At 30.4% G+C, this 270,822-nt stretch overlaps 2 protein-coding genes across 4 annotated transcripts; both read right to left on the bottom strand.

The window, feature by feature from the left end:
* Positions 1–51,159: 51,159 nt before the first annotated feature.
* On the bottom strand, positions 51,160–124,942 carry elg1 (enhanced level of genomic instability 1). Of its 3 annotated transcripts, none has more exons than XM_075369561.1 (16): positions 124,688–124,942; positions 119,291–120,692; positions 110,787–110,936; positions 105,619–105,765; positions 101,867–102,008; positions 94,892–95,165; positions 90,060–90,116; positions 81,674–81,866; positions 80,428–80,570; positions 75,419–75,530; positions 75,049–75,137; positions 72,452–72,632; positions 68,950–69,086; positions 64,828–65,028; positions 56,618–56,781; positions 51,161–53,926 (listed from the first exon to the last, which is right to left on the bottom strand). In XM_075369561.1, exons 2-16 carry the CDS (start codon positions 120,684–120,686, stop codon positions 53,683–53,685), a joined length of 3,630 nt encoding a protein of 1,209 aa, XP_075225676.1. In that variant the 5' UTR covers positions 120,687–120,692; positions 124,688–124,942; the 3' UTR covers positions 51,161–53,682. The 3 variants fall into 3 exon arrangements, with proteins under 3 accessions (XP_075225677.1, XP_075225676.1, XP_075225675.1); XM_075369560.1 differs by lacking the exon at positions 124,688–124,942 and adding an exon at positions 122,502–122,713; XM_075369562.1 differs by lacking the exons at positions 90,060–90,116; positions 124,688–124,942 and adding an exon at positions 122,502–122,713 and having other exon boundaries at positions 51,160–53,926.
* An 8,224-nt stretch (positions 124,943–133,166) lies between these two features.
* LOC142326832 (uncharacterized) lies at positions 133,167–198,778 on the bottom strand. The gene is made up of 7 exons (XM_075369557.1): positions 198,504–198,778; positions 186,933–187,344; positions 169,109–169,195; positions 162,566–162,695; positions 155,041–155,204; positions 152,513–152,593; positions 133,167–147,769 (listed from the first exon to the last, which is right to left on the bottom strand). Exons 1-7 carry the CDS (start codon positions 198,690–198,692, stop codon positions 147,690–147,692), a joined length of 1,143 nt encoding a protein of 380 aa, XP_075225672.1. The 5' UTR covers positions 198,693–198,778; the 3' UTR covers positions 133,167–147,689.
* Positions 198,779–270,822: the final 72,044 nt, after the last annotated feature.

Raw genomic sequence — 270,822 nt, 5'->3', positions numbered from 1 at the left:
TGAGGTGTTCAGCAAATAAAGCTGACACCTAAACTGTCCTAAACATAAATGAAAGTTAATTTTTCATAAATGAGTTATTGAATTTTTTATAATTTCTGATAAGCTACCTGTCAAGCCAAGGATGAAGTGAAACCCAAATTTTTTTACCAACTATTAATTTTGTTTGCGATTATGTTCTAAATATATTATAATTTTTATGATAAAAATGTAATTTGATCATTGAGTCAAATCAGATCCAAATTTTTAAAATTAAACATGTTTATCTTTTTAGCAATTATACTCTAAAAATTGCATAATTAAGTTATTAATTATATTTTGTTAATATTAATTATTATTCTTAACTATATTAATTATTGTTATTACTCGTAATTATATTTTCTGGCATATTTTAAATAAAAATCTTTAAAAGACAAAGCTGGAAAAGTTATGTAACTGTAACCCTTGGCCAGTTATTAAACATGAAGCTAAAGAAAATATTAACAATGACCACAAAGTAATATCAACATTTATATTCCAGTAAAGTTAACTTCATGAAACTGTTGGCAAACATAAGCCCTGACAACATATCTGGAATAAAATTCTTACGAAGTACAAATATGTAAAACTTAAGTAATAAAGTATTGCTTCAAAAATGTATTATTCTCTTCACCTCAAAAACAATATTCATCTTTAAACAAATATTACAGATATTTTAATTCAAGAATTAAGATAACGTCAACAGAAAAATTTAACCAGTTAATAGTTCATACACTTACAAGCTAATTAAATTATTTACCACAGGTTATACAACAACTTCATCAATGATTACTAACAGAAATGCAGGAACTTTGTTACAATAAAATTTAACCATAAAATTAGATTTTATATTAAAGATCTTCACCAGATATGTCCACATGCTGTCATATTGTACGCAGCACAAATAATTTATATTCATAGAAAGAAAAAGGTTTAACTACAAATAAAAATAATTGTATCTAAAAAATAAAAAATCTGATTAGTTACAGCAAGTCTTATATAACTTAATTAATCCCCCTTTTAAACTTTTATACTATAAAAAAGTCATAGGTGCAATTCAATAGTAAGGGCCAATAAGTTATAATCAGTGATCGGCAAGACTGACTGGTTCGTACATAAGCAGTAACTTTAAGAGGTCTGTTGGGCATGTAACCACCACATTGCTATCAGTTCATTGTTGTTTGCCTTTTTAAGACTGTGTTAAAATGAGAACGGTAGTATTTTTGTATGTTCGTATTTTTAACTACTATATGTCAAATAACATGACATATGAGTAATTATATTTACTGAGCATATAATAAGTCACTTAGTCACTTTACTAAGTACATTTTTATCTTTCAATCAAACAGAATTGTACATTTCTCTACCACTTGTGTTAATAACACTTTTGGCAATGTATTTACTAAAGCTTTAAGATAATTTTCAGGCGTTTTAAGCAGTTTGACAATAGTAATCTTTCAGATGCATAATTTATATTTGAAAATAAGAAATAATAGAATATTAAAGATTCTTTTATTCTTAAAAAAAAAAAGTTACAATAAACATTTATTTAAAAACTGAGAAGCTTATTATCAGAAAGATTTAGAAAAGAATAATTAAAAGCTTACACTTTCTATTCACTAAGAACATAAAAGTAGAATAAAGATAAATTAGAGTATTTATTCAAGAATTATTTGTAACACACATCATAAGATCTGAAATATCCATCAAAACAGATAAGAAAACTACTTTAATTTTATGCAACATAATATTTCAACTTAAAGGAAAGAACCGTAATAAATTTCATTTTTGATTTTTAATAAATTAACAAATGATCTACAAAACTAACCAGTTTATTTAAAATTAAATAATTTATTAATAATTCACTTTCAAATTATGTGAAAATTATTCTTCCGGAAGATTATTTTGGGGCTAGTCCTGTAACTCCTTTATAAATGGATTACCAATTGGGCCACAGGTGAATCTAGATGAATAATCTCCTCATAATTTGAAAGTGATATAATTTTACTATTTTAAGGTGTTTTCAATTGTTATGATAAACATAAAAAACAATTTTCTTTACATAAATGATACTATACTGATTAGTTTAAAACAATATTATGTAAATAAACTTGATTTTTTTGCATGAATTTCCAATGTGTGAACTTAATTGCAGATTAAACAATCAAATATTTTAAAATACTTTCAAAATTTTTTCCTGAATTAATTTTATTTAATTTTTACTCATCATTCAAATCAGTGTTTCTCAACTTTTTTTTATGGTGGACCGGTAAAATTAATAGGAAAAAAAAGCAGGAACTGGCTGACACTCAGCTTAGATTTTTTGACAAGCAAAAAAATAAAAACTTAAGTATTTTTATTTTATTAATAATTAAATTTACATACATAATATTAATTAATATTAACAGGAACTACAAACTAGGCAATTGTAAATAATGAAAGTTAGTGAGAGATTTGTTGTTGCTCATTTTGCACAATTGTTTCAATGCCTGGTTGTTAATTATTTAAACCTAATCGAAGAGATTAATTTACTGATAAACAATTTCTTGTTTTGGTTTTAATAAGTGTCATAGCTGAGAATTCAGCTTCATATAAATATGTGGTTGCAAAGAGAAGTAGTATTTTCATGGCTTTGTAATGTAAATTTGGATATTCATTTTTTATTGTAATCCAAAATTTAATTAAATTCATAATTGAAAATTTGTTTTTTAATGTTATGTCTGACCTCAGTTCCAAGAGATGTTCTTGGTATTCATTACTTAAATTTATATTATTGCAATTATTCTCAACAAAAGGATGTCAGAGAAGCGTTCTCTGAAGTTGATGAAAGGGTGTTCAAGATTAGATAAAATTTTTAATGAAGATACTTGAAAGGAATTAGGTATTTTTAAATTAGAAACCAGGATACTATACAAGGAAAAATGGCTGGTGCATCTAGAAAGAATGCCAAATGGAAGAATACCATGCAAGATATGAAAATATGAACCTGCAGGACAGAGCTTTCAGAGACCAAGAACACACTGGTGATTCAGAACTGTGGATAGAATACATTCTTCGAAACCGTAACAGGTGATTCACCTATGCCTAGAAGAAGAAAAGAAGTCGTAACTAGATCATTATTTCATATATTTATTGTTTCTATATATATTATGGAATACCTAAACTCTTCTCTGCTACAATTATTAACTTTGTATTTTGTGATGGTTTACATCAAGTTTTCCCTTCCTTGGTTTTTCTTGATTCTCCTGGTAAATGTAGTAATTGTTTATTTCTAAACTACTGAATAGCACAATTGACAGTAACGTCAATAAAATACTTATAACTGCAAATGGACTCGCAAAGTTAATAAATATTTTGTTACAATTTCACTGAATGTAATATTAATAGTAAATAACATTCAAAAATGTTATTAGAACCAACGAAAATAAAAATGTTAAGCTACTTACTAATGTCAAAATCGTATTTTAATACTTATTCGTGATTGTAAAGAAGTATTAGAATTCTATTATAAATATATCATTGTATGTGGTAAATGAATTAGAATGTTGAATAATTATAAATATAACTATGTTAATTTGATATTTACATTTTTGTTATGGCTGGTATAGATGCTGGATTCAATTAATAGTCGGCTGACATGATAAGCTCTACCCTCTTTTTTCCTGTTTATCCTCCGGGGGCAGGTATTACTTCAGAGGATGAATGAGGACGATATGTACGAGTGTAAATGAAGTGTAGCCTTGTACAGGCCCAGGTCAATCATTTCTGAGATGTGTGGTTAATCGAAACCCAACCACCAAAGAAAATAGTAGATCGTTTCCACGATCTACTATTCAAATCCATATAAAAGTAACTGCCTTTACTAGGACGAACGCTGGAACGCTCGACTTCGAAAGTTAATTTGCTAACACGCGTTCACCACTAGACCAACCCGGTAGGTTGATAAGTTCTACCTTTTGATTAACAAATAACCGTGCTTCTATTTCAGCGAGTGCCTATATTTGCCCTAGTGGTAGATACAATTAAACATCGTCAAGTTTTAAAAACACATTTACAATTTTAAATCACAGACAATCAACACAGACAAACTACTACGGCTGTATTACAGTTAACCGCGTAATAAGTTGCCGGGAAATACAGTACTACCAAACTTTGAAAAGGAATTCTGATTAGCTGTTGTATGTAAATTTTGACTACCAAACTTTATTATACTATTAATGAATTTTTTTCTAATTAAATTACAAACTAAAATAAAATTCAAATATTAACAATTGTTAGTAGAGTATCAGCCTTTAAAAAGGTAATTTGACTGAAAAAAATGAATAATTATTATCTCATCGTACACGATTAATTGGTGATTGGTCTTAAAAAATCTGATTGGACACTACATGACTTCTTTATACGTCTGTTAAATTACATATACACATTTTTTTTAAATGAAAATTACATAAAATTTTATTTCATTAATAACTTCTGATATTTATTTATTTTTTTATTGTTATTGAATTATTATTTATAGTATTTTTTTTTACAATCAGAGGTTAATAATTATTAACAAATTTAAATTAAAAGAAAGGTCGGAAATAAAGTCAGATTCGAACCGATGTGCCTTCCCCTTGTAAGATTCATATATTTCATTAATTAATTTTTGTTTTTGTCTATAACTCTGGAACCAATTAAAATAAGTACCACTTATCATATATCGTTGAAAGGTCTCAGTGAGGGCTTATTACTGCAATTAAGAAAAAATCCAAAATTCAAATTTTTGGGTTTTTTTAACACCATTGGCTCAGTCGATTGCAATCAAAAGGGGAGGTGCACAACTAGATGTTACAAGAGTCCTAAATTCAAAATTTCAACATCCAACGGCTAATCGTTTTTAAGTTATACGAGATACATACATACGCCGAAATTGGTCAGAATGGATATTTATGTTGAAATCTAAAAACCGAAATTTGTCGCGATCTCAATATTTGCTTTACTTCGTACAAGTAAGTAAAAACTACTAATCTGGCAATTAATCTTGAGAAAGATTGTATTGTTTGATAGTAGATAGTGATCGAAAAGAGATCGTTTGTATCTGTTACCATAATTGATGTAGAACGATTTTCTAAAAGATTAACATCTGTTTATTAATATTAATTATTAAATGATTACTCTTTAAATTACTGGAACTTATTTTTTAATGGGATCTTTCAGAGTTAATTAATATAACTTTTACGTTATTTCCGATTAATGGTGCCTATTTAAAAAAAGGTATCTAAACTATTCAAGCATGCAGTTGATTCATTTACTCGATCTACGTTAAATTTGTTAATTTAACATTCTATTTTTGATCCATATACTTTGTAAACGTCACATGGTTTTAATGACTTGTGTTTTTGGTTTTTAGGTCATGTATGTAACATTTACGTGAAGTTGCATATGTATTTTTGTATGTGCCTGTTTTGAGATGATTTGCAAAATTTAATTTTGTTGCCATCATAGCCTGTATGTTTTTTGTATCTATAGGTGAATGTACATCCAGTTTTGTTCAGTGCAGTATTGCAATCACTCAAATTTAAATTGCATTTCCTGTTTTGCTGTCTTTTATTATTGTTCTGTATGATCTCTCTATTTTGTTCATTGCTTTGAAATGAGAAAATAACTCTCTTTCCTGAAAATATTTTGTGTAGCATGCTGTCTTAAGTTCGGGTAGCCATATATCTGTGCTTAATGTTTTATACTGAGATCTTAAGTGTAGTTATTAACAGACAAAAATGGATGTGTTAAGTGATGTAACAGGTCTGAGAAAGCTGTTTGTTTTTTCTATGTGAGGTGGTCAGATAAATTTTGGATTGGTAAACCAGTTGTAATGGATTTTTGTAAATTTTAAAATTGTGTTTGGTATCAATCTTTGATATGGTAAGGCCTACAAATTTGAGTGATTGGTAGGTTCATATTTTGCAGTAAAATGTAAATTGTGGCATAATTTGTTGCTGGATGTTAGGAGTCGGTGACAGATTCTCATTTTCTTTATACAGGACTATGATGTCATACTTATGCAATGTATGTAATATTTGTTATACTATCTGAAGTAATCCTCTTCTGTTATGTCTTGTTGAAGGTTATGATTTCCATTTATTTGTTCGCTGGTGTGTTGTGACTTGTACAATGTGTTAATGGTGTTTCTTATACAGCTATCTTATTGCAGAAATAATATTTTTTGTATTCTTTGTGTATGAAGTATCTTCAAATGTTGGGTACTAATCTGACTGCTGTATAAATGTGTCTAGTGTATTTAAAAACATGTGATTAATGGATCGGTTCTATATATGTTTGAATTCTGATTTTAATGTAGGTGATAGAGGTGTTCTTATTGGAGGAAACATTTATGTGTTAATTCTGTTGTTTATTTCTATATATTTCTGTTTTACTTTAGTTTGGAATTCAGGTGCAGTAACAGATTTTAGCGCTTTGTTGTTTTTGTTACTTTATATCATTTTTCATTGCGTTATTATTATTATATTATTATAATTATTTTTGTCGGTGCATTATTATCATTATTAATGTGGATTTTTTGACTGAGTTTATTGGCAGTTATCAACTCATGTTAGTGAAATGTGTAAATTGTGTAGTGACTGGTGAATTTGGTACTATGAGTTCAATGTACTTCTGTTTATTGTTATCAGTTTCTTGTATTGGTGTTCTCAGTCTCAAAGATGAGTTTAGTGTATAGAATAGTATAGATTGTTTAAGGCCTTTGTTATAAATCCTGTATATTTTTAATTGTGTGTACGTAAAATATGTGAAGAGTGTCTTTAAAAATGTATGAAAAGTAGGTATTTTGTTATTAATTTTTGGTTTGTGGTAATTTTTTTTTTAATTAGTCATGCAGTTAGTGATACCTGTATCCATACATATGCTCCTTTCCTGGCTATACAGTTAAATTGAATATCTATATAAAATTATGAAAGGAAAAGTATGTTAACCAAGTCAAATTTCATGTTAGGAGTTTTTTATGCCCTCTCTAACCAAAAAGTAAAATTTTAGCCTTGATAAATTCAAAAAGAATGTATAAATATACATATTGGTCTGATTTTTTTTTTTTTTTTGCTTGATCTTCAACTTACATAGACTTGATTTGGATGAAATTTGGCACAATGATTTTGTATTCCATATTTGGGGTTTTGATACCGTTTAATTTTGCTCATAATCTGTTAAAAGGCAGGGAGATGGACCTCATGGTTGGCCCATATCTTAAAATTTTACTAAAAGAATGGGTAAATTTTTTCATATAATTTAATGTCCCTTAGGTAGCTAAGATTACTTTCTTATAGTGTGTGGTCTTATGTGGACCCCCATAAAGGAATGGAGGTAAAGATCCCTTTTTTCTTTTGTTGTCGTATCTGGATTAAGTCATATTCTTTTTGTAATTAGAGATTCCATTATATTAGTATGTCATTTTGGTAATGTATGGGAAAATTTCATTCAGGGATGGGGGATTGTAAGCCATATGTTTATGCTTTCTTCATCGGTTATCATTTTGCTTGTTATCTTCAGACTGGATAAATAAATTTTTACGAAATTTTTTATGATGACTCATAAATATGGGTCATTGATACCATTTAATTTTGTTTATAACTTGTTAAGGGGTTGGGGAAATGCTATCCACTATGGCTCCTTATGTCAAAATTTTGCTCAATCAGTAGAATAATCTTTTTTACATAATTTTTATTCATATTCTTACATACTTTAATGCTTCATTTAATTATCCTCTCAATAATAGTTGAGGGCAAAGGTCTCAGTACTCAGAGTAAATACTTGGCTAGCATTGTTTTTATTTAGTTGTTTCACTGTAAATTTTGAGCAGAACTTTTGTACAAATTAAGTTTTTGTTTATGTCTGGGAGTAAGATTTTATTTATAATTTTGACTGAATAGTTCAGCAACATTAGTTAATTATCTTCAAAAGTCCCTTGGAAAAGGAAGTTCTACATTATTTTACTTAATTTAACTTATTTTGACAGTCATTTAATTTTTAATAATCTTAAAGTATTAATATATTAAGTGATGCTGTTCAACTAATTTAAAAGATTTTCTATCATTTCTGTGTGTTAGTTTCTACTAAAAACGTAGAAACTTTCTAGTTGTTAATTTCTACTAAAAAATAAAGAAAAGAACAACATTTTTTATTCCTAAAAACAAAATAATCTTCTGTTATAGCAAACCTTACACAATAACTATTTTTATGTTACTCAGCATAATGCTTTGGCCTATGACAAATAACCTTATTATGCATCAGATTTTATTTTTAATAAACAACTTAAAATTCTAAAATAATCTTGTAAACATTTGTTCCGAGTCAATATTTATATTAGCAGTAAAATATTAATGTTTGAAGATATTTTTAAGTGCACCATATTTATAAATGGTTCAGAATGGAATAAGTTTGAGGAGTGACCAATGTGACTTAAGATATTACATTATAGAATAACATTAGTACTAACTATTTACTATGATTTATTCCATTTAAGAAAAATAAATTTATCATAGTTATATGACGTAAATAATAGCCTTTATATCACAATTCATATAATCATTTCAATCACTATTTTTACGGTGAAATAACCCAGATCGGAGAATCAATTTCCTCTTGGCTTTCAAGAAAATACCATTGCTCATTTAGTCTTTTGTTTTATTCCTACTTTTCTGATAAAGATGTGTATTGTTTTTGTTGTGCTTTTAGACATTATTTTTTTATTATTAGTAATCTATTTAAGAGTATCTTATAATTGATTAAATCATCCTAACAATTTTTGCTGTGTGTGTGTGGTGAATTAACTCTTAAATCTTAAAGAAGAAATATTATTTGTTTGATTAAAAATTCATATGAACTCTACTTTGGGTGAAAAATAGCAGCTAAGGAAGTCTTGGGCCCTTCATATCTGCTGTAATTCTTATGTAACTTTACTAATCACTTGGCTAAGTGAGAAGGTTTTGAGAAGGAAGACATTCCTGTGATATGGAGAAACCCTACAGACCAATCGGCAGACTGTTATTTTTATTTCATAAACATCAAAGGTATCAGAAGTAAATTCAAGAAATCTTTTGCACATTCAAGTCTTACTTCGGCCATAACACTTATTCCTCACAGTGAAGCACATTACCTGTTTCAGTTATGCCAGAATTAAGGTTTTTAGAAGAAAATGTTGAAAAGTACTGTTGTTTTTTTTGCAAGTGGGATAACAGAGACAGTCAGTAAAAATCACTATTTTATTTTCATTAATTTAATTTGGTTTTAAAAAACAAAATTGTTAGCGTTTGCTAACAATAGATAAAGAAAACTTTAGATAAAGAAACGTCAATGTTTCAACTTGCAGCATCATAATGAATCACATTTCTAACTTGCCATGCTCTGATTTTTTGTACCTTAACTTTAGCATAACTCAAGAACAACTCAACCAATCTTCATCAAATTTTCACATGCATAACTTCACATACACTCCTACAGCATATATACTCACACACACACACACACACACACACACACACACACACACACACACACACACACACACACACACACACACACACACACACACACACACACACACACACACACACACACACACACACACACACACACACACACACACACACACACACACACACACACACACACACATGTGCATGTGCATGCACACATGCACACATGCACAGAGTGGAGCAGAGGAACGCATATTTTTTAAAATGCTAATACTCAGCAGTGAGTGGAGTATTGATCTTCGGCAACCTCTGGCAGACAGGTCAGACTATGCAGTTTCAGTTGCTATGGAGCGTTGGAGCATAGAACATCAAGTGTTTGCTGTCGAGCAGTTTTTTTAGAAACAATGATTCTGTGGTCACAGTTCAACATCTTTTATGTAAAATTTTAATGTTGAACATTAATTAAAATTTTTGTCAAAATTTTAATGTTTAAGGTGCAGTTCCAGACCAAAACACCATACTCCAATGGGTTGAGTCGTTTAGAAGTATTGGATCTGTGATAAAGAAAAAACCACCAGGCCTTCTCCATTCAGTCCAAACTCTGGAAAACATAGACAGAGTGAAAAAGGCAATTCTTTCTAGTTTGAAATGATTTGAAAGGCGACAGGCTATAGTACTAGAAATGTCGTCATTCGCTTCATCGCATCTTACACAGTGATCTCAAATTTCATCCATACAAAATAATGATCATCCAGCAGCTAACTGAAAGGGATTTTGTGCAATGCAAAGAATTTTTGTGGTGTAATGAACACCATTCTTACAGAAGTTGCAAATGCCCTAATAATGATGAGTGATGAAGCTCATTTCCATCTGGATGGCTATGTTAATGTACAGAACTGTCGGTACTTGGTGTCGGAGAACCCATGTGAATTACACCAAAAACCTCTCCACAGCTCAAAAGTAACAGAGTGGTGCAGTGTTTCCAAGACAGGGGTTGCTGGTCCTTACTTTTTTGAAGAGGGAGGAACCGCAGTTACAGTGATATCAGCGTGCTATGTTGTCATGTTAAATAACTTCCTGCATCCAGAACTGGAAAGGCATTGGGTGCATATGAGAGAAATGTGGTTACAAAGGATGGTGCCACAGATCACATGGAGAGAGCATCAATTGAAGTGGTATGATAAATGTTTCCTGGACATGTCATTTCATGGTTCACCGATGTTTCTTGGCCCCCATACTCTTCTGATCTATTGATTTGTGACTTCTTTTTGTGGAGCTACCTGAAATCAAGAGAGCACGTGAACAAGCCACACACAATTGAAAGACATGAAAATTATAATTAAGATATACTGATTTCAGAAATGCAATAAAAATATTATTATTTAATGTAAAACCTTTTTTTACTATAATTAAAACAACCAAAGTTATTCGGTAGTGAAAAACATGTATTTCCTCTGCTCCACCTTTATATATATGTATATATATGTTATATATATGTATATATATGTTATATATATATATATATATATATATATATATAATCAAACACAAAAGTATAATAAGTTTACCACCAAGAGTACAGAATTCAATACTGCCTCTTACTTTAGGCTTGTTTTTATTATATAAAACTGCTTTCAAGGGTTTCCCTCATCATCAGTTAATAAAACATATTCTTTTTAAAAATTACACATTAAAATTTAAAACTTAAAGTTGTAAACATATAAAAATATGTGGTCGTTAAAAAGTTGAAGTTAAAAAGATAAAAAATTTTTATTATATGAATTTATAAAATATTTTTATTATATATAATAAAAATGTTTAATTGTTTTAACTTTTACGACTACATATTTTTATATGTTTACAGTTTTAAATTTTAATGTGCGGTTTTTAAAAAGGATATGTTTTATTAACTGATGATTTTATTAACAGATATGTAATGTATTGAAGAATTTGGGCTTTTAGAGAGGAGTTTGAATGAATATGAGAAAGCGGCATGGGTAACATTTTTAAATCATCCCTGGGAAAAAATAAGGCTGAAAACTATCTAGAACTGGTAAGTGAGCTTCTTGAAAACTATAATACAATTTGGATACAACATATCTCTAAAACTACACATGTTACATTCATATTTAGATATCTTTCCACTTAACCTTGGAAACATATGTAATGAGTTAAGTGAATGCTTTCACTAAAGTATATCAATAATGAAAATACAGTACCAGGGAAAGTGGAGCCTGAGTGTGCTAGCTGATTACTGCTGGAGACTGAAAAGGACATCCCAAAGGCTGAATACAGAAGTAAATTAAAGAAAAGCAGGCGTTAGGTAAGATGTAATGTACTTACAATAATATACTACACTAATGCACTTACTATAATACAAATACTATTATAATACTGGTAATGTACTTACTATAAGCTAAATAATTCTTTAAAGAAATCAGGTTTTCTTTAAATCCATGTTACTAAAATATCCTGCTCTCCATTACATTTTGGTTTGCAAATATGAAATGAATGAGATCAGCATAAAAAATATTATAAGACACACCTTTCTGAAAGCATGTAACAGGAAAAACATTTTTGTTTGTAGGCCAGTTAGTTTTAAGTATTAGATAGATTATAACTCCTCCTTTTTGTTTATAATTTTGCTCTATGTAATGTTTCCCTTGATCCTTCCAGCCAGATACTGTATCAGTTCTTTTTTTTGTTATCTCTAAATATGACAAAAATAACATATTAAGCAGAATGCTAAGCTTAAGAAAAAGCCAAAAATTGGCTCCATGTCTAGTGAGGACAGAAGCCTGTCTAACGAGGGTTCCATGTCTAGTGAGTAAGGAACTTGCTGAAGTTATTTAATCCTGTCTTATCCAAGAATATCTAGATAAGTTATGAAGGATGGTCTAGTGTTGTAAAGATGAATTTGACAACCACCATTTTCCCACAGCTGTAGTCTCTGGCCTCAAACAGCATAATTTAGCCTACAATGAACAGTTATATAGTATTCTTTCTTGACAATTTGTCCTTGAGTAGCATTCTAATGATGAACTGTGCCCTGGTAATAATAAAACAATGTCAGAATGACCATCACAATGCTTTATGATTGTCTGGCTTTCATTTTTCACAGAGAACTTGGAGTTTTCCAATGGGATAACTGTGTATTTGTCTCAGAATCTTGGAAGAGGTGATAATATTTTTAATTTGTGTCAAACCCATAGCTTGATCACCAAAAGCTGTTTGAATTTTCCTTATTGTCTCTACTTGACTGTCACCGAATTTGTGACAAAATCTGATGTTGGTGCTCTGCTCAACCCATTCAGATATTTGAATGGTACAAAAACAGTTCACTCACTACTCACAAATTTTACTCTCATGGCTGCTAAGCAGTGATTGGCTGCAATGACAGCAAACAGTGAATCATAAGCAACCAATAACAGTTAACGTCACATTCTACACGGTCTCCCTTTCATGTAACAACTGGTTACTGCAATAAAAAATAAGCCTGGATACTTTTTAATTGGACATTGTATTGTTCCACAAAGTATAAAAAACTATAGATTTATTTTAATTCTTACAATACATTTTCAGTTTACACAGTTAAATTAACTGTGAGTAAAAATAATAGAAACTATTATACTAACTAACTAACTCCAAATTTGAAGTAAGAATAATATAAATATAAACTAATAAAAATAAACTTTTTTTTTTTACTCTTGTACATGTTGCAATCTGTTCAACAAACAACCCATTCATGGCCCAATGAGATGAGCATGATATGTGTGACATGTAAATGAGGTGTAGTCTTGAACAGACTCATGCTGAATATAAACTTTAAAAAAATTACTTAAAAACTACTCTAAAAGCTAAAAACCAATTCTTAATTTTTCTTTAAATGATTTTTTTTAAGATGCCAAATTAAATTGCTGATATTTTGTTTTTAACTAGTCACAGATTTCTTAAAGTCAAAAGTTACAGTAGAAAATGTATTACATTTTAATTTTTGAGCAGCTTATTAAACTTGTTTTTTTAGATTTTAATTAATTGTCTTGTATCACTACAGCTGATTTACATTTTCATCTGTTTTGTTACTTTCTAAATAACATTTAAAACTTAAAATATGGTAACAGAAGCAATGGATATATATATATATATATATATATTTTTTTTTTATTTTTGTAAATTATTTTTATAAGTAAAGTTTATTGAAATAACTTTATTTTCAATAAATAAAATAAAATGAATCAAAAATCTATTCTCATAAATGAATCAAAGGCAGAAATTTTTCATAATCCAAACATTACAAGCAAAACTGGATGTTTTTAATAATTAAAAACAGAAAAACAATAATATAACTTTCCAAAGTAAAATAAAGCCCAAGAAAATAAACTTTTCAGATTTTATTAATAACTTTTTTTTTTTACTCGGTACAAATCCAAATAATATAGAATAATTTCTAGATAAACTCTTTTTCCTCTTAGAAACAGATTTGAAATTTCAAACTAATAACAGTAACAGATAACCTATAAGAAAGAATTCATTTCATCTACTGTATGCAGATGGCAGTGGTCTCAACAATATTTTTATCAATTAATATGACACATGTTTGATTGTTTTAGGGAAAGGAAGGAGGTAATGGATTTTACCATGAAGATCAGCAAATCATCCAGAGTTCGATTGACACGCTCAATCCAATCGTCAAACAGTAGAATAAAAGTGAAGTTTATAAAAAAAAAAATTATTCAGAAACCAAGACAAATTAAAAACAGTTGCAGATGTCTCTGCAACGGCACGTATGATATTATTGAATTTCCAAAAGTCTGGAATGAACTACGTCAAAATAAACAACTCTGTGATGGAGTGATAAAATGTTCAGATGGAATTTCTTTTCAGGTACACAGAGCTATTTTAGCTGCTGTTAGCCCATATTTTAAAGCTCTATTTGTAAACAGTTTAAAAGGTGGATCACCTGAAATATCAGAACTGGCTTTGGAAGATGTAACGAGTGATATATTAGATCTAATTCTTGACTTTGCGTACACCGGTCAATGTAAAGTGGATGAAACAAATGTTGAAAGATTATTACCAGCTGCAGATCAGTTAGATTGTGTTGGTGTTGTACAAAAATGTTGTCAATTTTTATTGGATGAATTAAAACCGGATAACTGTTTAGGTATTTTTAAATTTGCTAGAGATTATTTTTGTAAAGATTTACAAGATAAAGGATGGAATTATATTCGAAGCAGCTTTATGGATGTTATATCAAATAATCCTGAATTTGAAGATCTTACATTTGATGAATTATATAGCCTACTTTCTGATGATCAGTTAAATGTAAGATGCGAAGAATCTGTATTTGATGCCATTTCTATTTGGATAAACAAAAATCCTGAAGAAAGAAAACATCATGTTTATAGTTTATTTCAATGTGTTCGATTTGGTCTTATGAATTTACAGTACTTCCAAACAGTTGTAAAGCCCTTTAATTACCTCAATGATGTAAGTTAACCTTCTTTGATAATTGAATTAGAATAATAATGTACTATCATGTTAGGTGAGTAATATAGGAATATTTAGAAGATTAAGTGTGAAATAAACATGTATGATAATCCTTTTGATTTTTCTCATCAATCATAACCGTTCTTTTTGCTTATTTAAGTTTGCCATTGACTGAAACTTTGAAGATTACTAATCATCTTATAAATAATATAAAAAAATCTCAGTACCATATAACATTAAATATCATCATAATTGATAGCATTTTATAATTAGTAAAAACTATCTTTCACAAAGTAGAAAATAATTTATTTATGCTTTCAATATATATTAATTGTAAATTATTTTTATATAATTAGTTTTAATTTATAAATATTTACATTTTTGTAAATTTTAGAAAATTTCTCTTCAATCTGTTGCCATTTCTATACAGAACATTCTAATAATTTTCCTTGTGCATTCTATTTTATTAACTTCCTTTTCATTAAAAATGTTAGAATTAAATTTACTGCTTATTAACATCAAACTTTGTATTAATTTTAAAAGCAATCTTATTTTCATGTCATTTCATTTTTTTTTTTATTGTATGCTACATTAAAAGAATACATGAATTAATTTTTGTTTTATAAAGTTATGAACATTTTTTTATTTTTGTATTAAATTATCATTTTTATTGATCATTTAAATTGAATTAAAGAAATGAAAAACTATTTAATAATGAAAATAATTAAAAATATAAAAGTTACAAATAAATTAATATCTGAATGTCTGATTACATTAAAATATATTTTTTTGCTTATGTGGAGAATATTAAATTATTTTTGATATTAGTAAACTTCTGATTTTCATCTATGAGATTCTTGGCAGACATTGAATTGTCCTCAGGAGGGCTTATTTGCATTTGTTTTATCTTTAAAGTTGCATCCAATGTGACCGATGCTGAACAATAGTAGCAGTAAAAGCAGTTCAGTTTATATATTTCCAGAACATTATACCTCTTTGGCGATTGTATTCTTTGTTTAATAATTTTTTTGTTCTGAAAATTTTTTTTAAATTTCTGAATCGCTTTCTTTGTCTTTGTTTATATGGCATATTTTTTATTTTCTTTTGACTTGTACTTATTTTACGTAAGAATGTGTTATTGAGTATTGTATAACATTGATTTGTGTATAACAGGTATTTTTATAAGCATAATTTTTTTTATTTTTAACTCTGAGTATTTTTTGTCGGTAGTCTGTTGAGTAGTCAATCATACTAGTGTTAATAAATTTATGAAGTGTGCAAAGAAAGATCTGTCATTGTTAGTTTTCTGTGTAGTTTGAAATGTATTTTTGCCGATTGCTTTGTGTGATGCCAGGTCAAGAAATTTTATTTGTATATTGTGTTTTATATTCACAAGTAAGTATAATTTTAATGCTTACTATATTTTATTCATACATGTTTGTAGATGTTAACGCTACTATTAATATATTACTATGATATAACTAGATTGTAACACATCTATGCCCAGATTTTTACTTTGTAAGCATATTTGTTGTTGGAGAGAATGAATGTTTAGCTTTTGTGTTGCAGAAAGACTTTAGCTAAGATGCTGGAAACAGGGGAGGCCATCAGGTTGTATGTAAATTTGTAACTGATTGCTAATAATGTTAGCATGTTTATTATTGTGTTCTTGTGAATTTTTGTTGAGTGTCGAGTTTCTTTTTAAGAGAAGAGAGTATGTCTGTATCTGAGCTGTGAGTATAGATTTGTAATATTAAATGATGCTAATTTTAAGTTAACAGGGTATGTTTTTAACCATTTTTGTAAGGTTGTGGTATTTTTTAAATGTTAAATTAAAAAAAAAACACAAATACAATTTTAAACTTTTTTTTTAAACTATCTAGCAAGTTTATGAGTAAAGACATTTTTATAATCCAAGATGAGACATATAGGAATCTAGTTTGTGAATTTTTGGAAGGGCAAGGGCTTGAGAATGAATTGTTTTAGGAAATATTTTGCATTTTAACTGAGGTTTGGAATCTGTTGGTTGGCTCCTGTGCAAGTTCTGTAATACTGTTTTTTGTGAATGTAATCTTGAATTTATTGTTTAATACTAGACTACAGTAACTGTTGTATTACTCAGATTTGACTAGAGTGATTTATTCCTAGTTTATGATTTAATTTTTTAGCTGTGTTGTAAGTTTGGGATTCTATTATTTTTACATAGTTGGACTAGATTGTGGTTTTCATTCTGTATTGTCATAGATCATCTCAATTTTTATATGGCCATTTCCGATGTGAGGATGATTTTGGTGTCAGTTTATTTGCTGTGTAATGCTACTACATGAATTAAAAAGTTTATAGTTTTAAATTAGTTCCAAAATGATCTGTAAATGTATTTTGATTTGTCTAAGGAAGAAATTTTTTGAATCTTAGATGTTTCCTTATATATTATAAGAAATGAATATATCATAAACAATGTAAATTTTATGTAACAGGATGCAAGAAACCTGCTAAATACTGCTGAAATTATACTTCAAAGCATAACAAGTAAACAAATGAATGACCTTGATTGCAGTCATCCACTAACAAGACCGCGGATACCTTATGAAGTACTTTTTGCAATGGGAGGTTGGAGTGCTGGAAGCCCCACAAACTTTGTTGAAACATATGACACCAGGTAATGTACTACTTATGATAATCATTTTTTTAACATCCTTTAATTTCAAAGTATTGAAGAATTTGCATATTTCACTCAATTTTTTGTCACATTTATAATATTGGACATTACTAAAGAATTTTAATTAATAAGCAAGGAAAGATACTGTGTAAATTCACACTGGATTTGGGGAAATGATGTACCTTTAAAAAATTTAAATAAATTTATAACTCAGGCTTTAACCAACTGTGGGCATTTTACAAATATTTAAAGATCTAGCCTGTTAGTAAATAAATCTGCACTTTTAGTACTTAGTAGAGTGATGAGTCAGTTAAGCCAACATGTTAACATTTGATTTCCCTTCTTTTATGAGAGGCTGCAAACTCTTGTCATTCAAGAGAAGCTTGGTTGAGCTTGGGTTCTCATTGATAATAGGGATTTGTAGCATTAGCCAAATGTTGGAACATATAGGGATTAAGGTTCTAGGTCAAATTATCATTATCAGAATTAGGAAACTCTCTGGCTCATTTATGAAGGTAGATTCAGTTATGTTCAAAACTAATTTTTCATAATAAGAGTATACAGATTTCAAGAAAACATAAGACTCAATAGACACTGAAACCCTTTTCAACACCCTTTCAGAATTTGGAGTAGACAAACTAATAAATCTCATAATGCAACACAGACAAAATTCAAAATAAAATTTAAAGGGCAACGTTGGGCTAGAAAGAGATCCTGATAAAACCAGGATCACAAAACTCAGAAAAGCCTATGGAATGACCAAGAATATATATAACTAGAAATAAATCTCAAGAATGGAGAAACAGGCACTACAAGATTGGTAAGACCTGACATATTATATGCAGGCTAATGTATAACTTTAGACCAGGCCAATAAACTTGAAAATGTAGAAAGGAAAATGTTAGGACCTAGAAAGCAGAAGATGGTTGGGAAATTAACTTTTATCAGAAGGAAGACAAACTATTAGACAGGATAAGGAAACACGGATTTGCCTTCTATGGACATTTGATGAGAGTAGATGAAAACAGACTAACCAAGAAACTTTTTGACCAAGGAAACAACAGAAAGAAAACTACCAAGTGGCTCAAACAGATCAAAGAAGATCTCAAAGAAGCAAACATAAAAACACACATAATCGCAAATAGAAACACGTATAGAGAAAAACTCAAAACATGTAAAGGATTCCTAAAAATCAACAAGAAAACAAACTGAGCAAAGATGAGAACATTTATGCAAAATGAAAAAGTACTGGGAACAAAAGGAATGATGCAAATAAGTGAAATTATTTATTATGGACCTACAGAGACTTTTTTCAAGTCGCTTAGCTCACTAATAAAATATAGAGAATCTTTTAAGTAAAACTTTGTATGGTAAGTATATTATAGGTGGTGTTTGAAAAGTCTTTGTGCATCTCTGTTTTTATATGTTCTTTAAAATTTTATTTGTTCATTTCAAGAAAACTTGGTTAATTAGTTATAAAACGTACAGAGATGTCAGACCAGGGCAACTAAATCAGATCTGAGTATGTATTTCATGTAAAATTCGAAAAACTGACCAAAGAACTGAATACTCATATGGGATTGTTATTGAACAATCAGGTGGTAAAGTATATTAATGTACTTAAACCATTTGTGTGTGTAATAATATGTAATAATGTAATAATAATATGTATATATAATGTGATTATGATTATATAAATATATTTCATGAATAGATGAAATACATTCTTAGTATTTAATAATTTCAATCCCTAATAATTTTTAATCTTTAAAAGCAGGGCAGACAGATGGTTCCTGAGCGTTCATACAGACACACTGCCTCGTGCTTACCATGGACTGGTATGCCTCAACAACTTAATTTACATGATAGGAGGATTTGATGGTGATGATCACTTTAATACAGTACGCTGTTTTGATCCAGTCAAAAAAGAATGGAGTGAAAGAGCTTGCATGTATCATGCAAGATGTTATGTTAGTGTTTGTGTCTTAGGTAACTGACAGTGTATTAATTTTCATTTAGTACTATAGAATATATAATTAGTTTAAAAAATAATGGATGATAGCCATTAATTTAGAAATCTCCTCAGTAACATCTGGTATAATTTTATTTAGCCAGGATTTTATTTAGTTGATGTGTCAAATATCCAGTATTATTAGATTTTTCAGGCCAGGATGTTCTGCTAAATGTTAAGGTGGCCCAATAATGAAAAACTGAAAATATTAAAGATTAACCAGCATATCACAATTAGGACTCAATCTACAAGTTTACTGAAAAGGAAGGTGTTTATAATAACTGAACTATACAGATACAAATAAATACAGAGTAGCGGATTACAAGGAAACATACATGTAAAAGGAGTTAATACATTTATTTCAAAAGTTCACAGCCAAATTTTTTGCTTAGCAAAGTATTGCTTACCAGCTAAATTATTAAACTGTAAATTATAACTGATTATAAATCTGTGAAATTATTAAAATTGTTTAAAACCATTCTCAGCACATCAACAATAGAATTCTTAAAAGATTTGAATAAATGGAAAAAATCAAGAAAATTAATTCCATAATCACAGCAGAATAAGTATTTTTTATGCTTTTCTGGTAAAAACTGACTGGAAGTTAAAATTTAATGGTTGTAATTCCATAACCATAACATCTATCTGGTTAATGAAATTAATAATAGCTGAATAACTAGTAAAAATGAATTACTAGCTGGTTTCAGCAGAGTACTGATGAACTATCCTAAACTACCCTTAGATGTAAATACAAATTTTATTAACTTAATTATGAGAAAGAAAAAATCATTTAAAAACCGATAGGAAAATTATCCTCCCATATAGGTGGTTTTTTAATTGTAAAAGATATATTTCAATTTGTTTTATAATGCAAATTAGTTTTAATGGAAGTTTTATTAAAATTGATATGACTTGGTTTTGTGATAAACAGACAATTATCTGACAATTGTACAAAATATGGGATAGAAATGTACTTGATCAGTTGATCAGTGTTTTAAATAGTATATGACTCATCCTACACCCACTTTACATACATACATATCCTGATCCCATTCAAGCTATCACCGGGTCTAGGTGTTCACTAAACCTCTCTCTATCTTTGTCCATCTTACACCATCTCTACTCTTCCTCCTGCTGCCAATAATATCTTCTTTTATCCACACTATTCTTAATTCCATTCCTCCCATCTTACTCTAGGTCGTCCTCTCTTGAACTTTTTCTACTTATTCCCAGCTCTTCCATTCTGACTGGTAGTCTCTCTCCATTCATCCTCTTTAAATGTGCAAGCTCATTTTTTCTACCCTTTCTTGCGCATAATTTCAAACCCCCAGTCATTCCTTGTGTCTGAATTCCTCACTATCTCTTCTTATTTTACCTTTTATTACCTGAAGGTACTTTACCTCACCAGCCTGTAACTTAATCCATTCTCTTTGCAATCTTCCTTGATTCTGCTCCATATAACATCAATGTCATATAATAGGATTGATTCTTGTTCCATAACAAATGTTTCACAATCTGGTACAAATTTTCCTCAGTTTTGATATTTCTGTCAAAATTTTCCCATCTCTTATTTCACTTCTTAATTATTTAAAACTATTCACTGATTTAAAAATGTTACCCATCTAGTACAACATCTTGTTCCATCCTCTTATCTCTTCCAATGATCAACCTCACTTTTCTCCTTAATGATTTTTATTCCATAATTCCTCATTACTTCCTTCCAAGCAACTAACTGGATCTGTATGTCTTCAACTACATCTGTATGTTCCCAAATCATCATGTCATTGGCAAAAATCATTTTATCTTTTTCTCCCATCCTTTCTTTCTGTTCATTCCTTCCACCCCCCACATTAAATAATGCTGGTGATAAAATACTTCCTTGTGTAATACCACTTCTTATCTTAAACCATTCGGTGTTATCATATGGTGTTTTTATTCTAAATTTATAATTTCTGTACATTTCTTTGATAATATTAACATATCCTTCAATACCCACTCTCACTGTTTCCTCTCATATGCCCCTCCTATCAACAGCAGCATGCCTTCTCAATATTAATGTGTAACATTTACTACCTTCTTATCATACTCCCAACTTTTCTTAAACATTTGCGGAACTGCAAAAATACATCTACTGAGCTTCTTCCAACACTAAATCCATGCTGTTCCTCACTTTGTCACTATTCTGTCTTTGTACTTCTCCTGTTCAGTAATACTTCCAAAAGGTTTTTCCACACGACTCATCAGAGAAATCCCACAACAGTTCTACACTGATTTCACTTCCCTTCTTAAAAAGAAGGGATTATATATCTCCCCTTTTCCAGTATTTTGGAATGATTTATTTTCTCCACGCATAATTCAACACTATATCCATTGCATGCCGCCAACTGGACCTCCAGCTTTTATCATATCACCAGTAACTTTGTCAGGTTCTGCTGATTTCCAGCTGTTCATTTTACAAATTGCATCCTCCATTTCTCTTCATGAGATTTCCTCCAACCAACAATTGCAACCCTCCTCACTTTGGATATTCTCCTCTTTATCTTCCCTATTTAATCATTTTTCAAAATAATCCTTCCATAGCTCATTCACCACTAGTTTTCCACCTTGTTTCCATTCTTTTTGTTCATCATTTTGTAAAATATTTTTTATTCTCTTCATATCTTCTGTCAATGTCTATAAATTCTTCCCATCACTTTTTTCTTTTCAATTGTACATTTTTCTTTTCACTGATAAAAGCCTGTATATCCTCTTCTTTCCTAGTTTTATACCATTTTCTCAAGGCCATATACTTTCTTTTTACTATCTACCTTCCAACATTTTGTTACTGTCTTACTAGCACTGCTACTGTCTTGCTAGGCCTGACGAAGCTGTTGGAGTATATATTTGAATATATTTCAATAACAATAATTAATTTTCTCAAATATTATTAATTTATGCTAACTGCAAGGCACAGCAAATTTTCAATGAAGAGTGCTTGTTCACTAACACCAGAGATTTTTCTACTCTAATTAAAACATTAAAATTAATGGTTAGCAGATTAACTTTTTATTAAGTAGTAGTAGTAGTAGTAGGAAGCAGTTTCAATGTTAATTAAGTTAATTAAAATTGAAACTGATATGTAGTTTGAAAACAAAGTTTGAATTTGTAAAATCACAAATTTCAATTACCCTTATCAAATTGGTCTAAGGAATCTTGAACACCTAAGTGGGCAACAGGATTCTTTTACTGCCCCCCCCCCCAAAAAAGGAAAAGAATGGATGAAAATTCACAAAATTTTAATTTTTAAATATCATGGACTAGGAGTTTGAGGACAGGACAAGAGATCCTCTGAAACATGTAATATTATCTTAAGACCTTTTTTAAATAAATATATTTTGAAACAGTAGGTTCATGTATAACAATACTGCAATGTAAGGAGGTAAGAAGTTTGAGACCCTGCAGGAACAAAAGGGCCTGAATTTCATGATGTTTCATTATTCTTCCTGAGGAAAAAATTATTCGAAAAAAAGGACAGTTTGACTATTGCAATATTTCAGAAATAAGAGGAGGACTAGGGATGCTTTGGTATAATGCAGCTGATCCTGGACACATTTGGTATTTGTAAGTCAAAAATTGAAAAAGAATGGTTCAAATATTGCAAGCATTCAAGTTTTGTTACTTTAAGTGAGACGGAGGTGGTAGAAGGCCTTTGTCACAATTATGTTAACTTTTTTGAAGGTCACTTTGAGAAAGATCATTTCAAGTAATGCGATATTTCAGTTTTCACAATGCAATTTAAAATGATTGTAGGGCTTCCAGGTGTTTGAAATCTTTTCATTCTTACTGATATTACACTTCTTGATTAGAAGAATCAGATTCCATAGTTTGGTAAATGTTTACTAATCAGAAATATATTTCCACGGGAGATAAAGTGGGTATACATTGGGGTTGATGTAATCTATTAGCATACATAGCTTATGAAACTGAGGAATGACCAAGCTTCAAAACAGTGTAAGCATTTTTTCATATCTTTTATATAGTTCTCAAAATGAGCCTGTGATAAATAAATTATAGGACAAAAAAAAATTAACTAACTGAAAATAAACACAATCAAAACAGCATTGTTACATTTCTCTTCATTATACCTGCAGTACATCAAGCACTGTTACACCATGTAATTCTACCTCCCACCGATAAAAATGAGGCTGAATTAAGAATCTCAACATGTAGGGTACTCTGTGAACTATTAAAATTTAAAGATAAATCACATCTTTTTGTCTGGATCCATTAAAATAATTTGAATGATTTTAGGGAATGGTGGTTGGAAATAGTAAAATGTCAAATAGTAAATATCATTTATGAGCAGTATTGCTGTTAAAAAAGCCATTTATTCAAAACAGTCATGAAAATATTTAACAATTATTATTTATAAGAAATATTGAAACGGTAAATTAAAAACAACTTACTTTTAAATTGTATTGAAATTGTTCTTCAAAGGGACCTGTTGAAGCTAATTATGGAGTTCATTATTCGGTGTTGTCCATTAAGCATCATGGTTAATGATATTCATCTTGAAAGATTAGGAACCCTCTAAACATACAATCAAATAACATATTCCGTGCAGAATTTATTTATTATTTTGCTTTTGCAAAATTTATTATTTGTAAATTTCATACTGAAGTGCACAGATATCCTGGTTTTTAAGAACTATTTGCAAAATTTGAATCTTGCAATATATGTTTTTGTAGAAATGTAACTGGTATAACTGTCTTCTTTCAATTGTTGCAAAAGTTGGTTCTGGGAGTAATGCCTAAATTTATTCGTCATATATATGAGTAAATGTGTATTCAGTCTATTTGATGATGCAGTATTAATGCAATTATTGCAGTCTAATTTGCACATTGTTGAATCGTTGTGTTGGGCAGTATGTATTATGCTAACTTATTAGGTGTCTATTGTTTGTAGTTTTAAAAGCACCACTGTAACTTTCTTTTCTGAAAATGTTTATGTGAATGTTGTTTGATTGTACAATATTTGCTAAAAAGAACAGTCACTTATTCAAAAAAAAAAAACATCATCCTCCTCCACCAAACTAGACAACAGAACTGTTTTTTTTTATAACTCAAAACAATACTCTACAGCTTACAAGAAAGGCCCTTATTATTATGCTTCCATTGATTTTATTAAAAGTGACAAACATAGATCTATTTAAAATATAATAAAATAGTTGCTTTCTGTAGAAGAAATCTGTAAAAGAATAATACTATTTTTACAAAAAAAAAATGCTGCTGCTGCTGATGATGCTGATGCTGATGCTGATGCTGATACTGATTCTACTAATACCGATACTAATACTACTAATACTGATACTGATACTGATACTACTAATACTGATACTAATACTGATACTAATACTACTAATACTGATACTGATACTGATACTACTAATACTGATACTGATACTGATACTGATACTACTAATACTGATACTAATACTACTACTAATACTACTAATACTACTATCCCTGACTATTACTATCAGTAGAAGTGAGAAATATTTATCAATTGACAAATATGTAACCATTTGAGATTTAAAACTAACATTTTTAATTTAGCAGACTATAATTGATTTGTAAATTTAAATTATGTTCATATTTATTGTGTATATTTTGAAATTCAATAAAATTTTTCTTTTATTAATTCTTTAAGTTAGTAAATGCTTTATAACTTATTTATTTAGAAACTCTTACTAAATCCCTTAGTTAGTTTAATTTCCCATTTCTAAGATATTCTCTTAGAAATGAGAAATTCTAAGAGAATTTCTCTTGCTTCTTATTATCCACAGGCTGTGGATAATAAGAAACAAGTGTAAGCTTCTCTCTAAACAATGACTGATAAATCATCTGCAAAAATGATAAATAATATCTTAATGATAAATAAATATCTGAAATATTTTAAAGGAGAAATGAAATAATTTATAAGATTGAACTTTTTGGAACACCCAGATTTCCTAAATGTAACTAAAATATGATTTATCAATTTTCTCCTTTAATACATATATACATAGTCTCAACACATTTTCTTATTATTGATTTAAAAAAAATCATATATTTATTATTGGTTGTTAATAGTACTCTGAAAATGTTTTTAGTTTGACAGAAAGAAATACTTTTTCATAGAAAAGAATAAGAAATTCTGCTAAAGACAAAGAAATAAGGTTTAACTTTTTTTACAGATGGAGAAATATATGCAATGGGAGGTTTTAATGGCCGTACAAGAATGTCTTCAGTGGAGAAATATAATCCAACAAAGAATCAGTGGGAATTGATGCCATCTATGAATAAACAGAGATCTGATGCCAGTGCAGCAACATTAGGAGGAAAGGAAAGTATTAATACTCTTTGATAGTAAGAAATAATATACAAAAATTATATTTTTTTTACATTCCTATTATTTTAACGATTAAGATAGGAGACACAGAAGCCTAGTGAACTGTAATACTGAATAAAACTACCTTAATAGCAGAATATTGTATGGTACTTAGTATTATTTAATATCATAAAAGAATAAACTGTAATTTGTTCAATAAAACTTATTCTATTAAACAAAAGTGAAGTAAAAATAATTATTGAAACAAAAAGTTTTTGCACTCAATAAGGATGATTAATAACAACACTTGTGAACATAATGAAAGATGCTAGACACAATTAGTAGATATAAAGGTTTGTTACCATAGAAAGGTTTATTACATAGAATATGTGTTCTTGTACAGTATAATAATAATATAATTTTTTCCTTTCCTTATCTTTAATCCTTTTTATTCTTGGATAGGAACCATGAGAAATGAGTCGGACAGACTCTTGACACCTTTTAATAGATTATTTATAACAGTTCAAATGCTAATTACTACAGACTAAATGGTTTAATGACTGTCACCATAACAGTTAATATGTATATGGGATTGTGTTGAGCAATCATGTGAACTAAAATGAAATTTAATTTCCACAAATGTTTTATATTTATTGTATTCAACTTATTTTCAATTTAAATTTATTTTCAATAATTTAAAAACAATTCTCATAATTAGATTTATGTTGCTGGTGGATTCAATGGAATGGAAGTTTTAAGTTCAGCTGAGGTATATAATTCACAAACAAGGCAGTGGACATACATAACTCCTATGGGTACTGCAAGATCTGGTGTAAGTCTTGTTGAACATAAAGGGTATCTTTATGCATTAGGAGGTTTTAATGGTACAACACGACTAAGTACAGGTATATGATTAAGATTAAATTCATGTTCATATTGTAATATTTAAGTATATTTTAAAACCAATTATGTAGACCACATTAGAAGACTATATTAATTCAAGTTAGGTAAATTAATAGTTTTTAAACTTAAAAAAATACATTCCAACGGCACAAAAATGTATTAGAGTGGAATGCTGTAGATTTTTCAGCTGAAATGAAAAATATCCAGCAAGACATTTGGAATGTAATGGCCTTCAGCGATGAAGCCACTTTTCACACAAGCGGACTTGTCAACCAAGGTAACACAATATTCTGGGGCACTGAAAATACTGTCATTTGGGAGCGTGAACTTGACTCTCCAAATGTGAATTTTTGGTGTGCTGTCACCACTACTGGAGTAATTGTGCCCTACTTTTTTGATATTCCAACAGTGACTTCAGAAGTATACTTAATGTTGCAGCAGTACGCCATTGAACTACCACTACAAATATAACATGCAGGGTATTTCCAACAATATGGCACACCACCACATTGTTGTTTGTGCTTATCTCGACCACACATTCCCTGGTAGATGGATTGCTAGTGTATAGTTTGTGCGTCCTAGAAAAACATAAAATTTAATTATCTTGTATAATTGACCGTAGTAGTTGTAACTTAAAAAAGAATCTCTAGTAATCACAGCGAGGGGAATGAGGTAATATGTATGATATTTATTATCAGATTATTATTAACGTCTAGATATCATTATTAAAGGTATTCTTTTACAATTGTTTTAGTTATTTTTATCATTATTTTTACTTAATATATATTAAATGCATACATTTAAAAATAATAACTGTGAAAACTGTGTTTTATCCAATTGAGCAAAACATCAGTTGTTGTGGTTTTCAAACCGCAATCATAATCCAAACTGTAACATTGTGAAAGAGTTTTAGGGGGTCTAGAATAAGTTCAATTACTAGTGACAAGCTGTTTGTGAAAACTTAATTCCAGTTCTTGGGCTCTGTGCTTTAGTGCTATTACTCACTGGTACTTTTCTGTTTGAAATCTCAGAATAAGTTCAGTTTTGGTTGATGGTAATCGAGTTAAAAAAAAATTGGAAAAGTTTATTAAAATTTTCTGTTAGCATCATCAAATAATAAGCAAGTCAAAGAGGTAGTTTGTCTAGTGAAGAAGGTAATATCAATAATGCTATTAAGACACCATGTTCCAGGTTTCTAACAGATTTATTGAAGGACAATGTTTAAATGTATCCTTATTAAACAAGATGTGAAAAATTAATTAAAAGTTGAATATGGAAATTATTCTGGCTGAAGCTGATAGACGAAAACAGTGCCATCTTTAACATTAATCTGTAACATCATTGTTATAAGTAGTCTAGTAAATTGAATTCCAAGAACAGAATATAATTGTTTATAAAAATTAAATTTTCCATATTATACTGAGGTGGTAAACATCTCTCTGTTTTAATATTTTAATTATGTTTCAATTCGATATAAAATATTTTGATGAAGTGAATGCCTCTGTGAAAGTACTGATGCAAGAGGAAAAAGATCAAACCAGTAATTGTAAAACAAGTAAATGTTTGAACACCAGACAAGTTGGCATTTTTATCGTAACTTCTGAAGCTCAAGCGATAAGATGTGTATAAAGCCCAAGCCACAATTTGTGAAAAATGTGAATGGTGTCTCCAGACTGAGAAAGGAAAATGCCCGACAGGAACACTTAACTAGACATTTGGTATACTGTTCCTTCCACATAGATCTGATACTATCAGTGCTTGGAACGATATTCTAATTATATTAAGGTTTTGGACAAACAAAATCAACATATGAGAAACAGCAAGGGTGCTCTTAGTGAGGAAAGTCAGGTAAGTTTGCTAGATACATAATGCGTAAATAGCCAAAGTGACCATACTGCTCGATTTTAACACTGCTCTTTCTTTAAAGAGATAAAAGCTATGTAAAAAATCCAGACTGAGCAGAAACTATCATTTCAAAGTGCTTCAAAGATAAGAATTCTTGAAATTTTGTCTAGCTCATGTCTTTTCATACCAGTGGTTAACAAATGTTCATTTGGGAAAAGCTAAAACTACAAGATTTGACTGAGCAAACTGTGGCAGTAATAAGAATTGTTTGAATCTTTTTAAAAATATAAAATTGTAAAAGAAATGCCGCTATTCATAATCTACCTCGGATACTATTAGGAGTAATGAGAAATGCATTGGTCTAGTAGTGAACTTATCGCAAATCAGCTGATTTCAAATCGAAAGTTCTAAGGTTCAAATCCTAGTAAAGTACGGAAATCAAATCCTAGTAGTTTATACGGATTTGAATACTGGCGTTCTTTGGTAGTTTGGTTTCAAGTAACCACACATCTCAGGAATGGTTGACCTGAAACTGTACAAGTTATCATCAATCATCTATGTAACAACACCATTGTACTATATTGAAAAATTATTGATTTAAATTTACTATGGTGCTCCATTGGAACACCACTTCACAAATAACAAATCAGTAGAACATTTTGATGCTAACATCATTTCAAGATAGTTTCTGTACTGTTAAAATAGTTTCGAGACATTTTACTACTATATTTATACTGTTTACATAAATTTAATGGGCAGATAAAACTTACTTTCATTCTTACTTTATCACTACAAAAACTAAATTATAGGTATAATTCATTTGTATATCTATTTAAAACAAGACTTTTGTTTAATAGGAGAGAGGTACAGTCCTGCCAGTCCATATCAATGGGAACAAATACCAAGCATGGCTTGTTCTCGCAGTAACTTTGCCACTGTTGTAACAGATGACTTAATCTTTGTAATTGGTGGTTTTGATGGTAACAGAAAAAAAATGATATAAATTTAGAGTAGTTTATTAATTAGTAGTTTATACACACACATGCGCGCGTGTAAACTACAGTGTGTACACTGTAGTACACACAAGTAAACTTCTGTGTGTACAGAATGTCCCACAAAGAAACTTTCAGTACATGTTCTATTGATGAAAATAATGATAAACGTTCTGATAAACATAGGTCTGGAAACACTTTGTTTTCAAGCTACAGCTAGTGAAATATTTCACCCAGATTTCAGCTCTTCTAGTAATATCAAGCCCTACTGCAATTTTTGGGACCTAAATTATGGAGTAAAGTTTTTGGTTTCTTATGTACTTAGAGCTGGGAAATAGGATAAAACAAATCCAACTAGTGTAACTCTAGTAGTTGTTAAGATATCCGATGTAAAACAAAATTTGGTGCAATAAGGTTTTTTTATTTAGGTTTATACTACAATAACTTTATTAAATGACTAATGAATGCGTAAGATTTAGTAGTACAACTTAGATGAATTTAATTCTGAGAAAATTAATGTAACTACAGCCAAAAAGTAAATAAAAAACAGAAAAGATAAATAAGAAGAATATATAAGAACATAAAAGAAAAATAAGCAGAAAATCATATTATTCTTTCTTATACCTAATAAACATTCTTTTTAGAAACACAAACACTAATTACTGAAAATAATTTTAAAGTATAGCTTGCCAATACTAACAGGTGGTCAACAATGAAAATTGTACTTCATTTGAATCTGTTGTCATAAATTATCATACAGGTAAAAGAAGTGGTGTTATATTGTATTGTAAAAATGTAGTTTCAATTTTCTACTGAGGAATATGCAGATATAATTTTTATTTTTATATTTTGTAAATAAAATTCTGGAACTGCTTGATGTGTATCAGGAGAGATCTTCTGGAAGGTGGATTCAAAATACGAAAAATCTTTCTTCATTGTATCAGCATTTACGAACAGAAGGGTAATTTTCCAACAAGTTTGTTTTCTGTTGTACTGCAAGTAAATCATCATGTTAATGATGAACATTGTGATATTCAGTGTAGCCCAGGTACTAGGTACTAGTACAAGGCGAATTTCATGTCGCACAGGTTTATCAAAAAAAAAAAAAAACAGTGTGGAAATGTTTATCCTTTCTACCTGCTGAAGGTTCAAAATTTTACAGGCAATAGATTACTCCAGGGTTAAACTTCTGTCATTGGCGTCTAAATGCTGATAGGGTAAATTCAATTTTATTTACTGATGAAGCCACTTTTATGAGAAATGGAGTCTTCAATTCTAAAAAATTCTAAAGTTATTTACGATGTGAAGACAATACACATTGTACTGTGGAAACTAGTTTCCAACATAGATTTCACATTAATGTTTGGTGTGGCATTATTTTTGACAAAATTCTGGGACCATTTGCTTTCAATGAAAACATGGAGGAGATGCATACATTTATTTCTTGAAAAATAATTTGAGGATGTACCCTTACAAACAAGATTGCAAATGAATTTCCAGCACAATGGTGCAATGCCACATTTCTCTTTAGAAGCCAGAAATCACTTGAATGCTAATTTCTTAAACTGGATTGGACGTAGTGGACCAATCAATTAAGTCGGATCATCATGGTACCACTACGAGCCATTGCTTCATTTCGAGCCATATGAAAACGATAGTACAGCAGCAAAAAGTTAATACAAGAATGATATGGAAAGCCACCAGAAATACTTTATATAGAGTAGAATACTGTGTACATTGTGAAGGAGGGAATTTCGAACAATTAATTTTGGTTTGTTATTCTGTTACCATTATTATTTCATGTATTTTAAGGATAATGTTTATTAGGTACAGAAAGAATAATACGATTGTCTATTTTTCATCTGTTTTGCTTCAATATAAAACCTGTTTTTAAAAGTTTTTATTTACTTTTTATTGGGTGTGTTTACATTAATTTTCTCAGAATTAAATTCACTAAAAGTTCTTTCTTCAGATGTATACTATACCACTGTATAGTATATACTATTTTATACTTTTATATTACAAACAGTATCTTTATTGCACAGTAGTCTTTTGTAACTATCTTCTTTTAGGTACAAAGAAAAATTGTTTTCAAACAAAAAAAAATTGTTTTTTGACACCGAATTTTGTGTTTTACATTGTATATCTTCAAAACTACTGGAGTTACACTTAAGAGATTTATTTTATCCTATTTCCCAGCTCGAATTACATAAGAAACCACCAACTTTATTCCTTAATTTAGGTCCCAAAAATTGCAGTGCAGCTTTATTTTATTAGTAGAGCTGAAATCCGGGCAAAATCTTTTGCTAGCTATAACAAAGTGTTTCCAGACGCTCTTTTTTCATTATTTTCACCAGTAGAACAAGTACTGAAAGTTGCTCAGTTTCTTTCTGGGACTATATATATATATATCAAAAATAGACTATATATATATATATATATATATATATATATATATATATATATATATATATATATATATATAGTCTATTTTTGATTAATAATCTTTTTTTTTATAATAGCTGTTACACCCATCAGAGCATTTTGAAAACAAATTTCCAGGAGAATGTGTAGATTAAAATCTGCTGTTAATAGTATCTAAATTAGTCATTTCCACAACACACATAAATTGTTTCTAGTCCAAAAAAGGCTTAAATGTAATGTTTGGAAGTTCAGTTCACATTCTGTTGGAGTTTTTGACTTTCTCTGTAATGAGGATTGCTGATATTTCAGTAATCAGAACCAAAAATTGATGCCTGGACTGTGGTCAGAGATTATGCAACAAATATTTTTAACTTAATTAAAAAGCCTTAAAAATTTCTGCAATCACGTGATTTTAATGTCCAGAAGTTAATTTTAATGGTAATGTATGAGCTGTTTAGTCACACAATCATATTTAGAATTAAGACAAGGCAAGATGAAACTGTGTTTCTTGTTCATAGTATGTAGAAACACCTCAGGAAGTAGCATTGTATAAAATTTGTTTGTGAAATGGAAAATGAAATACCAACAGTTGATGGCACATTTAATGAAATAATTGTTGAAGATATTAAGTTAAAGAATGCTGGGTCCATTTTCCCTACAAGCTGTTTAATAATCACAGTAGCTAATCTAGTTCAAAAAGATTTAATTCTTATGCATTAGCTACTGTTTAGCTTAACTCTTAGATACAATGTATTCTATTATAATATTGCAACTAGAAGAATCCTGAAAACTGAAGGGTGAGAAGTAAGGTAAATATAATAACTTCTTGGTTCCCAGTGGTCATATGGTCATAGACAGTACAGCTTATTGGTATGCTAACATTTATTAACTGCTAGTAACCATAACAGCTAACTTAAAATAAACGAAAAATAAATCATTTACACCACTGGCCCACGTCAAAAGTTCTTATATATGTTTGGAAAACTCCTGGACTGTCTTCCTTCAGTTGCCACTTATTCTCTAACTATAGTTCTTATAAAAGTTACAGCCCTCATGACTACAAAGTCTATAGAATATTAAGATAACATAATTTATGTGCTTGATCATAAATTAATTTAAGTATTCATGCATTGTACTATTAGAGAAAATAGGGATGCTATGCTCTTGACTAACATTAATCTAAATTAACAGTGACAAACACTAACATAAATCTAATATACTAGATTATTTGAAGCAGATTTTTTAATTTGACCATATTTATATAAAAATAATTATTTAATTAAATAAAAAAAATGTAAAAAAAATGAAATTAAAAAAATAGTAACTGAATAAAAGTGTGAATGTATATTGAGTTACAGGAACTGCAACAATAGCGTTTACAGAATGTTATGATGATGAAAGTAAAGAATGGTTTGAAGTGACTCCAATGAATTTAAACCGGAGTGCATTAGCAGCCTGCATATGTAAAGGATTGCCAAATGGCTATGAATATTCATACACTGCTAAGACTTCTCCTCTTCATTCACTAAATCCACCAAAGCCTAATAACAGTGGTGATGGCCACGCTATACAAAATACTACTACAAAACTAAATTGTCAACTTTGATCAATTGAAAAAATGGTAAGCAATAAAATTTATTTAATTTTCAAAACCAAATTTTGGTATCATATATTAATTTTCATAATTACTTCTCTGTATTGAATGAAAAAATTACTCTGCATACAAAATTTATATTACCTACCCCTGTATCATGGGCTTATCTGAAGGGTGGTGAGGGGGAGCAGCTTCCTCCCTTTTGCAAGAAGGAAAAAATAAAATAAATGTTTAATCTTAAAAACATTTTGAAAGAAACTCATTATATGACAAGATGGGAATGTTTCAGAAGCTATTTATCAAGAATATGAGTGTATGTATTTTTGATTAGTCAGTGCAGTTGTTAACTTTCACACAAGTGTGTAACAGTGAATGCAATTTTTTACAAAACTTTTTTTGTGTTATAACGAATGTATATTAGAACCTTTTTTGATAAGTAGTCTACTGTGACATTTATTTTACATGCTTTTATTTAACTTTCAATGTATGTACCATAAATTTACATAAGCGCGCAGCTCTTGTTATTCTTCATTTGAGTTATATCATTTCTGAACCAGATATCTCCAATTTCAGAAATTTTTCGGCAAATTTAAAAAACGTTTAATCAATTTTAAATAATCACTACAATTTTTTGGCATTTTGTCAAAGCTTTTCTTATTACTTTATTCTATTGAAAATATCATTATTTGAAATTTTCATATAAAGGTTGTATAACCAAAAACATTTTGAGAACCTGTCACTGAAATACTTAGCAATAAAAGAAACTTAAAAATCAGAAATCTTGTACAAAATAATACATTAACAATTTAAAATACTATAAAAAATTCTTTTATTATTTTTTAATTGAGTAGAAATGTTCATGAAAATTGTTGGTGTCACCATATGTCAGTGTAGAATTTTTGTAAAAAGTTCAACTTGTTGCCATTCTGACTCATAATGTTTACTTAAAAGTAAACATTTTAAATTTTAGGTTATTGATAATTACATTTTCTTCTGAAATAAAAATTGTGTTCATTGATTTGGTCCTCTTTCCTGAAAGCAAAATGATAATACTATAAAAGTAAAAAAATCTTGTGAGGTTTGATAAAGTAAAAATAATAATCTCTGTGAAACTGAAACTAACAGTATTTTTTTAACACTGATTGTCATTTTTTACAAAAGTAAGTTGTTTCTATATTGTATTTTGTCTCTAATTTCTGGAATCCCATTACTTCTTGTAATAAAGAACCTTTTTGTATTGAATGGAAAATGTCACTGTCCTGTAATTTTAAAAACTGCTGCTGAACCTGATTTCCAGTCAAATATTACAGCAGCCACAGGTATCATCATTCCAGATTTTGAAAACACTTTCATCATAGTCAGCTGGATTAACAATAACTTTTTTCTTAATGCATTTATCAATTTTTGCAAATACCTAGTCAGGTGGCAAAAATGAATGTCCAACTATAGGAAAAACAATTCAGCTACCTTAATGTATCCTGGAGCATTTTTGATAACGAGTAAAAGAGCATAGGAACTAGAATTGTTTTTATTCTGACCTCCACAGCCATCAAATCCTAACCTGATAGTTGAAAAATTTTGTTTGCAAAGACAATCATACACAACTGATGCTACTTCATTTGACCCTTTTAAGAAGTCAGTCTCCTTCCATTAATAAATGAACACATTTTCTTTTGTTTGTTGGTGTCGTGAGTCTCCAACAACTGTTAAATTGTACTGGGTTCAGCTTCCTTGAATAATATGCACTCTGGTCAGGTATTTTTGATAAACCGATTCTTTTGACTGCCAAAAGATAAAATGACTAAAACTCTGTTGATTTGTCTCTTAAAAGTTTGTAAAATGCCTTTGTTTTAAGTATTTTTTTCTGCTATGAAAAATCTCTTTGCTTACCTCGTCTAAAGAAATACATGTAAAACATGCATTTGTTCTAAGCAAACCAAACCCAATATTGTAATAACAATTGAATTTTTTTCTAAAATAACTATGTTTAACAAATAAGCTCTCATCAGTTACTTGAGACTGGTAAAACATCCACACTTTTTTAATGTTTAATTCTGAATCTAAATAAATCCTTTCAGAAGTTTAACTTGACAGTAGCAATTTTCTACTTCTGGAAAACTAGAAATAAACTTTTTAACTACATCTAATTTAGGTTTAAAATGTTTTGATCTTTTATTACTGCCATGATTTTCTTAGGCATACAGCCAGTAGCATTAAATCTCTGAATTACACTTTGAACTCTGTGTTTTGTTATTTTAAGTATGCCTAAGAACACAATTCTACAAACTGGAACTTTTACTTTGGAATCGTAGTTTCACAAAGTACTTGATAGAAACATTTTTATTTTCTCTTGTGCAAATAGACTGTCTTAACACTTGTTTAGATGGGCTATTTAAATAAGGAACTTTAAAGGACTTTTAATTTTTAAAATGTCCTTCGGACAGCTGCACACAGCTCCTGGCAACTCACTCAGCTCCAAACATGCTAAAGCAAAGCTTTACTTTACGCTGGCTCAGACTAGAATAGTCATTCTTGATTCCATTCTTCAGAGACTCAACTAGTGTTTATGAATGTACAATTAATTAATATAATAATGTTAAATATATGAATTACAAGTTCAAGATTATAATAAACACAATTTATAATACTTTATTTTCTTAGCATCAGCTTCAGATATTTCTACAACTTATCATCTTTGTCTTCTTCTAAGTACTTCTTGGTGTACTGCGACATTGTTGATATAATCTTTTTCAATTGGGAGATTTTTTTATCACATGTTTACCACATTACCATGAATTTTCCTTTTATCATCAATTTCTACTTTAGATTTTTGTTCAATATCATTAATTTTAGATGATATTTGCTGTTTTGTAACTTTTTAATATTGTTATAACTAAATTTGTTAGTCTTTATTTTCTAAATTATTCATTGTAAAATATTTCTTATCATTAGTAGCTTTTAGATTCCTTACTATTTTCATTTGACTTGTCTATTATGCCCTTATTAATATTTGAACATCTATCATCTACTTTTGTACTTAACAAATCATATTCTGTCTTTTTCTTATTGTTCAATAATAAATTGTGATTTATATCTTTAACATTTTGATCATTATGTACTTCATTGTTTATTTTGTAATGATCCTCTTTTTGTATCATCTTCCATCAATTCTTCAACAATAACTTCATAATTTAACTTTCTAAATGGTTTTTGTTGTAGAGGTAATTTAATCGATTTTTAACATTTATATTGATAATAAATTTTAATGGTATTGTACTAGTACTTCGTTTTCTTTTAACTGTTGGCCTATTAACAGATTTTTTAAACCAGCTTGTTTAATAACGCTATCTTCATTTTTCATCTTTGTATTTACACTATTATTAGAATCATTTGATGTATTGCTAGATGTTAATATCTGTTCCATTTGGAGCTTTTGCATTCATTTCGATGATAGCATCATTGATTGGTAATGTTTTTGATGATTTTCTACTAGTATATTTCTTTATTGTTTTCCTTTTAACCTGATTATGTTATGTATCATAATGACTAATATTTTTAACACCTGTATTCTACGTTAAATCAAAACTGTTTTTACGACTTCAAGGCATCGAATGTAACTATTTAATTTTTTCAAGTTTCCAGAAATCCTCAAGCTTTTTATGAGTGTTACGAGCAAGAAAAGATGCTTTTAACATTATTAGGAAGGCGACCACTAAGTATATATCCTAATTTAGTTTCCTGAATTTCCCTGGCAGGATAAGACTCAAATAAAAGTGAGCTCCTATCAAGATGTGACACTGAAATTGGGATTTGCCAGAAATATATTATGAGGTAGATTGAAATGTGAAATATTAAATGTGGATGAAGGAAGGCTGTCAGCAATTTGGTAAAACAGCACATTGCACCTTGAAGGTAAAACTTTTATATCTAGAGTGCAATGTAAGTTGTCACAATCTGAATACAGTGTCAAACTTAAAATGAATTGTTTATACCCAAAATAGGAAGATCATTTTTAATAAGTTTGAGTTCTAATTTTTGGACAAAACTATATGTGCAAAAATTCGCTTGACTACCAGAATCTAAAAAGATTCTACATGAATGTGTATTACCAGTGGATATCAATGTTGTTATATGTATATCAATATACATATTGCTATCTGGTTTAGAATCATTAATTTTGTACATATGAATGAGAGTATTATTACAAATCTGACTTCGATATTTTGAGTAACATTCATTAATAGAATGACTTAGATAAACAATTATTATCCCCCAAAAAGGCTTTACGATCTTTAATGGACAAATTTAGAAATTCTTGATAAATGATGGTTTGAATTACACAACAAACATTGATATAGAATTAAATTTTGAATAACAAGTAACATTTTCTCCTTTATTATTGTTATTTAGGATTTAAAGTAAAATGTTTGCTAAAAGATTTAGTTGGATTGTGTCCTTTGGTCTTGTTTTCTGTTTTCCCTTGCGTGTTTGAAGTGAATGCATTAATATTTTCTAGAAGTTGTCTTCTTGATTTAATAGTCAATAAAGTCTTTAAAGGTGGGAAACCTTTCATTTGATAACTTTTCCTTCCATAATCTTTAGGTATTACAGTCAATTTTGATGCTCGAAGTTTGGAGGACAATAAATTCATATAAATTTAAAAGTTGCATTGCTTCAAGCGAATTTACATTTGAGTAAATTTCATTAATAAAGTATCTATGGAATCTCTTTTTTAGAAACTGATCGTAAAATGTGTTCAGCATTATGAAATGCAATTATATATACGTTGTAAAATGGTAGCTTTAATAATTCTACAGCAATAAAATAATTTTTGTTAGTTATTGGTAAATTTTTAATGATAGCTAAAACTTCATCCTTCAAAGAAGAATGTAGAAAGCGTAATTTTTGAATATTAGTTAAATCATCTCTATTTTGTATTAAATCAGTAAATATATTAAAATAGTGCTGCTCTTCTTTATCTCTAAATACATGTATATAGGTTATAGTTGTGTTTCTTTAAATATTATATTTAGATTAATTTCTTTATTAGATGATTTTTTATCATTTATTAATTGTTTTGTAATTTGCGTTTTATAATACACAAGTCTTGCTCGACTTGTTCACAATCCAAAGATAAATCATCATCAAATTCCATTTCAAGTTTTGATTGAATGATATCATATTTGTCTGGCAAATTAAGAAGATTCCTTAACTTCATTTGTAAGTCGAATTCTGTCATCTTGTGAGGGATCAAATTTGTCAGTAAAAGTGCGAATTCTTGTTAAAAAGGCCTTTACTTTGTTAAAAAGGCTCTTTTGTTATATTAATTGTTCAGATTTCATAATAGTGTTAAATAATTTAAATTAACAATGTGAAATATTAACAAAGTAGATTAAATGTGAAATGAATCAATGATATTACGTAAATGAAATGCAATGGATTAAAAGATTACGCAAATGATGTTACAGATCTAATTGTTGCGAGCCCTTTTATTGTAGTAATTTGTTGAACATCAAAATTATTTATTAAATCTGCGATTTTGCAAGATTAAGATGATGATTCTTCAAAATTGTAGATTACAACCATGGCTGGAGTACTAAAAATGATGTTTCTTCAAAATTTCAAATGTTATCCAGCCTGGAGGACCAAAAATGTTGAATATATGCTGCCTTGGTTAGGGATAATTATTCTAAATATTTTACTGTTCACTGGTTCATACAAATAACTACGTATTTACATCATTTATAAAATAAATTGTTTTTATTATAATTCATATCTTTAACGTTATTATATTAATTGAAAATTCATAATAAATTCAAGTTGAGTCTCTGAAGGTTGGAATCAGACTGCCTGATGGAGCCAGTCTAAAGCTTTGCTTTTGCATGGATGGAGCCAAGTAAGCTGTGTGCTGCTCACTGAAGGACTTTTAGTTTTTAAAGCCCAACTGGTTTTACATTGTCAGTGTACTTGAATAAAAAAGCATCCTGTTTTATTTTATTTCTAGATTCATAAAAACAATAATATAAATGATCAATGTCCTTTTTTGTAAGCAGTTTACAGCCAAAGGCATTACCTTTGTGCATACAGATAACAGATTCTGATGGTGGTCCACCATCAGAAATATCTTTATTTTTTTCAATATTTTTCTTCTATTTACTAGGATCACATTTCCTTCTAGCTAAATTACTTGAAAGTAAAGGATAACACTTCATTCTTAGTATACTTTTCTTTTTCTGTTTAACCTCTGGAACCACTATAGGATATTACTTCAGAGGATTATATGTATGAATGTAAATGAAGTGCAGTCTCAGGTTGTCCAATCCTGAGATGTGTTGTAAATTTAAACCCAACCACTAAACACCAGTATCCACAATGTAGTATTCAAATCTTTTTTGCTTTTTCCTGTTTAGCCTCCGGTAACTAATGTTTAGATAATACTTCAGAGGATGTATGTATGAGTGTAAATGAAGTGTAGTCTTGTACATTCTCAGTTCGACCATTCCTGAGATGTGCGGTTAATTGAAACCCAACCACCAAAGAACACCAGTATCCACGATCTAGTATTCAAATCCGTGTAAAAATAACTGGCTTTACTAGGACTTGAACTCTCAACTTCCAAATCAGCTGATTTGGGAAGACGCTTTCACCACTAGACCAACCCAGTGGGTTTTAGTATTCAAATCTATATAAAAGTAACTGCCTTACTAGGATTTGTACTCTTGACTTTGAAATCAGCTTTCTGGACATGTTTACCACTAGACAAACCTGATGGATTAGAGCACTCTTCTTAGGGCACAAAACAATACTTCTGATGTACTTGTTAGAGCAAACATTAAGTATCATATCCTTAAAAAAATAGTTAAGTTGGCCAGGTTTAAACTAAGCTTAATTGTCAAACTTTATTTCTATATGAAAAAGACTGCTTTGGAACAGATAACTTTCTAGGGTGCATATCAGTAAAGACTGTTATTAAATAATAAACAAGATTATCAATTTTCTGTTGTCGTCCTATACTTGCAAATGTTACGCCACTAGAGAAAAATAACCAAAAATAATTTAAAACATGGCCTAATTACCAATATTGCTTTTGGCAATTGCTCAGTTTTTACGTAAGTAAAATCGGCTCCTTTCTAGTTTATCTTGAAAAATTTTTTCAAGGTAAATTTAAGTTTACCTTGTGGAAAATTTATGATTATGATATGGATGTATGAAAACATCTGTTTTTGGGGCTACTGATGATTTTTCCATAAGTTTTTATTGTTATAATAATGTCATATTTTGAATTAAGCTTGCTTCTTTCTTTTCCTGTTTAGCCTCTGGAACTACCGTATGGTATTACTTCAGAGAATGATATGTATGAATGTAAATGAAGTATAGGCTCAGGTAGACCATTCCTGAGATGTATAGTTAATTGAAACCAAACTATCAAAGAATATCAGTATTCACAATCTAGTATGCAAATCCATGTATTAGTAGTTACTTAAATGCCTTTACTAGCATTTGAACCTTAGAACTGTCAACTTCAAAATCAGCTGATTGTGGAATTAGCTCAACTACTGTAGTCATACTGCATAAAACTCAATTTTGACAAAAAGTCAGTTAGAACTTTCCTTGTCAAATCAATGCAGACAGATGCCAACTGGCCTAGTATATATACTATATATATATATATATTTTTTTTTTAAAGATGAAATATATCTAAAAACCTTCTCAGTTATGCCAAGAAACATGGGTAAAAATTTGGTTGCGACTGATCTAGTTTTTTGTTTATCCCCTACAAACAAAACCCCTCTGTGTAAAGCATGATAATTCTTCAAAGGAAAAATTCAACAATTCCTTAATTTTTTTACGAATGGTAAAAATAGATTTTTAATTCAATCAACACATGCATAGAATTAAAAATTATATGAACACACTATTTAAAGAAGAAATGCTATATAACCTCAATTTTGATTTTATCAAATTGTGGTAAACCCAGTCAGCTGTGCAATTGAATTAAATAATTTATCACCTATTTTATGGGAGTTCTGAACTTGTAATGATATAAAAAAATTCCACTATACTCTCTCCTGATAAAAATATACCTTGGACAGTATGTTATGCTTACAAAATATGTTGTTTTTTGATTCTTACGAATCTGATTTTTGGACTCTATTTATTTAAATGTGATTAGTAGAGACCAGATTATATGCAACGTAAAACGCTTGAAATATGCATGAAAAGTGTGTAAAAATATGCAACTTTCAATAATAAAAAAATAGTAATTTTTAGTTTTTTTTTATTTCAAAATCAGGTACTGGTAAAAAAAACTTGAATTATGTGCTTGTACCAATAAAAAAGTTGTTTTTGGACATTGATCAAAGGTGTAATTCTAAAATACATATTCCCAACTTACATTAAATTTTTCTAGAAAGGTGCAAAAAATGAAAAAAAAAAAAATGATAGAAATCTAAATAATGTTAATGTAGAGCCACCAGTTATTTTTTGTTAGTAAAATGTGACATGTAGAAAAAGTAATTAACAGTTGATTTAACTCAAAGTAATTACATATGGCATAAAAAAGGGTAAGATACTGATAAATAACAAATAAAGCTAACAATTTAATTTTATTTGAAAAATACTCATACACATCAAGTAGTTAATTGAACTGGGAGTAACAGTTCCAAATACATTGGTTGTAATAAATCAATAAATTCTTATAATCAGTGTAGTAAATCAAATAAATGGTTAGATAAATAATGAAAATTAAATGATTTGCCTGGTGAATAAATAATATAATATTCAAAGTAATGTATAAACTAACACAAAAATTTGAATGAATCTTTGTAGTTAATTACTTAATAAGTGGAGATGCTTAATGCAAGTCTGTGGATTAAGAAGTTTGAGCTTGTTAATTTTTAACAGTACTTTAATTTCTGGTATAAAAGCTATTTTTGTTATTAAGCAGTGTGCTTCCAGTATACGAGGTTTGCCCCAAAAGAAAGTGTACTGATTTTTTATTTAATTATCTATTGATCTGAAGTTATCTCCTTCGAAGTATAACCCTTGGAAAGTTACACAGCAGTTCCAACATTTCATCCATTGTTCATAGCAGTCATTTTCCATAAGTGTGTGTAGCTCATTGGTTAGTGTTTTTATGTTTTCCATAGTCCTGAAATGACATCCTTCAACTTCAATCTAAACTTAGGGAAGAGGACGAAATCACACAGAGCTAAAGCTGGGCTGTGGAAGTAGGAAAATGTTTTTCTTCACCAGAAATTCTTGAATTGTAAGCAAATGCGAGTTGGCGCAATGTCCTTAGTAAAAGGTGTTAGTAACTGTCTGTCCTGGAGGTACAAATTCTTTGTGTACAATGTACAGCTTGTATCAATTCCACTTTTTCATAATTTGTTAATGAGGTTGGTCTTCCAGAATGAGGGTCATCTTCAACATTTTCTCAGCCCTCTTTGAAAGCTTTGTGCCACTTAAAAACCATAGTTCTTGATAGTGTCATCTCTATAAGCTTTGGTTAAAGAATCAAATGTTTCTTTGGCAGACTTGATGAGTTTCATACAAAATTACATAGAGTAACATTGTTCAATATTTTCCTCCATTGCAAACATAAAGAGGTCATAAAACATGAACAGTAGTGTGCGACTGACTCAACTGATCCAGTTGAAACAAGTATGCACATGTAGCCAAGGTTACACTACCTATGCACTGTTATACATCAAGGATGTTTTAAATTACCTGTTGGTCTATAGGAAAATCAGTACATTTACCTTTGAGTCAAACCTACCTCATATTTAAACAACTTGCATAAAAATGCATTGATTATCTGATGGGATCATTGATGGGATGGGTATCCAATGTCTGAGAAAGCCACTCTCAGGCATCCAACGCTGTGGGTTTACCTTGGGCAGATCACAGAATCCCTTCTTTTCCATTTTCATGAGTCTGCTACAACCATGGTAGTAATAATTAACTGGTATCAGTGTATACTTATTTACAATCAGGTGAGGGTGGTTGCCTACCAATGGAACTGTCTGGTGGCTGAAGAATCCATTGCAAATACTGTGCTTTTATAAAGCCCAATTTTTAAAATTTTGCTAAATTTCATTGGCAGGCAACCACAAACCCAATACACATCAACAATAAACTGCTACACATTCCTGTTTTCAGAATAGAAAAGTGCTGTTTCAAGTGATTTTTGATTAATTGAAAAAAAAATCAAATATAGAAAATTTACTCAACTTCTCTACCCAATTGCCAACACAATCTTTTGAAATTGTAGACCTTTTTTTGCCACCGGGTTAACTGGAGTCACTTATTGTCAAGGTGAGGTTGCAAGATCATAAAGAATTTTTCACTAAACTATTCAAGTAAATCATTAATTCAACCTACCAAATGGAATTGTGCTTTGTCATGTACAATATCTGTATTTTCAAGTTTGTTTTGATTAATCTTTAAAGCTTTATCATAATTTAAAATGAAATCTATAATTAAAATTTATTTATTATATCAATGAAGGGAATCCTATATATATATATATATATATATATACAACCACCACATTGAATTTTGCTCGAAACTGGTGTATTCTGCTAGTTTCTGTACTTTTTATTACGTGTATTAATTAATTAGCACAATTTAAAGACTATCTCTTTCCGGTACAGATATGGCACTATCTTTCTGCAATAAAAATAGTTTTTAACAGTTTCCCTGATTCAACAATCACTTTTATTTGGATCCAAAGTTCCAAAAAAATACAATTTCAGATTTCTCTCACTCTAGACATTCCCAGTTAATTTTAACAGTAAAAAATCTGCTGTTTTTTCAAAACAATTTGTTTCTGTATAAATAAAATAGAAGAAAAAGGTTAAATAACTATTCAAATCAAATTGTTTTTATTGAACAAAAAATTCATATGCTCTCAATGTTATGATTTATTAATTATACCACCTGGTGGTAATAAATTATTTTTATCTAAAAATAAAACTTTTCTTTTTTTCAGATATTAATATTAAAAGTTTATCATGTAAAGATTATTACAGATAGCTGAAAATATGTAATTTCATTAACATACATATATACCTACCTTTCCTCTTCATATTGGATTTTGGGTGATCTTCATATTTATTTATATATACAGTTTTAAAAGATATTGAAGTGAATTATATTGTTTTAAACTGTTTCTTTTTTTAATTATTATCATTTGTAACGTCTCATTTATTTTAATTGTTTTTATTTGTTGTTATTGTTGTTTTAATTTTGTTTTTATATTCATTACCGTAATAAGTTTACTGTTTTTTAAACAAAGTGGTCCTATATACATGACTAAATTTTTATAATTTAAAATTTTTATATGAAGCTTTGTTTTTAAACACTGATTGTTATTTTCTGTTTTTATTGATTTATTTTTAATTACAGATTTTTAACAGATATCTTTTATGTATTTAATTATTTATAAAATGATTTTTTATTGTTATTATTATTTAAAGTCTCTGTTATTTTTTAATAATAAAAATGGAACGTAAGAGAAATACGTTTACACTTTTATTATTTTATAAAGATTTTAGTGATATTCTTTTGTTTTATGACATACGTAGAGCACTTAACATTCAATATGGTAGATAAAAAGCAATTATCACCTAGAAGAGACGTAAACATCTTTGTAAGAAAAATTCTAATGTGCTAGTGTCAAATTTAAATTTTTCTTCTACTTATTTAATCTACAGCTGCTCTTTTTGTTATCTCTAACATACATTGACTGCACACATATAAAAATAATTTATTTAAAAGTAAAAAAATAAAATAAAATTGCTAAATAAAATAAGAATATATACATTAACATATATGACATTAATGAATGAATAAAGAATGTAATTTTTAGCCTGCAGTAATACGAGTAATTAATTAAGTCTGTGCAAAGCCAAGAGATTGAGCTAGTAGTACATTGTTGAGATCATTTTTAATTCCCCCACATCTCTCCTAGGAACATACACAAAGTATTAAAATGCTGTAACAAGTGAATCAAGTATTGTGAATGTGAAAAATGGTAAAAGTGAACTATATGTGGTGATCGAACACTACTTTGTGAATAGCAAAACTGAATAGGAAACTAAAGCGGAACCAGGTAAATATTATGATGAATCAATTCCATTGATAAGAACAGTTGCCCAAGTAGTAGTTATTTTCAGAATGGTCACAAGAGCACAAACTATGTTGAACATTCCAGTGGTGTGGTTACAACTATAAAATAGACCCATATAATGATGGAGGATGAACATTGAAAAGTGCATGAGATGAATGGGTGCTGCGTTTACATAAAATCTATCAAAAGCATAAGTAAACATAATTTCTAAGTATAATTTGGGATTGTTTCAATCAATATAATTGAGAGAATTTTTATACCATTTTATAACAGGTGATTAAATTTTGGGGACATCACTACTGACATAAAACAGTTAAAGCAATGGGATGATGTATTTTAAAGGGATAGGTACTTTAAAAACAAATGGGTACAAATGAAAACTGTTAGATCAGCAGGAAAGGTGATGGATGGCCACTGCCTTTGGAATGCTACTATTGTAAGCTTAATCGATTTTCTGGCGAAAGGTAAAATAACTGGACAATAGTATCTATATATGTCTATCTTTGCGGGATTATTAAAATTATAAATAAAGAAAAAAAATTATTAGATTTGACTACATACAATTTCTTTTTCACCCAAACGACACACCACCTCACTTTAATGCGATTGTGACAGCAAAATTATTTGAATTATGCATCAGACCTAGCACCTTCAGACTATTTTCCTATAAGTGTATATATTTAAAAGGAGTATTTTGAAAAATAGTCTTTATTTTTACACAAACTTATCAGACACCCCTCATACACAAAAATAATGAAGTAGTTGTGATAAAACTACATGACTAATAAAAGGAACATACAAATGGAATTTTATAGTGAACAAAAAATTTCAAGCCTAACTGGGATTCAAATAGGAACATTTAAAAAAATTTTTAATTTTGTAAGTATACAAGCTCTAAGCAGTACTCTTAACATTTGTCAAAGTGACATAATACATCAAATACTATGATAATTCTTAACTTTCAAACCTTATTTATTGGGTACATAATAGTTTTATCACAATCTTTTGACAAAATTCCACACAAAGCCATTAATTTGACATTGTGGTCAGGTTATGGGACTACCAGTAAACCAATAATGCAGGTGAGGACTATGTTGCTAGAATATTAATGTAGGTTTTGGGTGCAGTACTCTTAACATTTGTCAAAGTGACATAATACATCAAATACTATGACAATTCTTAACTTTCAAACCTTATTTATTGGGTACATAATAGTTTTATCACAATCTTTTGACAAAATTCCACACAAAGCCATTAATTTGACATTGTGGTCAGGTTATGGGACTACCAGTAAACCAATAATGCAGGTGAGGACTATGTTGCTAGAATATTAATGTAGGTTTTGGGTGTTAATAGTTCATGAAAGAAAAACAGATCAATTACTTTTTCAGATGATATGCATCAACATGTAATGTTAACATTACATGTACATGTAATTTTAAGTGCAGATTTTCAGCTAAAAACTTTTAACATTTTATTTACTTGTGCTACATATTTTATATGCTCAAAACCTTTATAAACATTTTATAACAAATGATGAACAGGTACGGAGTGAGCAAATCAAAGTGCCACACAAAATCTTGTATGTATTGGTACATCAAGTATGTAAAGATCTCTTATGAACATTTATGCGTAGCAAAACAAATTAAAAACCACGTATGAAAAACATATATTCATTTAACTGGGAAGTATTTACTAAGTTTTTTCTGGCAAAATTAAAACATTGGTTTTTTCTTTTTTACTGATTAATAAATTTTTATCACTCGCCAATAATAATTGTAATTATGAAATTGTGTCCATCTGAATAAAAGAAATGTTCTTTCAAAGAAAAAATGCAGCAGCTTCAATTCACTTTCATAGAAACAGCCCTGACAAAAGCAACAACGTATGACTTAAAATAAAAAAAATTAATTAACCTAACAAAAAGCAAAACTCATTCAAATGAGAAAGTTTTGATCTTCCAGTACTTCCTCTCTCTATGCGATTAAAAAATACATGAAAAATGTTAAAATTTTAATACTTGAGTGTAGCCAACACTATTTTTTTATTACTTAATTTTTTTAATCTGCTTGTGGTGTAGTTACAATTAAATGGGTTTTAAACTTTTATATAATTTTTCTTTCCATAAAGTAAAATGATGTTAGTATGCAATTTTTTTTTTTAAATTAAATAATGGCAGCACTTATTTTTGTGCTTTATCATTAAATAATAATATATCAATATTTTCAGCTAAGTAATTAGGATATAATTTATTACAAGTGACAATTCATTTTGTTTAAGGGGGATTGCATTAAATTTTATTTTAAAGATTGAATAAAATGCAGTGGACTGAAGTTATTATGAGGATGTTAAAGAATGATTATGTTGATACAAAGAGTTTATAGTACAAACTGTCAATGAAGACATCAAATGGTTTCAAGTTTGTAAAGACAACAATAAGGAAGGATGCTGGACATTCTAACATTAATAACCTATGAAACAACAAAGTAAAGGGCATTGTGATCAATAATTAACAAATCAGTTTTACAGAAGTTGAAGATGCAAGAATCTCTTATGGCTCATGTGAAATAATTTTTACTGATTGATATGTACAAACACACCAGTATTGATATGTACACACACCAGTGTGTATATGTACACACACAGTGTTTCTAAAATGGTGGGCAGGCTATATACTTTTTCGGATTCTACTTGTAAAACTGAAAAAAAAAAATGTCATCAGAGTTATGACAGAAAATTGATGTAATTTTGTCTGTTTTCATGTCCTCCACTTTACATTCAATTTAATTAAATATTGTTTTTATTTATTGTAAATTAGTATCAAATTAAGTAATAATTTTCTCACGATAAGATTTAATATTAAATAATAATAAAACAATTTATATTAATTTTTCACTTTTGAATAATTTTACACAGCAACTATTACACAGTTGATCATGTTAACAATGTAAAAATGAGGCTTCTTTCAACAGGAATGGTGTTTAAAACAATCAAAACCAACGTATCTGGAGTGACAAGAATCCTCATGGTACCTTCCAAAGTAGCCATCAACAAAGATTTTCCCTGAACACATGGGCAGGTTTTTTTACCTTCCCAAATACATTTTACCAAATTGTTTAGATGGAGAAAATTAACTTTCTCATTTAACTGAAAATTTTATACATTTTCTGGAAGACCTATCTCTACAATTAAGAGGAAGTATGTGATTTCACCGTAATCGAGCTCCAGCATATTTCAGTCAATTGGTATCAGATTTGCTACATGAAACTTTCCATGAAAAATGGATAGACCACAGAGAGCCAGTGCCCTGGCCTGCCTGATCACCTGACTTAACCGTCTTGACTTCTACCTCTGGAGCCATTTGAAACATACTATTGTTTATTCAACTCAACATTGAGGATCTTCAACAAAAGATCCAAAATGAATTTCAAGAAATTAGGAACTGTTGAATTTTCAAAATCTCTGTTGTCTCATAATTACTCAGAAAAAAATTATATTTAAAAATGATACATTACTTGTCAGAAAAATACTTATTTAATGTAAACAAAAACCAAATTCAATTTTGGTGATAATAAATTTTACTACAATGGTAGATAATTTTTTTATTAATAAGTTGGCAATAGAATGACGACAGGGGATCAACAGATGCGCAATACTGTATTAGTGTTTAAATTTTTCTGTAAGGTACATTAAGTATATTGAGTACTGTGAACTGTGCTGTCATTAGCCAAGGTTTTCTATAAGTGAAGTTTGAAAGTGATCAGTTTGCCATTGAAGTAATGGAATATTTATTTACAACAGTGGCATACTTTTTGGGTGTGTGTGATGGTAATGTTACAGCTACTGCAGTAGAATATGAAATAATACATTTTCCAAATCCTAAAACAATTACCATATCTTTTTGGAATCTTAAGAGGAAACAGGTTCACTACCTAGTATTTGTACCAGCTACGAACGATCTATCCAACACAACACTCTGTTACTGATGAAATTATAATTGATACAGTTCGCGCAGTCCAGAAGTGAGTACCTGCAATGTCATTTAAGTGGTCAGAGTTTCATATTTTTAGCGTCAATGTACAGAGTAGCCTTCTTCAATCAGCTGTTTGGATTGTTCATTTTGCCTGGCCGTAAAGGTCTACATGCACTTTCTTCAAGAATTGCCATAGCTGCTTGAAAATGTTTCTCTAGTGCTGAGATGCAAAGTACAATGGCACAATTCCCACATTTCTTGTGCCATTTCCACTCGCTTAAATCATAATTTTCCCGAGAAATGGATTGGTCGTGGAGGTCCACATTCTTGGCCAAAGATCGTCTGATCTTACACCTTTAGATTTTTGGAACTGGGTATAAATGAAAAATATTGTACATAATATTTGAGGAATTAATTGCCCACATTATGGATGCAGCTGAGCAACTTAAGACAGCCCTGAAGAACTTTCAGTCTTCACTAGCTGTAACTCAAGAACGAAGCATCTTAGGACATACGTTTATATGAACGTTTTTCATTATTTTCACAAGCAGAATAGGTTATTAACATCCTGGGAGAATGTGATACACCCCTTGTATGTATGTATACAATCAATTCTTAATTAACTACATTACTACAATCTAAATTTTATTTATTCTTTTATGATGAACACTGATGGAGGTAAATGTATTTTTTAAAGACAAATATGCCTTAAAAAAATACTAAATACATTTATTTCTCAAAAACTAAGTGTTATATTTATAAAAAATTCTATAAGGTCAAAACCTTATTTAATTTCCTTTTGTTCTATTATGTAAATTGATGGAAATAGTTATAATTAATAGTCATAGTTAAAACTCATTTTCCTTTTTTACTTACTTGTATTAAGGCGAGGAAGTATTGTGACTGCGAAAAATCTCGGTTTTGAGATTTCAACGGAAATATCCATTTTGACTAGTTTCGGCGTGATGTCTGTACATACATATGTATCTTGCTTAACTCAAAATTGATTAGCCGTAGGAAGTTGAAATTTTTGATTTAGAGCTGTTGTATCATCTAGTTGTGCACCTCCCCTTTTGATTATAATCGACTTGACCAAAAATGTCCAAAATCCAAATTTTTGAATTTTGGACTTTTTCTTAACTACAATAATAAGCCCTCATTGAAAGCTTTTCAGCAATATATCATAAGAGGCGCTTATTTTCATTGGTTCCAGAGTTACAGCAAAACAAATTTAATTAATGAAATATATGGATCTTACAAGGGAAAGGTTCAAATCCAACTTCATCTCCTTTTTCTTTAATCTAAATATATTGATTTATTAATAATTGTTAACTTCTGCTTGTAAAAATGTTTTACAATAAATAATAATTCAATAACAATAGAAAAAAATATATGAAAAAATATCAGTTTTTTACTGAAATATTTTATAGTATATATTTTTAAAAACTTTTGAACATTTGATCTTTTACATAAAACTTATGTAATTAACCTTATAGTTTAACAATAACCTTGTTACAAAAATCCAACATGATTTTTATCACATCTCCACTACAGAAAGAACGTTACCTAATATAAAAGAATATATCTGAATATACCTTTGACTCTGGCTGATGTTGACTAAGTAGCTCTTTGAAGTAGTCTGATCTAAATAAGTGCTGAGATATGAGAAAAGAAATGTTAACAATATTCAAAAGTCTTCTTATCATCTAACATTTATTAATAACAAAAAAAAAACAACAAAAAAACAATAAAATACAACAAATAAAAATTACGGGAGATTTCAAAACGTCAACTTTCCCACTGAACACAGTATTTTTAACAAAAATATTTCAAAAATGTACTATTTTTAAATACTAATAAATCTTGCTGTAGGTGTAATAAAATATTCTTATTGCTAGGCTCCTTTACTTAATTACTGCACCAGAAAGCATTGTAAACAATATATTTTTTAAAAACTAAAAATATCTTGCTTTTGCAATTATAAAATATGACTTTATACTAGTAATTTAATTCTTAAAATGACTAACACACATTTAATTGTGACAAATAAATGCAATATACCTAATTTTAATGGGAATTAATCATCTTTCATCCATTTGAAACAGTTATGACATACTAGATATAACAAATTATACAAAAAAAAAAAACACTTAATTTGTCTACCAAAATGCTGAAAAAATGAACATATACATCATTACTGGTAACATGAATTTTTAACAAGTCAAGTAATAATATTTTTAATCAGTAGGTAATTTTTTTTTGTAATTTTGCACTGTTACCCCATCAATTTTGTTGTTAGAGAAAAACTTATAAGCCCAATGGCTTATAAGGGATAATGCCTAATCAATAATAGGCATTTAATTTTAAATGGAACTTAATAATTCTGGCTTTTAACTTTCTTAAAAAAGGGAGAAATTTAAAAAAAAAATGATTAAAAAAAATCATACCTTAGTTAATTTTTCATGTGCAGAGGTAATTTTACTAACTTAACAGAAACAAACTTTTTTAGTTTTCTATTTAATCCCTACTTTTAAAAAGATGAGGTTATACACATTGTTTTTAAAAAAGTGGATGATTCTACATATACTTTTGAGAAAAAAAAATTTTCTCATCAAAATTTAAAAAAAAATTTAATATTAGATTTTTCCTGCACTATAAACAATCTTTAATATTTTAGACAAAAAATTTGTAAAATCTATAAACAAACTTATAAGTTTGTTAACTTATAACAAACTTATAACTTATCAGTTGTAGATATATAACCTAACAGTGCAAACGTGAAACTTCAAGACTATTTTTTGATGATTGCAGGCTAACACCTGATATATAATTATATTTTTCTGATTATGAGAAGAGATAATTATGTTATGAAATTTATGAAAAAATGCAAAATCTGAACAGAATTCTAACCCAGAATACGTTGAAATAAAAAGCACAAGAAAGTACCAGCAAAATGCTAATATCTAAAGAGAACAAATGGCTAGTCGTTTGGTACACTGCCATTTGTCAATGATTGCTAATAGATTAGTTGGTTTCTTGTTCAATTACCAGCAAGGATCTGGCATATTTTTAGCAATCACTTCATCCATCTCATCTTCCTCATTAAACTATGTAAATATGTTTCAGATAAAAAGTAAAATAATGTGTAAAATTTAAAAATATTAAGTATTTTTTAAAAATTTATATTAAAATATATACAATTTTCATAAAATATGTATGTGTTCCGTTTTATTTTTATAATAAACATATGAATAACAAATATGCATGATGTAATTTACAGATCATAAAATGAATGATAATTATTAAGGGTAAAAAATAATTTCTGTAGTAACAAACTCAATAATAATACATTTTCATGCACATTATACAGGCACCATTTAAAACTTTTGATTTAAGAGATAGGTTGTCTTTCATTCCAACAAATAATTTATGCAAGTATATCTAAGTCACTATTATTATTATTATTACTGCATAACTTACATGGAGGAATATTGAATTTTTAGTATGTTACATTTACACAGTTCGTTAAAAACAGAATTGTTATTATGGGGTATTCAAAATAACAATGTTTCTTATCAATTTTTTACTTATTTTTTATTTATCCTTGTTAACTGACTAAATAATAATATTTTTCTACTAGTTTAAAAACAAATATTACACTGAATAGAAATAAAAACATTAAAATATATGTATGAATTTTTATAAATATATACAAAGTTATCTACCTACATATATAACTGAAAATAAATAATAAAATAATTACATATATTACTATAAAAATATAAAAAAGAATCAAATTATCTCTTAACTAATACTTATCTACTTTTACTATGTAAAGGTGTCACAAATATACTTAATACCAGAGTCACTAGCATTTACACCTAAAGCATTAAGATAATTAAAAAACCTACAGGTACGTTTAGAATGTAAAGCTAATCTATTTTTTTCAACACGTCCAAATAACCTAAGAGTTGGAAAATAATCAGAAAAGACTGCATCATGAGAACAATAAGAGTATAATGGCAACGCTGACATAAGATCATCATCTGTTTTCTGAAGCTGATTCTGACTTCTATAAAAAAAAATTATAAAAAATAAAATAAACAAAAATAAAAAATAAACACAAATAACATAATATGAGAAAAAAGTATGAAATGTTATACGTAACCAAATAAAGATGAAAATAAAATGACTGTCCACATTTTATATAAAATATAGAATTTTTATGACCATAGATAATTTTACAAATTCCCTCACATTAAATTCGATCAGACCAATTTTTAAAAACAAAACTTTTTGAGTACAATTGTTTTCATTTTGTTTTTATAAAGTATAAAAACTGTACTTCACACAAAAAACTTAAAAATACATTTCTACAGTTTTTAACATTTTATGAGTTCATAAGATAAGAAAAATTGGCTTTAATCCTTTCCAACCGATTGATGCATGGATATGTCAGTTGTGTGTCCACATAGAGCTACCGGTATGTTGCAGTGTTACCATTATTTTAAATACATTGTCTGATTTAACAAATACGGTTAACAGTACTACTTAAATTATTTTCTCAAAGGCATTAAAATTTTTAACAAAATTTCTTAAAAAATCTTAATTATAAATATTTGATAGACATCATGCTGCAAAGTCTTTGTATGTGTCTCAAGTGGAGCTAGATGGTGGAAGAAGTATAGAAAACCTAAAGGAGATAAAACAAGATTGGCAAGACTATTTTGAAAATTTGTTAAATAAGGATTTCATGAATCAGGTAAGAAAAAGAGAGGTCACCAGAACAGCTAGGAAGTAGAAGATTTTGTCTCCAAATAAAATTTCCTGTTCCTAAAATTATTTTTTTTTTTTGCAAAAAAGCTAACTTTTGATGACAGTCATCAAACAGAATGTAACAAGTTTTACTCTACGCCCAAACCAAAAGAAGATGTGCATAGAAAGAAGAAGTCCAGTCATTAAGTGATTACTAGTTAATGACTGGGTGAATGAAATGAAGCTAAAAGGTGAGCAAGTATAAAATATAAAAATCAGATATTATTCCAATGCTTTCTATAAATTACATTAAATCTGATTCATTACTTAATTATTCGAAGGTTCTGAGGTTCAAATCCTAGTACAAGTTAGTTGCTTTTATATGGATTTGAATACTAGACACTGGATACTGGTGTATTTTGGTGGTTGAGTTAATCACATGTCTCAGGAATGTTCGGCCTGAGTCTGTACAAGACTACACCTTGTCTTGTACAAGGAGGTGGGAGGTGGGTGTTTATTGTTCACTAGTTGAACAGACTGCAACATACACAGGGAAAAAAATTATTTAATTGTGAATGAAGTTATTTAAAAAAAAAATGTTTTCATAACACCTCACATCTCTGTTACAATACTGGATGTTTTCAATTACTATATATCAGATACTATTATTATATTTATACATTTTTTCTGAATCATACAGTAGTCCAAAAAAATTTTTATTTATTTTCATTGAATTTTTCTATTAAATATTAGAAATGAACTGGGGTGGATGTATCAGCAGAAAACCGATTGGGGAATAAAACAAGACCTCTATTTTTTTAACACAACAGTGACTGCGAGTAATTACGCTACAAACTTGCTGCTAAATCATGAATACACCTCTTGTAATCAGTTTTCCAATTTTGTGGGAAGGTGGACATCATTAAAGCCAAATTCAGACTATAACAATATTTGAAATATTCAGACTCATATTACTTATTCAGTGTTAGTGTTATGCAGTGCTGTTGTGAATGTCGCACCAGCGGGTAACAAGTCTCTCTCTTGCAATAGTACATTGCCTACCACAATTGCATAATTTATTGCCTCCTTTCACCATAATTTAATGAATGGACTTTTTCAGCACAGAAACCTATCACTACAACTTTTGAAATCAAGAGCATCCACTTAAACTTGTTGATTTGAATGAAGAATAAGGTTTACAATCAACTTATTTGCTTTCATCTACTATCCTTTTATATCAATCTAAAAACAATAGCGCAGTAATAATACACTTTGTTCATGAGCGATTAAAAAAAAAGACACAAACAACTGGAAGCCACCACACACAATTTTTTTGCACAGCCAAGACGAGTATGTCAACCTCACATATTAAGGTGCAAGGAATTTGGATATTTTTCAAGCTTATCATTAAGTGTGTGATACTACTGACCATGCCAAACAAACTTGTTTATAGTATGCAGAAAATTATCTGTAATGATGGCTGGATGTTCAATTTGTTCATAATCATGAACATTCTCTCTATATTATTTATTTTTTTTACATAATTGTTGTACAGTTCATTTATCTGAACTATTGCACGGTTAAATTTCCGTAACCTGTCAATGAAATCCATACGAGTGAGTATATTCTGTTACAAAATTGAAAAAAAAATCTTTCTTCTCATGTCAAAGAATTTTCAATTTTATTGTTCATTTTAAAAAGACAAAGAAACAACGTAAAAACTTCTAAAAGATGAAATTCACACTCAACATAAACAAGTTACTGAGACTAGTGGTGACTTGAAATGTTTGGGATCAATGGAACTTGCACGGTAGGAATATGTGAATGGGTATAACTTAATTACAACATTCTGAGCAAAAGCTTCTTGAAAAGTACAACGTAATAAAAAAATCATGTTTATAATAGCGACTTTTTTGTCATGTTTTATAAAAGTAAAACAATGAACTATAAAATGTTATAAAGATTGTAAAAACTACTCTAAAATTTCAGTATAAAAATAAACACTGACCTTAACTGTGATGAGGTGCAAGTAGCAATAGATTCATATAAATAATCAGCTATGTGACAGGACAAATTACTGCCTGTTAATAAACGTTCTGAACAATCTAGCAAAGAAGTACTATCACTCGGTAATGCTTTACAAGGTGCTGGACAAGGATCCTTCATTCTATCCTGTATAAATATAATTAAATAAATAGAATATTTGAAATATAATAAAAAACATATTTATCAAGAGAAGAAATAAATACTATTCTGATGGCTCCCATATTGTACTATTAGTAGTCATAAAATTGTTTTACAGCACAATAAAACCTCACTAATAAGATTAGATCATTTGGATGGAATTCTTTCCATCTCTACTACGACAGAACTCTTCAAATCTATTTATATGACTTTTGTTTTAGACCACCTCACTTATTTAATAATTAAGCAAGTTAAATTATTAAGAATTTCCTTAGTTTTTCATTTGTTCTGGAAGCATGTATAATATTAATAGGTATATTAAGCCAAATATAGATCGTTTTAACACAAGGAGTTATAACTGATAGTCTATTACTAACAAACATTACAATAAGATACATGTAGATGTAATACATTTTTTAGCATAAAATTAGTATGCCATGTTTGTATTACTTTGTACTAATATTTCTAATATAAATTTCAACGTAGGATTATTCTAAGTTGTTACAGAATCACAGAAACCTTCTTATTATGGTTTCTGTGATGGTCTGTTGCATTTCAGGTGTCATATCACAGTAACTCTACTTTCTGCATGCAAAGAGTATCTTTTGTTAAATGGAAGAAGTGTGTAAGTGTAACACTTATACATTTACCAATAATTTTTCTTAGATAAGGTACAAAAGATTAAAACGTAAAAATCTATAATTACTCGTCATATCATAAGGGTTACTCATGTGGGTTACAAGAAACATAAAAGAAAAGTTAGACACTTGATATTGTGAAATATGAATAAAATTAAAGTGTAGATTTCTCAGGAATTGAGAATACTGTAATATGTAGTGTATTTTCAAAATTTAAAGTACATAAAATTTCAGTTAATTTGAGATTAATTGGGTCCAATTTTGTAAAAAATTTAATATCCTTTTCACTCATTTTGCAAGTCACCATTTTATGTACTACTTGAGAAATACTCAAAAACTAAGTTGTAAACAAAAATACTACTTGTAAGATGGAAGTTAATTTAATTTCCTTTAATATGAGATGTCTGAAACCTTTTTAGATGTTAAATTGCCAAGTTTATCTTAAAAATATACTTATTTTATAAGTTATTAATTCTATTAACAATAATTTTTATAAATTTAAAATCTCTATCCCTTAACCACATTTTTCTCTACTACAAAAAGATGTGGCTATTCGAAAAAACCTGCTTGATTTTATTTTTTTGTTTTTTCTGGGTGAAAAATGCTTTGGCACTATTAACACCTGCTTGAAATGAAATCTACTTACGAGCAGTAAAATTATTAGCAAATTATTTTTTATCCATTTGAATTAATCTTATTATGCTATAAAACAATTCTTGGATGATTACTCTTAAAAATTAATTATTTTGTATACAGAAATGTAACAATACTGATATTAATGATAGATAAACAAAACTAACATGGCTATGATCCAGCCAACACTGATATTTTCTTTGCACATAATTTGGATTGTTTTGAAAAGTTATATTCTATTTGTATTATGGTTTATCGCAATTTTATTTTATAAGTTATACAGTTATGTATCACAAAGTTCTCCCGGGACTTTCATAACCTATTCTACTCATGAAAATAATGGAAAAGTTCACATAAACATATGTCCTAAAATTTTTCATTTGTGAGTTACAGCAAATGAAAGATTTCGCTCAGATTTCAGCTACCTCGGTAAAATGAGATCGTACTGCGATTTTTAGGACATTAATTAAGGGGTAGAATTAGTAGTAATTTCACATTCACACTCACATTTTAATGAAATCTAATGATTTTTGACTTGAAAAATCAAATAAAATAGGTACCAGAACCATATCTACAGTAATTTTTGAGAAATCTGGTGAGAAAACCAATAAATTGGGGTAAAAAAACTATGTTTTATATGTTTGATGTACAACTTTATTAAATGTGCAATAAACAAAAAACCTTTAAACAAACTTGTAGAGAATTTTATTCTAAACAAAATGGTGTAAGATAAGTTGAATAAACAAAGAGAAGTTATAAAAATTACAATTTTATTTAGAAACAGTACATTATATATTTGTCAGAAAAACACTTATTACATATGTAAAATAAAAATTAATTAGATAATCTCTTTATGAATGACAGAAATACAATAAATTATTTGAAAAGTTATTAATTCAAAGTTGGCAATAAAATAACAACAGTTGATCAACAATACGCAATACCGTATTAATGTTTAAATTGTTCTGTAAGGTACATTAAGTTTATCGGATACTGTGAACTGTGCTGTCATTAGCCAAGGTTTTCTGTGAATTTTAGTTTGAAAGTAATTGGTTTGCCATTGAAGTAATACCGTACTTCTTTACAGCAGAGGAATATACTGATATGGCATTCATTTTGGGTGTGTGTAATGGTAATTCTACAGCTGATGCAGTAGAATAAGAGATATGTTTTTTAAATCACAAGATTACAGATCCCAAAACAATTACCATGACTTTTCGCTACCTTTGGGGAAAAGATTCACTACTTAGTATTCATATCAGCTATGAACAATCTGTCCAATAAAATGATGTTATCATAAACAGCCTGTTCAACATTTACACCTAGGAGATGGTCCAATTTGCTTGGAGTTCTGCAGCTGGTGGAATACAAATCGACAACAAGTGTCTTTTATTTATCAACAAGACAAATTTCACTCTAGAAAGCATCAACTTATACAATGGGCATATACAGGAAGAAGTAAATCCTCATTAAATGGTGGAAGGTAATTTTCAACACCGATTTAGTGTCAATGTATGGTGCAGTTCTTCACAATTAGCAATGTTTATATTACCACTTAAATGCTGAGGTCTAATGCACTTTCTTCAAGAATTGCCATAGCTGCTTGAAGATGTTTCTCTAGTGCTGAGATGCAAAGTATACTTCCTACACAATGGCGCACTTCCCCATATCTCTTGTGCCATTTCCACTTACTTAAATCATAATTTCTCTGACAAATGGATCTGTCCACATTCCTGGCCACAAAGATCACTTGATCTAACACCTGTCGATTTTTATGTCTTAAGATGGATGAAAAATATTGTATACAAAACAAAAATACGAGGTCTGTAAATAAAGCAATGAAACTGGTTCAAAAAACTTTTTATTTACAATTATTCATGGACTCTATCAATAGGGAAGCCACGCAATGCTTCAAATGATTTTCCCACTCTTCATAGCAGTGTTGGAACTCAGAAACCAGAATACCCTTCAGATTCGGGTCGGTTACATTTTTTTTGATTTTCAACTGTTCCAAAATGGTGTCCTTTGAGGCGTTTCTTTAAAGTCAGGAACAGGAAAAAGTCGCAAGGACTCAAGTCAGGTGAATAAGGTGGTTGAGGAACTACAGGAATGTTTTCCTTTGCCAAAAACTCATTAACTGAGAGTGCAGTTTGACAAGGTGTACTGTCATGATGCAGCATCCAGTTGTCTTTGGTAGCTGGTCTCATGTGGGCAACTCTTTTCCACAGTCTTTAAAGAATTTGTTGGTTAACATATTGATTTACAGTCTGTCCTGTAGGCAAAAACTCCTTATTGACAATTCCACTACTATTGAAGAAAAAAATTGTCATGGTTTTGAATTGCTCATTTTAGCTTTTTTGGGGCACATTGAGTTTGAAGTGTGCCACTCCTTGCTCTGATGTTTAGTTTCTGGGTCTTATTTAAATATCCAAGGTTCATCACCACTAACAACATTTTTTAGAAAATCAGGATAAGTTTCATCAATTCGCCCAATTTTGAAAAAGTATCAGTAGCATTCTCACCGAGTTTAACATAAAACTTGATTGCAAAACATTGCTAATAATTAGTATCAATAATTTTTGTAACACAAAACAAAAACTTGTTTCACAAAAAATTTGTTTACGTCTCATGTGGTAACAATAGATTAAAAATATTAATACCTAATATAAATGAGCTGTTCATATAACCATATGTTAACTAGTAACTTTACAGTGTTGCCACTTAGACTGCCAAAAAAAACTAGTCTCAACTTTATTTAGAGACCTTGTACATTCTTGTAAGCTATTAATTGTCCGCATTATGGAACAGGTTGAACAACTTAAGGACAGCCCTGAAGAACTAAAAAGAGCAACAAAAGCAGTACAGAAGCATGTCAAAAAGTATGTTACAAGTAATGGGCTCTGTAGGGTTAGGTCCCAAGTCTTAATTGAATAAACACAAAGAAATTGTATCACATGGCTGAATTTATTGTTTCTACTAAACATGAATGAACTGACTACAAAAACTACTGAATGTAGACTGAATTTGTCATTTTGCCTACTGTTGTCAAAACAAACGGTCCCTAGCAACAGCAAACACATGTATATAGGCGGGAAACAGTAAATGCGTTAGGAACACAACATACCGCCCACCTTGAAAACATCAGTTTTCAACATAAATAAAAACATAAACAAGTACAAAAACATCAAAATATAAGAATACAAAAAAAAAACAATGAAATTAATACAAAAGAAAATATCAAAATGAATAGTACTTAATAGAACAAACTTAAATTAAAAATGATTTGAGATTCTAATCGGTTTTATCATTGTCACTATTATTTTCAGTGTCTATCAGTCTGTTACTGAAGCACGTAATACAATCATGTATTACCTTTCTGGCAAGACTTCGTCCATTGAAAGGTCAAAATTTTTGTCATATTGATGCCAACACAGCTTTAGGTCCAGCATGTATGTACAATCTTGTGTGTTCTTGTTTCATGATTAAGCTTGTAATAGGATTGTTTGGTGATAGTAGCAGAGGATGTTTTTGGTAGTAACAAAGCAGAGATTTTTGTAATCTTCCGCCTACCCTGAGAAGTTGATCTTATCTAAAAATGGGCAAAACTGTATTTACTTGCAATCTGAATCGAGTTCCTTTGTTTTTTGAAGACGTTTAATTTCTTCACCAAAATTTTCAGTCTGAATTATGTGTACAATTTATTTAAAATATTATTCAATTCCGTAACTGTCAAACATCCAGAAAGACAATACTGATTGTCCTTTAGTCTACAGCTGTTGATAAACCGTAGAATATAAGCAATGACACGCTGTAACTTATGAAATGATGAGTACTTATAAATAAAACTATTGTTATCAATTGCAACACAAACACGTAGTTGTGATTTATATTTTGAAAGCTCCTCCTCCTTATGTAACTGAACATCTTGTGAACTATTCCAAGTACATCACAATCCCGCAGGAGAAGACACCCGCCTAGTTACGTTCCGGTTGCCACTACCCCCTCCCGTTCATTGCCCTGTCGAGCTTTAACGAAAGTCATCTATCGCCCTCTGACTTTTTATATCTCATATTAATAAGCCTGGCCTCATTGGAATGCCACCATCAGTGATTTAATAACTCAGCTTACTGCTTTCGCTGTAGGCCTCATCCGGACATCTTGAATCTCCTACATTGTATCCCTCTGAACTACCTAATCGAGCCCACGGAAGCACGAACCCCGCACCTAGCTCTACTTATTATGAGCCAATTACGTAAATGTCTTGAAATTCGAGGCAAAATAAACACAACATACCACCAAACATGTTGATCGCAACAATGAAATTTAGTCCTGGTTGCCTTATGATACTCAACTTTATGCTTAAATAAACCCCTGACTTAGGTTAAATTATGGAATCCAGTTTGGTCCACTAGTGGAGAGGGGGACAAATCTCCTACTCCCACTTGGCTCCATCAGAGTCCTGCATGACATTCACCACAATAAACCATCGTCAAGATGCTGCTACACCTCAAGGCTGCATGGTGTCCCATGCCCTTCGGCAGTGCAGCCGCATCCCGCTGACAGTGTCTTTTGCTCATTCAAATCTGCCCTCAACAAAATGCTGCTACACCTCATGGCTGCATCGCATCCTATGCCCATCGGCAGTGCAGTCGCTGTTCCGATGACAGCTTTAACAATCATTGACACCTCTTACCTAACTAACCGTGGCTCGCTGTCGAAGTGCCTTCTTTCTTTTTTTTCCTGTTTAGCCTCCGGTAACTACCGTTTAGATAATACTTCAGAGGATGAATGAGGATGATATGTATGAGTGTAAATGAAGTGTAGTTTTGTACAGTCTCGGTTCGAACATTTCTGAGATGTGTGGTTAATTGAAACCCAACCAACAAAGAACACCGGTGTCCACGATCTAGTATTCAAATCCGTGTAAAAATAACTGGCTTTACTAGGACTTGAACGCTGGAACTCTCGACTTTCAAATCAGCTGATTTGGGAAGACGCGTTCACCACTAGACCAACCCGGTGGGTGCTGCCGAAGCGCCTACCTTCGGTAAATCAAACTGACCAGGTGGACCCTAGCCGCCCAGGTTCCTATTCCTACTCTATTAAATCCCTTCAGCCGCTCTACATTGGGTGAGGAATTGAAGGAAGCCAGCTACAATTGTCCAGTCTCTGCAAGTCCTCCAGTTGACCGGCAGATCAAAGGAGTTTACTCTCTCAAGTTCCCTAACTCTGGTACGCTCAGCTTGGGCAGACATACAGGACATGGTCCACCATGTCATCGACTCTACAGTCTGGACACAAGCTGGAGTCAACCAACTTAAACCTAGCCAAACTATCCCTAAAAGCATCATGTCCCGAAAGAAATTGAGTAATATGAAGATTGGGGGGAACACAGCTAAAAGCTCGCAACTCCCTAACATTTGGAAAAATACCATGCGTGTATCGACCAGTAGAAGAATCATTCCACCTAGCTTGCCAAGTCAAAACCTTGGTCTTCAATTTCTTGCATACGCCCTGACGTTAGAAGACTTCCCTTCTTTGAGATATACCGCTGGCTAAGATCTGTAGCCAAAATATCTAGGGGTTTTATGCAGGTAATCACAGTGACTGCCTCTCGCAAAACAGTCCTGTAGCTACCGACAACAGCTACAATAGAAGACATTGGGCTCGCAAAAGAATGTCCCTATAACTTTGGAATTGTAAACGATGAGCCCAGATGGGCGCAGCATACAACATTATGGCCTCATGGACACCTTTGTAAAGAACACACATAGTACGGTAATTCAACCCCAATCAGGATGGATGACTCTATGAACACCGTAAAAAGCATCGATGGCCTTCTTCGCTACAAACTGGAGCTGCTCCTTGAAGAGAAGCCTCTCATCAAGAATGACACCCAGATACTCCTCAACGGTAACATACCTAATTGGAAGGCCGTCCATCACAACCCGCAGGTGGCGGCCCTTCAATAACATCATAGTGGTTTTCTCTGCACTGAAATCCATGTTATGCTGAAGACTCCACAATCTTAGTACCTTACATGCTTGTGTCGCTCTGAGCACTATATCGGCACGCGAATTGCCCTCGAAGATGGGCAGCAACCCATCGTTGGCATAAGCCACGATGCGGCAACCACTAGGCATCCGCAATCGCATGAGAGAGTCAAACTCAATGACCCAAATGAGTGGACCTAGAAAACACTGCCTCTGGACAACCTTTAGACAGGGTCTTTCCTACCTCCGAACTGCCGTCACGAAGTATGACAGTTCTGTCGCTGAAGTAGTTTGAGAGAGTTCTAATCTCATTTAGCGTACAACCACGCTGCTGCAGTTGAAACAGGGCTGAGGGCCACCACAAGTTGTTGAATGGACCAGATATGTCCAAAAAGACACCGAGTACATACTTGGACTCGCTGGCTGAAGCCAAATCCATAACCCTAAGAAGTTCGTCCTCTGTGCCATTACCAGGGTGGATACCATACTGATCGTCATCAAGTATAAGTTTAACATACATAATTACTGTTACATTTTTTTACATAAATTAACATAGTATGTTAATTCAATAGCATGTGTTAATCTACATTTAATAAACTGTTTTTGTAAAATGTGATACTTCACAGTAACGAGTTCCAGTTTATTTTTATTTTTGAGACTTCTTAAAAGTAGCAATGTATGATAATTTGATAATTGAAGACCACTTTAAAGATCACTTTTAAAGATAAGTATAAAAAGGAAACATGCAATAAAACTTTAATTATACTTACTGAAATTAATGAATTTGAATTCATCAGTAAATCATAAGTGACGAGAGACTGTGATAAAAGAACAACTGATTTCAGTTGGTTTTTAATAATTTCTTTGTTAGTTCTCTTATCTTTTAATGCCTCTTGTTTATCATGAATATATGAAACTGGGGATACCCACACAGGGGAATCTGTTATCCCAGGCCAACTCTTTTCTGTTTTCTGAAACATTAAAAAAAAAGTCATTGTTAATTATATTTATCACAAACAGAAACACATTTATTTGAAAAAAATGAAATCTCATGTTTTTATAGAAACTAACGTTATTCAAAAATAACATTTATTTTACAATAACGATAAATAAAATGAAATGCAAAATTTTATCATAATTCTTCTTTAATTTTTACAATGATTTTTTACTGCTTGTCATGTAACTGATTATTATTAATTAAATTAATGATTAAATTGTACTATATTTACTTGACAGCCTACTTAACATTACATACACTTTCTTATTATGTAATATTATCTTTTTTTAAAAAACATACTAACTTTTTTTTTACTAGAATGCTATTCTTTAGTATATTAGAGACAGTTTTTCAAGTTTGAGTTCAGTTCAGTTCAGTGTGCGATAAAAGCAAACACAGAACTGGAGCATTCGCTGTTATTGTTTGGTAACAAATGAGTAAAGAGTGTATCACGAATATTCCATTTTGGACAGTAGTTGAAAACAAGCAGGCAAGTTATTTGTGTGTAGGAGAGAAAGTGACATTATTCTATTCATTTATAAAGTGTGGGGTAGTTCTTTTATAAATATTAAAAGTGAATAATACTTGCATAAAGTGAATCGTAAATTTTAACTGTATTTGGTACTTATAATTGAAAAGAAATTTTTACATGTACTATCTCTTAATATCCTTGTCGATCTGTGAACACATGACAATATATATATATATACATATATATATTATTTTATTTAGGTTAAACTTTTTGTAGTCCACTTTTTCTTTTTTTTACCTCTGTATGTAAATATTTCACATTTATATCTACATAATTGTATATAGATTTTTATAATTTTATTTATGTTATTATTTGGTAAATTAAATTTAAATGAATTTAATGTGTATTAATTCAATAAACTTCAATAAAAATCATGTTTTTATTGAAGACTAACGTAAATAAAATTTACAATAGTGAAAAAAAAAAAATTTACGAAAGTATAAAATTTACAAAAGAACTTAACATAAATGAAATTATAAAAAGCGCAATAATAGATTCGGAATATAATACCGACAAAATTAATTTTACAAATGAAGAAAAATATAAAATAAAAAATTAATTTATAATAAAAATAAAATTTATAAACTAAAAAACAAATTAAAAGAAAATAATTGTGTAGTGATAAAATCCGATAAAACAAAAACTCCCTATATTATTTCAATTGATAAGTACAATGAATTAATGAATAAATATAAAAATGATAATGGTTTTAAAAAAAATTAATGACCCACCCAATCAATTTTTAAGAATTACTAAAGATTTCATAGTTAAATACCGGGAAATATTTCATTATAATAATAAATTAAAATATCATAGCAAGTTACATCCATGTATACACCTTATAACCCAAAATTCACAGGTCTCCCAAAACTACATAAGGAAGGTATATCTATGAAACCATTAATTAATTTCAAAACAGCCCCAAGTTTTATAATTAATAAAATTATTGATAAAGTAAGTTAGATCAAAGATAAATTTAGAATATAAATATAATATAAAAAAGAGGTATGAATTTAAATAAGTTCAAAATTATGAATAACGAAACTAAAATGATTAGCTTTGATATAATTAATATGCACCCAAATACACCACCCATTGATTATACAATCTCAATAGAAAATAAATTAATAAAAGCAGGCGAAGACCAAAAATTTATAAATATTATAACAATAATAAGGAATATATATAAGCAGAATTATTTTGAATTTAATGGAACCTATTATACACAACAAAATGTTTTGCCCGTGGGATTTCTCCTATCTGCTATAATGTCATATTTATCTGTAGGAATTTGAATATAGAACAGCATATGGCATAAATCACATACATAAAATTTTATTGTGGGTCAGATACGTGAATATTTTAGTTACATATGAACCAGTTATAAATAATGAACATGAAGTAATTTTAAATAAATTAATTTTGTATCATAAAATTTTAAAATTTACATATGAAGTGGAACATAACACAAAAATAAATTATTTAGATGTAAATATTAAAATAAATAAAAACAATCAAGTAATGACTGGAGTATATAAAAAAAACCTGCCTCAAATGAAATTATTATAAATAGGAATTCTAATCATCCTTGGCTCCAAAAGGTTAATATTTTTAAGAACATGATAATAAACAGAGCAATAAAATACTTAAACGATAAATGAAAATAGTATAAAGAATATAGCTATAAAAATGGATATCAAAAAATTTAATTTCAAATTTTTCAATAATACAAATATTACTATATTATTACCCATACATGACAATAAAAATAGTGAAAATATTTATGTAAAATACTCTTTTACAAATAAAATTATAGAAAACTTAATTGATGCATGTAATGATAAAAATATATAAACCTGCTTATAAATCTGATAATCATGTAATAAAGATTTTAAATTTTATAATAATAAAAAAGTAAAAAATAAATATGATTTTTCCGGTATTTATAAAATTAAATGCAACAGTGAAAATATATATATTGGTAAAATGAATAGATCACTTAAAGACAGATTTAATGAACATTTTACATCATTTAAAAAATAGAAAGATGGGTTTCTCAAATGTTGCTGACCATTTGATAAATAATAATCACAATAAAAAACTAGCTTAGAAAATAATTTGGAATAGTTGAAAAAGTAAAATATTGAAGATGAAAATAGAAGATTATAATATTTTTATAAACTAAAATTTTTTCAGTTTATAAAAATTGTATATATATATATATATATATATATATATGAATTCAGTCTTATAAATCTACAGACAGAATTTGATGGGGACATTCTTATTAAAATTATTAAAGTTGGTATACAAAGATAAGATATGATAAATTGTTAGTTATTGTAATACCTTTTCAATCTTGACTGAACAAATATTTGTTCTAAATTGATTTTAATGTTTTTATAAATCTTTAAAATTTTTTATTTTATTTTAAACAAACAATTTTTACAAAATGTAAAAAGCTAATAATTTTACTGTGTAAATGTAAACAGTTTAAGAGTTTATAAAAAAATATCACTGAGGACGGGCTTAGGCCCAAAAGTGCTTTGATGGAGTAAAAGATCAAAGGTAAGAGTGTTTCTCTAATTCTGTGCTTTGCAGAGGCTGAAAGAATATTATATGTATATACATATATATATAATTTACAATTACTTCTCGTAAATAATTATTATTTAATCCAAAAGCAACAGGCTGGCACCCAATTAAAAGTTTGTTTATTTTAGGTGAATTTTGTAGCATATAAAAAATACCAAGCTTGACCAGAACCTTCTAAATAAAAGGCAGAAGTACTACCACTATACCATGGAGTTTGGCATAAAATATACATATGATCAATATGAATTTCTTCTTTGCATTGTGGTAACAGATATCAATCCTCTACAATATTAGGAATACAGAACACACCTCTCCATCACCCATGAGGATGCCTCCAATTATTTATTTTTATGATCTAGAACATATATTTGTTACTTGAAAGAAAAATAAATTTAAACAAATTTGAAAATTTTCATTTCAAATTCACAAAATTATTTAAAATTCTTAATGCTTTATACAAAACTAAAGAAAAAGCCCATTTCTTCAATTGATTAAAAACATTCTGTACTTTACCTCAGTGATCAAACTTCATTCACAGATAAATAAATATAAATGAAAATATGCTACTCTTCAAGAGCCTATTTGTCAGCAGAGAGAGCATTAAAAAATATATTACAAGAGGAATACATAGACGTGTTTAAGATATGTGTGTATCAAAAGGCAACTGTATCTGTGAAGGCCAGTTTGAGTATTTATAAAAACATTGCGATTAAAATATTAAAGTAGACAATAAAACAATAAAATAATGAGTATCCTTTGCTGACTAACCGAATGAGATTGTACAAGAAGCTGTAGCTGAAGTAAGCTTTTTCGAATATCACAATCACACCAGTGAGCCAACTTCTGCGCACCACCAGAACTCAACTGCATCCCACCAGCTAATGCAATAAGCTGAAGCCACAGCCCTATAACCAAAATAATAAAACTAAATCAATTTTCTTAAATAATGTACTGCTTCCATTCTAATGATCTGAACATGACTACAAATAAACAACGAACATATGCATCACAGTTTTGCAAACTTCTAATGATCTGGCTTAACAAACAAACAAACAAACTGTAGAAACAATTCAGAACAAAAATCAATCATAAAATTAAGAATTTCTTAACTTCAATGTCACAACAAAGTAACACAGTTGCATAAAATAAAATCTACAAAATTTGTAGGTAATTCATAGAAATTCATGACAAATTCAATAATTTTTTGAGTACAAAATATTCTTTGAATATCTTACACTTCACAGAAACTATAGCAATCTATACTATTATATAAAGAAGAAGAGGGTTTTTGTATATTCAGGATAAATGAACAAACTACTGGATCAATTGCAACCAAATTTTTACCCATGTTTCTTGGCATAATTGAGAAGGTTTTTAGATTACATTTCATCTCGAAAAATCTTGAAAAAACCATATGTGGTAGTGGAGATTTGTCAGTTGAAGCACAAACTTTAATGAATTGAACTAATGAACTGTGAGCCTATTACTGTGTGAACTGGGTTTGAACAGAATGATTGATTTGAATCAATCGTGTGAATAGTATTACAAAAATAATAGAATTAAATTTATGTTACATAAAACATTAAATAAATTCTGTTTAAAAATAATGAGCTTCCTGTAGGGGCTGCAAGTGAGGCTAGAGTGGTGAGATATGTAAGCACCTTGTGGGAGGCTAAACCAATCATCACCATCAACTGGTAACAAACGAGGTGCTGTTTTGGGAGGTGCAATGGAGTGTTCTTATTATATCTCTGCAAACAATCATCCAATTTTCAAAATTCAAACAGGATATTTGTTAGTAGGTTAAAGGCTAATACAGTTATTCGAAAATGTGCATATATATATAAAGTTTGTCTGTCTGTTACCATATCACATGAGAGCCAACTGACAGATTACTTTCAAATTTACAGGATATGTTTGTGTTATCAGAGGAAAGGTTTTAAAACACTGACTGTGGCCCTAGCTCCCTTGAAGGTTAAGATATTAAAAATATTCATGTTTCTTTGCTCCCAAGGAGGGTGAAATTGTGAATTAAAGATATACATTAAGGAAAAAACAGATTAATCCTTATTTTCATTAATATATTTCTACCATCATGGGAAAGAAATAAGTTATGAATGTTTCATTATCAAAGATGTGTTTACGCCATTGTGTAAAGTTTGCGTTATTTCCAATGAATTCAAAGTTAGGGTTGGGTCATGTTGTTTGCAAGCCAACACCTTGGCTTGGTAAATTTATTACTATGTTTTGTATTTGGGCTTGTCATATTTGTATCTGTTTGAGACCTGGCGCCGGCCAGACTGTCTGCTTCTGTCATCTATAGTGACCCTGTTTTCATTTCTCAAATTATTTATGGCTGGCCTTTTCACACACCCGTTTTTCATTCGTTCCCATACTAATACTTGCACACATCCCTTGTTTTTTACATACACTCTCTCCTGTCCACTGCCTAGGTTTGATTTCCCCCTCTTTTCTTTCACGCCATCTTTTCGGCAGAGTAGATCCAACATTCATCCTGTACAGTCGACTTGACTTTTCTCTCTCAAACTTTGTGATAATATTTTCATCGCATTCATACTCGCATAAACGTTGTGGTATTTCTCCGTCGAAATATCCTCTAGCTCTACTCGGCAGTGTCTCCGATCTCTATGTTTTGTTTTGCCTCGTTTCTTCGTTAAGTTATTCTTAAAATTCTATATTACGTCTCTGTGAAAGTGTTTCAATCACTACAAACTGCCAATTCTATCGACGCAGAATTTGGGACACCACGTCCTGCTCAACCTCTAAACCACGTCTCATCCCCGTATTCCTGATACACCACTGCAGGCTACGCCCAGGATTACTGTATGTATTCATTTACCTTCATTCACGAGTTCTTCTCTTGTTAATATTTGTGTGCTACAGGCAAGTTCAATTTTCATTATTTATTACGTTAAACAGTTATTTTATCATTAAAATTTGTGGAACATTCAGTTCATCATACCTTATGCCTTTCGATTTCAAGTTTAGTTTAAAAAACCATTTATTCACTTAAGTGCAATATGATAGGTGGCTTACCTATTTTACGTGCTCTATTATTACAATTTGTTGTTATGGTAATTAACTCTATAATTTAATTTTGTAACTTGTTAATCACCGAGATTAATCCTTTTCTACTCATGAACTGTATTCATAATACTTCTCGTAAATTAACCTAAAGCAAATTACTCCTGATGTGCAGTTATGTTTTAGGACTTCTTTGTAATTTTATATTTTCAAGAAAGCTTACTACTAAATGAACTCTATTTACCTGTTTATTTATTTCAATTTGATTATTGTAATTAACTCTTTTTGTACTAGAATATTATTGTGGCCTTTTTCTACACTAAACTAGAATTACATGTTTTTAATTATTTAATGATAAGTTTGTTGTTCATAAATCAGGAAAGGCCAGTGCCAATAATAAAATTTATTGTAATTTATTTTTGCTAAATTAATGACATTTGTTCACTGCTAATTTTTCAATATTACAGCATTTGTCAGTAATGCAATAGTTTTCCAGTCATGCTATGTTTATTGATGTTTTGTTTTTCTAAGTATATAATTGTAAATCTCATTTTAATATTATTATTACTGATATGCTAATTTCAGTTAATATTTCTTATGTGAAATTAAGTTATGTTTAGTTCCTAATTTAATTTAATTTAAGGTATGCTTTAATATAAGTTCGGTTGTTTTACATAATTAAAGTCCAATTTCTTTTGGCAAATACGAGCTGTGTGTTTTTTGTTAACTTTACCCAACAGGTGTGTATGGACTTAATTACTATAGTTACTGCTATTCTAATTTTTGTAATTTAGTTTCCTTTTCAGGTTTCAATAAAGCCTAAATACTATAATTATTATTTATCAGAATAATTCTCACAATCAAGAGAATAACGTACAGTGCAGGGGATCCACGGGGTGGAGTCCTCTGGGTAGATAGGAATGATGACTGAAGTAGGCTCTGGCCAATTGGGAATGGTGAGCGAAGCAAGCTCTGCAACCACGGGATAGGCCCCGGTATTCACCTGGGCTGACCTGAGTCCCAAGTGTCCAGATTCTGGCTAAACAGGCCAGACATAAGTTTTACAATCTTAGTTTTAGGTCTATAGTGCTTATGAAAAATGTTATTTGCTGTGCAGTAAAGAAATTTTTCTTTGATTTTCAATCAACTCTAAGAAACAATTTAATTTAAAAATAATCCTAATAAATTTAAGAAAATATAAAATAATAATGAAGATAAATTTTACCAAGTTTAACAGGAGACGGGCGACTAAAATTCAATTTCAACTGACTCGGATCAAAAAGTTTAGCAAGATGAGGTGGTTTCATATCATTCACAATCAAAACCAATGGTCTTTTTGAAGAACTAGCCAGTGTTGCAATAGCTGGTATAAATCCCTCATCTTTATCATTAAACAAAAGATCAGCCTGAAAAATAATATCACTGTTATAACAAACATTATCTAAGAATGTACAATAAATAAAATCTGATGCGATTTATCATACAAACCAAACAAAACATAAGACAATTTTAAAAAGGTTTAAAACATCTCTCAACTTTAAAAAGGTGTTTTATGTAATGATTTTACTGGCTAACGCCTTCTAATTGAGTATTAAATCGAAAAACAGTTCTAAAAAAAAGATATACTTATAACTTAATTGGATTTTCATGATCCAATGACTCAATGGGTAATGAGTTGATAATTTTAAGTTACATGTTTTGAAAGAAGATTATAAAAAAGTATTTAATTGATATTTGTTATAGTATGTAAACCCCAACAACCAGAATAAGTAAAAGGCTGGTTGAAAAAATTAGCTCAACAAACTGTTAAATTTCACACAAAAATACTTTTATCACTTTGAAATCTGTAACAAATTTTTTCCATTTGAGTCCCTTCTCTTTGTTTTTAGTTCTATTGTGTCTCCTCCATCATTTTTCTTCCATCTATTCCTTTATATTACTTGATTATTTTTATTTTAAAATGTGGACACAATTTTTACATCCTTGTATGTAGTAGTAAAGGAAGTTCTGTGATCTCAAAAAATTTTGGTTTTTAGATATCAATGGAAATATCCATTTTGATTAGTTTTGGCGTGACGTCTGTATTCAAAAACAATTAGCTGTATGATGTTGAAATTTTGGATTTAGGACTATTGTAACATCTAGTTGTGCACCTCCCCTTTTGACTACAATTGACTGGATCAAGTGTCCAAAAAATTTGAATTTTGGACTTTTTCTTAACTGCAGTAATAAGCACTCACTAAAATCAACAATATATCAAAAGTAGTACTTATTTTCATTGGTTCCAGAGTTATAACCAAATAAAATTTTAATTAATGGAATATTTGGATCTTATAAGGGGAAGGCACATCGGTTAAAATATTACTTCATCTCCTTTTTTTTAATTTAAATATATTGATTTATTAATAACTAATAAATTAATAATCTCCGATTGTAAAAAAATTACAATAGATATTTCCATAAAAATAATAATAAAAAATTCAAAAATGATAAAAAGTTATTAATGAAATAAAATTTTATGCACTTTTCATTAAAAAAAAAAAAAAAAAACATTTGTATATGTAGTTTAATAGATGCATAAGGAAATCGCGTGGTGTCCACATCAGATTTATAGACAGATTATATTTAAAGTTATTAATATTAAACTGCAAAGCTATTATCTAAAAACTTACTAAAACTTTTACTTAAAATGAGATTTATAATTTGCTGAACTGATAATATTATCCTAGTAAATTCCATCTCCTTCTTTGAAGTTTAATAATGCTAGCTTGTTTTACAGTTTACGAACAAGCTGGCTATCCAGAAAACTTTTTATCTCTGTTAACTATAAAGCATATTTAATTAAAATGCAACTAACGGCCTGTTTCTTCTGAGATCAGACAAATGACCTGTAAGTTGGAGGGGCAGCAGACTACCCTCTATAAAAGGATATTAAAAATGTTTATCAAATAATTAATTTTCTGAGACTGTACTTATTTTTTAATTTACATTAAATAATCAAGAAAATTGAGTAATATAATGTTTTAAACATAATTGTATATTATACAGTTTTCAATTTAAGAAGCCTCTATAGGCATTTCCAGGCTCCAGAGAGTACCACCAACAAAAACCATAATTTTTCTTCTTTCGTAGTAAAATAAATAAAATTAACTCCTTCTTTTGATAATTGAATGTAAGTTAAAAAAGGATTCTGATATAGATTATTTTTTAATCGGGTGTTTTTATAGATTTATAACATTCTTGTGTTTGTCACTATTTTCAGCTCAAAATGTAGTTATTTCAAATTATTTTTGAATTGGGGGTTTCAATAAATTTACATTTTTGCGTTTGTCATTATGTACAGTTCAAAATGTAACTATTTCTTTAATACTAAATATTAGTTCAAAACAGTTGCAACATCTCTACTAAAAATTACTAAGTCCTAAAAATCCTATAATATTGCAGTTTTTTTAAATACATATGAGGTATAAAAAAAGATTTTTTTAAATATTAATTTTTATTGAAAATTTACTTATTCTTCAATACTGATGTAACCTTTCAAACCCTAAATATGCAACACATATTACAGCATTTCTTCCAATCTTCAAAACATTTTTTGGTATAGCTTTAAGTTCACTTAGTAATTTTTTCTTTACTTCATCTGTCGTTGCAAATCATTGTACTTTTAATTTTCTCTTAATCAGTGGGATGAAGAAAAATCACAGGATGCCATGAATGGAAAATACAGAATATGTGGCATCAGTATGGTGTTATTCTTGGCTCATTGTTTTAAAAATTCTATTGTTAAGATATTATTTAAAAATAAAATAAACAATTACTCACATCTTCAACAAGTATGAGAGATCGCTTCTTTGAAGAAGATTCAGCAGTCATTTCCTTACTCTTCTTGTTTTTTTTCACTCTTTCTTTTCCTAAATAAAACAACTTTTATTGAAAAACCTATTGATATAAAAAAAACTCATTCAATACTGCAATAAATCTGATCACATTAATTTTTTACCAATTCTTCTTTTTTGCATAAATATTTCATGCTTCTTTGAACAACTTTTCCCTTAATTAGAAAAAAAGAAAAAAGCATAAGTAAAGATAAAAGGCTCCTACGAGAAACATTATACATATTACTAAGTGAGATACAAATTAATAAGTTCAGCTTGGAGAAAAATTAAATTATAAAGAACAAGAGAATGCTTACCTTTTTCAAAGAAGGTCTGTGAATGTTCTACTTGATGAGACTGAGTTGCTTCAGATAAGTTTGTTAAAACTCTTTTACCGTTACGATTACAAGATGCATTTATTTCAAACACCTAAAAAGTTTATATAAAAACATTTAAATAAAACTTTACAATCATAGGTACTAATGATAAAATATATAACAATTGATCATTGATCACATCTCATTTACTCAATAATAAAGTCTGATTTTATTTATTCACCTTTACTTTCTATAACTTGGAAATAAATTAAATAATAATAATTGGGAATAAATAAAACAATTTATAAAGAAATCCAGAAATATAATTCGCAGTAAAAACCACAATTCTGAAAAGATTTATATATAAATAAATTTTATATATATATATATATATATATATATATATTCTATAAATAAAAAAATATATGCTAAAGTAAACAGTATCACATTATTTACTATTTACTGTAATAAGAAAATTTAATTAATAAACAACAAACTTCTTGTAGCATACAAACTACGATGGATAATTTATATCCATCGAACATTTTTATAACATAATTATATTCTGATAATACTTTCATTATATGGATTTTTGATGTAATTAAATTTATTCAAATATAGCAGTGGTAGTGTCTTATATTTGTAGTTCTCTATTATGTAATTAATATGAAAGTATTTTTTTGAAAGACAGTTATGATTAAAAAAATATATATTCAGACATTTTTTTCAATAAATAAGCCTAAACCTTATACTGAGTAAGTCAGAAATAATGTAAGCTACATTTTCAAATACGTATACTTTTTCAGAAGAGCAGTTTAAAGCTTATTTTAATCATTATTGAATAATTAGAACTATTAAAAAAAAGAAAGAAACTGCTATTCCTGTAAAAAATAAAGAAGTGATAGATAAATATTTAATTTTAATATCTCATGCTAACCAATTACTAATACAAATGATTTACAAAACAGAATGAGGGGTAAATGTTAATAGATGAATACCAGTTTGGTTTCAGAAAAAGCTTCAAAACATGAAGCGAATTTAGCTCTCTTATTAATTTTAAAGGCTGGCTAAGAAAAAGATGTTGATATAAGTAACATTTGTAGACTGTGAAAAAGTGATAGATTTTGTAAAATTTTTTTACAAGCAGAGGTTAATAAGTATTAATATAATAAATCAATATATTTAAATTTAAAAAAAAAAGGGGAAAATGAAAGAAGGAAGAAAATATTGCAAACAAAGAAAGAATAAAAAGATTAAGAGAAGATGGTAAATATAAAGAGGAAGAAAACGTTAAGATCAAGGAAAGAATAAAAAGATTAAGAGAGGATGATGAATATAAAGAAAGAAAAAATTTGAAAAATAGAGAACATATACACAAATTAAGATCAGAAGAATTACATCAAACCAAAGAGCGATTAAATGATTGGCAACAAAAAGCAAATAAATGAAATGACGATCAACTCCGACTTAGGGAGAATATTGTTCGACAATATTAGAAGAGTAATGAACAAAAAGAAAAGAATTTTTTGAAATTTATCAAAGATCAGGCATGTGTGCCTCAGTGTATGTACTGTTCTTGTGAGGGTATATTTTTCAGTCACTCTGTAAACTTTAATGTAGATAAAATTAAACAAGAAAATCTAAAAATAATACGATTCTAAATTATAATTTTCAATTAATATTAAATAATCAGATATTTCACCAAATTTATTATATATACACAAATGTAATAATGCTTGTTAAATTGCATATACACAGTTTTAAAAGTACATACAATTTTATTTTACTAATAACTTCTGAATTTAACAATTTTTTTTTTTATTGTTATTAAATAATTATTTATTGTAACATTTTTTAAAAAAATCATGGGTTAATAATTATTAATAAATCAATATATTTAAATAAAAAAAAAAAGAAAAGGAGATGTCTGATTCGAATCGATGTGCCTTCCCTTGTAAGATCCAAATATTTCATTAATTAAAATTTTATTTGGCTATAACTCTGGAACCAATGAAAGTAAGTACCACTTATGATATATCGTTGAATGCAGTTAAGGAAAAGTCCAAAATCAAAATTATTTTTTGGGCTTTTTTGGACACTTTTGGTTCAGTCAATTGCAATCAAAAGGGGAGGTGCACAACTAGATGTTACAACAGTTCTAAATCCAAAATTTCAACATACTACGACTAATCATTTTTGAGTTATGTGAGATACATATGTACATGCATACATACATATGTACAGATGTCATGCCAAAACTAGTCAAAATGGATTTTTCCGTTGAAATTTGAAAATAAACATTTTTCACGATCACAATACTTCCTTTACTTCATACAAGGAGGTAAAAAAAAAGGATCAAATTGTAGAGAAAGGATTTATACAAGAATATAAAGTAAAACATGAGAAAAGCAGCAAGCTACAGTGAAAAAAGGAAGCAGGGAAGGATGAAGCTTGTCCCTTTTACTTTTTAATTTCTATGTTGAAAAAGGATGAACGATTTAAAATAAAATTCTTTGTAATAAGTACTTATCTAGTGCCAAAAATAAACTTTAAAAACTGTAAAATTCACTTAAGATATCACCATTTCTGAAACTAAGAAAGGGTTAGAAGTAATGAATGGTATAGGTTGTGAGTTTGAAAATAAACAAAATTAAAATGTAACATAAAGAAGGATGATGCAAAGTTAAATGTCAGGAGCAAAGGACACAATACACCAGAAGATATGTAGTTTCGTTAATTAGGTATTAACATAACAACTATTAAATACAGTAAAGAAATAAAGGGAGGATTTACATGAGCCGAGAGAGCATTATTCAAAAACTTTGTTGATATCAAACACAGATTAAGTAATTATACAGAAATCCTTAAAACTTTTTGTGTGGAAATAAGTGTTTACAACTATAAAACATGGACAATAGAGATGCCAAACAGTAGCGGCTTTTGACATATGATGTTACAGGAGAAAAGATATTTTGAATGTACAGTTTGAAGTGATTTCATGATGAACTGGGAAAGAGAGAAGCTTGTAATACAATCTTGAAAAATGGACAAGGCTGATGGATCATGAATTAAGGCACTGACGGTAAGTGAATTTGTTTGCGAAGGAAAAAGAGCATAAAATCAACAAAGAAAGACAGAGGTTAGAACATATGAAACAGATAATTGAGGTTCTATTACATAAGACATTTTTCAAAAATAAGTGCACCTGATCATAGATTATCAAACTGAACAATTATGTAAATATGAACAAAAACAAACAAAAGCAAACAAAACACAGTTGTAAACATTCCTACCACGCGGTTTTTTTCTAATGCACAGCTTATACAGACAACTTAATTAAAATATTTATCATTATATTTAAGTACAATATTTTTTGTTTATTTAATTCAATGATTCTAACTTAGATAAATGTGTATACCATATTTCATTCATGTAGGTGTGGTGGTACTGGCGGCAACCTCAGACACTTTTTTTACGCTTTAAATATTATTCACTTATTTAATTCTACTGCTCACCTGTGACATTACAGCATAGCTGGTGCTGGAGGCCAAACAGAAAAATAAAGAAAGACGACTACAGCAGCTGTACATCAGTGCTATACTAGCGCTCCTTATGGTGAGAGGGAGTACTAATGACACACTTTGCTCACTTAGCCACAAGTTTATTTAGAACATTTTTTTGGAGTGGGGGTGTGATTTGGAAAAAAAAATTTTTTTTGGAAATACTATTATTTTTTAATTGCTAACAAATGTGCCTAAGAAAAGTTAAGACCTTAATAAGGCGAAATCTTGAGGTGCTGAGGGTGACCTTGCTCTACAGCCTTACCCCCCTGATTTTTTAGGTTGAAAATTTAACGGCATCAGTGCCCCATACACAGAAGTAATCTGAACAAGTTTGGTCAAAATCAGTTGAGTAGTTCTGGAGATAAAAGGTGATTTAGAGGCCAACACACAGGTACATAGAAGATTCAGAAAATTTCCATCCGGTTTTTTGGGTCCCTTAGGTGTCAAAATGTAAAGATCCGGTGAAAACCACATACACTGAAACTGGACTGTTTACCATACTTTACCTACTGTAGTTATAGCTCTGCAATAGCAATAGGTGGAAAAGTAAAAATAAAAATGTAAGTAGTGTTATTAAATCACATTATTTTGATGAAGTACATAAAGGGCACGGGCCTTAAACTGTGTTGCTACTAGTCAAGTTATAATTACCAAATGAGGATGAGACAATCAAATTATAAACTTCATAGTTTTCAGATCAGAAAAATTACTATTTTGACTTAGTTTAAAATAATATGGATGAATGGATGGTAATAGTTTTTAAATGACTAAAGTGTCACACACTATTACCTGAAATGGAACTTTGTGCAAATGGAGTGAAGAACTCCTACCTTGCTGCAAATTTGTAATCAAAAGAGAAACTTGTCAGCATAAACTTAATGAAAAACTGTCAACAATTTTCTAAGGTAAAGTTACACTACAACCAAAATATTTCGGGGAGTGTTAGACTTCTTATTTTCTAGGGTATTTCCTAGATAAACAAAAGAATATAATCAGATGATTACATATATTATCCAGATGATCGATGGAAATGATCAACATATGGAGAACTAGCAAACTAGATGATAAATGCAAACAAAAAGCAGCAAACTGTAAACTCACAATGATTATTAAAGCTAAGCCCAGAGCAGAGAGTTCTAATATTTAAGGAAAATACAAAAATTACTTAACCTGTTCAAAAACTATAATGCCAGACACAGAAGTAAGGAAAAACCATACTTCTATGTAATAAGTTTTATTACATAAAATAAGCCTTGTAGGTAAGTAAATTCTGGTGGAGACAAATTTATAAAACTTAGTGCTCTGGGAATTATTAATAGTATACGAATTCTTAATCTCCCACAAAAAGTAGAAACAGAATTTCAATGATATAAAATAATAAAAAATTCCATTTCAAAGCAAGAAGTAAAATATTTCTACTTCAATAACTGGTAATAAAATCCTAACCTTATATCCTAATTCATTAGCAACTGCAAATACTGCACTAGTTTTTCCACATCCATTCGGTCCTGAAATAATGCAGGTACTACTAAGTGAACTAGCTTTATCTTCTAAATCTGAATCAACAAATTCTTCACCACTGCTGTCACCTACAAAAAAAAAAACAATAAATAAATAAACATAGAAATTATTTAAAAAAATTAAATTAATTATTTTAAAAGAAAATCTTGCTAACAATAAACTGAACTTTATTAATTCAAAGATTAATTTCAATTAATTAAAATAATATTACCTTTTAAACTAATACATCTGCATGAAAATTGTAGAGTGATTTTTTTTCAAATTAAAAAACAACGGTGGTACTTACATTTAAAGGTAACTTTAGCTCAAAAGACTACTTCACCACCGTAAGTTTGGCTTTCTGTATATCCATTATACAATCCCAGAGACCTGCTACCACAATGAGCCTGATTTAAAAACCAGCTGTGCCATTAGCTACTAGATGTCAGAGCATGATGTCACACGACATGATAATATCCAAGGATGATGGGATAAAGCATAAGGAAAGTGAAAAGGCAGAGAGAGGGGAGAATCTACTCACCAGGGACTGCATCTGTTTAGGATAGTTTGCTGTCTTGCCTAATCTAGTTAAACTGTATATAATGAAACCCTAAAATAAATCTAAATCTACCTACCTCAAAACGTAGTAAATCAATTCTAATAAATCACTTGTCATTATTCAATATACTTTTCAGAACTACCATAAATTACAATGGGTTTCAGTTAAGAGCACTGTCTCAAGAAAGCCTGGGGCTAGAAATCAATTCCTAATACATGCTGTGAACCAGAAAAAATTTCAAGAAATAGTAACTAATGTAGTTCAGAGATCATCACATTTTAAAAATTATGATTGTTCTAAAAAGTATACAACACTAAATTAAATTCAGTAATTTATTACTACTTAAAGTAGGTAGATATATTATAGTATTTCATTACATAGTTTAATACTAGCAAGAGAGTAGTAAGCTACCCTAATCAGAGGCAGTCCTTCATGGGTAGATTGTCCCCTCCCTCTATCTTTCCACATGCTTTCATCCTTGGATAGTTAACATAATAAAGTAATAATAATATATATTATATATATATATATATATATATATATATATATATATATTTTAAATCAAACTGAAAAAAAAGGTTCATAAACATGTTGAATAAATAACCCCCCCAAAAAAATAAATAAAAAAATTACCAGGCTTATCTGCACCATTATTTTTAAAAGATACCATCCATGATTTAAGTTTCTGTATGTTATCAACATTACTTATGAAATCACTGGCTTTTCTAGGTTTATAAACATCCGTCCAAATGTCTGAAGAAGCAGCAGCAGCAGCTTTCATTTCTAGAATTGTGTCCCAGCACTGACCAACTTCAAGAGTAGTAACCTACAAAAAAAAAAAAAAAATTAATATTATAAAGGAAACTAAAATAAGATTATTAAAAAAGAAGTACAATGGTCTTGTCACAGCAAAGATTTGATTTTTAAATATTTAAATGAATTAATGCATTTTGAAAGTCACAGATCCCAAAAAGTGTTAGTCTAATTGTTTACCCATGAGAATGTATGAAAGAGAGGTTATTTCTAAAGTAATAACCGTTTCATTGTAAAAAAAATTATTCTGAAAATTTTAAAATATTTTTTTATTTCTCTTAAACTACATACCTTATACTACTTCTCTATAATAATTGCCACAAGAATTAACACATTTATCATAGCGATACACCAGCTTCAATATACCCTTGTCAATTTTTCTGCTGCCAGTCCATTTAGCCACTGATTAACAGCATTTTTAAGTTCATCATCACCAATGAATTACTTACCACTCAAAAATTCTCTCAATTTCCCATCCAAAATGTTCTCAGTAAATCCCCCGCAACATGTGGACGGCATTATTGTGCAGCAGGACGATGCTGTCGGTCAGCCACCCACATCGCCGATTTTGAATGGCGTGCCATAACTTATGTAGTGTTTTGCAGTAGGTTTCTGCATTTATAGTCGTTCCACATGGCATGAAATCAATCAGCAGTAAGCCAAACCAATCCCAAAAGACTGTGGCCATCAGTTTGCATCCAAATGGCTGTGGCTTGACCTTTGTTGGTCTGGTTGGTGATTGAGGAGGACGCAGTTCACTTAACTACCATTTTCTCTCTGGCATGTGATATGAAATCCATGTCTCATCGCCGACAACAACTGAATTAAGGAACTCATCATCTTTTTCTGTGTAGCACATCAAAAATTCCAAAGCAGATCCCATTTGGATTTTTGTGATGTTCCATTAGATGTGCGGTATCCAATGTGCACAAACGTTTCTGAAGTCTAAATGGTCATGAACAATGCAACTGATAACATCTCTTGAAATATTAAGAAAAAGAAGGGCTAGGTCAAAAATTGTTGAGCAACGATCTTTTCTGACTTCAACATCGACGCATTTTAACAGGCCCTCGGTGATTGTCGAGGACCTCCCCGAACTTTCTTCATCATGCACATTAATTCTGTTATTTCTAAACCTTTCACACCATTTTCAGATGTTTCTTTCATTCATTACATTATCACCGTATACAGCAACCAACTGCCTATTAATTCAGCCGGCTTAATGTTTTGATGGTTTAAAAAACACATGACTTCACATATTTCAGTGGGCAGCAACATCGATTTCCCTATTCACTTTATAACTTAATAAAAGATACTACAAAGCAACAACTTACAGACAACAATGCAGTGTTTACATTACTAGTGTGGCCATGAACAACGCAGGTTCATGGCACCAACCTTAAATAAAGAAATCTCTCAGCCGTCTTTACTTTACAAAAATACCCCTTGTAGAATAAAATGTCTTAAATTCGGGATTAATTAATTTTAAAATCCTAGGGAAAATAAACACAATCATCCACTTCTTTTAAAATAGAATGAAGTTTAAAATTCAAAATTTTGGATTCTGACAAAGATTCAGATTTTCTAAGAAAAATATTTTCTTAAAGAATAACTTTGATAAAACTCTTAAAATTATTAAACATTACTACTACAGATACTTGTTGTATCTGTTGAATAAGGAACGAATGTCAGGTATGACAACCAATTTGTGCCAGGAGATTAGGTGACTGTTGGTTTTTATACCTTTTTTTACTTTTTGTAATATTTTATGAGTTTTTTTGCCCTTTGCTAATTCTACTATACTTATCGACAACTTCTTTAAAGCTAGTAAAACAGTGAAAATGGAAATTTAGTTTTTGATTATTTTTTTTTAAAACTAAACTGTTTAAAACATTTTTTTGAGCTTTTTTTATTTAAATCTATTTCAATAACTAATCAGCATAGCTTCTTCGCATTAAACAATAAGAATATATATAAAACAGCTATCCTAGAATCTTTTTCTCAAAACTGGATTTTCAGCTTGTATTGGTATTTAAACAATTTAATAATTACACTGAAAACATAATAATCATAATATAACATTACCATAATTTACTAACATGACTGCATGAAACAGAATGAAAAAAAGCTTGTTGTAGGTCTGTTTACAATTGGATAACTTATTTAATGTTGACCTAAGGAAATAATTTTACATGCTTGAAATCAATATACTCTTATAATACTTATAATACTCTTCAGAAAGTAGGCTCAGCAGACCCTGGAAGAATATTCTGAAAGTGACCAGAAGTAAAGATCACTTTTAATGATTGCATTTCCAGAATTTGATTGAATGAAATGGATTTTCAATATTTTTAATTTCCAGCTGTCATAAAAGAAAAATAAATAAACAAATACCTCATGTGAGTGTATGGAGAGTAAAAATTCACTAATATTAATCGCAGGAAGATCATTGTCTACCTGAACAGTTTAATCTATCCTTTCTCTACCGCCAAAATAAACTAAATTTGCAAGCCTTACTAAATGGTTAACAATGTAATTTGTATCTACAAGATCATGCCACAAATTTTACTTCCTCACTCTATTTCTTTAGAATAGCTTTATTTTAAACTTTATTATACATTTTTAACAAACATTATATATATGTACAAGGTCTGCTCAAAACACACCTGACTATAGACTGTGAAAACAATTAGCTTCCAATCCTAGTCTTCTAAGTAGTACCTTTGTGACTTAACACACTTAATCCAGTAGACCTTCCATAGCTGTAAACATTTTTTTGTTTCTTTTGGAATGGCTACTAATTGATCATTTGTTATTATCATCCCTCAGCTATCTACTCTGGACCTTTCAGCAGTGTTTTCAGCTTGGAGAGCAAACAGAAATTGCAGGGACCCATGTCCAGTGAATAAGAAGCCTGATGAACCTAAGGAATTCCATGCTTGACCAAGAAATTCTGGATTAGATAAGATAGACAAGATGAATAGACAGTTGTGTTATTGTGATACAACTGTCACTTGTATAATTCCCACAAATCTGGGTCTTTTGAACTGGGTTGCATTACATGATGCAGAATCTCCAGATAGTACTGTTCAGTCTTCTGATCATTTTCATGATACTTGTGGCAGTCAGAAAAAAAAACATTCAACATTAATTTTGATTGCTTCTCACTTGAATTGCATTCTTAGGCCTTGGGGATTACAGTGACTTCCACTATGACAATTGAGGTTTGGTTTCTGGGTCGTACCCATAAACCAATTACCATGGTCTTAAGGAAGTTTACTATTCCCACATACCAGCACGTTCTGTTTTACATCAAAGTGATCTCTTTTGTTCAAGTGAAAGCAACTATGGCATAAATCTTGTGACCTATCTGTGCAAGCCCAAATCTCCTGTTAAAATTATGAGTACAAAACCATCTATGTGAAATGTCATTGCAATTTTCTATCAGACTGCGTGCAGTATTAATGATATTTGGATTTCAGTTTAATGGGCTCCCAATATCCTGGACACTCTGCAGAAGTTAGGCCATTTTGAAAACTGTTATATAACATTTTAACAATTCGTGTAATCTCCATGGCTTTGCTCCCAAAAGCTTGTAAAAATTGTTTTGTTCTGGATATCAGCAATATTTTACCTGAATTTGATGAGACAACACTTTTCAACAAATTCCATCATTATGCACTAAACAACAGTGTAACAAGCACTTATTTATTACATTAGCACAAAAAATAAATACTGGACAACTGATGTGCTCTACAAAATTAAAACAGATTTACACTAGATATTAGTGTGATACTTTAAAAGGTTTTACCATTTCCATTTAAATATTTTTGTGAAAAATTATGATGAATGCTTTTTCAACAAACCTTGTATATATATAAAAAAGTGCTACATTTCAGGAATTAGCATCTAGGAAGATTAAGACAAATTATGATTAAATTCAAACTTTTAAAGCCATGCTTAAGCCAGTCTTTAGACGCCACTATGTATAGTTTTTTCTTTTGTGTGCTGCTGAAATTTATTTCTCAATAAAATAAATACCTTTATTTATTACCTAAGTAGTCAATATAAAAAAATTAAATATACCATCAGAAACTATCAACAGATGGTAGCAAGTATCTTAAACACGAATATTTTGCTGACTGGAACCATATAGTTTTATAAAAATAAAATTAACAAACAAAAAATAATTTTATGTTTTTAGTAAATATTTGCAAAAACATTTCTATTGATGCAAAAATCATTACGATATTTTAAATATGAATAGATACTGTAAATGTTCACAATCCAATTTCAGTAATTTGAAATCTCTGTTAAGTCAAAACATTGTCTGTCCCAAACAAATTCTAGACAGATTACGGCATTTTAAAGCAAACTATCTAATTCAAAATTCACAAATGACAACACTTCAATACTCATATGTTTACAGTGAAGGTTTATCAGATGGCTAGTACAGTGGAAATAAACCTAAATAAGGATATGATAAAACATAATAGGTCATTGACCTTCACTGTTTGACATGTTTAATTTTACTAGCCTATTAAGAATTTAGAGAACCCAAGTGAAAAAAAATTGTCTACAATAATGTACACTGAAAGGGATTTTTTTTACAAATAATTAAACAATGATTTATTTTAGTAAAAGGTGTTCTTTAAAGCTTACAAAATTTTGTGCACTTTGGTTTTTTGTTTTATTCTACACAAGAAATAAAATAAAAATACCAAGATTAATTTTGTTTTCTGGATTCTAACTTATTTAAATATTTTTATGTTTATCTTCTGAAATTATACTTTATAACTATGAATGTAAGAAAATTAACACTTGAAACAAAAGTTTTAGATAGATCATTTCCCTACAATTTGTATTTTCATCCTTTACAATACCTGCAATATCAACTGTTATTTAAAACAGATTATGCAAGAAATCAATTATTTCTTTAATTTTTTTTAGATATGGTGAGTATGGTATTTTTTTTAGATAGATATGGTGAGTTTAATAAAAAGTCTATGCAAAGAAATTTAGTTTCAACTATGAGTAAGTTGGTACGTTAAAAAAAAGTTGTATCTTGTAAAATCACAATTTTTTACAAGAAAAAATGATTTATTCAATTTTGAGTTAAAAATCAGTAAAGCATAATTTAATAATGAAAATTCTTTTACAAAACTATTCATTTAACTCTGGTAATTTAGGCAATTATATCACTAATGTGATTTTAAACATATAATAGAAGACGTTCTACAGCAAATAAAGCACATAAAAAAACTTTATTAACCTCCCTATTCACTAGAGCTCTTTAGATTCTTACACGACTAAATGTAAATATTCCTAACAAAAAATCAACAACCTTTAATTATTTTCTGATACAACATTTATTTTTTACAGTACTAAGCATCCAAACCGAGTTTTTCACCCAGGATACCTTTCTTATCTTTTACTGATGCATGATTTTTCCTTTTGTAATGAGTTGAAAAATCCTGCATTTACTGTCTTTCATTACGTGACCAAAACATAATCAAGTTTCTCTTTTTTGAAGGTATAAAGGAACAGTAAAAAGTATGGTTTTTTTTTTACTTATGAATTTAATATACATTATATACATTTATAATGGAACAATTCTGTAGCACTATTTTCATTATTTCTTTTTTTTTTTAATAAAAATATCTTTAGATATATTACAAATTTAATATTTTAATTTTCTATTATAAATGGGTTTATTCCAGCTGGCAATTATTCCTCATTTGTGTTATTTTTTAAGTACATAATAGCTGGCCCCTCTACCAAGCTCCATAGTACAATGGTTGCATCTTATGCTTTTCTAGCAAGATTCTGGATCTCAATCCTGTTCAGGCTTCATATTTTTCAGTTGCTACAAAATTTATTTCTTAAAAAATAAAATGTAATTTGGCCACAGGTCTAGTTACCATGGAAAGGGAATAATATTACTGATGTCCTGTTTAAGCTCTAATTTTTTGTATTACTATTATTTTCAATGTTAATTATTTATACCTTGTTTCATTTATAAAAATAATCAGCAAAACTATGTTTTTGTTGAAGTTAGTTAGAAGATTAAAAAAAAAAATTGGATAAAATATGAATAAAAAAGGTCAACAGAAATTTTCCAAAACCAGCCTTTTATTAATAAGGCTATATGAAGGTGGGTGTTACATGAATAAAGCTGCCTGCTGTTGTTCTTCAGTATACTTGGAACACATACACACACACACCCTTATATTTCCTTTATAAATATTTTTTTTTAATATTTGTTGTCCTTCTGATATATTTTACCATATTTAAATATATATTTTTTCTTGAAGTTCATAAAATGTGCTTTTTTTCAAACATGTCATTTATATATTTGCTAACTGGTTACTTATACAGAATATGAATTCACTTTTATTATCATGATCTGATGTAAAAAAAAAAAATAATTTTTGTTAATTAAAAATTTTTATAGCTATAAATAAATTTTTTGTTATATCATATTTAATATTAACCAACAAAATGTAAGTGTATAACTGCTATTTATAATTTATCATTCATTTTTGAAAATTATTTAATCAACAGCATAAAATCATGTTAATTCCTTCCTGTATCTTTTTTTTACCTTCTAATAATAAGTGACGAGTAGAAACAATAATTAACTTTTACAGGCTCACGAATGACATGAGAGTGTATGAGTATCACATCTAAATTTATTAAATTGTGCTTCCAGCAACATTCTGTAGGCATCGAGGCACTTTCTGCTTTACACTAGCCATTACAGAACATTTAATGCTGCAATTCAGTTAAAAATGTTTCACCAACAATTACACTGAATAAAAAAGTGTTTTTAAACAATGTAACACTACATATTTTTAGCGTTCTAAAATTAGAATAATGTAAACTAAAAAATAAATAAAAGCATTTTAATATAAATGAATTACACTTCTGTCTCATTTTTACTTTCTTGATTAATATAGAATATAATCAAGGAAAAATATCGTTACTGGGCTAAAAAGACTCATCAACATATAAATATTTTCTGACTCAAGGTAACATTAAATGTTGAGAACCAGCAACTGTTTATTAACAAAATTTGGTGATATTATAGTGTTGGTTTCTATTACATTTAAAATTTCTGGAATGGGTCGATATAGAAACTTGAAATTCAGTAGGATAACTTCTACTTATGGGAAATGTATATTAATTATGGAAAACACATACATTAATTTAATGCAAATTAATATGGGATTATATATTTAAAAAAAACATTGTTGAGAGGGTGGAGAGATAGTGGTAATAGGAGTCTCAACAAAATGTTAAAAGGGGAAATCTTTTATTAACTTTTTCATTGTAACATCTGCAAATCTTTTTTTATTTCAAAAAACCAACTCCTTCTTCAAATATATAAATTTCAGTAATTCTGGTCCATACTAATTCTATTGATTTAATAGTTAATCATCTGTATAACATATGTTTTAGGGATATTTAAGTCTCATTTTAGTGAATTTTTCAAAAGTTGAGTAGAAGGTAAACAACACTTAGTTACATTTCCTATCTCTGAACTACATTAATGTAAACACTTGAAATGTAGTGAAGGGCTTCCATATATGGGACATTAATGCTATTATTTGTTTCAAATTAATATGCAAAAGCGATAGAAGATAAAAAAGAAGGTATTGATATAAATGCCAGACAAGCAAATTTTTTCCTTATCCATCCATCTATTGTCACTTTGATGTAAGTAATACTTTGAAAAAAAAAAAGGTTTAGTAAAACTCCCTTTCCAGAATATTTCAAAAATTTTAATTTCAATTTCTAATTACTGATATAAAATATCAAAATATGCAGTTGAAATTAATAAATTTGTTATTTAAAAAAAAATGTTTTCATGGAGCAGGGAAATTCCCCAGAAAATTGGGAAAATTAACTTATTACCACTTTCTAACTTTTACGTAAGTGAAAATACAATACTCGCTTTAAAGTAATAGTAATTTTGCATTAGGTAATAATTATTTTGTTCAACAACAGCGAACAATTATAACAACTTAATACCAATAAAATGTACATTCACTGAACTGACTTTCTTTGCTTGAATAAGGAAGTCTGACTTTTAGCAAAACAAAATTTTTATAAGTGTGGTAGAACTTTTCAATTAACACATTTTTAAAATGCATTATAATATAATTAAATTATAAAAAAAAAACTTGCCAATAGTAGAACTTACTGTTAATTTACATGCAGATAGTGGATTCACAGTGGTATCTTTACACCTCCTCAGCACCTGGAATGAGTTTTACTGTAAGCTATGCGACAGAAATTTGAAGTAAGAAAAGATGTGCAAAGATAGAGTATGAAGAAAAAATTAAGTAACATTTTCATTTAGTAAAATTAAAGCCATGAAAATTATGTTGTACATAAGCACAAGCATGCACATATGCATGTAAAATCACTATCACATATGATTTTCATTTCAAACCAAAACACACAGAACGTCAATAATGTTATGTATTCTGTTTCAGTATGTATCATTCAAAAAGAATGTAAAAGTATGTTCTTTAATAAGTAATACTTACTTACTAAAGAAGTGATAATTCAATTTTTTCTCTATTTCAAAGAGAAATGAACATTATAATTACTTAAGTAAATTATAACTTTTTATATTATAATGATCACATAACCTTATATACAAAAATGGCAATTAATACAGAGGCAGTTATAAATTCTTTTATTTAATCCTAAAAAAATAGCAATAGTAAAATACTGTACTGACAGGATGATTACTGAATTTTGCATTTTCATTTTTTTTAATATTACATATATAATTTTAAGGCTAATTTTTTAATCTAATTATAACCATACAACATCCAGCCTTTATATTTATAATATAAAGGATACAAAGTATCCTTTTGCAGTTTGGATACAAAAGTGTAAACAAAAATTATAACAAAAAATATAAAAAGAATTACACATACTTTATATAGATGATCCTAAATAAAAATTTCAGACTATATGAGTAAGTAAGAAATAAATTATAAAATAGAAGGGGATAGTTATATGGTGTTTATTCTATTTTCTGGTGGGATTATTTTCACAGCACACTTACTCGAATTATCAGCATATAAATTCTTAATTGTCCAGTAAATCACCTGACATACTTAAGAAGGAATATGAAATTCATAATTTGAGTTGTTTATTGTGATCATTGCTAACACCTATAAAACCGGAATTTTTACTTTTATTTATAAAAATTCTGTCAATTTCTTTTAATTATTTATTAAAAATTTTTATGAAAGAAAACAACTGCACATATCTAGCAGTTATGTGCACATATATGTGGCGCATAAATGCTGCTTCCACTATTAAAACGTAATTAATGTACTACTAAATTGAATATCTTTATAAGTTCACTAGTAGGCCTATTAAAAACAGTAATAAGGATTAAAAGTCAGATAAACAAGGATAATTAAAATTATAATTAGTCCTGCTGCAGGAAAAAAGTATAGAAATTAGTCTAAATTCTAACTTGAAAAACTGAACATCACAAACCATTCAGCATGTGTGTTTTTGTGAATTCATAAGGTGATGTTTATTAAACTTCATATAAGTCATAAAAAATTTGTCACTTTTGAACCAAACAATAAAAATTACAAAGGAATTTGTTTTACAAATTTGTTTTAAACGTTATATTTTGAATTTTATTCTCAAATAATGTAAAATTAAATTCAAGTTAATATACTTTTTAATTACTTCAAATATTTGTGGGTTAAGTTTTTTTAATTGATAAAAATTTGTTTTATCGGGATATGAAAATTCACAATGAACTTCTTTATCTTAATAAAAAAATGTCAAATGATTCTCTTATTGCAAGCATTGAGAATTTTTTCTTATATTAGCACATTAAATTTACAATTATAATAAATACTTTCCATTTCAGATTACCAGTAATAAAGAATTATTAGATAAGCTGGGTGATAATGATTGTTTTAATAGGTTTTTTGTTCACTGAAATTCTATTTTAATCAAAAAAGTTTACTTAGTTGATTAATTTATAAAATAAAGAAAGAGGAAAAGTTTAAAGCATCACTAATAGCTAATCAAAATGTTGACTGTCCTATTACAGTTTAGTTTAAAACTAACACCATCAGTCACATATCAAACAATAACAGCAACAAGAATCAATATCAGTTGTTGCAATTGCTACAGATTTCTTGATTACAAATTATTTTATATTACATTGATTAAGATCAAATTATTTTATATTACAGAAAGAGAAATAAAATAAGGTTAAATAAAACTTTAAATTTTAAACATGAAAACCTCATTTTCACTCCATTTTTGAGATTACTTAAAAACAAGCTCCTATGAAAATAAAATTGCTGGTAACAAATTGAAACCTTTTTGGGCAGACTTAGGATGGTTCTCATCTCATTATAATACAAAAAAATTAGCAGTTTATAAACAGTTCTGAAAAAAACTCCAAACATCATAGAAAATAAACAGCAGATAAAGGTTCCACAACTTACCTGGCTTCACTCTTGATAGATTTTTATTTCAAACGTGCCATTGGTTTTTTAAATGACTTTATTATTGTTATTTAAAATTGATCAAATCAATCATAAAATACAAACATAAAACAATTTTAGATAATTAATTTAGAAAAAGATCTTAGAAATCGGTTATAAATATTCCTAGAGATTCTGGTAATATTTCACAAGTGGCAGGGGCACTGAACAAAGCAATGTTTACCTCATGTAAAATTTAATAACCCACTTATTCCTTTATAAGGAAACATTTTAATTAAACTTAGCAGTATAAACACAAAATTTGTTTAATATTAAATTAATAAGCTATGAAATCAGGTTTACTTACCAAAAAAGCAAGCTATCTGCAAGCTTACTTGCAAAGGTCTAAAATTTAATACAATTAAGATCTCATACACAAAATACTTTGACCTACTTTAGTGCTTACTTTACTTTAGTGCTTAATGGCATGTTAGATTAGAAACATTAAGAAAAATTTAAAGGCAAAAATTTTGGTTATGGCCAGAACCTCTTGTTGGATCAGGGCTGAAATTTAACAGAAGTTAGAATTATATATTGATAGTATTTTTCATAAGTTTTAGTTTTTCATAAGTAGGAGTTTCTTGGCCATAAGTTTCATAAGTTGGAGTTTTTTTAATTTTGTAGAAAATTCATACATTATTACCGCTACACTAAATTTTATGTTTGTACAAAGCCCTACAAAAAGTTGAAATTTTCATTTCTTATGCATGAAAACGGGCAAAAAATCATTAGATCGAATGATTTTCCCAAACCACTTTAACAATTTCAGCCACATATCAGTTTTTTATAAACTGATTTCAACAGATATCATTTTGTTCACAATAAAAGGGTTAACAACTTATCTAATTAAACTTTGATAAAATGAATACTAATAATTACAGAGCAATGATTAAAAATAATTAAATGGCCCTCATTTTAAATCTTATTTATTTTAGAAATATCTTATTTATTTTATCATTCAAATTTTTCTAACTTTTTTCTTTGTTTCATTCAATTTATCTTAACTCATTTTGTTCAAAATTAAACTTTCTACAAGTTTTATGTGTTTATTACAAACTTAATAAAATTATTGTAAGTCAAACATAAAAAAAAACAAGTTTTTTACCCCAATTTAGTTTTCACCCCATATTTCTCAAAACCTACTGCAGATACGGTTCTGAAACCTATTTTATTCAATTTTTCAGGTCAAAAACCATAAGAAATTACTTAGTAATTCTGCCCCTTAATAACATCCTGAAAATTTCAGTTCAACTTCACTTCACTGGAGTAGCTGAAATCCAAGCAAAATCTTTCATTAGCCATAACTTCCAAATGAAGCATTTTAGGACATATGTTTATGTGAACTTTTTCCATTACTTTCACGAGTAGAATAGGTTATGAAGTCCTGGGAGAGCTTCGTGATACATGTACACATAACTAACTGTAAAAATGTTGGTCAATGAGTTTTTTGAGATACAAAGCAAAAACTATTTATAAATAAGTGTGAATAGCCCCCCGCCAAAAATCTGTTTGAGTTAAAACTTAATATCAAATATTTGCTAAAACATTTTTACTTAAGATTTTTTGTAGCCTAGCCAGCTCTTTTGTGAAAACACTATTATTCTTCAAAAAAATCAATAGCACCTTTTATTGTTCTAAATCAGAATTTAGGACATAAACTGCAATTTAAAACAAAAGATCTTTCATTATTCTTTTCCCATCTCAATGTTAACTGGAATTATTTAACTATCTACAGTGTACTTTTTGCTGTTAAAACATAGGGTTTTTTTTAAACAAAAGAGACTTCCTGTTTACTGAAAGTTGAGATAATTATTTTTTAATAGTTGCAGTATTATTCTGTAAAAAAACCATAAATTACAGATAACACTGCTTTTGGACGTAGCTAAAGATTCATTTTTAATGGCAAATTTAATAAGATTATGGAATGTTGAAACTGCATTAGCAGGAAAATAGGAAACTTTTATATATAATTTGTCATAATTCTTACAGCTTTTCTTCAAACAGATGGTAATTTCTGAAAATAACAAGTTTTAATGAGTTAGAACACTTATTATTCTTCTTTTTTTATCAAATGTTTTGTAAAACATAATCCCTTTAAGCGTCCCTTAATCTCTTATTTAGTGAAGGTTACACTCAGTCTATGTATAGCAGATTATCAAGGAGTCCTTACAAGAAAAATTAATATAAGAAAAAACAATGCTAGTCATTGCACTTTAATAAATAAAATCTAAATTAATTTAACCAATAAAATTTACCCACATTATTTTCGTTTTAATAAAATTAAAAGAAATTTTACATTACAATAGTGGTAAATTTAATCCATATCTAATATCCAATTCAATCGTTCCTGTCAATAGCTGTATTTTTATATTAATGAAAACTAGAAACACCACCCAATTACCAAAATGACTAACTAATTTGTAGCATTCAATCTGCCTAAAGTAATTACAGTTTATTTATGATAAAAAATATATTAAAATACAATAAAACTTACAGACTTTTTAAGCCGTTTCATGCACTTTTTCTGCTCGGTAGTTAATACTAACGGTGGCTGACAATTGATATTTGAAATATGACAAGATCTCTCTGACGATTTTGATTTACAAACTGCTAAATTCCATTTAGGAATCTGTAAATCAAGATCACTATTCGATGATGAATATAATTTAATACAAGGAGCAGATAAGTTCCAAATAATATGAATTGGATTTCGCTGCTGAATATGACTCACTTTGGGAAATGGTGCTGGTAACCCCACAATTTTTTCACTGAAAAGATTAAAAAAAACTACAATTACTTTCTGCATGCATTGAAATTTTATAAATATGAATAATTTTTTTTTTTTATGATCAACAGAAAAATACACAAATTCCAGTTGGTTGATGTAGTAGTTAGCACTCTGGTTCTCTATCATGTGTTCGGTTTAATTCATAACAATCCTCTGGTGTTATTTCATTTATCATTTCCTCCTCCATCAGATTTTTTATATAAATATATAAAGCACAACCAAAGTAATAAAACTAAAAACAACAAACATAAATATATATATATATATATATATAAATATATACCAAAATTTTTTGTATTTAATAAATCAACCTCAAGTACAGAATTATTGAAGTAGAATGACTTACCCCTTATTTCATTACATAAGCAGAAGCGCTTTTGCGAACTTGATTCGCATCAACAGCTGCATTATATTTTTATACATACATACATACATATATATATATATATCTCAAAAAACATCATAAACTAACAATCCATGATATCATACCACTTATTCACTTATAATTTTATGTTAAAAAATTTAAAACTTTTATTTAAATGAAAAATTTTAAATTATAATCAAAACAGGACGTAAAGTATAAAAAAAATTGTTTAAAATTATAATAAAGATTAATTAATTATTAAAATTATGTTAAAATTAAATGTCAATTTTTTTTTTTTACATATGTGAGCAACATGATGTCAATATAAACAAATAAAATTATAACAAAGACGCTTTATGCAGGAAGCCAATTCAAATGAGTGAGACAAATGTAGAAGTTAGATAATATTGGGTTTAAGGGTTAAGTTAGGTAATAGGTAATATTAGTTCAGGCCTCGGGCCAATACTTTGGAATGCAGTATACGACAGCCTTCTGTGCATGGAGTTACTGGGGGGACTCTGAGATGGTCGTATACACTGACAATTTGACCCTGTTGGTGGCTGCAAATACCGAGGACCAAGTTGAAGAGTTGACCAACGAAGCTATAAGGAGTCAGTGGATGGCTCCCAATAAGATAGCAGTATTGCCGATGGAAATTGAGGAATATGGCTGTTGTAGCAGACAGACAAATAATAAAGGAGGATAGCGTAGTTAAGTACTTAAGGGTGTACTTTGAGAGATCTAGGAAATTTACTATGCATACCAGGGAGGCTGTTGCAAAAGCTGAGAGGACCACGACTACTCTAAGGAAACTGATGCTGACAAAGTCTGGACCCAGAGCTAGTGTAAGGAAGCTTATTCTACAATTAGCAACATCTATACTGATATATGCGGCCCCAGCCTGGAGGTCAGTTCGAGAAACTATGAGGAGCTGTGGGCTTTTACAGTCATTCCTGCGTAGACTGGTGATTGCGTCAGCTATGGCATACTGAACAGTATTTGGGGCAGTAGTTGGAGTAATAACCGATGTGCCACTAATCAGTCTCAGAATTAATTTGATTTGCAGAATTCATGATGGGGTTCCCAACAGGCAAACCAAATAATGCTGGAATGGCAGGCGTCCTGGGAAGCCTCAACTAAAAGAGCATGGACCAGGCGTCTGATTCCTCGACTTGAACCCTGGGTCTAGAGAGGGTATGAAGGTATCATATTACCTCATGCAGTTCCTCTCGGGCCATGGGGTATACCTAAACAGGTATAAAAGAAGATCCTCAACTAACTCTATATATCGTGGAGCGGAAGACACTTCAGAACGTGTTCTTTATTTGTGACAGATGGAATGCTTTTAGGGTCTCGCTGGAACTAACCAGCTTGACACCGGAAAATGTGAATTTATGTCGAAAGAAACTAGACAATGGGAACTGGTATCAAGTGTGGTAGCAAATATTCTCAGTACAAAGGAAATAGAAGAGAGAACTGGAATACTGGCTGACAGCTGGGTACTTGGTAAGATTTCTACAGTGCTGCCAGCAAAATGATAGTTTCTGGGAAAAGTCCTCTGAGAAAAGCAGAAGGGCACGACTGGAGGATGAAGGGGTGAATGACAGCTCCCTGCTGAGCTGTCAGCTGGTCCGCGCTTGCGTGGATCGGCGATGGTGATGATGCACGGGGACTCTGAATTCTCTGAGCCTGAAGACTCCCACCGGGACTGTGATAATGCTTAAATACCGCTCTGGTCGGTGAGGGGTTTAGGTTTAGTTGGTAAAGCGCAGGAACACATACGCACTTTAATTAACCCCTTGCAGAACCTGTGGTGAATCTGACACTGCCTCTTACAGGGTGTACATAATGGTATTACCCCTCCTCACAAAAAAAAAGAAAAAAGTAATATGACACAAGGCTGCATAACATATGCAATCCACAAGGATGTGGGAACAGTCAAGTGGCAGTTGCATTGTATGCATATTAGTGCATTTCACTGCTGACATCAGATACCTGTGAGTGACTCTGGTATGACTTAACCGCAATCAAGAAAGGAGCACTTCCTCTTGACTGTGGCAATCCAGTCAACTTGCCACTTTGCTCGAGGAGGGTGTTTACACAATTAATAAAACCGCATGCAGTATCAAGAGTGGTGAAGGACGGTTGACTCCATGTTTTGCCAATGATCATATCACGTTGAATACACCAGTTCTCGTCTGATCACTAAAGTTAAGCAACGTCGAGTGCGGTTAGTACTTGGATGGTTGACTCCATGTCTTTAGCAGTGGAATCTGCCTATTCACTGCCTGTAATTCCCATACAGCTAGGGATCCAGCAGAAACTCATTTGTGTGTTGCAATGGTCCAACTAAGTGATTACATTATAGATTTTGGTGACCATAGGATACCTAGAGTACAAATTTTCTAAAGCTTGGAGTGCACTACACAAGTAGGTACAAATAAGGTTATGATGGTATTTTGGGTGAATGATATTCAAAGCCTTATTGATAGTGCACAGTTCAGCAGTAATTACACTTGTAACATTAGGTAGATCAAACATATAGTTTTGCTACTAACAACAAATGTGCATCCAATGGCATCATTCTGTTTCAAATCATCTGTGTATACTATTGCATCTGGGTTTATCTTGGGAGAACACGATGAAACATTTGCTGAAAGACGATAGGTGGCGTTGATTCTTTATTGTACATGGTAAGGTCAAAAATAAAATTTATAAGGTTGATTCTCCACAGAGGATATGAATAGGGATACGTTGGAAAACTAGTGTCAACATTTAAAAAGTGGAGTAAATGCTGGGTACGAACATCCATAGGTGAAGTATAACATGTTCTTTATACCTTTGTAAATTAGGATTCACAAGGATTGTGTTAAAAGCTGGGTGATTTGGTTGCCCTTAAAGAAAAGGGAAATAAGATGCTAGATGCTAGAAGTTGATCCTATCACAAAGAGATGGTACTAACTTTTAGCATTCTAACATTAGACTAACTTTTGTTAGTGTATGATAAAGTGAGAGACACCGAGCAGAAAGAATCTGCTAAGGTAATTGTCACTGCAGAAGATGATGAAATAGTTCTCCTTCATGAATGAGTCTGAGAATGAACTGTTTCAGTGATCCGAAAATTGCACAAAGCTTCTTCCACACAATAGAAGTCGTGAAATGGTGTCTACATATTTCATCCATGACTTCCTCTTAGCGTCCTACTACTAATGATGGCGATGAAATCTGTGTGAGGAGATCTGATAAGTCTAGAGCATTGTCCTTAGAGTTAGGTGAAAGATACAAATTACAGTTATGGACTTTAAAGACAAGATAATTTTATAGTAATAGCAGGAATGATGGTAGCTAGTGGTAGTCAACACCTCTTTCTGCATGAAAATAGCAACTCCACCACTTTCTCTACTGTCTATGAGACAGTCGTATCTCTCACACCAATAGCCTGCATCTTGTTGTAGAAGGTACCTTTCTTCAAAGCACATTATTAATGGTTGTTGGTGTGCATGCATCAGTACTCTAATATCTTCAATGCAAGATTGAAGAGCTCGATATTCCACTGAATAATGTTCACAAATAAAGGTTACAGAATTACAGATAAATATATAAAAAATTAGTTGTAGGTGATTGTGTTTCTTTTTAAATTTTTAATAATTCTGATTTAATTTTTTTAGATTTTAATAACTCTGATGCCCTGGCGTCAGGCAGTTCTTCAACCATTTAATCCAGCAACTGAGGTGATGGAAGGAAAAATGGGAAGTCGCAGGCGACATCCCAGAGGGGGTGATTTTATGTTGCCTCCCTTAATAGAGAGCATATTAGATGGCTTACCACCAGCTGTATTTACTCCTTGTCCATATAGGTAAAACTTTGGGGATATGAACTTTAAGAGGGATCCCAGTAGCATTAATTTTACCAGCTGCAATTACCGACTTCGTATTCATCTTTGCTCCAAAATAGTTGTACGTAAGTGAAGCAACCTGATCAGGTAACATCTGAACAAGTTTTTCAGCTCGTTGCAGGAACTGTACTGTTGAATACTTGCATTCGCAGGGACTTTACTTGATGTAACGAGGGCGAAAGAAACGCCTGGTTTAACCAGGTTACAAGAGTTCTATTTCTTTTTATATTCTCTTTGTGTGGCTGGGAAGAATATTTTCTCCTGTGAACTGATTTTGAGGATTGCCTTCTCTTCTTTAAAAGTTGGGCAATCTTGGGAGCGATCTGTATGCGATCCACTGCAGTTAGCGCATTTTTCATCTTCTTGGCAGTTAGTATCATTGTGACCTTCCGTAACACATCATGGACATATCTCAGTTTTTGGGCAAGATGTTATATTGTGGGCATATGCTTGACATTTGAAACATCGCCGTGGGTTAGACATGAAAAATCGTACTCGAACTGACAGGTAATCAACTTTTATTTTTCTGGTGGTACTGGAAGGTTGAAAGAAAATACAAGAGATGTTGATTCTTCCATTCCATTTGCCATTTCATTATTCGCTTAACATCAACAACTTCTTGGAAGCTCATCAGCAATTTCCGTAACCAGCATATCCAGAAGGTCACAGCAACAAATTACCCCTTGACTTGTATTCAATGTTTTGTGGCACACTGTACTTAAATTTATACCACCCATATCATTAAGATGTAAAAGAAATTGACTCTGCTCATCATTATATGTTTCAATCAGAATTGATCTATTGCATAATTTCCTGATGTTCTTCGGGGAACTGCTTGAATCTGCTACAACTTTATTAATCAGGAAAGACGAGACCTTATGAAGGGAGCCTCCCTGTTACAAATCTGATGTTCTTGAGACTTGATTTGTCACCATTTTAACCGATACTTTGTTCAGAACTATCCTCGTCAGTCAATGCTGAGCAAGGCCCCTTCATAAGACCAAAGTTGGTGGTTTTTTTGGATGGACCACCAACCATCATATGAGGTTTTGTGTACTTGTAATTTTGGTCTCACGAGTACCAGCGATATAATGGATCACTCCAGCAGAGCGCATGTGAACTGGAGCTATAGCTAAGAGCAATTGGGTTTGCCCAGATGCCCAGAGGACATCATTTGAGACTCATTACGTAGAGCCGTTCACCCATTGGCATGATAGTTTCCACCTTGGGTTACGGTTGTATTTCATATGATGTCACAACACCACCGAGTGTAAATGTAGAAAGAAACAGCGTAGGATGTTGTTGTGTAAGTGTGTAAGGGTATAATAATGTAATTTGTAGTGTTCTTGGTGTAGAGTATGTGTATAGTTAAAATGTTCTGCAGCTCTGTGTGTATTGGGAAGAAAAGCTGCAGAAGCTAGGGCTGTGGGGATCCCAACCCCCAAAGTTGTGAAGATTAAGACTCCCCATCGGGGGTCAACCTTTACAGAAGAAATTTTGTTAAAAATATAGTAAAAAAAAAAAAAAACAGATGATTAGGTCATACATGTTACATAATGAAAATCTAATAATTATGCACTGTGACCTCACTCAAAGAAATGAAAGATTAGGCTTTCAGAATTATTTAAAAGTATAAAGAATATAGATGGTATTCTTGTCAGAATGTAACTCCTTGCCAGCTTATTTTAATAATATTTTTAATTTCATAATTACTGAATTATATCGATCTGAATGTTTTACAAACCACAATTTGATTATTTAATTTTTGCTTAATCATTAAGTATTCTCCAAGTATCTTTCTGTAAATTTTATCTAAACGAAAGAATGCTAATTGAGCGAAATTTTGCTTATAAAGGTTTTTTTGCAAATCTTGAGGTATCATGACCCTCTCTAACAAAACATGTTTTTAGCACTGAAAAATTCAAAAATTCACACATATGTTGGCCTCTGTTTTTTTTTTTGACATCTGTGAACTGCATGTTATCGTTTGATAAATACTTTCCTTTGGGTAATATAATGTATACATAATGTACCAGGAAAGTAAAAAAAAAATGAAAAGATATGAGTTACAGAATGTCTGAAATAAATTATGAAAATTTAAATAAACGTAAAATAGTAGTACTAACTGATTACAATAAATTTAGTACACAGCTATTAGAAGTTACTGCATAAGTAAATCCAGTAGAAAATTAACTGTTAAAATTAAAATATGAAATAAAGCACAGGAGTGTTTCATAAAAAATATGTTTCTAGAAAAACCCTGGGTGATATTAATATATAAAGGTTATAAAATGATCAATCAATAAAGGAAACACAAAAATATAGAAAAATTATATTAATGTAGAAGAAATGAAGACTAAAAGTGATTATTTTAAAATTAATTCATCAAAAAATTAAAAAAAGTCAAATATACAAAAATTACCTCTGACCATCTGACTTTATTCTTATAACATCAGGTACACCACTTTCTAGAAACTTCTGTTTAGCTATTAATACGGCAGAATCTACACTAGGTTTAACTTCCTTTGGACATCTTCCCAAAAATTTTGCCATTATATCAGCACCTAATATGAACATTCAAATTAATTAAAACAGAAAGAAGAAAATTATATAAAATTATAAGCAGTGTTGCATGGTTATTATTTCCTCTGCTACTACAACAGTGTATAATAAGCATATGTATTGGTGAATTTTAATTTTACTTTTCAGATGACTAATTCACTGCACAAGTTTAAACTTGTGCATGGAAATTGAAATTTTGAACTGTAATGTAAATTGCCAAGCCTGATGACAGATTCAAACATGAGATTTTTTAGATGAAAGTCTGAGAGGCTACCATTCCATCATTAGGTTGGAATTTAATCACCTTTTTTCCCTTTAGTTCTTTTCGTTTTTTTTTTCAATTTATTTAATCTTTTTTTTTTATTTCCTTATTAATACAGGTGAGCAACATAAAACCGAACCCATAATGAAACCACTACCCAACACTATTTATGAAAGACTCTCACACAACCAGCAGATGTATATGTTACTACTGATTGTTGCTGCCATTTATCAGGTGGTCTTACGTGTTAGTGCAATATATATTTTGTTGCAGTACAGTATTGTGAGTGCAGTTGTGTTTGTGTAAAATACCTTATCCAATCCAGTTAAGAACAGCTATAGTTGAGGCCTATGTTCGTTCTGGATCGTTTGAAGATCAAGTCAAGCATTGACAGAAAAATTTCCAAATGCCTGTATCCCAGAGATGAGTAGCATACATGATTTAGTTAAAAACTGGCATACAACAGAATCAGTTTCAAATGCAAAACAACCTGTTAGGCAACCTTCTCTTAGGACTCCACAGGTCATTGCCGATATTGAAAGGAGAATTACTGCCAGTCCAAAAAAATCGCTACACAACTTATCCCAACATTCTGGTGTTAAATACACAACTTGTCATAAAATTTTTCATGAATTAAAACTGAAACCATACTGCGTTAAAACTATGCAACAACTGAAGGAGACAGACAAACCAAAACGACTTGATCATTGCAACTAGCTTCTCTAAAACATTGTTGGTGGGCAGATAGACTTGATGTTGTATTTCATGTCAGATGAGACATGGTTTCATTTATCCGGCCATGTTAATTCGCAGAACACCAGGTATTGGTTAGCAAAGAATCCTCACAAGATATTCGATCATCCACTTCACAATGTGAAAATTGGTGTTTGGTGTGCCGCTTCCAGTAATTGCATAGTGGGACCAATATTTTTTGACCGGACTGTCAACACACAAGTTTACTTCACAATTTTCAAAGAATTCTATGCGCAATTAACTAAAAATGAAAAAGAATACAGCTTCTTCCAACTAGATGGAACAATGTGTCACACATCAAATATTTCATTAAATCGCGTTCATGCAGCTTTCACAAATGAACAAGCTGCCAGCAGAGGACAGTGCCCTCCATGTTTTCCAGAGTTGTCTACTTGCAATTTTTTCCTTTAGGGTACTTAAAGGAGAGAGTTTATGCATCTAATCCCCACAATATTGATGAACTGAAGGTCAACACTCAACAAGAAATCAATGCAATTGACAACAACATTTTGCGTCAGACGAGTCTCAATATGATCAGTCAAGCACAAAAGTGCATCGATGACCAGGATGGTCATTTTGAACATCTTTTGTAACAATAAGGTAAATAAATGGAATATTTAAATTAAGTTTTATGTTTCCCTTAACTGTATCATTCATAAAATTTCATTTTAACATAACCTATCAATTCTGCAGTGGTTATATTATGGGTTCGGTTTTATGTTGCTCACCTGTATAATTTAATAAAAGTATGTGCACGATTTCGATGATCATCTGGTAAAAAAAAAACTTTTTTTTTAATTGCTGTAACATTTGAATCACTTGAACTAAAATGCTGCCATATCAAAAAAATGTTGAAAAACATCACAAACTTTAAAACATTTGCCATATTAAATCATCCTATAAAGGGAAATTATTTTTGCTGGAAATTGCATACCTACATGGTTTCATAAAAAAGTTCCTTAGTCAGATATTTTTTTTTAAAGTAACTAAAAAGTACTCAACTAACTTCAAACTATAAATTACATGAATAAAAGTACAGAAAATCGCAGATCTGAACATGTCAATATCATTTTTCTATGTCTTCCCATTGTTGAAGGACTCGGTTGGAAAGACAGGCTGCTGCACCTTTTTCTGTTCACATCTCTGTGTATCAATATAATAATAAAATTGATCATATAAGATATGAAAATATATATTTTTTAATATTTCATAATAATATAATATAATATTAATATATTTTTAAATATATATAAAAAATCTGATGTGGGAATCATATGACTTCCTTGTATGTCTATTAAATTACATGTACAAATTTTTTTAAATGAAAAGTACATAAAATTTTATTTCATTAACAACTTCTGATATTATTTCATATTTTTTTTAATTTTTATTGTTATTATTGAATTACTATTTACCGTAAAAATTTTTTTTAACATCAGAGGCTAATAATTATTAATAAATCGATATTTTTAAATTAAAAAACAAAGGAGATGAATTCTGATTCGAACCAATGTGCCTTCCCCTTCCAAGATCCAAATATTCCAATAATTAAAATTTTATATGGCTGTAACTCTGGAACCAATTAAAATAAGTACTTCTATGATACATTGTTGTAAAGCTCTCCATGAGGGCTAATTACTGCAGTAAGAAAAAGTCTAAAATCCAAATTTTTTTAATTTTGACCTCTTTTTTTCAACACTTTTGGTGTAGTCGATTGCAATCAAAAGAGGTGCACAACTAGATGTTATGACAGTCCTAGATCCAAAACTTCAACATACTATGGCTAATCATTTTTGAGTTATGCAGGATATATACGTAGAGAAGTCATGGCAAAACTAGTCAAAATGGATTAAGGGATGGTCAAAATGGATATTTCTGTTGAAATCTGAAAACCAAAATTTTTTGCCCTTACAATACTTCCTTTACTTCATACAAAGACGTAAAGATTTATAAAAATACAAAAATTGTACCAATGTAAAATATGACTTTGATGATGCATGAACTGTTCAATTAACTGTATCAAGAAATATATGAATTTAAATGAATTTTTGGTGATTTATATGGCTCAGCTAATGAAAATATTCCCAATGTCTGCTCCTTTTCCCAGCATCTAATATAATAAGACAGAAAAATTCATAGTCAACAGGGCTACCCATAAACTAATACAAAATCATGAATAATTTGCCCATTATCACTCACTTTTAGTGATTATTGTGTACTTACAAATCATCAATAAAAGCAAAACAAGATATGCAATTAGCATTTCTATTTAACTGCTAGTTACACAAAACTGTTTTGTGATTTATAAAATTGTCCACTTCTCAATCTCAATTTCGATGCCCATTTTAAAAGTGAATAATCTGAAATTTAATTGATGGCACTCTTTTAATATTGAGATATCTAAAGATAAAATTTAATAAAGTTTAAATCTAATATAAAAGCACATAAAAAAAATGATAAAGAATTAGTTTACAGGCTAAATAAACCTAATATTATAACCAAACAAAATTTATTTTAAAACTAAAGAAAATAAAATTCTTTAAAAATCTAACAAAAGGTCAAGATTTCTCAATCCATCTTGAATGTTAAATAGTTACCTGAAGGTGATTTTTTGTTCGTAGAACCATTTGAACTACTGTTCTGAATTGTTTTTGACTGATTACTGGCAGGTACTCCTTTTGTTGAAGATTTAATTGCCGTTTTATTATCATCATCACTTTCCTCATCAATACATTTATTAATATCTGAAAATGAAATAAGAATAATTAATTTAATAAAATAATAAACGTAGATTTCAAAATATTTTAAGAATTAAAAATATCCTAATAGAATGGTAGTTCTCTTGTTCAAATACATTTACTTTCAACTGAACATTCAAAATGCAGCAAGTAATAAAATAAAAATTGTTTTTCTATTGCAAAGGCTTAATCAAATATTTAATATTCCATGAAAGTTAATAAGTTAAAATCTTTATAATATCAGTAAACATAATACAATATAGAATACTTCTCTTCTAAATTAGTTACACAAAAATAACCTTTAATACAAAAAAAAAAGTAAATAACTTACAGAAATATTTTATACAATACTGAATGCAGTATATCTTCAAGTTTCATTTATAAATGTTCAATATAGCTAAATTTTGTAACACGGCTGATATCCCAACTGTAATCAATTTCCTGCCAAATCTTATGAAACATGACTTGATCAATGATGGCAACCGTTTGTGTTATTCGGTGCCACAGCTTGTTGGCATTTCCTGGAAGCGGAGGAAGAAGCAACCTTGTCTTTAGCATAACCCTGAACAGAGAAGTCAATTACAATTAAATCAGGCAATCATGAGGCCAGGAAATTGTTCCACCACAGCCAATCGAAGTCAGCAATTTGCTATTGAGAAACACAACTGCACGATGATAATGTGGTGGCATGCCATCTTGCTGGAAAATGAATTCTGTGTCCATGTACTGTTGTAATTGTAATATTAGATAATGTTCCAGCATGTCCAGGTACAATAAGCCTGTTGCAGTTGACTCGGCAAAAAAGAAAGGTCAGTAAATTTTGTGACAGCTTAAAGCATAAGAATCATTTACCTTAGGCGAATCCTGTACATGTTCGATTGTGTGATGTGGATTCTGCTTTCTCCATATCCAAACATTATGTCGATTCACTTTACCGCCAGTATGGAAGATTGCTTCGTCACTGAACACAATTTTATTAAGATAATTATCTTCAGTCTCAATTTTGTTTAACATGTTTACACAAAACTTAGTTCATCATCTTTATTCTCTTCACTCAAAGCTTGTATCGGTTGCAATTTTTAGGGTTTAAATGACAACTGATTATGCAATACCCTCCACACTATAATCCTAGGAATATTTAAATCTAAGTTGGCACATCCCATTGATTAACCTGGACTATGAATGAATGTCTGACGCACTTGTTCAATTGCTGCTTCAGAAACTGAAGGTCTACCCTGACCTGGCATCCTATGTAATACACAACCAGTTTCAATGAAACAATTGCACCATGCAACAACAGACTGTCTTTAAGATGGTTGCTGGTGATATTCAGTCATGAATTGTCTCCCCAATTTGGATGCATGAAATCATAAACAACACGAGCACACTCTGGACCGGTTATTCCATGATGATGATGATGATGAAGTTACTCATTCACACGTGCCGCCTAGGGAGAATTTCAGGAACTAATGGTGCTAGGTGGGAATGAAACTTAAATATACTGTACACAAACATTTCTTTAAGTTTTTCCTATTTCATTAGTAAAGATTACTTTTGTATAATTTAGAAATATCCTGGTAAAAAACACCTAAATTTTTAACACTTATTCATAAATAACGATTTAATTTTTAAATAAGTCATGATGAAAAAAGCTGCTAATATTATAAAAAGAAAGGAAACCTTTATTCACAATCAGCAAGTTATTGCTATAATGTATTTAAGCAAATCAGTCAAATTTTTGGAAATAAACATTTCCAAAATGTTAGTAATTCTCAGTAAAGATCGATTTGATATACAACCCTTAAACTTATGAGTAGAATATTTCTTACCAGACAAAATTTAATTGTTCAATGAAATAGACAAATCTTTGTGACTGGCTTTATTATTGTCATCGGAACTACTATTGTTCACAGATTCCAGATCAGAATCTTCTAAGTTTATAATAAATAATTGGTTCAATTATAGTGTTTTTCTGAACCTTATTTTTTAAATCTTCCTCTATAATCTTGTCCACATATTTAATGCATTTCTTCTAGTCTTCAAAGGAGTCATTATTGTATTGACAATAATATGGTAGTCATAACTGTGTGTCCTTTTTCATGTAACATATATACTTTTCTTGCACTTTAAAATGGAAAGACTGAAAGCATCAATGTATTGATCTCATCTGAGTAATCTAACTGCAGCAGTATGAAGTCCGTTCAGAAAATAACCAAACTTTATTTTTTTAATATATATTATTAATTTTACAAATTATTGGTCCTTCTCCCCTTCAAAGTACTCCGCTCCCCTATTCATACATTTTTCCCAGAGGTGTTTTCACTTCGCAAAGCAGTCCTGGACAATGTCATTTGAAATGGCCTTTAGGGTCCTTGACAAATTTGCATTAATGTCATCAGTAATCTCAAAACTGCATCCTTTCATCACCATTTTAATTTTTGAAGTACGAAAAAACTCGCAAGATGCCAGGTCTGGCGAGTAGGGAGGCTGAGGGAGGACAGAGATCTCATTTTTGGCACAAAACTAATGAATTGACAAAGCTGAGTGTGTGGGTGCATTGTCGTGATGAAGGAACACAACTCTGGTCTTGTTTTGTGGATTTTTTCACATAACTGTTATAAAATGCCTTGATAGTATGCATGATTCACTGTTTCACCTTGAGGCAAGAATTCAAAATGCACAATTCCCATAAAAACCAACAAAACATTGACACACTTTGCAACAGACATTGCATCACTTTGACACTGGAATGAAACTGATGTGCTTTCTTAGGGCATGGAGATCCTTTGTTTGCCAATCCATTGTGATGATTGAACTTTTGTCCAAATGTCATAGCCGTTCTAATAAACCCAGCTTTCATCTCCCATTATGATCCTGAATGTTTCATTGTCACTGGCTTGTTCAAGAAGTTGCCGACAAACATCCACTCAATGTTCTTTCTGCTGTTTGGTCGTCAAACAAGGAACTAACTTTGCTGCAACTCGATGCATGTTCAATTTTACAGTCAAAATGTCATGGCATGATCTAAATGATGCTAACCTCTTCTAAGTTCTCTGTCAGTTGATTGGAGATTTACACACACCAGATCGTTGATTTTCTGAATGCGGGTATCATCAGTTGAAGTCGAAGGCCTTCCTGATCGAGGGTCATCTTCAATTGACTGATGACCATGTTTAATTCATGAAAACCACTTGTAATGTTGCATACGACCAGAGCATCATCTCTGTAAGCTAGTTAAAATGTTTCTGTGAAAGTTTTCTCCAGTTTCACACAAAATTTTACTTGCTCCCGAAAATTACACATTACAAAAATTGCTATTAACACTTAAACACATTGTACTCAAATAACAATAACATGAAAACAAAATGAGATATCAAAAATCCAGGAACATGAGGTTACAGAGGAGGTTATGTGGAACACAATATTGCCAACCACACATCACTAAATATCTCCATTAGTGCATAATTAAAAATATTTGGTTATTTTCTAATCAAACATCCTATGCATGAAAACAACAATAAATGTTTACTTGAGCAAGAGAACCGCTGTTCCATTCGAGAACCTTCATAATTTGTAAAATAGTTTCAAAACTACTACTGATCTTGCGTCTCATAATTTTATTTTTGAATTCAAATAGTTATAGTTGAAATCATACTGCGCTAATGATTCCAGTAATAGCAACTTTATTGCTAATCTCACAGATCTGATCCAGAATGGTTTTTTGCACAAATCACCATGGACATTAAAGACTGTTTAATTGATCTGGTATTTGGCAGAGTATAAATAAGATTTGGATAAAGAAAATGTTAGAATATCATATTTTTAAATAGCTATTTAAATTGTATTTTTTTTTTTAATCTCTGTATTTTTCTATTTTTGCATTAATAAACAGACAACAGAAAAGGCAACATTACTGTTTTATACATTTATGGGAAAAAATTATGATTCTAATGGTGCAATTAAATTTTTTATATAATTTTTTCAATAACACAACAATATGGGAAAGATACTTGCCAAGTTACATGGTGCTTTTATAATACATATGTATAACATAAAACTTATATTTCAAACCCTAACAAATATGGTAATATATCACCTTCAAGTACATGGAGCTCAGTCTCGTGAGATAAAGTAGTACATTAATACACCAATTATGATTTTTGTGAAACATTCAGTACAGTAGTTCTGAAAATAGTTTATACTTTAAAAAAAAAAAAGTTCAATTAATTTTTTACAATAAATTTTCAATATTAAGGTTTATAATTGTAATATTAAAGTTACGGATAACTGCAAACTTAAAAGAGTACAAATGTTACAAACACAAATATATTCTTATAAAAATAAATTAACTGATAGAACTTAATAATTTTTTAAACTGATTAACTTTAATCTCTTAAAAATATAGAAACTAAGTCACTGATCATTTTTATATGAAATACCAAGTAATAAAATTATATATTTACATATAGCTGAATAAATTAAAATTTCCCTAATGAATAAAGGTAATGTGTAGAATGAAAAAAGAGTTACATTAATTTATTGGTTTACACTATTAATCACAGTTTTTCTTATGAGTGTGACCTATGTTAAGCAGCTGAGGCACAAGTAATACTAGTTGGAATTGTTTTCTCTGAAAACTAATATGCTAATATTTTATGGCTAGTTCCTTTGGTGGACCTATGTCAACCAGACAGCACTTTTACATTTAAAGGTATTGCTTGTAGGAATAAATATTACCTCCATTCCAATGGGCAGGGCATACTGATGTAGAATAATATATTTGTATTGGTGAGGATAGCAGCGAAAAACAATTTATTCCTCATTTTAACTAGTAAGCGTAGTAATTGTTATTTCTGAGAATGGCACTTTCATTTTTGGGAATGACTTACTTACATTCCATGTCAGTTAAAGTAAAATCATAAGGTTTTTATCAAGTAACATTTATACTGTACTACTATGTAACTAATGTAATGAAATAAAAATATGAATTTTAAACAAAAAAAAACATATTTAAACAAATAACTTACCTAAACATTTTTTTTTACTTTTATGTTTTGCATCACTTGATTTTTCAGAGTTATTAGTTGTCTTTATTTTATTACTCTTTCCAGAACTTAAACTTTTTTCTTGTATTTTAGAATCTCTTTCAACAATTTTACACTCATCACTATCAATAACTACAACAGAAGAAAACAATAATGGATATATATATTACATTCTATAATATAAACCTAGCACAAATATTAAAATAAGACATATCTTACCTTACTTTTATCATGAAAGTACTTTTGCAGGATCCCGCATCTTCAGTCATGATTGAATTATTTAATTAAATTATATATTACATAAATGAATATATACCAGGTGATTAAAAAAAAATTTCACAACTTTAAATGCATATAAAAATTTATTTAGTTAACTTACAAATTTGGTTGAGGTCTCATTTCATAGCAAAACACATAAGTTTTGACTCCTGTAGCCATTAGTACTGAATTAATTCATCTAACAGTGCTGACCAGTGTTGTTAAAAATGGATAAATTTACTGGTGCAGGACATACTTGCAGTGTGTTTTGGTTTCACAATTTGCAGTCAGCGACTGCAGTTCAAAGTAATTTTTGTAATTAAACATATAAAATCACCAGGATGTAATCCTGAATCTGCTATAGAACAACTCAAAAGAAAGCTTTGCACATAGTCCAAAAAAACCAAGTTGACATGCATCACATGAGACCAGCATTCGAAACAACTGTTTGATGCGTATTACATAAATGATTGTCATGAAGCCATACAACTAATCGTGGTTCAACACGTTACAGATGACACAGTTGCTCAGCTGCAGTTTTGAGTGGAATGATAGAATTGCAGACGATACATTTTTAGACAGTGTAATTTTTAGTGGAGTCAACGTTTCAGATCAGCGGCAAGGTGAACAACCATAACTGCCAAACGTGGGGTAGTGAAAACCCTCATGAAACTTTGCAGCACATTTGTGATAGCTCTAAGATCAGTGTTTTTTATGCTATAAGCAAGCAAATACTGTATAGCCTGTTCTTCTTCCAGGTGGCAACCTGGATGGACAACATTATCATCAGCAAAATGGGGCACCACTTCACTACCATCTAGAAGTTCGAGATTTTCTTGCTATAAGACTCCCAGATTGATGAACTGGTTGTGAAGGTCCAAGCACAGCTACCTCAATCCTCAGATTTGACCCCACTAGATTTTTTCTTGTGGGGTTTCATTAAAGATCGGGTTTATAAAAGGGTTCATTAAAGACCGCCTTTGCTTGCTGATCTTGTTCAGTTAAGACTTTGAACTCATGCTGCAGCTGTAGCAGTAATGCCCAACTTGCTGGCTACAGTATGGAATAAAATCAACTTCAGGTGGGATGGATATTAAATTACAAATGGAAGCCATATCAAACCAAAGTGAATAACAACCGACAAATGTGATGCGTTTTTCTACGAAGTAAGACACAACTGAATCTGTAAACTATCTCAATAAATTTTTATACACTTTTAACATTGTGAAGTCCTTTTTGAATCACCTGGTGTATATGTAATTTTTATTTTTTTTAACAAAATTCTAAAGTTCACAATAGATTTTTTCCAACTTTCATGTTAAGCCAATTTTTTTTTGTGGCGACAGCAAGCCACCATAAAGAGAAGTTACACTGTTTTAGGTTACTAAATTTTTAAAAATAATTAATCTGTTGCTCCTAAAGTTACAGTAACGAAACAAAAATTAAGATGGAAAATTATGAATTTAGTAATTACTGTACGAATATACTACTCCTTATCTAATCTACCATATCTACACTATCTCAAAAATTACAGAAATATTAATTTTATAAAATCAAAACCACAAATTGGATTTGTATTGGTTTTTTGAGGGGGGATTGATAATAATATAACCGATGATAAATGAAAAATAATCATGACAAATGTGAGATTAAATGCAATTAAAAATTTAGATTTACCTTTCCATTATAAAATATACAAGCATATTATCATTTACATATCTCACAATATGATATTAATATATATTAAATAGTTTAAAAAATGATTTAAACAAAATAGTATCTACTCTATTTTAATAATTAATAATAACAATAAATGAATCACCCTTTGGAATAACATGTTAACACACTTACCAAATGAAAGATATATTTTAATCTTTAAGATCATTGAGTATTATTAGGTGGCTAATACCAAGTGTTGTTATGATGGCTGCCCTAAATCAGTATGTAGTGTAATATTTGTAAAGGTTATTGTAAATTTATACAAAACTAATTCATTTTCACTTTGGATTAGCTTTATTTAGGAGTTTAATGTTGTTCATGAATTTATTTTAATCAGAATTGTTACATTTATATAATAAAATGTCATACGTTATTATCTCTTAAGTAGTGTCTGCTCTTATAGTTAAAAATACAACTTCGCTTGTCATCTGAATTTAAGATTAATTGTTTGTTGTTCCTAATAGTTGGACACTAATTGATAGCTGTGGAAAACATTTTGGTTTAATTTTACATTTTCTACACGGATCTGTTCCATTACCTAAAACATCAAGAGAGGTGGGCCAAAGCAAAGCATTATTGCATTGCACAATTTGAAGCAAAACCAATTTGTCACATTCCTCTTACCAATTCACAAAAAGAAGAACAGTTGTTTATTAGTTCCACAACAAAACCATTGTGAAGTTGTTAATAAATCGTCATAATAACAAAACTTTAGCGTTCTTAAGTTTGATAATCAGTTACTTGTTATACATCAGTATGAAAAATACGACATCCATTTACAATCATCCATACTAGAAGATATGTAGAAAGGAAAAAGTAAAAAAGTAGTATGAGAGTTTAGTAAGTCATAAAATTCTAATGGATGAATGGAAATAAGGAAAAGTGGAACGACAGGATTCAAAATTGTGGTGACAGCAGCAGAAACAGTACGTAAAAGGCCAAGAAATATGGAAAAACCAAAAGGAAATACCACAGTGGAATTGCAGGGTAAAACATGCAGATAAGAATAATGCATATAGGGCACGCAGTGTGGTTCTAGCTGAGAATAGAGGATACAAGGGAGGCATACAGAATAAAAAAGTCAAAAATGTGGTATCAGAAGAATGAAATTTTGGATGATGAGGTAAAACAGAATGCTGAAAGAGTAATGAAGAGATGATAATAATGGAAATATGGTTTTATAGAAAATAATTAGGAAAAAATGAAAGCAAGATTAATGTCCAATTGGTAAACAGAATGAGTTACTTGTTTAACTCGGGTCTCGAACTCAATCGCCTGGTTGACTTGGTACCTGTTCCGTTAAGCCTCACGGGTAACCAGTCTGCCAACCGTTCAAGCAAAATTTGTTGTACGTAAGTTATGAAATTACATTAGTTTAGTTAGCGCAGATTGCTGCTGCTAGTACTGCCACATCCATGTGAATTAAATACGGTATGCGCATGCGCTTCAGTTGCAATCATTGAATTAAATAAACAAAAAATTATCCTACTCTACTAAACAATATTTGTATGTGTGTCCCTTAGCTCAGCACTGGAATGTACTGACCACTAGTGGAAAATTCCGATTAGTGATGACCAAGTTCATGTTTTGTGGTGGCCAAGTGCATACTTGTTATATTATTATATATATGCGAAATGTATTAATTTTGGGAAAACTTAGTATTTTTTAAACAGATCTGAATTTTCGGATGAAAATCACAAATCTCAAAAACAGTCAGTCAGTCCTGGCACTCTGAAAAATTTTTTAGACCACCTTCAACGATACCCCCATCTGATCCCAGTGTCGAATGATAATATTTTGAAGTGGCCCAGGGCACCATTTGGAAACTGGGGAAGGGGTGCGAATGAAGTACCACTGTAATATCTCAGCAACCACTTGTCTGATTTTCATGATTCAAACGGCATATGTATTAGCAGATCAAGCGCTAACTGTTTAACGCATCAAGGTACACTCTTGATCAACTGGATCTTAGTTATCAGGAAATTAAATCATTTAGCCCTGTGTTCTGATTGCACTCACCCACTGTAAAATATGCCAATCCAATCTTTCGCTAAATATGCTCAAACCTGTGCACTGGTGCAGCTGTAAAGTATAAAATTATGAAAACTAAAATATAGAAAATAAAATATTTATAAAAACCTTTTAGTGCTTAAATGCACTAAAAAGTATAAAATAAAAAATATGTAAAAAAATTATTAAAACAACTCTTAAATTAAACGCACTAAAATGTAAAAAATAATTTTAGGATGGTATCGCAGAATGGATCTGAGAACAATCTTTGATAGTGATATACAAGATTATGTGAAAGTCAGCTTTATATTAAAAATTTTATGTTTCAGCCAATTTTTTCTTATGTGTGATGAATGGCTGAAAGAGTGTGGTGCAAACACGCATAAGAAAAAATTGGCAAAAACATCAAATTCTTAATTTGACTTTCATGTAATCTTACATATCAATCACCAACAAAGCTTGTTGTCAAATCCATTCTGACATAGTGTCCTAAAATCATTTTTATCTTTTGGTGCATTTAATTTAAGAGTAGTGTTTTTAAATTTTTTTAATCTACTTAAGTGATTGTTTTTCTTCATTAAATAATGAAATATAACCAAAAAGAAGGCACCGGAATGTACTGATGATTAGTGGAAAATCCTAATTCATTAATATCAATTTCCAGAGTTAAATCTCTAACTTAACTTTCATTATATCAATTTTCATTATTCAAAAAAGATTATTTTTACACAAGAAGTAATCAATTTTGGACGCCCATTCAGAGATTCCGTCTGCCAGGGCAACCTGCCCAGAGGGCCTAGCTGCAGAGGCATGCCTATGGCACGCCCTGTAGCTAGTAAATTTAAATAAAATTATAAATATTTTAAATTAAGTTGTATGTGTATGTAAGCCGTGCATCAGAAACAACCCACAGCTGTAGGATTTTCTGGCTTCAGCTGTGGGACGGCAAAGTCCTACAACTGTATTGTCAGCTTTTTTTATAATATATTAAGAAATAATATTACATGAAAATTAATCAGCACACAGACAAAGGTTAAGAAAAAAAGAAGCACAAACTCCCAGTATGTCAGAAAAACAAAAGATCTGCATAGAAATTGCTTGTAAATGATCATAATTACAAATATATGTATAAAAGTGCTATAAATGTAATAACTATTTTAAAAGAGAGATCAGAGATCAAAGTGTCAAACTTCATTTTGCAACAAGGGAATCACTGCACATGAAGAGCAGGACTCTACCATACAATGCTCAGTATTAGCTTATCATCATATCTCTATTCAATTATAAAAAATAACTACATTATTAAGAAGACACATAAAAACTTATGTAATTTGAAATTGAAAAGATAGAAATTCAAAAAATATAAATCTAGCAACATTAACAGCAAATAAGTGTTTACAGTTCAGGGCTTTATAGAAATGAAACTGTTTGGCTGATCTGAAAAGAAATTAAATCACCTATAGGTAGATTATTTTATTTGTTTAATTATAAAAAACTTTCACTTTTTATTAATTTTTTTAGGTATTTTATTACAATGACATAATAAAGGCAACATTTTTCAAGCTTTCTGTTCTTACTTGATTTTGATTGCTTATTACTAAAAAAAAAACTATTGGACCAACATATTCAAATTTTTACACAACCTAGCCATTCCATTACTTTTCATTTATGAAATTTCAGATAAGTATCTTTCACTCATTTTTGACTTACTGCATGTAGTTTTTTCACTTGTGTATGCGTGTTAATTATTACTATTATATAGATTAATCAGTTTACCTAAGCAATAATAATCTAGGGAAAGTATCCTTACTTCAATACTTTATTGATATCCTTCCTTTATTCTTATTTTAAGCATGCGTTTTCAGAGAATCTCCATTCTTTCATAAAAATATTAATCTTTCTAATCATATTATAAAATTATGTATTTTTAAAGTTTAATAGAGTAAGTTAATACACTTCTTTATTTAACATGGTAGTGCTTCTTAGGGTACACCCTCATACATGTCAATATACTATTTACTATTATGAATAAAATGTACGTCCGACAATAATAATAATTAAGAACTGTTCCTGGTCATGTTAATTATAACACAATTTATTCTTAATTACCAACAGTTCACTTTGTTCGTAAGTGTACAATATTTTTAGAATTCCAAAAAACCTGGAATCATTAGTGCACCCGTCATGTTTGTATACACATGAATGTATGTATAAGATTTTTTTGTATATTCAACCAAATGCAAATCTTAATAAAGCATAAAAAATACTTTTATTTATACTGTCATAAGCAATATTTAAATAAATGATAATATATTTTACTAATAGTATATTACACTAAATTAAATGTTTAATTGGTAATAAAAACATCTTTTTGATTAAATTTTGATATCCTGACCAAGAAACTTAATACTTAAAACAATAAACTTTTTTTTTTAGCAGAATTACTAAGAATTTGTCAAAATTGCTACCGTGCCAGGTCAGATTTTATATGCAGATGTTGGGGAAGGGACCAACCTTTCTTTACATTTTGGAGTCTCCTGAGCATGTTTCTGTAATGTATACATATGTGTGTATAAGATTTTTTTGTAGCTTTACCAGATTTTGATAAAACTTGGTGTGATGTAAACCTATTAATAATAGAGCCCTATTGATTTACAAGCAAATTGGTTTACATGAACTGGAGTTAGAGCCAAAAAATTGGGTTTTTGAGAACATTTTATGCTTTTTTTCATTCCACTGAGCGCAACTTTTAACTGGTTTCAATCAAGCTACGTAGGATGATGTAAACCTAGCATTGAATCCTATTGATTTTTCAAGAGAATTAGTTCATAGGAACTGGAGTTAGAGATAAAAAACTGGGTTTTTGGGGTATGTTTTCAAGGTTAACTAAAATCAGAATCCATCTTCCTGACACATTCACTGCAAAAAGAGTTTTTATATTTATCTCAAGTTTAAACAGCTGATGATGACTAAAAACTACTGAGCTAAATAATGTAAAACTTACTTTATCATTTTTTTTTTTTTAATACTCTACTGGTCTCAGTAGCCACGATAAAAGGTTTCGCTTATTACCAACTCTTTTCTTTAGATCCCAGTACTTTTTCATTTTGCATGAATGCTCTTCTTGCCTTTACAAGGACCATTATCTTGTAATTGTGAAATCCTTCAAATATTTTGAGATTTTATCTATGTGACTGTGTGTATTTCTATCTTTGTTTCTTTTAGATTTTCTTTGAACTTTTGAACCACTTGGTAGTTGTCTTTTTTCTGTTTCACTGGTAAAACTATTTTCTTCCTTTTTCATCAAGTGTCTATAGAAGGCAAGTCTGTGTTTCCTAGTTTTGGTTGTTATATTATATATATATATAAAACTAAGAAACAGACAGAATTTCAAGACATATTCTATAAGGGAAGATAAAGAAAAAAGCTGAAATAAACACTGGTTTAAAAAAGCTTTGTTTTCAGGTAGCGGCTTACGAAAAATTTTATCCTAATCTCAGCTCAGAGTAAAATGAAGCCATACTGAAATTATTGGAACTTAAATTATATGACTGGTTTCATATGATTTTTCTAGAGAAAAAATTAGCAAGCGGTCCCAGACTGTGACTCTAGTAAATTAAAAAAAAAAAATTATAAAACACAAAAAATTGGTGTTACAAAACACATTTTTTAGATTTGATTTACAATAATTTTGTTAAATTGCCAAAAAATAAATAAGATTTTACAACAAATCTGTAGAGAATTTATTTCTGAAAAATAAATCATGTAATGTCAACTGAACATGAAGAGAATTTTAATTTTACTTTGATTGAAACAGAATGAAATATGGTAGAAAAATAGTATAGTATAATTTTAAACTTACACGAGCACACTGAGCTCGTGTAATTAAGGAGCAACTGATGTAAAAACAACATTAGATTTTAAGAAATATTTTTGTAAAAATTTTATAATGAAATAAATAGTATAAAAAATGGAAATCATATGTCACTGATTGATAATATATATAAAAGATATAATCAGAATTTTTCAATAACACAAACATTACTACATTAATACCCATAAATAAAAATAAAAATAAAAATAGTGAAAATATTTATATAAAATACTCTTAAAAAAAAAATCACCGACGATGGGCTTAGGCCTGAAAATATTTTGAACATAAAAAAGTAAAGGTAAGAGTATTCTCTAACTCTTTACTTTGCAGAGGCTGAAAAATTATTATATTATTTACAGTTATTTAACATACAGAAAAAAAGGATGAACTACAAAAAATTTAATCTAAATAAATTAACATATATAAATGTATATATATCAAAAGCCCATTTCATTAAAAAATGAGGAACTTCTGGGATGATTTGAATGACTTATCAATTAAAAAATTTATGACTAATTTTTACAGCGATCAACAAATATGATCAAATGAAATTAAACAAACTCCTACATATTATGTTACAAGATAACAAAAATGTAAATCTATTTTAAAAATTTCAAAATTTTACCTGACTCAACAGCATTTTGTAATTTTGATGAAAGTTGTACTCGCATCTTCCAGTCGCTCCTTGATATACAAACAGATTTTGATGGAGTAGCAAATCCTGTTCTAGGATGTTCCTCATGATCAATCATTTCTTCTATATTGCTATTAATATCATTTAAATCTGTTATAATTTCTGAGCTTAATACAGTAATCTCATCAGCTTCTTTTAAAATCTGTTTTTTATGTTTAAGCTGTTTTTTGAACACATTAGTTGAGGAATTAATTTCATCCGGGGAAGATTTAGATTTCTGATTAGGAGGTGTATGAACCATTGCTTTCACTTGTATCTTTTTGGTAATGTTGTTTGCTTGAAAAGTAGCTTTGTCAACTTTTGTATAATAATTAAATAAACTATTTCTCTTTTCAGTTTCACTCTTCCCTGAATAGATGTTATTTTCACTACTCTCATTATAACTTTTTGGCTCCAGTAAATCATGTTCCTGATAATTTGGATCTGTATTAACAATGGTGCTACTACTATTAATCTCTTTTATATTGGAAATATTTCCATTATACTCTTCCTTGACATTACAATTGCTGACTTCATTTTTATGTTTTTTCTTTTTCTTCTTTCTTTTTAATTTCACTTCATTTTTATTTTCAACAAATTGCAACAAGTTATTATCAATGTTAACTATACGGTTATCAGATGTTTCTAAGGTTTTTGACTTTTTTCTTTTTGGTTTTATATCATTATGAAAATTGTTATCAGAAAAATCATCAAGAATTTCTGATTCCGCATTACTGGGTTCACTAATTAAATCAGATTTCTTTTTTATTAAATTACACGAATTTTCTAAATTCTGGTGTTCAGATACAGATTCATTATAAACAATTTTATCATTTAATTCAGAATTTTCAGAAGTAATACTACTTACAATTTTCAATCTACCTTTTTCTATTTTTCTTTTAACTCTTTTATTTGGTTCAATTTGAACTAAATTAGTTTTTCTTTTTCGTTTCTTATTCCCGCTCCCAAATGAAACATCAAATTCAATATTCTCTATTTCATTACTGTCATCAAAACAATTATTACTACTGACATTATCATTATGTTTTAACTTAAGATTTTTAGTATCATTTGAAGAATTACTAAAGTGATGCAGTTGATTTGTTTCTAAAACAATATCACTTTCTAACTTCACATCTGAATCGCATGAACCAGTCTCAAATGTATGTTTTTCAACATCCTCAGTATTAAATAATGATACTTTATCCTTCCTCTTTTTATCATTCCTTGATTTTTTACTCCTTTTTTTTGTATTACAAGTTTCAAATTCATCATCAGGTGTTTTATTATTAATTTTTATTTTCTCTTTTTGAGGAGGCGAATTGAAATAATGTGTTAAATCCTTCATAGTTGCCTAAAAATGAATTACAAAATATTAAAAATTTTTACAGGAATGTAAAACATGAATGAATGTAAAATAAGAAAAAAAATGATAATACAGATTTGTCCCCAAACAAAACAGGTGAACTTAACATATTGTGTTCCAAGAAAAAAAAGTCCAACAGGCTGGTGTAGTGGTAAACTCGTTCATCAAATCAGTTGTTTAACAGCTGATTTTCGAAGTCGAAGGTTCTGAGGTTCAAATCCCAGTAAAATTTTGTTGATTTGAATACCAGACAGTGGATACCACTGTACTTTGGTGGTTGAGGTTCAATTAAGCACACATTTCAAGAATGGTTGGCCTGAGTATTGTACAAACTCAGGCCAACCATTACCTCATTTACATGTCATACATATCATCTTCATCTCATTGGGCCATGGGAGAGAGGTTGCTTACTATTCACTAATTGTAACAGATTGCAATGTATACATTAGTTAAAAGAAATAAAAACATCATTAAAAAAATAATCATAAGTACAACATATGGAAAGACTTCACTCCACCAAAATACGCTGTAGGTAGCAGTAATAGATTTATTATTTTAGAAACAGATGCTCTTTAATAACTATTTAACAACATATTTCATCAAAAAACCCCATTCTGCTACAATTGAGTATGTATAAGCAATCAGTTTTCACATAACAATCCCTAAGAATGTAATTAAAAATGATCTACAATAAAAAAATCGGTACTTAAGTATTAGCCCATCGGCCATAACCATAATGATCATAATGACCCATAATGAACTTTGAAAATACTTCAAAGTTACAGGAACATTAACATATTTTACATATTAAAAATATAAGCATTATTGCTTATAATTATAAATAAAAATTAACCAAACTTAGCCTACATTTGATTCGCTCGCGAACCTTGACTAATTAACAGTAATGTTTTGATTTTTAAATAATAAACAATTACAATAATTACTGAATTTATTATTTAAATAATCAAAACATTACCGTGTTAATTATTCAGGGTTAGTGAGCAAAGCGAGTATAAGTTAAGTTTGATTAAATTATATTTATAAAATAAATAAATATAAATCGTTATTAAAATGGTAATATAATCGTTATATCAGGTGATATTAACAATAACTCAAAAGTTTGTGATTTATTAGTCAACAGGCTATGTAAGTACCAAACAATCATGTATTTTTATATTGATGTTCAACAATGAGCAAAAACTTCATTTGAAACAGGAATGCACACGCTTTGGAAGCATTTGCATGTGGTTACAATTAACTTTAAAATCCACATGCCATCTGTAGATCTTACATGTATATTTTTTATTACATGGATTTTTATGGTACTAATGGAAAACAAAAATTTAATGTCTGCTTGAGGTACTGAATACTTTCTGCACAACTGCATCCAAATATAAATTAATGTTTGATGAGGTAATGTTACACGTTTCTGTAACAAAACACCATTCATTAAATAGTATCAATAAATAAAAGTATATAATAATTTACTTCGTAAATTCTATTTATCAGAACTATTAAAATTTGTCAGTCAGTATTATTTAAGCAGGTCCACTTAATTACTTGTTCATTCTATTTATATCATATTCAAACTAGAAGTAAAAAATTTAATTGTATCTAAGTTTATCTGACAATACAAAAAGTAATTAATATGAATTTATCGTATTACTAGTATATAGGGGTATCAAAACATATACCATCAGATATACTGTTTAATTCAAGCTTTTCAACTACATAACAAATTAAATTCAACATAGTTTTACTTAAAAAACACTTTGTACGTAACTGAAGATACATTACCTTAACGTTTGTAACGATAAAGGAAGCTTAATTTCATACGTGTTAAAAATAACATATTTCGGGTTTAAAATTATTTTGAAACGTAATTGCAGTTCTACACATTTCTGGATATTCTCAACTAACAAAGTAAATAAAAATATAACTTTAAAGAATGTTATACACATAACCTAAGTGCGGACTACACCAGCCATTACTACACAAAACTGGCGGGATTATACGTTCATTGCTCTCATAATTTTGACAACATAACCCTACTCAAATTACAGTATCAGTTTTTTTTAATTCTGGTTTAACTATCCGTTCTTACAGTTTGGTAGAATTCGTTTTATCATACAGTTCAGTAATAATACGAAAAAGTCTATAATTTAATTACAATATCAATTGCTAATGATATCATATTTGCTAAGTATGTAATACACTGTTAAATTATACTGTAAAATTTAAATATATTAATTAAATCTTGGAATACATAATATAATTATGTTAAATTTATGTATTTATAAAATTCTACTCCTGAGATTTTGTTACACATTTTTATAAATAATTTTAATCGAGTTATATATGAGTCAATCAGAACTGCTTCAATTTGACAAGGTCCTTGCACACCGTCGTAGTCTACGTATCAAAGAACTACCAAGAATTAAAAATTTTGTAAGTAGAAAAAATTGAAGACCGACAGGGTCCTATCTCAGTGCATATAACCTTATAATTTTATAACAAATCATACATTATTCAAATACCCTTGGAAGATTAATAAGTACAAAAGAATTATTTTACATACAAATATAATTTTTTTTAAATTGGTTTGTGCGGAACTACGTTTCGCACGAGATTTGAGCGTGACAACGTCTTGCAAAGACTGACAATGTCGCGGGCGCCTAGCGCCCGCGATATTCGTCGACCTTTGGTGTAATGGCACAAAAAAAAAAATTGTTATTCTTATGAAGTAAACACATGTTTTTTTTTGAGAAACTGGCGTTGGGCTAGATGAAAATACCAATTAATTAAATTCATCTATGATTTGGATGTTTTAAAAAATTACTTGTTTAAACAAACAAATTGAATCGAAGTGATTGTTTAATTAGCTAATGAAACACGTTAATATTCCATTTTTCATTTCATTTAATAATAATAATAATTAATTATTTTTGCAAGTTTAAATTGAATGATTTGTTCAAAAATAATTATGAACAATTTGTTATAGAAATAAACTTTAATCAAATCAATGTTGATAAAGTGTCAATTTAAAACGATGAAATTGAAATCATAAATCAAATTCATGAAATTGCTGTTTTTGAAAAGCCCGCTTGACATGATAGTATATTCTATTGCACGACGGTTCAACTTGTCATTAAAACTTATAAATATTTTTAAAACTCGTGTTAAGTAAATCGAAATTCCGGTTAAAAACATTAATATTCAATTTTTAAATATTATTATAGTTTTTGCAAGTTTAACTAAAATAATTTGTTTAAATATAATCATGAATAATTAATTATATAAATAAACTGAAATCAAACCGATGACAATAAATCGAGTGATGAGATATGCGGTACAAACCGAACACGCCTCTCTCTTGCTCGGCTCAGGCGGAACGGGACAATGAGTCATGCTTTTTCGTGCGTGCTGCCGGCGTTCATCGATTTATAAGACGTTGTCACGTCAAAAACACCTTTAATTTTGTTTTATTGTATAAAATTAATTATTTTAAAAACGATAACATACGTATCAATGAATATCATCAACATTTCTCTTACATTGTCATGCTGATATGTAACAGTAAATTTAGCTCAGTGAAAAAGATAACAAAAACTACTTCATTCCTCATTTTCTTTAGTAAACCTGATATGGGATATCTGTTATTTTGTTGTTCTTGTGATATAGTTATGTAATTCTTTGAAATGACTTTAACTGTACCAGGTCGCCAATTATCATTTTGATTATGCTACCTGTTATATCGCGTGACCGAATTAAAACAACCGCTGCCACAACACAGTTGCCACTTGTAACAATTCATGAATGAAATGAAACGATGAAAACGTAAGTTAAATTAAATTCATTAGCAAAAGTTTATATACATGCCGTATTTTCACAAAATATGAGCATATTATATCCGGCACAAAAAGTTGTTTAACATTCGTCTTTAATTCATCGATAATGAGGAGGACTTGATTCACAAAACTTACCCTTTAAATAGCTCAAACGAAAATCTAAAGAAATCTGATAGATGCAGCGGCCACCGCGCTCTGATGACAGTTCTATCTTCTCTGAACGCGTTATGGCGAATTGTTTGATTTACGTCACGTTTCTTCGTCTTGTTGAAAGAAGCCGACAGATTGATATGAATTTATCCAATTCCTAGCATTATATAGGGCAAGTACATTTTTTCTGAGAATTACTTTTTTAAATTTTGAACAATGATTCCGAACATCCTTCATGAATTACCTGGAAAATAAATTTAAAAAAGATTTCAAAGGACTTAAATTAAAAAAACTAATTTTATAAAATAATCTTTATTTTAAACCAAGAGTTTACACCATTTCATTTTCACAAAAAAAAAAGGTTCTTCACTTCAAACGGCGTTCTCCCCCTTTAAACAAAGCATTTGTTTAATAATTAACTCGCTGAATATGTGATATTATAGAACAATAATAAAAAAAATATTAAGGATTGAACAACTGTTGTGTTAAAAATACGATCTTTCATACGGATTTTTAATCCTCCACAAGAAAAAAGGCACCGCAAAAATGTTACGTGGTACATGTTTCATTATACATGCTTTTGTTAAATATTTTTGCCAAACTAAATTATGTTCATGAATTTAGCGTACTAAAACAAGAAAAGCTTCAAAATCCTTAACATTTTTAGCTGTTTTTTAACACAGCTCTAACCCCAGTAATTTCCTTTCTTATTCCCAAAACACAAATACAATTTTAGATAAATTGTTCAAATTTATCTACTGTTCAGAGGTGAATGGGATTTTATTAGATATTTGGTGTCGTGAGAATGGTAGATTATTTCTATGATGAAGTCTGAAATAACAATACTGGAGATCTAATAAAATTCCAGACTTGATTGACAGTACCAAATTGATATTGGTTTTTCCTATGAAAACTAAAGAATGCATTCCACTGTGCCATTTAAGGGGATTCTAGTATACTTGTTTTATAGTACATTAAATAAAAGTAGACATTTTTCAAGGGAAGTTTGTTCTATAAAAGTCAGTAACTTAAATGTTTAGGGATGAAGGGTGCTTTTTTGAACATTTCTTAATCATATTATTCTTTGATATGTAAAAAAAAACAAGCATAATTAAATTTCCTTAAGTCCAACCATTATCAATATCATTCAATCTTCTCATGAGAAAAAAAGCTTCTAAAATAAATTTCATGACTGTAGGTTAGACTCTTTTTGAGGTACAAAGCAAGACCACACAATATTCTGTGACAAAGTTTTTAACATCTGTAATATACATTTAAAAATCCAAGTAGGTGATTTTTAGTCTGATGTTAATACTTTTTCTCTTTTAACAGCTATGAATGAAAAAAGCTATTTAGTACTTATCTGTGGGGCACAAAATCAAGCCAGTACAATTGTTTTAAATAATTTAAAAAAATAAATATAACTTCTAATGAACTTTTGGAGTTAATTATCAGCTCCTTCTTTGGTGGCAATTCCAGTACCATTATTATTAAGTTCCTATTTTAAAGAGGTTAGAAAATCTCTTGATTATATTAGCAAAATAATGTATTAAGTATACATGGCAATGGTTCATTCAGTACATGAGATCTTGATTTTTATGGCGTGTAAATTTTTTTATTAATATTTTCCATCAAGTAGTTTGTGTGATATAACTCCTAAAAATCTGCCTGATGAAGTAAAGCAGTGTTAAATTACAAAAATGGTATAACCTATAACAATTTGTTGGTTTACATTATCAGTACTGGTTTTTCTCATGACAGAGCATGCTAAGCGTCTAAGGTACCAATCAGTCTTTTTCTTTGAGAATAATGATATCACTATGCAGCCTGTCCATGTGATAAATAAAAGGAAAGTCAATTGTAGTGCTGAATATCTCCTGTTTTTAATAATGAGCTTGACTAACTTATTTGTGACTTCATATTTGTCTTTGTGAAAATGTTACAGTAAAGCATTTTTCCGTATATGTCCCTAACATGTGAACTTATTATTCTTGGGAATGACTACATAATTTTCATTATGAAAATATTGTGACTCACGCCAGGTTGCCTACAATTATTTTGTTATGTTATGACTAACCATTGTTATCGTACTTTTTTTTAACCTCCGGTACCACCATTAGGTATTGCTTCAGAGCATGAGATGAATGACAAATAGCGTGTGAAAATGCCATGCTTGACTGGGATTTGAACTCGGGACCTCCGGATGAATGGCTGAGACAAGTGTTATGATACTTGATATATATCTTTAAAAGTATCAATTAATGCAGTTGCTTAAAACTAGTAGTAAAACAGTTCAAAATGATTACCACTGAAATAAATACTATTAATAGTAATCTGTTAGCACTAACAAAAAACGATACAAAAATTGGTGCATTAGAAACATAGTTGAAATAGATGAATGTACTTAGCAAAAGAAAATCCAACCATGGACAAACAATAAAAAACTTGTTCAGTGGCAATTAATGATATTGATAGAAAAAGTAGAAAATCTTTTATTGCTATTAATAGAAAAAAAGATTAACAATTATTTTAAGTGACATCAAAAAATATACAGCAAGGAATGTTATTGATGTAATATGGAGGAACTTCAGTTGCACAAAATGATGTATATACTCGTATTCAAATGTAAATCATTCATGTAATTTTGTTGCTTACAACCGTGACATGTTCCTACCTAAAATACAGAAAGCCACTGGGCAAAAAAAAAAAAAATGCAATTAGATATGAAGAATGGATCAAATGTTACTGGCTATGTTTGAAATATGTATCATATCTAAAATAGATTTAGAGGAACATGTTCTCTTCAAATAATGAAATTATAAATATAAATAGTAATTTTAATCTAATTACAAGTTTTACAAAAATTTTAATTAACTTATTGAAAACAGAATTTACTATATTGTATTTTATTTTAAGCAGCTATGAAATACTCAACTGAAGTTGGAATATTAACAGTTAATTAGCTGCATAAGGCATTTAGAAGAAAGTTTCATTAACTAGGTCATTTTTTGAAAACCTTAAACATAATATTGATGTACTTGTATAAATTAAAATTAAATTTAAAAAATATCTTATTTTGACAATTTAAACAAGAATTGAGATTTTAAAGGAAGAAAAAGAACAAAGTGCTAATGAATCAATGTCTTCTCCATGGGAATAACAAATCAATAAATTCTAATTTTTCCTTTTACATAACTCAATAGTTTATTTTTATATGCTATTATAAGCTGAAGTTGTGTCACTTGAACACTTCTTCAAAATTCTGCATATCTTTTCATGTCACTGTATTTAATAAATATTATATGCTAATTAATTCTGAACTTTATATATTCTACTACTTTTTATAGCAGATCATTCTTTCCATTAACAAAGTACAATAACTAACTCTGTTTGGGGGGGGGGGGGGTCAGGGCTTGGCTTGGATAAGATGATACTCTATCACAACTCCATTCAGTTTGATTCCAAAACATCTTACAGAGTAAGTTCTTGAAGACTGTAAAGTAAAATGCTAATGGCCAAATGATGGAGCTGGCTTAACAAACTCCTAGTTAAATCTTGGCCAAATATATATACAAATATTATTAATATATTACATTATAGATATAAAACATACAAGTATTTTATATATATATATTGTATGTTTTATAGCCTAGTAAACATTTAGTTAAACAAAAAAAATTATCATTTACTACTGAGATCTTCAAACATAAATACTTGCCAATAACAACTAAGTTATTTAAATCAATGTCAAAAAAAAAAAAATAAAAAATTAAACATAGCCTCAGCCGTTAGCATCTTACTTTATTTCATTCTTCAATTAATAGAAGGCTATTTCCATTCAAATCTGTATAAAAGAACTGACTTTACTAGGATTTGGACTTAGAACTCTTGGTACCTAGCTCTTTGGAATTATTAAATTATAAGTATAAAGATAGCATTCCACAGATAGCACTTTTGTGCACACATTGGCACTGGATCACAGGCTATCTCTTAAAACAAAAACTAAAATTCGTAAATTTGGCATTTAGTTCATTTCAATATTCCACGCCTCAATTTTCTAGTCTTCACTTATGAATAAAGTTGAGGGAATACTTTGAATTTTGAGTAAACACTATAATTTTAAAGTAGGATATTCGCTTGTTCAAATTGCTTACTTATTTCTCCGTTCAGTTAAGAGAGATGGCTGCTTTTAAGCATATCTGTCGTAAAGTGTTAGAAACAACGAAGAAATATAAATCCGTCCTAAAGTAAAGAGTTATTAAGGTTTGTATTCAAGAGTTGATTTTTTGTGATAATCTTTTGACAAACACTGATGAAACTAGAAATGGTGCACTGAGCTGAAGAGAAAGATTAAAGTGTTTCTACGTTGTGTTAGTGACCCTGGTTATCAAAGTAGAGTGGCAGAAGATTTTTGTCTACATCGTAACAAAATCTGTAAAATATTTAATTCCGTTTTGGATCACATTCTGCAGAAAACAGATGAGTGTATAAAATTCCTGTTAACGCACAAGCTAACTGGGAAGATGGTTTCTGAATATTTACGGTCATCGGTGCTCTCAAATGGATACCTGTAAAAATAATGAAGCCACACCGTATCTTTGCTGACGAATACATAAATCGGAAGGGTTATGCTAGTATTAACGTACAAGTAACATGAATTTAAGATTCACTAGCATAAATGCACACTGGCCGGGGAGTGTATATGACAGAATTTGGAGATAAAGTGCAGTATAATAAAAAATGTCAAGTTTAACGGCAGGTTCTGCTTATTAGATGACAGCGGTTATAGTATATCTCCATGGCTTACACTCTTTCCACTACCGATAAATGGACAACAGGTATGATTAAATTTTTTATATTCCAAGGGGAGGGTAATTATAGAAAAAATATTTTGTAATAAAAAATGAGGTTGCCGATAAAGGGTATCTACAGAAAAAAATCCTGAGAACAACAGTATTGCACAATGTTGCCAAATATTCAAGTGACAATTTGGAAAAACCAGATAAATAAATAAACATTAGTCCAGTTTATATTGTGTTCAGTGAAGATATTTGGATAGCGTTTTTGTGTGGTCATATTGCTACTCATTGTTTTTCAAAAATCCTTTGTGATATATTATCTTTTGTTTTATTTTTGTTCGTGTGTTATTAGTGTGATTTGTTATGGCAGAATTTAAATCTGTAGTTAAGAAAAAAAAAGGGGTCAAGCATGTGAAATTATCAATGTTTATGATTTTAAGAAAACAGAAGCTCTAAAAGCAGGTATATTAACTGACTACAAACATACAGTTGGCATTCAAAAATGTGAAGAAAGAACTGCTGCTGCTTGTGAGGTATCAAGAACACAGGTTCATAAACTCAGAAGAGAATAAAAGACATGATTCTCAATCAACATTCCAATCATGTTCTTTCAGCACGCCAAAAAAGTATAAACAACGTTCGAAACCTGTCAGTGGACAGGACAGTTTTGATTTAGTTACAAGCACAGTTAATGAATTTTTTCAAAGAAGAATCAATTACCTACTTTCAAATAGTGTAAAACTGAAAATTTTTAATTGAGAAATCTGCTATCAGGTGGAAGAGAATTGAATATTTGCAGGGAATGGCAAGTATAGACAAAGCAATGCTACAATTGTTTATTTGGATGAAATGTATGTTTCAAGTTCGCATTGTTCAACTAAGTTGTGGTCTGATGGTATTGTTGAGGGACTTAATGTGCCAATTAACAAATATGACCGTTTAATAGTAATTCATGCTGGAGGAGAAACTAGTTTTATTCTGAATGCATTACTAACTTGGAAAGCCAGTTCGAAAAGTGGTGACTACCATGGCAACATTAATACAAATAATTTCATGAAATGGGCGTGTAAAAAACTGATTCTAAATCTTCCACCAATGTCAGTAGTAGTAGTTGATATCGCCCCTTATCACAATACAGGTATTAATAAAGCGCCAAATTCTAACTCCAGAAGAAAGGATATGACTGACTGGCTGGAAAAAACCCATTTCTGTATAGTTAAAAAAAAACTGAAACCACAGTTATATGAATTAGTAAAGTTACATAAAACTAAAGTACAAAAATATCACTTGGATGAACTTTTGAAAAACATGGGCATTGTGTTCTTAGACTCCCACTGTACCATCCTGATTTGAATCTGATACATGTGGTGAGTCATAACGCAACATTTTTCACAAATGTTGAAAAATTAACTATGAAGAAAATTAATTCCATGAATGAAGATGACTGGAAATTCTATGGTGAGAATGTAAAACAAATATTGAGAGTATGAAAAACTGTAACCACTTATAGATGAAATGACAGAATGTTATATGTGTAGATGCTGATAGTGAAAGTGAAAATGAAAGCAACATTGATAGCGATGATGTTGAACTTTCTAGAAGTTTGAACTAGATGCATGAAGAAAATTCAAGTAAGCCTTTGTTTATTATTAAAAATTAATAATTTAGTACAAATAAAGCTTTTACAATAATTAATTATGTATTGTTTATAATTAGTAAATGCAAATATGTACGATTTGATATGTGGAGTTGATGTTTTCAGGCTACGTGGTAATACATAGTCTGCTCATGACATCACAAGCTCATACACTGGCTGGGCCAAGTACAAATGAATACTCGTCTGACCATCTTTTCTTTTAAGTTCTTACACAAGAGCGATTCATCTGTAAATAAGTTTAAATTAGAATGGAATTGGTTAGAGTGTGTACAAGTAAGTGTAAAGTAAACTTCATGAGAGAAGTATCAAGTTTTATGAATATAATAAAAGGGGAAAAACAATATAAAGAAAACTTTCAGAGTAATAAACATTGGTGAATTACAAAGAAGCGACACCAACAGAAAATTATGATGGAGGGACCTGAAATTCCTATAACCCTTTCCACCTCTAAACTGTCCTCTTAAACTCTAGCTAGCCACTTTTTCTTTGATCTCTTCTCACTTAGTTTCAAATTTAACTTTTCCACATTACATTTTTTAATTTCTTCAATCTTTCTCTTATTATGTCCAAACAATCTGAGTTACTCTCCTGACGCTGTCCGACACAGTTTCTGTGTTCATGAGCGTTCTTACTTGTACATTTCATCCACAATCCTTCTTTGTCTTGCCTATCATTCTTGTAGGAAATTTCTTTTTCCTAATTCCTTCTCATTTACCTTCCTCCTGTCTTCTTATAAATGAAACCTCTCCACCCTAAGTTGGAATTACATGTATCTTGAATAAAACTAAAAAGGTTTTATTTCCTAACTACATCCGCTTAAGATAAAAATTTCATACTTCCACCCTCTGCAACCTCATTATACAAAAGCTCATAACTTCTTATAAAGTAAATAACTTTATCTCATATTTTAGTATTCTTTTTTGTTAACTTTTATTTCTGGTTATCACAAATGTCTAACTTTTTTCTTTACTTACTTTCACATCTAAAGTTGCAATCCTTTCATTTCAAACATTAAACGTCTCTGAAATCTGCTTTCACTTTTACAATAAACAGCTATGCTATTACATTCTTTTCTTCAGCTAGTCTTGCCTTCAACTCTTTAAAATTACATCAGTTGTTATTATAAACAAAAAGGTGACGGTACACTCTACACTCACTTGTTACAAGCCAGTTATATCAAACCATTATTCGATTACTTTTATGAAAGCAAAATTATTAACAATTACAACACAAAATTAAACTTTAAACTATAAGTAATTAAGAGAAATTATTTATTTTGTCAACAATAATATCAAGCAGAGTTTTAGCCGAACAAATAAAGTAGAATTGTTATAATGAGCAGTTTATAACGCAATAGGATTATTAATTAATTTTTAATTTTAGCTGCAAATACAAAAAATAAAAATAATAATAAAAAAAAAATAAATAAATAGAACAAAATAATTTAGCAATTTTATTTAACATATATTTCCCTTGGACCAATAGTAAATATGCTTATACCAAACTAAATGAAGGTAACAAAAAGTATTTAAAAAATATATATATTTTATAAAATATAATAAAACTAATTATAATCATAATAACAAAATTAAAAGTATGGAAAACAAATCATGTTTTCATAATTTATTAATCTTTGATATGCAAATATTCTTAGGTTTCTTCAGCTCAGGTCTAAAGAAAGAATGTATGTATGTATGTAATATATAAATTCCATGATTTAATAAAAATAGTAAAATTAAAAAAATAATAAAACTAATTTATAAATCTGTACAACAAATAATACATTTCAGAAAAATAATTATAATAAATATTCACAAAGGAAATAAATGATTAAATATATAAAGTAAAATTGGCAATAATATAATAATGTGATTATTAATGGCGAGGATTAACATAAAAAAGGCAAAAAAAATGGAAGTACTAACTATATAATATATAAAAAAAAAAATAAAAACATGCAAACAAATAATTAAAATTGATTATTAAAAAAAGGCAATGACACAAACAATTAAATAAATATCTTTTTTTATTATTTTTTACAATAATAATAAACCCATGACACACAATATTGGGGAAAAAATTCACAACACGCTAAACACAACAGCCTCACAAAATATGACACAATATTAATAGCAATAAAATTAGCTTTTTCCTCACATTTTTATATAATAAATGATAATTTATTATATATTTTAATTGGCAAACATTACCAATGATTTAATTATATATTAACTACAGTATAACGTACATCTAATATTTCTTACAAAATTTATGGTTTAAAATTAATCACAGTTCGGCAAATTGTACATAAAAAAATTATCTAACAAATAACATTTAAGGAATATAGAATATTTTCATTTATCTGTTAAAAGTACTATAAACAAAACCTAATAATAATAATAAAACAGTATTATAACAATCAGGCATAACATTGATGGTGATTGATTTAACAGTCAATGCTTCTAAAGAAAAAAAAAACAATAATGAAATTTACATTCAAATTTTCAAAACTTGCACTGAAAATTTATTTACAAGAAGGATTTGTAAATTATTCCACTATTAATGTTAATAACAATAAAAGTTGACAAACGAAAGGCAAGAAAAATATTTATGAACTTTAAAAATTATAATGAATAAAATACCATAGACCTTAATCTACTTCAAAGAACAAAATGCAAAATAGTTCAGTTTGAAATAAAATAAATTATTGTTACAGCTGAATACAAAACATATAAGTAAAAAATTTTTTATCATTAAGAATGTTTAACAAATGAACAATTAAAAATTCTAAGCCGCTTAAAAATAGTCTCTGCAAGTTCTCTATAATCACATCTCTGAAGATTATCTTTTTGTATCAGGAAATAGTGTAGTGTATGAGTGTATGTAATCAGGTTTATGTCACAATGGAGAGCCTTTAATTACAGATCAGTTTTCCTACACTTAAGTTCAAGATAGTGCAATATCTTGTCCCTAAAGGACATGAAGTCAAATATAAAACCTGAATCTGATAGAATGAACCCTCCACTAATCCAAGAATAATCAATTGATAGATCATATTTCTTCAAATAATGATTTAAGCCATTAAGGGCATTCAGTGTGAATAACCACATTAAATTTATACAAAATTACATGATTGTACAAGTAACATCCTTCTAAATGAATTTGTAGCAATTATTAATGTAAATGTTAAATATCTTCGCCATAATTATAGTAAAAGGGCTTCTATCCTGTTTTGTATAGAAGAGTGACAGAATTTATGTTGATACTGGCAACGATGGAGCAGTTTATATCTAAGCATATATCTAGGTGGTTAGTCAGCTTGATACCTCAATCTACTGCTCCAATAATATAAATTTGCTAGGTTATCATATTTTCACACTTTAAAAAAAAAGATTAGTTCAATGAGAAATTTAAAAAATATCAAGCCAAATTACCTTTTTCATTTCAACTAAAAAATAAATATATCTTAAATATCTTTACACATTTTCCAATTTAATACTTAAAAAAAAAAATTGTAATCACTACGGTTTTCAAAATTTATATAAGAAAAATTTGGTTAGGAAATAATAATAGTGATCAATAATGGGCAGTCTCAGGCATATCACTGGATGAGCAAGAGATCGTGCTGCCGGGACCTGGTGTCAGAGGAGGATCGCATTAGTGGTTCTCTTAGGCGTCAGGAATGCATTTGGGAGTATGCCTTGGCATATGATAAACAAAGCCCTAGGAGAGAAACATCAGTGAATACTTGCGTTGCCTAATTAATGGTTAGTTATCTTCCTGATAAGACAGGTAAAAACCAATACAGAAGATGGAGAGGTGTTGTTTGACGTGTATGGCAGGGTTCCACAGGGGTTGGTTCTGGGGCCACTCCTGTGGAACCTTGCCTTTGACGGCACGTTGCAGTTAGGCTTCCACGGTGACGCTGAATTGATAGCTTATGTCGACCACCTGGCTCTCCTGGTCACCAGAAGTTGAAGGGTTGCGAATTTAGCAGTTAGACAAATAGACAAGTGGTTAAAGCCAAAAGGCCTGAACCTAGCTCCAGCCAAAACATCTGCGATAGTAATCGCCGGGAGAAGGCGACTCACAGACATGTCAGTTAAAATTAGTCACCAACATATCCAAGTTGAGGTATGTAAAATATCTGTGTGTGGTTGGAGTCAAGCCTGTACAATAAGCGCATCAAGGTTACTGAGACTGCTGCTAAACTAAGTCGGCTCATGAGTAACCACCACGGACCGTATTCTGGCAGTAAGCTATTATATTTTATGTGGCTCCAGCCTGTGTTAAAGCTTTCCAGAAGAAGAAGAATGTAGATATTGATAATCCAAAGGCGTGTGGTGATTAGTGTGGCAGTCTCCTGTAGGACTGTCTAGGAGTGCTATTGAAGTGAATACAGGTATTCCACCAGTAAAACTGAGGCTTCAGATGTTAACTTGTGTATACAACGGCATGTCTAAGACTGAAGCTAAACATGTCTTACTAGATGAATGGCAGGATGAGTGGAATACCTCCACAATGGGAGAATGGACAAGGTGAATAATACCATGAGTACATGACTGAGCGCAGTGAGGCTTGGGGAGGTTGGCTTCTACCTTTCCCAACTTTTAACTGGACATGGGGATTTTGAAGCCTACCTCCATCGCTTTGGTAAGAAGGATTCCTCTGACTGTAGGTACTGTAGTATGTTAGACACACCTGAACATACTATTTTTCATTGTAATAGGTGGGACGTTGTTCTACAGGGTTTGGGGCTGAGTTGGCTCACCCCTGCACTGACCTGTGAATATATGCTAACTGGAAGGAGACAGTGGGAGTTGTGAAGTTAACTACGCAGATTCTTAAGACTAAATATTGGGATGGCGTTTAATACATAGAGACTTCGAGGGTAGCCTTGCTCTGGAGAAGGCGGCTCGCTGAGGTGGGCCGTCATTGTTGAGGGACTGAGACCCCTCCTACTGGGAGACAAAAGACCGTAGTCCTGGCTGGAGCCCTCCCTCACAGGAGGGAACCAGTTAGAGGCAAGGCAACATAAAAAGGACAGAGTCCCAGCCAGCAGGGGGATCCTCTGTGGGGCACGGCATAGCTGGATCTTTAACATAAATTGATTACATGTCTGATAACCAAAACAATACATAAACATTTCTGAACAATGCTTAACATGAAGATTGTATCAATGAATTATAAAAAAAATTCTGGAAATATAAAATTACTTCCATTAAATCCCAAATTTAGTTAATCTTGTTAAAAATATAGTTTTGTTTAATTTTTGTTTGATACACACTTGTATTCTGGTAAGGAAAATGAAATGAAAAAAATATAAAGCCTTTATACATTGAACTATATATGGGAATGGCATCAACTGATGCCACTACCAAAAAATTGCATCTGTATGGAAAAATAAACATTACTTCATGGTATAAGAAATTATGATTAATGATTTATGAAATAAGATTTAATATAACTTATTTTTTAGATAAGAAAATCCTTCTCATAAAAAAAGTTTAATTATTAACCAATTTATATAAAAAAAGTCTTCCAACCGGTAAGTATTTAACATAATTTTTGTTACTGTTAAATAACACTTACTGATAGACACATAACCATTAATATGTACAGTATGGTTAATACTTACCAAGATTAATATTGTATCAAAATTACGATAAGACATAATTAAAAAAGAAAAGAAGAAACTAATCAATCAAAACAAAGTTCACTTATAAGACATTTTAATAAATCAATAAAAATTCTTCACTATAAAAAATCCACAGACAAAATAACAAAATATAACAAAAATTATATCTATCACAAAACAAACCAGACAATCAAATAAGAATTATAATAAAAAATTTAGCAAAAAAAATTATATATATTATAAAATTATTAATTACATATATAAATATATAACTCAAATAATTCATGTATATATAATAAATGTACTGTAACAATACTATAATAATTATAACCTAGATTTTTATTAAACACAACCCATTTTCATATCATGAAAAACAAAACATAAATGAAAGAAATATGTTACATTATATAAATTATGTAACTGTAATATACATTAATAAATCTATATACTTACATTTATATATATATATATTACAATAATTCCCATTGCACGATATATTTTTTTAAAAGAATATGTATATATTTTAATAAAATATTTTATAGCAAAAATAAAAAAAATAAAAATTAATAAATATTAAAGAACACATCTTTTTAATATGTTGGATTCCCTAGAAAATAATAATTGTCAATAAATTCTTTTAATAAAAAGAAATTATATTAAGAGAGGAAAAATTTAATTTTATTCTGAAGTTTTGCTTCAAAGCACAGGTATTAAAATAATTAATAACATATATTGTGTATAGTCTTTAAACAATTCTAATTAGTCTATTGATAAACTGCCAAACAATATCTTAATCAGTTCAACTAAGGTAATAATTGTGCCTCATCTTACACTGATCACTACTATAAACTTATGCCCTAAGATAAACATTCATCAATAACATGGGCATAAAAAAAAACTACATCTTAAGTGTATTTCTGACTACATGTTGGGTTGAATCTGGATCATAAAGCATCTCCTAACAATAGATCATAAATCACAAATCTAGTGATGGATTTAAAATTGTTAAAAGAGATAAACAATTAATTTATTCTTCAGTATCAAAGCGACTGATAATAAATTAGATTATTATTTATTATAAAGAGTATAATGATTTATCAGAATTATGTCAAATAAATCAATAACAAATTTTCTCAAAGATGATTAACAGATCTAAGTATCAAATGAGCGAGTGATGAATGTTCAAGTTAGTCAACTTTACTACTTATTCAAAATTTATATTATTTTAAAGAATTAATTAATACAGAATATGTTGTTCCTAATTATTCTCAACACAATTAAATGCAAGAGATGCTCTTGTTAAGCAGAGCAACTCAATTCCTGTTAAGCTGAGCAACTCTGATTACCCACTTAATGCAAACAGAATACTTGTATTCAATTTAGCAAACAGATTTGTATCAGAGGGCAAGGGATTGAATTTTGAGTTTATCCTTGGCTTAAGCAATTGTAAACCAGATCAGGTAAAATTTGCATTGTTTCAGGAAGATGGTGTCAAGTTGACATCAACAATTTGCTTAAGCAGTTCCTTAACTTCGACACTTGGAAAAATTTAAGTGTTAGCTACAACATACAACAACAGGAGTAGGGTGCCTTGAGCCAATTACTAAAAAAATTAGATATACAAATTAGTAAAAGCAAAGAAAGATGGAAAATTAAATAAAATTAATAAAAGAAATTATAACTGGACAGCCCTGCCGACTAAGGTTAATGGAATGAGGAATATTAATGGATTACAAGAAAAGAAAATGAAACCAACTACAAAATAAAAATAACATTTTTGATGCTGGTAATCAGCATAGTAAAAGAATTGCAAATGTTAAGGTAATAAGTCAAGATGTTGGAGGCGGAGGGCTAATGAAATAAAGGAGACGGGGCAGCACCAGCGGGCTCAAGATAAACATTTTTAGAAACCATTATACCTGCAAGTATAAGAGGAAAGAGACTATTAAACAAATATTATTTAGAACAAGACAAATAATCGTTACTTAAATCAATAAAATAATCATAAAAAAAATATATATATATAAAACTGTACTCTAAAATAATGCAGTAATAAAACAAAAAAAATAATTAATAAAAGGTTATTTTATAATAACAGAATAAAGGCACTTCAAAAACTGTTTTTACACATTAATCTTCTTTAAAAAAAAAAGATGCATAAATGCACTGTACTAAACAACCACTTATATTATCGAAAACTGTCACATATATTCTTTAATGAGAATCCAACACAAAAGGAAGACATAAAATATTTCAAAATTTATTTTAATTTTTTCTGTATAAAATATTATTAAAAAATAATGTGGAATAAAAAATATATATTATATTAAATATCTTCCTATAACAAACTATACTGATACAGCTTGAAATACAAAGATTTGTTTATTTATTTATTGGACCTTAAACATTGATACTAGATATGTTCCTCTTTTACTACAGTAAAATAAAAATTGCAAAAACAAACTAAAAGATAAAAAAAGTTAATTTACAAACTTACACTATTTAAATAAAAATTGCCATAATAACTGCCTACTTGAATAAAAATTAATAAATACTAAAAGTAGGCTATTATTATTATTATCTAAATCTCCATTTATTTTTACAGAAAACATTTATAGACTATACTAACATAAAATTTTTATATAATAAAAACAATATATTATATATACTTAAATTACATATTAATTCAAAACACTTGACTTATCTTAAAACTAAAACAAAACACAAAAAAGAAACAAAAACAAGAACTCACAGATTATATTTAATCCTTCATAACTTTTATTAAAGGATGAAAAATATCACATATTAAGTTGATAAATTCTATGTCTTTTATTATTAATTAACTATTAAATAAAAAAAAATTGTTTTAATTTATTAATAATTTACATTAAATATGATTTGGCACTCGTAAGTAATAGTATAGATAGTATTCACCTTAAACGAACTAATTCAAATAATTAATTAAACAATTTACAAGAAAAAAAGTAAGCATATAAACTTACTTCAACGCTCGTGTTTAAAATACAGCCATATAAATCATAGTTTTTATTTGTTTACTATTACACTTTTTAAAATTGAACCCTTAAACAATATAGTCAAACCACATTTGTAGTGAATATAGGATATCTATTTATTCAATCAGACAATATTTAGTATTTTCCTGCCACATGTGCAAACACTGAATAGTGATCTTGCTTAAAGGTCATTACAACATCGTCTCAGTTACAGTGACAGGGCAAATACTTTATCGTTTCTTCTTTGAGAATGACATGAGGAAGAATCACAGAATTTTTTTGCTACAGTTTCTTTAAAATTAGTAATAAAAAAAAAATGGAGTCGGCAAAATTTTATAAAAAGTAAAGAATAAAATTTTTAAATCTTGTTAATTGATGAAGGATTATCTATATTAATTTGTTGTAAAATGAAAACTGCAATGAATATTGAAATTATTTTGAAATGGACACACAAATTATTGATCGAGGTAAACTTTTAATCACTGATCCCACAGATGTTCATTGTGAACATGAATTCAATAAAGAAATCTTTGATGATCTTTACAGCTTTCATTATTCATACAAAAAATAAATGAGAACTTGTTTATCAGTTCATTATATCTGATGACAGTTCACGAGTCTATGGAATTAATATTTATAAAGTCAAGAATTGCTGGAATGGGTTTACATATAAAGTACATGGAGTGCATTTTAGAAACAAATTTTGTTTTTTTTTCAAGCCTAATCAGATAAGTGTGAAATTATATAAAACCAATGTTGTGATTAAACATTATGTTATTAATCGGGTCTAATATGGTTGTAATCTAGGAAAATTCTTCCTAAACTATATACATCCTGAATCATTTTTTTTTTTCACAATTTGTTGGATATATTTAGGACATTAATATACATACACATATAAGCACTATTTTTCATAATTTCTAGTTAGTTATGTTTGTGTAATGCTGCACTACACTGAAAATTATAACCTATAAAGTGAAAAAATCATGAAAATAAAAATAAAAAAAGAAATGGGAAAATTAAAAAAAAGAAAATAGATATTTAAATATTGATAAAACATGGATAAATAAAAGAAAAATTTCAATTTTTTTTCTTGTTGTAATTTATAATATTCACATATTTTTTCTTAGATCAGACAATTTAGGAAGTAGACAAGCTGCATATTCATGGATGCAAAGAGTTAAAGTAACTGAAGATTAAATAATTAGTTTTTTTTATATAAAACATAAATAGTATAAACAGAATATTTATTCATGCAGATGGACCTGTAGTTACACACCTTAAGAATAATATAACAACTTTACCAATCAGCAAGCAGGTAAAAACAATGTTATTATATAAAAATTTATAAATGCTGTTATTTGTATTAAAAATATTTTACTTCAACCAGTAAACTCTTCAATTCAGTAGCTTCATGATTCTAGAACATAGTGAGACAGCTTTGAGGAAGTGTTGCTATTTGAAAATGTAAACTTACACTGGTAACAGAGTCATTTAAATTCAATTTCAGGTAGTTTTGTTGAACTTGGACCCAAGTTCCACAGTATTATGTTAACAGATCAGTGATGAAATCAATTGATCAGCAAGATGTAATAAAATAAAACAAATACTAGACTCTACAACAATAAATTATACAATAACCAAACCAAAAAAATAGAGCACCAAGTAAGATCAGACATAACAAAAAAATTAACATTTTTAATAATTTAGCGGACATATTAAAATGATTTCAACAAATACTAACTTTTTAGAAAAAAAAAAAATTTCTGATGAAATAAACTAAAAATATTAACCAATAATGCTATATACACTCATAAATATATATTTATTCTAAATTACGTATGACAAATCTTACTTTCTAATGTCAAAACAAAAATTCTACCGAGCAGAAAGTCATTTTATTAAAATCAAAAATTATTGTTTCTCGCTAAGAAAGATTTGCACATGTGAATGTGTATAAACACACATACAGACAATACACGTGGATTGGAATGGTAATATACTTAGCAAAGGATTATTTCAAATAATAAATTATAAATTTTTAAACACAATATATTACTATTGTAATATTAGTTACAATGTATTAATATTGTAGTGATATATTTAGATACATTAAATCATCCTATTTAATGACAAAATCTGATACATATATCAGTTCATTGATATTCTAATACATAACATATCTCTAATTATGTAATATTATATATACATTATCTTAACAATACTTATTGTAATAACAATAATAATAAAATATATTTTAATTACAATTATCTATACCATAAAAAAATAATGTTTATATTCATTTTAAATAATTATAATAATAAATGTTAGCCAAGCGAAACAGAGAGACAGTAAGAGAGGCTCCAAAATGCACACGCAAGACAAAGATGAAGTATATACCTACAGTCATCTCTCACCACCAATGGTGTTGTCTTCATCTTTGTCAGATAAGAGTGACTGATTCAAGGAGAAGTCAGCTGGTTTTTGTTCCCATCAGTTTGACCATCTTCCCAACTGTCTCCTCTTTCAGACTTAACGTCACTTGACCGAGCTATAATAACCGCTTAAAAATGTAATAGACTTCAGAAAGTCATTGGCTTATTTCCAACAGGACTTTTTTAATGAAAAATCTAAGGAAGTAATATAAAATCTGTATATAACACGGTTATTTCCTATTACAATATAAGGTAAACAAGCATTAAATCATTGTACACAGTTATTTATACTCATTTAAATATTATCAATGATTGGATTCTATTCTAAATTTACAAAAAACTACAATTTGTATATATTTTTAATTTTGAGGTTTAATAAGTTTTTCATTTTCTCTTTAAAACATATATAAATTGAAATGTAGAATACTGTTGAGAGCAATTAAACAAACATATACAAAAAATAATTTAATATTTTTATGAAGAATAATCTATAATAGAATGTATGGTAAATGAAATTACAGGCATAAAATATTATAAAATAAAAAAAAATATTGTAAATTAAGTAAAAATATTCATTCTATTATAATTCACTACACAATATAATCCCAACACATACATTTTAAGCTTTTGGTTACAAACATTTTTCAAAAATAAACATAAATTAAAATTTCAAATAGAGTGAGAATAGACTTTCTTTCAGTTTTTATAAACATAAAACAGCGGAATAATGATGAAAAAAGGATATGAATAATGAACAATGGAAACCTAATTAATGATTTTGCCATTAAATAACAAGTTAAAGTTTAAAATAATTCCAGTCAATAGCAAACTAATTTTAATATAAATAATTGTTAATGTAAAATCACACTGAATGAAATTTGAATGTTCAAAATAATGCTACATAAATAATACTAATTGTACTTTTCAAATATCACTTATTAAAAAGTTTTTTTTTCAACAGGCTGGATAATATATTTTATTAATACAGTATAAATTGATGAATTTGGAATTAATAACAAAACCATGAACTTACTGCATACTGAAAAAAATAGCCACACTCTGAGCACAGTAAAAAAGTACCTGTATCGTACCATGTAGACAGCTTACCATCACACAAGAACAGCAACCAGTTCTACCTGTCAAATTTTACTCCTGTATGGGTACAATTTGCTTTATTTTTAACTTTTTGCTATTGTTAGAAATAATTTCAACTGCAACTGCATTGTCATATACCAACTGAATTTACTAATTTTTTGACACCATTCATTTGAGGGTCTTATTTTCATCAATGATATTCTATTTAATTATTTATGCAATATTCATTTTATTTAATGATACTTAAGTATCAAATTAACATTTTACTACAAAATTAATATTTTTAGTTTTTAATTTTTATGACAAGCCTAAAAGAATGGTATTAAGTAAAAATTTAAATCTATGCAGGCAATATAAATAAAAAAGTTATCCTTTTTTTTAAGAAATGTGAATGATTATCTCAAATTTAAAAACCAATTTAACAGTAGTATATGAATTAAAAAAACATTCTCAGAACAAATGTAATTAAACTAAGCACTTGAATTCAATATTAATTTTTAGAATACTGCATTTGATCAGTTAAAGAATTTGATCATTTGATCAGTTAAAGAACTGATTCAATAAGAATAAATGAAAGATAAAAAAAACTGACTTGCAATACAACTATTTAACTGAAAAAACCGATTGATCCTAAAAATTAATACTTAATTTTACAGATTACATGCTAAATAAATATTGTAAACTATTAGGAAATATATTTTTAAGTAAAAAATAATAATAAATGTATATATACAGCACCATTTAAAATCACCAATGAAAACAATACGAAACAAAGCTACTCTTTGCGAGTACCTTTCAAGTGAGTTTCATCCAAAAGGCATTCCTCAGCTCAGATTTGAATATTTTAAATTATGCAATTTTGACATCCTATATCATTTTAAAATCATTTCTGTTGGAATAATAATAAGAAAGGTCTAAGTTTCAGTTATAAAATTGGGTAAATATACCCCTTTTTATGAAAAGACTACCAAAGTACAAACTAATATAAAAATAAATATAATGAAAAAAAAAACAAAATTCTGATTGTGACAAGTTTAAAAGAAACAGACTTTTGTAAGACTTAGGGCAAATGTTGGATAACTAAATTCTTTAAATAAGCAAGTGTAAACAAAAATCCATTTGCCTTAAAGGTCTTCAGCCTAATGTAATGTACAGAAACTAATATATATTTACTTCTTTGTCGGTCACTAACACAAGAAAAACACTAGTAACCTTACTGTTAAAAAAAGTGATTAAAATATTACTTAAATAAAAAAACATTGTGTTGATCTGAACAACTGTTTTACTTGTTATCAAAGTAATTCCATTTTAAAAAATGCATAAATTTTTTGAACTTTTTAATAACACTATACATTAATGCCATGAAATTTCTTATATCAGGAATTAATACAAACATTTTTCCTTTCATAAATAATCCACTTAAGACATACTTTTAAACTAAATATCTGGAAATATAGTTTCAGATCAATGTTGCAGTTCATCCCTTAGATATTTCAAGAGTATATCTGAGGCTCAGTTTTCTGTTCTAAGAGATTAGCAACCTTTTCAGAACACAGTCAAATAGTATTTGACCTCAGTGTAAACCAAGACTGAATCTGATGCATGTATTGCTTACAAGTATTCTTAGTATCTATGAGTTAGAAAGAACATAAATGAATATTATATACATCAGAATCAACTTTTGCACATCATACTATTGATATTGAAATAGACATATAAACATTAATCACGAAATCTAAAAAATTTAATAGAACAATAAAAGCCACAAATTCAACATACTTTGAAAAATATATTATTAATAATATATAATAAATGAAAAACAACATAGAACATATATACTTTTTGACTACATATGAAACAAGTTTCTTAACCGGTTTAAAAACAGCATCATTAACGACAGAACCATAATCAATGAGAAAGGAACTGAATTATAGTTCTGGAAGATGTTTTGAAAGCAAATTTTATTTATTTAAAAACTGAATCATTTAATTTATAAAAGTGAAACAATTTTGTGTTGATATATCATAATTATAATTTAACTGCTATCAACCAGTATTAAAAATGCCACCCTAATCATATATCTTGCCTGAACTGGGCTTTAACCCAAATCCTGGATAAGATATGAGAGGGATAATTTCTTAGGTACTGAATTATCTACATGAAATTTTTATTATTATTAAACTTTTTAAGCATATATTTCTAAGTACAATATATTTATTCATGTTTTTAGTTATATACATTAAATGATAATGGTTGGGAGAAGACCGCTTTTGCATCTACATTGTTGTTTCTTAAATAGTGGAAAAATGACAATGATCCATGTAAATCTGGAAAACTGAACAGGAAGAAAGAACCAGTCTGAACCAAGCACTTCTTATATATGCAGATTGTGCGTATGTGTATGTATAAATGTAATATATATGATTTTTATCATGTGGGATAAGACCAAATGAAAAAAAAAATACAAAAAATAATGTACAAACTTGATTTTTTCATAAAGAAAACAGGCAAGGATTAAAGGATTTTTATAATTATTACAGCAAGAAATAAAATATTTATATATAAAAAAAGTAATTGATAAGAAAGGGTTTGAATAGGAACCGATGTACAAAACTGGAAATATATAAACAGATAAGAACAGTGTTAGTTTTTCCAAACAATAAATACTGTTTGGCTATTAATAGTTTTGGCTGTGCAAATTCAGTCAAATTTTCTTGTCAGTGATGCTTAAATTTTTGATTACATCTACAAAATCCAAAATGTCTATGATAAATAGAGGAAATAGATATTATATATGATAAACATATTTAATCTAATATTATGAAGTCAGTTTAGTTTATTTACAGTAATAACAAATACGATATGAAACATGTTGATTAACTGAGTAAAAAATATGGCATTTTGAATTTGTTAATACGATTAGATAATTAAATGGGTGATAAAATACTGATTTAAGGTTTGGCAGGATACTTGCATAATCATTTTTACATTCAATTATTTAGTAACTATTTTGTACATAATGAGAAATTTTATTTTAAAAAATGCGATGAAAAAGCTGCAATAGTTCAAATTAATAAAAGAAAATGTAACCAGACAGTTCACAAATCTGGCATGCATGTGCACAGTTATTTTTCCAACTGCAGATTTAAACTTGATATGCCATTCATTATTTACACGGATGAAAAATTACCAGTACGTTCATCTTCACGATCAAAACATTACTTGATGACTGAATTTTTACCATTATTATTATAATATTAAAAAGTCATTATGCCTTCATATGCTATCATCATGTATATAATTGATTTAGGTGGTACTACACCCATAGATAAGTCAGATTTTAAAAATATGTAACATTCACAATGTAATAAATGATAACTGGAAGCTTACAGAAATTAAATGCTCATAATACAATTCATTCTTTGACTACAACTGAGCGATAAAGTGCTCTGGGAAATAATCTAAAAAAAACCCTAAAACTTAATTTATAGGTTAAAAATTTATTGTAATTTTTGTTAAAGAATGAAAGAAATACGACACGATTATAACTATTAATTAAAAGATGCAAGATGTATAAATACTTAAAAAATATTTACATACAATCAATTATGTTATGATTTACAAAAATGTTTACGATAACAAAAAAATTATCAAAATATAAATAATATAATCTATTTCATTCATTACTTATTTATAACTAGTCAAAGATTTTATAAATATGATATTAAAAAAAATTAAATAATTCCACATTCGATTAATTTATACTGCAAAAAAATGTAACAATATTTAAAATTGAAACATAATAATATGTTTTGAATAACAGCAAAATATACAGCTTTAATAATACTGTATACAATATAAATACATGAACCGATTTAAATATCCCAGAAGGAAAGTTTATTACATAAAAACTCCATTATCAAATAAGGCTTTTTATTATAATTTTGTTTCTTTTGTATGCAAAATGAAACAGACTGGAAACATTATACATCGCAGTTAAATTATTAATTTAGAGTATTTGTACTTTAAAAATGATGCGATCAAATAATAGCGATAAGAAGAAGGAAATACTGTCATTGCTGTAAGATCCTGTGGATAATTGCAGGAAAAACCACACAATCAATTTTAAAACAGCATGTAAACTGAATTTTAATTCTTAAGGAATCTGGAGTATGACTGGATAAGCAAGGAATTTTTATAATACATGTAGCAAAATAATTCCATCAAAATCCCACCTTCTCGTATTTCTATGAGTATAAGGTGGGAGAAACTCTTTATCACCTTCGTAAAGCTTCATTACCTTCATCCTCCCTTCCCCCAGCTCCTTTTTTAATATCTTCTCTTGTTTCTCATTGATCTTTGCGCACTTTTTTCTTGCTGTTGCTCTTTTTTGACGTTTTAGGTTCTTTCCATTTTTCTGGGCAGGCATCTGAATTAGTAGAATTAATTAGTAACATTCAAAAACACTGATAAATGTATCAAACAATCAAAATAATTTATTATTTTAATAAAGTTAATCTTTTTAAGATTTATCATTCCTCTGTATTGTTAAATTATATTTTAAATTCTATTATTATAAACCACCTAAAACAGACTACTATAGTCCATGAATATAGGATAATTAGAAAAATATTATATATATAAAAACAAACAAAACTTCAATTAGATAAACTATCAGACAGTGCTGAGGGAGATAGTGTTATAAAAGCTGCAACAGATAGCAGCACTCATATAATAAATTAATATGAAATTTTCATTATTTTAGTATTATTAATTTTTAATGTGCAGTTTAATTAACAATTACGCAATCATGATTGTGGATGCGGGATCCTGTGAAAATACTTTCAAGGCAAAATTAAGATAAGATATGTCTTGTCTCAACATTCTGAACTAGGCGATTAATATAAATAGAATTTAAAATATACAATAATTAATAGACTACTTTACTATTTTTCCATAAATATTGGTTTGTGTAGCGAGGCCAATGGAATGGGAATTTTCTTCTTACTACTGGCATGACTGGAGTTTGTGTAAGCAGGTCGTAAGCATGCCTATACATATACCAAAATTTATGTATGAAAATTTTTAACTAATCAGTTAAGGCAATTTGGTAGATCACCTGGTTTCAACAAGATGGTGTGATGGCTTGTTTTGCTCATGTATTTACTGCTGCAATGCAACAGTTATTTGGAAATCATGTCATCTTAAGAAATGGAAAATGGATGGCCAGTACATGATCACTGGATTTAAATGCACGTGAATATTTATTGTGGGGGTTTCTTTTTAAAAGTAGTCTACAACAACTACATCTTGAATTACCAATGAAATTTAAAGAACATCAACGAAGAGATCACAAACATTACAGTTTAAATATATTGAGAAAGTTGTGAGAAACTTCAAGAATGTATATTCACAAGAAGTGACATTTGAAGGATTTATTAAGTTGTAATGGTTAAAAGGTAGTTTAATGGCATATTCTGTACTTAAATCTGATGTAAAAAGATTAATTAAATAAAATTTTTTCTAAGTTTTCATTATTCCTCTTAAATTTTCCCATTTTTTTAACTCAACCTGCATCTTATCTACATAAAAATTGGTAAAGCACAAGTTTAGTAGTTTAAATATATTGCAGTTCTGCTAGATTAAATACTTAAAAAATATTTTTAATGATTTTTATGCGAGTGTGGATGTATATGTACAAACGTTTAACCATTTGAAATTTAAAAAAAACTGGTTGATTACGTGGTAGAGTTACTTTGACTTGTTAATTAAAGATATATGTATATAAATTAAAGAGGATAAAGTTTCTAATGACTGCGAATAGTATTATATAATTGTTTTACTTGCCAGATATGTTTACTGTAATGCAGGATAAGCTTACAGTAAAATGAATAGTCAATTTATTACTTATTGACATTTCATACTACTATTTAGCCCTCTCTATGAATCATGAAACCTTGCTGATGGTGAGGGAGCTTGAGTGCTCAGTGATACAGAGTAGCTGGATCGCAGGCACAACCATGTCAGAGTGGTATCTGTTAAGAGACGACTAACGAATGATTCCTGAAAGAGGACAGCAGCTGTTAAGGCGTAGGTCAAAAGGACTTAAACAGCCATATCAACATCAGTCAGTCTTCTCAGTACTGCGCAGCTGAAAGCAGTGGAAAACTACGGCTATTTTCTTTCCAAGAAAATGTAGCTGAAAGAGTCACCCCTTTCCAAGTTTTTTCCAAGAAAATATGGAGTCACCAGAAAAAAAAAATTCTTTCAATCGGAGTGTAGAATGTTACAAGTCTAAAAAAGATTGGTAGGTTAGAAAATTTAAAGAGGGAAATGAGTAAGTTAAATGTAGATATGGTAGGAATTAGTGAGGTTTGTTGTAAAGAGGAAAACTACATTTGGTCAAGTGATTTTAGAATAATTAATTTAGTGTCAAATAAAGGGAAGGCAGGAATACATTTTGTAATGAACAGGAAGATAGGGAAGAGAGTAGAGTATTTCAAAAAGCTTAGCGATAGAATCATTGTAATCAGAATAAAACCAAAACCTAAGCGTTGGCTTAGGTTTTGGTTTTATTCAACAATTAACAATTGTTGAACAACAATTAACAATTGTTGTTGAACAATTGTTAACGTCTGTCTATATGCCTACAAGTATCCATGATGACGATGAGGTAGAGTGTACATATAAAGAAACTGATGAAGCAATTAAATACATAAAAGGAGATGAAAATTTAATAATAGTCGGAGATTGGAATGCAAGCATCTAAAAAGGCAAGGAAGAAAATATTGTGGGTGAATACAGGCTGAGCAAAAGAAATGAAATAGGGGACCAACTCTTTTGAGTTTTGCACAAAGTATAATTTAGTAATTTCCAACACCCAGTTTAAAATTCATAATATACACATGGAAGAAGCCAGGTGATACTGAAAGGTATCATATAGATTAGAACATGGTTTAACAAAGATTTAGAAATAAACATGTCGACTGCAAAGCATATCCACGAGCAGACATTGACAGGCCCCATAATTTAGTGATAATGAAATGTAGGTTGAGGTTTAAAAACCTGAAGAAAAGGTGTCAGATAAATTGATGCAGTTTAGAGAATCTAGAGGAAGGGGAGGTAAAAAAGACTTTTGAGGAGGGCATTGCAAGAGATCTGAGTAAAAAAGATAAGGTAGAAAATAAAAAAGAATGGGAGAATGTTAAAAAGGAAATTCTTAAATAAGCAGAAGCGAACTTAGGTGGAAGAAAGAGAACTGGTAGAAAACCTTGAATATCAAAGGGTATATTGCAACTGATGGATGAGTGTAGAAAGTATAAGAATGCTAGCAATGAAAAAGGTAAAAGGAACTATAGACAATTAAGAAATACTATAAACAGGAAGTGCAAATTAGCAAAACAAGAGTGGATTAAAGAAAAGTGTTCAGGTGAAAAGAGAAATGATCATACGGTAAAATAGAATAAAATAGCACAGGCGAAATGAGCTTTCAGTCAGAAATATAATTTGCTTACATCAAAAATTAATTTAAATGTCAGGAAAACATTTTTGAAAGTATATGTTTGGAGCGTAGCTTTATATAAAAGTGAAACTTGGACAATTGGAGTACCTGAGAAGAAAAGATTAGAAGCCTTTGAAATGTGATGCTATAGGAGAATGTCAAAAATTAGATAAAGTGACAAATGAAGAGCTGGTGCGGCAAACTAATGAAGAAAGAAGCATTTGGAAAAATATAGCTAAAAGAGACAGACTTATAGGCCACATCTTAAGGCATCCTGGAATAATTCCTTTGATATTGAAAGAATAGGTAGATGGGAAAATTGTGCAGGCAGATAACGTTTGGAATTTGTAAAACAAATTGTTATGGATGTAGGTTGTTGGGGTATATCGAAATGAAATGACTAGCACTAGGTAGGGAATCTTAGAGAGCTGCATCAAACCAGTCAAATGACTGAAGACAAAAACCTTTTTTCTATTACATTTTATTTCTATTTTCCTTTAAAAAGAATTTTTTTTAATATGGTTAATTATTAATACGAGAATGATAATAATAACAATAATCATCAGAAAAAATCACATTAGTATGTATATATAGTAAGGTATTATCTTAATGTAAAGTAATCTGATTACATTTCCCCTCCCTGGGAGATTTGAATATTTTACAGCCTACAACATGGAACAAGAATCCTTGAGGAACTCTGAATTCAAACCTAATCTGAAACTCCAGATTGGGGTGTATACCAAGCTGCTTTCATCAAACTACAAAAATAAACAGAAGTCTCGTAACTCAAATCAGGTCCCTAAAATGTTATTAGAGATTAATCAAATTCTTAAAACACCTCCAGGAAAGCAAAAATAAAAGTATAAATATAAGTGAGTAGAATGATGGATAATGAAAAAGTGACAACTTCCCAAAAGAGATCATAAATGAATTATTTTGTTACTAATGTTGCAGCTTAATATAAGTAGAAAGAAACTGCTTTAAACTCCAGAAATTAAACAACTGACTGAAAACAAGGTTCAGGTTTTTTTTACCCTCTCAAACCCACTTCTGTAAGGAAGCATTGCTGCACTCTGGCACATCTAAGATATTCATACCTTGTAAGTATTCTTTTAAATTCATCCTCTTATTGATAGATGTGCTTTGTAATATTCAGATATTTTCTTGATGGTCATAACATTTTTTTTTTTCGGATGTACTTAATTAATTAAACTCCCCTATAACTGGTTATTATTTATAAATTTATAAAGCCCAGTTTATAATCTTATGAATTGGTCAAAAAAAGAAACAATAAAATATCCTTTATTAATTGAAAGCTTTATAGCTATTTTCTTATAATTATTTATTATATTATATTTATAAATAAGTCTTTTTATGAATACACAATTTTTTTTTTGTAATGGATAATATAATTAATATAAATAACTTTAACTTTCTATATAAATATATACATGTTTTTTATCTTCTACAGAAATTTGTGCTAACCCATGAGGTGAAAAGAAAAGGTGAAAAAATGTGGTGAGTGAAAAATTTTCTCCTCTATATAAAATATATGTGTTATAAAGTGCAATTTAAATAAATTAATTTAAGTACAACCTACAAAAACATAATTATAATGAAATAAATACCAAAATATGATCTCAATGAAGTATATTAATGCTATCTACACACCTGCAAAATCATCAAACACGGCAGCATTGTGATCTTCAATCTTAGTTGTAGGCTCTGGAGCTGCTACCTTTGGTGCTGCAACTGTTTCAAAGGAAAAAAAGAATAACATAGCAACTCTTCATACAAGGAGTAACAAATTCCTTAAATGACATCTTGAAATGTATCGGTGATACATTCAAACTAGATTGTAGAACAGATAAGAGCAAAAGGGAAGTGTAACCGCATTCATTGTGTGACTCAGAACAGCTGTATATTGTAAAGGCTATTAGCTTGTTTTGTTGGGCACGTTTAGCTGATTTAAGGTTTTTAATTTTAGAAAGTACAGAAATTTGTTTTGACATCTTGACTCTGAAAATTCTAAAATTAAATTAGATTTAATTAAATTAGTGCATTATGAAATTTAATGACATTCATTGGTGTATTTTTATCTAACTGTGATGTAGTAAAAAAAAAGTAGATGATTTCTAGGTCAATCGATTTTATTATTAGAATGAGTCACAAACACCCTGGCATCTACAACACCCTCAAAAAGTCATTAAAAAAAAAACCTATACTAAAAATTTAACCTTCACATAATTTCTGTTAATCTGAGATGTTTGCAATAAAGAAATTTTAAAAGTAAAAAGACTGATAATTATAACTTAATAAATGAGAAAATTATGTTGTGCCAATTAAAAACCAACAGAAAGTATCTTACTGTCATCAATCATATTCCCCTAAAAACAGGTGAAAGAAATGGCTAAATGCAACACCAGCTTAAAAAAAAATATATATTTTTTTGCTGCATATTTAATGCTGGAACTGGGAACTGCTTTTGGATTTGATAGCTTGAATTATTTGAAAATGACTAATTCTTTCTTTTGGCATAAAAATTTCCATACATGTGCTCAGTCAGTAATTGATTACAATTATTCTATATCAAAGATTATTTTCCTTAATAACAGATATAAAAGTATTTCACAGGTGTGATATTGGTTCAGATCTTTTACTTTTTTAAGAGAACCTTTTTTTAAAAGGTTTTGCATGTAGAAGATTCAGTTGTTCAAGTTTACGTACAGTAAGATATGAGTGTGAAAGCTTTTTCTATCTGAAAAAAAATAAAAAATATAGTTCAGTAGAGATACTGATGGAAGGGAATGGAACAATCTTAAATGAATTTATAGTCAGGCAGCAAATGAAGGAATTGACAATGTAATAAGTTTAAAAAAGAGACTCATCTCAAACTTATAGAGAGCAATAGTGAATTCAATAGAGAGAATTAAATAGAATCACACTAAGATAGTCAGGATTCTTTTGTGAAGATCTTGAAGCTGATCTTTATCAAAGATGGCATCAGAGAAAACAGATGGATCCAAAGTATACAGATAACTAACTATAAGTGGTAAATAAGAAAAATTATTAAATAAAGGAAAATAGGTTTTTTTCTATCAGTGAGGTAGTTAGATACTGCTATTGAAGGAGATGAGGATGAAATGTCTGCATAAGAAGTCACTGATGTATTGTAATTAAAAATAAATAAAATAAAATAAAGTAGCAGGGCTGGATAGATTAAACTACTAGCAATTAAAACGACTATGGTCCAATTTCATTAAGTTTTTTTTTAGAAAAATTAGCTCTACCCATTCAAAAGGAGCAATTCAGAGTTTAAACTGGGATACAGCAATAATTATGGATGAAAGTAAAATTTTTATATGAAACTGTAAATAATGAAGGTGTAAGGCAAGGATGTAATATTACTCTCACCCTAGAACTGGGTGAGCTATAGTTGACCTTTCTGTCATCTATAGATGACAATCTGTGACAGAAATGATAATCTTTTCTTGAACACAATCTTTTTGCAGAAAATTGGGTTTTGATTGATAATTTAGAGAATTACTTAATTCCAATCTTTCTTTTTTTAGAATCTCTGCACAGATTAGAAATTACATATATTTATATTATTTTGGAAAATGTATTTTGATGAGGAGATTTATATATATATATTGACAATGTAATAAGTTTAAAAAAGAGACTTATCTCAAACTTATAGAGAGTAATAGTGAATTCAATATAGAGAATTATATGGAATCACAAAACAGGTAAAAAGTAAGTTACTTTCTACATAATTTATTTTTTAAAAATAAATCTTAAAAATAACACAAAAATGAACAAGTCCTAATGTGGTACAAAGCTCAATTTTTCTCATACAGTTATAATCCTTCAAAGAAAAGGCTTTTCCCAGTTAACTGCTGTAAATTAATAATTGAGTACTTCAAAATGAATAAAATACTCTTTAGTTTATGGTTCATGAGATTACACCATTTCCAACTATATCTAAAATTATTAATTAGGAACTAAGTGGAAACTGTAAGTTAAAGCTAAAACTTGTTTTAGATTAATAACATTGCGTTGCTTTGTTACCCTTGGTTTGTTATATTTATTTACATTAATTAATGTGAGATTTAGACTTAGAGTAGGATAATAATTTATACAGTAGGATAAGGTAACATTACAAAAAATATTTTTAAAATTTATGCTATGAAATATACCTTCAGTAACATTTGTAGCGGTTTCAGTTTCAACCTTTTCGACAGGAGCATTATTATTTGCATCATCTTTAGCGGCTTTCTTCTTCTTACTTTTTTTAGCTGCTGTTTTAGCATCATTCTCAGATTCCCCACCTTCAACTATCTCTTCAACTGTAGGTGTACTTCTATCATATGAACAGAAAAATATAACGCATAAAAAATAATGTATTAACCATATTTCTCTTTTCATTCCACTCAAAAATAAAATTAATACATTCGATTCAGATGTAGATATGGAAAAGATAAAACACATCTGAATGCCTTGCTTTTTTTCTAACTATGGATTAAACTCTTTTCATACATTTATAACATATTTTTATATTAAAATGTTAATAATACTAAAGAAAAATTCTTAATAGATTTCTCACTTTTTTAGGTATAAACGATAATTTTTTAGCGAGTAATATAATTTCTTCAGTTATTGTGTTCAGCTTTCTGGTTTTTACTATTAGTAGAGAATTTTTAAATGAGGCCCTCACAGGATTTTAATACTTCCTGTAATCACATGCAGTAAAATTCTTTTTAATTTTTTACCAGAAACTGTTGCTCGTTACTTTTTGAAACATTTCTATCGAGTTTCTTCAGATTAGGACTGGATGAAATGATTTTGTAATTATGACCTTGTTGGACAATAAATAGACATTACATCATAACACGCAAGATATTCCTTGCTATAGAAGTCAAAATTTAAAAAAATAATGTAAAACATTTACTTTGCTTAAAACAATATTACCTACATTATACTATCATCATTGGAACTTTGGTGTTTTAAATTTAGCAGACAAAACATTCTGAGGACCAGTTAATAGATATTAATAATATTCACAGCAATTGCATAGAAAAAGAAAATGCACTTTACTTGCCAACAATTTGCAAGAAACTGAATCAATAATCACAGTAATTAAAGATGAAATATGACTACAGAAAAAACAACATTCAAAATATTGCTTCAAGAAAAAAATCCTCCCTTAAAAAAGAATTTCTTTGAAAACATTTTCAACATGTTCTTAGAGACAGAACCAGCTCATTTTTTAATAACATTACTTATTTATAAAAAAAATTCATTCATTACTTTTAGTAATAAAAACAGTAGAAGTTTGTTTTTATTAATGTCCCTTCCCACTGTATCTAATATAATAAATAAAATTTGTTTTAATATTCTCGTATAATAAATGGTATGAAATACATATTACAGGATACACTGAAGTCAAAATATTGCATTCACAATCATTATTTATTCAATTTAAACATAAATCATAGTGACCATTTTTATAGATAAATATATAAGATGCATGTGCATAAATCAAATATCAGTTAATACATTACAGAATGAGGAGAAGAGAAAAATTACATCATAATGATAATATTTACTACTTAATCTGCGATAATTATTTTAATTTTATTAAATATAATAATTGATGTCGTTAATACTATCAATGACTTTATCCTGCTTGGTGTAGATGCATATTTTATTTTCATAAAAAAAGTGTTGAGCATTATTAGTAGATAGTCATTTATGCCAAGGAACAAAGAAGTGACACGATGTAATAAGAGCAGCGATGTCTTGACATCAGCTATCATATCATGCACAGATTTGGTAGGCAAATCTTATTTTAGTCAGGTTCATAAGAAAATAAGGGTACATGGAACAGAAATCTAGTTATGTGTTTATAATTTCTATATATCTGTATCTCAGAAATACAGAATAATTGTTTTAAAGCAAGTAATTTATAATGCTTTTTTCAGAAAAATAGATTTAAAAGAGTCAATAGGTAAATAACTAATTACTACTACTCAGGAAATATTCAATGATTTTTGTATTTCTGGTGTTGACAAGAAACAGTTATTTTACTTGGTGTATAATTGCATTATATTTGTTCACTTTTTATATGATAATAGTGTAATTACAGAGTTTGCAGTTGGGGAGGAGTAACTACTTTGGAGCATTTCTATTTTAACACCATTTCCTCAAATACCTTTCTTTTTGGATAAGTCAGCAGCTTTCTGTTTCGTTATAATATGAATGGCTGGTAGCTCATTCTCACACCCAAAAATACTTGGTTTTAGATCAAACTGGTAGATCAAGAAGAGGCTTGTATTGCGATCATTATATGTGAATAAAAAGTTTAATTCAATTAAATTTTTATGTTATCTTATGGAACAGTATTTTAAAATTACTGATTGGTTCTTATTAACTTAAGAATTGGTTCTTAAGTTATTTATTCTTATTATTAACTTCTTTAAATTTTGTTTTTACTTTAATTATATTTCTCAACATTTAACTATACCATGATAGTTTTATATTGAACTCAGAATCACAAATCTCAAGATCTATACCTTTAAAGTATGAAAATAGTAAGAAATATAAAATATATTAACTGATTTGAAGTTGTTTTGTTACAATAAAATCTACTGACATCTCACTTCTAAAGCAATATAGGTAAGTAGAACTGACACTAATTTTAAAGAAGAAAATCGAACATACAGACCCCATTTATGAGAATTTTTCCTTCATTTTCAAAAACTGTTAAAATATTACCTATTACCACGTATAATTTCATGAATTACAAATTTTTCTCAAATTTTAATTAAAACGTGCTAATAACTTACACAATTTTTTTTACATTTTCACAAGAATATACATTTAGATATAATAACTTAAAAAAGATTAGTTTTAGACTTTTGAAATATAATGAGGAAAAAATCATTAACTATACACAAAAAAGTGAAATTGCGACCAGATGTTTTATGAATGATTGGGCTGTTTTATACTAGCTAATGTAATTTCATGTTCGCTAAAAAAAAGTAGCTTGAAGCGTGGTGAAGAAGCTTGGATTTACAATTGAATTTTTTCAGAAAAAAAATGGTGGAAATTAAAACAAAATTTTACATATATAAATAAATAACTATTTTTGAAGCTTGTTTTTCTTTTTTTTAATTTCACAGCAGGATACACATTAAAAATTAAGCATCTGTAACTAAAAATAAAGAAAATAGTTGATATATCCATTCACCCACAATGATAGGATTGAATAGTAGCAAATAATTGAATGATTGCTGACTATAAAGTTATCAGTTCAGTGACTGCTATGAAAATGTATTTATGAATCTTGAATAAAACAATTTTCATTGTTTGGCACGTGAAACCTACTATATGTTAAAAACAAAATTTTACAGCAGAAATAAAAAAAAACATTAAATAATGTTAATAACTTTAATATAGTAATATATAGTTGTTTTGAAGTATAATTTTATGGAATTGTAAATATTTTAACACATTAAACATGTTTTTAACCATTATGAATTTGCTAAAATAAATAAACCCATAAATTAATTGTTTTGTCACATAGGAGGCTTTGCTGAGTATTTATTAAGATAATATGATTATCTGAATACAAATATTCAACATTAAACAGAGCCAACTTTTTAATAACAAAACTGAACAAAATTATTTTAATGTAATCTTTTAAAATTAATAACAATGCTTACAGGTGGTTTTTAGCAATCTTCAGTGACTGGAACAGCTGTTTTTCACTTTGACAACTGTAGTTATGGTTGAAATATATCTGATTTAAATTAAGTTAGTATATCCTTGTTCTATGAATGTATTACTCATCAAAGTTTGGAAAGTTCAGTTGACATACAAGATGGGGATTGATTACTGGACTGGCGTCTTGCTATTAAGACATCCTGTAGGGTAAACTATTCTTTCCCTAGTACTATTACCAGTGCAAACTTCTGACACCCTATGTAAAACAATTTCTACTTGTACAACTACTTGTTTACGTTTTCAAAACATTAATGAGCAATATATTTTGTATGTTCAAGTGTTATAAAATAATTGTTTTGTTTACTCTTATTCTTAAATAATATTAAGAATATACATTCTTTTTGTTTTATAGTGTTTATACTATCAATTAATATTTATTATTATCTCTTCTTATTTCACTTATCTACCTTTATTTATTTTCTTATGTATAATTTTCCCTTAATGTCTACTGATGATGATTATTTAACAATTGAAATAATGGCCATATTTACTTTTAGTTTTAAGTAAAATTTTTATACAGTTTAATAGTACAATCATGTTTTTCAATCTGCATTACTAGTTGTTAACAGTTACCCGTGTTTATTTGGTACTTAAGCAATTGTTATTTAATTTTTAATTCACTTTTATTGGGATTGCTGTTAAAAGTACATCTATTAATTCTTTACTGCTTTACCAATACTCGGAGAGATTGATTTATAAGAAATAAGAAAACAGGAAGAATTGTAAAAGGAGAAATTCACAGAAAAAACTATTAAAATAAATACCAAGAAAAGCATAAAAATCTCAAGTTCACTAAAATTCAAGAAAAACAGGAATGATAAAAGCAACAAAAAAGAAAATAACATACATAATAAAAGGTATTTATACGTATAAAGAGTAGTTTAACTTCAAAAGAATAAGAATCAATGGTTGAACCATGATAATGGTGAGGTGGGAATAGTGAGTGTGGGTTGCACTCACCAGCATGCCCACGCATCCCTGAAACTGCTATGTAACAATTCACAGAAAACTTTACACATAGTCTGGAGACATGCATAACGTGAGACTGGCATTCCACAAACAGCTGTTTGGCACAAATAATCGATTGGACTTGAAGCAACACAAACTAACCGTGGTTCAACACATTACAGATGACATCAAAGTTACTTGGCTGCAGTTTTGTGAGGAAATGTTTCACATCAGTGGTATGGTGAACACCCATAACTGCCAAATATTGGGTGCAAAAACCCCGATGAAAATTTGTAACACATTTATGATAGCCCTAAGGTCAATGTTTTTTGTCCCTAAGCAAACAAAGACTGAATGGCCCATTCTTTTTCCAGGAGGTAACCATAAATGGTATCCTTTAACTGGACATGTTTTAAAATTCCTCAATTGGATAGTGATAACAAGATGAACACCACCTCACTACCACCTAGAAGTCTGAGATTTTCTTAATACTAGATTTCCTGGTCGGTGGATTGGTCATGAAATCAAACTGCATGGCCACCTCGCTTCCCAGATTTTATCTCGCTAGATTTTTTCTTGTAAGGTTTTATTAAAGATCAGAGATCAAATTTATGCAACACTTTTGCCTACTGATCTTATTTAGTTCAGACTTTGAATTAATGCTACAGTTGTGAAGGTAACGCCCGGACTTGCTGGCTACAGTCTGGAATGAAACTGACTTCATGTGGGATGCGTCGTATTACAAATGTAAGCCATACTAAACTGAAGTGAGTATTGGGTGATACACTTTGTGTTTTTCTATGAAATGAGACCTCAACTGAATCTGTAATTTATCTCAATAAATTTTTATATGCTTCTAAATCTGTGAAGTCCTTTTTGAATTACCCTAAACAGAACTATGTATAACATGTCAGGAATGAATAGGTATTCTACTTCTTGCATAAAGAAAGGGAATACTTCAGCATTTATCTAAATAAATCAAAAGAAACATTGATCAGAGCAACATCATCACAGAATACACTATTCGTTACAAGATAAACAAATCCAATGTGGACACCACATGACATCCTTGTACGCCTATTAAATTACATATATGCTATTTTTTAAAATGAAAAGTACATAAAATTTTATTTCATTAACAACTTAGGATATTTTTATTTTTTTTTTTATTATTGAATTATTTATAGTAAAACGTTTTTACAATCAAAAGTTAATAATCATTAATAAGTCAATTTATTTAAATTAAAAAAAAAGTTAAAAAAAGGAGATGAAGTCGGATTTGAACCAATGTACCTTCCCCTTGTAAAATCCAGATACTTCATTAATTAAGATTTTATTTGGCTATAACTCTGAAACCAATGAAAATAATTACCACTATGATATATTGTTGAAAAACTCTCAATGAGGGCTTATTACTGCAGTTAAGAAAAAGTCCAAAATCTATAAATTTGGTTTTTGGACTTTTTTTGGTTCAGTCGATTGCAATCAAAAGGGAAGGTGCACAACTAGATGTTACAACAGTCCTAAATCCAAAATTTCAATATCCTATGGTTAATCATTTTTGAGTTATGTGAGATATATATGTATGTATGCACAGATGTCACAATGGATTACATCATCAAACTAGTCAAAATGGATTCAGGGATGGTCAAAATGAATATTTCCGCTGAAAACTGAAAATCAGAATTTTTTGCGTTCACAATACTTCCTTTACTTCGTACAAGTAAGTAAAAGTAGATGTGATTATACTCTTGATGCTACAAAACATTTAAGGTAAAAACATAAGTTGATCAGGGGGAAAATTGAATCCAATTTTTTTTTACTGCAAATTTTGATCTGTTTTGCAAGTGTACTTTAAATACTGCATAATGAAGTCATTAATATTTAAAAACCTTATGGTATATACCAAATACTTTAAGGCGGTATTTGGTGTCAGGAGGCGAAGCCAGAAAAGTAATACAAAACTTTGCTGGTTTTGTTATTTCCTTTTTTCTTAAAGGTTTCCTTTGTTTTCAATCACTGTCAATAGGTTGATCTGCTTGAAAACTAACTGTCACATACTCACTTACATCTATATCTTCAGTATTATCTTGCCATCACTTTTGCTTTCATTTTTCTTGAACGATCTCTTTACCAATGAGCTCACCTTTTATAACTACTCATGTGCGTAAGACTAGACATGACATTTTATCACATGTAAACAGTAATTCAGAAAAAAACTATGTGCATAATGGTACACAAAAGAATTAAAAAAAATATATATATATATTACAAATTATCTGAAAAATCTCTAATGTATAACAGCAACACAGAAAAGATCTTTCTGAACAATAAAAAAGCTGAAACTTTGGAGGTTTAGAACATTATTTTTATTAATTTTAGCACAAATGAGGTTTCACCAGACATTAGAACGCCAAAACAATCAAAAGAAACAAAAAAAATCTATTTTGGTGAATAAAATTACTCTTAAGGAAGATCTGTCTGCTAAGCAATGCTATACTGAATTAACATTTTGTGAAATTTTCATCGAAGTTCACTTTTTCTCCTATAAACTGAGATCAAATAAGTTTTTAACTAACCATCATCAGTTATTCTAGTGCAATATGTATTTATTCAGCGACTATGAAACAAAACTAAATATACAATTAAAATAAAGAAATAAAAATTTTATACTTTTTTCAATAATTAAAATTCAACTTCATAAACAAACAGTATGAAAATAACTTTACTATTCCAATTTCATAGAGCAATCATTTCTATTCAACTGTCTAAACCCAAATAGAGAAAAAAAAAATTAATTCTGACAAAAATAAATTTATTAAGTGGATACACCGAGATAAATTTAATTGTTAAGTAAATCTTACTATTCCTATATATATGTAAATATAGTTTATACAACTGTATAAATGTGGAACCTAATTAAACATTAAATTACCATATATTTACATATGTATGTACTGTTATGATAAATATGGAAATACTTCATACTTTTTTTCTTTTTTGTTTGATTCTTTCTTATTTGCTGCCTTCTTTTCTGCGTCAGATTCATTACTTTCTGTAACTGCTGTCACCTTGTTAGCCTTTTTCTTTGCAGGACTGGATACATCCTTCTTTTCTCCTGTAAAAAATTTTAAATATTCTAATTAAACAGCATCCTTACTTTGGAGAATCTGCATCACCTCAACATGACACAAACATTAATCATACAACAACTGCATTTTTATTAAATTAAATTTATCTGCATTAAATTATTCAATGATTTAATTATTTAAATGTTTCTGTTCAGTCCACAAAATTATGTAAATTTTCTTTTGATGGATTAACATTAAAAACCATATTAAAAATTAATATTGCTAAAATTAAATTAAAAAAAAAAGAGAATTAAATTTTTCAAGGTTCAGCAACTTAGACTCATAAGATTTCACTAGACACAAAAAAAGTTCATGTCTCTTAAGAAATACTGAAACTTCACATTAATGTATATATTATAGGTATTTAAACTTGATAGTGAATAAATTATTCAGAAAGTAATTATATATCAAAAATATCATAAGGTTACATTAGTCTCTAGTAATTAAGTTATTCTTTTCACAGGTCCGATCTATTATATCACAATGAAAAGTTACACCTACGACTAACTGTATGACGTAGTAATAAATTGACATGTTGAGAAACAAAGGTGTGTTGATTCTCATTTTTTGGGGGGAAAAGCAAAAAATGCTTTCTTGTTTTTATTGCCCGGATCAAACATATAAAACCAGATAAAAATTAAAGCATTAAAAACAAAAAACTTACAAGTAGTATCATAGCTAACATACTAAAAACTTAATTAAAACTAATATCACAGAAAAATAAGATGTTCTTTAAAAAAAATAATAAATAAAATAAAATTAAAATAAACAAATAAAATTAAACAAAGTAAAAGAGGAGTGTGGTAAAGGACCCCTTCTTGGATAATAAAAAGATTAAAGAAACAAGCGTAAAAGTATAATAATAATAATAAGATTAAAACTAAAATAATAAAAAACATAACTAGAATATACAATGCGAATAACTAAATAAAATAAAAAATTTATAACTGGTATAAATGCAATAAAAATATTACATTTTATATTGATACTTTGTAAAAGTAAAAATACCCGGTCCAGAACATTTTTATTATTACCTAGGAAACAGTGAATGTTCCTCGATAATTTAAATTTATGATATAAGGCCGCATTATATATGCAATCCATAAGGATATGGTGCATAAGGATAAGGATACGGTGATATGGAGATCAAGCTGCAGGTACATCATATACATAGTGGTGCATTTTCAGCTGATAACAGATACCTGTGAGTAGCTCTGATATGTCCTAATCGCAATTGGTGGAGGACCACTCCCTCTCAGAAAATTTTTCTAAATGACGAGTACCATGGCAACACAGTATTCTTGATGTGTAAAAGTTATCTACTGTAGCAGTCCAGTCACCTTGTCACTCTGCTCAAAGAGTGTATTTTACATAATTAATAAAGTCAGCAGTAGTAACATGAGTGGGGAAAGACTGCTGACTATGTGCATCTTTAGCAGCAAAATCAGCACATTTTTTACCCAGAATTCCCTAGTGGCTAGGGATCCAGCAGATACTCACAAGTGTGCTTGTGATGATTTAACTCAGCAATTGTATTATAAATTTTTATGATGATACAATATTTAGAATGCTCTTCTTCTAAAGCTTGGAGTGCACTACACAAGTCGCTACAAATGAGAATATGGCAGTATTTGAATAATATTCAAAGTTTTATTGAGTGTGTAGAGTTCTGTTGCGTAGACACTTGTAATACAGGATGACCGAACATATAGGTTCAGTCATTAATGACAACTGCACATCTAACAGTATTATTCTGTTATGACTCATCTGTGTGTACTACTACATCTGGGTTTGACTTGGACAGAAATTTGTTAAACATTTTCTGAAAGACGATAGGAGTTGTAGGTTTTTTAATTATATATGATAAGGTCAAAATTAAAATTTATGCAGCCTAGTCTCCATGGAGGATATGAAAAGGGATAGGTTCAAAATATAGGTGTGTCAAAATAATTCAGATACTGCCAGGTATATACAACAATTGATGTATAATATGGATCGTCTTCATACTGTTGTAAATGAGGGTTTGCAAGGATTGCTTTATAAACTGGTTATTCAGTTGTCCTTTACCATGGGCAAAGTAAGATGCTAGCAGCTGGTCTCGTCAATCCCAAAGTAATGGCTCACCGCAATCAACAAGTACATTTGTGACAGGACTTTATGTAAACGCAGCTGTAGCAAGACGAAGGAAAGAATGATGTACAGCATCAAGCATCTTATAAATGGTGACACACTGAAGAATAGGTGATGCAACCATAATCCAAACATGAATGGAAAAATTTATGGGACCATCTTAAATAAGGAAAAATAAGAATGAAACATACATGATTAATCGGCTCCCCAATTGGTGTTGCCAAGAACTAGCTGCATACCTGGTATTTTTGAAACATTTCATTTTTAATTGTTTTATGTGTTTGATCCACATAACATGGCTATTAAAAAGGAAAAATAAAAATTTAACATTCAGATAGATAGCAAGTGGCTCTCCGTTTAGAAAGACTTGTGGAATAAAAGTCATGTTGACGAGAAAAAACTATACATTTTGATTTTTCAGACGAAAAGGTGACCTTGGTGCAAGCTTCAAGGCAAGACTTAGTATTCTACAGTAGTCTCTCAGCTGTTGCTGTTGAACAGAATGTTTTATATAGCAAAATTAACAAATGCAGAATACGAAACAGGTAGCTGTACACATTTAGTAATACTATTGATGGCTATAGTAAACTAGGTAGCACTTATTACACTTCCTTGAGGCACTCCATTATCCAAGTTGATGCTACTCAACAAAGAATCTCCTACACAAACACAGAAAGTCGGTCATTTAAGAAACCCTTAATAAAGGTAAGCATATTGTCCATGACTGCCCGTTCCTTAAGAGTGTTCAGAATACCATGTCACCAGGCTGTGGCATACATCTTCCCGATGTCAAAGAAGATAACGATGAGGCACTGGCAGAGAAGAAAAACGTTTTGGATAGCTGTTTCCGGTGACACCAGATGGTCGATGGAAGATCGTTCTTGGCGGAAACCACATTGCTCTGAGATATTAGGGAATGTTTGTCTAAATACTAATAAACCAGCGGTTCTCCATTCTTTCAATCAAATTATACAAAATGCTTGTCAAGGAGATAGGATGGTAACCAGAGGGACATGTTTTATCTTTATCAGGTTTAATTACTGGTACGACAATGGCTTCCAACCATGTGCAGGGAAGACCTGCACAGAGAACAACACATTATAAATACGCAATAGGTGTTAGTACCAAATTGATAAGGTGTCAGTGTACTGAGATGAATGCTGACAGGTCTAGGGGAGGTGTCATGCGAGGTTTTAGTGCATGCAATAACTCAATGTAAATGGATCATTTAATTCACCGACCAAACCACCAACATTTAACGATAATATTTCCATCTGCAACTGATATTTATGAAATTCATTAATATATGATGATGTGAGGGACACCCAATGAAAACGATTTGCCAATTTAGTTGTGAATGCAGAAGATGACGTAAAAAGTTCTCCATCGTAAATAAGTCAGAGAATAGATTGTTTCTGCAATCTGAAAACTGCATAAGGCTTCTTCCATACAGTAGACATGGGAGTCAAGCAAGTAATGGTGTCTATATAATTTCTCCACGACTTTCTTCTAGTGTCTAAGAATAGCTAGCGACATATCACTCTAGCCCTATAGTACAAAATCAAATGTTCATTTGTAGGTCTACAATTAAATTTACGCAGTGCCTGCCATTGTTTCTAATCGCATTTTGGCAATCATCAATCCACCAAGGAATGGAGGGATGTCTATGGTTTCCAGATGTTTGTAAAATGTATATCTACAAGCATTGTTGAGGAGCAGGGAGGTAAAAAACGTAAGCTGATCTAGGGCATCTGCACTATTGTCAGACTGGGAAGGGAAGGCTTTATGGTAATCATTCCAATTTGATCTTTCAACAATCCAACTCTGTGGCCTTTTGTTCACCATGCAGTTGTTACCAAGAGTAATAATACTTGGTCTGTGGACACTACTGTAAAAGTTGTAACAAACAGACCAATTAAGACAAGGAAGTAAACTCGGTGAGCATAAGGAAAGGTCAATGTTGGAAAATGAACCAGACAATGAGGACACAAATGTGTATGTTCTATCATTCAGTATACAGAGATCTAAGTCTTATCTAAATCTATCATATTTCCTCAAGGGGGAACAGACTGATGATGAGCCCCATGAAAAATGATGGGGATTAAAGTCAAACGATGGGGATGGAATTTGGTCAAGATTTGATCTTACATTAGAGCATTGAATTGAGGTTCGGTGAGAGATACAAATTGTAAGTATGCCATTTGAAGGCGACATATTTTTATGGCAAAAACAGGGATCAGTGTAGCTAGTGGCATCCTTGTAGCTGACACCTCATACCATATGAAGATAGAAACCCCACCACTTTCTCTACTGTCTAGGAGAAAGTCGTATCTCTCAGAGAAACAGGCCCTGAGTGTGTAACTATATCTTGCCACTGGAGATGCGATTCTTGGAAGCATATTATTAAAGGTAATTGTGTACTTATCAATACTCTAAGATCTTCAATGTGAGACTCGAAAGTTCCATTGGATAATGTTTATAAATAAAGGTAATTATAGATATCAAATTATACACGCACACAAGGAGATGGTTCGTGTCATTAAGGAGTCTCCTGCAGTCAATAAGCTTGAGGTGAAGGTAGATCCCAAGGATCTAAGAAGGCCCCGTGTCATTGTGTATGACATCGAATGGAGTCTCTCCGATGACGAGGTTCTGTCTCTCATCAGAGAGCAAAACACTGACTTGGACGAGGCTACGTTTAGCATTAGTAAGCTCGTCTTCAAAACTGGTAAGCGTGATGCCCCATGGTATCACGGAGTGTTTGAGTTAGGGGATGGTCTCCATCAGAAGTTTGTGTAGGAGGGACAAATCTTCATTGATTTTGCATCCTGTCGCGTGTAACTCGATGTGCAGCGATGCTTCAAGTGTTGTAGATTTGACCACACGGCCAAGTTCTGTAACTATGCGCCGGTCTACGTGCATTGTGGAGAGGAGGGCCATAAGCATGATGACTGTCCGCAAAAGAAAGAGAATCCGTCCTGCGTTAACTGTAAAAGGTTGTACAAAAGTCATAGGCTCTCAGTCAATAGTAAGGAGTGTGGTAGCTACTTGAGGGCAGTTAAGATGTACTTCAACTCTCTCGAGGTTAGGTTTGGTCAACTTAATGCCCAGGGAGCTTATGCAGTCCAAGTTGAGTTAGGTGAGGTTGTTGAGAAACAGAGCCTCGATGTTCTTCTGCTGCTGCTTCCATATGTGGTCAAGGGTGATCTGCCAGGTTTTTCAGACTGGAATAAGTTTTTTGTAGGTGACAGTAAATTCGCGCCATGCTGTGCAGGAAGTCTATACATAGTGCCTTCATACGGCATGCCTCTGACACGCATCATGTCATTGTTAAGCTTGTCGTGAATGGTTTGGACCTGGTTAAAAGTGATATGTCACTTCTTTTGGAGTGTCAATTCTGTTTCTACTTATAACACAATGAAAAATATGCGTCCTGTTCCATAAGTAGCTCACATAGCTTGTGTATCTTCATGATTTGATTTAAAAATTGCCAAGTAAAAAAGTAAGCCAACAAAGGTCTTCATTTCAATAAGGTCTACATTGCATATATCTGTAGTGTTTGGATTTTTTGGCAAATTTTGAACTATTTGAAGTTTTATATTAGTAAAGTGTATGATTCTGCATCATAGATCATCGTCAATAATTAGACCCCAAGTTCCAATTCGTTCTGGTTTCAAACGTAAAGCACATGCATGTTGTTTTAGTCTTGGAGGCTGGACCATGATATTGTTCTGCTGAGTTCTGGTATTTCTCATATGTAAATATTCAGCTAACCATTTAAGCCCATTTTTCCATAATAAAATGACCAGTATTGTCGTGGGGATCAAAAGTTACTTCATCATCCAAACTATCTTCTCTTTGTTCAGATGAAGTGTTGTGATCACTTTCAATAATATAGTCTTTATCAAACCCACTGGGTTGATCTAGTGGTGAATGCATCTTTGCAAATCAGCTGATTTTGAAGTCGAGAGTTTCAACGTTCAAATCCTAGTAAAGGTAGTTACTCTTATACGGATTTGAATACTAGATCGTGGATACCGGTATTCTTTGGTGGTTGGGCTTTAATAAACCACCAAAAAAATTTAATTAGTAAATAAATAAATATACAGTATTAAAAGAATAAAAAATAATATTTTAGTTATTTCTTAATGGAAAGAAAAAAATGTCGATATTAAATATCTATGGGAATAGAAAACAATTAAAAGGTAATGTAATAATATATATATATATATTTTGATAATTAAAGTTTACAAAGGGAAAGTACACTTACCAGCTTTATCACTGGAAGCTTCTTCTTCAACATTCACAAGACGACTTTTCTTTTTATCCTTTCGATAACTTGCCTGCTCCCACTCTCCTAAAAGAAAATGAGGAAAAATATACTTAGAGGAGAAAAAATAAAACATGAAAATAGAAAAATACTACATTGAAAATATACTGAAATATGGCTAATTTGAAACTAAAGGGAATACCAGAATACATATAGTTTCAAATCATGCGTTTTAATATGCTGAAAAAATGTGTAAAAATTCGCTTTTAAGATTTTAACGGAAATATCCATTTTGACTAGTTCTGGTGTGACATCTGTACATATGCATGTATCTCGCACAACTCAAAAAAGATTAGCCATAGGATGTTGAAATTTTGGATTTAGCACTGTTGTAAATCTAGTTGTACACCTCCCCTATTGATTGTAATTTACTGAACCAAAAAAAAACTCAAAATCCTAAAAAATTTTCATTTTTTTAAACTGCAATAATAAGCCCTCATTGAGACCTTTTCAACGGTATTTCATAAGTGGTACTTATTTTCATTGTTTCAGAGTTGTAGCCAAATAAAATTTTAATTAATAAAATATTTGGATCTTACAAGGGAAGAAGACACATCGGTTCGAATAAGAATTCATCTCCTTTTTTTAATTTATTTTCTTAACTAAATAAAATATACTTGATTTATCAAAAATCTTAGTAATAAATAATTATTTAATAACAACAATAAAAAAAAAAAAAACAGAAGTTGTTAGTGAAATAAAATTTTATGCACTTTAAAATGTGTATATGTAATTTAATAGGTATTATTATATATGTGTATAAGTAATAGATTTGGTGAAACATTTGATTATTTAATATTAACTGAAAATTATAATTTAGAATTGTATTATTTTTGGATTTTTTAGTTTAATTTTATTTAATTATTCTAGAATTTTGTCTACATTAAAGTTAAGTACAGAGTGACTGAGAAATAGACCCTCACAACAATACTGAGGTATACATGCCCGATCTTTAATAAATTTCAAAAAATTCTTATCTTTTAGTTCATTACTCCTCTGATATTGTCAGACAATATTCTCCAGAGTTAAGTCAGAGTTGATAATCATCTTGTTCTTAAAATTTTCTTCTTCATATTCATCTTCTTGTTGTTTTTTTAAATATATTTCTTCATGTTATCTTTCTTTTAATGTATGATTGTTTCTTTTTCATTTTTGATTATTCACCAAATAATCCAATAATATAAACTGAATATTTTACACTGTAAGGTCAAAATTAACATTTGTAACCAGTATACATGAGTTCACTAAATGGAATAGTTTAATTATTATTAACTCTTATTTATACGACAAACCAGAAATCTAAAACTTTTGTTAATCAGCAACTCACGAAGATACGAACAATACTGATGTAGTAATAAAGGGACTTTTACTCTATCCTAATATTTCATGTTAATAAAAACTAATATTTCAGCAATTTTGAAATACCCACTTTATTAAAGAATTAGAGGATCATATCTCACTTTCAAATGAAATAAGTGTGAATGAAGTGCAGCAAAAATTTGTATATCTAATGTAATAGGTGTACAAGGAAGTCATGTAGTGTCCACATCAGATTTTTATAAAAGTGCTCTTTAATTTTTACTAAACTTCTCCAGGAGAACAGTAATATCCTTGTATTATTTGTTCAGGCTCCAGTAACTCAAGAAATTTTCATAGAATATCTATTAAACATCTTAATTGCATGATTAATCCTGGTTATAAAAACAAAAAAATAGAAAATGGTTGAAGGAACACACGAAATTGAAAAAACAAACTTTTTGAACGTAACTGGATTCTCAAATACAAAATAGCTTGACGAAGAACTATAAGAACCTGCTATTTATTAAAAATATCATGATAATGGTAAAAAAAAGCAATTCAATTTGATCATTTAATATATCAATATGAAGAAGAGATCAGCAAAAATAAATTTCAACTGAATCTCTGTAAATTTCTTTAGTAAAAGTTTTGAACTTAAAAAAAAAATATGCAAAATAAATACGACTACAGTATAATAATAATAATATTTATTTCACAAAATAAACAGATTACAAGTGAAAATAAAACTATTTATAGATATAAATTCTTAAAACATAAGCTTAATAGACATACAACTAAACAATATAAAATAGAAGTAAAATAATAAAAGTAAACAATTACATAATCTTATGGAACTACTTACCCGCTTATAATAACTGTAATGGAGGTTAACCATCCATTATTTTTCCATGAGTAAGATAATAATCATTTATTGAATAATGGTCAAGTATGGATTTCCAAGTGGATTTAAATTAATTACATGATACAAGTCTTGCAGTACTAAAATTTCAGCTAGTGACAAGATTATATATGCGAGGGTAAATAAAATATAAATGGAATTTTTGTTCCTGAACATTTACGATTGGTAGGACTGGGTCCACGCTTCTAGTATGCCTGGGTGCGGTGCACCCCACTCCTAATGACCCCATTGTCAGAGGCTTACAGCAAGGTTTGCAAAAAGGTGATGCATTTTTGAGTCGGATTGTCACCGAACATTCGATGATTGCGATGAAACATGGGTCCACCACACTACACTCCTTAGTCAGTCAAAACAAGCCAGTATGGAGTGGCAGAGGAAAGGAGAGGCAACCCCAGTGAAACCCAAGACTTGAGGTTACTCCCGTTAAAGCCTATCAGGACTATGAACGGGGAGGGGACAACTGGAAGCGTTATAAGGCAGGTGTCTTCCCCTTGCGGAGTTGGGATGCTTACTACTGCGAGTTGTTGAGTGAGGTGAGGGCTGCATAACACCGCAAAAGATGAGACCAACTGATTCAAGAGGCCATCCTCCTCTACGAGAAGACAAGGTTCCATACCTGAGCTCTAACGGTCTCAAAACTTGAAGAAATGAACTGGAATCAACTAGATCATCCTCCCTATAGCTTGGATCTAATGCCAGCGATTTTTATTTGTTTGGGCCATCAAAGAAGCTCTAGGAGGTCAAGAATTTGAAGACGACAAGGGCTTGGAGGGATTCGGGTGCAATTGGCTGCTTACGCAACCAGCTTCATTTTATGATGTTGTGATTAAAAACCTTCTTTCTCATTGGAAAAAATGTGTTTCTAGAGCAGGAAACTATGTAGAAAAATATATTATACTTGCCTTTTATCTTTCAATAATCAAAAAAAAATCCTGTTTATATTTGATTTACTCTTGTAAATACAGATTAAATAACTCAGAACTGTAAGTATAATACAAGAATACAGTGATAAAATTGAAAATGAAATTAATCTTGACAAAATTGAAAGAAAAATAATGATAACACAAATAAAGAAAATTAAAGTATGAAACTTTTAAGAGTCACCTAAACCACAGGTCAATCAATTAAAAAAACTCTCTACATCTTCAACTGACAACAACCAAACGTAAATTAATAAAGAAAACCCTTTTAGAGTCTTCTATGAATTTAAATTCACTTGGTAAGTGATTAAATGTTTTTGGACCTAAGTATGAATAAAAACATTTAAATAACTCAATTCTTGGCCTAGGAGAAACAACTCTATCCACTTGCCACAAAGGCCTTGTCACCAAAGTACCACAGATCCTATTCTGTTTACAGGCAATAATACATTAATAGTATTCTGTAGTAATATATATAATGCAGTGGCAAGATCTTAAGACCTATGAATAATGGGAAGGATTAATGTCGTCTACCGTTACTAAATATTATATGTACCACATGCTTCTGAGCAATATAAACAGATCTAAAAACATTATCGTAAGCTCCACACCAACATATCACTCCATACTTTATGATTCTACAAAAGCATAATACAGCAATTTCAGAACTCTAACAGGGCAAGATTTTTTTAAATAATAGAATTTATTTATACAAACATGTAATTGCTTTTTGAGATTGGTAATATGGATATTCCAGGATAGTCTATTGTCCAAAGTAATGCCCAAGTATTTCACAGATGTAGCACGTGTAATGTCCTCACATGAACAACCAGTATTCACATTACATCCCAACAAGTGATATTTAATACTTTCACCATTTTCTGCCATACTTTGCAAACTGATGTTCATGTAATTTGTCTTATTTACATTTAATGAAATTCCATTCATCACAAGCCACCATCTTATGTGACCCTTAGGTCAGCCTCCATTTCATTTTTAATTCCAGACTGAGAGGATGGCAAATATCAAAGTGCTGTATCATCTGCAAATGTGGTCATGTGCCCTTGAAAAAAGCGTTGACATAAATCATTAATATACACAAGAAACAGCACCAGGCCAAGAACAGATCCTTGGGAAACCCCATAAATTACCTCACCCACCTCACTTAGCACATTATTGACTCCAACTTGTTGGTATCTACCACTCAAATAAGACTTAAACCAGTTATTACTCACACCTCTAATTCCAGCTGCCAAAAGCTTTGCAATAACTTCTCCCATTCAATTACATCAAATGCTTTTTTAAAATCCAAGAATAAACCTGCTGCCCTACTGCCATTGTTTTTATTATGAATCAATTTAGATATAAAGATCAATAAAACATTTTCAGTACTTTCCTCATTACTAAACCCAAACTGATTTCTATTATAAAAAATTATGTTTTCTAAATAATTCACTAAATGTTTTTTAATAAGTTTCTCCAATATTTTCAAAGGACTGGCAACAATGCAATAAGTCTGTAGTTACCTAAAATTTTCCTATCATTATTTCTTAAAAGTAGGCAGTACTACAGGCTTTCTTCTTATAAATTAAGTAATCAGAATATTAATTTTACAATTTTTTTTTCTTAATCAGAATTTTCTATAAATATAAAATCAAAATTTTTTATCTTGCATCCTAAATTATTTAATTAAAAAAATTTCTGTAGCCTGTAGGAACTATTTTCATGCTGGAGAACACATCCACTAGAAATCGAATAACTTCCCTTTCTTGTTTAAATATAAATTGATGTACTGATGTTTGCTTAAAACTCGAGAACTACTGGGTTGATCTGAAAGATTCTTTATAATTTAATATTTGATGGCTGATTGAATATCTTTATCAGTATGTGAGAAGCAAAGCTTTAACAGATGGCAACTTGTTGCATTTTACACTATCAGTTTTTGTTTATTTATATTTTGTGTCTCGAAATAAATTAGACTCTCTAAGAGGTAACTATGTAGTTGCCACTTCATTCATTAAAATCTAGTAATAAACTCTTCTTGAGATATCAGAACAATTAAAAATATTCTTGATAAAGAGATTGACTACAACCACATGATCTGAGCATTTCAAAAGCATTAATGTGTAAATTCCTACTCAATGAAAAAAGAAAGTAACTAATAAGATGATGTATAGATCTAAATATCTAAATGCATCATAAAACCCTGATACAATCTGGTTTTTAAAATAAGAGTACATTTTAAAAAAATTATGAAATTACTTACGTATTCAGTTTTACTTTTACTAAAACCAACTGCGCATACATTGTTTTTATTAATTTTCATTTTAAATTAAAACCCACAGTTTTTAAATGATTATTTATCTTTCATTAACCTCAGCATAACTACCCAAGTTTTCAAATCCTAGCTTTTTCACTCATTATTGTATTCTTCTTTTTGCTGTTTAGCCTCCGGTAACTACCGTTTAGATAATACTTCAGAGGATGAATGAGGATGATATGTATGAGTGTGAATGAAGTGTAGTCTTGTACATTCTCAGTTCGACCATACCTGAGATGTGTGGTTAATTGAAACCCAACCACCAAAGAACACCGGTATCCACGATCTAGTATTCAAGTCCGTGTAAAAATAGCTGGGTTTACTAGGACTTGAATGCTGGAACTCTCGACTTCCAAATCAGCTTATTTGGGAAGACGCGTTCACCACTAGACCAACCCGGTCATTATTGTATTCTATCACAGAATAACTTACTAAAAATGACAACAGTTGGGGATCATGATAAGTAGAGTAAAAACTCAACATTATTAATCTAAAATAAGTAAAGAATATTAAAAAAAATATTTCCACTACAAAACCAAAGTCAGACAAAAACCTTTAGGCTGTTCAGGATTTGTTAATGAGAAAAAAATAATATAACAAGGAATATTTCAAGTCAGCAAACACAAAATACATCAAACTACAAAAAAAAAGGGTAATTTAATAATACAGGACTGTCTGAGAATATAACTACACTAATGCAAAAGATGTGTAGAAAAAAAAAATTTATAAAAGAAAAATATAATTAATGAATATGAAAAATTAACTCATGTAACTGTGAAAATATAAGAATGTATTTAACGGTTACTTTATTATTTAATATTATGACAATTCAGACAGTAAAACTCATTTAATTAAACACCATTAAAATCACTTTAATTTTACAAAATATTTTATTATCAAATTAAATTTATTTAGTATAATAAATTTTGTTTGCCAGACTATTAAAAAATAATCAGTACACATGATGCTATTAGTTTCAAAGTCTTTAAAATTTATCTGCAGATAAAAATAAAAGACTGAACTAAGGTCAGAGATTAATTATAAGTAAAAATAGCAATACGTCTAAAAAAAAGAAAATATTAAAATGATACCGTAATCAATGTTTAATGAAATTCATGGGCAATTACCTAACAATAAAATAATAATGTAAGTTTTTACAAGGTAATATAAAGCTCATATATTAGAGGGCAATACTCTACAACAGTGATTCTCAACTTTTTAGCTTCATGACTCCCAAAAAGTACAGGAAATATATAATGAATAATTTGCGACCCCTCCCAACACAATGAAACCTAGTTAAAACTATTTACCTGCCTTAATAGTGATGGGTACAAACATTGGCAATTTAGAGGTTCCAACTTGAATTGTACGTGCTTCCTTGTAATTTTGTCTGTTTGTATAATATTTGCTGCAAGAGCATCATGTTTGAACATGCATATAAGTTTGAACACATCATGCTCTCAGCAGTATAAAAGAAACATAAGGGATTGCAGAACATCAGTTTAGTTTTAAATGCAAAGTATGCATCTGGTGGCTTTAATTTAATTTTTAAAAACGTAATTTCACTGAAAATAATAACTGTGGTTTCAGTTTTTTTAGTGTGCTATCAAATGGTGTAACTGTCTCTTTTCAATTAGATTTTATGGAAAATGGATAAATTTATGAAAAAACAAAGTGAGCCTTCTATATCCACTGAATCGATTGTTAAAAAGACAAAATCTACAATCACAGTTATTTAAATTACAGTTTTACCTCATTGGATGGGAAGCCATAGTGCACAGTTTGCTTTCAAGTCCTCTCTGATAAAAAGCATGAAGGCATCAAAATTATTTTGACATCTGGAAACTAAACGTCCACATCATAAAAGCAAACCCTTGGAATTTTTCAAAAGAAAATTACATAATCTGAGAAATCAACATGCTTCTATTTGTAAATCAAGCCATACTGGTAAAAGTACACTTAAGATGTATTTCGAGATAAGATGAAGCATCTTAGCATTAAGAGTAACTAAGATGTCCAAACCCCATACAAACGCAGAAAACCTCCCATTGCCTGCTGCAATTGAAATGATCATTGTTCTAATAGACATGGAAGCATAAAAATTGTGCTTTCTAATGATGCAGTATTAAGGCGAATCATGACAGTAGCTGCTGATGTTAATGATCAGATAATTGAGCGAGTTCAAGTGAATTTTATAGTATTCAATTTGATGAATCAACAGATGTGGCACACATTTTTCAGTTCTTGTTTTGTGAGATATAAATACAATAGGGATAGATTAGTCAAAAAAAATATGTTGTTTTGCAAATCAATACCTGATCATGCAACAGGACAATGTCTTTGTAGGGAGAAGATACCCACCTTGTGACGTTACTGGTTGCCACAACAAACCCTCCATTCCGAGCCCTGAGGGACTTTACCAGAGGTCGTCTTTAGACCCTCTGATTACATCTTAGTCATCATCCAGGCCTCAGTCAGGATGCCACCGATGTAAATATCTCAACAGACATTTGCATCAGTAAAATATAAATCAAATTTCACCTTCGCGTAGGCCTCAAACGGACATCTTTACATCCGACCTAAATGATCCCTCAAACTAACTGACCGAAACCGCAGAAGCGCGAACCCCGCGCCTAGTCCAGATTTAACAGCACCGTTCATGACTGAATGTCTCAGAAAACGAACGAGTTGAAAGTGAAATCAGTGCTACACTCGTACCAATGCTTTTGCCACAAAAAATATGCCAAAAGATCTTAAAAAATTCTTTATAAAGCTGTAAAAATGGTTAATTTTATTAAAAGTCAACCATTACAGAATAGGCTGTTTGCTAAACTGCGCGATGAAATAGGCGAAAAGAAAAAAATCTTTTCCATACAGAAATAAGATGTTATCACCACGTATAGTGTTAATCAGGTTATCTGAATTGCGAGATGAATTAATTATATTTTTCCAGGATAAACAAATGCCATTCTCAATGTTTTTACAGAATAATGAGTATATGCTGCTGTTAGCTTACTTAGCTGATGTATTTTCGCATTTAAATGATGTGAGTGTGATTTTACAAGTTCATGTAATGCTTTCATTAAGAAGCTTGATATCTTGATTATTCACCTTCAAAGCAAAGATTTTGATATGTTTCCTCTCACTTCTGATTATATTGAGAAAATTTGGATGAAAAGCCACTTTTATTCACTACATTTTTGACAGCATGAAGATGCATTTGCACGAGCTAAAACTTCAGTTGGTGGAGTATTCTTTTGAAGATAAAAAATGATTTCTCAAAGAGATGGAGATGGAGAATCCATTTAGTGAAAACATTACAGTTGCCAAGTTACTACATGAGATTCATGGCCAGCTCATTAAATGGCTGCCGATAAAATATCACAAATGCAATTCATATCTGAGATACATTCTAAATGTTCATCAAAGTGAATATGGAAATTTAGTCACAGAAGCATTGAAAATATTAATCCCTTTCACCTGTCTTTATCTCTTTGGTTTTTTATCTATGGTTGCGCTAAAACTAAATATAGGACTGTCTTTCATTACTTGAAAACAATTTGCTTTTGTATGGTTCTAACAAAGATACACGTGGAGAAACTTTTAAATGAAAAAGAAATGCAACCATCTCATTTATTTTATTTAGTTATCAATTTATTTTCTTTACATACGTACTTACAGATGAAAGTAAAATGCTAATAAATTATTTTTTTCCTCATAAAATCATTTCAATACTATAATGTTGTAGGCTAATTTTGTACCAACTTTCATAACATTGTGACTCCCAGGTTGAGAAATGTTGCTGAATACTAGTAAAGAAATTATGTTTTTAATTTTTCTAATTGTGTCACATACTACTTTGAATAAGAAACTGAAAGTAAAATCTCAAACTGAGTTATTTGAATAATTAATCCTGCATTTTTGAGTACTAAAGCTACATAATTGCAACTCTCAATTCTGCTACATGGTAATAATGCTACAACAGTACGTTTTAGTTTTTTAGAACAGTGTTTATTGACGGTTTTGATTGTTTTTCTGCATTTTATGATTTGACTTCACATATAGAAGGTTTAAGTAATCACTTAAACCTTCTATTGTTTTAGCATGTTAAGTTAAAACATGGGCAGTTTGCAAAGTAACTGTGTAAAGTGAGATTGTAAACTTTCTGTAAAGATTATTAGTTTTTTTAATTTTTTATATAAAAAAAATATGATCGATTTTTGTAATTGTGAGGACCATTATTTATTATTAAATTTTTTAAAGGAATAAACAAAAAATTATGCCAATTTTATTTTTTTTTAATTATCCAGAATTTGGAAACAAACCTGCTTGTGATCAGAAACTAACATGTTAAGTGTTCATGCTGATTATATATGACAAACACTAAAATGCATAAATACTTTTTCTTACTGAATTTTGGGAATCATAGAAAGTGGATTTAAGAGAGCTACTCAAGAGCTACAATTTAAATTTATGACTTCCCAAATGAAAGCTATTTTATCATAAAACAAAAATCTGATATTGCTAGCTGAAGATTAAATGCAGAACACACTAAATACGCAGTCCTGAGAAGATTGTAATGTCACCGTAATGTACCATTTGTAAAGTAATCAATTACAAGGTATATCGTGAAAGTAACTTTGTTTCTAAATATTGTTGCTGCAGTACTACAATCATGATTCTACTCATGGAATCACCTGATACGTTAAGGGATTGACGCCATTCTTATTTAGTCATCAAGTCTGTATGTTTCTTAGTGTGTTAATAATGTTTACAAAAAATTGAAACGCCCACAATATTTTTGAAATTCTTGAATTCAAAACACAATAAACCAGTTTATACGAGAGGTTATCTCTAAAGTAAGGACCATTTCATCGTAAAAAGATTTATTCTGAAAACTTTATAAATACTTTTATTGCACTTAAACTACATACCTTATACCCTTTTAATATTTCTCTATATAATCGCCACATGAATTAGGATATTTATCACAGCGATACACCAGCTTCAATATACCCTTGTCACATTCTTCTGCTGCCAGTCCATTTAACCACTGATTAACAGCATTTTTAAGTTCATTGTTAACCGCGAATTGCTTACAACTCAAAAATTCTTTCAATTTCCCAAATAAATGGTAATTAGAAGCTAAAGTCCACACTATATGGTGAGTGATTGTAAACTTCCCATTCAAATGCTCTTAGTAAATAAGAACACCTGCAACATGTGGACGTGCATTATCAAGCAGCAGGACGATGCCGTCAGTCAGCTGGCCACGTCACTGATTTTGAATGGCATGCTGTAACTTATGTAGTTTAGCAGTAGGCTTCTGCATTTATAGTCATTCCATGTGGCATGAAATCAATCAGGAGTATGCCATACCAATCTCAAAAGACTGTGGCCACAGTTTGCATCCAAATAGCTGTGACTTGACCTTTGTCGGTCTGGTTGGTGGTTGAGGATGACACCAATCACTTGACTGCCGTTTTCTCTCTGGTGTGTAATATGAAATCCATGTTTCATCGCCAGTAGCAACTGAATTAGGGAACTCATCACCTTTTTCTGTGTAGTGCATCCCATTTGAATTTTTTTTGTGACGTTTTGTTAAAGACGTGCGGCATCCAACATGCACAAACATTTCTGAAGCCTAAGTGGTCATGAACAATGCGATCAACAACAGCTCTTGAAACATTAAAAAAAGAAGAGCCGGGTTGGAAATCGTTTAGCGATAATCTATTCTGATTTCATCATCGATGTATTTTAACAAGTTCTCAGTGATTATCGAGGGCCTCCCTGAACGTTCTTCATCATGTAATTTAATTCTGTTATTTCAAAAATCTTTCACACCATTTTCAGACGTTTCTTTCATTGATTACATTATCACCTTACCCAGCAACCAACTGCCTATGAATTTCAGCTGGTTTAAAAAATGTAAGACACATGAATTACGTGTGACAATGTATGATGTATGCGCCAAGTATTTCACAGTCAGCAGCAACATCAATTTTCCTATTCGTTTTATAATGTAATAACTCATATGTAATCAAAGATACTACAATGCGACAACTTAAAGACAACAATGCAGTGTGTACACTACTAGCATGGCCATGAACAACACAAGTTCACCAACCTAAGTAGAGAAATTTCCCAGTGGCCTTTACTTTAGATATATCCCTCGTACATAACATGTATGAAGATAATGAATAAGTGATTCCATGGTACAGAAATGAGTGTGATTATTTAATGAAATAAGCAATAATGTGCACAATAATAAACTGAGTGGGTGGGTCTTTATTACGGTGCATGCAATTGATGGCAAGATTAAAAAAAAAAATGATTTCCATTACAATCTTTCTGTGCATGCTGGGTGGCTAAGATGCTTATGCAAATTACAAAATGAAATGGTCAAGCTGAAAATTATATTGGAATATTTAACCGGGTATAAAAGAACAAGACAATATTTTTTGAGGTGTAAAAGCACTGGGGACAAGGCACGAGTGTTGTACATAATGCCTGAAATGAAATGAAAAACTATGAAATGGTGTAATGCTCAATCGCTCAGAAAGACAAAATGCAAGCCAACATTTTCCACCTTGAAGAACACAAATACAGTGTTTTGGGGCAAAAAAGACATTTTACTTGTTGACTTCTTATCTCAAGATAAAACAATTAATGTCTACTGCAAAGCACTAAAAATATTGTACCATGTGATCCGATCCAGAACAAGCGATGTGGCTAGCATCTGGGGTATTTTATTGATAAGACAATGGTTGCCTTACACAATGTCACCATAACAGATCTCATCACGACCTTCGGCTGGAAACAGTTTGATCATCTCCTGTACCCTTGACCTTGCATCCAGTAACCTTTTTGATGCAAGGATATTCTCTGTACCTTAAAACCTACTTTGTTGGATAACAATGATAATGTAAAAGTTTTTAATACATGGTTTGTCTTATGCAGCATCATTCTATGATCAAGGAAGAAATACCTTCTGGTATTCCATTTTAATAAGCATCTCAACAATTTTGTAAACTGTGTAGAAAAATAGAGTAACATTTGCAGTTCAAAGAGCAATAATAATTTTTATGTATCTTAATGATTATTTTTTTTTAACAGCCCTTCAGAACTTACTTTCTGGATGATCTCTTGTAAGTTGCAGATTTGTATGAGATTCACAAAATTTCCAGGGACGATTTTAGCAAAGTAACAATGAACATTTTTTTTTAATTTCTGAAATATAGAAATTGATATTTTTTAAATATAATTTTTTTTTGACTTGCTTAACCCTAGAAAACCAAAATTGAAATTATCTTTATAAATAAGATTGTAAAAGTATAAGTCATGAGATTTTGGGATAAAATCAATTTGCATAGTTCATTAATTCAAGAGGATGAAAATATTTTGGACCTTTTAATTCAATTTACTTATTCCAAACAGCACAAGTAAGTCTATAAATTATACTACTGTACATTAAGTACAACTTATAATTTACTAATATGACTAAAAAGTTAAAAGGCAAATATCATTAAAAACTTACGACTAACGTTACATTCAAAGGAAAAATGGCTAAAAAACTAGATTAAAATTAGATGATAAAAAGAGGAAAATAACAACTAAAACTTAAAACTAATATAACAGATATCACTAAAAACTTAAAACTAAATCAGAAAAAGTTTCTTAAAACTAATATCACAGTCAGAATCCTAAAAATAAATATAAACTTAAACAAAATCCATAAGGGGTGTAAAGGAGCCCCTTTATGGATAACAAAATATATACGTTTATAATTAAAATAAAATAATAACAACAAAAAACATTCTCTCATGAATAAAGATTGCAAGTTCTAGAACTAGGTAGATATTATATTTCCTGAATCATGTTTATACTCCCCTAATAGAATTTGATCTAACACTTTCTTGTCATTGCACAAGATACTGAGAATGTTATTTGGTAGCTTAAATTTGTGACATAAGGCCGCATAACGTAAGCAATCCTCAAGGTTGTAGTGCACAGTTAAGCAGCAGTTACATCTTACGCATAGTGGTGCATTTTCCGCTGACATCAGGTAGCGGTGAGTAGCTCTTGTATGTCCTATTCGCAATCTATAGAGAATCACTTCCTCAAGACGAGTTTTTCTGCATGAGGAGTTCCATGGTAACACAGAATCTTTAATGTGTAACTGTAGCTATCCAGTCACCTTGACACTTTGCTCTTATAGATTGTTTTACGTAATTAATAAAATCAGAAGTAGCAACACAAGTGGTGAAAGGAGGTTGATTACGTGGGTCTTTGGCTGCGGAATCTGCATGTTCATTACCTGGAATTCCTATGTGGCTAGGGATTCAGCAGAAACTTACTTCTGTGTTGCGATTATTCAACTCAGCAAATTGCGTTGTAGATTTCGATAATAGGATGTCTAGAATAAAAGTTTTCTAAGGCTTGGAGAACACTACACGAGTCACTGCAAATAAGGATTTTTCTATACTTCGGGTTAATAATATTTAGAGCCTTATTTTAGCGTATAGTTCAGCGGTAAACACACTCGTAATAGCAGGAAGACCAAACATATAAGTTGTATCATTGACAACAAACGCGCAACTAACGGTATCATTCTGTTTCAATCAATCAGTGTATACTACCACATCTGGGTTCATCTTGGGTTCATACTGAAACATTTGTTGGAAGACAGTAGGTAGTGTTGATTGTTTATTGTATATCATAAGGTCAAATGTAAGTAAAATTTATAAGGTTTATTCTCCACGAATATGATGGAAATAATGAAGTTGTGTCAACATTTATATGCTACAGTAGTTGTCGGGTACGGACACCTACAGGTGCAGTACAATGTGGATGGTCCTCATACCTTCCTAAATTAGGATTTCACAACATGTAATTAACATAGAAGAAAATTGTCAGTCTTTTTAGATAACTTAGTAAAATGTATTTGTCATCAATTTTGATGACAAATTGATGCACTTCACGAGAAGCATTAAAGGTTGCACCAGAGAGGATCTGAAGTGAGGATATTAAGAGAGAAACCACTATTCTTGAGAGAATTTACTTTTGTAGAGCTCGCTGGAAAAAACGTGTACAGAAAATGAGTGCAGATAGGATAGCTTTGAAATCGGATAACTTACCGGGCCCTACCGAAAGGAAGAAGGCTTGGGTACACCAAGGAAGAGATGGTGTGAAGTTGGAACAGGCTTAAAACCCAATTCATAAAAGGAAGAAGGCTTGGGTACACCAAGGAAGAGATGGTGTGAAGTTGGAACAGGCTTAAAACCCAATTCATAAATATTGATGACATATTTTAATATATCATTTATGTTAATGATATATTTTTCAATATGCTGATGATTTAAAATAATTAACAATGCGTTTTATCTCTCGTAAAATATTTTCCTCAAACTTTCTCAATCATTCCTTTTTTCTTCTTCAGATTTTTTTGTGTTGTACTTCTATTGTATTCTAATTTACTTATACACCTTTTAAAAAGGAGCTCGGAAGCAAATGAAAAGAATTAAAACCTCACAGTTATAATTCAAATCTCTTGTTCAAATTATCAGATTGTAATGAAACAAAAGTGAAATTTGAACTTTTCACTAAGTTTTGTTAATTTCACATTGTAACTATCTATGAAAAAATATGATTTGACTAAACCAAAAATTTCTCCTGAAAAATAATTCTTGGCTGTTTTAAATTGAAATGTAATTTAAAACAAAACAAGATTTGTTCACTTTGATTAATTGTAGCTAATTTGATAGATGAGTTTAGTTATAACGTAAATTTAAAAGATCTTTAATATTTGGCTATTATTTGGTTTTCTTCTATCTAACAGTGGTGTTGATCCTAGCTGCTAGTAAAAAGTGATCTGAACCCACATACTCTCACATCAGACATCACCCACCAAATTTGCTATTAATTAATGTAATCTATAATTGATCTTCCTCTCACTTCACCACATACGTTTATAAATATCATTCTAACTAAAAAAGGTATTCACCTTTAATTCATTAAAATCTGCAAACTCTCAATTCTTTAACATTCGAATTAATTATATCTTGTCCAAAATGTCCAACTACTGGGTATCCATTTTAATTTAACAAATTTTCAAAAATTAAGTTGGTTCACTATTTTTTTTATTTTGATGACATTTGGTATGTGATAGATAACTACCCACCTTGTAGGGGCTAAAAAATATTTTTTTAAATATTTTAACAAAAATTTATTCTTGAGCAATATTCTGTTTTCTAACTTGCCAACAGGTGGAACAGCCATTTTCATCATGTTTTCCATGAGCTGTAGCATTCTTATTTTACGTCACATAGAGGTCAAAATGTGCTTTTTGGAAAGGGTAAAGATGGAACTTCATCTTAGTGTACTCAAAATTCATTTTGTTACATAATCAAATCTTGTAATGTTTACTGAAGTTATGTTTACAAATTGTTGTTTTTTTTTAATTTTGGGCCCAAAATATATAATGAAGGGGTTAGGGTAACAGGCCTGTTTTTAACCTTTTAATTCTTAGGTACTAGTAGAACTTACAAAAAAAATTTAAATGTTAGTGTACTTCATTAAAAAAAAAAAAAGCTACCAAATTGTTAAGAATTTGAAAATCTTTCATTTTTTGGCCCAAATACCACATGTAGGACAGGTGGCAAAAATCTGAAATTTTTACAGCAGTAAGTACTTTTTATGTTCTTTAAAACAATATAAAATTTATTTTGTTACTCAAAGGATTTGTCGTGTAATGAAGCCATCAAAACTGCTAAAAACATCATTCCTTTTAACCGTCAACAATGTATCCAAAAAATTCACAGCATGTATTTTTTTCAGATAATAATATAGGCCTACTAGGCAAAATATTTTGATATGTCTATAATGAGATAGCTTTATTCTAGATAGTTTGTTACTTAGTTTGAGTCATACACACAAACTCATGTTTAAACACAGAAGTGAACAGACATGCATGAACATGAATGATTGCGTAATCCTGAATGTTAATATTGTAGAAGGCTCCCTTACTATATAACTGATAGAAATAATGCAATAGACTTAATTCATAAACTGTTAGGGTAGATAGCAAAGGTGTTTTAGATAGCAAGTGAACATTAAACAATTGTTTGTGAATACAAGACTAGTGGTTAAAAAGGGTTAAGACACTAGTGGTTTCTTTTGTTAATGGGTCTGAATTTTAGTTTTCTATTTATCACCTGGAGTAAATTTCGAGCGATTGTTTATTTTGAACTCTATATTATGTGTAATTTGTATTTATTATTTACTATTGACATTTTTCACTATTTGATGTGTAATATTTTGATTGTTATACTTTGTTGATTACATTATGCATTATACTCTGTTTTTATGTCATGTACTATATTATGTATTAATTGTTTGATTTGTTGTCATTGACATGTAATATTGTTATTGTCTACTACTATTATCCTGATTATTATTATTATGGTTGTAATTACTATATTAATATTTGTGTTCATTAACTGTTTTATTATTGTCACTTATATTATTATTATTATTATCATTATTTTATTTATCACCATTGTTATTATATTAATTTGTCTGGTTGTAATTATGAATATTTTAAACCAATATAAGCATTCTTAATTGTCAACCTCTCATTATCCTGATCGAACAACGAAACACATGACAATATTACAGATGCTGCCACACAAATTAAGGAAAGTCATACAGAATTTGGAGAGTAATGCTAGCAATCTGAAAGCGTGCAGTCAAATATAATAAAGTAGAAGGGCAGATTATTGAACATTTACTACAAATCTTATTAAACGTATCAATTACATTTTTAATTGATTTTTATTGGGCTATTTTATATCAATTTTTCCAGAATTAAATTCTCTACTTGATAATAGATTTTGCACATCTATTAATTTTCTCTTAACAAAGTTTTTGTATAAACTTAAAAAGACCTGTTTTAAGACAACAACATTTTTCTGTTTTATGTCTGATATTATAACTACTGGGGGGATCTGGTTCTGGAACCTGTTTTATTCAATTTGTCAGGTCAAAAACCATAAGGAACCATCAAGTTTACCTCTTAATTTGGGTTCCTAGAATTTCAGTATGGTTTAATTTCACTCTTTATCTAGGAATCAGGGCCAAGTCTTTCGCTAGCTGTAACTCGCTAATGGAGTGCTTCAGGACCCATGTTTATGTGAATATTTTGATTATTTCACTATTAAAATGAACTCAAAAAAACGCTGGTAACATTACGTGAATCATTTTGTATATTACAGAATAATAACTACAATTAATATAATATAGACTCACCTTCATCATAGTCTTGTGGTTTTTCTTCAATTTTCCTACTTTTTTGAGTTTTTTCAGTATTTTTTTTATTCTTAGCTTCAACAGCAACATTTTCTTTACCTTTGTTTTTACTTGTTTGTTTCTTTACATCTTTACTATTCTGGTCTTGTTTCTTAGTCGGTTTTAACTCATTTTTATTTTCTTTCAGTGCCGGTTTTACAACAACTTCAGACTTCTGTTGTTTCTTATCTTGTTTTCCTGATTTGTTTACTTCTTTTACATTACTTTTATCTACATCACGTTTTTCATCTTTAACAGTTTTACTACCTGATTTTGGTGTACTAGTTTTCCCACTACTAGTCTCACTCGATTTTTGCTTTGCTTCTGTTTTTTCATTAACAACTGTTGTTGCATGACCATTTGACTGTGATTTCTGAAACAATTGATCAATGACAATCATTATGAAACAATAAATATTATACTTATAATAAATAAATATTATAATTTATATACTTTTTATAAATAATTACTATAATAAAGGAATTCTATTATTCATGCTTTACTAAAATGTAAAATAAAACTTTCTTAGGGAATAACAATCTGGAAACTGAAAGATATACATAAAAATAAGATATTAAAGCCACGGCTAATAACCTAGTTACTGCAGATTATTTTAGTTAAATAATAATGAAAAAATGTTTCAATGTGGGCGGATGGTATTATTAATGTCTATATAATGATGGTATTATATCACTTAAAAAAAATAAATTAAAAAAAGCAATATTCAAAGATTCTTAAACTACAGCTTCTTCTAAAAATCTTAACATTTTGATGGTAGTGCACAGACAGTTAAAAAGATAAAGTTTTAGTTTAACTTAACGAGTGGCAAGATATTCATTTTTCAAATGATTGTGGAGTAAATGAGGGCATATTGAATATGATGTGGTAGTGGTGGTGGTGGTAATGATGATGATGATAATAATAATGCCCTGAGGTAGATAACCCCCACGTCCAGGGTGGCAACAGCTGTACTTCCGTACAATACATGAAGCTGACTAACGGGGTTCCGAGTGTTGTTCTCGGAGATGCTATTTTTCGGCTGAATTACATCTAGGCCGTATTTAAGGACTAGATTTTGCGGCCACCTGCAGGTACGAAATTTTTAACGATTAAGGGCATGGATTGATAACACCTTTAGAGCTGGCGATGTGGCGGCCATGGTCGAAGTTACTAGAAGATGTAATGGAGGCCTTTCACTTTCCACCCCCCCCCCCCCCACCGTGATGGCAAGCATGTAGTTAAGCTGCCCATGTTTTTCGGCGGATGGGAGCCCTGAAAACCTCGGTGTGTAGGGGCCTGGAGTCGGTGCAGAGACTGCGCATCCGCTCTCTGCCAAGACACATGACGGTTCCATTGAAGTACCAGAACGGACCTCCAGGGATGGTAGTCCTGGAGTAGGGGTGCACCCCGGCAGCTAGCCTTACTACAGAAGGGATTAAATTTCAAACTGAACAACAAACAAACGGGGCAGTGTTCACAAAAACACTCTCGTTTAGAACCGGCCGTTTCGCCTCGGGCGAAACGGAGAAAGACCGCAGAATCAAGAAGAATAGAAGTTGAGGCTAGATAAAGCTTTTTTCAAGAAAAATATGTATGTAAAATGTACCAAAGCCAAAATATTTAGTCATCACGAAAGTAGATGGTAATTTCTTGAGTTTGAGTCCCTTTCTCATTGGTAGAGAGATAACTAAATGCGCTGGAGGCCCTGTTAAGGAAATAAGAAAAACCTTCACTGGACTTCATGTGGAGATTGTAAATAATGCTCAGTCTCAGAAGATCCTAGGGCTCAAAAAGATTGGAGAATTGGCTGTACGCGTCGATCCCCATGGCACGCTCAACACCTCAAGGGGTGTTGTAGTCTGTCGGGACTTCTAAATTGTTCGGAACAAGAAATTGTTGAAGAATTAGCATCACAAGGAATAATAGAGTGTCGCTGATTGAACATGAGAAGGAATGGCGAGGTCCTGCCCTCAGCCTCTCATGTCCTCACTTTCAACCGGCCTACTTTGCCAGACAAGGTAAGAGCAGGGATTCATCGATTGGATGTGCGGGCATTTGTCCTGCAGCCAATAAGATGCTTCAAGTGCCAATGCTTTGGCCACACCGCTCTTAGATGTGAAAGACCGCAAATATGCGTGTGCACAGCATTCATGTAGATCCAGGAACTGTCCTGTCTACAAAGACGAAGTAGCTGTGCAGGAAGTTAAAACCCTGCAAAAGGTCAGCTATTTTGATACCAAAAGGATAATGAGCGCCCGCAAACCTAGAGTAACAACAACCAATGCTCAGGCTGCGGCTGCTGTTCTTGCTCCTGCTCCAGTAGCTGTTGATGAAGGTGAGATTATCAACAAACTTGCGCCCACTTTGGCTGGCTTGATTGAAAGGAAATTATCGAAACCAAAATGAAGCCTTTCAGTAATAAACTTACTCTTGTAGAGAAGAAAACCGACGCCAAGCCAGAAGGCTACGTCCGTCTTCGAGAGATACTAGATGACGATCAGAAGAAAGTGTGGAGGCTCCCAAACCTCCTTCAACTGAGGTGGCCTCTAAACCACAGAGGCTACAAAAAACGACTCAGGGGGGACAAGTGTCCCCTCCTTCCAGGGGCGGTGACTGGTACGATTCCCGTGTCGGGGGTAGGCCAGGTTTCCGCCTCTCAATCGGCGCCGATCCATGTCCGTCGTCGTCGGCAGCTTCGGTGGTCTCCGATTCGGAGGCCGGAAGCTATACGGGTGACGACGTTCTCCGCGAAAACCAAGCTGTTCGCAATATGAAGAAAAAAGGGCTGGCCGAAAGGTAAACCAAGGCCATAATAATTTAAAATTAGCGAGTCGATTGTACAATGGAACATTAATGGGTGTTTTTCAAACATCCATGAGCTCCAATGCTTGGTACATGATGTAGACCCGATTTGTATATGTCTGCAAGAAATACATTTCTGCCGAAATGAAAATTTACAATTAAGAGAATGAAAATTTTTCAATTAATTTTCAATTATTATGTATTTCGGCGAGATCAACCGCCAAATGTAAGAGTTAGAGATGGAGTAACCATATTAACATCGACTACGAGCTACCGCCGAAGCTGTATCTAAACACAAACCTACAACCGGTCACCATTAGAATGAAGCGTCCGCTTTCAGGTCACTGTCTGCAGCATATACTTGCCGAATTTTGATGGGAATGAGGATGACATAGAACAATTAATTTCTGAGCTTCCCCCACCTGTTTTACTGGTGGCTGATTTTAATGCACATAATTCTCTTTGGGGATCGGATCCAGTAGATCCCCGTGGAAGAGATTTGGAAAGATTCCTGATGAATTCTGATCTTATTCTTTTAAACGATGGATTAGGAAATTTTTCCAATGCCAGAGATGGATCGACGTTCTGTATAGATCTAGCACTTATAAGTGGATCGATAGCACAGAGGTACACCTTCCATTTTTTTAGAGGATTTACATGGAAGCGATTATTTCCCGATGCAAATTGTAACTGAAGTTGCAAGAAAAACATATCCCATCTCTAAAAGATGGTTGTTTGATAAGGCAGATAGGGCAAGCTTCACAGCTAGGACCATACTCCCTGACAACTGGAGTACGCTGTAACTAATGCGATACTTAACCCGGCATCGAGATATATTCCCAAAACATCTGGGAAACTTACGAAGCAACACGGTCCGTTGTGGAACGATGAAATAAGTGAAGCTATAAAAAGAAAGAAAAGAGCGTGTAACGCCTTTAAGAAACGTCCTACGATAGATAATCTTATTGCCTTTAAAAAATACAGGGCGTATGCAAAACGACTCATGATAGATTCACAGAAACGATCCTAGCAATACGTGTCATCAATTAACAGAACTACTATTGCATCAGACGTTTGGAGGAAAATGAAGGCGATTTGTGGGCGCAAAAGCTTTGCTTCCATAACTAGCCTTCAAGATGAAAATGAAATTAAGGACACTCCAAAAGAAATTGCAGAATTATTATCCAATCACTTCGAGAAGGCCAGCAAAACGGCTAACTACGATGAAGATTTTCGGATGAAAAAAGCAGAAATTGAAGGTCTACTAAATTTCATAACTGAGTATAATTACTCATACAATGTACCATTTAAAATGAAAGCGTTGGAGAAAACAGGCAACACAGCTGCTGGTCCGGATGAAATTCATTATAATATGATCAGGCAGCTGAATACCACTGCAAAGCGTAGATTACTATAACTATATAATAAAAAATGGCGGGATGGAATGTACCGGCAGCAGTGGAAAAAAGCACATGTTGTTTCAGTACCAAAGAAAAAGAAAAATTTAGCAGATCCCAATTGCTACCGTCCTATTTCTTTGACATGTGCTATGGGAAAAATACTTTAAAAATATGATTAATAATCGACTCGTTTGGCTTTTAGAAAAAGAAAACCTGACATCACCGTATCAAGCAGTTTTTCGAGAATACCATTCCACCACCGATCAAATGATCAACTTAGAGAACATTATATAAAACAGCTTTATTACAAGGAAGCATTGTATCGGAGTCTTCTTTGATCTTCAGAAGGCTTTCGATATGACATGGAGTAATGCTCCAGATACATGAATGGGGCATTCGTGGCAATCTGCCAGTTTTACTCAGCAACTATATGAATGACCGTACTTTCCAAGTACGCGTCAACAATGAATATTCATCTGAAAGAAGCTTGGAAAACGGCATACCACAAGGTTCGCCGCTGAGCGGTACCTTGTTTACTATCGCCATTAATAAATTGATATTAGCCATTCCAGTAGAGATCAGCAAAAGCGTCTATGTTGATGATTTGGCAATTGTGTATGCCAGCAACAAGACTGCTATGGTGAAATACAATTACAACGAGCGATTAATGCTCTAAATGAAGTTGCAAGGAATAATGGATTCCAATTTTCACCAGAAAAAACGTGCTGTGTACACTTCTGTAGGAAGAGAATTCCTCACCCAAGTCCTATTTTGACAATTGACAATAATTCAATACAATACAATGTGAAATTTTTAGGACTGGTATTGGATAAATTCCTTACGTGGGGATTACATATAAAGGACTTGAGTGATTGATGCAAAAAAGCCCTAAGCATTATAAAATGTTTATTGAACATCAATTGGGGCTAAGATAAAGAAATATTATTGAGACTATATAAGGCATTGGTACAATTGAAACTAGACTACGGATGTATTGTATATTCATCCGCTAGGACGTCGCATTTAAGAAAGTTAGAAGTAATTCATAATAGCGGAATAAGATATGCGATAGGCGCTTTCCGCACAAGTCCGTGGACTAGTCTAATGTCCGAAGCCGAATAATGCCACTACATTATAGAAGAGAGATCCTTTTGCTAAGATATGCAGCAAATATATGGGCTTTTCCTGCCCATATAAATAACAAACTTTTTAACAATCATCCTTTGGCTGCATTATACGAACATTGTGCTACCTACTCCAGACCAGCCGGAATTAAGTACCACGAATTAAGAAGAAAAAACGAAATTGCTATTCCAAATACATTAGCAATTTCTAAGAGAGAAATACCAATGATCAGCCTGCATGTATATGAATACAAACTATAACCAAAATCAAAGCTTTAGGTAATTAGTATAGTAAAGCTGATATTTTTTTAAACATTAGTTTAGTTTATTTTTTTTTAAGCAATATACCTCAACAAACTATTAGGGATAGATGAAAACAGTAAAAAGAAAGTAAAACGATTATTAAAATGTAAATAACGTTTTGAACGTCAAACGGGACGACAGAATAATTTCAAGTTTTATCACCCTTCATTCCAAGCTGGACAAGATAAATTATTGGTTTGATAAGAAGTAAAAAAAGTTAAAAGACATTGATAATAAAAACTTGTGAAGTTAATTAACAAAGATTAAGTTCTTTCTTCCTTTCTTATAATGAGGACTTTACCGTACACATTATTCAAAATATACAAAACCTTTCTATTAATGATAAATATACAATTAGAAAATTCAACTATCATCAAACACCGTTCCTTCTAACCGTGAACAATATCTAAAAAATTTACAGCATGTATTTTTTTAGATAATGATGTAGGCCTACTACGCAAAATATTTCGATATGTCTATAATGATATAGCTTATATTCTAGATTAGTTTGTTACTCACAAACTCATGTTTAAACACGAAAGTGAATAGACATGCATGGACATGAATGTTTGCATAATCCAGAATGTAAACATTGTAGAAAGCTCTGTTAGTTTTTTGATTTCAATGTGATATGTTGTTGCTAGTGTTAATAATGTGGTTCAGGTAATGTACACTTGTTTATAAATAATTTTATTATTAGCAGTGAACTTCTCTTTTATGTGATATCTTTTACTTTTAATTTTATTAATTAGAGAAATTTTTATTTTAGCAGTAGAGAAACTGGGATAAGAAAAAGTGAGGTGCAAATGGTAGTTTTATAATTTATACTAACTGTATTGTTATTGTAAGAACCCTTGCATTTTATAAAAACTGATTATGGAGTGTTCAATTGGCATTCACACTCAAACAATATGTCACAAATTGACTTACAATAGATCTTCAGTCTTGCACGATATTTTAGAGTTTACAGAACAGCAAATAACAATGATATCTATAAGAAGTGGATGTACTGAAACAAAAGATATCTGTACTTTTCATAAAACCAAATATTTAGATAAATATTTTCATATTACTGGGAAGTTGCTCTGACTCATTTAGCTGTCACACTAAAGCAATTAAGAAATCTCTTTGACACTTTCAACAAGCAATCCAAATTTAAAATTAATTCCATGTAGAGCACTGTGTACAAAATGCTTAAACAAAATATAAAAACCACAAGATAAAACAGAAAGCAAACCAGAATGTCAGGATATATTTGAGCCTCAATGTGTTATAGTAGAGTCGGTGAATAAAGCTTGTTCAGCATTTGGGATTTCCTCCGTTAAGGTTCAACAATTATTGAGCAGTGCAAAGGAACCAATTTTAAAAAATAAAGTTACAAAAATAGCCAAGCCAGTTACCAGTAAATTAAACAATTCCTTTGATTTAAGTATTTCTACAGAAGAAACCAGTTTAGTACTACAAAATTATGCTGACTTAGGTAGGGAATATGAATTAATCATTAAAATAAAGGACAAAATGAAAACAGTTAACATCAACACAGGAAAAAATTAATTAAGTTTATTAACAAGCATCTGGAGCATTCAAAAAATTCAAAATGAGTTTCATGTTAGTCGTATTTCGCTCATCAATCCAAGCAATTAGTTAAACAAGTGGAATTTTGCCACAAATTGGCAAAAAGAAACCCAGTCATGTAATTGATGAAAATGTTATTAAATGTGTCCAAGATTTTTACCAGAATGATGAGCATAGCTGAATGATGCCAGGAAAAAAGGATTGTGTCTCTGAAAGACAAGCTGATGGGAAGAAAATTAATATTCAAAAATGGCTTATCTTTTGTAACTTAAAAGAATTGTACACATCCTTCAAAGAAAAACATAATTTAATAATTGTTTTTCAAAATCTGCTGATTTAATCAAAATTTTGTGTTCTGGCTGGTGGGTCAGGTACTCAATCTGTGTGTGTGTGTGTGTCACCCACCAAATAGTAAAACTCATGTTATCTGCTCTAAAAATGAAATTTGATTATAAAATTCTCCTTTCAACCATGGTATGTATAGAAAATGATACTTGCATGCTGCCACAATGTAAAAAATATCCAGGCACTAATAAAATGCTCAGATTACAGCAAGAGAGCTAGGATGATTTTGATACTGAAATTATCTTTAAACAGTGGGTTTCTGTTGACCGTTGTGAACTAAATACACAAATTCTTCCATTTCAAGAGTAGTTAGATAGACTCACTGAAAATTTATATAATCTAAAAAGGCATCATTTTGTTACAAAGAAACAAGTTAATTTCCTCAACATTAAAAAGGAAAACTTGTTGGAGGGTGAATGTATTGTATGGGAGACTTCTCTCAAAATTTTCCTTTTGTGATACTAGATGAAGTCGTCACATCACTGGTCAAAAACTTATTTTACTGTTCACACATTTCTCATTTTTTAAAAAAAAAAGGAAAATTACAAAGCCAATGCTACTGCGTAATTAGTGAGTACTTGAAACACAGTACTACATTGTTCTTCTGCTTCCCAAAGCAAGTAATAAATAAAGTAAAACCACTGTTACCAAAGTTAAACAGTTTTTTTATTTTTCTGATGACTCCTAAGCTCAGTATAAAAACAAAAAAAATGTCAAATTTGTGCTACCATAAAGATTTTGAAATCACAGCTGAATGGCATTTTTTTGCCTCATACCATGTTTTACAGTTCCACTAATACCAAAGGACCATGTCCTTTGGTATTAGTGGAACTGTAAAAAGGACTGTAACTGAAGCAAGCCTTCAAAGGACAGTCAACAATCAAATTGTTACACCTTCTGAAATGTACAATTACTGCAAAGGCAATTTTAAAAATATAACATATTTTCTGCTCTAATAAAGATGTTCAAAGGACTGAAGAACACCTCAGAGTTCTTGTTATCAGGTAATTACAACAGTCCAGAAACAACAGTTATGTTCCAACAAGACAGAAATGTATTCTGAAAGTCCAGGTGACCTCTGAATCAGAAACATTTATGTTAGTATCGGTACACAAGGACATTAGTCCAATTATTTTTTTATAACTAACCATGAGTTAAAAGGTAAAAGACAGGCCTGTTACCCTAAGTCCTTCATTATTTATTTTGGGCCCAAAATTTGTCAAAACAACAATTTGTAAACATAAATTCAGTAAACATTACAAGAATTGATTATGTAACAAAATGAATTTTGAGTACACTAAGATGAAGTTCCATCTTTACTCCTTACAAAAAGCCCTTTTTGACCCTCTGTATGATGTAAAATAAGAATGCTTCAGCTCGTGGAAAAAGTGATGAAAATGGCTGTTTTTACCTGTTGTCAAGTTAGAAAATAGTCTTACTCAAGAAAAAGTTTTTTTTAAAATATGAAAAAATGCTTTTTGGCCACTACAAGGTGGGTAGTTATCATATACCATATATCATGCACTGATATATATGATGCACTGATCATTTGTTGAATTAAAATTGAATATCCCTCATGTTCAAACTAAATTCACAAAAAAACTTGGCTAATGACAATATAGTACACAGCAGCTGGTATACTTAATGAACCTAACAGAATGATTTAAACACTAATACAGTATTGCGTATTGTGTTGTGGTTTTGTTATTTTATTGCCAACTTTGAAATAATAATTTTTTAAATAATTTACTATTTCTGTCATTAATAAAAATATGATTAAGTAATTTTTATTTATTTATTTTAATTTTAAATTGTGCAATTCCCATTATTTTAATAGCTATTTTTAACAGTAAATTTTGTTTTTACAAATTTTTCACATCAACAAAAAATATTTGGTTTTTGTTCACATTAAATACTTTTCTGACAAATGTAGTAATACTGTAGTGTAATTTACTGTAATGTAAAGTTTCTAAATAAAATCTTAATTTTCAACTTTTCTTTGTTTTATTCAACTTATCTTACATCATTTTGTTCAGAATTAAATTCTCTAAAAGTTTTGTTTAAAGGTTTTATGTGTTTATTATGCATTTAACAAAGTTAATGTATGTCAAAGTAAAACAAAAAAAGGGGTTTTATCCCAATTTATTGGTTTTCACTTCAGATTTCTCAAAACCTACTGCAGCTATGGTTCTGAGATCTATTTTATTCAATTTTTCAGATCAAAAACCATTACAACTTACCAATTCTGTCTCTTAATTTAACACCTAAAAATTTCAGTACATCCTCCTTTCACCAAGGTACCTAAAATCTAGGTGAAATCTTTCATTAGCTGTTAACTCTCAAACAAAGCATTTAAAAAAACTATTTTTACATGTACTTTTTCCATTATTTACATGAATAGAATAGGTTACAAAAGTCCTGTGAGAATCTTGTGATACACCTGTATTCAACATCAAGTAGATGGAATTAAAAAATCAAAATGATTGGAAAGATTACATTAAACATAATTAAAGAAGAAAAAACTGCATGAGAAGCAAGCATGCAGTTTATGTGAAAATATTATTCAACATATAGTGATAATTTTTGGTAAAACAATGACAGTAGTTCAACAGACAGTAGCTTATTGCGTATTGAAGAAATATATTAAGGTAACAAATACTTTTTCTGTTTTGACTTGATTAAATTTTAATACAGAAGTAACAAATTTCTTAAAATGTTTATTTTTAAGATAGATATATCATTTATCACAACTTTCTAATCTTTTTATTGGAAGTTATTTTCACTTAATTTTTATGTTAAAAGAAGTGTTTTTTGTCTCGGATGTATTGAACTAAATGAAATTAGAATCATTATACTGTTATGTTTTGGCTCACTGTACACTTCTGCGAAATAAAACATAGATTGGATCCAGGTTTAAAATCAAAATAGTGCAATACTGCTAACACAGTTATTGTATTCATTCCAGTACCTACAAAGTAAACAGTTAACTTCTTTTAAATCTCTTCCCTATGTAATCTTCAACATTCTTTCTCAAGATTGCACCAATACGTATGTTAGACAAAAAATTAAATTTTAATACATTCTTCCACATCAGATTTTTAATCAGGTTATAAACTTTGTAATCACCTATTTGTAATCTAAACAATTCGCCTTTTGGGCAGAATAACATATAGCCTACCAATAAAAGTATTTTTTTAGCAGTATATTTTCATGCTACACAACATATACCTTTTATAAGAACATTTTTTTTTCGGTATGAAAATGACTATGTAGATTAAACAAACATATGCAAGATGTTACAACAACCTTCAAGTACTATCTATATAACTAATGGTTATCGAACATCAATAAATTTCAAACTAACTTTACAACTGTTCAAACAAATCATACTATAACAAAAAAAAACATACATTAATACAACTAGGTCAACGTCAGAGTCTACTATTTTATGTAGTTGAATTAATAAAAAGATCTACAATATGTGACACTTTTAATCACAATTTTCAGATCAGACTTTAGAGCAAATAATTATGGTTTGATGTGCGATAAGCACCATGGGGTAAACCTGTCCACAAATAACAGGTTAAGAGATATATATATATACATTATGTTTTGGGGATGTGTTAAAACTAGAATATTAAATATTGAAGAGGCGCCTTACGAAAGGGATAATCGAGTTAGTATACGAAAGGCAAGTGAAATAAATCATTCTGTGTAACAATTACAGTTTAACAGCTTCTTTTTAATTTAGCTATTTAAATGTCAGTCTTTTAAAGGGGATGAAATGATTAAACGTACTGAGATCGTTAACCATACTTTCGAGAAACAAAACGTGCCTCGCAACTTTAAAACCACTAGGGTTATGCTAGATACACAAATAAATAATCATAACTACCAATTAACCAGACAAAAAAATAATCATTAAAATTATAAACATTTATAATGCAGTAATTATATTATTAAAAGAGCAATAACCTTTTTACCTTGTCCTTCACTTTACGTTTTTTGCCAGCTGGCTTCCGGTCGTCGCCAGTACTGGTAAGTTTATCAAACGGAGGTTCTTCAGCTTTTTTAAAACCAAACGCAAAAACTAAAACCGCTAAAATTATAACAAAACCTACTACCATCCCATGAAAAGCAACCTGGGCTCCTACAACGTCTGACAATTCCATCTTCTAAAAGTCGTGTCCGCACACACAAAAATACACATCAGCACAACACCGAACTGCAAGTCCAGATGATACGCCACTTCAATCAGTTGATGACGCGTACATTACGTCAAATCAGTTTGCGCTACGTTGACATCGTCAACAGTTTTAAGATTATATTTTGACAATAAAATTAAAATATTTCGGTCTGATTTATACTATAACACTATGTAAATATAACCCTACTATACTATATTTATTAACCAAAAAATAGTTTTGTACAAAATTGTTTCTTTTTATTAGAGACAAAACATCAAATTAATGCAACTGTATTCAAACGAATAATTTAAGTATCTCTTAGTAGAAGCTATGATTTATTTTATGGTTATATTTAAAGGTAACTCTCATCGATTAAATTTTATTCAATCACAAATGTAACCACGACGTCCCGCTGTTTCTTATGACAGCACTGGTTGCTTCCAGAAACCAAAATCAGTGCTCATCATACCGCGAAATTCAAACATATCTTACTCACAACCTACCTTTTCTTGTTTAGCCTCTGGGAATTATCGTTCAGGTATTTTTTATCATTCATTATTCATCCTTTGGAACGAGGATGACATATATCAGTGTAAATGAAGTGTAGTTTTGTATAGTCTCAGTTTGACCATTCCAAGATGTGTGGCTAATTGAAACCCAACCACCAAATAACACCGGCATCCATGATCAAGTATTTAAAGCCATATAAAAGTAACTGCCTTTACTAGGACTTGAATGCTGGAACTCTCGACTTCTAAATAAGGTGATTTGAGAAGATGCATTCACCACTACCCAGTGGGTTTTTCACAACCCACCTAAAATATTTTATCAGTCAGTGAAGTTACACTACAGTTACAAGTGATTTTGAACAGGCAATACTTGTTGCCTGGGTAATTACTCAAGGCATCATTAGGCACTAATCTAAATAAAAGTAACAAGTTTATTTTTTCTTTATTTCTTTAATTGCTGTACGACAACTGTTTTATGATCTTATGAAATGTAAAAACAACTTACTTTTACGACTTTCTTCTGTTGCAAAAGAAAATTGTACAGAACTTTCATAGAACAACTTGAACTGCTGAATAAGTTATATATTTATAAACACTTTTTAATTGTTTTGAGTTTAAGAAAAACCATGAATGTCAATTTAAAGAATAAAAAGATGTATTATTTCTCTTTATTTTAAGTATCTCTTTTTTTATCTATACTTGAATAATTCTATCATGTGACATGTGGCACCATCTAATTTTACATACATTACACACTGTATATAATTTTGTGTATCTAATTTGTTGAAAATTATAGCCTTTGGAAGAATTTTATTGCAACATTAACTGTCTGGAATAACACCCACATAATAACCATTGCAACAAAATTCCCTAGCCTTCTAGGAACACAACTTTCCTTTCTTTTTTCCTGTTTAGCCTTTCAGATAATACTTCAGAGGATGAATGAGGATGATATGTATGACTGTAAATGAAGTGTAGTCTTGTACAGTCTTAGTTCCACTATTCCTAAGTGTGTGGTTAATTGAAACCCAACCACCAAAGAACACAGTTATCCACGATCTAGTATTCAGATCCATGTAAAAATAACTGACTTTACTAGGATTTGAATGCTGGAACCCTCGGCTTTGAAATAAGCTGATTTGGGAAGATGTGTTCACCACTAGACCAAGCCGGTGGGTTTGTAGGAATACAACTGGATCCTTTTCATTAACATTCCAAATACTGCAATAAATCTATTGAAAAATGAACAATCTAAGGATATATCTTCCATAAATAGAAGATTATATGTTTATGTTTTTGCTACAAACAATATATTACAGATACAAAAATATCACCAAGAGGAATAATTAATACTGGTAGATACATGAAATAACCCATATTTTTTATATTAATTTTTACTATAAAAAAATTAATGGATATCACTCTTAATCATAATAAAAAAAAGAAAAAAGAGTACTGCTATCTTAACAAGTATCAATGACACTATGTTAAATTGATAAATAGTAAACAACATACTTAAATTAAAAGATATATATTTTTTTATAGTACACTTAATTGTAGTAAATTAGTTTTATACAAACTCTTAGTTATGTATAATACTGTACTGTCAGAATTTTATAAAAAAGACACTACAAAATAATTTTCAAAAACTTTTTAATTATCTTATAAATTTGATTCATTCTGGAGAATTTTTTACAATAAAAATTATTTAAATAGCTTATTACCAAAAAATTAATGTCCTCCTATTTCTGGTCTCTTTATGTGTGTGCTTGCTTCAAATGAAATATCTGGGCTATCAACTATACAACAAAATACAATATGCTTAAAAAGCTTTATAATTAAAACATGTATGCTCTATAATTTGATGATAGTAAGCGAAGTAAAGTGATATTGGTCCAACAATGGTAAGTATGAAATAATTTTAGAAATATTTGCCTCCTGAAACAATAGGACACTAAAAAATAATAATTATTGCATTTGCAAAGTAATTGTATTAAAAAATGTATTCTTTGTACTAAAGTTTTAGATCTTTTATTTTAGTTTAGGCATAACATTATGAATATAATCTAACCTGAAAAGCTCTTAACATAATAGTTTTTCAAATTTTAATTTTTTTTATACAACCTTAAGAATACCTTTTTCATTGATAGTATTAATCTTTTACGTGTTTTAATTTAAAATCTCTTGTTTTTAATCTAATTTTTATTTTTATTGGAATAAATGCTTTATTTCATTACTTAGCAAGATATATTGGCTCATAATAGGTAGCAATTCTGAAGAGAGGACAGACCTAATTCATGGACTGGCTTTCCTACCTGTGCGACTCATAATTACTCGTACCACCCTTGCTGTGGGAATCGTTTGCTTCCTTCCATCCTATCCTTTATCCCTTTTACTATCCTTTATCATATCTTTTTCTGATCAATTTCAGAAAGATATTCCCAATGTTTGAGAGGGTAGAAGAGCCTACCTAAAGGAATACTGGACTAAAATCCTGAGTTTTAGTCCAGTAAATATAACTGCTGTAAATTAATAGCTATTTCATCAAGCTTTTCCAGTCACTGGTAATACTTGCATTTCATGTGGAAAAGTGAAAGTTACATTAAGCACTTTTTAAACATCTGGCAATTGTCAAATTACACAGTTTTGGTTGTCTGTTGGTCTAAATGAAGAATTCAAACTGAAATGTTACAAAAGATGAAAACATGTCTTAGGAGAACAGAAAATTAAAAAATTGTTACATTTTGAGAAAGGAGCATAAATAAGAAAGGATGAAATACAAAGTTACTGTAGATTGTTACATAGTGATGTATAGTGCAAAAATTAGACAAGTATGTGCTAACGAATTTTTATTTTTGGTTAATGAGAGATTTCACAAGGATCACTTGGGAAAAATATGAAAACATCATATGTAACTTACTGAAACATAATGTAGTGAACAATTTTTGGTTATGTGTTACCCTTTCTGGGAATTTGAACCATTGTGGTAATTTAAATACAACTATTGGAAATCAGATTATCTGTCATGACATTAACAAATGAAGAAACCATTTTTAATTAAAGCGACAAAACTTTCAATAGTTTTCAGCTTTTTAATAATTTAAAACTCATAAATTTCTTTCTAAGAAGAAGGACATCCATAAATTTATGTGAGTTGCTTGAGGAAGAAAATAAGCTAAGTCATTAATAAATTGAACACCAGAGTTTTGTTTGTATAGCAAGGTTAGACAATGGATCACACTATCTTCTTATTTCTGAAATATTCCTAATAAATAATTAGTAAGAAATTTTATTGATTTATTGATTAGGAATTTAAGAAATTCAAAATCAATGAATCAGCAAAGAAAGAACAGGCCTTTAAGATAAAAACTATAGGAAATTGTATGAACTGTGTTTATATTATTATCTTGACAATATACCCTCATCCAAGATAATTCAAAAGTGGAGCATAGTACTACTACCTGCAATGCTGAATCCTGTAGACAAAACATTAGAAGGGAAGAACACGTATAGGAAAAGGAGAGATTTAATGACTGGGACCAGGAGAAGAAATTGGGAAAGTGTAAAGGAAAAGAAGGAAGCTTAACTAAAATGTTTATAGAGTAGCTTAGATGAAAAAAAAACTTAGCATAACTATAGGTATAACGTATATATATTTATTTTTTTTGAAGAAGAGGAATAAATCGGTATCATTTTGATCCACTGTGTTAATAAAATTTAATATTACTTGAAATATAAACTACCAGATCACAATAATTAGATTGATAAATTAGATGGTTAAATTTACCACATTAATTTTCAATAAATACTTTTTGTGGTATTCTGTATATTCAATTGGTATTAAATTCTTTATTTACTACATTAAAACTTATTTTTTTAAAGATTGGTCATTTTTTCTGAAATTATATCTATTCTCAAATTTTAAATAATATTATGATAGAACATTTAATAGATAACATTGTAATTTCAGAAAGAAAATGACTTTTAAATCATTAAAAAGAATTAGTTTAAATGTAATAGGTATAAAATTTAATACTAACTAAAGATGTAGGATACTGCGAAAACCGGTTATTGGAATTTATTATGGTAAATTTAACTTATCTAATTACTATGTACTGGTGGTTTTTATTTCATATAATATTAAATACAGATATCCCATGAAGAAACAGAAAAACTTTCAGGACATGTTCTATTGGTGAAAATAATGAAAAAAGTTCATATAAACTTTTCTCAAAAACAAGTTTTTATTTTAGGTTTGTAGTATAATAGCTTTGTATAATAGCTTTAAAGGCTATAAATGCAAAGGATTTAGTAACAAATCTAGAGAATTCAATTCTGAAAAAATTAATGTAAATTGGCCAATAAAAAGTATATAAAAATGTTAAAAAAATAGTTTTTTATTGATACAGTTGGGATTACAGTTCTGGGACCTGTTTTATCCTATTTGGCAGCCAATTACATAAGAAATCATCAACTGTGGTGGACCCAAATTTGGATCCCTTTTTATTAGAAGAGCTGAAATTCAAGTGAAATATTTTGCTAGCTGTGACTCAAAAACAAACTGTTTCCAAAGACATGTTTATGTGAATTTTTTTCATTATTTTTACCTGTAGAAAGTGTCTTGAATATTTCTCCGTTTCTTTGTGGGGGTACTGTATATATACAGAGTGTATCATGAAATTCTCCCGGACTTTCATAACCATACTCGTGAAAATAATGGAAAAAGTTCATACAAATATATGTCCTAAAATGCTTCCTTTGAGAGTTATGGCTAGTGAAAACTTTGCTCGGATTTCAGCTCTTCTAATAAAAAGAAGTCCTACTGTAATTTTTGAGACCCAAATTTGGTACCAAGTCTGTCAGAGGGGATGGTGTGGCAACTGGAATTGTCACATGGCGGGATCTTCCCCTTTGGACTTTAAACTCCTTGAGGTTTTAAATTTATTATAAACTAGTAAATATAATGCACTTTGGTCCAGTGTGCTGTTTCTAAATAAAATTCACACTTTTCTAACTTTTCTTTATTTTATTCAACTTATCTTACGCCATTATGTTCAGAATTAAATTGTGTACAAGTTAAAAGTTTTATGTATTTATTATCCATTTAACAAAGTTATTGTATGTCAAACATTAAAAAAAACTACTGCAGATACTGTTCTGGGACCTATTTTATTCGATTTTTCAGGTTAAAAATCATGAGAGATCACTAATTTTGCCCCTTAAATAACATCCTCAAAATTTCAGTACGTCCTTATTTCACAGAGGTAGCTGAAATCTGAGTGAAATCTTTCAGTAGCCATAACTCGCAAACAAAGCATTTTATGTATATGTTTATATATATAGTTATAAATAAGAACTTTACAGAAACCAACTACAGTTTTGTAAATTCAGCTTTCTTGAAAATAATAAATGTACAACAAAGCTGATATTTACAGAGTAACAATTACAGAGTACTTGCTAGGTACAAAATGGGTAAGGACTAACAGTTGGGCCTGCAATAGTTAGGACTACAGCTCTTCCCAACAGCTGTACTGGTCCACCATTTTGAAATACAAACATTTTATGAAAAGTTTTAGTATAACGTCATTCTGCCTAATAAAAAGGAAACTTACTGGAAAATTTCTTAGAAATAAAAAAACACATTTGGCATTAATTGCATCACTAACACACAAACAGATGAAATGCCAAATGGTTGAGTTAAAAACAGGAACTTGCTTTGGTAGAGCAACTGTTCATAATGTCGCAAATCAACTTAATGAAATTTATATTCAACTTTATAACTGATACTTTGTTCTATCACCATAGGGGATGATTATATAAAAATCATCACACTCCTAGAGAAAACAATTCATGTCTTGTGCAAATTGTGCTCCAGGTACTTTACATTCATTACATTCTCAAAAACACTGGAATGTAACAACAAATTAATGTACTCTTTCCTTTGTGAATCAGTTTATACACTGTCTCAGCTCAAAAGAAAAGTTTGTAGCAAGCAATATATTTGATTTGTGTATTCATATATTAAATATAATACTTCTGTCATATTAAGAATTTATAAATTTAATTTTGTTCAAGTGTGTAAAGATCATGGTTTTTTGTGCTATGTGGAAAATTTTATAAAGTAAAATATGTACTGTATGCTAATTTTACACACAAGTATAAAAACCAAGATATTAATGTGTAGAACAATATGAAATTTATGAATACACCAAACTTGGTACAAATAAAATGTTGTCTACAAACATAACATGAACCAATTATGTTGTTCTGCTGCACAGAAATAAAATTCCTGACTAATTTAAAAAGGTTACTGTTTGAAGTGCCCTGGTATACCAGGGTCACTGGTATATCTACATACAAGAAAATCTCCAGCCTATAATTTTTAAAGTTTTGTTTTTGCGTTACCTCTTTTGTGACATCAAAAATTCTGTATACTTATTTATTTATTTCCCACAAAAAAGCATAGTGCGTGGGTTTGTTTGTTTGATGCAAGTGCTCACATTTTTATTTTAGCTGCTACTGGCACAGAGCGGATCGCGTGGTGTGCCGGGCAACTGCCGCGGTGCATAAACGATTTATATTTCTCGAACGATTCAATAGTTTGCACGATTTATATTTCTCGAACGATTCAATATTAACAATTCAATTCATATATTAATTAATATTAGCAAATAATTAAATATTGTTCAAAGTTGATTATATTGTTTAACATATAATCAGATGTCTAGTTCAATAAATAGAAAATGAATCACCAGTGAATTTGTTTTAAAATATTATATGCCTCTGATATTCCTGTGTTTTATAAACATAAAACATTCTAAGTTGTTCTGATCAAAATTTTACCAGGTTTCCCTTGGTCCAACATAGCAAATGCCAGATTTTGCATTGTGTGGAATTTTGTTTTACTTCCTTATATTTATGTTTTATATTCCTAATGTGTATGTTGCGATCAGTTCAAATGGTGAAAAATAAGCAAACCCCCCCCCCCACAGCCAATGAGATGAGGATGATATGTAAGACATATAAACAAAGTGTAGTCTTGTACAGAATCAAGACAACCATTTCTGAGATGTGTGTGGTAAATTAAACTCCAACCACCAAAGTACACTGGTATCCTCTGTCTAGTATGCAAACCCATATAAAAGCAACCATTTTTACTAGGATTCAAACCTGAGAACTTTCAATTTCAAAAGCAAGCTGTTAAACAAGTGATTTATGATAATGAATTTACGTCTAAAACAACCCACTAGGTGGCTCATATTTAAAAAAAAAAAACAAAATTAATGTTGTTTATATTATTATATATCACATTTTATTTGATTTCCTATTTACAATGCTCTGTTTTATTTTTATATTGTTCTTCTTGCACAGCATGTAATGTCATTGGAACAACTGAAAATCATCCAATTTGTCTGGTCTATTCTGGGATATGCAGGTGATGTAAAATATTGTGGTAGATATCTGAGATAAATAGGATGTCCCAATATTCTATAGTCTACCAAGATAAGTAGATACACATACGTGACTTCCTGCAAAAAATTTTAAGAAAAGCAAAGATCTTCCCAAGGATTTTTCTATTCTTTTATATAAAATCATAATAAGAATAAGATGAATGGAACATTTTTAACAAATTAATTACATAATGTCTTGGAAGATTATAAATCAGCTCTTTTAAATTGCAGTTCAGAAGGTATTAACATAAACTCATTTTTCCTAGGTTCTTAGGTGTTTTAAAAATATTTAGATTTTCTTATTGGTTAAATGGATATTACGTTATAATTTTAACAAAATGACAATAATTATCTTTTCTTTTTTTTATTTGCCTCGCTTATTAGTATTATAGAGGAAGCCATTTTTAGAATTTCTCTCATTCTCAGCAAATTAACAATAACTAATCATAATTGTATTATACTAAATTTGAATCACTCTGTTTTTCAGAGTGAGGTTACATTCACTAGCAAGTGTAAAAACTGTTTTCTTTTACCAGTGAACAGTTATTTTACCAGTAGGTGGATTGGTGAGAGGACCTTCATTATAAGATATTGTATAAGTAAATTCAATTGGGGCTATTAAAAATCTTTCTGCAGTAATTTGATTAATAAAATGTGCTTTATACAAGAGCAGCCTCTGAAAATCCCTGTGATTTTCAGTCTACAATTTTTTTTTATTTGATCACATTAAACACTAAATTTAAGTATTAAACGTCACTGTACATTTTATGTAATTCTATTATTGGGGAAAATTGTAAAATCTGATTTAATCTATTTTAAATGCAATATATATGCTACAAATGACAACTAAATTACAGATATTACAAATAGAATTATAATTATAGATATCTATATTACAAATGTTTTCAAATGTTCATAAAATAAAAAAATAAATAGCGCATTATTTAGTTTTATCATTATGTACTTTATCAACATAAATTGACTCTTGAATCATAATGTTCTTATAATAAAAGCAACAGTTTCCCAATTTCTTAACAGACTCTTTACGCGGGAAGATTAAATTTATAATTTCTTAATAAAGTAAATCATAGCTCAGTAAAATTGCCGGCAGCACATTTAAACTTTACGACTGAGTAAAGTTTGCGTCCACTGTTGTCGAGCGACGTTTGAAGTCATTCGTCGAGCCACTGAACGATTGTTTAATTCTACGTAATAGATTCATGTCACTGTGATTGACTGACGACTGAATCAACAAATGAATATTGACGATAATGTACTTAAGTTTGCAGCATTTATACCTTAACGAAACCATTAGTAAAACGAAAAATAAATAAATAAAAACCGAATATGTTCTTTATTTAAATAAACGAAATGCAGTAAAATAATTTAGTAATGGAATTAAATTTAAATAGTTCAAAAATTCTACACGAATGTAATTTTGAATTATTATTAGATGTAGATGGTTAAAGATGAAACAAAAAACAACATAAGAATATGGAGTAAGTTTTGAAATACCACAAGACCAGTAATCATTCTCCGTTTTTATTTTTGGAAACAATAGAAATTCTTGTAAAAGTCTAGTTCTATAGTGTAGAATGCATTGGAACATAATTCATATATAGCGTCAGCTACCATTTGTTATATTTCGAATTGTTTTTATAAAATTGCCTTCTTTTCTGTCTGTGCAACAATCCGTAAGAAATTAAATTAATAGTAGTGGGGAAAATTCAAAACACTCAACGCAAAATCACGAAGAAACCAAAGTGTTTGTACCAAGAGATCTAATCACAGATTTAAGATCGATGGGTGAACAAGAATAATCGGAGGGGAAGGTCTTTGACGAAAACTAATAGAAAGTGCTACCTGTACAGGAGCCAGAATCAGATGTGGTCGATAACGGCATAAAACAAAACTACTGACCTTATTTCCGGGCTGTATGAAAATATTACATATGAAACCGCCGCATCGTTTCCATCCACATGCTTACTATATATTTCCTTAAGACAGTGTCATCTAAAGTCACATTTATTTTACTTTTATGACATAACAAATAAAATTATAATTATCAAACACGGAGAGCACATAAGTTTAGCTATTTGTCGTAGAACTGATCGAGTCAGTTCTTTAAAATATTATACTACACAAAAAAATACGCTGTACGTACTTTCGGTTTCGCATTTACTGCTCATTCAATTATTGATTCGTTTGCGCCTAAAAGTCTTTTTCAAAATTATGTAAATAAATTTACAGAAGAATCACTCAAATGCCTATCAATTCCTGAATTTTAAATAAACATCTTTATAAACATACATGAAGACTTTAAAATTTATAAATAAGGAAGAGTTACATTTTTATTTAATTTATTGACCGAGATCATCAGTTAATTTTTAGGTAGATTATCCATAAAATTTAAATAATTAATGTTGTGGGATATTTATTAAAAACAAAAACATATGATTCTGTTTATTTTATAGCAAAAATAATAAGAAAAAGAGAAATGAAATACAAACTGGACCTACTATTAAAACCTGCATAACAATATTCATAGTAATTTTTAAAATGTTAAAATATAGAATAAATGTTGTGGAATGTACCTGATACTCATGATTAGCAATAAGCTAATAATGAGAGTGGTTATAGTTTTAATTTCGAGGATTTTTATTATTTCTGTGTTAGAGATTGTTAATATTTCAGTAAAAAGCTGTGATCAGAAAGGATCTAATGTGCATGCAAAGAGTTCTCAAGGTAAGATATTAATTAAAGCCTTTCACTTAATGTAGAACTTTTTTAATAGTTTTTATTAAAATTAAATTTATTTATGAATATATCTAGAAAAACTACTTTAATAATCTTCATGAATAAAATAAAAATAAAATAAAATACAGTGTTGTTTTCAAAATAGATTTCAAATATTATATTTATTTGTTTAAATTTAGTTTAAGATCGTAAATAGAAAACATAAAAAAACTTTTGTGATGTAAAGATTTATGTAAACTTTCAAATTTTTTGAACTCCACTTTACCAAGAAGTCATATTATTCCTAGTGTACTTCAGTATCTAAAATATAATTTAGTGCATCGTAAGTTACTAAAATTTTCTAGAGATTAATCATTAAGATTTAAGTTAGAAATTCCTAACCGTATATAATATTGAAATAAAAACAAATATGTTTATATAGTGATATTAATAACAGAATCTAGTCTCCTATATGATAAATAAATAAAAATTATAAAATGATTTGAGTTGTGATATTTATCCCAGAAGAGTGATTAATATTACACACTATTAACATTTTGCTACTGTAAAGAGTTATTTTAGTCATGTTGACATTTGTGCTAAACTAAATCAAAATTAAAATTTCATAACAAGAATATATACAGTAAAACATGTAACTGAAATTTTGTCCCTTGAAATCCAGCTTAACCAAAATATTTGACCAAAATCATAGTGAAAATTAGAGAAAAAGTAAATAATTTTTTTGCTCTCCATTGAATTTTATTGGTGTGTATGGTGCTATGTTTAAATAAATAAAAATTTGTATATATTAGTTGAAAAATCTGAGTCTATGATGTAGAAAGTTTTTACATTCATCAATAAAACCTTTTAGATAACTTTTTTATCTTTCAACTAATGTTTTGAGTAATTTTTATCTACTCTACTTTCTAAAAATAAGAACAATAATTGTGAATTATTAAAAAAGGAAGACTAATAATATAAAGAAAAAAACTTGATTTTATCTCATACATAAATGCTGAGAGTTAAAATTAAGAGGAATTTACTAAAAAAAAATAAAACCTTGTGAGAAATCTTTCTTTGTGTTTGTTTTATTTTGTAGAATATAGTACTGGAGTATATTAATCATTTTGGAATAAATGTTTCAAGCATCCTCCTGTATAGGTTCAGTGTGGTATAAAAAGTTTTATGTTATTAAATTCCACTCGACCATCAGTTGACATGGGTGTAATGAATAATTTGTTGATCATTGTTCTCTAGTTGTAAAGACAAGTAGTTGTGAACAAATGTGCCCTTCAATGCTGGTTCTGTTTTGCATTACTTTTTACGTTGATGAGGTTAAGAAAATTTGTTTTTGTGCCAATATTCAGCTATACTTTTTAAATTAATGTTGGTTTTTTGTCTAGTTATCCATAATTACTCAATAATAATTATTTTAACATAAAATGGTAATGTATTTTAACATAAAAAAATACACCAAATATATAAAAGCACTGTGTAGCAACACAGTCAGTTCTTCAGTGATATTGCTGATATACGTTTTGTGGACATGTTTATTCTGTTTGTGGTTTTGAGAGCAACACAATAACCTTTTTGAAAATGTTAGCTGTTTTATGTGTGTATGTTAGCATTACTTTTTTTTGTCACTTATTTTTGATATTTTTTTCTGTTTTATTAAACTGTTATATAAGTATAGGTACATAGCAGTTACTATGATCAACATATTTTCATCTACATATTGCATTGAGATACTTAAAATAGGTAATAAAAAAAATAATAGTCAAGTATCAAATATGCCTTTTTGAGTAATTAATCAATAGTTGGTAGAGAATAAGCATCTAATTCAGTTAATCTACTCTTAGTTTTTGATAATCAATAAACAAACACTTTTTTCCTTGAGTTCATTATGAATACCTGAGTATGTCAATAATTTAAATTTTATGCAATACCATTCTATAGAAGCTGCCTCACCTCTTTTAATTATCTTGTCAATTTTGTAGTTATTTTTATCCCCATCTGAAGGATATCACTTCTTAGGTCTCCCTCAAAAAGACATAGAAAATTAAAAGTGTTGGTTTACTTATCCTTGTGTTTGCTTTTATGAAAGTGGCAACATTTGCCAAAAAAGTCATTTATTGTTAAAAAATAACCTTATCCACCTCTATCAAACCAGACAACAGAACTGTAACAGCATAATACATTGGCTTGCAAAAGGGGCCTTTATTAATTTTCTGTTGCCATTTTTAATAATTTACTGAACCATTTAAAAAAAAAACTTTGCATTAGTTTATTTAAAATATAATTAAGAGTTTTTTTTTTGTTTTTGTTATAGAAACAATATTTTTCGTAGATGATTTTTTTAAATACTAATTAAAAAAAACCTGAATTTTTTCCATCCCATTCAATGTACCTATATAATGTATAATGTGCTAAGTAATATTTATTGATGCCTTCTAAATTGTATTTTTTTTTTGTAATTGTTTTTTATATTTACATTATCAAATATTTACTTAATTTCACATGTTTATATTTTAAATAATTAATTAAATCACTTTAAATAAATATTTTACATTTGATTTATTACTTTAATTACTTCAATTTTTTATTTTATAATTAATTGTGTACTTAGTGGTGTTGTTTGATGTTGCTATGATGAAGCTTTTATCATGATTTCCTTTGATCCAAGCAAATGCTAGACCACTTCTTTTTTTATTCATTCTGTAGCATATTTACTCATTCCTATACATTTTATTCTGCACCAATCATAATAAAAAATTTTTTATTAGTTTATAATCAGGATAAATTTTTAAAAGAGAGAACAGAGTTGATTACCAGAACCATGCCACATATTTGTAAAAGGGGTTAATGCTTGAGAATTCCCAAATTTATATTCCCCAAAATTATGCTCTTTAATATTAGTTCAAAGGTTCTTTGTGACCATTAATATGATTACACCATATAACTCTCCTTCCATTACAGTATTTATAATCATACTACCCTTGAGCAGAGGTAAACAAGATCATCTTTCTATTGCAAAAAATTAGTAGCCAGATGAAGTTCAGATCAACTTGTTCAATGGCACAAGTTCCAATATTAATTTAGGTACTACCATTTTAATTAATGAAAACACAGCTAAAAAGATTTTGAGTCTAATCTCTACACAGGAAACCTATTCCTTTGTGCAAATACAGGACACGATGACATTACATGTATAGAAAAATGTACAAATTGTAAATGTCCACACTGCACAAAGTCTCAAGAATGCCCCATTTACAAAGAAGAGAAAGCTATTTTGAAGACCTGTACTGAACAGAAAGTTCCCTTTCTTGTGGCTCATCGGGAATATAGAAAATCCTTCAGTATGAGGAATCCTGTTCAACCTGGTGTAAGTTTTGTTCAGGCTTTCTCATCTAACAATACACAAAAGGAGAATGAATGCGGATCCTGTAAAGAACTGACCAAATTGGTAGAAGCTTTATCAGAGCAAGTGAAGTTCCTCGTGGCATTGAGCAATGAATTATAGCATTGAGCAATAGCAAGAAGGTAACTTCTACTAGAAAGATTGATAATGGTTTACCTAAAACCACTTCAGTCAGTGCACTACCAAATAAGGTTCTTGCTGCACCAATTTTTCACTGCAAACTACCAAGATCCCTGTGAAGGGATCTATTAAAACATCATAACATCTAGTATGGCATCTCGATTCTCCCAGGATTCCAAATCCCCACCACCATCTTGAAGTCTCTACAAGGATATTGTGGTGCATGTAGTGCCCAAAGAAGCAAAGCACTTCCTAAAGGTTGTAAAATCAAAAAAGAAAAACTGGGTAGTATTTCATGAGTAATTTATGAACATTATCAGTGGAATGTTTTGAGGTCTTCGGTTTTGCATTGAAGATGTTAGAGTATTCATGCACACATAAGAACCTATAATGATGTGCTTCCAAGAAACACACCTCCTCCAGCAAGATGCAGTTACGGTCAGAGGCTATTTCTCTGAGAGATACAGCTGTCTAGTAGGCAGTAGAGAAAGTGATGGGGTTGCTATCTTCATGCATGAAGGGATATCAGCTACAAAAATAACACTAATTATCCTCCTTCCTGCAGTCACCATAAAAATCTCTGTCCCTTTCAAATCGCATATCTGTAATCTACATCTTTCACCAAACTCCAAGTTTAACATACTAGATATACAAAATTTCCTCATTCAAATTCCATTTCCATCATTAATTAATTAATTAAAGTTCCCTTAATGCCCCTGATATTTCATGGGGCTCAAGAATCTGTTCTCCTTGAGAAAATATCATAGAGTGAGACAGTACTTGGAAAGAAGTCCAAGTCTGCAGAGTGATGGATCATGCACGTTTATGTCATCATTGACAGGTACTTTGTCCAACATCGACCTCCCCTTATGCTCACCAGGTTTATTTCCTGGTCTTAATTTGTTTCTTTACAACCAATTGATTAGTCTTAATTGATTACTGTTATGGCAGTGACTAGAAACCCATTATTATTGCTTTTGGTGCTGACCATGTGGTGAACAAAAGACCACGGAGATGGATTGTTGAAAGAGCTGACTGGAACTGTTACCATAAGGTTTTCTCATCACAGTATGACGATAGTGCTGACGCCCTAGATTAACTTACTTATTTTACCTCTCTGGTAATCGAGAATGCTAGTAGATACTTTCCATAAACATCAGGAAATCCAAGATGTCAACCCTCCATTCCCTGGTGGAAAGATAACTGCCAAAATGATTAGTAAATGACTGCAGGTAATGCGTAAATTTAACTGCATACCCTAAAATGAACATCTGAATTTGTATCGTAAGGATAGAGCAGTGTAAGAAAGTCATGGAAGCATTACACCATCTCATGCACTACTACATCTACTGTGTGGAAGAAGCTTCATGCAATTTGCAGATCTCAGAAATAATCTATCTTCAGAGTTATTCATGGAGTACTTCTTAAATCATCTTTGCAGTCACAAATAACCTGGTCGATTTTTTGTTCTGTGTCCTTAACTTCATCAAATACTAAAGAATTTCAGAGATATAAGATACAGATGGAAGTAGTACCATTAAAAATTAGTGATGCAGAAGGCGAATTAAATACTCGCATGCATTAAAAAAACTCACATGACAACTCCCCACTATATGCTCTCAAACCTTCCCAATTCGGCATTACATTACCTATTGTGTATTTATAATGTGTTGTTCTCCACGCAAGTCTTCCCACCTGTCTGGTCAGAAGCTGTTGTCGTACCAGTACTTAAACCTGGAAGAGACAAAGCATGCTCCTTAGACTACTGCCCTATCTCCTTGACAAGCATTTTTTGCAAAGTGATGGAGAGAATGCAGTCTTACATGGTATTTAGAGAAACAGCCCCTCATATCTCAAGAACAATCTGTTTTCCGCCAAGGGCGATCTTCCATCTACCATCTGGTATCACTGGAAACAGCTATCCAAAATGCTTTTCTGCTCCTCCAGCAACTCATTGCTATTTTCTTTGACGTTAGGAGGGCATACGACAAAGCCTGGTGACGTGATATTCTAAACACCCTTAAAGAATGAGGAGTCATGTGCAATATGCTGTCCTTTATTAGAGGTTTCTTAAATGACTGAACTTTCCATGTTCTTGTTGGAGATTCTGTGTCGAGTAACATCACCTTGGAGAATGGAGTGCCTTAAGGAAGTGTATTACGTGCCAACTTTTCTACTACAGCCATCAACAGTATTACTAGAGTGTGCAACCTCCTGTTTCATATTTTCTATTTGTAGAGTGATTTTGCTCTATATATATAAAAGTTTCGTTCAACAGCCACAGTTGAGAAACTACTACATCTCGCCATGACGCTTGGTCCAAGGTCCAAGCTTCACGTTCTCATTTAAGAAAACAAAATGTGTAATCTTTTCTCGCCTACGAGACCCTTTTATTCCACAAGCCCTTCTCAATGAAGAGCCAATTGCTATCTCTCCGGACATTAAATTTTCAGGTTGCTTTTCGATAGTAGTGTTACGTGGGTCAAATAAATATAAAACAGTGAAAGCGAAATGTTTAAAAATTTTAGATATGCTAAGAATCGTTAGCTACATCAAGTTAGGAGCCGACCGATAATTGCGAATTTATTATTCTTTACTTTGGTTCTGTTTGGATTCTGACTTCATCGCCCTCCCTTCAGCATGTCATATCGTGCTCAAGATGTTGGTGTATACCACACTTTTATTCATATTGCTACAGTTAGTTGCCTTTGGATCAAGGCCTGTCGCAAATATACTTCTTGATTACAGTAAGTCATCACTTTGGGATAAACAGGACCAACTACTAGCATCTTACTCTACTCGTCTTAAAGGACAACCAAATCACTTGATTTTTAAAGAAGTCCTCGCAAACTCTCATTTACAACTGTATGAAAACCATCCACGTTATATGGCACCAATGGGTATTCATACCTTATTTTTAATGTACTTTTTAAATTTTGACGTGTTCTATTTTCCCAACCTATCCCTTTTCATATCCTCTGCGACGATTCAACCCCATAAATTTTAATTATGACCTCACTATTTGTAATAAAAAATCGATGTTTTTTGTCGTCTTGGTCAAGAAAAGCCCAGATGTAGTAGTATACACAGGTGGGTCAAAACAGAATGATACCGTTGGATGCACTCCTCAGAACCTATATGTTTGTTCTACCTGGTGTTACAAATGTCTACAATGCCGAACTGTACACCATCAATAAGGCTTTCAATATCATTAACCCAAAATACCATCACATCTTTATTTGTAGTGATTTGTGTAGTGTTCCAAGATTTAGAGGATCTGTATTCTAGACATTCCATTGTCACCAAAATTCATAACGCTTAGTTGAACAGTCGCAACACACAAGTGAGTTTCTCCTGGATCCCTAGCCATGTGGGAAACCAGGGTATGAATGTGCGGATTCTTCTGCTAAAGACACATTTAGCCAACCATCTTTCATCACCCTCAAAGAATGTGAGGAACACATTCTTTGTTCCTCAAAGAATGTGAGGAACACATTCTTTGAGGAAGGTGGCAAGATGACTGGACTGCTTCAGTAGATAACAAACTCCAAAAGATCACGGATATTGTGCTGCCGTGGAGCTCATTAATCGGGAATAACTGTCAAGGGGAGATTATTACTTGAAGTTTACGAATAGGACATATTAATCTTACACATGGACACATAATGAATCAAACTGATACACCCGTTGGTGTTTGCTGCGACTGACTACCAACTAATGATACACCACATCCTTGTGGTATGTGTGTGTTATACGGCATTGCGTCGAAAGTTTAAATTAGGAGCTAACATCTAAGATATTCTAGGAGACAATATGAGGATGTTATTGAATACCTTGTTTCTTAAAGCCAGACATCTATATTCGATTACTTAATATAAATTTATTGAAATATGTTTTTTTAGTGTTTTATATTGTGCTTTACTTTTTCGTGTCTTATTGTGGAGTTTGTTAGTTAATTTTATTTTTTATTTTCTGTTATTTATTTTATACATCCATTATACTTAGCGCATGTTGTAGAATTAGTTATTTATTGTAGAATCATTACTTACGAATGCTAATAACAAACCTTTGTTGTGCTCCAAAAAAAAAAGTATGCATATCAAAATATGTATTTATGAATAAGAGATACAAATATTGTAAGTCATGAATACACTTATTTAAGGTTACCAGTTGGAATATAACAAGTGATGATTTATTAGCATATAAGTAACTTTTACTGCATAAATTAGAATAAGTAAATGTTCTAAATCATTGAATTAAAAAATATGGCCTAATAATAAATAATGATTTTCAGGTTACTTCACAAAAAATATTGAAGATTTTGAATTAATACATCCCAAAAAGGTATCAGATAAAGGAGAATTTATTACACATTTTTTACCTCATTTTCATGAAGATGATACATTAGATAAAATAAAAAAAGGGGAACTGCATCCTGAAGCAGCATCTGTTCACTATCATGTTCCATTAAATGGCAAAACAGTTCAAGTGAAACTTAATCCAAATCCTATTATATTACCTTCATCTATGGTTGTTGAACACAGAAATTTAGAATCTGAATTTGATATAGGAAGAGTAAAATTGAAAAGGCCTCAAATTGGAAATTGTTATTATAATGGAAAAATCACTGATGAACCAGATTCTAAAGTTGCTCTTTCTACATGCAATGGTCTGGTATGCATTAATCAGTTTTTTTAATAAGTTTGTCAAATCTGTCAATATGAATAGAATCTGTTAACATTATGCAATTAATTTGTAAAAAACTAACATAAACCAAATAAGTTAGAAGAATTATGGAAAAATTATGTCTAGCCTACTTTATTTGCAAATACTGTTAACAATTATGGTAGGTAGAATAAAACTTTTGACTTGCATTCAAATGCCCTCTTGATTTTCTAAAATTTAACCATCAGACATATCATCACTGTTATTTTGATTTGAATACAACACAGCCTTTGATGCAGTATTACCAATGTTCAATTCATTATTATTAGTTTTATTTGCTAGATTTTTTGTTGCCTTAAATTTAATTATATATTTCTTCTAACTATAATTATTTGATCGTGTGTTTTAAAAGTTTAAGAATGTGATGTGTGTCATAACTACATAATTTTTAATTCAATGGATTCCTCTATATTATTTTAATTCATTAATTTAGCTATCATTATGTACAACTGTCATTCATAATTCTATACATATAAATGAGCTGACCAATGACAGGTATTTGCTAATTATGAGTAAGTGGGATGATGGTTGCCTGAACCTATGTTGTTGCCATTAAGATTTAAAAGACTTAGTTATTTATAATCTGTGTAGTGCATACTTGTTTGTGTTAGTGAGTATAGAAATAAATGTAAAGTTTATTTTAAATTATGATCTTAATGGTATCATTTGTTATTTTTCTATCTTGTGTAGTATAGTAATAACGAACTTCCTAATCAGCTGATTTGGAAGTCGAGAGTTCCAGCCTTCAAGTCCTAGTGGTTAGTTATTTTTACACGGATTTGAATACTAGATTGTGGATACCAGTGTTCTTTGGTGGTTCGGTTTCAATTAACCACACATCTCAGGAATGGTCAAACTGAAACTGTACAAGACTACACTTTATTTACACTCATACATATCATCCTCATTCATCTTCTGAAGTATTATCTGAAAGGTAATTACTGGAGGCTAAACAGGAAAAAGAAAGAAAGAAGTATAGTAATAAAGGCAAAAAAGGAAAGTACTTGTATTTGTATCTAATTAAAATATGATCTCTAGATTTTTGTATTTCAACACAAATCTGCCGATCTCTGTCCCAGAGCAGTAATGTCTTGACTTTTCATCTAGGGGTCCTAGATTCAAATCACGAGCAGCCATGACATTTTTTATATGCTACAAAATTTAATTTCCATATTCTTATGTACAAGTTTCAAAGTTTCTGTGGTGAGTTAATTCAGTAAGAAAAAAAAATTCATTGTGGTTGCTTGTGTATTATCAGGATATTAACATGTTAAAATTTTTAAACTTGCTTGTTAAATAAACTAAACATGCTAATATTTATAGGAACTGGTAAACGTTTAAAAATATTTAAATATAATTAAATCATTGCTCAGATGTAAATCTGAAATTAATGAAGTTCATTGTTCATGGTCTGTGTTGAAAAGAATGAAGACATAGGGTGAATAATTTCAGTAGGATTTGAAAACTGAATACATTATGCCATAATACATTAGGCTGAACAATCAGTGAACTTCCTCATTCTCCTTAGGATGCTCAGTATGTAATGATTGTTTCCCTTGTCACACATTAATACACCTATGTATAGCCCTATGTAATAGTTGGAGATTGGAATGCAAGCATTGGAAAAGGCAAGGAAGGAAATATAGTGGGTGAATACGGGCTGGGCAAAAGGAATGAAAGACTTATAGAGTTTTGCATGAAGTATAATTTAGTAATTGCCAACAGCCAATTTAAAAATCCTAATAGAAGAATATACACTTGGAAAAAGCCAGGCGATACTGCAAGGTATCAGATAGATTATATCATGGTTAAGCAAAGGTTTAGAAATCATCTCGTTGACTGCAAAACTTACCCTGGAGCAGACATTGATAGCAACCATAATTTGGTGATAATGAAATGTAGATTGGGGTTTAAAAACCTGAAGAAAAGGTGTCAGATGAATCGATTGGAATTTAGAGAAGCTTGAGGAAGAGGAGGTAAAGAAGATTTTTGAGGAGGGCATCGCAAGAGGTCTGAGTAAAAACGATAAGGTAGAAAATGTAGAAGAAGAATGGGAGAATGTTAAAAAGGAAATTCTTAAATCAGCAGAAGCTAACTTAGGCGGAATAAAGAGAACCGGTAGAAAACCTTGGGTTTCAGATAATATATTGCAGCGGATGGATGAATGTAGAAAATATAAGAATGCTAGTGATGAAGAAAGTAAAAGGAACTATCAACATTTAAGAAATGCTATAAACAGGAAGTGCAAACTGGCGAAAGAAGAGTGGATTAAAGAAAAGTGTTCAGAAGTGGAAAGAGAAATGAACATTGGTAAAATAGACGGAGCATACAGGAAAGTTAAGGAAAGTTTTGGGGTACATAAATTAAAATCTAATAATGTGTTAAACAAAGATGGTACACCAATATATAATACGAAAGGTAAAATCGATAGATGGGTGGAATATATTGAAGAGTTATACGGAGGAAATGAATTAGCAAATGGTGTTATAGAGGAAGAAGAGGAAGTTGAGGAGGATGAAATGGGAGAAGCAATACTGAGATCTGAATTTAAGAGAGTATTAAAAGATTTAAATGGCAGAAGGCTCCTGGAATAGACGGAATATCTGTAGAATTACTGCGCAGTGCAGGTGAGGAAGCGATTAATATATTATACAAACTGGTGTGTAATATTTATGAAAAAGGGGAATTTCCGTCAGACTTCAAAAAAAGTGTTATAGTCATGATACCAAAGAAAGCAGGGGCAGATAAATGTGAAGAATACAGAACAATTAGTTTAACTAGTCATGCATCAAAAATCTTAACTAAAATTCTGTACAGAATAATTGAGAGGAGAGTGGAAGAAGTGTTAGGAGAAGACCAATTTGGTTTCAGGAAAATTATAGGGACAAGGGAAGCAATTTTAGGCCTCAGATTAATAGTAGAAGGAAGATTAAAGAAAAACAAACCAACATACTTGGCGTTTATAGACCTAGAAAAGGCATTCGATAACGTAGACTGGAATAAAATGTTCAGCATTTTAAAAAAATGTTCAGCATTTAAAAAAAATTAGGGTTCAAATACAGAGATAGAAGAACAATTGCTAACATCTACAGGAACCAAACAGCAACAGTAATAATTGAAGAACATAAGAAAGAAGCCGTAATAAGAAAGGGAGTCCGACAAGGATGTTCCCTATCTCCGTTACTTTTTAATCTTTACATGGAACTAGCAGTTAATGATGTTATAGAACAATTTAGATTCAGAGTAACAGTACAAGGTGAAAAGATAAAGATGCTATGATTTGCTAATGATATAGTAATTCTAGCCGAGAGTAAAAAGGATTTAGAAGAAACAATGAACGGCATAGATGAAGTCCTATGCAAGAACTATCGCATGAAAATAAACAAGAACAAAACAAAAGTAATGAAATGTAGTAGAAATAGCAAAGATGGACCACTGAATGTGAAAATAGGAGGAGAAAAGTTTATGGAGGTAGAAGAATTTTGTTATTTGGGAAGTAGAATTACTAAAGATGGACGAAGCAGGAGCGATATAAAATGCCGAATAGCACAAGTGAAACGAGCCTTCAGTAAGAAATATAATTTGTTTACATCAAAAATTAATTTAAATGTCAGGAAAACATTTTTGAAAGTATATGTTTGGAGCGTCGCTTTATATGGAAGTGAAGCTTGGACGATCGGAGTATCTGAGAAGAAAAAATTAGAAGCTTTTTTGAAATGTGGTGCTATAGGAGAATGTTAAAAATCAGATGGGTGGATAAAGTGACAAATGAAGAGGTATTGCGGCAAATAGATGAAGAAAGAAGCATTTGGAAAAATATAGTTAAAAGAAGAGACAGACTTATAGGCCACATACTAAGGCATCCTGGAATAGTCGGTTTAATATTGGAAGGACAGGTAGAAGGAAAAAATTGTGTAGGCAGGCCACGTTTGGAATATGTAAAACAAGTTGTTAGGGATGTAGAGATGTAGGATGTAGAGGGTATACTGAAGTGAAATGACTGGCACTAGACAGGGAATCTTGGGGAGCTGCATCAAATCAGTCAAATGACTGAAGACAAAAAAAAAAAAAAATGTATAGCCCTGATATAGTAATCTATTTTTTATTTTGTGTAATAATTATATGCTGTTGAATGTAAAGAAACTGGTTATTATCATGTCATTTTCTATTATTAGAATTAATATGTCATTAAATGGTAGTTATTTTTAAGTCTAGAAATCTAAATGCTGTTTTTTTGAAATTTATTTTATTCTACTTAACATTAACAGGCTGGATTTATTAAATCAAAAGATGGAGAATTTTTAATTGAACCAATTCAAAGTTACAATCCACTTAATCAGGATCACCCACATATGCTTTTCAAAAAACGAGAAAATGGAAAATCTAAAGATAAAAATTGTATTGTCAGCAAAGGTAAAATTTGTTTTTAAACAATATTTTTTCAATAAATGCATTAGGACTAATATGTTCTTTATCAGGGCAGAATTTATCTTTTTAATTATATAAATTAAAATGTCTGCAAATATATCAGTCATTTTTATCAAACAGTTAACATTTTCTTTAAAACATTTCCATTTTATAATGTGCAATGGAAAGCAAATAAGAATTAATTAAATTCTATACTACATTATTCATACTGTACACAGAATAACTTTTGTGTTGTATAAATATATGCTGGTATCTCCTATAAGTAACCCTTAGGAGTACCTAACTTCTCACTTTGTGTTTCATTTTTTAGCTTTAACAAGTTGACTATCTTAAGAGTAGTGTAAAAAAAAATTATTGAAAAATGTAAATATCCCTTTTGAATATAACTTCAAATTTAAAATTTAGTAAAATAGTATTAAACTTGGTGTAATTTATTCTGCAAGAAATAAAAATCATCTGTTCATTTTCCTTCATCTAAGAAAAAAAAATGTAGGACTCATGAAGAGAAATTTACTTCAAGAAAACCCTTTTAAAACAAGACTAAAAAAAACATTCAGTCTGAAATTAAATTATAATAAAATAAGAAATGTATAAATTGTCTGTGATAGAACTTAACTGTTTTGATATGATAAATTCATCTCACTAATTTTCTCTCTCTCACCCCCCTCTCTATCACTGTTGGTGAAAAGCAGTTTAAATCCATTAATTTTTCAAGCATGGTACCACTGATATATTAAATAAATTAATTAACAATTAATATAATCCACCTTACCAGCACATTGATACATTCTCTAGAAATTTTGGCTTACTTGGAATCCATCACTAGAGTATACTAGTAGGATCAGGACAGTCATGACTGTTTTTTGATTTTAACTTTTTGAATTTTAAACTTTGACTTTAATATATTCATTTTAACTCCTGATGATGGCTTCCAAATAAGTTGAAAGATCTAAAGAATGTATCAACGTGTTGGTATGGTGGTTGTACTAATTGTTCATTTATTTAATTTAAATACATTGGATAATAAATATTTATCCAATGTTTATTTCACGACCTTGGACATCCACTTAACTCATGTATTTTGACAAGAAAGATGTGAGAAATAAAATAATAACACAAAGAATCTACCAAATGTATATACAGTTCAGTATATCATTAGAAAGCTATTATTAATTAGTGTTTACCACATTATAATAAGCTCTCATCGTCTAAATACAGTTTAACAAATACAAGTCAATCTAAATCTTAAGCCATATACAAAACTAATAAGCATATTTTTCAATTTCTTAAAATGTCATTCATTAAACTCAATTTGATGTGCAATATTGTAAATCCTGTAAAAAAAACAAAAAAACAAAAACAGAGACAATGTAGAATACTCTCTCAAGGGAAGATGTGGTTATACTGGTTTATATTCAGTGATGAGTTTCTCCATTATTGAAATGCTGATCTCAGAAAATTTAAAGTTCTGGGTTCTTTGTAGTTTTGTAAGAAACAGGCAATGGTACTGATCACTAACACTACTATATATGAAACTGTGGAGATGCATCGCATGGAAGAAAGAAGTTATTTTAGTGAATATTTACATTGAAGCTTGATTTTAGAGATGTTTGTGAAGGAAAATAATAATTTTGTGACTTAAGAATTCACTTGAAACTGCTGAAATCAATTTGAAATTCAGATATTTTGAATATTAAAAGCTGTGGTACAGAGGGAATTAGTGCTGTAAATAATCAGCCTTGAAACATAGTACATACTTAAAAAAAAATTTTGAAGCAATACATGAAAACACAAAAGTAATCACAACGTGTGGTTATAATAGCATTAAGGAGAAATATGATTTTGAAGCTGATACAAACAACTCTGGTTCACTGATTAGCTGCATGGATCAGTGGCTAAGTTTCTGATGGATCCTGGTAAGAAAGAAATATAAAAGATTTTTTTCATAAAAATGAGTTTAACAAACAAATTTAATAAAATGTACAAGGCTAAAATTATGGAATCAAAAAAGTGTATAATTTGTATTATCTGAGAATAAGTGCATAACTATGACAAATTTACATTAAAGAAAACAAAAATAGGAAAGTGGAGGTCTGGCATCTATCAGCTGAGTCTTATGAGTTTTTCTTATAGGGTATCTCCAAAATGGTTTGAAAGTTCTGAATACGAGACAATCTATGAATGCTGAATAAAAATGAAGAATGGAACAGTATTCTCATATGACAGCCCACTACATTTCATGACATGGTTAATGTTATTTCTAGTGTATAACCTTCACATGTCTGTAACGTGTATGTATTGCTAATAATTTTATTAAAAAGATCAATATTACAGATCTTTTGATGAAATTGATAATTTTCATCAACAGTGTGTGTAATAATTTTTCCATGTAGAAAGTATTTCTCCAATTTGTTTAAAACTTTGAATTGGCTACATCTGTTTTTTAGAAATGAGGCAGAACAATTCTGTTATACTGTTGATCAGTATGATTTTTTCAAAGCTGCTTGAATGTATTACACATGACCAAATAATAGACCATTTGGATTTTAATAAGACACTGTCTTTGTAGATTTGTATTTCATATATGATTTATTGACTGTACATGCAGCTGAAACTATTGTTAAAAATATAATTTTGGGATTTGATGAAAAAGACTGTGCTATTCTTTTTAGTCCTTACAAAGGTATTTTAGTTGTGTCTTTCACACACTCTGGCAATAAGAGAGTTTAAGTGCTGTGGTGTTAAAATAAAGTGTAAAAAGTTGAATCATCTAAGAGGCCACAAACAGTAAATTAGGAAACTGTATGTTAGCTTCAAGAAAATTAAGTATGGTGTTCCAAGCATTGGTTTCGGTCTGTTTATGTTTTCGTATTGATCATTGATTTACTAAATAATACATCTTCTGATGTACATGTCAATTCAATGTGATATCCCATTAAGTTTGTAGTTTCTGCTGTTATAGTCATTTAGCTGGTGGTTCATGATTAATGAGACAGCTTTAATAGTAAGAAGATTCAGCATGTTTTTAAATTAGCAAAATGTATTACCAATGTATTATCAAGTGTAACTGTATTGGGTTTTACTAGGCTTCAACTCAACTGGAATGTTGACATTGAATCAATTGACCAGTGTTTCATGCTATGTTTGTTTTTTATAAACTAAAGACATGACTTTTAAAAGTGGAATGTTCAAAATTATGTAATTTGCCCTTATCTATTTGACCCATACCTATGACAGTGCATAACATCTGTTGAGATATGCTAATCTCTACAATTGATGGTTTTCAAAAAATGGGTTCCAGTAAAATGGTGAAATTGTTGAAAATAAAATACTTATTACTACTATACATATTAATTAATATATATTATTATGATGTGTGTGTGCACACGCAAGCACATGCGTGTGTGAACTATGATATACAACAAACATTTTATTTGACAAAAGCACTTCTACCATTGATTCTAGTATTCATACAGTAACCTTTGCTTTATTAAGACAAAAATTAGTTTTCAATAATCTCAAAGAACCTTTTATATTAAGGTTTTTTTTTAAATATGATATGGCACTTTACTTTTATTACAATGATGTAATTTAGGTTTTGAATAAATGAATTCAATAACAGCATTTAAGATTTTTATTTTTTATGTTATTTTTAACACTAATTATATGTTTCAGGAAAGAAAAAGAAGAAAAAGGCCCAACAAAAGAAAGAAAAAGTTAAAATAAATGATTGTAATCAAGATACGTCATCAAAATTAAAAAATGCCTATAAAAATTCTAACAAAGTACTTTTTTATAATGATAAATATAATCAGAAAATTACAAGCAATTTATTGGATAAAAAAAACTTCACAGCGAACAATGCAGAAAATAATGTAATTATTCAAGAAAATGTAGTACCTTTACAATTGACACTGTCAGACTCACAAACTGCTTGTTATGCTGGTTCAGACAGTGCGTCACACATAACAGAAAACTACATAAAAAATACAAGTGAAGTGATAAATAATTCAGAAAATGTGACTAATGATGTTAATTTTTTATTAAGTAAAAGTGAAGAAATAGATGTCAAAAGGCCTCTATTTACATTAGTGACAGATTCACAAATTTTCAAGAGAATAAATTCAACTATAAAATACACAGAAAATGATAGCTATAAAGGAAGAGGCAACAATTTAGAAAATTTAAGTGATTTACTAGAATATAAAAAAAAGATTTATGGGGATATAACCAGATTATTTAAAAATGAAAATAACACTGGAACTACCAGAAAACCATTAGACTTTTATTACTCATTTGCAGGTACTGATTTAAATGAAATAGCAAGTACCAACGAATCAATTGAAAGTGAAATTACAAAGAAAGTTACAAAATTTAAATCTGACAAACATTTACTTCGTACAGAACAAAATCCCTCTGGTGATAAAAAATCTTGTTTAAAACAGTCAAAAGAAACCACTGATAAAACTATGGATGAAGAAAATTATATGACTGAATTGCTGACTACAGAAATATCACTTAAAAATAATGAAACTTACAATTATAAAAAAATTAAGAGTAGTTACAACACTAATAAAAAATTTAAGAGCACTGTTGATAAATCAATGAAAAAATTAAAATCTGAAAATAACTCTGACTGGGATAGTATTGTGAAAGAGATTAAAATGAAAGATAAATCTGGAACTGGTAAATTAATTATTAAAGATAAGAACAATAAAAGTATGAAAAGTCGAATTTATAATAAAAATGTAAATTTTTTTCAAAAAACAGATGGAATAAAAAACACAAGAACATCCCTTGAAAAACAAAAATTCCAATCAGCAAAGAGGGAAACAGATAGGACTAGCAACTACAATAATTTTGTTACAAATAATGACCATGATAATGATATGGTAAATTTGAAAAGGAATTACAATTATTTTTATGATGAAAATGAACCTACAAATAAAAAAAAAGAGGTATGAAATTCATTTCAATTTTTAAATACAGTTATAATAATGAAAGGCTAAATCTTGTAAAAATGTAACTTAAAGTATATTTCTTTGGTTAAAATGGTTATTGCTGTAAGATGCACTTTCAATTTCTAACTCTTTAAGATATAAGTGATTAGATTCAGAATTGACTGATCGAAGGTTTTTGAACTTTATTTTTTATTTTTTTTAGAATTCAGTGTCTAATTAATCTATGAATGTCACTGATTTCACATAATACTACATGAAGGAGCAAATTTTTCTAAGAACTTCTTCTTACACCAAAAATTCAATTTAACGAATCACAGATAGCTTCCAAGTAGAAATTAATTCATAGCTACTATGGCTCAAGACTAAGTTAGAATAATAGATTTACATTTTACACTCACTGTAGATTTTATATTTTTCCAGGGTAAAATAATTGTTTAAAGCTTACATTAGTGATTCACTTTAATATATTGAATTTCAATTAATTGAATTATCTTAAAATTTATAGGCTTTTGACAAGACTGGACTGGAAATCATATACACCTATGTAACTATGCCTAACATAACATCCTTCTCATAAAGAGTGGTTGTAAAGCATAGGTTCAAATTCTCTGAAAATAAAATTAAAAAAATGTTCATGTGATATTATTTTATGATAATTGTTAAAGTTTTCACAATGAGTCAGTTTACTGATGCAAATCACTATGTGAAAGCCAATCAAACCGATTTGGATTTGATTGTTAGATCATTACTATCAATAATCATTTAATGATTAGACCATTATGTCTGTAAAAGGAAGAGTTAAACAAGTGCTTGGTGTCACTAGGCTCTCAACTCTTCTTTGTTATTAGTGGTATCAGTTACTTTCTTTTAAAGAAAAAATACTGATAAACAGATAGTAGATAATAGGATATATTTTTGTACAGGGAATTTATGTAAAGAAATAATGTTAATAGAAGTTTGAATTAACATAACATGATGTAGATGTTGGTTGCTGTAGACTTTATCTTTTGGTGAAAGTTTTACATTTTTGCTGGCTTTTTATTCTAAAATAAGGTATACTGTAAAAATATTTTAAAGTGACCAAATTCTTTTAGGTTTAATAGTAATAACTTCACAAGTGATGGGTAGTTTTGCATTATGTTGTCCCTTGTGATTTTAACATATGCTTTGTCTTACAGCTAATAATGAACAATTTGTGTGTGATAATAAAGTTTGGTAAAGCAAAATGAATAAGATATGGGTGTCTTCAGTAAAGATGACCATTGCTTCTCAGTATTGTAAGTACTGAGAGTATTTTTAGTACTTTACGTACTTAAAATATAGACAGTAATGCATTTAAGTACACAAAATAAGAACAGTCCATGAATTACTACCACTGACCCAACTATTGCATAAACTAAACATAAATTTTGAAAATACTGGAGGTACTGTATGACGGATCTTGGTTTTGGTCAAGGGTTCTCTCCTAAGCATAGTAAAAGGTTTTCAAAATTATTTTGCATATTTGTTCTTTAAAAATGTTTTTTGAGGATATTAATCACAAAATTGTATAATTGTGTATTATAGAACCACTGCTTTGGTGGGGCTGGATACTTCTAGTGTAATTTAAAACTTGTTGAATAAAAACAAAATGTAAAATGATAAAAGATGTTTGGGTTATATTTGCAGATTAATTTTTACCATAGATAAAGTGATTGTGGCTATTTCAAATTCCCTAGACCTGAATATTTTAGAAAATGATTATTCAGCCAGGTCATGAAAAAAGGGGAACGTACATTATTTGCAGTGTCCCCAAAAGAAAATTTAACTACATTCAGACTCATTTTGACTTTAATATGATGTACAAAGCTCAAATGTTACCAACATCAAAGTTTAAAAATTCTTAAGTCAATAAATCGTCCTTAATTTAATTACTACCGATGTAGAAATGGAAAGAAGTTATAATTTTTTTTTAAAAATATTATCAAAACAAAAATGGATGAAGATAAAAATTTGAAATTTTTTACTTATTTATACCTGTGAGTCTCTCTAGGTGTAAGTTAATAAGATAAGTAGTATAAGTGTAACCCACCGGGTTGGTCTAGTGGTGAACATGTCTTTGCAAAACAACTGATTTTAAAGTCAAGAGTTCAAGTCTTAACGTTCAAGAGTTAAAGAGTTCAACGTTCAATACGGATTTGAATACTAGATCGCCGAGAGTTCCAGCGTTCAAGCCCTAGTAAAGCCAGTTATTTTTACATGGATTTGAATGCTACTGAGAATGTACAAGACTACACTTCATTTACACTCATACATATCATCCTCATTCATCCTCTGAAGTATTATCTAAAACGGTAGTTACCGGAGGCTAAACAGGAAAAAGAAAGATCGTGGATACTGGTGTTGTTTGATGATTGGGTTTCAATTAACCACATATCTCAGACATGGTCGACCTGAGACTGTACAAGACTACACTTCACTTATACTCAAGTAATACCTGACGGTGATTCCCAAAGGCTAAACAGGAAAGAAAAAAAAAGAAAGATGAAGTATAAGTAAATATGTAAATAAACTAGCAGGTATAGATTTTAAGGACACCATGGGTTGTAAAAAGCAATTGTCATCAGCAGAAGTCTAGCTGCAATCAGAAGCTCCTGCATTATTTTTTCATTTTTCACAGTTCTTATTTCTTAAATTTTTCATGGATGCTAAACATTTCCCTGTGGTTAAGTGAGATCTTTTCAACTCCATTTACATTGTTCATTAGTTTTACGTAATTCTGTGCAACAAGTTTTTAATTTTCTGTATTTTAAAAAATGTTTGGTTTGTAACTAAATTAACTTTTGCAGATTTGTTCTTTCTGGTGATGAATTGAACACCTTGTGTTCAAACTTGAACTTTCTATATGTAACTTTCTATAATGGGCCGGCACATCCCACGGGTATTTACCAGCTCATTATGCTCAGTAGGGATAGGCATAATTAGGGACTAATAAAATGAAATTTTGAAGGGCGGTGGATTGGTAGGGGCTCTGAAATTTAGTGATCACCTAGATGTTCAGACCTAAAAACATATGACAATTCTCTTTGGGGCATAATCAAATAAAAAAAATATCCCATTTATAACTGAGGAATATTGATCAGTTGAAAACTATGTTAGAGACTGTTTTTATGCCTTTTATGTCTCACCGAACACTTTTGGTGACTAATAAAACAGTCTGTGTACAGTTGTAAAGTGAATACAGATATAATTTAAAGTAAAAATATTAATGTTTTATATATTTATAATAATATATTATATTTATTTTATGTTAAAACTAAAAAACTATAAAAATATTAAAAAGCTATGAAAAATAATTAATGCTTATTTATTTATATGGAAAGGGACTTTGTGGCCACAGGTAGGTAAAACAAGTAGAATTTCTACTTGTTTAATGTATAGTAACAAAACACAAGACTGTTGATGAATATACTTAAGTGTATTTTTACCAAAATATTTTGATTAAATTCTTTTCCAAAATACTTGATTCAATTCAGCATGTCACAAAATGCACTGGACATTTGTTGTACATTAAACATTTTTATGACACCTTGCGAGTCAATGTCAAAGTCATGAACCCACAGTATTTATTTTGCATTTCAAGCTCATGTTGCTCATTGTTGTTGTACTTCCTGTAAATCAGAGTGTTCATTTCAGTGCTCAAACAAGTTCTGTTTATTCAACATCTGTGGAATGAAAAGTGTTTGAAATCTCATTCTTTTTGGATGAGAGTCTCTAAAATCATATAATTTTTGGATGACCCTAAAAAATTAGTCATTTTGAATGCTTTAAGAATGAAGTATTCTAGATTTTGTGATGAAAAAAAATAAAATTTTTATCCAGACATAATAAGAGGTAAACTTTACAATATTAGTAATCAATAATAAATAGTAATATCAATATTAGTAGTAACACAAGCCTGCAAAATTTGGGTTGTGAAATGGTTTTTAACTTTTGATAATGATTCCTATGTATTTTTTATCCCTGAATCTGAAAATAACCTTCATTTTTTACGTAATGTCAAGATTTTTCACGAATTTCAAAATTTGAAAAATGTGATACTATAAAAAAGACATAAAACATTTTTTTATAGGTAGTATAATATAATAAATTCACTTTTTTGGCCTATTGTATGCATTCTTATAGTTAAACAGTTGAGTGGTCTGAAGAGGTGGGTGGTGGGGAATTTGGGTTGATGATGACGAGATGGTGGGGGGGAGCTTGGCCGACAGGTTGTGACAAGACTTTTATCGTGCTTATTGGCAGCTATCCATGCCACTCACACACCGTGAAAACTAATATCAGTGCTGTCTCAACCAACAGCAAGCATAAATCGAGTTTTTTCCACCCTCCGTGATCAAATGCGTTTTTGTCGGTGGAAAATATATTTTCAGGCCATAAAGCAAACTTTCTGCTTTCAAAATGGTTTCAAGAGGCTGAAAAAATTCTGCAGATTCTTTTTGTTACATTTGTAATGAGTTAACGGTGGAAAGGCAAAAAAGAAATATAACAAGTTCGTTTGACAAATTTACCTTACGTATTTCGGAGTGAAAATGGAGATCAAGACAAAACTTGGGCACCCCACTATGTCTGCTACACATGTATTGAAGGACTTAGACAGTGGTTAAAGGGTGAACAAGAAGCGTTCAGATTTGGAGTTCCAATGGTGGAGCCACAATATCACACCAATGATTGTTACTTTTGTTCGACAGGTATTCATGGTTTCAATTTGAAGAATAAAAAAAGAATTGTCTATCCAAATATGCAATCTGCTTTATGCCCGGTTCCTCATGGTCCAGACGTCCACCAGAAAATTTACCTGAAATAGACGTTTCTACAAGTGATTTAAAGGAAGATAACATCGAGGATAGCTATGCACCAGAGTTTTATTCACAGTCTGCAGTAAACGATTTAGTTCGAGACTTACATCTGACCAAAGAAAATTCAGAATTTCTTGGTTCAAAGCTTAAAGAGAAGAACCTGCTAGCAGCTGACACTCATTTTCCTGGTTCAGGTACAGAGAAAAGGATTTTCTTCCATATTTTTCAGAAGAAGAAGAATTAGTCTTCTGCATTGATGTACGTGGACTTTTGACTTGATTTAACATTCCGTACAAAAGTAAAGATTGGAGACTGTTAATAGATTAGTCCAAAAGAAGCCTCAAAGTTGTCCTTCACAATGGGAATATGTATCCGTCAATACTGTCGGACATTCTTTTTATTTAAAAGAGGATTACAATAATTTGGAATTCGTTCTCGATAAAATTAAATACAACAATCATAAGTGGATTACGTGTGGCAATCTCAAAATAATATCACGCCTACGACAGCAAGTAGGATACACAAAGTTTCCTTATTTTTTATGTAAATGGGATAGCAGAGATAGAAAAAATCATTGGATAAGGAAAGATTGTCCAAAAAGAGCTTCATTAAAACCTGGAACCAAAAGTGTCTCCAGAAAGCTCTCATAGACTCAAGTTCTCCTTCCAGCTCTGCATATCAATCTAGGTTTGATGAAGCAATCTCTAAAGCCTTACCAAAATTAGGTAAATGTTTTAAATACATCTGTGACAAATTTCCAGTATTATCAATTGCCAAACTAAAATGGGTGTTTTTACTGGTCCTGACATTAGAAAACTTCTCAAAGATGGTAATTTTGGGAAACAAATGGAAGTTACAGAAAAAGAAGCTGAGGAGCCTTTAAAGAACTAGTAACCCAGTTTCTGGGCAATAAGAAGGATCTGAACTTCAAATCAATCTTTGAGAGCATGCTGCAGAAATTCAAAAATTTAGGCTGTTCCATGAGCTTGAAAGGTTCACTTCCTAAATTCAAATGTAGAATATTTTCCTGAAAATCTGGGTCCTGTTAGCAAAGAGATGGGCGAGAAATTTCATCAGGACATGAAAGAAATGGAAAGGAGATATCAAGGAAGATGGACTACTACGATGATGACAGACTATTGCTGGATGTTACTCCCAAGATGAACCCTATAGAGAACATAGAAGGAAAAGTGCGAAGCATAGTATAAACCATCCAAAAATACTTCAACACATGGAATAAGATTGTACATAATTTGTCATTAAGGGTGAAGAGGGAGAGTGGTTTCCTAAGGCATGACATACTTCATAAAAACAAATTAATTAAAAAATGCACTATAACAGAAATTAGGCTTATTTTGTGGCAATTTTCATTAGAAATTAAGAGGTTAATGACCCCCCTGACTGCCGCTTCAGTCCACTTAACTGTTTAGCTATAAGAAAGCATAGTATAAGCAAAAAAAGTGAATTTATTAATTTATTATAAATTTAAAAAAAACGTTTTATATCTACTTCATAGTATCACATTTTTGCAATTTTTCAACTTTTTACAAATCTTGAAATTGGTGATTGTGAAAAATCCTGATTGATGGAAAAAACAATGACGGTTATTTTCGGATTCAGGGCTAAAAAATACATAGGACTCAATTATTAAAAACTAAAAAACACAACCATCACAGGCTTGTGTAATTAATCTTAATATTTGTTTTTGTTTTCAGAATCAATTTTCAGAAAGTGTTCAGTTCATAAATGAAAGAATTAAGTCACCTCAAGCTCATAAAAAAGATCTCGAAGAGGAGGAATCTTTGCAAATCTATAAAGAAAATTTAAGAAATCTAACCAATGGATTGAAGCCAAAACGTTCTGCTATTTTACAACCAAAAAGCTTAGGCTGTAAAAAATCTCAATCAGAATGTACACCTAGAGGATTAGAACAAAGTTGGGATTTACGGATGTTGATTGTTGTCTCTTATCATTTCAGCCAACGACATAAAGACACCGATCTAGAGTCATTTATTCTAACAATAGTAAACATGGTAAATTGTTGTAGCTGATTTTATCAATAGTAAAAAAAAATTATTGAGACCAAAATCTTGATGAAACAAAAATAACCAATAAAAGATAATACATTACAGATCAAATTAATTGAAACATGTAGTACAAGGTAAATATAGGTGGAAGTTGAACCCTGGCCAGCCTCCATGGCGCGAGTAGTAGCATCTTGGCTTTTCATCTGGAGGTCCTGGGTTCGAATCCCGGTCAGGCATGTCATTTTCACACACACTACAAATCATTTCATCTCATCCTCTAAAGCAATACCTAACGACAGTCCCAGAGGTTAAAAAAAACATGGAAGTTGAACCCTGAGTTCTGATTTGAGCATGTAAAAGAATCATATTTTAAGGCTATATAAAAAACTAATTCTGATGACAAAAAGCGATTTTTATTGAGAAAAAGATAGAAATAAAAATATTGGAAAGTTGTTATTTAATGTTAACATTTTTTCAGCTGAATATTCATACAGAGTTGTTTGCTTCAAAAGGGTTGTAACTACACTGTGCTTACTACAACCATCTAAACTGAAGAAGTTCTGTTTTAGAATCAAAAAATTGCAATCAGCCAAAAGTGTAGGATCTTCAACGTTTTTTTAAATTTGTCAGCTAAAAACATCTCATTTAAGGAAAAAATATTGAAGTCAACCACCAAATGAAAAACTGAACATCTAAAATGTAATTAAACATAACAATCTGATTGTACTTTTCTGAGTTGTTTATCCTCAAATTTGACAGCACTCAATACTTATTCAGATAATAATTGCACCACTTCAACTTGAAACAAATTTTTCATGTTTTATACAATGGGTCTGCTGTGTTATTATTATTTTTAATCAACATCATTCTGTAGAATCACGATAAATAGTTTCACTTACTGGTATCTCCTTTCTTTTGTTCCCAGTACTTTTTTATTTTGCATGAGAAATTCTCTGGATTTTTCAGGGTCTATTTTTTCTTGTTTTTTATTTTTGAATCCCTCACATGTTTTTGAGTTTTTGTCTGAACGTATTTCTCTCTGTGACATCATGTGTTTCTATCTTTGCTTCTTTTGGATAGTCTTTGATCTGTTTGAACCAATTGGTAGCTGTATTTCTGATGTTCAAAGATTTCCTTGATTGCTTTGTTTTTGTTCATTCTCATTAAGTTTCAGTAGAAGGTAAGTTTGTGTTTCCTAACGCGTCTGATACCTTCTAGTAAAGTTTATCGCTTCTTCTTAGTTTTCAACCCTCTTTTGCTTTTCTGGGTTCTAGTATTTTAGTTTATAAAAACTAAAAAATTACATAGCGAGAACTGGCATTTGATATTTTTGATTACCTGTACGTTATTTTGTGATATATATACTTATGATTGTTAAAGTACTTAATAATAAAAATGTATTGTTTAAATAAATGAATAATCATTATAGCTAAATGTTAAAGTTTAGCTATAATGATAATAAAATTAATTTAAATTTAATTTAAAAAAATGTTAAATGTAGTGTTTAATTTAATTTTTTTTGATATACAACTACTTATTAAGTGTATATAATTAATCTGTAATGTATTATCTTTTATTAGCTATAATGATCGTTATAGCTAAATGTCATTTAGTTTAGTGAAATAAAATATTCTAGCTATAAAACAAGTTTTATCTTCTAAAGTATCGATTGTAATACAAAGTAAATAAAGTATTCATCGCCTAAATTAATGTTATATCTGGAAATTTGTTTATTAACTCAAATTTATTATTGTTTTGAAGACCATTTGCTGCCAAAAATATTCTAATCAGATTCATTTGGAGATGAGTCATCCTAAGGTCATTAATTGATCCTTCTGTTTTATACACATTTTCAGATCAATTTTCCAGCTTCTGCAACTGAAGAGGTCTCTTTATTAGGTTTCCACGTCACTGATATTATAAGTGGAAATTACTTTCCACTACCCAAATTTCTTACCTTAGCTCAAATAAGTTCACTGGAAGGAAGTTTAAAAACACAATGTACATATTCATTTAAAAATTTTAATGTGTAAATTTTGTGTATTGACTTAAATAATATCACTCAATTTTTAAACTAAACAGAATATTTTTTTATTGAAGTCAGTCCTACATTTCCAATTCATTCATTCATAATGTTCTGCCAATAGGGCAGGTCCTATCATGGCTGCTGCTCTCCACCTTGTTCTATCCTTTACCAACCTCTTTGTTTCTGGATATTTTCCCTTTTCCATAATCCCATCCATCATTTTGAAATCTCTTCCTTCCTCTTTCTTTCCTTCCATTCACCAAGCTTCCTATCGCACCCACTTATAAACACCTTTTTATATAATGTCCTAGCCAGTACCTTTTCCTACATTCAATAACATTTAACATTTTCCTGTTCTCTCAGATTCTCCTTTATATAATTCATTTGTAATTAATTCTCCTTCATTTGTTACATGGACTTACCATCTGACATTTATCATTCTGTGCCACACTCACATCTCAAAAGTCTTAATTTATTTTTTGTCTGCCTTTCTCATCATCCACGTTTCAAGTCCAGAGAGCATCACACTCCAAATAAAAGTTTTCATTAATCTCTTCCTTAACACTAAGTTTAACTTTCCCCACAGTTTAACTCTTCTCTTCTTATTAAATTCCTGCTTACCTAATTTCCTATCTTAATTTTGATCCTCTCTTCTTTTCCTTCTAATACCATACATTTTGTCTTCTTTTTGTTTATCCTCATACCCTTACATTTGCAAGCATCATTGAAGTCATCAAGCATTTCATTTAGTTTACTTTTTTTTATTTTTTAACCTCCGGGACCACCGTTAGGTATTGCTTCAGAGGATGAGATGAATGACAATTTTTTTTCATTTAGTTTACTTGGACTCTGTCAGTAAAACCATTTCATCAGCAAAACATATACAATCTATTCTTCTTCCCCCAATCTTTATCCCTTCCATTTTTCCCATTCAGACAGAATTTAATTATTTCTCCAGGTATATACTAAACAATGTTGGTGACATGCAGCATCCCTGCCTCACTCTCCTACCCATCCCTATTCTTCTTGTCATTGCATCTCTTAACCACACTTTTATTCTCTGGTTATAGTACAGCTCTTTTATTAAGCACCTCTCTTTCCAGTCGATTCCCTTTTCTAAAATTAGCAGTAATTTATCCCATCTAACTCTGTCAAATGCATTTTCTAGGTCAAGAAATGCAACTAACACTCTCTGCCTCCTTTCTATGTATCTCTCACCTGTAACTCTTAGCAGCTCTGTAGCGTCATTTTTTCTTTCAACACTTCTTGTAAACCCATACTATTCTTCGTCAATATTACCATCAAATTTATTGTATGAGTATATCCTCTTATTTAGAACCCATAAGAGTATTTTAGCTGCATGTGATATTAGGTTAATCATTCTATGTTCTTCATACTACTTTGTATTTCTTATTTTTTTTATTGGTACCATTATTTTATTCCAAAAGTTCTCTGGCCACTTTCCATCTTCAAGTATTTCATTGCATAGATCTAGTAATAACAATTCTCTTGTCTCCTAGTGCTTTGAACAGTTCAATTGGTGTTTCATCACATCACTCAGTTATTCCTTTTCTCATCACTTTAACTGCCTTAGTTATTTCACTTTTTAATATATTACATCTTTTTGATCTTCATGAACATTGTACACTTCTTCCTCTTCCTTTCTATTTCTCTTTGCATTTCTCTTAATGCATATAAATTTGCAATGTATTCTTCCCACCCCCACCTTTTTATTTCCTTCTCATTAAGTACATCCTTTTTTCCATCCTTTGCCTCTTATCTGATACAATTCTTCCCATTTTTTGTTAAAAACTATTTCTGAATTCTTCTTTATACATTAGCTCATATCTCCCAATTTGAGTTATAAAACTTGTAGGATTTAAAGATAAAAATAAAAATAAGGTAGCTTTTCAAGTTTAAATCTTCTAATGGTGGTCCTGGAGAACCATCGATACCACATATTACTTCAGAGGATGATATGAATGACAATTTTTGTAGTGTGTGAAAATGCCATGCCTGATCAGGATTCGAACCCGGGACCTCCGGATGAAAGACCGAGATGCTACGATTCACGCCACAGAGGCCGGTTCAAGTTTAATCTATCTAACCAATACGTTGTCACTGAGGTTGCATCTTAAATGCTCTTGCCAAGGTGGAAAGTGCTGACTGTAAATATGCTTTGGCAATTTTTATTTACTTAGAGGCAGCATTTCCTTCCTTGTGTTAGAGTTCTGTCCTCTATGAGTTAGAACGCCGCAATGCTCCCGTAGTCCTATAGGCCGTGGTATGTGAGTATTTCTCTAACCATACGGCTCTGTTTAAGGATGCGCACCTAGTTGTGGAAAAATCCATTACCAGGGGAAGCCCGTAGGGTTCCGTTCTTGGTCCTCTGCTGTGGAACCTTGTATTCTACGGATTTCTGGGATTGACATTTCCAGAGGGGTCACGGCCCAGGCTTTCGCTGATGACTGTCTCGTTTTAGTTAGTGGTAATTCACGACCACAACTAGAAGACCGGGCGCAGGCTGCCTTGTCAACCGCAGAGAGATGGATGGACATTCAAAATTTAAAGATTTCTGTGCCCAAGTCGAAGTTTATGCTTCTCAAGGGTGCAGACAAATTATCGTACAGTTGTAACCACCATAATAAATATAAAGGCTGTATAATCAGTTGAGTTAGAGTTCATAAGTACCTAGGTGTTTTGTTTGATGTAAAGTTGTTTAGCAACCACATTAGGCAAGTAGCGGCAGCTGCCGTCTGAGTGATTCACAAACTTAATAGGATTGCTCGGAAAGACTATGGGTTGTCGGGCCGTCAAATGTACATGGTGTACTGAGGTATCTTCGAAAGCATGACCTCTTAAGCGGCGCCCGTTTGGGCGCATAGGTTGGATATGAATAGAGCACTTCTTCAAAATGTAAGGAGTGCCCAGCGCACAGCCTTAATTGTATGCACTGGTGTTTTTAAAACAACCTCCTAGGATGCTAACACCGTATTGGGAAAGGCTCTCCCAATCGATTTAGTGGTCAAAGTTCGGGCAGCCATATGGATATTGCGAAGAGGCCGGGATATTTGGATGCAGTTTCGAGCCGGATCTAAATTTCATTCAGCTGCACATCTCCCACCTGCAGAAGAGGATGCAGAGCCTCGCGATGGAGGCATGGCAGCTGGAATGTGACACCGCGACCAAGGGAAGATCCTTGTGTAAGTTTATAATGGATTTGGGGAATGGTATTCCTCGAGCTCGTTATTAAGAGCAACGGGTGCCTGGGTGCTCACCAACCATGCTAACTTGCACCGGTATCTGTTTCGATTCCGCCTGGCAGCTGTGCGTCTGCGGGAAGGTCTAATCAAATGAACACCTGATGTTTGACTGCCCTGCCCTTGGGGGGGGGGGGGGCAGAGACCGGGCCACCCTGGAACTTAAGTTCAAGGGAAAAATTAGCCACTCAGCAGCGGCAAGTCAATGTAGCGAGAGCCGCATTGTCGGACAGTGTGTGAGTTCCTAGATGCGGTTGCTTTGTTCAACCGCCATCCGTAGTTTGTTTTACCGCATTGCTGTGGGAAGCTAACCCTGTGTATGGCTGACCACCAGCCAGTTATTAAGGCTCCAAGCGCTATAAAATAGTGGACAGATACTTGCTGGCATTAAGCGACCTAGGCGTGGCAGCAAATTGCTGCCTTGACGAAATAAATTTTATTATGGATGTCATATATTTTTAGTAGTTGACGGGGTGCGTCTACCCATTTTAGCAAATATATGACAAGCGAGTGGTTGAGATACGTAAGCCGGTGGTGTATGGCACTGGGCTTAGTCCGCTCACGCTGTTAAGTGAGCTCTAGGAGCTATGTTAGGATACTAGTTGCTAAACTGTTCGTGGCTCAGTTGCCGTTTTGGCACAGACATTCGGTCTTATGCTTTAGGGTGACCGAATGGGGTGGTGGCGGGAAAAATGCCAAGCAAACCAACTATGTAACCAGTACATTACATGTTCACAAAGCTCTTTTGAATAATTATTTAAAATCATTCATTCTGATTACCCGTGTAATGACTATTACCACACTGTTTACATGTTTAGAATAAAATCCATTTCATTACTAGTATGGATAATAATTAATCAGGAAACTTTAGAAGTCTTTTTAATCTTAATACAAGCCTTATCTTCTTCATTTGGATCTATAAGGGATAATGATCACGTGAAGCTTATTTTGATCATGTAACTATGTATATAGTAGACTCACCCACATGATTCACCTAATTTAAGTTTGGTATTTTAAAATATTTTTGAAAAAAAAACCTCTTTTAATGTGAAAGAGGTTTTTGTTTTTTCTTTGATTCTTCCATCATATTGTGCAAAATATCCATTTCATAAAGACTATCGAAATTTAATTTTGATTGTAATTTGGCTAAAAATGAACACTTTTCTTTGAATAAAAACAATAATTAATAGATTGATAAATGACTAATCTATCCTTATTAGATCTACTTTTTTCTTAGTATTACTTAAAAATGAATACAATAACATCTCCTTATTCGCGGGGTTAGAGATCGTAAAAATGCCGCGAATTCAGAAAACCGGAAGAATTGGCTAGGTTCTATGTAACATGGAAAAAAATTATTCCTACTTACTTAGAGCGATGTAATTGATGAAATACAGATGGCAACAATAATTATAAGCACTGATTTAGTGCAATACAAAGGTATACTACACAATATATATTTAACAAAATACAGTATACTTCCTAATTTACTCGTAAGCACCTCCCGATTCTTTGATTTAATAATTCACTACAGTGTGCAGTATGTACTGTATTAGAAAACTGTATTACATGTTCAGATCCGTACTCTGTAATCGCCTTAAAAGTCAAGAAACAGCACTACAGTACTACGTACACTAAAACTAATGGACAACTACAAAACTAACCTACAGTATTTTGGATTGCATTTACAAAAATTTGTAATTTTTCCATGTCTCGCCCTTGTTTTTAAATCCGTGTGCAGTTCTGTATTCTTGCATCGCATCTTCAATTTTGCACTTAAAGATTAAGCTTCTATTCAAAGATTTTCCAGCATGCTTAAAAAAAATTGGACAAGATCATGGGATAGTTCAATGCCTTCGATAAGCGTTTTGACATTTAACTGTTTTCCAAGGAATCGTATCTTCTACCTCTTCATGTTCATAGTCTATCTGCGCCATTAAATCTTTTAATGTCTACATAATGTAATGTACGCGAATACGGAAAATTTTAGCCGCGAATATAGAAAAGACATTGCAAAATATTGCACCGCGAATAAGGAAATTTCACCTCTTTGATTCTTTCTTAAATCACCATACAATTGGTACTCTTTGCAACAGCTGCAGTTCTCATAGTATTTTTTTTTATCTATTAAAAACTCCCCCGCTTCTGCGACTTAAGTCATAATTTAATAGGCTAGGTCACTTTTATAAGTTTGTGAAGAATATTACTAATTAATTTTGAAGTATTAAGTTAAGAATTAAATCAATAAAACTGAATTAAACACAGTTTAAAACACTTTGAGTGCCACGTGAGTCAAACGTGGATTCACAGAGTTACAGATCTAATGGCCGCGTGAGTCGAATGTGTCACCACATGTTAAGTTTAGTTATATGGCCGTGTAACTCCGCTTTGGTTTCATAGTTTCTATTAAAACACATGGCAAGTGAAAGAGCATGGCCAGTATGTCATGTAACTATTGGCCTGTTGATAGCGAGTCCACACCGGTGTCACATGGCTATTATTGTATGATAAATGTAATGAAATAATGCAGAATATCAGTATTACAATATGATGTTATTTTTATTGACAAAAACTATACAAATGCAACTGCAGAAAATCTGCTTGAAAATAAAATACAGATAATAAAATTTCAACTTGAAAATAAAAAAAAATTAACTTTTCAGACAAAATATTTATGTACACCAAAAAAACAGTCCAAACAAAAGTGTTTTTCACACGCCACACATTTATATTTGGTTTGAGTCGTTTTTCGCATAGCAATCTTCCTGTCTTCGGCCTTTGACTTTTTTTCATAACATTTATGACATCGCCTTCTTCCTTGTCTGCCAACATCGACAAGGCGGTGAGGTTGGTTTGCTGGTGTCGGAGGAGGAGGAACGTTACTAACGTTGATTTCTGTCAGTTCTTCGACTAATTCTTCTTTGAATGCGATGATTTGCATGTTTCCATTTGTAAGCTGATTGTATAAGTATAGCGCATTTACTACATTGGTTCCAAGAAGCAATTCTACAGCAAGTTTTATGTACCACTTCACTCCACGTCTCAGAGGTGAGCAATAACTCTTGATTTGTTTTTTTTTTGTCAGAATTTGTTAAATCTCTTTATATACTGTAATTTTTTGAAATGTGTTTCACAAGAGGGTAGCATAAGACTATGAAGGGAGGCAATCAGATACCAATATGTTTTCGCGGAGCGCTAATAAACCGCGGATCATTGTGATGGGAAAAGTTTGTTCAGTTACTGGCCGCGTGAAGCCAATGCGTCACCACACAAAAAAACAATCGCTAAAAACGTAGTTTTTACTCAAATGAGTGACAGTTATTACTAATACATTTTTTTTTGTGATACTGAATGAAATTATATGAGAAAAAAAATTGACCATTAAAATCGTTTTACTTCCTGTATAGATGGCACTCAAGTGTTAAATGGTTCAACACAAAATTAAATACGGTATTCTCAAAATTTATACTACTTGCTTTAACTTCCTAATAATTTTTTGTACTGAGAACCAACTATGAACAAACACATTAACTATAGAGATTAAATTTTACAGTTGGTTATAAAAATGGAGTATATATACATTTTTAAATAAGCTATTCCCTATGTATGAATTTATCAAGAAGAAATTTTGAAAGAATTAACATATTTGGGTTTCTGCTTAGAATTCACCCAAAGAAGTACATATTTATTCTAATGGCGATGCGTATTTGTATGGACTCTAGGGCATGCTGGTATTACAGGTAATGAGAGCGCAGACGAAGCTGGGAAAAAGGCAACAGTCTGCGATGATTTGGATGCATTTCCTATAAGAGTGGCAGATGTTAAAAACTGTCTAACTAACGTAGTTAAAAACAAGTGGAATACTGAATGGAGGAGTTTAAATACAAAATTAAATTCTGTTAAAACTTCTCCATATAAATGGAAAAGCGACTTTAAGTTGACTCGCCGAGAACAAGTAGCTGTGACCAGACTTAGAATCGGTCACACGCGATTAACAAATGCATATTTGTTAACCGGCGAAGAGAGACCAATGTGCGGTGTTTGTAATAAAACACTGACAGTCGAGCATCTAATAGAAGAGTGTACCATATATGAGGACCTCAGAAAGAGGTTCCATCTTAGAAAAGATATTACTGCTGATCTGGATAATGGAAATGAAGAAAAGATAGTTGCATTTTTACACGCCAGTGGAATCCTTAAAAGTCTATAAAAATGAAAATAAAGCTGCGATAAAAGATCTCTAAGCTGGTTGGTTTATATAGATTTGTATATAAGAGAGTCTCGAAGCGTGACACGTATAGTAACGGGAAGTAGCCCTCTTGCCTAGGCCATCCTGACTCGTCTGCATTCAAGAGCAGTGAGTTGGGGTGTGTCCAATGATGGCATGTGGGACCCTCAAGGGTAAACTGAGGGCGCGAGGCTATTGGTAAGTGCAATGGATGCCTGTAGCTTGTTTATAAGTAGTCAACTGCCACGGCACCCTGGCGCGACTGATATACTGGTCAACGGCGGTAGAGCCGCCGTTGGCCGTTAAACGAGACACGTAGAAAAACGGAAATGGTATTGATATCTTGTATTTTTTATTTCATGGACTTTTGAGAACCTTATCTCAAATTTTAATATCGGGGCCCTTTACACCCCGTAAGTGTTGTGTTTGTCCTTGTCTTTTGTGTCTTAATGTTTCGTGTAGTTTGTGCTTTTAAATAAAATGTAAGGGCCCTTTACACACTTACATATGACGATCCTGATGGTGATACTAATTTCTTTCTAAGAACTTGACGAGGGCTAATGACCTTCGTAGTCGATGCCCGTAAAAATTCAAGAAAAAAAATTTTTCCTTGAATTTTTATTACTATAAAATATTTATTTTCAAATACCTCAGGTAGATTTAAATTTTTCCAATTCATTTCCCTGTGATTACAAAGAAGTATCTCACTGACATGAAGTGTGATGTAGAGTGTATGAAAACAGTGCGGGTCTCATAGTAAAACTTAAAAATACTTTTCCTTCAACAAGTTATCAGCTAAAATAAAAAAAATTATTTTTATAACAAAATTAAACTTGAAAGTGACACAAATAATTTATTACAGTATTAAATTATTTTACTTATAAATTCAGCTTTGCTGAAATTCGTTTGAATCAAACTAATTAACTGCATAGTAAAGTTAATAATATGTGAAGTGATAAATTTTCATGTTTACACATTTTATAAATTTCAAGAAAGAATTCAAGTGCAGTACTTTCTTGTTTTATAAGTAATTTTCTACGCAAAAGTAATGTAAGGGTCAATTAATAGACACATTTGATCATAAATCAAATTATTCAGTAGACAGCTCAAACTGCTTTGAGTTGTAATTTTTCATAATCCCTTAAATATGGACACAATTTTTTTAAATTTTGATCGGGATAATGAAAAGTGCAATGGAAGATATTCTAACAACTTTAAAATATTGTTGTAATTTGTTTCAGATATCTACAAATTTTCATGATGCATCACTAGGTTTACTATTAGATGTAAAACTTGTTCGCATGGTTTTTATTGAATTCAGAATGGAAGAAGTGAGTTCAATAAATAAAATAATAAACTAATACTTCTAAGTAATATTAGAAAAAAAAAATTTTATACTAGCGTATTGTGTTGGTTTATTATGTTTTTTCTGCCAATTAATTGCATATTGCAATGTTGCATTTTGTATGTTTAAGTACATAAATAAAAGATATATTCAAATCAGAATATTTAACGTACATTGTTAAGGTCGCAACAGAAATAGTAGGTGTTCTAATTCTTTGATAACAAATAATATTACAAAACATTTTTAAAAACTTGCTTTATACTTTTTAGTCATACCTTAATCAAATTACTATCATACATTGCATGAGTTTTAATTAGTAGGTTAATTTGTATTTCAAAAGATAACATCATATATCAAAATTTCTAATATATTTATAAAACATCAAACAAATTTTCAATCAAACATTTACTGTACAAAGTAACAAAATAGTGAAGTTTTTGGATAGTGAATTTTTTATTTCATTTACTTAATTATCACAATTTTCGACAAATGTTTTTATAAAAGATTTCTCATTTGATATCTCAAACAGCTATCGGATTTGTCATCTGCGACCTCAAAAACATCGCATAACTGTTTTGCAGATTTTGCAATATTTTACACCTGCATCTTTAATTTATCCTCATATGGGGGAATGTTTGCGAAAGTAATGGTAGAATATTGTATTGTTACCCAACCTTAGTAACGGTATAAAATTTCATCAATAGACAATGTAGGAGGTATGTTAAATTATTACACCTGCACCCTTAATTTACCCCTTGCATGGGGGGGATGTTTGCAGAAGTAATGGTTGAATGTAATATTGTCACCCAACTGTAGTAACTGTGCCAAATTTTATCAATCTGCAGTGAAAGGAAGTTAAATTAAGGATCTAGATTTGAGGACAAACATGAAAAAAAAAAACCATTGTGAGTTGAAGAAAAGCAACTAAAAAGATATTTCTCAGAACACTATTGTTAATTATTATTAATGAATAAAAAAGAGAATGGTAATACTATCCATATTATTACAAAAAAATAATTATGTATTGATAGTGATGCAGCTTGTGAAAAAACTAATAAAATTGTTTCTGAATAAAACAGTTTTGAAGGTGTTTGTAATAAATTTATTTAATTCTTCTGAAAAGGAAATTATCTTATCGTTGTAAAATGTAATTTTCTAATCTAGTAATAAGTAAATTGGTTGAACGATCTTTTAGTTTATTAAAATGTGTGTATTACTTATATGTGTTTTTGTATCTGTGAGTGAGAGTATGGCTGGTTGCTCAAGTTACTGCAAATTAATTTGTATTATCCAGAGTTTTATTATGTTGTTGCATCTTGCGTATTTGGTTTGTTGATGTGAAAAACAAAACTGTAACCTTCTTAATTTTTTATTTTATTACTTTTCTTTTAATTATGGTTCTGTTTGTTTATGATGGTGATTTTATACTTAAAAACAAAAAAAATTAGTAAAACAAATAACAAGTGATATTATTATCGATGGAAAGTAATTTTCTTATAGGAATTATACAAAATTTAATTTTACTGTAATCTTTGATAGGTTTTATTATGGAAAAAAACCTCAAATAATTGACACAAAATCACATATTTTTTAAGAATATTCACTCTTCCTCAAGTTATGTGAAGTTAAAAATCACCAGTGCAATTTCATGGTGTTTTTTTTTTGCAACTTCCATGGTGTTCTTTTCAGACAGATTTGTAAGTAGTTTAACATAACAATGATTCATGCTTCTCTTGATAATCAGGAAAACTCTTTAAATAATGCTTGGTTGATCTAATGGTTGTAGGGTTCTTTTTTTGTTATGAACACCCTCCTCAAATGAAATTTCTGTCATAGATTTACAAAACAAATGCAGTAGAATTTTATATTTTCAAATGTTTTGAAGTCTTATTATTTCGTAGCAAAGATAATTTGTGAACTGCCTTCTTAAAGCATACTACTTGTCTACTTTAACCGTGTTTTCTAGAAAAAATGTATAGGAATTTACTGATATAATATTTATCACTCCATTTAAAATTCAGATTTTGAGTTTGTTCAACTTTGGTCAATAGAGAGCAGAAAAAAATGGGTGTGAGAAAGGTGGTAGAGAAAATTAATCACAAACATAGTATAATTTACAATACATTAACTTTTTAGAGTAAAATACAATATTTGTCTTAATAGAACCTACTTTAACATGTAATTCAGGTTAAGATTAAGAAAACAGAAAACTCATTTATAATAATGATAACTTAATCAGCTACAGTGTGGTATTAGTAGAGTTAAATGAAGTATTCAAAATACATGATAAATATAGCAACATTAATAGTTAACCGACTTAAAAATATCTAACAATGTTTTAGTCAGTTAGATTTAATCTAATCAGAATAAATGTATACAGATAATGTCAGGAACGGGTAGGTGTGTTAAGACTTGGTTAAAAAGGAATTTGCCCAATATTTGCTAGGAAGTATCTAGGAAAGAAAATGGCAAAACATGAACAGTGAGTGTCACAATTACCAGAACAAAATAAAGTGTTAGGCTGATAAGTTACTTCAAAATAATAAATATATGAATTAATAATAAAGTAAATATGTTAAGATGCTTAAAATAAATAAAAAATATAGGTGTTAATGAAAAATATTTGAAAATTTGTATTTATAGACATAAAATGAAGCTGTACATAATTAAGGTATTTTTTTTTAGTTACCATTACTGAAAAATTCATTGACAGATTTGATAATGTATTTTATAAAAAACCTCATATCTTTTTTTTATTTTTAAAATAAAATCCAACCATTTGAAGCAGTTCCAAGAGATTATATTATACTTTATGCATGAATGTATGTAAGCGTAATAAATATTTAATAATGTTAAGCTTATTGTTTTTTTAAGATGTCTCAAAGCAAAACAGTGAGAGTTGATTTTATTTGGAGATGAAATCATCTGATTATCTCATAAGAATCATTATCTGAGACACAAGAAATTTTATGCTATAGGCAACAGAAGTATTATCGATAACATAATGGAAATGTCATATAATTACTAATGTTACATCTCTTCCAAGAAGTACAATGCAAATGGTTTTATTCATATTTAAAGTCAGATATTCACAACAAATCCAGCGAATATATATTTTAAAATTGTTTTCACAGAAATTTGTAGGTCTTTTAAATAATTTCCTTCAGATCTAGTAACAGTTTTGTGTCGTCTGTGAAGAGAGAATTGATTGGTTACACATTTTGAGACAGAAATGAGAAAAGTAAGGAACTGAATATACTTGTGCGTCTTTTGGCATCCTGCTTTCTGCATCTTGAAGCGAAAACCTGTATCTATGTTTTTATTGACAAATAATATTCAGCTGTCTGTTTACAGTTGGTAAGGTATGACTTCAACCAGCTGGAAGCAGCTTCTCTGATACTATAGTAACTAAGTTTTTCCATCAGTAAGGAATGTGGAACTAAATCAAATACTTTACTGAAATCACAGAAAATTGAAAAAGAATCTTTTTTTGTGACCTGCTTTTTAAAATTTTCTCTATAACTCTTGAAATGGCTTTTCCAATAGAATAAAATGTTTCCAAAATAATGTTAAAGGTTTGTCAATATGTTAAGAAAGCTTAAAAGTTTATTGTGCATGATTTTATCAAATACCTAAGGAAATATGGATAATAACGAATTGACCTTAAACTAAGTGGAGAATCTTATTAAGCAGGGGAATAAAGATGGAAATCCTAATGCAGTTGTGAAAATAGGTTCTTATAGGAATTATACAAAATTTAATTTTACTGTAATCTTTGATAGGTTTTATTATGGAAAAAAACCTCAAATAATTGACACAAAATCACATATTTTTTAAGAATATTCACTCTTCCTCAAGTTATGTGAAGTTAAAAATCACCAGTGCAATTTCATGGTGTTTTTTTTTTGCAACTTCCATGGTGTTCTTTTCAGACAGATTTGTAAGTAGTTTAACATAACAATGATTCATGCTTCTCTTGATAATCAGGAAAACTCTTTAAATAATGCTTGGTTGATCTAATGGTTGTAGGGTTCTTTTTTTGTTATGAACACCCTCCTCAAATGAAATTTCTGTCATAGATTTACAAAACAAATGCAGTAGAATTTTATATTTTCAAATGTTTTGAAGTCTTATTATTTCGTAGCAAAGATAATTTGTGAACTGCCTTCTTAAAGCATACTACTTGTCTACTTTAACCGTGTTTTCTAGAAAAAATGTATAGGAATTTACTGATATAATATTTATCACTCCATTTAAAATTCAGATTTTGAGTTTGTTCAACTTTGGTCAATAGAGAGCAGAAAAAAATGGGTGTGAGAAAGGTGGTAGAGAAAATTAATCACAAACATAGTATAATTTACAATACATTAACTTTTTAGAGTAAAATACAATATTTGTCTTAATAGAACCTACTTTAACATGTAATTCAGGTTAAGATTAAGAAAACAGAAAACTCATTTATAATAATGATAACTTAATCAGCTACAGTGTGGTATTAGTAGAGTTAAATGAAGTATTCAAAATACATGATAAATATAGCAACATTAATAGTTAACCGACTTAAAAATATCTAACAATGTTTTAGTCAGTTAGATTTAATCTAATCAGAATAAATGTATACAGATAATGTCAGGAACGGGTAGGTGTGTTAAGACTTGGTTAAAAAGGAATTTGCCCAATATTTGCTAGGAAGTATCTAGGAAAGAAAATGGCAAAACATGAACAGTGAGTGTCACAATTACCAGAACAAAATAAAGTGTTAGGCTGATAAGTTACTTCAAAATAATAAATATATGAATTAATAATAAAGTAAATATGTTAAGATGCTTAAAATAAATAAAAAATATAGGTGTTAATGAAAAATATTTGAAAATTTGTATTTATAGACATAAAATGAAGCTGTACATAATTAAGGTATTTTTTTTTAGTTACCATTACTGAAAAATTCATTGACAGATTTGATAATGTATTTTATAAAAAACCTCATATCTTTTTTTTATTTTTAAAATAAAATCCAACCATTTGAAGCAGTTCCAAGAGATTATATTATACTTTATGCATGAATGTATGTAAGCGTAATAAATATTTAATAATGTTAAGCTTATTGTTTTTTTAAGATGTCTCAAAGCAAAACAGTGAGAGTTGATTTTATTTGGAGATGAAATCATCTGATTATCTCATAAGAATCATTATCTGAGACACAAGAAATTTTATGCTATAGGCAACAGAAGTATTATCGATAACATAATGGAAATGTCATATAATTACTAATGTTACATCTCTTCCAAGAAGTACAATGCAAATGGTTTTATTCATATTTAAAGTCAGATATTCACAACAAATCCAGCGAATATATATTTTAAAATTGTTTTCACAGAAATTTGTAGGTCTTTTAAATAATTTCCTTCAGATCTAGTAACAGTTTTGTGTCGTCTGTGAAGAGAGAATTGATTGGTTACACATTTTGAGACAGAAATGAGAAAAGTAAGGAACTGAATATACTTGTGCGTCTTTTGGCATCCTGCTTTCTGCATCTTGAAGCGAAAACCTGTATCTATGTTTTTATTGACAAATAATATTCAGCTGTCTGTTTACAGTTGGTAAGGTATGACTTCAACCAGCTGGAAGCAGCTTCTCTGATACTATAGTAACTAAGTTTTTCCATCAGTAAGGAATGTGGAACTAAATCAAATACTTTACTGAAATCACAGAAAATTGAAAAAGAATCTTTTTTTGTGACCTGCTTTTTAAAATTTTCTCTATAACTCTTGAAATGGCTTTTCCAATAGAATAAAATGTTTCCAAAATAATGTTAAAGGTTTGTCAATATGTTAAGAAAGCTTAAAAGTTTATTGTGCATGATTTTATCAAATACCTAAGGAAATATGGATAATAACGAATTGACCTTAAACTAAGTGGAGAATCTTATTAAGCAGGGGAATAAAGATGGAAATCCTAATGCAGTTGTGAAAATAGGTTTTCTACAGAGTAATGTTCAATAGTGAGAACCGGCATTGTTGCCAGTCTAATAGTCTATTTTTTAGATATGTCCATGTGGTGACATCTATTTGAGATTTGGCAGGATAGCTTAAAGCTTTCTTAGCAAGAACTTCTCTAATCTGATGTCAGTATGAACAGATTTCAAATTGTGATCATTTTTGTATATTGAGCAAAAGTCTAAGTTTAAAGTCTAGAATTCAAGTTTTTGAGACTTCTAATGATCTTTTAAGGACCTGTTTACATTCATCAGTTTACTGAGAAGTAATAAGTGCATAGATTTCATGTATTACATAATGGATTAATTTACTAGTAGTATTTAACTTTATAAAACAAATTTCAAGTATATTAATCTTTGCATTACCATCCTAATTACTATGCTGGAGATTAAAAATTTTGTATTATTTATTCCAATCTGGCTTTTTGTGAACAAATGACTTTGTTACCTACATACATAATAACCATTACATACGTAGATAATCACAAGATCGGTGCTTGTGAACCAGTGAAGACATGAAAATACATTAGAATGGATATATTTAAGGATTACTCCATGTATAAATGAACAGGAAAAATCTCATCATTGAGAAAGCATTTAAATTCTGTCAACAATATATATGCGGGTAGAAAAAGAATTTGATACCCCCAGAAATATGATGTCTACTAAATTCATCTGCTATTAAATATAAAGATTGAACTTGGGATAATAAATTATAAATGTGTATTTCAGAAAAATCAGAATTTGATGAACAATTGAATTACATTTTTACAATGTAAATGGAGTAGAATTATAGTGAGGAATGTGGGTGGGTAGTAATTTGTATATACCTTGCAGAAACATATATTTGAAAATTATTAGCATGTCTTTCACAACTTCTACATATACCTAGAGAACTGTATTGAAAACTCTGATCATTTTTAATGTTATACTCTTGTATTACTCTTAGCTCTTTAACTATATTCTGCATATTTTTCTTAAGGCGTTTTCTTGGTCTATAAAATTAATATATTTATAATACGAAAGAAAAGGTGTATCAACCTTGATACACCCCTATCAACCTTTCCTTTCCTATTTTATATATATATATATATATATATACTCTTCAATATATATATATATATATATTGAAGAGTATATTGATTATAATGAACAGTTATATGAAGGAAATGAATTAGAAAGTGCTTATATTGAGGAAGAAGAGGAAGTCAAAGAGGATGAAAAGGGACATACAATGTTAAGATCTGAATTTAATAGAGCATTAAGGGATTTGAATGGCAGAAAGGCTTCTGGGATAAACGAGATACCTGCAGAATTATTGTGCTATGCAGGTAAGGAAGCAATAGATAGATTATACAAACCGGTGTGTATAATTTATGAAAAAGGGGAAGTTCCATCAGACTTTAAAAAGACTGTTATTGTCATGATACCAAAGAAAACAGGAGCAGAAAAATTTGAAGAATACAGAACAATTAGCTTTACTATTCATGTGTCAAAAATCTTAACTAGATTTATGTAGAGAAGAATTAAGAGGAGAGTGGAAGAAGTCTTAGGAGAAGACCAATTTGGTTTCAGGAAAAGTGTAGGAACAAGGGAAGCAATTTTAGCACCCGGTTAATAGTAGAAGGAAAATTAAAGAGAGAAACTGACATACATGGTATTTATAAACCTAGAAAAGGCATTTTAAAAAGTTTAGGGTTCGAGTATAGAAATAGAAGAACAATTGCTAACATTTACAGGAACCAAATTGCAACAATAATAATCAAAAGGGATAAAAAGAAGCAGTAATAAAAAAGGGAGTTCGACAAGGATATTCCCTATCCTCGTTACTTTTTAATCTTACACAAAACTAGCTGTTAATGATGTTAAAAAACAATTTAGATCCAGATTAATAGTGTAAGGTGAAAAGATAAAGATGCTACGATTTGCTGATATAGTAATTCTAGTCGACAGTAAAAGAGATTTAGAAGAAACAATGAATGGCATGGATGAAGTCCTACACAAGAACTACCACATGAAAATAAAGAGCAAAACGAAAGTAATGAAATATAGCAGAAATAAAGTAAATGGACCGATGAATATAAAAATAGGACAAGAAAAACTACGGAGGTAGAAGAATTTTGTTATTTGGGAAGTAGAATTACTAAAGAGGAATGAAACAGGAGCAATATAAAATGCTGAATAGCACAGCCAAAATGAGCTTTCAGACAGAAATATAATTTGCATATATCAAAAATTAATTTAAACATCAGGGAAGCATTTTTGAAAATATATCTTTGGAGCGTAGCTTTATATGGAAGTGAAACTTGCACGATTGGATTACCTGAGAAGAAAAGATTAGAAGCTTTTGAAATGTGGTGCTATGGAGAATGTTAAAAATCAGATGGGCGGATAAAGTGACAAATGAAGAGGTGTTGCGGAAAACTGATGATCAAAGAAGCATTTGAAGAAAGTGTCTGATGAGAAAGTCCTCTGACTGTATTGTCAGCTTTTTTTCAATATATTTCTCACTATTGATTTCTTTATGAGTCATTTATCCACTGGATAATATGACTTTCTTGCTTGGTCAGATACTTTACTGGAGATTCAACATTTTGCAAGAATAGAAATTCTTTTCTGAGTTCTTTTTGTAACTGAGAAGATAAGGGCTGGATCAGATTCCATGAATTGTTCCCTATTTTGAACAAGTAGTCATGACAGGTTTTTCTCGGTTTGGACACTGGCTACTCATTTAAAAAATGTCTAATCTTTTAACTAAGCAAAATGATCATCATTAGAATTACTGCAAGGATCAGTTTCTGTGCAACTTGCATTCGCATAACCTTGTTTACTACATTTTAAGCATCATTATTGTGACTTTGGAAATAAAACTTGAGAACTGAAACATTGCTTTAGTTTGAAAAATATGTATGAATGTGTGGTGATAAAACATCTGATCTTCATCAGCTTAGTAAAAGTCAAAATAATTCACTTCGTCTTCACATTTCAAGGGTTAGAGTACTCTTTTCAACAGTCTTGGCTTAAGTTCATTTGAGAGATTCACACTAAAATATGAAGTTCCAAGATTTATGACTCAACAGACACCCATCAGTTTTACTATTTCCTACCACTATTTTTTATTTGTTTCCTCAATAAAAACAAACAGTTATGTTGTAGCCTTCAATCACCTTGTTTACTATAAACAAGGAAATGTTTTTTATAAACGGACTTATTTCCCTTCCATACATTATAATGTTAAGAACTGCAGATTAACTTTGTCTGTCATTTTCAGTATTCTTTCTACAGTCTGAGAAGTTCAAAAAGAGTTTCTAAGCAAATCCAGATTCAATGAAGTTTTCACTAACAATCAATCACTACCAGAAGTTACTCCTTGAGGGGGATATTAATGTGAATTCCTTTTTTATACTATGAATCATATTTGAAGCCAATGCTAATTGCTATTATAGAACTTTGTTTAGTTGAGCACTTTAAAAGTTTGGTCTAACCAAACTTTTAAACTTAAACCTTTTATGTTTAAACTTTCCAAACTTTTGGTTAGACTGCTCTAATTAAACCTGAGATATTACATTTTTTTTTATAAATGTGTTATCTGCTCAGTAGCATATTTTATTCCTAGTTCTGAAAACAGTTTTATATTCTGCTTTGTATAAAATAATTTCTTCTCAGAGATACACAAGCCTCCTCATTAACAATTAGGTCTCATGATTCCTGTCAAATGATTTTTCGTTCTGTGTGATTACCCATTACACTTGTAAAAAAAGTTAACATTATTTTTTGAGTATTGTAAAAATGAAGCTTTATATAGCAGGTTTTAACATCTACATGTTGTAGAAATTAAAACTATTTTAATTAATATGAAAACAGTTCAAAATCTAAATATAACTGAAAATGTAAGAATTCAAATACTAATAAAACTGAAATTTTCAGCTGGATGAAGAAAAACTTAGCATAGAACAATTATTTGAAAATTTTTGTCTCTTTCAACATAGAATAAATCCAGTAAAAGGGGAGAATCCATTTCATCATGACATTGGGATTTATATCATAAGGTAACTTAATAACATTCATGATTACTGTAACTGTATTAGTTCCTGTAACTAACCTATAACTGTATAAACTGATCAGTTTATAAGTTCCTTTGAATTATCTTTTCAATAATTATTTATTAAGTGACTATTCCTATTTTCAGGAATAAGGACAAATGAAGACTTTCTTCCAATGACTAGGCAAAAGGCATACAAAAGTTGTAAGTGGCATTAAAAACTACCACTGTTGCTCTGGATTGACACCCTTGCAGATTTTATGGCTTTATAACTTAATTTTCATTGACTAAATGCAGTATTACACTCACATTACATACACTATTGTATACAGAATCTGATCTATAATTGGTTTGGTAAACAGATTGAATAAACCTACCAAACTTTTCACATAATTTCCCTCCATTAATGATTGTAACTTTGAAAGTACTTGAAAGTTACAGGATCATTATGGTTATCATTACAGGATCATTAACATATTTTACATATTAAAAACATAAGCATTGTTGCTTATAATTATAAATTAACCATACTTAACCTATGCTCATTAACCTCGACTAATTAACAGTAACCTGTTCTGATTTTTTAAATAATAAATAATTGCAATAATTACTGAATTTATTAATTCTAAATACTCAAAAAATTACTGTGCTAATTAGTCAAGGTTAGGGAGCGTAGGTTAGGTTTGGTTAAATTATATTTATAAAATAAATGAATATAAATGGTTATAAAAATGGTAATATAATAGTTATATCGGGTGATATTAACAATAACCCAAAAGTTTGCAATTTATTGGTAGACGGGCTAATACGTAAGTACCAAAAAAGTATTCTTCTTTTATACCTGTTCAAAAAAACATTCTGAGTCTCTGAGGGACAAAACTTGTCTGCCCCCAAAAGATGAAATTATATTTTAGATGGGAATATATGTAGACCTAATAAATATTTAATAATGATGATAATCTTAGCTTTTCATTAATGTGGTTCAAAGCAAAACAGTATGATATTATCTTTTTACAAATTCAATTTTATCATCTCACAAAAACTTGCCATTTAATAAAACATCAGAATTTTGCTTTACGGGCAGTAGCAATACTATCATATTCATTAATTGGAATTTTACCCGTGCAATTAGCAATATTACATCTACCTGAGAAGCATAATTCAGCGCTTTTATCCATATTTAAAGTTAGATTATTACAATTCATTTAGTAAAAAAATTTTTGTCAGTGAAGAGTATTACTGGTTTAATATTACTGACTATTGATTAATGATTTAATATTTTGAAGCAGGTCATTAATAAACAATAAAAAAAGCAAGGTACGAACAACCCGTTAGGAAACCCTGAGTTCCTTGAGGCACTCGACCCTCACTTAGATGTAAAACATCTTGAAGTGAGGACCTAAATTTTACATATGCATTTTTATCAAAAGATGAAATTTCAGCTAGTTACTTATGGTTGGTAAGGTATGACTAACAAATTGTAAGCAGCCCCTTTGTTACCATAGCTTCTAAGTTTTTTCATCAGTAAAAAATTAACTAAATCAAATGCTTTACTCTCATAAAAAAAAATTGAAAATAGTATCTTTTTGTTATCTATGGAATTAAAAATATTATTTATTTTGAACATCCTGATTTTAAAATAATCAATTTATTTAATAATGATTTTAAATAACATTTCAATTTGTCTACACAAGAGTTGCTTTGTTTTTAAGGTTTCAAAAAGTTTTTAACAAGTAGTTCTATGTAGCTTGCAATGTAAATATTAATGTTTCATCTATTTATAAATATTAATAACCAATCAGGGTTCACTTCGCCTGCCCAATAGTATGTCCAGGGGGCTCCACTCCCTAGACTCTGATGTGTTCATTATCCTCATGGTTGTGAGAATATTAAATATTTTACAGATATTCATTAAAGAAAAAAGACTAGTCATTTTACTTCATTGTATTTCTGTTGCCATGGTGACAAAAATATAATGAAGTAAAATGATTAATTCTTATTTCTTTAATGAATATCTTTAATATGTTAATCCCCAAGGGGGCTAGGGTCTCGATCTATGGCTTAAAACCTTCCTTGGGGTTGCATAAATCTATCCTGAAAATTTGAAAGCAATATTTCAGTTGGTTCTCGCATGTGCTGTTGCAAAAAAACAGACAGATCCACAAACTTTCACTAATAATTGATTAATTTAATTAATTTCACTATGAATAATTTCAGTATTCAGTTATTAATTTTCATTGTTAGTTCTGTAAAACATTCTTATACTTTTCCATGTAACATACACATATCACTCTATCATAGTTATTTATAGAAAAAAAAATTAGATGACGTTGTAGTGTTTTTTTAACTTTCTTTATATTATTAAATTATGAAAGTTTGTCTCAAAAATGTGTTATGCACAAGGGTTTTTCATCAAATTTTATAGCAAATATATTTTGCTTATTACATGCATAATATTTTGTATATTCTTCCTTTGCTGCTTATACAAAGGTTTGTTTTGCTAGCTGAAGAGAAAAAATAGATTTTTAATACTTAACTTGATTTTGTAATATAATTTCAAAAATATTTTATAACTTTGGAAAGGGACACGTTAAAACCTTAGATGTTGAACTAAATTACTATCAGAAGATGCTATCTCGGTTAAAACCCCAGGTAATGATGGTCATTAACAGATAAAAGGACTTCTTAAAATTAACATGGCAGTTATACAATGCCACACTTTGGACTGACCATTACTATTTTCTTTTTTCTGATGGGAGTTCATTGTGTAAAACAACACACATATTATCATCGTCTCTTTATAATTTACTTCTGGATGGCAAGGAAATTTGTTTTGAAGCTGTAGTGTGTTTCCATTCAGCTAGTTATACATTGCAGACCCATGGGGAAGGGCCTGCCACATCGTCATGCAGAGGTTAGGTAGGCTCCTTCTGCTAAATAAAAGCCAGACGTGGAGGGCAGTACTGGATCTCTTCCCAATCAAGGACCTGGATTAGGGGGAGATTGTGTGCGAGGCCCCACAAGCTTTTTCTGAAGGGGAGCTGCACAGAGCAATGCAGTGGATCACTAAGCAAAAGAGCCAGGGGCCGGACGAGGTACCGGGCATGAAGGTGAATGCTCTGGTAGAAGAACATCATTGGGTAGTTCTAGAGGCTTTAAATACGGCACTGTAAGGACGATATTTTCCACGAAGCTGGAAGGAGGACAGACTTGTCCTACTGCTCAAACCTGGACAAACAGAAGACTGAGAGAAGAGTTAAAGACCTGTTTGCCTTCTTAATGAACTTGCAAAGCTGTACGAGCGAATGTTGGTAGATTGGATATGGGCTGATGTTGCTGCTAGTGGTGGGATTGCTCCGACCCAATTTGGATTTATCAAGGGACGATTGACGGTGGATGCAGTGAACTACGTCGTGAGGTGGGCTAGGAAATGTGCAGTCGGCACCGGGCTTTGACGTCAAATCCCCCTTGTGGTGTTCTTAGACTTCGAAAACGAGTTCAATAGCGTCCCCTGGTGTATGATCGTGGCGGCTGTTGGGAGCAGGGGCCTAAGCGAATATCTGATTTCTATCATCAATTGCTACTTTCACGATCGGTGGGTAACGGCGTACGCAGAAGAAGAGACTATAAGGTTTCAAATGACGTGTGGAGTACCACAAGGGTAGGTGCTAGGGCCTTTGCTGTTGGATTTGGTGCACAACGACCTATGAAGATAGAGCTTGTAGAAAGAGCGGAGGTGATCGCGTACGCCGATGACTTGGCCGTCTTGGTGGCCGGTCGTACGGAGGCCAGGGTAGAGGAATCCAGAGTCGGGTTGCCACCGGTGTAAATGCCTCGGCAGACATCTGCATCAGTAAAATACATCAAATTTCGCCTTCACGAAGGCCTCAAACGGACATCTTCACATCCAACCTATCTTGATTCCCTCAAACTAACTGACCGAAACCGCGGAAGCGCAACCTCGCGCCTAGTCCAGAATTGACAGCATTGTTCGTGATTGTGAATACCTCAGAAAACGAACAAGTTTAAAGTTAAACCAGTGCTACACTCATACCAAACAAAATTATGTCTTGCGCAACATAGAAATCAGACCTACACCCAAATAAGTAGACTAATTTAGGTCAACTAATAATGGGAACGCAACCTCATCCCGGTCCGCGCAGGAGCCGGGAACAAACCCCGCACCCCTACCGATCCCATCATGGTGTCTCGCCTGGCATTACCAAGTCATGATTACAACCGCCACCGGCGGAGGGAAGCCACGCCCCCGATCGCACGGGTTAAATGCCTTGATGGCCCGGCTACCCCCACCAGCGGGAGTCCCAAATCGAATCACAAACATCACTAATATAACCGTGGCACGATTCCATAGGGCCTACCTCCGATCAATTCAATGCCTAAGCCGAAACACTAGCCACCCAGGATCCTACTACGATCGAGTACCTTGATTAAATTCCCTCTGCAGTCCTACACACCGCAAGGGCGCGAAGAAAACCAGCTACTATAGACCACTCCTTGCGGATCATCCAGTTAATACGGAGATCCAGAAAAGAATGTATTTTCTCAAGTTCCCTAATAGCTCGTAAACGTTCGACTTCGTATAGGGGACAGACGTAGAGGACGTGGTTCACTGTATCATTAGTCCCCCAATCCGGGCATTGATTTGAATCCACCAAACGAAACCTAGCCAAACTCGCCCGAAAGGCACTATGCCCGGAGAGAAACTGTGTGATATAGTAATTGGGGGAGATTCATTCAATCGCATCAAAATTTGACACTGCAGGAAATATACCATGCGAGTAGCGACCTGTGGGGGATTCTTCCCACCTGACTTGCCAAGATGCAAGGCCTTCAATCTCCTGTTTTCGTTCTGACGTCAGTAGATTATTTACCTTGGAAATGTAGTGTTCCTTACGCTCACTAGCCAAGATATCTATTGGTTTGACTCCGGCTACAACACAGACTGCCTCCCGCGAGACTGTTCTATAACCGCCTATAACAGCCAGCAAGAGGAGTCGCTGGGCCCACAACAAAATGTCCGCACAATACCTAAAAGCCATGCAGTGAGCCCAGACAGGCGCAGCATACAGCATAATAGCTTCGCTGACACTCTTGTAAAGGATACGCCTTTTCAACCCCCAATCGGGATGAATGACTCTACGGATTCCATAAAAAGCATCAGCGGCTTTTTGCTACATAGTGTACCTTGAACCGAAAATTCTCATCAAGCATAACACCCAGTATTTTTGAGCTGTAACGTACCGAATGGCGAAATCAGCCATCCGAACACGGATTCGTTGGGAAGCAGCCAATCGGCCCTTAAGCAACATCATTGTGGTTTTTTCTGGAGTGAAAATCATCTTATGTTGGAGACTCATCAGTCGGAGTGTCTCACAAGTATGAGCAGCTCGGAACTACTTCGTTACTCGAATCCCCCTCAATCAGTAGCAGCGCGTCGTCAGCATAAGCGTCGTCACGACAACCTTAAACGCAACATCGAATCGAATTCTATGATCCAAAGAATGGGACTCACAACACTGCCCTGAAGGTATCCTTTAGTTAAGGTCTTACGAACCTCCGAGTTGCCATCACGGAGGGAAACGGTCCGATGGCTGAAATAACTTGAGAGCACTTCTAATTCCATTTCGTATACACCTACGATTCGGCATCTGAAACAGGGCATAAGGCCACCATAAATTGTTAAATGCCCAGATATGTTCAGAAAAATCCTTAATACATCATTTACATGGACTAAAGGAAGCTATATCCATCCACTTTAGTATGGCATCCTCAGTGCTCTTGCCCGATCGGAAATCATACTGGTTGTCCATTATCAAATGATCAGTGGCCAATCTAACATATATGGCCAATAAGAACTAACAGTAGAGTCTTTGTCGCCAACTTTGAACAACAGCACCAAGTCTCCATGCTTCCAACACGTCAGAAATTAATGAGGAGCAACCTATTAAATATTCTTGTTAGAGGACCAAGGACTACTGGAAGCGCTTGGACGAGGAGCTCCACTGATGTCCTCACAAAAAGGACCAAGGATGAGCAACAGGAATCTACTCATGTCGGTTCCAATATCAACCATTATGTATGCGGTTCTGGTTTGGATTGAGGCGCTTGACCGGAAGTGCAACATCGAGAGATTGACCTCTTTACAGCGTCGTGCAGTGATCAAAGTGGTGGCAGCTTACCCCACCGTATCGGGGGACGCGATCGTAATAGCGGGCGTCCCCTCAGTCAAACTTAGTGCACATGTGGGAGGGCTTGGCGAAAAGTGCAGCACGACAACTACTTGTGTAGAAGAATGGCTGAGTTTCTGAGATGATTCAGCAAAGGGCGCTTGGATGAGACAGCTGATCCTTCAATTGGGCTTGTGGATCCGGAAAAATCAGAGAGGTAACACACCACCTTTCTGAATTTCTTTCTGGACATGCGGAGTACGGCAGCTATCTGCACAAATTCAGGAGAAGGCACGCCCTGAACTGTATATACTGTGACCTGCTGGATACACCGGAGCATACGTTCTTCGAGTGTGACACATGGACTGGTCACAGGAGGTTAGCGAATCTTTACTGGCTGACATCAGAAACAACTGCCAAATATATGTTGCAAGGAAGAGCACAGTGGGAAACGGTATCTACGCTAGTCACAGGCATCCTGCGGACCAAGTCTGAGGAGGTGATGGCTTGGGGAGCTGACTAATGTGAAACTACTTTGAGTGGGAACATCGAGCGACAGATAGGAACTGATGCTTCGTGTCCTTTTGTAGCCGTAGACTTTGTTTTAGCATATAAGATTTGGATGATTGTTTTTTTGATTTAATTTTATTGTTTTCATTTTTTTGTGTATATTGAAGTGTAATTAGCTGAACTGTGTTGCCTGCACCCCGCTGGGCTAAATGCTACTGCTAGTTGGACTTGTGGTCAAGTGACAAAATGAACATATATGGCCTGTTAGGAATTATAAGATAGGCAGGTGGATATGTTTTTCGTTTTATGTTTTTTGTATTAATATTTTAGTTTTATTTGATTTACTGTGTATGTACTTATCCTTTTTCGCTGTCATCCATCAAGGCAGAATGCTACTAAGGGAGATGAGTTATCCTTTTAAGATGGTTGTCTTTATAATATTGTTTCGCTGTTCAATTATGTATGTTACATTATTAGTAGCTTCAATGTTGTGACAAATTAACAACAGACTGAACAATCAGAGGCGGTTGAAAGTTCCATCAGTATAAGGGGGACTGGACATGTCATTGGGTATGTGTAACCTGATGGAAGCCTACCTGGAACACCTCTTCAAGGGTTGGAGATATTTATTAATTTACATATTTAATTTTTAGTTTATTTGTATTTGGTTTGATGTTACTGGTTTTTACCTGTTTCAATATCTACTGTTTTGTATCCCTCAGCTGGAAAACTGTGTGTAAAGTTGTAAATTCAGGGATGTGCATGACTCACAGCGATGGCTTTTCACATTCTCACTAGTATGTGAAAATACTAGTGAGAATGTGTAAAAAAAAAGAAATTTATGAAACGTGGTGACATCTAGGGACAGGGAGGCAGCCCCCCTGCTTATGACATCATGGCTCTTTCACATGCAAGACTGGGGAGTCAGGGTGCTTCTGATGATGGCAAGTAGGACCCTTGAGGTATGTGAGGATGTGAGACAGGTGAAGAGCATGCATAATGCACGTCCAGATCCTTGTAGGTCAGGGATGGGAAGAGAGCTCTCCTGGGGAGGGAGCTCTCCTGGTTTCGGCTACCCGGAAGAGGGAGTCTAATGGTTCCAATGAACCAGGGAAGAGCCTGATGGGGATTCCAGGTGAGGGTCAAGACAGGGTGGGCAATCTGCTGCCACGTCACTACAGGAGTAACTAGACGGTAAGCCAAAAGGTGATGCCGGTTGCTCCTGGGGTGGTTAACTAAGGTTAAAAAGAAAAAAGTTATACATTCCAGGTATTTTTTGTTAATGAAATTTGCAGTCAATGCCTTAAAAAATACGAAAGTAAATCTTTAAATATTAAATTAACTTACATGAGTTATTATTTCTACTTTAATAAGGAAAATAATATTAATTGAGCTGTTATATTAAATAAATTAGTAATAAAAGATTTAAAAATTGGTCGATAGATTACTTTTTGTTACATGATCCATTTTTATAACTTATTCACTTATATTTCATCATAGCATAACATGTTTTTCTTCCAATTTTTTCTACCATTTATTTATTTATATAACTATATTACTTATAAAATCTTTTCCAGCCTGAATCAGTGTGGAGGCAACACAATGATGGGTGTAACCAACAAAGGCAGTGTTTGTCAATCAAAAGATTCTTGTATTGTGTCTATAGATGAGGGATTGTTACTAGGAAATATTATAACTCATCAGATTGGTCACAGGTAAGAAAGAATCTGATGGTATTTTTTTAAGTACCATTGTTAGTAATGATATGTACAACTATTATTATTCTATATAGAATAAACATGAAATAGCTAAAAATATACCAAAACTGGTTTAAAAGTGGTAATTTAATATTTTGTGCATGGAGGTTCTTGATTAATTTGATGTTTTTTAAGTAATTTAAAATTTAAGGTTTTAAATACAGGTATATGGTAATCAAAAGCAAAAACCAAACTCAAAAGAAGTAGTTTACTGTAAATATTTATTTATGTATTGTAAATAAATTATAATAAATAAAAAAAAGTATTTGCTGTAGATTAATATCTGTAATTAATATCCGTATGTACCAATCTACTTAGGTAAAACATAAAGCTTTACCTTTATCTTTGAAATTAAGATTATATTTGTATAAATTAAGTAAATTTCCATACTCCCTTATCAGATTTTTTACCATCTCTTTTTGCTTCATTGATCACAGAAATTTAATCCTTGAAATTTAACTTTTTCTATTGCACACATAGTGATTTGGGTTATAAATATTTTAAATAAATAAAATAAAAATAAAAATATATTTAAAATAAAAAAATTTGGATAAAATAATATTTGAAATTAAAACAAAAGTAACAGTGATATGAATTAAGAAGAATATTTCTGAGGCACAAAAAAGATTATTAAATTATAAAATCAGTTCAAACAGAACCTTTTACTGACATTTTAATTTTTTGATGCGAATAAATTAAGGTAATGTGATCCACCTTCAGATTATACTTAAAAGCCAGGCTTATGAAGAAATAAAGCTACCTTTATGATATTTAATAATATAGAATGAATGAAATAATATGTCTTAACATTTTAACTAAAACTGGACTGAAATAGAGAGAAAGAGGAATCAGATAGCAGTGATAAAAGAAGAAAATAAGAAAATTGAAAAACCTTTCCTATCAGAATGAGATAGGATCATTGTCCCTGTTGTTTTTCAATGTATACTAAAAACAAACAGTTCAGGAATTGAAAGGAAATTTGAACAGAGTAATCAAAAAGAAATGTTAAAATTTGTTGGTAGCTTTGTTCTTTTGGCACAAATAAAGAATTAACTAAACAGCAATTACGAATGGCATAAATTTATTACTAGACAGAACGAGAAAAACAAAGATAATGAAATGTGTGATGGAGTAACAATTAAATAGCTATAGGAGAATCAAAATATACCAGAAGTTACAGAACTGTTTAATTATGTAGTAAAATTACAAAGGAAATGTAATGCAGAAGTCAAGAGTATACTGAAACAAGCAAAGAGGCCTTACATTCAAAAAAGAAGTCTGCTGATATGTAATCTAGGTTTAGGAATTAGAAAATAATTTTTTAAAATATCTGTATGAGTAAAGAATTTTATGATAGGGAAACAGAAAGGAGAAAAATATAGGAATTTGAAATGTGGTATACAGAAGGATGTTGAAAATTAGGTAATAAATGGTGAAAATAAAGTATGAAATGAAGAGGTCTTAAGATGATATGCAAGAAAATACGTTTAATGTTGTGAACTTGTAAAGTGACAAATTAGGTGGGGTGAGCTGTGGATTAAGACAGCTAGGTTTATTTATTTTGCTAATAGAAGAATGTTAAAAAGATAAAAACTGTTGAGGAAGGTAAACAAAATGATCGTTGAAGATAAACAAAAACAAAATGAAGATAAAATGTGTTTCTTCTGGAATGTATGTAATTAATTGTGAATTCAGGATATAGTAAATATGTTGAGGTTTGAAAATAAAAATTAGCACTGTATAAAAATAAAATTGAGAATAACATCAATACAATCAAATGACTTAATTTGATTTACAAGAAAAATTAATCTAATGAAAGTAGAATGTATTGAACAGCTTAGTGGTTGAAACTGTTTCCGTGATATAAATTACTTAATCATAAGGCTTTTCATTAAGTTAGAGGAATTTCTCCAATTGGTCTCTTGTTTAAACAGATGAAGAATTATTACATAATTACAACTTTGTAATTTCTGCTATGAAAATAAAAATTGGTAAGAATGGGTATCTCAATTGTATGATTACTTCTGCCTTGGGAAATTCCTACACCAAAATATTCTTCTTGATCATTGAGCAGCCTGTACATTGCCAATCTTACAATATTTACAAAAATTTCAGTTTGAATCAATGAAAACAGTTTAATATTTGACCAAGGGACATTGGAATCTTCCAATTAACATAAAGTTCAAACTATCAGTGGTCCAAATTAATGTGATTTTTCCTCTGTATTAATTCTTTAACCTTTTAGAGTTCTTTATAATTTTTCGTATTATATAAACAATATTTATATATATATATATATATATATACAGTAAAGTAATTCTGTATCTTATTTGACAAAGAGAAAACTCATGTACTTTCATCCCAAACTCAGTTTTAGAATTGGGAATGGTCTCTTTTTACCTGCCTCCGTGGCATGAGTGGTAGCATCTCGGCCTTTCACCTGGAGGTCCTGGTTCGAATCCCAGTCAGGCATGGCATTTTTCACACACACACTACAAAACATTTATCTCATCCTCTGTGGAATGAATTGTTTGAGTGCAGACCCGGAGGTAAAACAACCAAAAAAAAAAATAAAGTCAATGAAGATAAGATGGAGATTTTTTTCAGGACTTTAAGTCTGTCTATCAGTGTTCTTACACAGTGTATGGCGTCCGTGATGCCCACTCCGGTAGTAAAACCGCACTGGTTTGGCCAGTGGTGGATAGTTTATTTAGTCTACCGATAACGAGCGTTTCCCATATCATCAGGGTATGTAAAGTTAATTTAATGGCTCTATAGTTCTCACATTCAGCAATATTCCCCTTGTTCTTATAAAATGGTACCATGTTACTGACTCTCCACATATCTGGCATCTTCCAAGATGTAAGGATGAGATTAAAAACATTTGTCAGCCACATAACTCCAGCTATGCCCGTTTTCTTCCAGAGTTCTTCTGGGATTTCATGTGGACCGGTGGCCTTACCATTTTTCATACCAGAGATAGCCATTCTCACTTCAGATGGTCCAATAACCTCAATAGGCCTAAGTACATAATGGAATAGTACGGGCCGCTCTTGTGGGAACTCCTCATTCAGAAGATGTTGGAAATACTCTTGCTACCTGTTGTTAATTTCATCGTCCGATGTTAGTAAGTTTCCTGAAGCATCATTGATAGTTATTTTGTTTGAAATTCTGCGTTTGTTTGTAATGTTGTTTGGGTATTTTGAATATTTCCTTATCTGTTTCTGCATTTTCAAGTTGGGTGATCAGAGTCTTGTTGACTGAGTCTTTGGCAATGGTAACGGCTTGTTAGCCGCTTTTTTTTTAAATTGTTATAAGCGTCTTTTTCCGTATATGCTGTTGTTTTTTGCCATCTCTCTGAGCTTTTGTTTGACATCATCATACCACCAGCTGGCATCTTTTCCGATATTCAGTTTGCCTTTAGATACGTTGAGTTCTTCCTTGGCAATGCTGGTAATTCGGGTGTGAAACTCGTTCCATGTTATGTCAGTATCTTGGGTCATTACAAAGTCAGTGAGATAATCTTCGACCCTTTTTACTGCCTGACTACCCTCTGATGTTTTCAAGTTGTACCACTTAATTCAAGGACAGGGTTTAGCTTTGTGTTTTGTATTCCAAATGGGCATTCAGAGACAGGCTACAAGGATTCGATATTGGCTAATCAGAGGCTCTCCTGGGATGCTTTACAGTTCTTAAACAATGTGCGAATCAAAGAGTCACACCGCACACGGGAAAAAGTTTATCTGAGACTGAGCTTTTCCACTCCTGTAAGTGATTAGATGTTCACTCTTTTTATGGAAGAAAGTGACTACTGCATATCGTGATTAACAGGGAGTTCTAAAATATCCTTTCTCTGATCACTTGGGGTGCCAAATCCAAAGTTCCCATGGATATATGTGTCCTTGGGGGGGCCTTTTGACCAACGTGTCTGTTTAGATCTCCCCCAATTACTTTTCTTTCTGTGTTATGTATGCCCAGATTTAGGCGCATTATTCTGTCATTTATTCTATTTACTTTAATAACTTGCTGTTTGAGGTGTTTGTCAAGAGTTATACCCACGTCATTTCTTGATGTTGATGAGCCGTTGTACAAGAGTTGGTAGTCATAAACCATATCCCTGAATTTAGCACCTTTCTATTTAATTTTTTGGATGCAGCATATGTTTATACTGAGCCTATACAAGATCTCGGCCAATTCTTGACTACACCTGGTCAGTGAACCAATGTTCCATGCCGCTATATACATATTAATAGCGTTGCATCTAGATATGTTGCATAGAGGGAATGCCCTAGTGACCGTCGCTTCTGGGGGGACCTCCAATATTTATCACCACTATTTTGGTGCACTTTCATAATGTATCAAGAAAATTTGTTTGGTTTTGATGTTTTACGGCCGATTGCCACCAAGCTATTTATTACCAAGACATTTACCAAATATTAATGTGATTCCTATTTCTGAACTTGAGATATAAATTTTTATATAAAAATAACAAAATGGCTAACAGGGGGAGAATGAAGGAGAAATCGCCATTTTTCCTAAGGATACTTTTTGTTTAATTTTACAAGTAGAATCTGAAAAAGTATAGCCAGCTCACCATTTTAGAAACAGGCTGTTTATATATGGATCATTCGTATCAAGAAGCATGGTGCTTCTATACTTATTTTTATAAAATTTCAAAAACTTATGTCTACAATAGTTTTATTTTAACAAAATGTAAAAAATATAATAAATGTTAATAATGTACCGTTTATAGTACACATTACAATTTATTATACAGTTGTTAGTTCAATTTTTTCTGCTAGATGGTAGTGCTTCATTCAAAATAAAAATGTATGTGCACATACTGCAAACAAACAAACCAACACACCATGCTTTTTTATTGGAGATATGTATTCATAATATAACATACTTGTGTAATCTAATAACAAGATTAATGTATGTTCATAAGATAATATATTTTTCCCTTGTTTTTAAACAGTCTGGGTGCTAACCATGATGATGGAGGTCAGGAGTCATGTCAACCAAGTGAACCTGATGGATCAGTGTACTATCACATGAACCCGATTATATCTATGAATTCAACCCAATGGTCAAGGTGCAGCAGTCAGGCAATGCAGAGGTTCATAAGGTAAGAAACTATATCTTCATAATAAAGAAATGGATTTAAATTTAAAAGAATAAAAATAATGATAATAAAAATAGCTTATTGTACTTTTTCTTGCTAAATCCTCTTCTACTTACTGATTATAGAGATTTTGTAAAAGGCTCTCTATTCAACATTGTCCTTATTTCTTTCTTGTTTGGGCCCAAATCAATTCAATCTGTTCTACCATATTTTTAAATATTTTTCTTAAGGTTTATTTCCTGCTTGTCACAATTTCTCAATCTGTTCTGCTCATATGTTCAAACTACATAAGTTAAAAAAAAAATGATCCTGGAAAGTAGTTAGGTTGTTTGTGTGACCATGTAACAGATAATCCTGATGGTGTAGAAGACTAATTTACACTCAAGGCTACAATGAAAATGTGTGGATCACATTTATATAGGTTGACAAGAAGTGTATCTTTAAACCTAGAAACATAAAATTTGGCATCCAAGTGTGCAACAGAGAATTGTTGTGGTTTCAAAATTACTGTACATCCACAAAATAATCGGTAATGTTTTTCTTTCAGCAAAATTTGTTTGATACTACTCATTACAGCATGGAATAAAATACCTTGGCCAATGCAATATGATAAAAATGCTCACATTTCTTGTAGCTACTGATAATAATAATATATTAAACATTTTTAATTAGAAGTAGAACTATACATTTTTGTTATTATACAAATTTTGAAGCCTTATTCCTTATTATATAATCTTTTCAATTAGTGGCTAATTGTTCTTTCAGTAGACTGATATAAGATTGAAAAACATAACACAAATTTGTATATCTAGACTTTGAGTACTGTATGATCAAAAGCATTGAAAAATTACTGTAATAATTTCTGAGATATTTTTTCTGTATTCCTTTTCCTTCTAAAAAATATGACTATATACTTTTAGGTAAAAATACAGCCCACAAAGAGATTTGTGATTGAAGTGAGGCTCTACTTGGACAATATAAGTTCTTCAGAATTCTTTGAGTCATATAGCAAGGAATACTTACAACAATTTAAAGTTAAGTACAGATTATGTATGAAATATTGAGGTAAAATTTGAAAGCTAGAATGATTTTTGGTGTAATTAGAAGATTTTTAATACAAAATCAGACTGTGGGCAACTGTAGGAACAATACTAGGATACTACAATGGATGTGCTACTAGAAGGGTTACCTTGAAAATAATGACCATCTGGTAGTGTTTCTTATGGAGGTTGGCATATCAACAGGAATCAATGTTAACATAATTATTTACGTTGTTTGCTGTAGTTTACCATTATCATGCTTCATAATGGTCAATTCTAAGGTTTAAAATGAAAAGATTGATATTTTGGCTGTGAATGTTAAATAAATGAATGAAAATAGTGTAAAATATTTTCAGTTTACTTGAATGAATTTATGGCAAAAATCATACACCATGTTCTGATAATAATCACTAGAAAAGCGCCTTAACAAATAATGACAGAAGATGAAACAAAAACATTTGCCAAGCTACAATGTTTGATTATGAACTGATTTTCCAGGATGTTTCTTAAGCAAGTCTTGTTTAAAACTGCCCACCAAGATTTAGGTTACAACAAGATATTTATTCGAGTACTGTACATGTAGAAGACCACTAACAAGTAAGTATGAATGATTACTGAATCAGCAATTCTGACATGTTGTACAAAGGAAATTTAATTTGTTGAGTGAAATCACCATGGTTTTATTACAAAAACATGATAGGAAAAAAGTCTGCCTGTCTCTAAGTTGATAGCTACAATCTTTAGGAATCAAGCTGGAGTCCTGTTAAATAGTGACATGTCACATGCAGAATGATTATTGCTACTTCATAAGGTATTGTAAAATGCTCCGGAAGTTATATCATGTGTTTCAGTATATAAGGAAATGGCTGATAAAAGGGATTGATGTTGCATCATAATAATAAGTGATCGCTTTATTGCTGTGACATGTCATTTGCCGGGAAATTTAGATAGAACATTTTCTGTCACAGATCATAAGTTCAGGTATAGCTTATAAGTGACTTTCATATCAAAAGTTGAAGAAATTTTAGGTGACAAGTAATGATATATTCAAATATGTCAAACAGTAGATAAACGAACTAGCAGCAAATAAATATGAGGAGGTTGTTTTAAAGTTTGTTAGATAGGATCAATGTTGGCACTTATATGTACAGAAATACGCTAAGGTAATTTTTACTTAAAAAAATGTGTACTCTATTATAGTTTTTATTTTCTTCAGCATTTTTACTAAAATAATTTAAAATTATGAAATTGCTTCATTTTATAGGAATCAAGGTGAAAAATGTTTGGAGCGTATGACTACTTTTATTAATTTTGATTGGCCAGATATTTTGCCAGGACAAATTTACGACCCTGTTCAGCAATGTGATCTTAACTTCCATTTGAAAA

This window comes from Lycorma delicatula, chromosome 6 (genome assembly GCF_047948215.1).
Source record: "Lycorma delicatula isolate Av1 chromosome 6, ASM4794821v1, whole genome shotgun sequence".
Taxonomy (NCBI): Eukaryota; Metazoa; Arthropoda; class Insecta; order Hemiptera; family Fulgoridae; genus Lycorma; species Lycorma delicatula.
This window is presented reverse-complemented; position numbering and strand designations above follow the sequence as displayed.

Excerpts from the sequence above, each read along its gene's own strand:
- LOC142326832 (XM_075369557.1), bottom strand. The coding sequence starts at position 198,692 with ATGGAATTGTCAGACGTTGTAGGAGCCCAGGTTGCTTTTCATGGGATG. Across the intron at positions 187,345-198,503 it reads AACGTAAAGTGAAGGACAAG|AAATCACAGTCAAATGGTCA; the intron begins GTAAAAAGGTTA and ends CAATTGTTTCAG. Across the intron at positions 155,205-162,565 it reads TCAAACAAAAAAGAAAAAAA|AAGTACACCTACAGTTGAAG; the intron begins GTATGAAGTATT and ends TTCATATGATAG.
- elg1 (XM_075369561.1), bottom strand. The coding sequence starts at position 120,686 with ATGAAGGATTTAACACATTATTTCAATTCGCCTCCTCAAAAAGAGAAA. Across the intron at positions 105,766-110,786 it reads AAGTAAAAAAAAATGTTTAG|ATATTAATAAATGTATTGAT; the intron begins GTAAGTTATTTG and ends TTTCATTTTCAG. Across the intron at positions 69,087-72,451 it reads CCCGTCTCCTGTTAAACTTG|GGCTGTGGCTTCAGCTTATT; the intron begins GTAAAATTTATC and ends TTTTGGTTATAG.